Genomic DNA, 288,358 nt, shown 5'->3' on the forward strand with positions numbered 1-288,358 from the left:
AAGTGTTTCTCGTCAGTCACTGCTTAGGGCTACATCAAGAGGAAACAAAACATAGAGATAGAACGTGAAACGACTTTATTGTGTCAAGTTTCAAGAAGCTAGCACAAACCGTGTTGGATTTAGAGTTCCAAATACATCTATCAATATAGGAGAAAACAGAGTGAAACCTAAAAATTCAAACTGTTACTGGAAACGAACGCTTCAATATAGAAGAACGAAATTTGGGGAACCAAGTCGCCTTAGTGTACTGATCATTACCTGAAAGTATCATCCAGTTTGGGTGAAAAAATATTTGCTGAGATTTCTGGAGATTCGTAATTTTGGGAAGCCTGGCAACCCCTTTCCATGAAAGTGTTTCTCGTCAGTCACTGCTTAGGGCTACATCAAGAGGAAACAAAACATAGAGATAGAACGTGAACCTACTTTATTGTGTCAAGTTTCAAGAAGCTAGCACAAACCGTGTTGGATTCAGAGTTCCAAATACCTCTATCAATATAGGAGAAAACAGAGTGAAACCTAAAAATTCAAACTGTTACTGGAAATGAACGCTTCAACATAGAAGAACGAAATTTGGGGAACCAAGTCGCCTTAGTGTACTGATCATTACCTGAAAGTATCATCCAGTTTGGGTGAAAAAATATTTGCTGCGATTTCTGGAGATTCGTAATTTTGGGAAGCCACCCCTTTCCATGAAAGTGTTTCTCGCCAGTCAATGCTTAGGGCTACATCATGAGGAAACAAAACATAGAGATAGAACGTGAAACTACTTTATTGTGTCAAGTTTCAAGAAGCTAGCACAAACCGTGTTGGATTTAGAGTTCCAAATACATCTATCAATATAGGAGAAAACAGAGTGAAACCTAAAAATTCAAACTGTTACTGGAAACGAACGCTTCAACATAGAAGAACGAAATTTGGGGAACCAAGTCGCCTTAGTGTACTGATCATAACCTGAAAGTATCATCCTGTTTGGGTGAAAAAATATTTGCTGAGATTTCTGGAGATTCGTAATTTTGGGAAGCCTGACAACCCCTTTCCATGAAAGTGTTTCTCGCCAGTCACTGCTTAGGGCTACATCAAGAGGAAACAAAACATAGAGATAGAACGTGAAACTACTTTATTGTGTCAAGTTTCAAGAAGCTAGCACAATCCGTGTTGGATTTAGAGTTCCAAATACATCTATCAATATAGGAGAAAACAGAGTGAAACCTAAAAATTCAAACTGTTACTGGAAACGAACGCTTCAACATAGAAAAACGAAATTTGGGGAACCAAGTCGCCATAGTGTACTGATCATTACCTGAAAGTATCATCCTGTTTGGGTGAAAAAATATTTCCTGAGATTTCTGGAGATTCGTATATTTGGGAAGCCTGGCAACCCCTTTCCATGAAAGTGTTTCTCGCCAGTCACTGTTAGGGCTACCTCAAGAGGAAACAAAACATAGAGATAGAACATGAAACTACTTTATTGTGTCAAGTTTCAAGAAGCTAGCACAAACCGTGTTGGATTTAGAGTTCCAAATACCTCTATCAATATAGGAGAAAACAGAGTGAAACCTAAAAATTCAAACTGTTACTGGAAACGAACGCTTCAACATAGAAGAACGAAATTTGGGGAACCAAGTCGCGTTAGTGTAGTGATCATTACCTGAAAGTATCATCCAGTTTGGGTGAAAAAATATTTGCTGAGATTTCTGGAGATTCGTAATTTTGGGAAGCCACCCCTTTCCATGAAAGTGTTTCTCGCCAGTCAATGCTTAGGGCTACATCAAGAGGAAACAAAACATAGAGATAGAACGTGAACCTACTTTATTGTGTCAAGTTTCAAGAAGCTAGCACAAACCGTGTTGGATTCAGAGTTCCAAATACCTCTATCAATATAGGAGAAAACAGAGTGAAACCTAAAAATTCAAACTGTTACTGGAAACGAACGCTTCAACATAGAAGAACGAAATTTGGGGAACCAAGTCGCCTTAGTGTACTGATCATTACCTGAAAGTATCATCCAGTTTGGGTGAAAAAATATTTGCTGCGATTTCTGGAGATTCGTAATTTTGGGAAGCCACCCCTTTCCATGAAAGTGTTTCTCGCCAGTCAATGCTTAGGGCTACATCATGAGGAAACAAAACATAGAGATAGAACGTGAAACTACTTTACTGTGTCAAGTTTCAAGAAGCTAGCACAAACCGTGTTGGATTTAGAGTTCCAAATACATCTATCAATATAGGAGAAAACAGAGTGAAACCTAAAAATTCAAACTGTTACTGGAAACGAACGCTTCAACATAGAAGAACGAAATTTGGGGAACCAAGTCGCCTTAGTGTACTGATCATTACCTGAAAGTATCATCCTGTTTGGGTGAAAAAATATTTGCTGAGATTTCTGGAGATTCGTAATTTTGGGAAGCCTGGCAACCCCTTTCCATGAAAGTGTTTCTCGCCAGTCACTGCTTAGGGCTACATCAAGAGGAAACAAAACATAGAGATAGAACGTGAAACTACTTTATTGTGTCAAGTTTCAAGAAGCTAGCACAAACCGTGTTGGATTTAGAGTTCCAAATACATCTATCAATATAGGAGAAAACAGAGTGAAACCTAAAAATTCAAACTGTTACTGGAAACGAACGCTTCAACATAGAAAAACGAAATTTGGGGAACCAAGTCGCCATAGTGTACTGATCATTACCTGAAAGTATCATCCTGTTTGGGTGAAAAAATATTTCCTGAGATTTCTGGAGATTCGTATATTTGGGAAGCCTGGCAACCCCTTTCCATGAAAGTGTTTCTCGCCAGTCACTGTTAGGGCTACCTCAAGAGGAAACAAAACATAGAGATAGAACATGAAACTACTTTATTGTGTCAAGTTTCAAGAAGCTAGCACAAACCGTGTTGGATTTAGAGTTCCAAATACCTCTATCAATATAGGAGAAAACAGAGTGAAACCTAAAAATTCAAACTGTTACTGGAAACGAACGCTTCAATATAGAAAAACGACATTTGGGGAACCAAGTCGCCTTAGTGTACTGATCATTACCTGAAAGTATCATCCAGTTTGGGTGAAAAAATATTTGCTGCGATTTCTGGAGATTCGTAATTTTGGGAAGCCAACCCTTTCCATGAAAGTGTTTCTCGCCAGTCAATGCTTAGGGCTACATCATGAGGAAACAAAACTTAGAGATAGAACGTGAAACTACTTTATTGTGTCAAGTTTCAAGAAGCTAGCACAAACCGTGTTGGATTTAGAGTTCCAAATACATCTATCAATATAGGAGAAAACAGAGTGAAACCTAAAAATTCAAACTGTTACTGGAAACGAACGCTTCAACATAGAAGAACGAAATTTGGGGAACCAAGTCGCCTTAGTGTACTGATCATTACCTGAAAGTATCATCCTGTTTGGGTGAAAAAATATTTGCTGAGATTTCTGGAGATTCGTAATTTTGGGAAGCCTGGCAACCCCTTTACATGAAAGTGTTTCTCGCCGGTCACTGTTAGGGCTACATCAAGAGGAAACAAAACATAGAGATAGAACGTGAAACTACTTTATTGTGTCAAGTTTCAAGAAGCTAGCACAAACCGTGTTGGATTTAGAGTTCCAAATACATCTATCAATATAGGAGAAAACAGAGTGAAACCTAAAAATTCAAACTGTTACTGGAAACGAACGCTTCAACATAGAAGAACGAAATTTGGGGAACCAAGTCGCCTTAGTGTACTGATCATTACCTGAAAGTATCATCCTGTTTGGGTGAAAAAATATTTGCTGAGATTTCTGGAGATTCGTAATTTTGGGAAGCCTGGCAACCCCTTTACATGAAAGTGTTTCTCGCCGGTCACTGTTAGGGCTACATCAAGAGGAAACAAAACATAGAGATAGAACGTGAAACTACTTTATTGTGTCAAGTTTCAAGAAGCTAGCACAAACCGTGTTGGATTTAGAGTTCCAAATACATCTATCAATATAGGAGAAAACAGAGTGAAACCTAAAAATTCAAACTGTTACTGGAAACGAACGCTTCAACATAGAAGAACGAAATTTGGGGAACCAAGTCGCCTTAGTGTACTGATCATTACCTGAAAGTATCATCCTGTTTGGGTGAAAAAATATTTGCTGAGATTTCTGGAGATTCGTAATTTTGGGAAGCCTGGCAACCCCTTTACATGAAAGTGTTTCTCGCCGGTTACTGTTAGGGCTACATCAAGAGGAAACAAAACATAGAGATAGAACGTGAAACTACTTTATTGTGTCAAGTTTCAAGAAGCTAGCACAAACCGTGTTGGATTTAGAGTTCCAAATACATCTATCAATATAGGAGAAAACAGAGTGAAACCTAAAAATTCAAACTGTTACTGGAAACGAACGCTTCAACATAGAAGAACGAAATTTGGGGAACCAAGTCGCCTTAGTGTACTGATCATTACCTGAAAGTATCATCCTGTTTGGGTGAAAAAATATTTGCTGAGATTTCTGGAGATTCGTAATTTTGGGAAGCCTGGCAACCCCTTTACATGAAAGTGTTTCTCACCGGTCACTGTTAGGGCTACATCAAGAGGAAACAAAACATAGAGATAGAACGTGAAACTACTTTATTGTGTCAAGTTTCAAGAAGCTAGCACAAACCGTGTTGGATTTAGAGTTCCAAATACATCTATCAATATAGGAGAAAACAGAGTGAAACCTAAAAATTCAAACTGTTACTGGAAACGAACGCTTCAACATAGAAGAACGAAATTTGGGGAACCAAGTCGCCTTAGTGTACTGATCATTACCTGAAAGTATCATCCTGTTTGGGTGAAAAAATATTTGCTGAGATTTCTGGAGATTCGTAATTTTGGGAAGCCTGGCAACCCCTTTACATGAAAGTGTTTCTCGTCAGTCACTGCTTAGGGCTACATCAAGAGGAAACAAAACATAGAGATAGAACGTGAAACGACTTTATTGTGTCAAGTTTCAAGAAGCTAGCACAAACCGTGTTGGATTTAGAGTTCCAAATACATCTATCAATATAGGAGAAAACAGAGTGAAACCTAAAAATTCAAACTGTTACTGGAAACGAACGCTTCAACATAGAAGAACGAAATTTGGGGAACCAAGTCGCCTTAGTGTACTGATCATTACCTGAAAGTATCATCCAGTTTGGGTGAAAAAATATTTGCTGAGATTTCTGGAGATTCGTAATTTTGGGAAGCCACCCCTTTCCATGAAAGTGTTTCTCGCCAGTCAATGCTTAGGGCTACATCAAGAGGAAACAAAACATAGAGATAGAACGTGAACCTACTTTATTGTGTCAAGTTTCAAGAAGCTAGCACAAACCGTGTTGGATTCAGAGTTTCAAATACCTCTATCAATATAGGAGAAAACAGAGTGAAACCTAAAAATTCAAACTGTTACTGGAAACGAACGCTTCAACATAGAAGAACGAAATTTGGGGAACCAAGTCGCCTTAGTGTACTGATCATTACCTGAAAGTATCATCCAGTTTGGGTGAAAAAATATTTGCTGCGATTTCTGGAGATTCGTAATTTTGGGAAGCCACCCCTTTCCATGAAAGTGTTTCTCGCCAGTCAATGCTTAGGGCTACATCATGAGGAAACAAAACATAGAGATAGAACGTGAAACTACTTTATTGTGTCAAGTTTCAAGAAGCTAGCACAAACCGTGTTGGATTTAGAGTTCCAAATACATCTATCAATATAGGAGAAAACAGAGTGAAACCTAAAAATTCAAACTGTTACTGGAAACGAACGCTTCAACATAGAAGAACGAAATTTGGGGAACCAAGTCGCCTTAGTGTACTGATCATTACCTGAAAGTATCATCCTGTTTGGGTGAAAAAATATTTGCTGAGATTTCTGGAGATTCGTAATTTTGGGAAGCCTGGAAACCCCTTTACATGAAAGTGTTTCTCGCCGGTCACTGTTAGGGCTACATCAAGAGGAAACAAAACATAGAGATAGAACGTGAAACTACTTTATTGTGTCAAGTTTCAAGAAGCTAGCACAAACCGTGTTGGATTTAGAGTTCCAAATACATCTATCAATATAGGAGAAAACAGAGTGAAACCTAAAAATTCAAACTGTTACTGGAAACGAACGCTTCAACATAGAAGAACGAAATTTGGGGAACCAAGTCGCCTTAGTGTACTGATCATTACCTGAAAGTATCATCCTGTTTGGGTGAAAAAATATTTGCTGAGATTTCTGGAGATTCGTAATTTTGGGAAGCCTGGCAACCCCTTTACATGAAAGTGTTTCTCGCCGGTCACTGTTAGGGCTACATCAAGAGGAAACAAAACATAGAGATAGAACGTGAAACTACTTTATTGTGTCAAGTTTCAAGAAGCTAGCACAAACCGTGTTGGATTTAGAGTTCCAAATACATCTATCAATATAGGAGAAAACAGAGTGAAACCTAAAAATTCAAACTGTTACTGGAAACGAACGCTTCAACATAGAAGAACGAAATTTGGGGAACCAAGTCGCCTTAGTGTACTGATCATTACCTGAAAGTATCATCCTGTTTGGGTGAAAAAATATTTGCTGAGATTTCTGGAGATTCGTAATTTTGGGAAGCCTGGCAACCCCTTTACATGAAAGTGTTTCTCGCCGGTCACTGTTAGGGCTACATCAAGAGGAAACAAAACATAGAGATAGAACGTGAAACTACTTTATTGTGTCAAGTTTCAAGAAGCTAGCACAAACCGTGTTGGATTTAGAGTTCCAAATACATCTATCAATATAGGAGAAAACAGAGTGAAACCTAAAAATTCAAACTGTTACTGGAAACGAACGCTTCAACATAGAAGAACGAAATTTGGGGAACCAAGTCGCCTTAGTGTACTGATCATTACCTGAAAGTATCATCCTGTTTGGGTGAAAAAATATTTGCTGAGATTTCTGGAGATTCGTAATTTTGGGAAGCCTGGCAACCCCTTTACATGAAAGTGTTTCTCGTCAGTCACTGCTTAGGGCTACATCAAGAGGAAACAAAACATAGAGATAGAACGTGAAACTACTTTATTGTGTCAAGTTTCAAGAAGCTAGCACAAACCGTGTTGGATTTAGAGTTCCAAATACATCTATCAATATAGGAGAAAACAGAGTGAAACCTAAAAATTCAAACTGTTACTGGAAACGAACGCTTCAATATAGAAGAACGAAATTTGGGGAACCAAGTCGCCTTAGTGTACTGATCATTACCTGAAAGTATCATCCAGTTTGGGTGAAAAAATATTTGCTGAGATTTCTGGAGATTCGTAATTTTGGGAAGCCTGGCAACCCCTTTCCATGAAAGTGTTTCTCGTCAGTCACTGCTTAGGGCTACATCAAGAGGAAACAAAACATAGAGATAGAACGTGAACCTACTTTATTGTGTCAAGTTTCAAGAAGCTAGCACAAACCGTGTTGGATTCAGAGTTCCAAATACCTCTATCAATATAGGAGAAAACAGAGTGAAACCTAAAAATTCAAACTGTTACTGGAAACGAACGCTTCAACATAGAAGAACGAAATTTGGGGAACCAAGTCGCCTTAGTGTACTGATCATTACCTGAAAGTATCATCCAGTTTGGGTGAAAAAATATTTGCTGCGATTTCTGGAGATTCGTAATTTTGGGAAGCCACCCCTTTCCATGAAAGTGTTTCTCGCCAGTCAATGCTTAGGGCTACATCATGAGGAAACAAAACATAGAGATAGAACGTGAAACTACTTTATTGTGTCAAGTTTCAAGAAGCTAGCACAAACCGTGTTGGATTTAGAGTTCCAAATACATCTATCAATATAGGAGAAAACAGAGTGAAACCTAAAAATTCAAACTGTTACTGGAAACGAACGCTTCAACATAGAAGAACGAAATTTGGGGAACCAAGTCGACTTAGTGTACTGATCATAACCTGAAAGTATCATCCTGTTTGGGTGAAAAAATATTTGCTGAGATTTCTGGAGATTCGTAATTTTGGGAAGCCTGACAACCCCTTTCCATGAAAGTGTTTCTCGCCAGTCACTGCTTAGGGCTACATCAAGAGGAAACAAAACATAGAGATAGAACGTGAAACTACTTTATTGTGTCAAGTTTCAAGAAGCTAGCACAAACCGTGTTGGATTTAGAGTTCCAAATACATCTATCAATATAGGAGAAAACAGAGTGAAACCTAAAAATTCAAACTGTTACTGGAAACGAACGCTTCAACATAGAAAAACGAAATTTGGGGAACCAAGTCGCCATAGTGTACTGATCATTACCTGAAAGTATCATCCTGTTTGGGTGAAAAAATATTTCCTGAGATTTCTGGAGATTCGTATATTTGGGAAGCCTGGCAACCCCTTTCCATGAAAGTGTTTCTCGCCAGTCACTGTTAGGGCTACCTCAAGAGGAAACAAAACATAGAGATAGAACATGAAACTACTTTATTGTGTCAAGTTTCAAGAAGCTAGCACAAACCGTGTTGGATTTAGAGTTCCAAATACCTCTATCAATATAGGAGAAAACAGAGTGAAACCTAAAAATTCAAACTGTTACTGGAAACGAACGCTTCAACATAGAAGAACGAAATTTGGGGAACCAAGTCGCGTTAGTGTAGTGATCATTACCTGAAAGTATCATCCAGTTTGGGTGAAAAAATATTTGCTGAGATTTCTGGAGATTCGTAATTTTGGGAAGCCACCCCTTTCCATGAAAGTGTTTCTCGCCAGTCAATGCTTAGGGCTACATCAAGAGGAAACAAAACCTAGAGATAGAACGTGAACCTACTTTATTGTGTCAAGTTTCAAGAAGCTAGCACAAACCGTGTTGGATTCAGAGTTCCAAATACCTCTATCAATATAGGAGAAAACAGAGTGAAACCTAAAAATTCAAACTGTTACTGGAAACGAACGCTTCAACATAGAAGAACGAAATTTGGGGAACCAAGTCGCCTTAGTGTACTGATCATTACCTGAAAGTATCATCCTGTTTGGGTGAAAAAATATTTGCTGAGATTTCTGGAGATTCGTAATTTTGGGAAGCCTGGAAACCCCTTTACATGAAAGTGTTTCTCGCCGGTCACTGTTAGGGCTACATCAAGAGGAAACAAAACATAGAGATAGAACGTGAAACTACTTTATTGTGTCAAGTTTCAAGAAGCTAGCACAAACCGTGTTGGATTTAGAGTTCCAAATACATCTATCAATATAGGAGAAAACAGAGTGAAACCTAAAAATTCAAACTGTTACTGGAAACGAACGCTTCAACATAGAAGAACGAAATTTGGGGAACCAAGTCGCCTTAGTGTACTGATCATTACCTGAAAGTATCATCCTGTTTGGGTGAAAAAATATTTGCTGAGATTTCTGGAGATTCGTAATTTTGGGAAGCCTGGCAACCCCTTTACATGAAAGTGTTTCTCGCCGGTCACTGTTAGGGCTACATCAAGAGGAAACAAAACATAGAGATAGAACGTGAAACTACTTTATTGTGTCAAGTTTCAAGAAGCTAGCACAAACCGTGTTGGATTTAGAGTTCCAAATACATCTATCAATATAGGAGAAAACAGAGTGAAACCTAAAAATTCAAACTGTTACTGGAAACGAACGCTTCAACATAGAAGAACGAAATTTGGGGAACCAAGTCGCCTTAGTGTACTGATCATTACCTGAAAGTATCATCCTGTTTGGGTGAAAAAATATTTGCTGAGATTTCTGGAGATTCGTAATTTTGGGAAGCCTGGCAACCCCTTTACATGAAAGTGTTTCTCGCCGGTCACTGTTAGGGCTACATCAAGAGGAAACAAAACATAGAGATAGAACGTGAAACTACTTTATTGTGTCAAGTTTCAAGAAGCTAGCACAAACCGTGTTGGATTTAGAGTTCCAAATACATCTATCAATATAGGAGAAAACAGAGTGAAACCTAAAAATTCAAACTGTTACTGGAAACGAACGCTTCAACATAGAAGAACGAAATTTGGGGAACCAAGTCGCCTTAGTGTACTGATCATTACCTGAAAGTATCATCCTGTTTGGGTGAAAAAATATTTGCTGAGATTTCTGGAGATTCGTAATTTTGGGAAGCCTGGCAACCCCTTTACATGAAAGTGTTTCTCGTCAGTCACTGCTTAGGGCTACATCAAGAGGAAACAAAACATAGAGATAGAACGTGAAACTACTTTATTGTGTCAAGTTTCAAGAAGCTAGCACAAACCGTGTTGGATTTAGAGTTCCAAATACATCTATCAATATAGGAGAAAACAGAGTGAAACCTAAAAATTCAAACTGTTACTGGAAACGAACGCTTCAATATAGAAGAACGAAATTTGGGGAACCAAGTCGCCTTAGTGTACTGATCATTACCTGAAAGTATCATCCAGTTTGGGTGAAAAAATATTTGCTGAGATTTCTGGAGATTCGTAATTTTGGGAAGCCTGGCAACCCCTTTCCATGAAAGTGTTTCTCGTCAGTCACTGCTTAGGGCTACATCAAGAGGAAACAAAACATAGAGATAGAACGTGAACCTACTTTATTGTGTCAAGTTTCAAGAAGCTAGCACAAACCGTGTTGGATTCAGAGTTCCAAATACCTCTATCAATATAGGAGAAAACAGAGTGAAACCTAAAAATTCAAACTGTTACTGGAAACGAACGCTTCAACATAGAAGAACGAAATTTGGGGAACCAAGTCGCCTTAGTGTACTGATCATTACCTGAAAGTATCATCCAGTTTGGGTGAAAAAATATTTGCTGCGATTTCTGGAGATTCGTAATTTTGGGAAGCCACCCCTTTCCATGAAAGTGTTTCTCGCCAGTCAATGCTTAGGGCTACATCATGAGGAAACAAAACATAGAGATAGAACGTGAAACTACTTTATTGTGTCAAGTTTCAAGAAGCTAGCACAAACCGTGTTGGATTTAGAGTTCCAAATACATCTATCAATATAGGAGAAAACAGAGTGAAACCTAAAAATTCAAACTGTTACTGGAAACGAACGCTTCAACATAGAAGAACGAAATTTGGGGAACCAAGTCGACTTAGTGTACTGATCATAACCTGAAAGTATCATCCTGTTTGGGTGAAAAAATATTTGCTGAGATTTCTGGAGATTCGTAATTTTGGGAAGCCTGACAACCCCTTTCCATGAAAGTGTTTCTCGCCAGTCACTGCTTAGGGCTACATCAAGAGGAAACAAAACATAGAGATAGAACGTGAAACTACTTTATTGTGTCAAGTTTCAAGAAGCTAGCACAAACCGTGTTGGATTTAGAGTTCCAAATACATCTATCAATATAGGAGAAAACAGAGTGAAACCTAAAAATTCAAACTGTTACTGGAAACGAACGCTTCAACATAGAAAAACGAAATTTGGGGAACCAAGTCGCCATAGTGTACTGATCATTACCTGAAAGTATCATCCTGTTTGGGTGAAAAAATATTTCCTGAGATTTCTGGAGATTCGTATATTTGGGAAGCCTGGCAACCCCTTTCCATGAAAGTGTTTCTCGCCAGTCACTGTTAGGGCTACCTCAAGAGGAAACAAAACATAGAGATAGAACATGAAACTACTTTATTGTGTCAAGTTTCAAGAAGCTAGCACAAACCGTGTTGGATTTAGAGTTCCAAATACCTCTATCAATATAGGAGAAAACAGAGTGAAACCTAAAAATTCAAACTGTTACTGGAAACGAACGCTTCAACATAGAAGAACGAAATTTGGGGAACCAAGTCGCGTTAGTGTAGTGATCATTACCTGAAAGTATCATCCAGTTTGGGTGAAAAAATATTTGCTGAGATTTCTGGAGATTCGTAATTTTGGGAAGCCACCCCTTTCCATGAAAGTGTTTCTCGCCAGTCAATGCTTAGGGCTACATCAAGAGGAAACAAAACCTAGAGATAGAACGTGAACCTACTTTATTGTGTCAAGTTTCAAGAAGCTAGCACAAACCGTGTTGGATTCAGAGTTCCAAATACCTCTATCAATATAGGAGAAAACAGAGTGAAACCTAAAAATTCAAACTGTTACTGGAAACGAACGCTTCAACATAGAAGAACGAAATTTGGGGAACCAAGTCGCCTTAGTGTACTGATCATTACCTGAAAGTATCATCCTGTTTGGGTGAAAAAATATTTGCTGAGATTTCTGGAGATTCGTAATTTTGGGAAGCCTGGAAACCCCTTTACATGAAAGTGTTTCTCGCCGGTCACTGTTAGGGCTACATCAAGAGGAAACAAAACATAGAGATAGAACGTGAAACTACTTTATTGTGTCAAGTTTCAAGAAGCTAGCACAAACCGTGTTGGATTTAGAGTTCCAAATACATCTATCAATATAGGAGAAAACAGAGTGAAACCTAAAAATTCAAACTGTTACTGGAAACGAACGCTTCAACATAGAAGAACGAAATTTGGGGAACCAAGTCGCCTTAGTGTACTGATCATTACCTGAAAGTATCATCCTGTTTGGGTGAAAAAATATTTGCTGAGATTTCTGGAGATTCGTAATTTTGGGAAGCCTGGCAACCCCTTTACATGAAAGTGTTTCTCGCCGGTCACTGTTAGGGCTACATCAAGAGGAAACAAAACATAGAGATAGAACGTGAAACTACTTTATTGTGTCAAGTTTCAAGAAGCTAGCACAAACCGTGTTGGATTTAGAGTTCCAAATACATCTATCAATATAGGAGAAAACAGAGTGAAACCTAAAAATTCAAACTGTTACTGGAAACGAACGCTTCAACATAGAAGAACGAAATTTGGGGAACCAAGTCGCCTTAGTGTACTGATCATTACCTGAAAGTATCATCCTGTTTGGGTGAAAAAATATTTGCTGAGATTTCTGGAGATTCGTAATTTTGGGAAGCCTGGCAACCCCTTTACATGAAAGTGTTTCTCGCCGGTCACTGTTAGGGCTACATCAAGAGGAAACAAAACATAGAGATAGAACGTGAAACTACTTTATTGTGTCAAGTTTCAAGAAGCTAGCACAAACCGTGTTGGATTTAGAGTTCCAAATACATCTATCAATATAGGAGAAAACAGAGTGAAACCTAAAAATTCAAACTGTTACTGGAAACGAACGCTTCAACATAGAAGAACGAAATTTGGGGAACCAAGTCGCCTTAGTGTACTGATCATTACCTGAAAGTATCATCCTGTTTGGGTGAAAAAATATTTGCTGAGATTTCTGGAGATTCGTAATTTTGGGAAGCCTGGCAACCCCTTTACATGAAAGTGTTTCTCGTCAGTCACTGCTTAGGGCTACATCAAGAGGAAACAAAACATAGAGATAGAACGTGAAACTACTTTATTGTGTCAAGTTTCAAGAAGCTAGCACAAACCGTGTTGGATTTAGAGTTCCAAATACATCTATCAATATAGGAGAAAACAGAGTGAAACCTAAAAATTCAAACTGTTACTGGAAACGAACGCTTCAATATAGAAGAACGAAATTTGGGGAACCAAGTCGCCTTAGTGTACTGATCATTACCTGAAAGTATCATCCAGTTTGGGTGAAAAAATATTTGCTGAGATTTCTGGAGATTCGTAATTTTGGGAAGCCTGGCAACCCCTTTCCATGAAAGTGTTTCTCGTCAGTCACTGCTTAGGGCTACATCAAGAGGAAACAAAACATAGAGATAGAACGTGAACCTACTTTATTGTGTCAAGTTTCAAGAAGCTAGCACAAACCGTGTTGGATTCAGAGTTCCAAATACCTCTATCAATATAGGAGAAAACAGAGTGAAACCTAAAAATTCAAACTGTTACTGGAAACGAACGCTTCAACATAGAAGAACGAAATTTGGGGAACCAAGTCGCCTTAGTGTACTGATCATTACCTGAAAGTATCATCCAGTTTGGGTGAAAAAATATTTGCTGCGATTTCTGGAGATTCGTAATTTTGGGAAGCCACCCCTTTCCATGAAAGTGTTTCTCGCCAGTCAATGCTTAGGGCTACATCATGAGGAAACAAAACATAGAGATAGAACGTGAAACTACTTTATTGTGTCAAGTTTCAAGAAGCTAGCACAAACCGTGTTGGATTTAGAGTTCCAAATACATCTATCAATATAGGAGAAAACAGAGTGAAACCTAAAAATTCAAACTGTTACTGGAAACGAACGCTTCAACATAGAAGAACGAAATTTGGGGAACCAAGTCGACTTAGTGTACTGATCATAACCTGAAAGTATCATCCTGTTTGGGTGAAAAAATATTTGCTGAGATTTCTGGAGATTCGTAATTTTGGGAAGCCTGACAACCCCTTTCCATGAAAGTGTTTCTCGCCAGTCACTGCTTAGGGCTACATCAAGAGGAAACAAAACATAGAGATAGAACGTGAAACTACTTTATTGTGTCAAGTTTCAAGAAGCTAGCACAAACCGTGTTGGATTTAGAGTTCCAAATACATCTATCAATATAGGAGAAAACAGAGTGAAACCTAAAAATTCAAACTGTTACTGGAAACGAACGCTTCAACATAGAAAAACGAAATTTGGGGAACCAAGTCGCCATAGTGTACTGATCATTACCTGAAAGTATCATCCTGTTTGGGTGAAAAAATATTTCCTGAGATTTCTGGAGATTCGTATATTTGGGAAGCCTGGCAACCCCTTTCCATGAAAGTGTTTCTCGCCAGTCACTGTTAGGGCTACCTCAAGAGGAAACAAAACATAGAGATAGAACATGAAACTACTTTATTGTGTCAAGTTTCAAGAAGCTAGCACAAACCGTGTTGGATTTAGAGTTCCAAATACCTCTATCAATATAGGAGAAAACAGAGTGAAACCTAAAAATTCAAACTGTTACTGGAAACGAACGCTTCAACATAGAAGAACGAAATTTGGGGAACCAAGTCGCGTTAGTGTAGTGATCATTACCTGAAAGTATCATCCAGTTTGGGTGAAAAAATATTTGCTGAGATTTCTGGAGATTCGTAATTTTGGGAAGCCACCCCTTTCCATGAAAGTGTTTCTCGCCAGTCAATGCTTAGGGCTACATCAAGAGGAAACAAAACCTAGAGATAGAACGTGAACCTACTTTATTGTGTCAAGTTTCAAGAAGCTAGCACAAACCGTGTTGGATTTAGAGTTCCAAATACATCTATCAATATAGGAGAAAACAGAGTGAAACCTAAAAATTCAAACTGTTACTGGAAACGAACGCTTCAACATAGAAGAACGAAATTTGGGGAACCAAGTCGCCTTAGTGTACTGATCATTACCTGAAAGTATCATCCTGTTTGGGTGAAAAAATATTTGCTGAGATTTCTGGAGATTCGTAATTTTGGGAAGCCTGGAAACCCCTTTACATGAAAGTGTTTCTCGCCGGTCACTGTTAGGGCTACATCAAGAGGAAACAAAACATAGAGATAGAACGTGAAACTACTTTATTGTGTCAAGTTTCAAGAAGCTAGCACAAACCGTGTTGGATTTAGAGTTCCAAATACATCTATCAATATAGGAGAAAACAGAGTGAAACCTAAAAATTCAAACTGTTACTGGAAACGAACGCTTCAACATAGAAGAACGAAATTTGGGGAACCAAGTCGCCTTAGTGTACTGATCATTACCTGAAAGTATCATCCTGTTTGGGTGAAAAAATATTTGCTGAGATTTCTGGAGATTCGTAATTTTGGGAAGCCTGGCAACCCCTTTACATGAAAGTGTTTCTCGCCGGTCACTGTTAGGGCTACATCAAGAGGAAACAAAACATAGAGATAGAACGTGAAACTACTTTATTGTGTCAAGTTTCAAGAAGCTAGCACAAACCGTGTTGGATTTAGAGTTCCAAATACATCTATCAATATAGGAGAAAACAGAGTGAAACCTAAAAATTCAAACTGTTACTGGAAACGAACGCTTCAACATAGAAGAACGAAATTTGGGGAACCAAGTCGCCTTAGTGTACTGATCATTACCTGAAAGTATCATCCTGTTTGGGTGAAAAAATATTTGCTGAGATTTCTGGAGATTCGTAATTTTGGGAAGCCTGGCAACCCCTTTACATGAAAGTGTTTCTCGCCGGTCACTGTTAGGGCTACATCAAGAGGAAACAAAACATAGAGATAGAACGTGAAACTACTTTATTGTGTCAAGTTTCAAGAAGCTAGCACAAACCGTGTTGGATTTAGAGTTCCAAATACATCTATCAATATAGGAGAAAACAGAGTGAAACCTAAAAATTCAAACTGTTACTGGAAACGAACGCTTCAACATAGAAGAACGAAATTTGGGGAACCAAGTCGCCTTAGTGTACTGATCATTACCTGAAAGTATCATCCTGTTTGGGTGAAAAAATATTTGCTGAGATTTCTGGAGATTCGTAATTTTGGGAAGCCTGGCAACCCCTTTACATGAAAGTGTTTCTCGTCAGTCACTGCTTAGGGCTACATCAAGAGGAAACAAAACATAGAGATAGAACGTGAAACTACTTTATTGTGTCAAGTTTCAAGAAGCTAGCACAAACCGTGTTGGATTTAGAGTTCCAAATACATCTATCAATATAGGAGAAAACAGAGTGAAACCTAAAAATTCAAACTGTTACTGGAAACGAACGCTTCAATATAGAAGAACGAAATTTGGGGAACCAAGTCGCCTTAGTGTACTGATCATTACCTGAAAGTATCATCCAGTTTGGGTGAAAAAATATTTGCTGAGATTTCTGGAGATTCGTAATTTTGGGAAGCCTGGCAACCCCTTTCCATGAAAGTGTTTCTCGTCAGTCACTGCTTAGGGCTACATCAAGAGGAAACAAAACATAGAGATAGAACGTGAACCTACTTTATTGTGTCAAGTTTCAAGAAGCTAGCACAAACCGTGTTGGATTCAGAGTTCCAAATACCTCTATCAATATAGGAGAAAACAGAGTGAAACCTAAAAATTCAAACTGTTACTGGAAACGAACGCTTCAACATAGAAGAACGAAATTTGGGGAACCAAGTCGCCTTAGTGTACTGATCATTACCTGAAAGTATCATCCAGTTTGGGTGAAAAAATATTTGCTGCGATTTCTGGAGATTCGTAATTTTGGGAAGCCACCCCTTTCCATGAAAGTGTTTCTCGCCAGTCAATGCTTAGGGCTACATCATGAGGAAACAAAACATAGAGATAGAACGTGAAACTACTTTATTGTGTCAAGTTTCAAGAAGCTAGCACAAACCGTGTTGGATTTAGAGTTCCAAATACATCTATCAATATAGGAGAAAACAGAGTGAAACCTAAAAATTCAAACTGTTACTGGAAACGAACGCTTCAACATAGAAGAACGAAATTTGGGGAACCAAGTCGACTTAGTGTACTGATCATAACCTGAAAGTATCATCCTGTTTGGGTGAAAAAATATTTGCTGAGATTTCTGGAGATTCGTAATTTTGGGAAGCCTGACAACCCCTTTCCATGAAAGTGTTTCTCGCCAGTCACTGCTTAGGGCTACATCAAGAGGAAACAAAACATAGAGATAGAACGTGAAACTACTTTATTGTGTCAAGTTTCAAGAAGCTAGCACAAACCGTGTTGGATTTAGAGTTCCAAATACATCTATCAATATAGGAGAAAACAGAGTGAAACCTAAAAATTCAAACTGTTACTGGAAACGAACGCTTCAACATAGAAAAACGAAATTTGGGGAACCAAGTCGCCATAGTGTACTGATCATTACCTGAAAGTATCATCCTGTTTGGGTGAAAAAATATTTCCTGAGATTTCTGGAGATTCGTATATTTGGGAAGCCTGGCAACCCCTTTCCATGAAAGTGTTTCTCGCCAGTCACTGTTAGGGCTACCTCAAGAGGAAACAAAACATAGAGATAGAACATGAAACTACTTTATTGTGTCAAGTTTCAAGAAGCTAGCACAAACCGTGTTGGATTTAGAGTTCCAAATACCTCTATCAATATAGGAGAAAACAGAGTGAAACCTAAAAATTCAAACTGTTACTGGAAACTAACGCTTCAACATAGAAGAACGAAATTTGGGGAACCAAGTCGCGTTAGTGTAGTGATCATTACCTGAAAGTATCATCCAGTTTGGGTGAAAAAATATTTGCTGAGATTTCTGGAGATTCGTAATTTTGGGAAGCCACCCCTTTCCATGAAAGTGTTTCTCGCCAGTCAATGCTTAGGGCTACATCAAGAGGAAACAAAACCTAGAGATAGAACGTGAACCTACTTTATTGTGTCAAGTTTCAAGAAGCTAGCACAAACCGTGTTGGATTCAGAGTTCCAAATACCTCTATCAATATAGGAGAAAACAGAGTGAAACCTAAAAATTCAAACTGTTACTGGAAACGAACGCTTCAACATAGAAGAACGAAATTTGGGGAACCAAGTCGCCTTAGTGTACTGATCATTACCTGAAAGTATCATCCAGTTTGGGTGAAAAAATATTTGCTGCGATTTCTGGAGATTCGTAATTTTGGGAAGCCACCCCTTTCCATGAAAGTGTTTCTCGCCAGTCAATGCTTAGGGCTACATCATGAGGAAACAAAACATAGAGATAGAACGTGAAACTACTTTATTGTGTCAAGTTTCAAGAAGCTAGCACAAACCGTGTTGGATTTAGAGTTCCAAATACATCTATCAATATAGGAGAAAACAGAGTGAAACCTAAAAATTCAAACTGTTACTGGAAACGAACGCTTCAACATAGAAGAACGAAATTTGGGGAACCAAGTCGCGTTAGTGTAGTGATCATTACCTGAAAGTATCATCCAGTTTGGGTGAAAAAATATTTGCTGAGATTTCTGGAGATTCGTAATTTTGGGAAGCCACCCCTTTCCATGAAAGTGTTTCTCGCCAGTCAATGCTTAGGGCTACATCAAGAGGAAACAAAACATAGAGATAGAACGTGAACCTACTTTATTGTGTCAAGTTTCAAGAAGCTAGCACAAACCGTGTTGGATTCAGAGTTCCAAATACCTCTATCAATATAGGAGAAAACAGAGTGAAACCTAAAAATTCAAACTGTTACTGGAAACGAACGCTTCAACATAGAAGAACGAAATTTGGGGAACCAAGTCGCCTTAGTGTACTGATCATTACCTGAAAGTATCATCCAGTTTGGGTGAAAAAATATTTGCTGCGATTTCTGGAGATTCGTAATTTTGGGAAGCCACCCCTTTCCATGAAAGTGTTTCTCGCCAATCAATGCTTAGGGCTACATCATGAGGAAACAAAACATAGAGATAGAACGTGAAACTACTTTATTGTGTCAAGTTTCAAGAAGCTAGCACAAACCGTGTTGGATTTAGAGTTCCAAATACATCTATCAATATAGGAGAAAACAGAGTGAAACCTAAAAATTCAAACTGTTACTGGAAACGAACGCTTCAACATAGAAGAACGAAATTTGGGGAACCAAGTCGCCTTAGTGTACTGATCATTACCTGAAAGTATCATCCTGTTTGGGTGAAAAAATATTTGCTGAGATTTCTGGAGATTCGTAATTTTGGGAAGCCTGGCAACCCCTTTCCATGAAAGTGTTTCTCGCCAGTCACTGCTTAGGGCTACATCAAGAGGAAACAAAACATAGAGATAGAACGTGAAACTACTTTATTGTGTCAAGTTTCAAGAAGCTAGCACAAACCGTGTTGGATTTAGAGTTCCAAATACATCTATCAATATAGGAGAAAACAGAGTGAAACCTAAAAATTCAAACTGTTACTGGAAACGAACGCTTCAACATAGAAGAACGAAATTTGGGGAACCAAGTCGCGTTAGTGTAGTGATCATTACCTGAAAGTATCATCCAGTTTGGGTGAAAAAATATTTGCTGAGATTTCTGGAGATTCGTAATTTTGGGAAGCCACCCCTTTCCATGAAAGTGTTTCTCGCCAGTCAATGCTTAGGGCTACATCAAGAGGAAACAAAACATAGAGATAGAACGTGAACCTACTTTATTGTGTCAAGTTTCAAGAAGCTAGCACAAACCGTGTTGGATTCAGAGTTCCAAATACCTCTATCAATATAGGAGAAAACAGAGTGAAACCTAAAAATTCAAACTGTTACTGGAAACGAACGCTTCAATATAGAAAAACGACATTTGGGGAACCAAGTCGCCTTAGTGTACTGATCATTACCTGAAAGTATCATCCAGTTTGGGTGAAAAAATATTTGCTGCGATTTCTGGAGATTCGTAATTTTGGGAAGCCACCCCTTTCCATGAAAGTGTTTCTCGCCAGTCAATGCTTAGGGCTACATCATGAGGAAACAAAACTTAGAGATAGAACGTGAAACTACTTTATTGTGTCAAGTTTCAAGAAGCTAGCACAAACCGTGTTGGATTTAGAGTTCCAAATACATCTATCAATATAGGAGAAAACAGAGTGAAACCTAAAAATTCAAACTGTTACTGGAAACGAACGCTTCAACATAGAAGAACGAAATTTGGGGAACCAAGTCGCCTTAGTGTACTGATCATTACCTGAAAGTATCATCCTGTTTGGGTGAAAAAATATTTGCTGAGATTTCTGGAGATTCGTAATTTTGGGAAGCCTGGCAACCCCTTTACATGAAAGTGTTTCTCGCCGGTCACTGTTAGGGCTACATCAAGAGGAAACAAAACATAGAGATAGAACGTGAAACTACTTTATTGTGTCAAGTTTCAAGAAGCTAGCACAAACCGTGTTGGATTTAGAGTTCCAAATACATCTATCAATATAGGAGAAAACAGAGTGAAACCTAAAAATTCAAACTGTTACTGGAAACGAACGCTTCAACATAGAAGAACGAAATTTGGGGAACCAAGTCGCCTTAGTGTACTGATCATTACCTGAAAGTATCATCCTGTTTGGGTGAAAAAATATTTGCTGAGATTTCTGGAGATTCGTAATTTTGGGAAGCCTGGCAACCCCTTTACATGAAAGTGTTTCTCGCCGGTCACTGTTAGGGCTACATCAAGAGGAAACAAAACATAGAGATAGAACGTGAAACTACTTTATTGTGTCAAGTTTCAAGAAGCTAGCACAAACCGTGTTGGATTTAGAGTTCCAAATACATCTATCAATATAGGAGAAAACAGAGTGAAACCTAAAAATTCAAACTGTTACTGGAAACGAACGCTTCAACATAGAAGAACGAAATTTGGGGAACCAAGTCGCCTTAGTGTACTGATCATTACCTGAAAGTATCATCCTGTTTGGGTGAAAAAATATTTGCTGAGATTTCTGGAGATTCGTAATTTTGGGAAGCCTGGCAACCCCTTTACATGAAAGTGTTTCTCGCCGGTCACTGTTAGGGCTACATCAAGAGGAAACAAAACATAGAGATAGAACGTGAAACTACTTTATTGTGTCAAGTTTCAAGAAGCTAGCACAAACCGTGTTGGATTTAGAGTTCCAAATACATCTATCAATATAGGAGAAAACAGAGTGAAACCTAAAAATTCAAACTGTTACTGGAAACGAACGCTTCAACATAGAAGAACGAAATTTGGGGAACCAAGTCGCCTTAGTGTACTGATCATTACCTGAAAGTATCATCCTGTTTGGGTGAAAAAATATTTGCTGAGATTTCTGGAGATTCGTAATTTTGGGAAGCCTGGCAACCCCTTTACATGAAAGTGTTTCTCGCCGGTCACTGTTAGGGCTACATCAAGAGGAAACAAAACATAGAGATAGAACGTGAAACTACTTTATTGTGTCAAGTTTCAAGAAGCTAGCACAAACCGTGTTGGATTTAGAGTTCCAAATACATCTATCAATATAGGAGAAAACAGAGTGAAACCTAAAAATTCAAACTGTTACTGGAAACGAACGCTTCAACATAGAAGAACGAAATTTGGGGAACCAAGTCGCCTTAGTGTACTGATCATTACCTGAAAGTATCATCCTGTTTGGGTGAAAAAATATTTGCTGAGATTTCTGGAGATTCGTAATTTTGGGAAGCCTGGCAACCCCTTTACATGAAAGTGTTTCTCGTCAGTCACTGCTTAGGGCTACATCAAGAGGAAACAAAACATAGAGATAGAACGTGAAACGACTTTATTGTGTCAAGTTTCAAGAAGCTAGCACAAACCATGTTGGATTTAGAGTTCCAAATACATCTATCAATATAGGAGAAAACAGAGTGAAACCTAAAAATTCAAACTGTTACTGGAAACGAACGCTTCAACATAGAAGAACGAAATTTGGGGAACCAAGTCGCGTTAGTGTAGTGATCATTACCTGAAAGTATCATCCAGTTTGGGTGAAAAAATATTTGCTGAGATTTCTGGAGATTCGTAATTTTGGGAAGCCACCCCTTTCCATGAAAGTGTTTCTCGCCAGTCAATGCTTAGGGCTACATCAAGAGGAAACAAAACATAGAGATAGAACGTGAACCTACTTTATTGTGTCAAGTTTCAAGAAGCTAGCACAAACCGTGTTGGATTCAGAGTTTCAAATACCTCTATCAATATAGGAGAAAACAGAGTGAAACCTAAAAATTCAAACTGTTACTGGAAACGAACGCTTCAACATAGAAGAACGAAATTTGGGGAACCAAGTCGCCTTAGTGTACTGATCATTACCTGAAAGTATCATCCAGTTTGGGTGAAAAAATATTTGCTGCGATTTCTGGAGATTCGTAATTTTGGGAAGCCACCCCTTTCCATGAAAGTGTTTCTCGCCAGTCAATGCTTAGGGCTACATCATGAGGAAACAAAACATAGAGATAGAACGTGAAACTACTTTATTGTGTCAAGTTTCAAGAAGCTAGCACAAACCGTGTTGGATTTAGAGTTCCAAATACATCTATCAATATAGGAGAAAACAGAGTGAAACCTAAAAATTCAAACTGTTACTGGAAACGAACGCTTCAACATAGAAAAACGAAATTTGGGGAACCAAGTCGCCATAGTGTACTGATCATTACCTGAAAGTATCATCCTGTTTGGGTGAAAAAATATTTGCTGAGATTTCTGGAGATTCGTAATTTTGGGAAGCCTGGCAACCCCTTTACATGAAAGTGTTTCTCGCCGGTCACTGTTAGGGCTACATCAAGAGGAAACAAAACATAGAGATAGAACGTGAAACTACTTTATTGTGTCAAGTTTCAAGAAGCTAGCACAAACCGTGTTGGATTTAGAGTTCCAAATACATCTATCAATATAGGAGAAAACAGAGTGAAACCTAAAAATTCAAACTGTTACTGGAAACGAACGCTTCAACATAGAAGAACGAAATTTGGGGAACCAAGTCGCCTTAGTGTACTGATCATTACCTGAAAGTATCATCCAGTTTGGGTGAAAAAATATTTGCTGAGATTTCTGGAGATTCGTAATTTTGGGAAGCCTGGCAACCCCTTTACATGAAAGTGTTTCTCGTCAGTCACTGCTTAGGGCTACATCAAGAGGAAACAAAACATAGAGATAGAACCTGAAACGACTTTATTGTGTCAAGTTTCAAGAAGCTAGCACAAACCGTGTTGGATTTAGAGTTCCAAATACATCTATCAATATAGGAGAAAACAGAGTGAAACCTAAAAATTCAAACTGTTACTGGAAACGAACGCTTCAACATAGAAGAACGAAATTTGGGGAACCAAGTCGCGTTAGTGTAGTGATCATTACCTGAAAGTATCATCCAGTTTGGGTGAAAAAATATTTGCTGAGATATCTGGAGATTCGTAATTTTGGGAAGCCACCCCTTTCCATGAAAGTGTTTCTCGCCAGTCAATGCTTAGGGCTACATCAAGAGGAAACAAAACATAGAGATAGAACGTGAACCTACTTTATTGTGTCAAGTTTCAAGAAGCTAGCACAAACCGTGTTGGATTCAGAGTTTCAAATACCTCTATCAATATAGGAGAAAACAGAGTGAAACCTAAAAATTCAAACTGTTACTGGAAACGAACGCTTCAACATAGAAGAACGAAATTTGGGGAACCAAGTCGCCTTAGTGTACTGATCATTACCTGAAAGTATCATCCAGTTTGGGTGAAAAAATATTTGCTGCGATTTCTGGAGATTCGTAATTTTGGGAAGCCACCCCTTTCCATGAAAGTGTTTCTCGCCAGTCAATGCTTAGGGCTACATCATGAGGAAACAAAACATAGAGATAGAACGTGAAACTACTTTATTGTGTCAAGTTTCAAGAAGCTAGCACAAACCGTGTTGGATTTAGAGTTCCAAATACATCTATCAATATAGGAGAAAACAGAGTGAAACCTAAAAATTCAAACTGTTACTGGAAACGAACGCTTCAACATAGAAAAACGAAATTTGGGGAACCAAGTCGCCATAGTGTACTGATCATTACCTGAAAGTATCATCCTGTTTGGGTGAAAAAATATTTCCTGAGATTTCTGGAGATTCGTATATTTGGGAAGCCTGGCAACCCCTTTCCATGAAAGTGTTTCTCGCCAGTCACTGTTAGGGCTACCTCAAGAAGAAACAAAACATAGAGATAGAACATGAAACTACTTTATTGTGTCAAGTTTCAAGAAGCTAGCACAAACCGTGTTGGATTTAGAGTTCCAAATACCTCTATCAATATAGGAGAAAACAGAGTGAAACCTAAAAATTCAAACTGTTACTGGAAACGAACGCTTCAATATAGAAAAACGACATTTGGGGAACCAAGTCGCCTTAGTGTACTGATCATTACCTGAAAGTATCATCCAGTTTGGGTGAAAAAATATTTGCTGCGATTTCTGGAGATTCGTAATTTTGGGAAGCCACCCCTTTCCATGAAAGTGTTTCTCGCCAGTCAATGCTTAGGGCTACATCATGAGGAAACAAAACATAGAGATAGAACGTGAAACTACTTTATTGTGTCAAGTTTCAAGAAGCTAGCACAAACCGTGTTGGATTAGAGTTCCAAATACATCTATCAATATAGGAGAAAACAGAGTGAAACCTAAAAATTCAAACTGTTACTGGAAACGAACGCTTCAACATAGAAGAACGAAATTTGGGGAACCAAGTCGCCTTAGTGTACTGATCATTACCTGAAAGTATCATCCTGTTTGGGTGAAAAAATATATGCTGAGATTTCTGGAGATTCGTAATTTTGGGAAGCCTGGCAACCCCTTTACATGAAAGTGTTTCTCGCCGGTCACTGTTAGGGCTACATCAAGAGGAAACAAAACATAGAGATAGAACGTGAAACTACTTTATTGTGTCAAGTTTCAAGAAGCTAGCACAAACCGTGTTGGATTTAGAGTTCCAAATACATCTATCAATATAGGAGAAAACAGAGTGAAACCTAAAAATTCAAACTGTTACTGGAAACGAACGCTTCAACATAGAAGAACGAAATTTGGGGAACCAAGTCGCCTTAGTGTACTGATCATTACCTGAAAGTATCATCCTGTTTGGGTGAAAAAATATTTGCTGAGATTTCTGGAGATTCGTAATTTTGGGAAGCCTGGCAACCCCTTTACATGAAAGTGTTTCTCGCCGGTCACTGTTAGGGCTACATCAAGAGGAAACAAAACATAGAGATAGAACGTGAAACTACTTTATTGTGTCAAGTTTCAAGAAGCTAGCACAAACCGTGTTGGATTTAGAGTTCCAAATACATCTATCAATATAGGAGAAAACAGAGTGAAACCTAAAAATTCAAACTGTTACTGGAAACGAACGCTTCAACATAGAAGAACGAAATTTGGGGAACCAAGTCGCCTTAGTGTACTGATCATTACCTGAAAGTATCATCCTGTTTGGGTGAAAAAATATTTGCTGAGATTTCTGGAGATTCGTAATTTTGGGAAGCCTGGCAACCCCTTTACATGAAAGTGTTTCTCGCCGGTCACTGTTAGGGCTACATCAAGAGGAAACAAAACATAGAGATAGAACGTGAAACTACTTTATTGTGTCAAGTTTCAAGAAGCTAGCACAAACCGTGTTGGATTTAGAGTTCCAAATACATCTATCAATATAGGAGAAAACAGAGTGAAACCTAAAAATTCAAACTGTTACTGGAAACGAACGCTTCAACATAGAAGAACGAAATTTGGGGAACCAAGTCGCCTTAGTGTACTGATCATTACCTGAAAGTATCATCCAGTTTGGGTGAAAAAATATTTGCTGCGATTTCTGGAGATTCGTAATTTTGGGAAGCCACCCCTTTCCATGAAAGTGTTTCTCGCCAGTCAATGCTTAGGGCTACATCATGAGGAAACAAAACATAGAGATAGAACGTGAAACTACTTTATTGTGTCAAGTTTCAAGAAGCTAGCACAAACCGTGTTGGATTTAGAGTTCCAAATACATCTATCAATATAGGAGAAAACAGAGTGAAACCTAAAAATTCAAACTGTTACTGGAAACGAACGCTTCAACATAGAAGAACGAAATTTGGGGAACCAAGTCGCCTTAGTGTACTGATCATTACCTGAAAGTATCATCCTGTTTGGGTGAAAAAATATTTGCTGAGATTTCTGGAGATTCGTAATTTTGGGAAGCCTGGCAACCCCTTTCCATGAAAGTGTTTCTCGCCAGTCACTGCTTAGGGCTACATCAAGAGGAAACAAAACATAGAGATAGAACGTGAAACTACTTTATTGTGTCAAGTTTCAAGAAGCTAGCACAAACCGTGTTGGATTTAGAGTTCCAAATACATCTATCAATATAGGAGAAAACAGAGTGAAACCTAAAAATTCAAACTGTTACTGGAAACGAACGCTTCAACATAGAAAAACGAAATTTGGGGAACCAAGTCGCCATAGTGTACTGATCATTACCTGAAAGTATCATCCTGTTTGGGTGAAAAAATATTTCCTGAGATTTCTGGAGATTCGTATATTTGGGAAGCCTGGCAACCCCTTTCCATGAAAGTGTTTCTCGCCAGTCACTGTTAGGGCTACCTCAAGAGGAAACAAAACATAGAGATAGAACATGAAACTACTTTATTGTGTCAAGTTTCAAGAAGCTAGCACAAACCGTGTTGGATTTAGAGTTCCAAATACCTCTATCAATATAGGAGAAAACAGAGTGAAACCTAAAAATTCAAACTGTTACTGGAAACGAACGCTTCAATATAGAAAAATGACATTTGGGGAACCAAGTCGCCTTAGTGTACTGATCATTACCTGAAAGTATCATCCAGTTTGGGTGAAAAAATATTTGCTGCGATTTCTGGAGATTCGTAATTTTGGGAAGCCACCCCTTTCCATGAAAGTGTTTCTCGCCAGTCAATGCTTAGGGCTACATCATGAGGAAACAAAACTTAGAGATAGAACGTGAAACTACTTTATTGTGTCAAGTTTCAAGAAGCTAGCACAAACCGTGTTGGATTTAGAGTTCCAAATACATCTATCAATATAGGAGAAAACAGAGTGAAACCTAAAAATTCAAACTGTTACTGGAAACGAACGCTTCAACATAGAAGAACGAAATTTGGGGAACCAAGTCGCCTTAGTGTACTGATCATTACCTGAAAGTATCATCCTGTTTGGGTGAAAAAATATTTGCTGAGATTTCTGGAGATTCGTAATTTTGGGAAGCCTGGCAACCCCTTTACATGAAAGTGTTTCTCGCCGGTCACTGTTAGGGCTACATCAAGAGGAAACAAAACATAGAGATAGAACGTGAAACTACTTTATTGTGTCAAGTTTCAAGAAGCTAGCACAAACCGTGTTGGATTTAGAGTTCCAAATACATCTATCAATATAGGAGAAAACAGAGTGAAACCTAAAAATTCAAACTGTTACTGGAAACGAACGCTTCAACATAGAAGAACGAAATTTGGGGAACCAAGTCGCCTTAGTGTACTGATCATTACCTGAAAGTATCATCCTGTTTGGGTGAAAAAATATTTGCTGAGATTTCTGGAGATTCGTAATTTTGGGAAGCCTGGCAACCCCTTTCCATGAAAGTGTTTCTCGCCGGTCACTGTTAGGGCTACATCAAGAGGAAACAAAACATAGAGATAGAACGTGAAACTACTTTATTGTGTCAAGTTTCAAGAAGCTAGCACAAACCGTGTTGGATTTAGAGTTCCAAATACATCTATCAATATAGGAGAAAACAGAGTGAAACCTAAAAATTCAAACTGTTACTGGAAACGAACGCTTCAACATAGAAGAACGAAATTTGGGGAACCAAGTCGCGTTAGTGTAGTGATCATTACCTGAAAGTATCATCCAGTTTGGGTGAAAAAATATTTGCTGAGATTTCTGGAGATTCGTAATTTTGGGAAGCCACCCCTTTCCATGAAAGTGTTTCTCGCCAGTCAATGCTTAGGGCTACATCAAGAGGAAACAAAACATAGAGATAGAACGTGAACCTACTTTATTGTGTCAAGTTTCAAGAAGCTAGCACAAACCGTGTTGGATTCAGAGTTCCAAATACCTCTATCAATATAGGAGAAAACAGAGTGAAACCTAAAAATTCAAACTGTTACTGGAAACGAACGCTTCAACATAGAAGAACGAAATTTGGGGAACCAAGTCGCCTTAGTGTACTGATCATTACCTGAAAGTATCATCCAGTTTGGGTGAAAAAATATTTGCTGCGATTTCTGGAGATTCGTAATTTTGGGAAGCCACCCCTTTCCATGAAAGTGTTTCTCGCCAGTCAATGCTTAGGGCTACATCATGAGGAAACAAAACATAGAGATAGAACGTGAAACTACTTTATTGTGTCAAGTTTCAAGAAGCTAGCACAAACCGTGTTGGATTTAGAGTTCCAAATACATCTATCAATATAGGAGAAAACAGAGTGAAACCTAAAAATTCAAACTGTTACTGGAAACGAACGCTTCAACATAGAAGAACGAAATTTGGGGAACCAAGTCGCCTTAGTGTACTGATCATTACCTGAAAGTATCATCCTGTTTGGGTGAAAAAATATTTGCTGAGATTTCTGGAGATTCGTAATTTTGGGAAGCCTGGCAACCCCTTTCCATGAAAGTGTTTCTCGCCAGTCACTGCTTAGGGCTACATCAAGAGGAAACAAAACATAGAGATAGAACGTGAAACTACTTTATTGTGTCAAGTTTCAAGAAGCTAGCACAAACCGTGTTGGATTTAGAGTTCCAAATACATCTATCAATATAGGAGAAAACAGAGTGAAACCTAAAAATTCAAACTGTTACTGGAAACGAACGCTTCAACATAGAAAAACGAAATTTGGGGAACCAAGTCGCCATAGTGTACTGATCATTACCTGAAAGTATCATCCTGTTTGGGTGAAAAAATATTTCCTGAGATTTCTGGAGATTCGTATATTTGGGAAGCCTGGCAACCCCTTTCCATGAAAGTGTTTCTCGCCAGTCACTGTTAGGGCTACCTCAAGAGGAAACAAAACATAGAGATAGAACATGAAACTACTTTATTGTGTCAAGTTTCAAGAAGCTAGCACAAACCGTGTTGGATTTAGAGTTCCAAATACCTCTATCAATATAGGAGAAAACAGAGTGAAACCTAAAAATTCAAACTGTTACTGGAAACGAACGCTTCAATATAGAAAAACGACATTTGGGGAACCAAGTCGCCTTAGTGTACTGATCATTACCTGAAAGTATCATCCAGTTTGGGTGAAAAAATATTTGCTGCGATTTCTGGAGATTCGTAATTTTGGGAAGCCACCCCTTTCCATGAAAGTGTTTCTCGCCAGTCAATGCTTAGGGCTACATCATGAGGAAACAAAACATAGAGATAGAACGTGAAACTACTTTATTGTGTCAAGTTTCAAGAAGCTAGCACAAACCGTGTTGGATTTAGAGTTCCAAATACATCTATCAATATAGGAGAAAACAGAGTGAAACCTAAAAATTCAAACTGTTACTGGAAACGAACGCTTCAACATAGAAGAACGAAATTTGGGGAACCAAGTCGCCTTAGTGTACTGATCATTACCTGAAAGTATCATCCTGTTTGGGTGAAAAAATATTTGCTGAGATTTCTGGAGATTTGTAATTTTGGGAAGCCTGGCAACCCCTTTACTTGAAAGTGTTTCTCGCCGGTCACTGTTAGGGCTACATCAAGAGGAAACAAAACATAGAGATAGAACGTGAAACTACTTTATTGTGTCAAGTTTCAAGAAGCTAGCACAAACCGTGTTGGATTTAGAGTTCCAAATACATCTATCAATATAGGAGAAAACAGAGTGAAACCTAAAAATTCAAACTGTTACTGGAAACGAACGCTTCAACATAGAAGAACGAAATTTGGGGAACCAAGTCGCCTTAGTGTACTGATCATTACCTGAAAGTATCATCCTGTTTGGGTGAAAAAATATTTGCTGAGATTTCTGGAGATTCGTAATTTTGGGAAGCCTGGCAACCCCTTTACATGAAAGTGTTTCTCGCCGGTCACTGTTAGGGCTACATCAAGAGGAAACAAAACATAGAGATAGAACGTGAAACTACTTTATTGTGTCAAGTTTCAAGAAGCTAGCACAAACCGTGTTGGATTTAGAGTTCCAAATACATCTATCAATATAGGAGATAACAGAGTGAAACCTAAAAATTCAAACTGTTACTGGAAACGAACGCTTCAACATAGAAGAACGAAATTTGGGGAACCAAGTCGCCTTAGTGTACTGATCATTACCTGAAAGTATCATCCTGTTTGGGTGAAAAAATATTTGCTGAGATTTCTGGAGATTCGTAATTTTGGGAAGCCTGGCAACCCCTTTACATGAAAGTGTTTCTCTTCAGTCACTGCTTAGGGCTACATCAAGAGGAAACAAAACATAGAGATAGAACGTGAAACTACTTTATTGTGTCAAGTTTCAAGAAGCTAGCACAAACCGTGTTGTATTCAGAGTTCCAAATACATCTATCAATATAGGAGAAAACAGAGTGAAACCTAAAAATTCAAACTGTTACTGGAAACGAACGCTTCAACATAGAAGAACGAAATTTGGGGAACCAAGTCGCGTTAGTGTAGTGATCATTACCTGAAAGTATCATCCAGTTTGGGTGAAAAAATATTTGCTGAGATTTCTGGAGATTCGTAATTTTGGGAAGCCACCCCTTTCCATGAAAGTGTTTCTCGCCAGTCAATGCTTAGGGCTACATCAAGAGGAAACAAAACATAGAGATAGAACGTGAACCTACTTTATTGTGTCAAGTTTCAAGAAGCTAGCACAAACCGTGTTGGATTCAGAGTTCCAAATACCTCTATCAATATAGGAGAAAACAGAGTGAAACCTAAAAATTCAAACTGTTACTGGAAACGAACGCTTCAACATAGAAGAACGAAATTTGGGGAACCAAGTCGCCTTAGTGTACTGATCATTACCTGAAAGTATCATCCAGTTTGGGTGAAAAAATATTTGCTGCGATTTCTGGAGATTCGTAATTTTGGGAAGCCACCCCTTTCCATGAAAGTGTTTCTCGCCAGTCAATGCTTAGGGCTACATCATGAGGAAACAAAACATAGAGATAGAACGTGAAACTACTTTATTGTGTCAAGTTTCAAGAAGCTAGCACAAACCGTGTTGGATTTAGAGTTCCAAATACATCTATCACTATAGGAGAAAACAGAGTGAAACCTAAAAATTCAAACTGTTACTGGAAACGAACGCTTCAACATAGAAGAACGAAATTTGGGGAACCAAGTCGCCTTAGTGTACTGATCATTACCTGAAAGTATCATCCTGTTTGGATGAAAAAATATTTGCTGAGATTTCTGGAGATTCGTAATTTTGGGAAGCCTGGCAACCCCTTTCCATGAAAGTGTTTCTCGCCAGTCACTGCTTAGGGCTACATCAAGAGGAAACAAAACATAGAGATAGAACGTGAAACTACTTTATTGTGTCAAGTTTCAAGAAGCTAGCACAAACCGTGTTGGATTTAGAGTTCCAAATACATCTATCAATATAGGAGAAAACAGAGTGAAACCTAAAAATTCAAACTGTTACTGGAAACGAACGCTTCAACATAGAAGAACGAAATTTGGGGAACCAAGTCGCCTTAGTGTACTGATCATTACCTGAAAGTATCATCCTGTTTGGGTGAAAAAATATTTGCTGAGATTTCTGGAGATTCGTAATTTTGGGAAGCCTGGCAACCCCTTTCCATGAAAGTGTTTCTCGCCAGTCACTGCTTAGGGCTACATCAAGAGGAAACAAAACATAGAGATAGAACGTGAAACTACTTTATTGTGTCAAGTTTCAAGAAGCTAGCACAAACCGTGTTGGATTTAGAGTTCCAAATACATCTATCAATATAGGAGAAAACAGAGTGAAACCTAAAAATTCAAACTGTTACTGGAAACGAACGCTTCAACATAGAAAAACGAAATTTGGGGAACCAAGTCGCCATAGTGTACTGATCATTACCTGAAAGTATCATCCTGTTTGGGTAAAAAAATATTTCCTGAGATTTCTGGAGATTTGTATATTTGGGAAGCCTGGCAACCCCTTTCCATGAAAGTGTTTCTCGCCAGTCACTGTTAGGGCTACCTCAAGAGGAAACAAAACATAGAGATAGAACATGAAACTACTTTATTGTGTCAAGTTTCAAGAAGCTAGCACAAACCGTGTTGGATTTAGAGTTCCAAATACCTCTATCAATATAGGAGAAAACAGAGTGAAACCTAAAAATTCAAACTGTTACTGGAAACGAACGCTTCAATATAGAAAAACGACATTTGGGGAACCAAGTCGCCTTAGTGTACCGATCATTACCTGAAAGTTTCATCCAGTTTGGGTGAAAAAATATTTGCTGCGATTTCTGGAGATTCGTAATTTTGGGAAGCCACCCCTTTCCATGAAAGTGTTTCTCGCCAGTCAATGCTTAGGGCTACATCATGAGGAAACAAAACATAGAGATAGAACGTGAAACTACTTTATTGTGTCAAGTTTCAAGAAGCTAGCACAAACCGTGTTGGATTTAGAGTTCCAAATACATCTATCAATATAGGAGAAAACAGAGTGAAACCTAAAAATTCAAACTGTTACTGGAAACGAACGCTTCAACATAGAAGAACGAAATTTGGGGAACCAAGTCGCCTTAGTGTACTGATCATTACCTGAAAGTATCATCCTGTTTGGGTGAAAAAATATTTGCTGAGATTTCTGGAGATTCGTAATTTTGGGAAGCCTGGCAACCCCTTTACATGAAAGTGTTTCTCGCCGGTCACTGTTAGGGCTACATCAAGAGGAAACAAAACATAGAGATAGAACGTGAAACTACTTTATTGTGTCAAGTTTCAAGAAGCTAGCACAAACCGTGTTGGATTTAGAGTTCCAAATACATCTATCAATATAGGAGAAAACAGAGTGAAACCTAAAAATTCAAACTGTTACTGGAAACGAACGCTTCAACATAGAAGAACGAAATTTGGGGAACCAAGTCGCCTTAGTGTACTGATCATTACCTGAAAGTATCATCCTGTTTGGGTGAAAAAATATTTGCTGAGATTTCTGGAGATTCGTAATTTTGGGAAGCCTGGCAACCCCTTTACATGAAAGTGTTTCTCGCCGGTCACTGTTAGGGCTACATCAAGAGGAAACAAAACATAGAGATAGAACGTGAAACTACTTTATTGTGTCAAGTTTCAAGAAGCTAGCACAAACCGTGTTGGATTTAGAGTTCCAAATACATCTATCAATATAGGAGAAAACAGAGTGAAACCTAAAAATTCAAACTGTTACTGGAAACGAACGCTTCAACATAGAAGAACGAAATTTGGGGAACCAAGTCGCCTTAGTGTACTGATCATTACCTGAAAGTATCATCCTGTTTGGGTGAAAAAATATTTGCTGAGATTTCTGGAGATTCGTAAATTTGGGAAGCCTGGCAACCCCTTTACATGAAAGTGTTTCTCGTCAGTCACTGCTTAGGGCTACATCAAGAGGAAACAAAACATAGAGATAGAACGTGAAACTACTTTATTGTGTCAAGTTTCAAGAAGCTAGCACAAACCATGTTGTATTCAGAGTTCCAAATACATCTATCAATATAGGAGAAAACAGAGTGAAAACTAAAAATTCAAACTGTTACTGGAAACGAACGCTTCAACATAGAAGAACGAAATTTGGGGAACCAAGTCGCGTTAGTGTAGTGATCATGACCTGAAAGTATCATCCAGTTTGGGTGAAAAAATATTTGCTGAGATTTCTGGAGATTCGTAATTTTGGGAAGCCACCCCTTTCCATGAAAGTGTTTCTCGCCAGTCAATGCTTAGGGCTACATCAACAGGAAACAAAACATAGAGATAGAACGTGAACCTACTTTATTGTGTCAAGTTTCAAGAAGCTAGCACAAACCGTGTTGGATTCAGAGTTCCAAATACCTCTATCAATATAGGAGAAAACAGAGTGAAACCTAAAAATTCAAACTGTTACTGGAAACGAACGCTTCAACATAGAAGAACGAAATTTGGGGAACCAAGTCGCCTTAGTGTACTGATCATTACCTGAAAGTATCATCCAGTTTGGGTGAAAAAATATTTGCTGAGATTTCTGGAGATTCGTAATTTTGGGAAGCCTGGCAACCCCTTTACATGAAAGTGTTTCTCGCCGGTCACTGTTAGGGCTACATCAAGAGGAAACAAAACATAGAGATAGAACGTGAAACTACTTTATTGTGTCAAGTTTCAAGAAGCTAGCACAAACCGTGTTGGATTTAGAGTTCCAAATACATCTATCAATATAGGAGAAAACAGAGTGAAACCTAAAAATTCAAACTGTTACTGGAAACGAACGCTTCAATATAGAAAAACGACATTTGGGGAACCAAGTCGCCTTAGTGTACTGATCATTACCTGAAAGTATCATCCAGTTTGGGTGAAAAAATATTTGCTGAGATTTCTGGAGATTCGTAATTTTGGGAAGCCACCCCTTTCCATGAAAGTGTTTCTCGCCAGTCAATGCTTAGGGCTACATCATGAGGAAACAAAACATAGAGATAGAACGTGAAACTACTTTATTGTGTCAAGTTTCAAGAAGCTAGCACAAACCGTGTTGGATTTAGAGTTCCAAATACATCTATCAATATAGGAGAAAACAGAGTGAAACCTAAAAATTCAAACTGTTACTGGAAACGAACGCTTCAACATAGAAGAACGAAATTTGGGGAACCAAGTCGCCTTAGTGTACTGATCATTACCTGAAAGTATCATCCTGTTTGGGTGAAAAAATATTTGCTGAGATTTCTGGAGATTCGTAATTTTGGGAAGCCTGGCAACCCCTTTCCATGAAAGTGTTTCTCGCCAGTCACTGTTAGGGCTACATCAAGAGGAAACAAAACATAGAGATAGAACGTGATACTACTTTATTGTGTCAAGTTTCAAGAAGCTAGCACAAACCGTGTTGGATTTAGAGTTCCAAATACATCTATCAATATAGGAGAAAACAGAGTGAAACCTAAAAATTCAAACTGTTACTGGAAACGAACGCTTCAACATAGAAGAACGAAATTTGGGGAACCAAGTCGCCTTAGTGTACTGATCATTACCTGAAAGTATCATCCTGTTTGGGTGAAAAAATATTTGCTGAGATTTCTGGAGATTCGTAATTTTGGGAAGCCTGGCAACCCCTTTACATGAAAGTGTTTCTCGTCAGTCACTGCTTAGGGCTACATCAAGAGGAAACAAAACATAGAGATAGAACGTGAAACTACTTTATTGTGTCAAGTTTCAAGAAGCTAGCACAAACCGTGTTGTATTCAGAGTTCCAAATACATCTATCAATATAGGAGAAAACAGAGTGAAACCTAAAAATTCAAACTGTTACTGGAAACGAACGCTTCAACATAGAAGAACGAAATTTGGGGAACCAAGTCGCGTTAGTGTAGTGATCATTACCTGAAAGTATCATCCAGTTTGGGTGAAAAAATATTTGCTGAGATTTCTGGAGATTCGTAATTTTGGGAAGCCACCCCTTTCCATGAAAGTGTTTCTCGCCAGTCAATGCTTAGGGCTACATCAAGAGGAAACAAAACATAGAGATAGAACGTGAACCTACTTTATTGTGTCAAGTTTCAAGAAGCTAGCACAAACCGTGTTGGATTCAGAGTTCCAAATACCTCTATCAATATAGGAGAAAACAGAGTGAAACCTAAAAATTCAAACTGTTACTGGAAACGAACGCTTCAACATAGAAGAACGAAATTTGGGGAACCAAGTCGCCTTAGTGTACTGATCATTACCTGAAAGTATCATCCAGTTTGGGTGAAAAAATATTTGCTGCGATTTCTGGAGATTCGTAATTTTGGGAAGCCACCCCTTTCCATGAAAGTGTTTCTCGCCAGTCAATGCTTAGGGCTACATCATGAGGAAACAAAACATAGAGATAGAACGTGAAACTACTTTATTGTGTCAAGTTTCAAGAAGCTAGCACAAACCGTGTTGGATTTAGAGTTCCAAATACATCTATCAATATAGGAGAAAACAGAGTGAAACCTAAAAATTCAAACTGTTACTGGAAACGAACGCTTCAACATAGAAGAACGAAATTTGGGGAACCAAGTCGCCTTAGTGTACTGATCATTACCTGAAAGTATCATCCTGTTTGGGTGAAAAAATATTTGCTGAGATTTCTGGAGATTCGTAATTTTGGGAAGCCTGGCTACCCCTTTCCATGAAAGTGTTTCTCGCCAGTCACTGCTTAGGGCTACATCAAGAGGAAACAAAACATAGAGATAGAACGTGAAACTACTTTATTGTGTCAAGTTTCAAGAAGCTAGCACAAACCGTGTTGGATTTAGAGTTCCAAATACATCTATCAATATAGGAGAAAACAGAGTGAAACCTAAAAATTCAAACTGTTACTGGAAACGAACGCTTCAACATAGAAAAACGAAATTTGGGGAACCAAGTCGCCATAGTGTACTGATCATTACCTGAAAGTATCATCCTGTTTGGGTGAAAAAATATTTCCTGAGATTTCTGGAGATTCGTATATTTGGGAAGCCTGGCAACCCCTTTCCATGAAAGTGTTTCTCGCCAGTCACTGTTAGGGCTACCTCAAGAGGAAACAAAACATAGAGATAGAACATGAAACTACTTTATTGTGTCAAGTTTCAAGAAGCTAGCACAAACCGTGTTGGATTTAGAGTTCCAAATACCTCTATCAATATAGGAGAAAACAGAGTGAAACCTAAAAATTCAAACTGTTACTGGAAACGAACGCTTCAATATAGAAAAACGACATTTGGGGAACCAAGTCGCCTTAGTGTACTGATCATTACCTGAAAGTATCATCCAGTTTGGGTGAAAAAATATTTGCTGAGATTTCTGGAGATTCGTAATTTTGGGAAGCCACCCCTTTCCATGAAAGTGTTTCTCGCCAGTCAATGCTTAGGTCTACATCATGAGGAAACAAAACATAGAGATAGAACGTGAAACTACTTTATTGTGTCAAGTTTCAAGAAGCTAGCACAAACCGTGTTGGATTTAGAGTTCCAAATACATCTATCAATATAGGAGAAAACAGAGTGAAACCTAAAAATTCAAACTGTTACTGGAAACGAACGCTTCAACATAGAAGAACGAAATTTGGGGAACCAAGTCGCCTTAGTGTACTGATCATTACCTGAAAGTATCATCCTGTTTGGGTGAAAAAATATTTGCTGAGATTTCTGGAGATTCGTAATTTTGGGAAGCCTGGCAACCCCTTTACATGAAAGTGTTTCTCGCCGGTCACTGTTAGGGCTACATCAAGAGGAAACAAAACATAGAGATAGAACGTGAAACTACTTTATTGTGTCAAGTTTCAAGAAGCTAGCACAAACCGTGTTGTATTCAGAGTTCCAAATACATCTATCAATATAGGAGAAAACAGAGTGAAACCTAAAAATTCAAACTGTTACTGGAAACGAACGCTTCAACATAGAAAAACGAAATTTGGGGAACCAAGTCGCCATAGTGTACTGATCATTACCTGAAAGTATCATCCAGTTTGGGTGAAAAAATATTTGCTGAGATTTCTGGAGATTCGTATATTTGGGAAGCCTGGCAACCCCTTTCCATGAAAGTGTTTCTCGCCAGTCACTGTTAGGGCTACATCAAGAGGAAACAAAACATAGAGATAGAACGTGAAACTACTTTATTGTGTCAAGTTTCAAGAAGCTAGCACAAACCGTGTTGGATTTAGAGTTCCAAATACATCTATCAATATAGGAGAAAACAGAGTGAAACCTAAAAATTCAAACTGTTACTGGAAACGAACGCTTCAATATAGAAGAACGAAATTTGGGGAACCAAGTCGCCTTAGTGTACTGATCATTACCTGAAAGTATCATCCAGTTTGGGTGAAAAAATATTTGCTGAGATTTCTGGAGATTCGTAATTTTGGGAAGCCTGGCAACCCCTTTCCATGAAAGTGTTTCTCGTCAGTCACTGCTTAGGGCTACATCAAGAGGAAACAAAACATAGAGATAGAACGTGAAACTACTTTATTGTGTCAAGTTTCAAGAAGCTAGCACAAACCGTGTTGTATTCAGAGTTCCAAATACATCTATCAATATAGGAGAAAACAGAGTGAAACCTAAAAATTCAAACTGTTACTGGAAACGAACGCTTCAACATAGAAGAACGAAATTTGGGGAACCAAGTCGCCTTAGTGTACTGATCATTACCTGAAAGTATCATCCAGTTTGGGTGAAAAAATATTTGCTGAGATTTCTGGAGATTCGTAATTTTGGGAAGCCACCCCTTTCCATGAAAGTGTTTCTCGCCAGTCAATGCTTAGGGCTACATCAAGAGGAAACAAAACATAGAGATAGAACGTGAAACTACTTTATTGTGTCAAGTTTCAAGAAGCTAGCACAAACCGTGTTGGATTTAGAGTTCCAAATACATCTATCAATATAGGAGAAAACAGAGTGAAACCTAAAAATTCAAACTGTTACTGGAAACGAACGCTTCAACATAGAAGAACGAAATTTGGGGAACCAAGTCGCCTTAGTGTACTGATCATTACCTGAAAGTATCATCCTGTTTGGGTGAAAAAATATTTGCTGAGATTTCTGGAGATTCGTAATTTTGGGAAGCCTGGCAACCCCTTTACATGAAAGTGTTTCTCGCCGGTCACTGTTAGGGCTACATCAAGAGGAAACAAAACATAGAGATAGAACGTGAAACTACTTTATTGTGTCAAGTTTCAAGAAGCTAGCACAAACCGTGTTGGATTTAGAGTTCCAAATACATCTATCAATATAGGAGAAAACAGAGTGAAACCTAAAAATTCAAACTGTTACTGGAAACGAACGCTTCAACATAGAAGAACGAAATTTGGGGAACCAAGTCGCCTTAGTGTACTGATCATTACCTGAAAGTATCATCCTGTTTGGGTGAAAAAATATTTGCTGAGATTTCTGGAGATTCGTAATTTTGGGAAGCCTGGCAACCCCTTTACATGAAAGTGTTTCTCGCCGGTCACTGTTAGGGCTACATCAAGAGGAAACAAAACATAGAGATAGAACGTGAAACTACTTTATTGTGTCAAGTTTCAAGAAGCTAGCACAAACCGTGTTGGATTTAGAGTTCCAAATACATCTATCAATATAGGAGAAAACAGAGTGAAACCTAAAAATTCAAACTGTTACTGGAAACGAACGCTTCAACATAGAAAAACGAAATTTGGGGAACCAAGTCGCCATAGTGTACTGATCATTACCTGAAAGTATCATCCAGTTTGGGTGAAAAAATATTTGCTGAGATTTCGGGAGATTCGTATATTTGGGAAGCCTGGCAACCCCTTTCCATGAAAGTGTTTCTCGCCAGTCACTGTTAGGGCTACATCAAGAGGAAACAAAACATAGAGATAGAACGTGAAACTACTTTATTGTGTCAAGTTTCAAGAAGCTAGCACAAACCGTGTTGGATTTAGAGTTCCAAATACATCTATCAATATAGGAGAAAACAGAGTGAAACCTAAAAATTCAAACTGTTACTGGAAACGAACGCTTCAATATAGAAGAACGAAATTTGGGGAACCAAGTCGCCTTAGTGTACTGATCATTACCTGAAAGTATCATCCAGTTTGGGTGAAAAAATATTTGCTGAGATTTCTGGAGATTCGTAATTTTGGGAAGCCTGGCAACCCCTTTCCATGAAAGTGTTTCTCGTCAGTCACTGCTTAGGGCTACATCAAGAGGAAACAAAACATAGAGATAGAACGTGAAACTACTTTATTGTGTCAAGTTTCAAGAAGCTAGCACAAACCGTGTTGTATTCAGAGTTCCAAATACATCTATCAATATAGGAGAAAACAGAGTGAAACCTAAAAATTCAAACTGTTACTGGAAACGAACGCTTCAACATAGAAGAACGAAATTTGGGGAACCAAGTCGCCTTAGTGTACTGATCATTACCTGAAAGTATCATCCAGTTTGGGTGAAAAAATATTTGCTGAGATTTCTGGAGATTCGTAATTTTGGGAAGCCACCACTTTCCATGAAAGTGTTTCTCGCCAGTCAATGCTTAGGGCTACATCAAGAGGAAACAAAACATAGAGATAGAACGTGAAACTACTTTATTGTGTCAAGTTTCAAGAAGCTAGCACAAACCGTGTTGGATTTAGAGTTCCAAATACATCTATCAATATAGAAGAAAACAGAGTGAAACCTAAAAATTCAAACTGTTACTGGAAACGAACGCTTCAACATAGAAGAACGAAATTTGGGGAACCAAGTCGCCTTAGTGTACTGATCATTACCTGAAAGTATCATCCTGTTTGGGTGAAAAAATATTTGCTGAGATTTCTGGAGATTCGTAATTTTGGGAAGCCTGGCAACCCCTTTACATGAAAGTGTTTCTCGCCGGTCACTGTTAGGGCTACATCAAGAGGAAACAAAACATAGAGATAGAACGTGAAACTACTTTATTGTGTCAAGTTTCAAGAAGCTAGCACAAACCGTGTTGGATTTAGAGTTCCAAATACATCTATCAATATAGGAGAAAACAGAGTGAAACCTAAAAATTCAAACTGTTACTGGAAACGAACGCTTCAACATAGAAAAACGAAATTTGGGGAACCAAGTCGCCATAGTGTACTGATCATTACCTGAAAGTATCATCCAGTTTGGGTGAAAAAATATTTGCTGAGATTTCTGGAGATTCGTATATTTGGGAAGCCTGGCAACCCCTTTCCATGAAAGTGTTTCTCGCCAGTCACTGTTAGGGCTACATCAAGAGGAAACAAAACATAGAGATAGAACGTGAAACTACTTTATTGTGTCAAGTTTCATGAAGCTAGCAAAAACCGTGTTGGATTTAGAGTTCCAAATACATCTATCAATATAGGAGAAAACAGAGTGAAACCTAAAAATTCAAACTGTTACTGGAAACGAACGCTTCAATATAGAAAAACGAAATTTGGGGAACCAAGTCGCCATAGTGTACTGATCATTACCTGAAAGTATCATCCTGTTTGGGTGAAAAAATATTTCCTGAGATTTCTGGAGATTCGTATATTTGGGAAGCCTGGCAACCCCTTTCCATGAAAGTGTTTCTCGCCAGTCACTGTTAGGGCTACATCAAGAGGAAACAAAACATAGAGATAGAACGTGAAACTACTTTATTGTGTCAAGTTTCAAGAAGCTAGCACAAACCGTGTTGGATTTAGAGTTCCAAATACATCTATCAATATAGGAGAAAACAGAGTGAAACCTAAAAATTCAAACTGTTACTGGAAACGAACGCTTCAATATAGAAGAACGAAATTTGGGGAACCAAGTCGCCTTAGTGTACTGATCATTACCTGAAAGTATCATCCAGTTTGGGTGAAAAAATATTTGCTGAGATTTCTGGAGATTCGTAATTTTGGGAAGCCTGGCAACCCCTTTCCATGAAAGTGTTTCTCGTCAGTCACTGCTTAGGGCTACATCAAGAGGAAACAAAACATAGAGATAGAACGTGAAACTACTTTATTGTGTCAAGTTTCAAGAAGCTAGCACAAACCGTGTTGTATTCAGAGTTCCAAATACATCTATCAATATAGGAGAAAACAGAGTGAAACCTAAAAATTCAAACTGTTACTGGAAACGAACGCTTCAACATAGAAGAACGAAATTTGGGGAACCAAGTCGCGTTAGTGTAGTGATCATTACCTGAAAGTATCATCCAGTTTGGGTGAAAAAATATTTGCTGAGATTTCTGGAGATTCGTAATTTTGGGAAGCCACCCCTTTCCATGAAAGTGTTTCTCGCCAGTCAATGCTTAGGGCTACATCAAGAGGAAACAAAACATAGAGATAGAACGTGAAACTACTTTATTGTGTCAAGTTTCAAGAAGCTAGCACAAACCGTGTTGGATTTAGAGTTCCAAATACATCTATCAATATAGGAGAAAACAGAGTGAAACCTAAAAATTCAAACTGTTACTGGAAACGAACGCTTCAACATAGAAGAACGAAATTTGGGGAACCAAGTCGCCTTAGTGTACTGATCATTACCTGAAAGTATCATCCTGTTTGGGTGAAAAAATATTTGCTGAGATTTCTGGAGATTCGTATATTTGGGAAGCCTGGCAACCCCTTTCCATGAAAGTGTTTCTCGCCAGTCACTGTTAGGGTTACATCAAGAGGAAACAAAACATAGAGATAGAACGTGAAACTACTTTATTGTGTCAAGTTTCAAGAAGCTAGCACAAACCGTGTTGGATTTAGAGTTCCAAATACATCTATCAATATAGGAGAAAACAGAGTGAAACCTAAAAATTCAAACTGTTACTGGAAACGAACGCTTCAACATAGAAGAACGAAATTTGGGGAACCAAGTCGCCTTAGTGTACTGATCATTACCTGAAAGTATCATCCAGTTTGGGTGAAAAAATATTTGCTGAGATTTCTGGAGATTCGTAATTTTGGGAAGCCACCCCTCTCCATGAAAGTGTTTATCGACAGTCACTGCTTAGGGCTACCTCAATAGGAAACAAAACATAGAGATAGAACGTGAAACTACTTTATTGTGTCAAGTTTCAAGAACCTAGCACAAACCTTGTTGGATTCAGAGTTCCAAATACATCTATCAATATAGGAGAAAACAGAGTGAAACCTAAAAATTCAAACTGTTACTGGAAACGAATGCTTCAACATAGAAGAACGAAATTTGGGGAACCAAGTCGCCTTAGTGTACTGATCATTACCTGAAAGTATCATCCTGTTTGGGTCAAAAAATATTTCCTGAGATTTCTGGAGATTCGTATATTTGGGAAGCCTGGCAACCCCTTTCCATGAAAGTGTTTCTCGCCAGTCACTGTTAGGGCTACATCAAGAGGAAACAAAACATAGAGATACAACGTGAAACTACTTTATTGTGTCAAGTTTCAAGAAGCTAGCACAAACCGTGTTGGATTTAGAGTTCCAAATACATCTATCAATATAGGAGAAAACAGAGTGAAACCTAAAAATTCAAACTGTTACTGGAAACGAACGCTTCAATATAGAAGAACGAAATTTGGGGAACCAAGTCGCCTTAGTGTACTGATCATTACCTGAAAGTATCATCCAGTTTGGGTGAAAAAATATTTGCTGAGATTTCTGGAGATTCGTAATTTTGGGAAGCCTGGCAACCCCTTTCCATGAAAGTGTTTCTCGTCAGTCACTGCTTAGGGCTACATCAAGAGGAAACAAAACATAGAGATAGAACGTGAAACTACTTTATTGTGTCAAGTTTCAAGAAGCTAGCACAAACCGTGTTGTATTCAGAGTTCCAAATACATCTATCAATATAGGAGAAAACAGAGTGAAACCTAAAAATTCAAACTGTTACTGGAAACGAACGCTTCAACATAGAAGAACGAAATTTGGGGAACCAAGTCGCCTTAGTGTACTGATCATTACCTGAAAGTATCATCCAGTTTGGGTGAAAAAATATTTGCTGAGATTTCTGGAGATTCGTAATTTTGGGAAGCCACCCCTTTCCATGAAAGTGTTTCTCGCCAGTCAATGCTTAGGGCTACATCAAGAGGAAACAAAACATAGAGATAGAACGTGAAACTACTTTATTGTGTCAAGTTTCAAGAAGCTAGCACAAACCGTGTTGGATTTAGAGTTCCAAATACATCTATCAATATAGGAGAAAACAGAGTGAAACCTAAAAATTCAAACTGTTACTGGAAACGAACGCTTCAACATAGAAGAACGAAATTTGGGGAACCAAGTCGCCTTAGTGTACTGATCATTACCTGAAAGTATCATCCTGTTTGGGTGAAAAAATATTTGCTGAGATTTCTGGAGATTCGTAATTTTGGGAAGCCTGGCAACCCCTTTACATGAAAGTGTTTCTCGCCGGTCACTGTTAGGGCTACATCAAGAGGAAACAAAACATAGAGATAGAACGTGAAACTACTTTATTGTGTCAAGTTTCAAGAAGCTAGCACAAACCGTGTTGGATTTAGAGTTCCAAATACATCTATCAATATAGGAGAAAACAGAGTGAAACCTAAAAATTCAAACTGTTACTGGAAACGAACGCTTCAACATAGAAGAACGAAATTTGGGGAACCAAGTCGCCTTAGTGTACTGATCATTACCTGAAAGTATCATCCTGTTTGGGTGAAAAAATATTTGCTGAGATTTCTGGAGATTCGTAATTTTGGGAAGCCTGGCAACCCCTTTACATGAAAGTGTTTCTCGCCGGTCACTGTTAGGGCTACATCAAGAGGAAACAAAACATAGAGATAGAACGTGAAACTACTTTATTGTGTCAAGTTTCAAGAAGCTAGCACAAACCGTGTTGGATTTAGAGTTCCAAATACATCTATCAATATAGGAGAAAACAGAGTGAAACCTAAAAATTCAAACTGTTACTGGAAACGAACGCTTCAACATAGAAAAACGAAATTTGGGGAACCAAGTCGCCATAGTGTACTGATCATTACCTGAAAGTATCATCCAGTTTGGGTGAAAAAATATTTGCTGAGATTTCTGGAGATTCGTATATTTGGGAAGCCTGGCAACCCCTTTCCATGAAAGTGTTTCTCGCCAGTCACTGTTAGGGCTACATCAAGAGGAAACAAAACATAGAGATAGAACGTGAAACTACTTTATTGTGTCAAGTTTCAAGAAGCTAGCACAAACCGTGTTGGATTTAGAGTTCCAAATACATCTATCAATATAGGAGAAAACAGAGTGAAACCTAAAAATTCAAACTGTTACTGGAAACGAACGCTTCAATATAGAAGAACGAAATTTGGGGAACCAAGTCGCCTTAGTGTACTGATCATTACCTGAAAGTATCATCCAGTTTGGGTGAAAAAATATTTGCTGAGATTTCTGGAGATTCGTAATTTTGGGAAGCCTGGCAACCCCTTTCCATGAAAGTGTTTCTCGTCAGTCACTGCTTAGGGCTACATCAAGAGGAAACAAAACATAGAGATAGAACGTGAAACTACTTTATTGTGTCAAGTTTCAAGAAGCTAGCACAAACCGTGTTGTATTCAGAGTTCCAAATACATCTATCAATATAGGAGAAAACAGAGTGAAACCTAAAAATTCAAACTGTTACTGGAAACGAACGCTTCAACATAGAAGAACGAAATTTGGGGAACCAAGTCGCCTTAGTGTACTGATCATTACCTGAAAGTATCATCCAGTTTGGGTGAAAAAATATTTGCTGAGATTTCTGGAGATTCGTAATTTTGGGAAGCCACCACTTTCCATGAAAGTGTTTCTCGCCAGTCAATGCTTAGGGCTACATCAAGAGGAAACAAAACATAGAGATAGAACGTGAAACTACTTTATTGTGTCAAGTTTCAAGAAGCTAGCACAAACCGTGTTGGATTTAGAGTTCCAAATACATCTATCAATATAGAAGAAAACAGAGTGAAACCTAAAAATTCAAACTGTTACTGGAAACGAACGCTTCAACATAGAAGAACGAAATTTGGGGAACCAAGTCGCCTTCGTGTACTGATCATTACCTGAAAGTATCATCCTGTTTGGGTGAAAAAATATTTGCTGAGATTTCTGGAGATTCGTAATTTTGGGAAGCCTGGCAACCCCTTTACATGAAAGTGTTTCTCGCCGGTCACTGTTAGGGCTACATCAAGAGGAAACAAAACATAGAGATAGAACGTGAAACTACTTTATTGTGTCAAGTTTCAAGAAGCTAGCACAAACCGTGTTGGATTTAGAGTTCCAAATACATCTATCAATATAGGAGAAAACAGAGTGAAACCTAAAAATTCAAACTGTTACTGGAAACGAACGCTTCAACATAGAAAAACGAAATTTGGGGAACCAAGTCGCCATAGTGTACTGATCATTACCTGAAAGTATCATCCAGTTTGGGTGAAAAAATATTTGCTGAGATTTCTGGAGATTCGTATATTTGGGAAGCCTGGCAACCCCTTTCCATGAAAGTGTTTCTCGCCAGTCACTGTTAGGGCTACATCAAGAGGAAACAAAACATAGAGATAGAACGTGAAACTACTTTATTGTGTCAAGTTTCATGAAGCTAGCAAAAACCGTGTTGGATTTAGAGTTCCAAATACATCTATCAATATAGGAGAAAACAGAGTGAAACCTAAAAATTCAAACTGTTACTGGAAACGAACGCTTCAATATAGAAAAACGAAATTTGGGGAACCAAGTCGCCATAGTGTACTGATCATTACCTGAAAGTATCATCCTGTTTGGGTGAAAAAATATTTCCTGAGATTTCTGGAGATTCGTATATTTGGGAAGCCTGGCAACCCCTTTCCATGAAAGTGTTTCTCGCCAGTCACTGTTAGGGCTACATCAAGAGGAAACAAAACATAGAGATAGAACGTGAAACTACTTTATTGTGTCAAGTTTCAAGAAGCTAGCACAAACCGTGTTGGATTTAGAGTTCCAAATACATCTATCAATATAGGAGAAAACAGAGTGAAACCTAAAAATTCAAACTGTTACTGGAAACGAACGCTTCAATATAGAAGAACGAAATTTGGGGAACCAAGTCGCCTTAGTGTACTGATCATTACCTGAAAGTATCATCCAGTTTGGGTGAAAAAATATTTGCTGAGATTTCTGGAGATTCGTAATTTTGGGAAGCCTGGCAACCCCTTTCCATGAAAGTGTTTCTCGTCAGTCACTGCTTAGGGCTACATCAAGAGGAAACAAAACATAGAGATAGAACGTGAAACTACTTTATTGTGTCAAGTTTCAAGAAGCTAGCACAAACCGTGTTGTATTCAGAGTTCCAAATACATCTATCAATATAGGAGAAAACAGAGTGAAACCTAAAAATTCAAACTGTTACTGGAAACGAACGCTTCAACATAGAAGAACGAAATTTGGGGAACCAAGTCGCGTTAGTGTAGTGATCATTACCTGAAAGTATCATCCAGTTTGGGTGAAAAAATATTTGCTGAGATTTCTGGAGATTCGTAATTTTGGGAAGCCACCCCTTTCCATGAAAGTGTTTCTCGCCAGTCAATGCTTAGGGCTACATCAAGAGGAAACAAAACATAGAGATAGAACGTGAAACTACTTTATTGTGTCAAGTTTCAAGAAGCTAGCACAAACCGTGTTGGATTTAGAGTTCCAAATACATCTATCAATATAGGAGAAAACAGAGTGAAACCTAAAAATTCAAACTGTTACTGGAAACGAACGCTTCAACATAGAAGAACGAAATTTGGGGAACCAAGTCGCCTTAGTGTACTGATCATTACCTGAAAGTATCATCCTGTTTGGGTGAAAAAATATTTGCTGAGATTTCTGGAGATTCGTATATTTGGGAAGCCTGGCAACCCCTTTCCATGAAAGTGTTTCTCGCCCGTCACTGTTAGGGTTACATCAAGAGGAAACAAAACATAGAGATAGAACGTGAAACTACTTTATTGTGTCAAGTTTCAAGAAGCTAGCACAAACCGTGTTGGATTTAGAGTTCCAAATACATCTATCAATATAGGAGAAAACAGAGTGAAACCTAAAAATTCAAACTGTTACTGGAAACGAACGCTTCAACATAGAAGAACGAAATTTGGGGAACCAAGTCGCCTTAGTGTACTGATCATTACCTGAAAGTATCATCCAGTTTGGGTGAAAAAATATTTGCTGAGATTTCTGGAGATTCGTAATTTTGGGAAGCCACCCCTCTCCATGAAAGTGTTTATCGACAGTCACTGCTTAGGGCTACCTCAATAGGAAACAAAACATAGAGATAGAACGTGAAACTACTTTATTGTGTCAAGTTTCAAGAACCTAGCACAAACCTTGTTGGATTCAGAGTTCCAAATACATCTATCAATATAGGAGAAAACAGAGTGAAACCTAAAAATTCAAACTGTTACTGGAAACGAATGCTTCAACATAGAAGAACGAAATTTGGGGAACCAAGTCGCCTTAGTGTACTGATCATTACCTGAAAGTATCATCCTGTTTGGGTCAAAAAATATTTCCTGAGATTTCTGGAGATTCGTATATTTGGGAAGCCTGGCAACCCCTTTCCATGAAAGTGTTTCTCGCCAGTCACTGTTAGGGCTACATCAAGAGGAAACAAAACATAGAGATACAACGTGAAACTACTTTATTGTGTCAAGTTTCAAGAAGCTAGCACAAACCGTGTTGGATTTAGAGTTCCAAATACATCTATCAATATAGGAGAAAACAGAGTGAAACCTAAAAATTCAAACTGTTACTGGAAACGAACGCTTCAATATAGAAGAACGAAATTTGGGGAACCAAGTCGCCTTAGTGTACTGATCATTACCTGAAAGTATCATCCAGTTTGGGTGAAAAAATATTTGCTGAGATTTCTGGAGATTCGTAATTTTGGGAAGCCTGGCAACCCCTTTCCATGAAAGTGTTTCTCGTCAGTCACTGCTTAGGGCTACATCAAGAGGAAACAAAATATAGAGATAGAACGTGAAACTACTTTATTGTGTCAAGTTTCAAGAAGCTAGCACAAACCGTGTTGTATTCAGAGTTCCAAATACATCTATCAATATAGGAGAAAACAGAGTGAAACCTAAAAATTCAAACTGTTACTGGAAACGAACGCTTCAACATAGAAGAACGAAATTTGGGGAACCAAGTCGCGTTAGTGTAGTGATCATTACCTGAAAGTATCATCCAGTTTGGGTGAAAAAATATTTGCTGAGATTTCTGGAGATTCGTAATTTTGGGAAGCCACCCCTTTCCATGAAAGTGTTTCTCGCTAGTCAATGCTTAGGGCTACATCAAGAGGAAACAAAACATAGAGATAGAACGTGAAACTACTTTATTGTGTCAAGTTTCAAGAAGCTAGCACAAACCGTGTTGGATTTAGAGTTCCAAATACATCTATCAATATAGGAGAAAACAGAGTGAAACCTAAAAATTCAAACTGTTACTGGAAACGAACGCTTCAACATAGAAGAACGAAATTTGGGGAACCAAGTCGCCTTAGTGTACTGATCATTACCTGAAAGTATCATCCTGTTTGGGTGAAAAAATATTTGCTGAGATTTCTGGAGATTCGTATATTTGGGAAGCCTGGCAACCCCTTTCCATGAAAGTGTTTCTCGCCAGTCACTGTTAGGGTTACATCAAGAGGAAACAAAACATAGAGATAGAACGTGAAACTACTTTATTGTGTCAAGTTTCAAGAAGCTAGCACAAACCGTGTTGGATTTAGAGTTCCAAATACATCTATCAATATAGGAGAAAACAGAGTGAAACCTAAAAATTCAAACTGTTACTGGAAACGAACGCTTCAACATAGAAGAACGAAATTTGGGGAACCAAGTCGCCTTAGTGTACTGATCATTACCTGAAAGTATCATCCAGTTTGGGTGAAAAAATATTTGCTGAGATTTCTGGAGATTCGTAATTTTGGGAAGCCACCCCTCTCCATGAAAGTGTTTATCGACAGTCACTGCTTAGGGCTACCTCAATAGGAAACAAAACATAGAGATAGAACGTGAAACTACTTTATTGTGTCAAGTTTCAAGAACCTAGCACAAACCTTGTTGGATTCAGAGTTCCAAATACATCTATCAATATAGGAGAAAACAGAGTGAAACCTAAAAATTCAAACTGTTACTGGAAACGAATGCTTCAACATAGAAGAACGAAATTTGGGGAACCAAGTCGCCTTAGTGTACTGATCATTACCTGAAAGTATCATCCTGTTTGGGTCAAAAAATATTTCCTGAGATTTCTGGAGATTCGTATATTTGGGAAGCCTGGCAACCCCTTTCCATGAAAGTGTTTCTCGCCAGTCACTGTTAGGGCTACATCAAGAGGAAACAAAACATAGAGATACAACGTGAAACTACTTTATTGTGTCAAGTTTCAAGAAGCTAGCACAAACCGTGTTGGATTTAGAGTTCCAAATACATCTATCAATATAGGAGAAAACAGAGTGAAACCTAAATTTCAAACTGTTACTGGAAACGAACGCTTCAACATAGAAGAACGAAATTTGGGGAACCAAGTCACCTTAGTGTACTGATCATTACCTGAAAGTATCATCCTGTTTGGGTGAAAAAATATTTGCTGAGATTTCTGGAGATTTGTAATTTTAGGAAGCTTGGCTACCCCTTTCCATGAAAGTGTTTCTCCTCAGTCACTGCTTGGGGCTACATCAAGAGGAAACAAAACATAGAGATAGAACGTGAAATTACTATATTGTGTCAAGTTTCAAGAAGCTAGCACAAACCGTGTTGGATTTAGAGTTCCAAATACATCTATCAATATAGGAGAAAACAGAGTGAAACCTAAAAATTCAAACTGTTACTGGAAAAGAACGCTTCAACATAGAAGAACGACATTTGGGGAACCAAGTCGCCTTAGTGTACTGATCATTACCTGAAAGTATCATCCAGTTTGGGTGAAAAAATATTTGCTGAGATTTCTGGAGATTCGTAATTTTGGGAAGCATGGCAACCCCTTTCCATGAAAGTGTTTCTTGCCAGTCACTGCTTAGGGCTACATCAAGAGGAAACAAAACATAGAGATAGAACGTGAAACTGCTTTATTGTGTCAAGTTTCAAGAAGCTAGCACAAACCGTGTTGGATTTAGAGTTCCAAATACATCTATCAATATAGGAGAAAACAGAGTGAAACCTAAAAATTCAAACTGTTACTGGAAACGAACGCTTCAACATAGAAGAACGAAATTTGGGGAACCAAGTCGCCTTAGTGTACTGATCATTACCTGAATGTATCATCCAGTTTGGGTGAAAAAATATTTGCTGAGATTTCTGGAGATTCGTAATTTTGGGAAGCCACCCCTCTCCATGAAAGTGTTTATCGCCAGTCACTGCTTAGGGCTACATCAAGAGGAAACAAAACATAGAGATAGAACGTGAAACTACTTTATTGTGTCAAGTTTCAAGAACCTAGCACAAACCTTGTTGGATTCAGAGTTCCAAATACATCTATCAATATAGGAGAAAACAGAGTGAAACCTAAAAATTCAAACTGTTACTGGAAACGAACGCTTCAACATAGAAGAACGAAATTTGGGGAACCAAGTCGCCTTAGTGTACTGATCATTACCTGAAAGTATCATCCTGTTTGGGTGAAAAAATATTTCCTGAGATTTCTGGAGATTCGTATATTTGGGAAGCCTGGCAACCCCTTTCCATGAAAGTGTTTCTCGCCAGTCACTGTTAGGGCTACATCAAGAGGAAACAAAACATAGAGATACAACGTGAAACTACTTTATTGTGTCAAGTTTCAAGAAGCTAGCAAAAACCGTGTTGTATTCAGAGTTCCAAATACATCTATCAATATAGAAGAAAACAGAGTGAAACCTAAATTTCAATCTGTTACTGGAAACGAACGCTTCAACATAGAAGAACGAAATTTGGGGAACCAAGTCGCCTTAGTGTACTGATCATTACCTGAAAGTATCATCCTGTTTGGGTGAAAAAATATTTGCTGAGATTTCTGGAGATTCGTAATTTTGGGAAGCCTGGCAACCCCTTTACATGAAAGTGTTTCTCGCCGGTCACTGTTAGGGCTACATCAAGAGGAAACAAAACATAGAGATAGAACGTGAAACTACTTTATTGTGTCAAGTTTCAAGAAGCTAGCACAAACCGTGTTGGATTTAGAGTTCCAAATACATCTATCAATATAGGAGAAAACAGAGTGAAACCTAAAAATTCAAACTGTTACTGGAAACGAACGCTTCAACATAGAAGAACGAAATTTGGGGAACCAAGTCGCCTTAGTGTACTGATCATTACCTGAAAGTATCATCCTGTTTGGGTGAAAAAATATTTGCTGAGATTTCTGGAGATTCGTAATTTTGGGAAGCCTGGCAACCCCTGTACATGAAAGTGTTTCTCGCCGGTCACTGTTAGGGCTACATCAAGAGGAAACAAAACATAGAGATAGAACGTGAAACTACTTTATTGTGTCAAGTTTCAAGAAGCTAGCACCAACCGTGTTGGATTTAGAGTTCCAAATACATCTATCAATATAGGAGAAAACAGAGTGAAACCTAAAAATTCAAACTGTTACTGGAAACGAACGCTTCAACATAGAAGAACGAAATTTGGGGAACCAAGTCGCCTTAGTGTACTGATCATTACCTGAAAGTATCATCCTGTTTGGGTGAAAAAATATTTGCTGAGATTTCTGGAGATTCGTAATTTTGGGAAGCCTGGCAACCCCTTTACATGAAAGTGTTTCTCGTCAGTCACTGCTTAGGGCTACATCAAGAGGAAACAAAACATAGAGATAGAACGTGAAACTACTTTATTGTGTCAAGTTTCAAGAAGCTAGCACAAACCGTGTTGTATTCAGAGTTCCAAATACATCTATCAATATAGGAGAAAACAGAGTGAAACCTAAAAATTCAAACTGTTACTGGAAACGAACGCTTCAACATAGAAGAACGAAATTTGGGGAACCAAGTCGCGTTAGTGTAGTGATCATTACCTGAAAGTATCATCCAGTTTGGGTGAAAAAATATTTGCTGAGATTTCTGGAGATTCGTAATTTTGGGAAGCCACCCCTTTCCATGAAAGTGTTTCTCGCCAGTCAATGCTTAGGGCTACATCAAGAGGAAACAAAACATAGAGATAGAACGTGAACCTACTTTATTGTGTCAAGTTTCAAGAAGCTAGCACAAACCGTGTTGGATTCAGAGTTCCAAATACCTCTATCAATATAGGAGAAAACAGAGTGAAACCTAAAAATTCAAACTGTTACTGGAAACGAACGCTTCAACATAGAAGAACGAAATTTGGGGAACCAAGTCGCCTTAGTGTACTGATCATTACCTCAAAGTATCATCCAGTTTGGGTGAAAAAATATTTGCTGCGATTTCTGGAGATTCGTAATTTTGGGAAGCCACCCCTTTCCATGAAAGTGTTTCTCACCAGTCAATGCTTAGGGCTACATCATGAGGAAACAAAACATAGAGATAGAACGTGAAACTACTTTATTGTGTCAAGTTTCAAGAAGCTAGCACAAACCGTGTTGGATTTAGAGTTCCAAATACATCTATCAATATAGGAGAAAACAGAGTGAAACCTAAAAATTCAAACTGTTACTGGAAACGAACGCTTCAACATAGAAGAACGAAATTTGGGGAACCAAGTCGCCTTAGTGTACTGATCATTACCTGAAAGTATCATCCTGTTTGGGTGAAAAAATATTTGCTGAGATTTCTGGAGATTCGTAATTTTGGGAAGCCTGGCAACCCCTTTCCATGAAAGTGTTTCTCGCCAGTCACTGCTTAGGGCTACATCAAGAGGAAACAAAACATAGAGATAGAACGTGAAACTACTTTATTGTGTCAAGTTTCAAGAAGCTAGCACAAACCGTGTTGGATTTAGAGTTCCAAATACATCTATCAATATAGGAGAAAACAGAGTGAAACCTAAAAATTCAAACTGTTACTGGAAACGAACGCTTCAACATAGAAAAACGAAATTTGGGGAACCAAGTCGCCATAGTGTACTGATCATTACCTGAAAGTATCATCCAGTTTGGGTGAAAAAATATTTGCTGAGATTTCTGGAGATTCGTATATTTGGGAAGCCTGGCAACCCCTTTCCATGAAAGTGTTTCTCGCCAGTCACTGTTAGGGCTACATCAAGAGGAAACAAAACATAGAGATAGAATGTGAAACTACTTTATTGTGTCAAGTTTCATGAAGCTAGCAAAAACCGTGTTGGATTTAGAGTTCCAAATACATCTATCAATATAGGAGAAAACAGAGTGAAACCTAAAAATTCAAACTGTTACTGGAAACGAACGCTTCAATATAGAAAAACGAAATTTGGGGAACCAAGTCGCCATAGTGTACTGATCATTACCTGAAAGTATCATCCTGTTTGGGTGAAAAAATATTTCCTGAGATTTCTGGAGATTCGTATATTTGGGAAGCCTGGCAACCCCTTTCCCTGAAAGTGTTTCTCGCCAGTCACTGTTAGGGCTACATCAAGAGGAAACAAAACATAGAGATAGAACGTGAAACTACTTTATTGTGTCAAGTTTCAAGAAGCTAGCACAAACCGTGTTGGATTTAGAGTTCCAAATACATCTATCAATATAGGAGAAAACAGAGTGAAACCTAAAAATTCAAACTGTTACTGGAAACGAACGCTTCAATATAGAAGAACGAAATTTGGGGAACCAAGTTGCCTTAGTGTACTGATCATTACCTGAAAGTATCATCCAGTTTGGGTGAAAAAATATTTGCTGAGATCTCTGGAGATTCGTAATTTTGGGAAGCCTGGCAACCCCTTTCCATGAAAGTGTTTCTCGTCAGTCACTGCTTAGGGCTACATCAAGAGGAAACAAAACATAGAGATAGAACGTGAAACTACTTTATTGTGTCAAGTTTCAAGAAGCTAGCACAAACCGTGTTGTATTCAGAGTTCCAAATACATCTATCAATATAGGAGAAAACAGAGTGAAACCTAAAAATTCAAACTGTTACTGGAAACGAACGCTTCAACATAGAAGAACGAAATTTGGGGAACCAAGTCACCTTAGTGTACTGATCATTACCTGAAAGTATCATCCTGTTTGGGTGAAAAAATATTTGCTGAGATTTCTGGAGATTCGTAATTTTGGGAAGCCTGGCAACCCCTTTACATGAAAGTGTTTCTCGCCGGTCACTGTTAGGGCTACATCAAGAGGAAACAAAACATAGAGATAGAACGTGAAACTACTTTATTGTGTCAAGTTTCAAGAAGCTAGCACAAACCGTGTTGGATTTAGAGTTCCAAATACATCTATCAATATAGGAGAAAACAGAGTGAAACCTAAAAATTCAAACTGTTACTGGAAACGAACGCTTCAACATAGAAGAACGAAATTTGGGGAACCAAGTCGCCTTAGTGTACTGATCATTACCTGAAAGTATCATCCTGTTTGGGTGAAAAAATATTTGCTGAGATTTCTGGAGATTCGTAATTTTGGGAAGCCTGGCAACCCCTTTACATGAAAGTGTTTCTCGCCGGTCACTGTTAGGGCTACATCAAGAGGAAACAAAACATAGAGATAGAACGTGAAACTACTTTATTGTGTCAAGTTTCAAGAAGCTAGCACAAACCGTGTTGGATTTAGAGTTCCAAATACATCTATCAATATAGGAGAAAACAGAGTGAAACCTAAATTTCAAACTGTTACTGGAAACGAACGCTTCAACATAGAAGAACGAAATTTGGGGAACCAAGTCACCTTAGTGTACTGATCATTACCTGAAAGTATCATCCTGTTTGGGTGAAAAAATATTTGCTGAGATTTCTGGAGATTTGTAATTTTAGGAAGCTTGGCAACCCCTTTCCATGAAAGTGTTTCTCCTCAGTCACTGCTTGGGGCTACATCAAGAGGAAACAAAACATAGAGATAGAACGTGAAATTACTATATTGTGTCAAGTTTCAAGAAGCTAGCACAAACCGTGTTGGATTTAGAGTTCCAAATACATCTATCAATATAGGAGAAAACAGAGTGAAACCTAAAAATTCAAACTGTTACTGGAAACGAACGCTTCAACATAGAAGAACGACATTTGGGGAACCAAGTCGCCTTAGTGTACTGATCATTACCTGAAAGTATCATCCAGTTTGGGTGAAAAAATATTTGCTGAGATTTCTGGAGATTCGTAATTTTGGGAAGCATGGCAACCCCTTTCCATGAAAGTGTTTCTTGCCAGTCACTGCTTAGGGCTACATCAAGAGGAAACAAAACATAGAGATAGAAAGTGAAACTACTTTATTGTGTCAAGTTTCAAGAACCTAGCACAAACCTTGTTGGATTCAGAGTTCCAAATACATCTATCAATATAGGAGAAAACAGAGTGAAACCTAAAAATTCAAACTGTTACTGGAAACGAACGCTTCAACATAGAAGAACGAAATTTGGGGAACCAAGTCGCCTTAGTGTACTGATCATTACCTGAAAGTATCATCCTGTTTGGGTGAAAAAATATTTGCTGAGATTTCTGGAGATTCGTAATTTTGGGAAGCCTGGCAACCCCTTTACATGAAAGTGTTTCTCGCCGGTCACTGTTAGGGCTACATCAAGAGGAAACAAAACATAGAGATAGAACGTGAAACTACTTTATTGTGTCAAGTTTCAAGAAGCTAGCACCAACCGTGTTGGATTTAGAGTTCCAAATACATCTATCAATATAGGAGAAAACAGAGTGAAACCTAAAAATTCAAACTGTTACTGGAAACGAACGCTTCAACATAGAAGAACGAAATTTGGGGAACCAAGTCGCCTTAGTGTACTGATCATTACCTGAAAGTATCCTCCTGTTTGGGTGAAAAAATATTTGCTGAGATTTCTGGAGATTCGTAATTTTGGGAAGCCTGGCAACCCCTTTACATGAAAGTGTTTCTCGTCAGTCACTGCTTAGGGCTACATCAAGAGGAAACAAAACATAGAGATAGAACGTGAAACTACTTTATTGTGTCAAGTTTCAAGAAGCTAGCACAAACCGTGTTGTATTCAGAGTTCCAAATACATCTATCAATATAGGAGAAAACAGAGTGAAACCTAAAAATTCAAACTGTTACTGGAAACGAACGCTTCAACATAGAAGAACGAAATTTGGGGAACCAAGTCGCGTTAGTGTAGTGATCATTACCTGAAAGTATCATCCAGTTTGGGTGAAAAAATATTTGCTGAGATTTCTGGAGATTCGTAATTTTGGGAAGCCACCCCTTTCCATGAAAGTGTTTCTCGCCAGTCAATGCTTAGGGCTACATCAAGAGGAAACAAAACATAGAGATAGAACGTGAACCTACTTTATTGTGTCAAGTTTCAAGAAGCTAGCACAAACCGTGTTGGATTCAGAGTTCCAAATACCTCTATCAATATAGGAGAAAACAGAGTGAAACCTAAAAATTCAAACTGTTACTGGAAATGAACGCTTCAACATAGAAGAACGAAATTTGGGGAACCAAGTCGCCTTAGTGTACTGATCATTACCTGAAAGTATCATCCAGTTTGGGTGAAAAAATATTTGCTGCGATTTCTGGAGATTCGTAATTTTGGGAAGCCACCCCTTTCCATGAAAGTGTTTCTCGCCAGTCAATGCTTAGGGCTACATCATGAGGAAACAAAACATAGAGATAGAACGTGAAACTACTTTATTGTGTCAAGTTTCAAGAAGCTAGCACAAACCGTGTTGGATTTAGAGTTCCAAATACATCTATCAATATAGGAGAAAACAGAGTGAAACCTAAAAATTCAAACTGTTACTGGAAACGAACGCTTCAACATAGAAGAACGAAATTTGGGGAACCAAGTCGCCTTAGTGTACTGATCATTACCTGAAAGTATCATCCTGTTTGGGTGAAAAAATATTTGCTGAGATTTCTGGAGATTCGTAATTTTGGGAAGCCTGGCAACCCCTTTCCATGAAAGTGTTTCTCGCCAGTCACTGCTTAGGGCTACATCAAGAGGAAACAAAACATAGAGATAGAACGTGAAACTACTTTATTGTGTCAAGTTTCAAGAAGCTAGCACAAACCGTGTTGGATTTAGAGTTCCAAATACATCTATCAATATAGGAGAAAACAGAGTGAAACCTAAAAATTCAAACTGTTACTGGAAACGAACGCTTCAACATAGAAGAACGAAATTTGGGGAACCAAGTCGCCTTAGTGTACTGATCATTACCTGAAAGTATCATCCTGTTTGGGTGAAAAAATATTTCCTGAGATTTCTGGAGATTCGCATATTTGGGAAGCCTGGCAACCCCTTTCCATGAAAGTGTTTCTCGCCAGTCACTGTTAGGGCTACATCAAGAGGAAACAAAACATAGAGATAGAACGTGAAACTACTTTATTGTGTCAAGTTTCAAGAAGCTAGCACAAACCGTGTTGGATTTAGAGTTCCAAATACATCTATCAATATAGGAGAAAACAGAGTGAAACCTAAAAATTCAAACTGTTACTGGAAACGAACGCTTCAACATAGAAGAACGAAATTTGGGGAACCAAGTCGCCTTAGTGTACTGATCATTACCTGAAAGTATCATCCAGTTTGGGTGAAAAAATATTTGCTGAGATTTCTGGAGATTCGTAATTTTGGGAAGCCACCCCTTTCCATGAAAGTGTTTCTCGCCAGTCAATGCTTAGGGCTACATCAAGAGGAAACAAAACATAGAGATAGAATGTGAAACTACTTTATTGTGTCAAGTTTCAAGAAGCTAGCACAAACCGTGTTGGATTTAGAGTTCCAAATACATCTATCAATATAGGAGAAAACAGAGTGAAACCTAAAAATTCAAACTGTTACTGGAAACGAACGCTTCAACATAGAAGAACGAAATTTGGGGAACCAAGTCGCCTTAGTGTACTGATCATTACCTGAAAGTATCATCCTGTTTGGGTGAAAAAATATTTGCTGAGATTTCTGGAGATTCGTAATTTTGGGAAGCCTGGCAACCCCTTTACATGAAAGTGTTTCTCGCCGGTCACTGTTAGGGCTACATCAAGAGGAAACAAAACATAGAGATAGAACGTGAAACTACTTTATTGTGTCAAGTTTCAAGAAGCTAGCACAAACCGTGTTGGATTTAGAGTTCCAAATACATCTATCAATATAGGAGAAAACAGAGTGAAACCTAAAAATTCAAACTGTTACTGGAAACGAACGCTTCAACATAGAAGAACGAAATTTGGGGAACCAAGTCGCCTTAGTGTACTGATCATTACCTGAAAGTATCATCCTGTTTGGGTGAAAAAATATTTGCTGAGATTTCTGGAGATTCGTAATTTTGGGAAGCCTGGCAACCCGTTTACATGAAAGTGTTTCTCACCGGTCACTGTTAGGGCTACATCAAGAGGAAACAAAACATAGAGATAGAATGTGAAACTACTTTATTGTGTCAAGTTTCAAGAAGCTAGCACAAACCGTGTTGGATTTAGAGTTCCAAATACATCTATCAATATAGGAGAAAACAGAGTGAAACCTAAAAATTCAAACTGTTACTGGAAACGAACGCTTCAACATAGAAAAACGAAATTTGGGGAACCAAGTCGCCATAGTGTACTGATCATTACCTGAAAGTATCATCCAGTTTGGGTGAAAAAATATTTGCTGAGATTTCTGGAGATTCGTATATTTGGGAAGCCTGGCAACCCCTTTCCATGAAAGTGTTTCTCGCCAGTCACTGTTAGGGCTACATCAAGAGGAAACAAAACATAGAGATAGAACGTGAAACTACTTTATTGTGTCAAGTTTCAAGAAGCTAGCACAAACCGTGTTGGATTTAGAGTTCCAAATACATCTATCAATATAGGAGAAAACAGAGTGAAACCTAAAAATTCAAACTGTTACTGGAAACGAACGCTTCAACATAGAAGAACGAAATTTGGGGAACCAAGTCGCCTTAGTGTACTGATCATTACCTGAAAGTATCATCCTGTTTGGGTGAAAAAATATTTGCTGAGATTTCTGGAGATTCGTAATTTTGGGAAGCCTGGCAACCCCTTTACATGAAAGTGTTTCTCGTCAGTCACTGCTTAGGGCTACATCAAGAGGAAACAAAACATAGAGATAGAACGTGAAACTACTTTATTGTGTCAAGTTTCAAGAAGCTAGCACAAACCGTGTTGTATTCAGAGTTCCAAATACATCTATCAATATAGGAGAAAACAGAGTGAAACCTAAAAATTCAAACTGTTACTGGAAACGAACGCTTCAACATAGAAGAACGAAATTTGGGGAACCAAGTCGCGTTAGTGTAGTGATCATTACCTGAAAGTATCATCCAGTTTGGGTGAAAAAATATTTGCTGAGATTTCTGGAGATTCGTAATTTTGGGAAGCCACCCCTTTCCATGAAAGTGTTTCTCGCCAGTCAATGCTTAGGGCTACATCAAGAGGAAACAAAACATAGAGATAGAACGTGAACCTACTTTATTGTGTCAAGTTTCAAGAAGCTAGCACAAACCGTGTTGGATTCAGAGTTCCAAATACCTCTATCAATATAGGAGAAAACAGAGTGAAACCTAAAAATTCAAACTGTTACTGGAAACGAACGCTTCAACATAGAAGAACGAAATTTGGGGAACCAAGTCGCCTTAGTGTACTGTTCATTACCTGAAAGTATCATCCAGTTTGGGTGAAAAAATATTTGCTGCGATTTCTGGAGATTCGTAATTTTGGGAAGCCACCCCTTTCCATGAAAGTGTTTCTCGCCAGTCAATGCTTAGGGCTACATCATGAGGAAACAAAACATAGAGATAGAACGTGAAACTACTTTATTGTGTCAAGTTTCAAGAAGCTAGCACAAACCGTGTTGGATTTAGAGTTCCAAATACATCTATCAATATAGGAGAAAACAGAGTGAAACCTAAAAATTCAAACTGTTACTGGAAACGAACGCTTCAACATAGAAGAACGAAATTTGGGGAACCAAGTCGCCTTAGTGTACTGATCATTACCTGAAAGTATCATCCTGTTTGGGTGAAAAAATATTTGCTGAGATTTCTGGAGATTCGTAATTTTGGGAAGCCTGGCAACCCCTTTCCATGAAAGTGTTTCTCGCCAGTCACTGCTTAGGGCTACATCAAGAGGAAACAAAACATAGAGATAGAACGTGAAACTACTTTATTGTGTCAAGTTTCAAGAAGCTAGCACAAACCGTGTTGGATTTAGAGTTCCAAATACATCTATCAATATAGGAGAAAACAGAGTGAAACCTAAAAATTCAAACTGTTACTGGAAACGAACGCTTCAACATAGAAAAACGAAATTTGGGGAACCAAGTCGCCATAGTGTACTGATCATTACCTGAAAGTATCATCCAGTTTGGGTGAAAAAATATTTGCTGAGATTTCTGGAGATTCGTATATTTGGGAAGCCTGGCAACCCCTTTCCATGAAAGTGTTTCTCGCCAGTCACTGTTAGGGCTACATCAAGAGGAAACAAAACATAGAGATAGAACGTGAAACTACTTTATTGTGTCAAGTTTCATGAAGCTAGCAAAAACCGTGTTGGATTTAGAGTTCCAAATACATCTATCAATATAGGAGAAAACAGAGTGAAACCTAAAAATTCAAACTGTTACTGGAAACGAACGCTTCAATATAGAAAAACGAAATTTGGGGAACCAAGTCGCCATAGTGTACTGATCATTATCTGAAAGTATCATCCTGTTTGGGTGAAAAAATATTTCCTGAGATTTCTGGAGATTCATATATTTGGGAAGCCTGGCAACCCCTTTCCATGAAAGTGTTTCTCGCCAGTCACTGTTAGGGCTACATCAAGAGGAAACAAAACATAGAGATAGAACGTGAAACTACTTTATTGTGTCAAGTTTCAAGAAGCTAGCACAAACCGTGTTGGATTTAGAGTTCCAAATACATCTATCAATATAGGAGAAAACAGAGTGAAACCTAAAAATTCAAACTGTTACTGGAAACGAACGCTTCAATATAGAAGAACGAAATTTGGGGAACCAAGTCGCCTTAGTGTACTGATCATTACCTGAAAGTATCATCCAGTTTGGGTGAAAAAATATTTGCTGAGATTTCTGGAGATTCGTAATTTTGGGAAGCCTGGCAACCCCTTTCCATGAAAGTGTTTCTCGTCAGTCACTGCTTAGGGCTACATCAAGAGGAAACAAAACATAGAGATAGAACGTGAAACTACTTTATTGTGTCAAGTTTCAAGAAGCTAGCACAAACCGTGTTGGATTCAGAGTTCCAAATACCTCTATCAATATAGGAGAAAACAGAGTGAAACCTAAAAATTCAAACTGTTACTGGAAACGAACGCTTCAACATAGAAGAAGGAAATTTGGGGAACCAAGTCGCCTTAGTGTAGTGATCATTACCTGAAAGTATCATCCAGTTTGGGTGAAAAAATATTTGCTGAGATTTCTGGAGATTCGTAATTTTGGGAAGCCACCCCTTTCCATGAAAGTGTTTCTCGCCAGTCAATGCTTAGGGCTACATCAAGAGGAAACAAAACATAGAGATAGAACGTGAAACTACTTTATTGTGTCAAGTTTCAAGAAGCTAGCACAAACCGTGTTGGATTTAGAGTTCCAAATACATCTATCAATATAGGAGAAAACAGAGTGAAACCTAAAAATTCAAACTGTTACTGGAAACGAACGCTTCAACATAGAAGAACGAAATTTGGGGAACCAAGTCGCCTTAGTGTACTGATCATTACCTGAAAGTATCATCCTGTTTGGGTGAAAAAATATTTGCTGAGATTTCTGGAGATTCGTAATTTTGGGAAGCCTGGCAACCCCTTTACATGAAAGTGTTTCTCGCCGGTCACTGTTAGGGCTACATCAAGAGGAAACAAAACATAGAGATAGAACGTGAAACTACTTTATTGTGTCAAGTTTCAAGAAGCTAGCACAAACCGTGTTGGATTTAGAGTTCCAAATACATCTATCAATATAGGAGAAAACAGAGTGAAACCTAAAAATTCAAACTGTTACTGGAAACGAACGCTTCAACATAGAAGAACGAAATTTGGGGAACCAAGTCGCCTTAGTGTACTGATCATTACCTGAAAGTATCATCCTGTTTGGGTGAAAAAATATTTGCTGAGATTTCTGGAGATTCGTAATTTTGGGAAGCCTGGCAACCCCTTTACATGAAAGTGTTTCTCGCCGGTCACTGTTAGGGCTACATCAAGAGGAAACAAAACTTAGAGATAGAACGTGAAACTACTTTATTGTGTCAAGTTTCAAGAAGCTAGCACAAACCGTGTTGGATTTAGAGTTCCAAATACATCTATCAATATAGGAGAAAACAGAGTGAAACCTAAAAATTCAAACTGTTACTGGAAACGAACGCTTCAACATAGAAAAACGAAATTTGGGGAACCAAGTCGCCATAGTGTACTGATCATTACCTGAAAGTATCATCCAGTTTGGGTGAAAAAATATTTGCTGAGATTTCTGGAGATTCGTATATTTGGGAAGCCTGGCAACCCCTTTCCATGAAAGTGTTTCTCGCCAGTCACTGTTAGGGCTACATCAAGAGGAAACAAAACATAGAGATAGAACGTGAAACTACTTTATTGTGTCAAGTTTCATGAAGCTAGCAAAAACCGTGTTGAATTTAGAGTTCCAAATATATCTATCAATATAGGAGAAAACAGAGTGAAACCTAAAAATTCAAACTGTTACTGGAAACGAACGCTTCAATATAGAAAAACGAAATTTGGGGAACCAAGTCGCCATAGTGTACTGATCATTACCTGAAAGTATCATCCTGTTTGGGTGAAAAAATATTTCCTGAGATTTCTGGAGATTCGTATATTTGGAAAGCCTGGCAACCCCTTTCCATGAAAGTGTTTCTCGCCAGTCACTGTTAGGGCTACATCAAGAGGAAACAAAACATAGAGATAGAACGTGAAACTACTTTATTGTGTCAAGTTTCAAGAAGCTAGCACAAACCATGTTGGATTTAGAGTTCCAAATACATCTATCAATATAGGAGAAAACAGAGTGAAACCTAAAAATTCAAACTGTTACTGGAAACGAACGCTTCAATATAGAAGAACGAAATTTGGGGAACCAAGTCGCCTTAGTGTACTGATCATTACCTGAAAGTATCATCCAGTTTGGGTGAAAAAATATTTGCTGAGATTTCTGGAGATTCGTAATTTTGGGAAGCCTGGCAACCCCTTTCCAAGAAAGTGTTTCTCGTCAGTCACTGCTTAGGGCTACATCAAGAGGAAACAAAACATAGAGATAGAACGTGAAACTACTTTATTGTGTCAAGTTTCAAGAAGCTAGCACAAACCGTGTTGTATTCAGAGTTCCAAATACATCTATCAATATAGGAGAAAACAGAGTGAAACCTAAAAATTCAAACTGTTACTGGAAACGAACGCTTCAACATAGAAGAACGAAATTTGGGGAACCAAGTCGCGTTAGTGTAGTGATCATTACCTGAAAGTATCATCCAGTTTGGGTGAAAAAATATTTGCTGAGATTTCTGGAGATTCGTAATTTTGGGAAGCCACCCCTTTCCATGAAAGTGTTTCTCGCCAGTCAATGCTTAGGGCTACATCAAGAGGAAACAAAACATAGAGATAGAACGTGAAATTACTATATTGTGTCAAGTTTCAAGAAGCTAGCACAAACCGTGTTGGATTTAGAGTTCCAAATACATCTATCAATATAGGAGAAAACAGAGTGAAACCTAAAAATTCAAACTGTTACTGGAAACGAACGCTTCAACATAGAAGAACGACATTTGGGGAACCAAGTCGCCTTAGTGTACTGATCATTACCTGAAAGTATCATCCAGTTTGGGTGAAAAAATATTTGCTGAGATTTCTGGAGATTCGTAATTTTGGGAAGCATGGCAACCCCTTTCCATGAAAGTGTTTCTTGCCAGTCACTGCTTAGGGCTACATCAAGAGGAAACAAAACATAGAGATAGAACGTGAAACTGCTTTATTGTGTCAAGTTTCAAGAAGCTAGCACAAACCGTGTTGGATTTAGAGTTCCAAATACATCTATCAATATAGGAGAAAACAGAGTGAAACCTAAAAATTCAAACTGTTACTGGAAACGAACGCTTCAACATAGAAGAACGAAATTTGGGGAACCAAGTCGCCTTAGTGTACTGATCATTACCTGAAAGTATCATCCAGTTTGGGTGAAAAAATATTTGCTGAGATTTCTGGAGATTCGTAATTTTGGGAAGCCACCCCTCTCCATGAAAGTGTTTATCGCCAGTCACTGCTTAGGGCTACATCAAGAGGAAACAAAACATAGAGATAGAACGTGAAACTACTTTATTGTGTCAAGTTTCAAGAACCTAGCACAAACCTTGTTGGATTCAGAGTTCCAAATACATCTATCAATATAGGAGAAAACAGAGTGAAACCTAAAAATTCAAACTGTTACTGGAAACGAACGCTTCAACATAGAAGAACGAAATTTGGGGAACCAAGTCGCCTTAGTGTACTGATCATTACCTGAAAGTATCATCCTGTTTGGGTGAAAAAATATTTCCTGAGATTTCTGGAGATTCGTATATTTGGGAAGCCTGGCAACCCCTTTCCATGAAAGTGTTTCTCGTCAGTCACTGCTTAGGGCTACATCAAGAGGAAACAAAACATAGAGATAGAACGTGAAACTACTTTATTGTGTCAAGTTTCAAGAAGCTAGCACAAACCGTGTTGTATTCAGAGTTCCAAATACATCTATCAATATAGGAGAAAACAGAGTGAAACCTAAATTTCAAACTGTTACTGGAAACGAACGCTTCAACATAGAAGAACGAAATTTGGGGAACCAAGTCGCCTTAGTGTACTGATCATTACCTGAAAGTATCATCCTGTTTGGGTGAAAAAATATTTGCTGAGATTTCTGGAGATTCGTAATTTTGGGAAGCCTGGCAACCCCTTTACATGAAAGTGTTTCTCGCCGGTCACTGTTAGGGCTACATCAAGAGGAAACAAAACATAGAGATAGAACGTGAAACTACTTTATTGTGTCAAGTTTCAAGAAGCTAGCACAAACCGTGTTGGATTTAGAGTTCCAAATACATCTATCAATATAGGAGAAAACAGAGTGAAACCTAAAAATTCAAACTGTTACTGGAAACGAACGCTTCAACATAGAAGAACGAAATTTGGGGAACCAAGTCGCGTTAGTGTAGTGATCATTACCTGAAAGTATCATCCAGTTTGGGTGAAAAAATATTTGCTGAGATTTCTGGAGATTCGTAATTTTGGGAAGCCACCCCTTTCCATGAAAGTGTTTCTCGCCAGTCAATGCTTAGGGCTACATCAAGAGGAAACAAAACATAGAGATAGAACGTGAACCTACTTTATTGTGTCAAGTTTCAAGAAGCTAGCACAAACCGTGTTGGATTCAGAGTTCCAAATACCTCTATCAATATAGGAGAAAACAGAGTGAAACCTAAAAATTCAAACTGTTACTGGAAACGAACGCTTCAACATAGAAGAACGAAATTTGGGGAACCAAGTCGCCTTAGTGTACTGATCATTACCTGAAAGTATCATCCAGTTTGGGTGAAAAAATATTTGCTGCGATTTCTGGAGATTCGTAATTTTGGGAAGCCACCCCTTTCCATGAAAGTGTTTCTCGCCAGTCAATGCTTAGGGCTACATCATGAGGAAACAAAACATAGAGATAGAACGTGAAACTACTTTATTGTGTCAAGTTTCAAGAAGCTAGCACAAACCGTGTTGGATTTAGAGTTCCAAATACATCTATCAATATAGGAGAAAACAGAGTGAAACCTAAAAATTCAAACTGTTACTGGAAACGAACGCTTCAACATAGAAGAACGAAATTTGGGGAAGCAAGTCGCCTTAGTGTACTGATCATTACCTGAAAGTATCATCCTGTTTGGGTGAAAAAATATTTGCTGAGATTTCTGGAGATTCGTAATTTTGGGAAGCCTGGCAACCCCTTTCCATGAAAGTGTTTCTCGCCAGTCACTGCTTAGGGCTACATCAAGAGGAAACAAAACATAGAGATAGAACGTGAAACTACTTTATTGTGTCAAGTTTCAAGAAGCTAGCACAAACCGTGTTGGATTTAGAGTTCCAAATACATCTATCAATATAGGAGAAAACAGAGTGAAACCTAAAAATTCAAACTGTTACTGGAAACGAACGCTTCAACATAGAAAAACGAAATTTGGGGAACCAAGTCGCCATAGTGTACTGATCATTACCTGAAAGTATCATCCTGTTTGGGTGAAAAAATATTTCCTGAGATTTCTGGAGATTCGTATATTTGGGAAGCCTGGCAACCCCTTTCCATGAAAGTGTTTCTCGCCAGTCACTGTTAGGGCTACCTCAAGAGGAAACAAAACATAGAGATAGAACATGAAACTACTTTATTGTGTCAAGTTTCAAGAAGCTAGCACAAACCGTGTTGGATTTAGAGTTCCAAATACCTCTATCAATATAGGAGAAAACAGAGTGAAACCTAAAAATTCAAACTGTTACTGGAAACGAACGCTTCAACATAGAAGAACGACATTTGGGGAACCAAGTCGCCTTAGTGTACTGATCATTACCTGAAAGTATCATCCAGTTTGGGTGAAAAAATATTTGCTGAGATTTCTGGAGATTCGTAATTTTGGGAAACATGGCAACCCCTTTCCATGAAAGTGTTTATCGCCAGTCACTGCTTAGGGCTACATCAAGAGGAAACAAAACATAGAGATAGAACGTGAAACTGCTTTATTGTGTCAAGTTTCAAGAAGCTAGCACAAACCGTGTTGGATTTAGAGTTCCAAGTACATCTATCAATATAGGAGAAAACAGAGTGAAACCTAAAAATTCAAACTGTTACTGGAAACGAACGCTTCAACATAGAAGAACGAAATTTGGGGAACCAAGTCGCCTTAGTGTACTGATCATTACCTGAAAGTATCATCCAGTTTGGGTGAAAAAATATTTGCTGAGATTTCTGGAGATTCGTAATTTTGGGAAGCCACCCCTCTCCATGAAAGTGTTTATCGCCAGTCACTGCTTAGGGCTACATCAAGAGGAAACAATACATAGAGATAGAACGTGAAACTACTTTATTGTGTCAAGTTTCAAGAACCTAGCACAAACCTTGTTGGATTCAGAGTTCCAAATACATCTATCAATATAGGAGAAAACAGAGTGAAACCTAAAAATTCAAACTGTTACTGGAAACGAACGCTTCAACATAGAAGAACGAAATTTGGGGAACCAAGTCGCCTTAGTGTACTGATCATTACCTGAAAGTATCATCCTGTTTGGGTGAAAAAATATTTGCTGAGATTTCTGGAGATTCGTAATTTTGGGAAGCCTGGCAACCCCTTTACATGAAAGTGTTTCTCGCCGGTCACTGTTAGGGCTACATCAAGAGGAAACAAAACATAGAGATAGAACGTGAAACTACTTTATTGTGTCAAGTTTCAAGAAGCTAGCACAAACCGTGTTGGATTTAGAGTTCCAAATACATCTATCAATATAGGAGAAAACAGAGTGAAACCTAAAAATTCAAACTGTTACTGGAAACGAACGCTTCAACATAGAAGAACGACATTTGGGGAACCAAGTCGCCTTAGTGTACTGATCATTACCTGAAAGTATCATCCAGTTTGGGTGAAAAAATATTTGCTGAGATTTCTGGAGATTCGTAATTTTGGGAAGCCACCCCTTTCCATGAAAGTGTTTCTCGCCAGTCAATGCTTAGGGCTACATCAAGAGGAAACAAAACATAGAGATAGAACGTGAACCTACTTTATTGTGTCAAGTTTCAAGAAGCTAGCACAAACCGTGTTGGATTCAGAGTTCCAAATACCTCTATCAATATAGGAGAAAACAGAGTGAAACCTAAAAATTCAAATTGTTACTGGAAACGAACGCTTCAACATAGAAGAACGAAATTTGGGGAACCAAGTCGCCTTAGTGTACTGATCATTACCTGAAAGTATCATCCAGTTTGGGTGAAAAAATATTTGCTGCGATTTCTCGAGATTTGTAATTTTGGGAAGCCACCCCTTTCCATGAAAGTGTTTCTCGCCAGTCAATGCTTAGGGCTACATCATGAGGAAACAAAACATAGAGATAGAACGTGAAACTACTTTATTGTGTCAAGTTTCAAGAAGCTAGCACAAACCGTGTTGGATTTAGAGTTCCAAATACATCTATCAATATAGGAGAAAACAGAGTGAAACCTAAAAATTCAAACTGTTACTGGAAACGAACGCTTCAACATAGAAGAACGAAATTTGGGGAAGCAAGTCGCCTTAGTGTACTGATCATTACCTGAAAGTATCATCCTGTTTGGGTGAAAAAATATTTGCTGAGATTTCTGGAGATTCGTAATTTTGGGAAGCCTGGCAACCCCTTTCCATGAAAGTGTTTCTCGCCAGTCACTGCTTAGGGCTACATCAAGAGGAAACAAAACATAGAGATAGAACGTGAAACTACTTTATTGTGTCAAGTTTCAAGAAGCTAGCACAAACCGTGTTGGATTTAGAGTTCCAAATACATCTATCAATATAGGAGAAAACAGAGTGAAACCTAAAAATTCAAACTGTTACTGGAAACGAACGCTTCAACATAGAAGAACGAAATTTGGGGAACCAAGTCGCCATAGTGTACTGATCATTACCTGAAAGTATCATCCTGTTTGGGTGAAAAAATATTTCCTGAGATTTCTGGAGATTCGTATATTTGGGAAGCCTGGCAACCCCTTTCCATGAAAGTGTTTCTCGCCAGTCACTGTTAGGGCTACCTCAAGAGGAAACAAAACATAGAGATAGAACATGAAACTACTTTATTGTGTCAAGTTTCAAGAAGCTAGCACAAACCGTGTTGGATTTAGAGTTCCAAATACCTCTATCAATATAGGAGAAAACAGAGTGAAACCTAAAAATTCAAACTGTTACTGGAAACGAATGCTTCAACATAGAAGAACGACATTTGGGGAACCAAGTCGCCTTAGTGTACTGATCATTACCTGAAAGTATCATCCAGTTTGGGTGAAAAAATATTTGCTGAGATTTCTGGAGATTCGTAATTTTGGGAAGCATGGCAACCCCTTTCCATGAAAGTGTTTATCGCCAGTCACTGCTTAGGGCTACATCAAGAGGAAACAAAACATAGGGATAGAACGTGAAACTGCTTTATTGTGTCAAGTTTCAAGAAGCTAGCACAAACCGTGTTGGATTTAGAGTTCCAAATACATCTATCAATATAGGAGAAAACAGAGTGAAACCTAAAAATTCAAACTGTTACTGGAAACGAACGCTTCAACATAGAAGAACGAAATTTGGGGAACCAAGTCGCCTTAGTGTACTGATCATTACCTGAAAGTATCATCCAGTTTGGGTGAAAAAATATTTGCTGAGATTTCTGGAGATTCGTAATTTTGGGAAGCCACCCCTCTCCATGAAAGTGTTTATCGCCAGTCACTGCTTAGGGCTACATCAAGAGGAAACAAAACATAGAGATAGAACGTGAAACTACTTTATTGTGTCAAGTTTCAAGAACCTAGCACAAACCTTGTTGGATTCAGAGTTCCAAATACATCTATCAATATAGGAGAAAACAGAGTGAAACCTAAAAATTCAAACTGTTACTGGAAACGAACGCTTCAACATAGAAGAACGAAATTTGGGGAACCAAGTCGCCTTAGTGTACTGATCATTACCTGAAAGTATCATCCTGTTTGGGTGAAAAAATATTTGCTGAGATTTCTGGAGATTCGTATATTTGGGAAGCCTGGCAACCCCTTTCCATGAAAGTGTTTCTCGCCAGTCACTGTTAGGGCTACATCAAGAGGAAACAAAACATAGAGATACAACGTGAAACTACTTTATTGTGTCAAGTTTCAAGAAGCTAGCACAAACCGTGTTGTATTCAGAGTTCCAAATACATCTATCAATATAGGAGAAAACAGAGTGAAACCTAAATTTCAAACTGTTACTGGAAACGAACGCTTCAACATAGAAGAACGAAATTTGGGGAACCAAGTCGCCTTAGTGTACTGATCATTACCTGAAAGTATCATCCAGTTTGGGTGAAAAAATATTTGCTGAGATTTCTGGAGATTCGTAATTTTGGGAAGCCTGGCAACCCCTTTACATGAAAGTGTTTCTCGCCGGTCACTGTTAGGGCTACATCAAGAGGAAACAAAACATAGAGATAGAACGTGAAACTACTTTATTGTGTCAAGTTTCAAGAAGCTAGCACAAACCGTGTTGGATTTAGAGTTCCAAATACATCTATCAATATAGGAGAAAACAGAGTGAAACCTAAAAATTCAAACTGTTACTGGAAACGAACGCTTCAACATAGAAGAACGAAATTTGGGGAACCAAGTCGCCTTAGTGTACTGATCATTACCTGAAAGTATCATCCTGTTTGGGTGAAAAAATATTTGCTGAGATTTCTGGAGATTCGTAATTTTGGGAAGCCTGGCAACCCCTTTACATGAAAGTGTTTCTCGCCGGTCACTGTTAGGGCTACATCAAGAGGAAACAAAACATAGAGATAGAACGTGAAACTACTTTATTGTGTCAAGTTTCAAGAAGCTAGCACAAACCGTGTTGGATTTAGAGTTCCAAATACATCTATCAATATAGGAGAAAACAGAGTGAAACCTAAAAATTCAAACTGTTACTGGAAACGAACGCTTCAACATAGAAGAACGAAATTTGGGGAACCAAGTCGCGTTAGTGTAGTGATCATTACCTGAAAGTATCATCCAGTTTGGGTGAAAAAATATTTGCTGAGATTTCTGGAGATTCGTAATTTTGGGAAGCCACCCCTTTCCATGAAAGTGTTTCTCGCCAGTCAATGCTTAGGGCTACATCAAGAGGAAACAAAACATAGAGATAGAACGTGAACCTACTTTATTGTGTCAAGTTTCAAGAAGCTAGCACAAACCGTGTTGGATTCAGAGTTCCAAATACCTCTATCAATATAGGAGAAAACAGAGTGAAACCTAAAAATTCAAACTGTTACTGGAAACGAACGCTTCAACATAGAAGAACGAAATTTGGGGAACCAAGTCGCCTTAGTGTACTGATCATTACCTGAAAGTATCATCCAGTTTGGGTGAAAAAATATTTGCTGCGATTTCTGGAGATTCGTAATTTTGGGAAGCCACCCCTTTCCATGAAAGTGTTTCTCGCCAGTCAATGCTTAGGGCTACATCATGAGGAAACAAAACATAGAGATAGAACGTGAAACTACTTTATTGTGTCAAGTTTCAAGAAGCTAGCACAAACCGTGTTGGATTTAGAGTTCCAAATACATCTATCAATATAGGAGAAAACAGAGTGAAACCTAAAAATTCAAACTGTTACTGGAAACGAACGCTTCAACATAGAAGAACGAAATTTGGGGAAGCAAGTCGCCTTAGTGTACTGATCATTACCTGAAAGTATCATCCTGTTTGGGTGAAAAAATATTTGCTGAGATTTCTGGAGATTCGTAATTTTGGGAAGCCTGGCAACCCCTTTCCATGAAAGTGTTTCTCGCCAGTCACTGCTTAGGGCTACATCAAGAGGAAACAAAACATAGAGATAGAACGTGAAACTACTTTATTGTGTCAAGTTTCAAGAAGCTAGCACAAACCGTGTTGGATTTAGAGTTCCAAATACATCTATCAATATAGGAGAAAACAGAGTGAAACCTAAAAATTCAAACTGTTACTGGAAACGAACGCTTCAACATAGAAAAACGAAATTTGGGGAACCAAGTCGCCTTAGTGTACTGATCATTACCTGAAAGTATCATCCTGTTTGGGTGAAAAAATATTTCCTGAGATTTCTGGAGATTCGTATATTTGGGAAGCCTGGCAACCCCTTTCCATGAAAGTGTTTCTCGCCAGTCACTGTTAGGGCTACCTCAAGAGGAAACAAAACATAGAGATAGAACATGAAACTACTTTATTGTGTCAAGTTTCAAGAAGCTAGCACAAACCGTGTTGGATTTAGAGTTCCAAATACATCTATCAATATAGGAGAAAACAGAGTGAAACCTAAAAATTCAAACTGTTACTGGAAACGAACGCTTCAACATAGAAGAACGACATTTGGGGAACCAAGTCGCCTTAGTGTACTGATCATTACCTGAAAGTATCATCCAGTTTGGGTGAAAAAATATTTGCTGCGATTTCTGGAGATTCGTAATTTTGGGAAGCCACCCCTTTCCATGAAAGTGTTTCTCGCCAGTCAATGCTTAGGGCTACATCATGAGGAAACAAAACATAGAGATAGAACGTGAAACTACTTTATTGTGTCAAGTTTCAAGAAGCTAGCACAAACCGTGTTGGATTTAGAGTTCCAAATACATCTATCAATATAGGAGAAAACAGAGTGAAACCTAAAAATTCAAACTGTTACTGGAAACGAACGCTTCAACATAGAAGAACGAAATTTGGGGAAGCAAGTCGCCTTAGTGTACTGATCATTACCTGAAAGTATCATCCTGTTTGGGTGAAAAAAATATTTGCTGAGATTTCTGGAGATTCGTAATTTTGGGAAGCCTGGCAACCCCTTTCCATGAAAGTGTTTCTCGCCAGTCACTGCTTAGGGCTACATCAAGAGGAAACAAAACATAGAGATAGAACGTGAAACTACTTTATTGTGTCAAGTTTCAAGAAGCTAGCACAAACCGTGTTGGATTTAGTGTTCCAAATACATCTATCAATATAGGAGAAAACAGAGTGAAACCTAAAAATTCAAACTGTTACTGGAAACGAACGCTTCAACATAGAAAAACGAAATTTGGGGAACCAAGTCGCCATAGTGTACTGATCATTACCTGAAAGTATCATCCTGTTTGGGTGAAAAAATATTTCCTGAGATTTCTGGAGATTCGTATATTTGGGAAGCCTGGCAACCCCTTTCCATGAAAGTGTTTCTCGCCAGTCACTGTTAGGGCTACCTCAAGAGGAAACAAAACATAGAGATAGAACATGAAACTACTTTATTGTGTCAAGTTTCAAGAAGCTAGCACAAACCGTGTTGGATTTAGAGTTCCAAATACCTCTATCAATATAGGAGAAAACAGAGTGAAACCTAAAAATTCAAACTGTTACTGGAAACGAACGCTTCAATATAGAAAAACGACATTCGGGGAACCAAGTCGCCTTAGTGTACTGATCATTACCTGAAAGTATCATCCAGTTTGGGTGAAAAAATATTTGCTGCGATTTCTGGAGATTCGTAATTTTGGGAAGCCACCCCTTTCCATGAAAGTGTTTCTCGCCAGTCAATGCTTAGGGCTACATCATGAGGAAACAAAACATAGAGATAGAACGTGAAACTACTTTATTGTGTCAAGTTTCAAGAAGCTAGCACAAACCGTGTTGGATTTAGAGTTCCAAATACATCTATCAATATAGGAGAAAACAGAGTGAAACCTAAAAATTCAAACTGTTACTGGAAACGAACGCTTCAACATAGAAGAACGAAATTTGGGGAAGCAAGTCGCCTTAGTGTACTGATCATTACCTGAAAGTATCATCCTGTTTGGGTGAAAAAATATTTGCTGAGATTTCTGGAGATTCGTAATTTTGGGAAGCCTGGCAACCCCTTTCCATGAAAGTGTTTATCGCCAGTCACTGCTTAGGGCTACATCAAGAGGAAACAAAACATAGAGATAGAACGTGAAACTACTTTATTGTGTCAAGTTTCAAGAAGCTAGCACAAACCGTGTTGGATTTAGAGTTCCAAATACATCTATCAATATAGGAGAAAACAGAGTGAAACCTAAAAATTCAAACTGTTACTGGAAACGAACGCTTCAACATAGAAAAACGAAATTTGGGGAACCAAGTCGCCATAGTGTACTGATCATTACCTGAAAGTATCATCCTGTTTGGGTGAAAAAATATTTCCTGAGATTTCTGGAGATTCGTATATTTGGGAAGCCTGGCAACCCCTTTCCATGAAAGTGTTTCTCGCCAGTCACTGTTAGGGCTACCTCAAGAGGAAACAAAACATAGAGATAGAACGTGAAACTACTTTATTGTGTCAAGTTTCAAGAACCTAGCACAAACCTTGTTGGATTCAGAGTTCCAAATACATCTATCAATATAGGAGAAAACAGAGTGAAACCTAAAAATTCAAACTGTTACTGGAAACGAACGCTTCAACATAGAAGAACGAAATTTGGGGAACCAAGTCGCCTTAGTGTACTGATCATTACCTGAAAGTATCATCCTGTTTGGGTGAAAAAATATTTCCTGAGATTTCTGGAGATTCGTATATTTGGGAAGCCTGGCAACCCCTTTCCATGAAAGTGTTTCTCGCCAGTCACTGTTAGGGCTACATCAAGAGGAAACAAAACATAGAGATACAACGTGAAACTACTTTATTGTGTCAAGTTTCAAGAAGCTAGCACAAACCCTGTTGTATTCAGAGTTCCAAATACATCTATCAATATAGGAGAAAACAGAGTGAAACCTAAATTTCAAACTGTTACTGGAAACGAACGCTTCAACATAGAAGAACGAAATTTGGGGAACCAAGTCGCCTTAGTGTACTGATCATTACCTGAAAGTATCATCCTGTTTGGGTGAAAAAATATTTGCTGAGATTTCTGGAGATTCGTAATTTTGGGAAGCCTGGCAACCCCTTTACATGAAAGTGTTTCTCGCCGGTCACTGTTAGGGCTACATCAAGAGGAAACAAAACATAGAGATAGAACGTGAAACTACTTTATTGTGTCAAGTTTCAAGAAGCTAGCACAAACCGTGTTGGATTTAGAGTTCCAAATACATCTATCAATATAGGAGAAAACAGAGTGAAACCTAAAAATTCAAACTGTTACTGGAAACGAACGCTTCAACATAGAAGAACGAAATTTGGGGAACCAAGTCGCCTTAGTGTACTGATCATTACCTGAAAGTATCATCCTGTTTGGGTGAAAAAATATTTGCTGAGATTTCTGGAGATTCGTAATTTTGGGAAGACTGGCAACCCCTTTACATGAAAGTGTTTCTCGCCGGTCACTGTTAGGGCTACATCAAGAGGAAACAAAACATAGAGATAGAACGTGAAACTACTTTATTGTGTCAAGTTTCAAGAAGCTAGCACAAACCGTGTTTGATTTAGAGTTCCAAATACATCTATCAATATAGGAGAAAACAGAGTGAAACCTAAAAATTCAAACTGTTACTGGAAACGAACGCTTCAACATAGAAGAACGAAATTTGGGGAACCAAGTCGCGTTAGTGTAGTGATCATTACCTGAAAGTATCATCCAGTTTGGGTGAAAAAATATTTGCTGAGATTTCTGGAGATTCGTAATTTTGGGAAGCCACCCCTTTCCATGAAAGTGTTTCTCGCCAGTCAATGCTTAAGGCTACATCAAGAGGAAACAAAACATAGAGATAGAACGTGAACCTACTTTATTGTGTCAAGTTTCAAGAAGCTAGCACAAACCGTGTTGGATTTAGAGTTCCAAATACATCTATCAATATAGGAGAAAACAGAGTGAAACCTAAAAATTCAAACTGTTACTGGAAACGAACGCTTCAACATAGAAGAACGAAATTTGGGGAAGCAAGTCGCCTTAGTGTACTGATCATTACCTGAAAGTATCATCCTGTTTGGGTGAAAAAATATTTGCTGAGATTTCTGGAGATTCGTAATTTTGGGAAGCCTGGCAACCCCTTTCCATGAAAGTGTTTATCACCAGTCACTGCTTAGGGCTACATCAAGAGGAAACAAAACATAGAGATAGAACGTGAAACTACTTTATTGTGTCAAGTTTCAAGAAGCTAGCACAAACCGTGTTGGATTTAGAGTTCCAAATACATCTATCAATATAGGAGAAAACAGAGTGAAACCTAAAAATTCAAACTGTTACTGGAAACGAACGCTTCAACATAGAAAAACGAAATTTGGGGAACCAAGTCGCCATAGTGTACTGATCATTACCTGAAAGTATCATCCTGTTTGGGTGAAAAAATATTTCCTGAGATTTCTGGAGATTCGTATATTTGGGAAGCCTGGCAACCCCTTTCCATGAAAGTGTTTCTCGCCAGTCACTGTTAGGGCTACCTCAAGAGGAAACAAAACATAGAGATAGAACGTGAAACTACTTTATTGTGTCAAGTTTCAAGAACCTAGCACAAACCTTGTTGGATTCAGAGTTCCAAATACATCTATCAATATAGGAGAAAACAGAGTGAAACCTAAAAATTCAAACTGTTACTGGAAACGAACGCTTCAACATAGAAGAACGAAATTTGGGGAACCAAGTCGCCTTAGTGTACTGATCATTACCTGAAAGTATCATCCTGTTTGGGTGAAAAAATATTTCCTGAGATTTCTGGAGATTCCTATATTTGGGAAGCCTGGCAACCCCTTTCCATGAAAGTGTTTCTCGCCAGTCACTGTTAGGGCTACATCAAGAGGAAACAAAACATAGAGATAGAACGTGAAACTACTTTATTGTGTCAAGTTTCAAGAAGCTAGCACAAACCGTGTTGTATTCAGAGTTCCAAATACATCTATCAATATAGGAGAAAACAGAGTGAAACCTAAATTTCAAACTGTTACTGGAAACGAACGCTTCAACATAGAAGAACGAAATTTGGGGAACCAAGTCGCCTTAGTGTACTGATCATTACCTGAAAGTATCATCCTGTTTGGGTGAAAAAATATTTGCTGAGATTTCTGGAGATTCGTAATTTTGGGAAGCCTGGCAACCCCTTTACATGAAAGTGTTTCTCGCCGGTCACTGTTAGGGCTACATCAAGAGGAAACAAAACATAGAGATAGAACGTGAAACTACTTTATTGTGTCAAGTTTCAAGAAGCTAGCACAAACCGTGTTGGATTTAGAGTTCCAAATACATCTATCAATATAGGAGAAAACAGAGTGAAACCTAAAAATTCAAACTGTTACTGGAAACGAACGCTTCAACATAGAAGAACGAAATTTGGGGAACCAAGTCGCCTTAGTGTACTGATCATTACCTGAAAGTATCATCCTGTTTGGGTGAAAAAATATTTGCTGAGATTTCTGGAGATTCGTAATTTTGGGAAGACTGGCAACCCCTTTACATGAAAGTGTTTCTCGCCGGTCACTGTTAGGGCTACATCAAGAGGAAACAAAACATAGAGATAGAACGTGAAACTACTTTATTGTGTCAAGTTTCAAGAAGCTAGCACAAACCGTGTTTGATTTAGAGTTCCAAATACATCTATCAATATAGGAGAAAACAGAGTGAAACCTAAAAATTCAAACTGTTACTGGAAACGAACGCTTCAACATAGAAGAACGAAATTTGGGGAACCAAGTCGCGTTAGTGTAGTGATCATTACCTGAAAGTATCATCCAGTTTGGGTGAAAAAATATTTGCTGAGATTTCTGGAGATTCGTAATTTTGGGAAGCCACCCCTTTCCATGAAAGTGTTTCTCGCCAGTCAATGCTTAAGGCTACATCAAGAGGAAACAAAACATAGAGATAGAACGTGAACCTACTTTATTGTGTCAAGTTTCAAGAAGCTAGCACAAACCGTGTTGGATTCAGAGTTCCAAATACCTCTATCAATATAGGAGAAAACAGAGTGAAACCTAAAAATTCAAACTGTTACTGGAAACGAACGCTTCAACATAGAAGAACGAAATTTGGGGAACCAAGTCGCCTTAGTGTACTGATCATTACCTGAAAGTATCATCCAGTTTGGGTGAAAAAATATTTGCTGCGATTTCTGGAGATTCGTAATTTTGGGAAGCCACCCCTTTCCATGAAAGTGTTTCTCGCCAGTCAATGCTTAGGGCTACATCATGAGGAAACAAAACATAGAGATAGAACGTGAAACTACTTTATTGTGTCAAGTTTCAAGAAGCTAGCACAAACCGTGTTGGATTTAGAGTTCCAAATACATCTATCAATATAGGAGAAAACAGAGTGAAACCTAAAAATTCAAACTGTTACTGGAAACGAACGCTTCAACATAGAAGAACGAAATTTGGGGAACCAAGTCGCCTTAGTGTACTGATCATTACCTGAAAGTATCATCCTGTTTGGGTGAAAAAATATTTGCTGAGATTTCTGGAGATTCGTAATTTTGGGAAGCCTGGCAACCCCTTTACATGAAAGTGTTTCTCGCCGGTCACTGTTAGGGCTACATCAAGAGGAAACAAAACATAGAGATAGAACGTGAAACTACTTTATTGTGTCAAGTTTCAAGAAGCTAGCACAAACCGTGTTGGATTTAGAGTTCCAAATACATCTATCAATATAGGAGAAAACAGAGTGAAACCTAAAAATTCAAACTGTTACTGGAAACGAACGCTTCAACATAGAAGAACGAAATTTGGGGAACCAAGTCGCGTTAGTGTAGTGATCATTACCTGAAAGTATCATCCAGTTTGGGTGAAAAAATATTTGCTGAGATTTCTGGAGATTCGTAATTTTGGGAAGCCACCCCTTTCCATGAAAGTGTTTCTCGCCAGTCAATGCTTAGGGCTACATCAAGAGGAAACAAAACATAGAGATAGAACGTGAACCTACTTTATTGTGTCAAGTTTCAAGAAGCTAGCACAAACCGTGTTGGATTCAGAGTTCCAAATACCTCTATCAATATAGGAGAAAACAGAGTGAAACCTAAAAATTCAAACTGTTACTGGAAACGAACGCTTCAACATAGAAGAACGAAATTTGGGGAACCAAGTCGCCTTAGTGTACTGATCATTACCTGAAAGTATCATCCAGTTTGGGTGAAAAAATATTTGCTGCGATTTCTGGAGATTCGTAATTTTGGGAAGCCACCCCTTTCCATGAAAGTGTTTCTCGCCAGTCAATGCTTAGGGCTACATCATGAGGAAACAAAACATAGAGATAGAACGTGAAACTACTTTATTGTGTCAAGTTTCAAGAAGCTAGCACAAACCGTGTTGGATTTAGAGTTCCAAATACATCTATCAATATAGGAGAAAACAGAGTGAAACCTAAAAATTCAAACTGTTACTGGAAACGAACGCTTCAACATAGAAGAACGAAATTTGGGGAAGCAAGTCGCCTTAGTGTACTGATCATTACCTGAAAGTATCATCCTGTTTGGGTGAAAAAATATTTGCTGAGATTTCTGGAGATTCGTAATTTTGGGAAGCCTGGCAACCCCTTTCCATGAAAGTGTTTCTCGCCAGTCACTGCTTAGGGCTACATCAAGAGGAAACAAAACATAGAGATAGAACGTGAAACTACTTTATTGTGTCAAGTTTCAAGAAGCTAGCACAAACCGTGTTGGATTTAGAGTTCCAAATACATCTATCAATATAGGAGAAAACAGAGTGAAACCTAAAAATTCAAACTGTTACTGGAAACGAACGCTTCAACATAGAAAAACGAAATTTGGGGAACCAAGTCGCCTTAGTGTACTGATCATTACCTGAAAGTATCATCCTGTTTGGGTGAAAAAATATTTTCTGAGATTTCTGGAGATTCGTATATTTGGGAAGCCTGGCAACCCCTTTCCATGAAAGTGTTTCTCGCCAGTCACTGTTAGGGCTACCTCAAGAGGAAACAAAACATAGAGATAGAACATGAAACTACTTTATTGTGTCAAGTTTCAAGAAGCTAGCACAAACCGTGTTGGATTTAGAGTTCCAAATACCTCTATCAATATAGGAGAAAACAGAGTGAAACCTAAAAATTCAAACTGTTACTGGAAACGAACGCTTCAACATAGAAGAACGACATTTGGGGAACCAAGTCGCCTTAGTGTACTGATCATTACCTGAAAGTATCATCCAGTTTGGGTGAAAAAATATTTGCTGCGATTTCTGGAGATTCGTAATTTTGGGAAGCCACCCCTTTCCATGAAAGTGTTTCTCGCCAGTCAATGCTTAGGGCTACATCATGAGGAAACAAAACATAGAGATAGAACGTGAAACTACTTTATTGTGTCAAGTTTCAAGAAGCTAGCACAAACCGTGTTGGATTTAGAGTTCCAAATACATCTATCAATATAGGAGAAAACAGAGTGAAACCTAAAAATTCAAACTGTTACTGGAAACGAACGCTTCAACATAGAAGAACGAAATTTGGGGAAGCAAGTCGCCTTAGTGTACTGATCATTACCTGAAAGTATCATCCTGTTTGGGTGAAAAAATATTTGCTGAGATTTCTGGAGATTCGTAATTTTGGGAAGCCTGGCAACCCCTTTCCATGAAAGTGTTTCTCGCCAGTCACTGTTAGGGCTACCTCAAGAGGAAACAAAACATAGAGATAGAACATGAAACTACTTTATTGTGTCAAGTTTCAAGAAGCTAGCACAAACCGTGTTGGATTTAGAGTTCCAAATACCTCTATCAATATAGGAGAAAACAGAGTGAAACCTAAAAATTCAAACTGTTACTGGAAACGAACGCTTCAACATAGAAGAACGACATTTGGGGAACCAAGTCGCCTTAGTGTACTGATCATTACCTGAAAGTATCATCCAGTTTGGGTGAAAAAATATTTGCTGCGATTTCTGGAGATTCGTAATTTTGGGAAGCCACCCCTTTCCATGAAAGTGTTTCTCGCCAGTCAATGCTTAGGGCTACATCATGAGGAAACAAAACATAGAGATAGAACGTGAAACTACTTTATTGTGTCAAGTTTCAAGAAGCTAGCACAAACCGTGTTGGATTTAGAGTTCCAAATACATCTATCAATATAGGAGAAAACAGAGTGAAACCTAAAAATTCAAACTGTTACTGGAAACGAACGCTTCAACATAGAAAAACGAAATTTGGGGAACCAAGTCGCCATAGTGTACTGATCATTACCTGAAAGTATCATCCTGTTTGGGTGAAAAAATATTTCCTGAGATTTCTGGAGATTCGTATATTTGGGAAGCCTGGCAACCCCTTTCCATGAAAGTGTTTCTCGCCAGTCACTGTTAGGGCTACCTCAAGAGGAAACAAAACATAGAGATAGAACATGAAACTACTTTATTGTGTCAAGTTTCAAGAAGCTAGCACAAACCGTGTTGGATTTAGAGTTCCAAATACCTCTATCAATATAGGAGAAAACAGAGTGAAACCTAAAAATTCAAACTGTTACTGGAAACGAACGCTTCAACATAGAAGAACGACATTTGGGGAACCAAGTCGCCTTAGTGTACTGATCATTACCTGAAAGTATCATCCAGTTTGGGTGAAAAAATATTTGCTGAGATTTCTGGAGATTCGTAATTTTGGGAAGCATGGCAACCCCTTTCCATGAAAGTGTTTATCGCCAGTCACTGCTTAGGGCTACATCAAGAGGAAACAAAACATAGAGATAGAACGTGAAACTGCTTTATTGTGTCAAGTTTCAAGAAGCTAGCACAAACCGTGTTGGATTTAGAGTTCCAAATACATCTATCAATATAGGAGAAAACAGAGTGAAACCTAAAAATTCAAACTGTTACTGGAAACGAACGCTTCAACATAGAAGAACGAAATTTGGGGAACCAAGTCGCCTTAGTGTACTGATCATTACCTGAAAGTATCATCCAGTTTGGGTGAAAAAATATTTGCTGAGATTTCTGGAGATTCGTAATTTTGGGAAGCCACCCCTCTCCATGAAAGTGTTTATCGCCAGTCACTGCTTAGGGCTACATCAAGAGGAAACAAAACATAGAGATAGAACGTGAAACTACTTTATTGTGTCAAGTTTCAAGAACCTAGCACAAACCTTGTTGGATTCAGAGTTCCAAATACATCTATCAATATAGGAGAAAACAGAGTGAAACCTAAAAATTCAAACTGTTACTGGAAACGAACGCTTCAACATAGAAGAACGAAATTTGGGGAACCAAGTCGCCTTAGTGTACTGATCATTACCTGAAAGTATCATCCTGTTTGGGTGAAAAAATATTTCCTGAGATTTCTGGAGATTCGTATATTTGGGAAGCCTGGCAACCCCTTTCCATGAAAGTGTTTCTCGCCAGTCACTGTTAGGGCTACATCAAGAGGAAACAAAACATAGAGATACAACGTGAAACTACTTTATTGTGTCAAGTTTCAAGAAGCTAGCACAAACCGTGTTGTATTCAGAGTTCCAAATACATCTATCAATATAGGAGAAAACAGAGTGAAACCTAAATTTCAAACTGTTACTGGAAACGAACGCTTCAACATAGAAGAACGAAATTTGGGGAACCAAGTCGCCTTAGTGTACTGATCATTACCTGAAAGTATCATCCTGTTTGGGTGAAAAAATATTTGCTGAGATTTCTGGAGATTCGTAATTTTGGGAAGCCTGGCAACCCCTTTACATGAAAGTGTTTCTCGCCGGTCACTGTTAGGGCTACATCAAGAGGAAACAAAACATAGAGATAGAACGTGAAACTCCTTTATTGTGTCAAGTTTCAAGAAGCTAGCACAAACCGTGTTGGATTTAGAGTTCCAAATACATCTATCAATATAGGAGAAAACAGAGTGAAACCTAAAAATTCAAACTGTTACTGGAAACGAACGCTTCAACATAGAAGAACGAAATTTGGGGAACCAAGTCGCCTTAGTGTACTGATCATTACCTGAAAGTATCATCCTGTTTGGGTGAAAAAATATTTGCTGAGATTTCTGGAGATTCGTAATTTTGGGAAGCCTGGCAACCCCTTTACATGAAAGTGTTTCTCGCCGGTCACTGTTAGGGCTACATCAAGAGGAAACAAAACATAGAGATAGAACGTGAAACTACTTTATTGTGTCAAGTTTCAAGAAGCTAGCACAAACCGTGTTGGATTTAGAGTTCCAAATACATCTATCAATATAGGAGAAAACAGAGTGAAACCTAAAAATTCAAACTGTTACTGGAAACGAACGCTTCAACATAGAAGAACGAAATTTGGGGAACCAAGTCGCGTTAGTGTAGTGATCATTACCTGAAAGTATCATCCAGTTTGGGTGAAAAAATATTTGCTGAGATTTCTGGAGATTCGTAATTTTGGGAAGCCACCCCTTTCCATGAAAGTGTTTCTCGCCAGTCAATGCTTAGGGCTACATCAAGAGGAAACAAAACATAGAGATAGAACGTGAACCTACTTTATTGTGTCAAGTTTCAAGAAGCTAGCACAAACCGTGTTGGATTCAGAGTTCCAAATACCTCTATCAATATAGGAGAAAACAGAGTGAAACCTAAAAATTCAAACTGTTACTGGAAACGAACGCTTCAACATAGAAGAACGAAATTTGGGGAACCAAGTCGCCTTAGTGTACTGATCATTACCTGAAAGTATCATCCAGTTTGGGTGAAAAAATATTTGCTGCGATTTCTGGAGATTCGTAATTTTGGGAAGCCACCCCTTTCCATGAAAGTGTTTCTCGCCAGTCAATGCTTAGGGCTACATCATGAGGAAACAAAACATAGAGATAGAACGTGAAACTACTTTATTGTGTCAAGTTTCAAGAAGCTAGCACAAACCGTGTTGGATTTAGAGTTCCAAATACATCTATCAATATAGGAGAAAACAGAGTGAAACCTAAAAATTCAAACTGTTACTGGAAACGAACGCTTCAACATAGAAGAACGAAATTTGGGGAAGCAAGTCGCCTTAGTGTACTGATCATTACCTGAAAGTATCATCCTGTTTGGGTGAAAAAATATTTCCTGAGATTTCTGGAGATTCGTATATTTGGGAAGCCTGGCAACCCCTTTCCATGAAAGTGTTTCTCGCCAGTCACTGTTAGGGCTACCTCAAGAGGAAACAAAACATAGAGATAGAACATGAAACTACTTTATTGTGTCAAGTTTCAAGAAGCTAGCACAAACCGTGTTGGATTTAGAGTTCCAAATACCTCTATCAATATAGGAGAAAACAGAGTGAAACCTAAAAATTCAAACTGTTACTGGAAACGAACGCTTCAATATAGAAAAACGACATTTGGGGAACCAAGTCGCCTTAGTGTACTGATCATTACCTGAAAGTATCATCCAGTTTGGGTGAAAAAATATTTGCTGCGATTTCTGGAGATTCGTAATTTTGGGAAGCCACCCCTTTCCATGAAAGTGTTTCTCGCCAGTCAATGCTTAGGGCTACATCATGAGGAAACAAAACATAGAGATAGAACGTGAAACTACTTTATTGTGTCAAGTTTCAAGAAGCTAGCACAAACCGTGTTGGATTTAGAGTTCCAAATACATCTATCAATATAGGAGAAAACAGAGTGAAACCTAAAAATTCAAACTGTTACTGGAAACGAACGCTTCAACATAGAAGAACGAAATTTGGGGAAGCAAGTCGCCTTAGTGTACTGATCATTACCTGAAAGTATCATCCTGTTTGGGTGAAAAAATATTTGCTGAGATTTCTGGAGATTCGTAATTTTGGGAAGCCTGGCAACCCCTTTCCATGAAAGTGTTTCTCGCCAGTCACTGCTTAGGGCTACATCAAGAGGAAACAAAACATAGAGATAGAACGTGAAACTACTTTATTGTGTCAAGTTTCAAGAAGCTAGCACAAACCGTGTTGGATTTAGAGTTCCAAATACATCTATCAATATAGGAGAAAACAGAGTGAAACCTAAAAATTCAAACTGTTACTGGAAACGAACGCTTCAACATAGAAAAACGAAATTTGGGGAACCAAGTCGCCATAGTGTACTGATCATTACCTGAAAGTATCATCCTGTTTGGGTGAAAAAATATTTCCTGAGATTTCTGGAGATTCGTATATTTGGGAAGCCTGGCAACCCCTTTCCATGAAAGTGTTTCTCGCCAGTCACTGTTAGGGCTACCTCAAGAGGAAACAAAACATAGAGATAGAACATGAAACTACTTTATTGTGTCAAGTTTCAAGAAGCTAGCACAAACCGTGTTGGATTTAGAGTTCCAAATACCTCTATCAATATAGGAGAAAACAGAGTGAAACCTAAAAATTCAAACTGTTACTGGAAACGAACGCTTCAACATAGAAGAACGACATTTGGGGAACCAAGTCGCCTTAGTGTACTGATCATTACCTGAAAGTATCATCCAGTTTGGGTGAAAAAATATTTGCTGAGATTTCTGGAGATTCGTAATTTTGGGAAGCCACCCCTTTCCATGAAAGTGTTTATCGCCAGTCACTGCTTAGGGCTACATCAAGAGGAAACAAAACATAGAGATAGAACGTGAAACTGCTTTATTGTGTCAAGTTTCAAGAAGCTAGCACAAACCGTGTTGGATTTAGAGTTCCAAATACATCTATCAATATAGGAGAAAACAGAGTGAAACCTAAAAATTCAAACTGTTACTGGAAACGAACGCTTCAACATAGAAGAACGAAATTTGGGGAACCAAGTCGCCTTAGTGTACTGATCATTACCTGAAAGTATCATCCAGTTTGGGTGAAAAAATATTTGCTGAGATTTCTGGAGATTCGTAATTTTGGGAAGCCACCCCTCTCCATGAAAGTGTTTATCGCCAGTCACTGCTTAGGGCTACATCAAGAGGAAACAAAACATAGAGATAGAACGTGAAACTACTTTATTGTGTCAAGTTTCAAGAACCTAGCACAAACCTTGTTGGATTCAGAGTTCCAAATACATCTATCAATATAGGAGAAAACAGAGTGAAACCTAAAAATTCAAACTGTTACTGGAAACGAACGCTTCAACATAGAAGAACGAAATTTGGGGAACCAAGTCGCCTTAGTGTACTGATCATTACCTGAAAGTATCATCCTGTTTGGGTGAAAAAATATTTCCTGAGATTTCTGGAGATTCGTATATTTGGGAAGCCTGGCAACCCCTTTCCATGAAAGTGTTTCTCTCCAGTCACTGTTAGGGCTACATCAAGAGGAAACAAAACATAGAGATACAACGTGAAACTACTTTATTGTGTCAAGTTTCAAGAAGCTAGCACAAACCGTGTTGTATTCAGAGTTCCAAATACATCTATCAATATAGGAGAAAACAGAGTGAAACCTAAATTTCAAACTGTTACTGGAAACGAACGCTTCAACATAGAAGAAAGAAATTTGGGGAACCAAGTCGCCTTAGTGTACTGATCATTACCTGAAAGTATCATCCTGTTTGGGTGAAAAAATATTTGCTGAGATTTCTGGAGATTCGTAATTTTGGGAAGCCTGGCAACCCCTTTACATGAAAGTGTTTCTCGCCGGTCACTGTTAGGGCTACATCAAGAGGAAACAAAACATAGAGATAGAACGTGAAACTACTTTATTGTGTCAAGTTTCAAGAAGCTAGCACAAACCGTGTTGGATTTAGAGTTCCAAATACATCTATCAATATAGGAGAAAACAGAGTGAAACCTAAAAATTCAAACTGTTACTGGAAACGAACGCTTCAACATAGAAGAACGAAATTTGGGGAACCAAGTCGCCTTAGTGTACTGATCATTACCTGAAAGTATCATCCTGTTTGGGTGAAAAAATATTTGCTGAGATTTCTGGAGATTCGTAATTTTGGGAAGCCTGGCAACCCCTTTACATGAAAGTGTTTCTCGCCGGTCACTGTTAGGGCTACATCAAGAGGAAACAAAACATAGAGATAGAACGTGAAACTACTTTATTGTGTCAAGTTTCAAGAAGCTAGCACAAACCGTGTTGGATTTAGAGTTCCAAATACATCTATCAATATAGGAGAAAACAGAGTGAAACCTAAAAATTCAAACTGTTACTGGAAACGAACGCTTCAACATAGAAGAACGAAATTTGGGGAACCAAGTCGCGTTAGTGTAGTGATCATTACCTGAAAGTATCATCCAGTTTGGGTGAAAAAATATTTGCTGAGATTTCTGGAGATTCGTAATTTTGGGAAGCCACCCCTTTCCATGAAAGTGTTTCTCGCCAGTCAATGCTTAGGGCTACATCAAGAGGAAACAAAACATAGAGATAGAACGTGAACCTACTTTATTGTGTCAAGTTTCAAGAAGCTAGCACAAACCGTGTTGGATTCAGAGTTCCAAATACATCTATCAATATAGGAGAAAACAGAGTGAAACCTAAAAATTCAAACTGTTACTGGAAACGAACGCTTCAACATAGAAGAACGAAATTTGGGGAACCAAGTCGCCTTAGTGTACTGATCATTACCTGAAAGTATCATCCAGTTTGGGTGAAAAAATATTTGCTGCGATTTCTGGAGATTCGTAATTTTGGGAAGCCACCCCTTTCCATGAAAGTGTTTCTCGCCAGTCAATGCTTAGGGCTACATCATGAGGAAACAAAACATAGAGATAGAACGATAAACTACTTTATTGTGTCAAGTTTCAAGAAGCTAGCACAAACCGTGTTGGATTTAGAGTTCCAAATACATCTATCAATATAGGAGAAAACAGAGTGAAACCTAAAAATTCAAACTGTTACTGGAAACGAACGCTTCAACATAGAAGAACGAAATTTGGGGAAGCAAGTCGCCTTAGTGTACTGATCATTACCTGAAAGTATCATCCTTTTTGGGTGAAAAAATATTTGCTGAGATTTCTGGAGATTCGTAATTTTGGGAAGCCTGGCAACCCCTTTCCATGAAAGTGTTTCTCGCCAGTCACTGCTTAGGGCTACATCAAGAGGAAACAAAACATAGAGATAGAACGTGAAACTACTTTATTGTGTCAAGTTTCAAGAAGCTAGCACAAACCGTGTTGGATTTAGAGTTCCAAATACATCTATCAATATAGGAGAAAACAGAGTGAAACCTAAAAATTCAAACTGTTACTGGAAACGAACGCTTCAACATAGAAAAACGAAATTTGGGGAACCAAGTCGCCTTAGTGTACTGATCATTACCTGAAAGTATCATCCTGTTTGGGTGAAAAAATATTTCCTGAGATTTCTGGAGATTCGTATATTTGGGAAGCCTGGCAACCCCTTTCCATGAAAGTGTTTCTCGCCAGTCACTGTTAGGGCTACCTCAAGAGGAAACAAAACATAGAGATAGAACATGAAACTACTTTATTGTGTCAAGATTCAAGAAGCTAGCACAAACCGTGTTGGATTTAGAGTTCCAAATACCTCTATCAATATAGGAGAAAACAGAGTGAAACCTAAAAATTCAAACTGTTACTGGAAACGAACGCTTCAATATAGAAAAACGACATTTGGGGAACCAAGTCGCCTTAGTGTACTGATCATTACCTGAAAGTATCATCCAGTTTGGGTGAAAAAATATTTGCTGCGATTTCTGGAGATTCGTAATTTTGGGAAGCCACCCCTTTCCATGAAAGTGTTTCTCGCCAGTCAATGCTTAGGGCTACATCATGAGGAAACAAAACATAGAGATAGAACGTGAAACTACTTTATTGTGTCAAGTTTCAAGAAGCTAGCACAAACCGTGTTGGATTTAGAGTTCCAAATACATCTATCAATATAGGAGAAAACAGAGTGAAACCTAAAAATTCAAACTGTTACTGGAAACGAACGCTTCAACATAGAAGAACGAAATTTGGGGAAGCAAGTCGCCTTAGTGTACTGATCATTACCTGAAAGTATCATCCTGTTTGGGTGAAAAAATATTTGCTGAGATTTCTGGAGATTCGTAATTTTGGGAAGCCTGGCAACCCCTTTCCATGAAAGTGTTTCTCGCCAGTCACTGCTTAGGGCTACATCAAGAGGAAACAAAACATAGAGATAGAACGTGAAACTACTTTATTGTGTCAAGTTTCAAGAAGCTAGCACAAACCGTGTTGGATTTAGAGTTCCAAATACATCTATCAATATAGGAGAAAACAGAGTGAAACCTAAAAATTCAAACTGTTACTGGAAACGAACGCTTCAACATAGAAGAACGAAATTTGGGGAACCAAGTCGCCATAGTGTACTGATCATTACCTGAAAGTATCATCCTGTTTGGGTGAAAAAATATTTCCTGAGATTTCTGGAGATTCGTATATTTGGGAAGCCTGGCAACCCCTTTCCATGAAAGTGTTTCTCGCCAGTCACTGTTAGGGCTACCTCAAGAGGAAAAAAAACATAGAGATAGAACATGAAACTACTTTATTGTGTCAAGTTTCAAGAAGCTAGCACAAACCGTGTTGGATTTAGAGTTCCAAATACCTCTATCAATATAGGAGAAAACAGAGTGAAACCTAAAAATTCAAACTGTTACTGGAAACGAACGCTTCAATATAGAAAAACGACATTTGGGGAACCAAGTCGCCTTAGTGTACTGATCATTACCTGAAAGTATCATCCAGTTTGGGTGAAAAAATATTTGCTGCGATTTCTGGAGATTCGTAATTTTGGGAAGCCACCCCTTTCCATGAAAGTGTTTCTCGCCAGTCAATGCTTAGGGCTACATCATGAGGAAACAAAACATAGAGATAGAACGTGAAACTACTTTATTGTGTCAAGTTTCAAGAAGCTAGCACAAACCGTGTTGGATTTAGAGTTCCAAATACATCTATCAATATAGGAGAAAACAGAGTGAAACCTAAAAATTCAAACTGTTACTGGAAACGAACGCTTCAACATAGAAGAACGAAATTTGGGGAAGCAAGTCGCCTTAGTGTACTGATCATTACCTGAAAGTATCATCCTGTTTGGGTGAAAAAATATTTGCTGAGATTTCTGGAGATTCGTAATTTTGGGAAGCCTGGCAACCCCTTTCCATGAAAGTGTTTATCGCCAGTCACTGCTTAGGGCTACATCAAGAGGAAACAAAACATAGAGATAGAACGTGAAACTACTTTATTGTGTCAAGTTTCAAGAAGCTAGCACAAACCGTGTTGGATTTAGAGTTCCAAATACATCTATCAATATAGGAGAAAACAGAGTGAAACCTAAAAATTCAAACTGTTACTGGAAACGAACGCTTCAACATAGAAAAACGAAATTTGGGGAACCAAGTCGCCATAGTGTACTGATCATTACCTGAAAGTATCATCCTGTTTGGGTGAAAAAATATTTCCTGAGATTTCTGGAGATTCGTATATTTGGGAAGCCTGGCAACCCCTTTCCATGAAAGTGTTTCTCGCCAGTCACTGTTAGGGCTACCTCAAGAGGAAACAAAACATAGAGATAGAACATGAAACTACTTTATTGTGTCAAGTTTCAAGAAGCTAGCACAAACCGTGTTGGATTTAGAGTTCCAAATACCTCTATCAATATAGGAGAAAACAGAGTGAAACCTAAAAATTCAAACTGTTACTGGAAACGAACGCTTCAACATAGAAGAACGACATTTGGGGAACCAAGTCGCCTTAGTGTACTGATCATTACCTGAAAGTATCATCCAGTTTGGGTGAAAAAATATTTGCTGAGATTTCTGGAGATTCGTAATTTTGGGAAGCATGGCAACCCCTTTCCATGAAAGTGTTTCTTGCCAGTCACTGCTTAGGGCTACATCAAGAGGAAACAAAACATAGAGATAGAACGTGAAACTGCTTTATTGTGTCAAGTTTCAAGAAGCTAGCACAAACCGTGTTGGATTTAGAGTTCCAAATACATCTATCAATATAGGAGAAAACAGAGTGAAACCTAAAAATTCAAACTGTTACTGGAAACGAACGCTTCAACATAGAAGAACGAAATTTGGGGAACCAAGTCGCCTTAGTGTACTGATCATTACCTGAAAGTATCATCCAGTTTGGGTGAAAAAATATTTGCTGAGATTTCTGGAGATTCGTAATTTTGGGAAGCCACCCCTCTCCATGAAAGTGTTTATCGCCAGTCACTGCTTAGGGCTACATCAAGAGGAAACAAAACATAGAGATAGAACGTGAAACTACTTTATTGTGTCAAGTTTCAAGAACCTAGCACAAACCTTGTTGGATTCAGAGTTCCAAATACATCTATCAATATAGGAGAAAACAGAGTGAAACCTAAAAATTCAAACTGTTACTGGAAACGAACGCTTCAACATAGAAGAACGAAATTTGGGGAACCAAGTCGCCTTAGTGTACTGATCATTACCTGAAAGTATCATCCTGTTTGGGTGAAAAAATATTTCCTGAGATTTCTGGAGATTCGTATATTTGGGAAGCCTGGCAACCCCTTTCCATGAAAGTGTTTCTCGCCAGTCACTGTTAGGGCTACATCAAGAGGAAACAAAACATAGAGATACAACGTGAAACTACTTTATTGTGTCAAGTTTCAAGAAGCTAGCACAAACCGTGTTGTATTCAGAGTTCCAAATACATCTATCAATATAGGAGAAAACAGAGTGAAACCTAAATTTCAAACTGTTACTGGAAACGAACGCTTCAACATAGAAGAACGAAATTTGGGGAATCAAGTCGCCTTAGTGTACTGATCATTTCCTCAAGGTATCATCCTGTTTGGGTGAAAAAATATTTGCTGAGATTTCTGGAGATTCGTAATTTTGGGAAGCCTGGCAACCCCTTTACATGAAAGTGTTTCTCGCCGGTCACTGTTAGGGCTACATCAAGAGGAAACAAAACATAGAGATAGAACGTGAAACTACTTTATTGTGTCAAGTTTCAAGAAGCTAGCACAAACCGTGTTGGATTTAGAGTTCCAAATACATCTATCAATATAGGAGAAAACAGAGTGAAACCTAAAAATTCAAACTGTTACTGGAAACGAACGCTTCAACATAGAAGAACGAAATTTGGGGAACCAAGTCGCCTTAGTGTACTGATCATTACCTGAAAGTATCTTCCAGTTTGGGTGAAAAAATATTTGCTGAGATTTCTGGAGATTCGTAATTTTGGGAAGCCACCCCTTTCCATGAAAGTGTTTCTCGCCAGTCAATGCTTAAGGCTACATCAAGAGGAAACAAAACATAGAGATAGAACGTGAACCTACTTTATTGTGTCAAGTTTCAAGAAGCTAGCACAAACCGTGTTGGATTCAGAGTTCCAAATACCTCTATCAATATAGGAGAAAACAGAGTGAAACCTAAAAATTCAAACTGTTACTGGAAACGAACGCTTCAACATAGAAGAACGAAATTTGGGGAACCAAGTCGCCTTAGTGTACTGATCATTACCTGAAAGTATCATCCAGTTTGGGTGAAAAAATATTTGCTGCGATTTCTGGAGATTCGTAATTTTGGGAAGCCACCCCTTTCCATGAAAGTGTTTCTCGCCAGTCAATGCTTAGGGCTACATCATGAGGAAACAAAACATAGAGATAGAACGTGAAACTACTTTATTGTGTCAAGTTTCAAGAAGCTAGCACAAACCGTGTTGGATTTAGAGTTCCAAATACATCTATCAATATAGGAGAAAACAGAGTGAAACCTAAAAATTCAAACTGTTACTGGAAACGAACGCTTCAACATAGAAGAACGAAATTTGGGGAACCAAGTCGCCTTAGTGTACTGATCATTACCTGAAAGTATCATCCTGTTTGGGTGAAAAAATATTTGCTGAGATTTCTGGAGATTCGTAATTTTGGGAAGCCTGGCAACCCCTTTACATGAAAGTGTTTCTCGCCGGTCACTGTTAGGGCTACATCAAGAGGAAACAAAACATAGAGATAGAACGTGAAACTACTTTATTGTGTCAAGTTTCAAGAAGCTAGCACAAACCGTGTTGGATTTAGAGTTCCAAATACATCTATCAATATAGGAGAAAACAGAGTGAAACCTAAAAATTCAAACTGTTACTGGAAACGAACGCTTCAACATAGAAGAACGAAATTTGGGGAACCAAGTCGCGTTAGTGTAGTGATCATTACCTGAAAGTATCATCCAGTTTGGGTGAAAAAATATTTGCTGAGATTTCTGGAGATTCGTAATTTTGGGAAGCCACCCCTTTCCATGAAAGTGTTTCTCGCCAGTCAATGCTTAGGGCTACATCAAGAGGAAACAAAACATAGAGATAGAACGTGAACCTACTTTATTGTGTCAAGTTTCAAGAAGCTAGCACAAACCGTGTTGGATTCAGAGTTCCAAATACCTCTATCAATATAGGAGAAAACAGAGTGAAACCTAAAAATTCAAACTGTTACTGGAAACGAACGCTTCAACATAGAAGAACGAAATTTGGGGAACCAAGTCGCCTTAGTGTACTGATCATTACCTGAAAGTATCATCCAGTTTGGGTGAAAAAATATTTGCTGCGATTTCTGGAGATTCGTAATTTTGGGAAGCCACCCCTTTCCATGAAAGTGTTTCTCGCCAGTCAATGCTTAGGGCTACATCATGAGGAAACAAAACATAGAGATAGAACGTGAAACTACTTTATTGTGTCAAGTTTCAAGAAGCTAGCACAAACCGTGTTGGATTTAGAGTTCCAAATACATCTATCAATATAGGAGAAAACAGAGTGAAACCTAAAAATTCAAACTGTTACTGGAAACGAACGCTTCAACATAGAAGAACGAAATTTGGGGAAGCAAGTCGCCTTAGTGTACTGATCATTACCTGAAAGTATCATCCTGTTTGGGTGAAAAAATATTTGCTGAGATTTCTGGAGATTCGTAATTTTGGGAAGCCTGGCAACCCCTTTCCATGAAAGTGTTTCTCGCCAGTCACTGCTTAGGGCTACATCAAGAGGAAACAAAACATAGAGATAGAACGTGAAACTACTTTATTGTGTCAAGTTTCAAGAAGCTAGCACAAACCGTGTTGGATTTAGAGTTCCAAATACATCTATCAATATAGGAGAAAACAGAGTGAAACCTAAAAATTCAAACTGTTACTGGAAACGAACGCTTCAACATAGAAGAACGAAATTTGGGGAAGCAAGTCGCCTTAGTGTACTGATCATTACCTGAAAGTATCATCCTGTTTGGGTGAAAAAATATTTGCTGAGATTTCTGGAGATTCGTAATTTTGGGAAGCCTGGCAACCCCTTTCCATGAAAGTGTTTCTCGCCAGTCACTGCTTAGGGCTACATCAAGAGGAAACAAAACATAGAGATAGAACGTGAAACTACTTTATTGTGTCAAGTTTCAAGAAGCTAGCACAAACCGTGTTGGATTTAGAGTTCCAAATACATCTATCAATATAGGAGAAAACAGAGTGAAACCTAAAAATTCAAACTGTTACTGGAAACGAACGCTTCAACATAGAAAAACGAAATTTGGGGAACCAAGTCGCCATAGTGTACTGATCATTACCTGAAAGTATCATCCTGTTTGGGTGAAAAAATATTTCCTGAGATTTCTGGAGATTCGTATATTTGGGAAGCCTGGCAACCCCTTTCCATGAAAGTGTTTCTCGCCAGTCACTGTTAGGGCTACCTCAAGAGGAAACAAAACATAGAGATAGAACATGAAACTACTTTATTGTGTCAAGTTTCAAGAAGCTAGCACAAACCGTGTTGGATTTAGAGTTCCAAATACCTCTATCAATATAGGAGAAAACAGAGTGAAACCTAAAAATTCAAACTGTTACTGGAAACGAACGCTTCAACATAGAAGAACGACATTTGGGGAACCAAGTCGCCTTAGTGTACTGATCATTACCTGAAAGTATCATCCAGTTTGGGTGAAAAAATATTTGCTGCGATTTCTGGAGATTCGTAATTTTGGGAAGCCACCCCTTTCCATGAAAGTGTTTCTCGCCAGTCAATGCTTAGGGCTACATCATGAGGAAACAAAACATAGAGATAGAACGTGAAACTACTTTATTGTGTCAAGTTTCAAGAAGCTAGCACAAACCGTGTTGGATTTAGAGTTCCAAATACATCTATCAATATAGGAGAAAACAGAGTGAAACCTAAAAATTCAAACTGTTACTGGAAACGAACGCTTCAACATAGAAGAACGAAATTTGGGGAAGCAAGTCGCCTTAGTGTACTGATCATTACCTGAAAGTATCATCCTGTTTGGGTGAAAAAATATTTGCTGAGATTTCTGGAGATTCGTAATTTTGGGAAGCCTGGCAACCCCTTTCCATGAAAGTGTTTCTCGCCAGTCACTGCTTAGGGCTACATCAAGAGGAAACAAAACATAGAGATAGAACGTGAAACTACTTTATTGTGTCAAGTTTCAAGAAGCTAGCACAAACCGTGTTGGATTTAGAGTTCCAAATACATCTATCAATATAGGAGAAAACAGAGTGAAACCTAAAAATTCAAACTGTTACTGGAAACGAACGCTTCAACATAGAAGAACGAAATTTGGGGAAGCAAGTCGCCTTAGTGTACTGATCATTACCTGAAAGTATCATCCTGTTTGGGTGAAAAAATATTTGCTGAGATTTCTGGAGATTCGTAATTTTGGGAAGCCTGGCAACCCCTTTCCATGAAAGTGTTTCTCGCCAGTCACTGCTTAGGGCTACATCAAGAGGAAACAAAACATAGAGATAGAACCTGAAACTACTTTATTGTGTCAAGTTTCAAGAAGCTAGCACAAACCGTGTTGGATTTAGAGTTCCAAATACATCTATCAATATAGGAGAAAACAGAGTGAAACCTAAAAATACAAACTGTTACTGGAAACGAACGCTTCAACATAGAAAAACGAAATTTGGGGAACCAAGTCGCCATAGTGTACTGATCATTACCTGAAAGTATCATCCTGTTTGGGTGAAAAAATATTTCCTGAGATTTCTGGAGATTCGTATATTTGGGAAGCCTGGCAACCCCTTTCCATGAAAGTGTTTCTCGCCAGTCACTGTTAGGGCTACCTCAAGAGGAAACAAAACATAGAGATAGAACATGAAACTACTTTATTGTGTCAAGTTTCAAGAAGCTAGCACAAACCGTGTTGGATTTAGAGTTCCAAATACCTCTATCAATATAGGAGAAAACAGAGTGAAACCTAAAAATTCAAACTGTTACTGGAAACGAACGCTTCAATATAGAAAAACGACATTTGGGGAACCAAGTCGCCTTAGTGTACTGATCATTACCTGAAAGTATCATCCAGTTTGGGTGAAAAAATATTTGCTGCGATTTCTGGAGATTCGTAATTTTGGGAAGCCACCCCTTTCCATGAAAGTGTTTCTCGCCAGTCAATGCTTAGGGCTACATCATGAGGAAACAAAACATAGAGATAGAACGTGAAACTACTTTATTGTGTCAAGTTTCAAGAAGCTAGCACAAACCGTGTTGGATTTAGAGTTCCAAATACATCTATCAATATAGGAGAAAACAGAGTGAAACCTAAAAATTCAAACTGTTACTGGAAACGAACGCTTCAACATAGAAGAACGAAATTTGGGGAAGCAAGTCGCCTTAGTGTACTGATCATTACCTGAAAGTATCATCCTGTTTGGGTGAAAAAATATTTGCTGAGATTTCTGGAGATTCGTAATTTTGGGAAGCCTGGCAACCCCTTTCCATGAAAGTGTTTATCGCCAGTCACTGCTTAGGGCTACATCAAGAGGAAACAAAACATAGAGATAGAACGTGAAACTACTTTATTGTGTCAAGTTTCAAGAAGCTAGCACAAACCGTGTTGGATTTAGAGTTCCAAATACATCTATCAATATAGGAGAAAACAGAGTGAAACCTAAAAATTCAAACTGTTACTGGAAACGAACGCTTCAACATAGAAAAACGAAATTTGGGGAACCAAGTCGCCATAGTGTACTGATCATTACCTGAAAGTATCATCCTGTTTGGGTGAAAAAATATTTGCTGAGATTTCTGGAGATTCGTATATTTGGGAAGCCTGGCAACCCCTTTCCATGAAAGTGTTTCTCGCCAGTCACTGTTAGGGCTACCTCAAGAGGAAACAAAACATAGAGATAGAACGTGAAACTGCTTTATTGTGTCAAGTTTCAAGAAGCTAGCACAAACCGTGTTGGATTTAGAGTTCCAAATACATCTATCAATATAGGAGAAAACAGAGTGAAACCTAAAAATTCAAACTGTTACTGGAAACGAACGCTTCAACATAGAAGAACGAAATTTGGGGAACCAAGTCGCCTTAGTGTACTGATCATTACCTGAAAGTATCATCCAGTTTGGGTGAAAAAATATTTGCTGAGATTTCTGGAGATTCGTAATTTTGGGAAGCCACCCCTCTCCATGAAAGTGTTTATCGCCAGTCACTGCTTAGGGCTACATCAAGAGGAAACAAAACATAGAGATAGAACGTGAAACTACTTTATTGTGTCAAGTTTCAAGAACCTAGCACAAACCTTGTTGGATTCAGAGTTCCAAATACATCTATCAATATAGGAGAAAACAGAGTGAAACCTAAAAATTCAAACTGTTACTGGAAACGAACGCTTCAACATAGAAGAACGAAATTTGGGGAACCAAGTCGCCTTAGTGTACTGATCATTACCTGAAAGTATCATCCTGTTTGGGTGAAAAAATATTTCCTGAGATTTCTGGAGATTCGTATATTTGGGAAGCCTGGCAACCCCTTTCCATGAAAGTGTTTCTCGCCAGTCACTGTTAGGGCTACATCAAGAGGAAACAAAACATAGAGATACAACGTGAAACTACTTAATTGTGTCAAGTTTCAAGAAGCTAGCACAAACCGTGTTGTATTCAGAGTTCCAAATACATCTATCAATATAGGAGAAAACAGAGTGAAACCTAAATTTCAAACTGTTACTGGAAACGAACGCTTCAACATAGAAGAACGAAATTTGGGGAACCAAGTCGCCTTAGTGTACTGATCATTACCTGAAAGTATCATCCTGTTTGGGTGAAAAAATATTTGCTGAGATTTCTGGAGATTCGTAATTTTGGGAAGCCTGGCAACCCCTTTACATGAAAGTGTTTCTCGCCGGTCACTGTTAGGGCTACATCAAGAGGAAACAAAACATAGAGATAGAACGTGAAACTACTTTATTGTGTCAAGTTTCAAGAAGCTAGCACAAACCGTGTTGGATTTAGAGTTCCAAATACATCTATCAATATAGGAGAAAACAGAGTGAAACCTAAAAATTCAAACTGTTACTGGAAACGAACGCTTCAACATAGAAGAACGAAATTTGGGGAACCAAGTCGCCTTAGTGTACTGATCATTACCTGAAAGTATCATCCTGTTTGGGTGAAAAAATATTTGCTGAGATTTCTGGAGATTCGTAATTTTGGGAAGCCTGGCAACCCCTTTACATGAAAGTGTTTCTCGCCGGTCACTGTTAGGGCTACATCAAGAGGAAACAAAACATAGAGATAGAACGTGAAACTACTTTATTGTGTCAAGTTTCAAGAAGCTAGCACAAACCGTGTTGGATTTAGAGTTCCAAATACATCTATCAATATAGGAGAAAACAGAGTGAAACCTAAAAATTCAAACTGTTACTGGAAACGAACGCTTCAACATAGAAGAACGAAATTTGGGGAACCAAGTCGCGTTAGTGTAGTGATCATTACCTGAAAGTATCATCCAGTTTGGGTGAAAAAATATTTGCTGAGATTTCTGGAGATTCGTAATTTTGGGAAGCCACCCCTTTCCATGAAAGTGTTTCTCGCCAGTCAATGCTTAAGGCTACATCAAGATGAAACAAAACATAGAGATAGAACGTGAACCTACTTTATTGTGTCAAGTTTCAAGAAGCTAGCACAAACCGTGTTGGATTCAGAGTTCCAAATACCTCTATCAATATAGGAGAAAACAGAGTGAAACCTAAAATTCAAACTGTTACTGGAAACGAACGCTTCAACATAGAAGAACGAAATTTGGGGAAGCAAGTCGCCTTAGTGTACTGATCATTACCTGAAAGTATCATCCTGTTTGGGTGAAAAAATATTTGCTGAGATTTCTGGAGATTCGTAATTTTGGGAAGCCTGGCAACCCCTTTCCATGAAAGTGTTTCTCGCCAGTCACTGCTTAGGGCTACATCAAGAGGAAACAAAACAGAGATAGAACGTGAAACTACTTTATTGTGTCAAGTTTCAAGAAGCTAGCACAAACCGTGTTGGATTTAGAGTTCCAAATACATCTATCAATATAGGAGAAAACAGAGTGAAACCTAAAAATTCAAACTGTTACTGGAAACGAACGCTTCAACATAGAAAAACGAAATTTGGGGAACCAAGTCGCCATAGTGTACTGATCATTACCTGAAAGTATCATCCTGTTTGGGTGAAAAAATATTTCCTGAGATTTCTGGAGATTCGTATATTTGGGAAGCCTGGCAACCCCTTTCCATGAAAGTGTTTCTCGCCAGTCACTGTTAGGGCTACCTCAAGAGGAAACAAAACATAGAGATAGAACATGAAACTACTTTATTGTGTCAAGTTTCAAGAAGCTAGCACAAACCGTGTTGGATTTAGAGTTCCAAATACCTCTATCAATATAGGAGAAAACAGAGTGAAACCTAAAAATTCAAACTGTTACTGGAAACGAACGCTTCAATATAGAAAAACGACATTTGGGGAACCAAGTCGCCTTAGTGTACTGATCATTACCTGAAAGTATCATCCAGTTTGGGTGAAAAAATATTTGCTGCGATTTCTGGAGATTCGTAATTTTGGGAAGCCACCCCTTTCCATGAAAGTGTTTCTCGCCAGTCAATGCTTAGGGCTACATCATGAGGAAACAAAACATAGAGATAGAACGTGAAACTACTTTATTGTGTCAAGTTTCAAGAAGCTAGCACAAACCGTGTTGGATTTAGAGTTCCAAATACATCTATCAATATAGGAGAAAACAGAGTGAAACCTAAAAATTCAAACTGTTACTGGAAACGAACGCTTCAACATAGAAGAACGAAATTTGGGGAAGCAAGTCGCCTTAGTGTACTGATCATTACCTGAAAGTATCATCCTGTTTGGGTGAAAAAATATTTGCTGAGATTTCTGGAGATTCGTAATTTTGGGAAGCCTGGCAACCCCTTTACATGAAAGTGTTTCTCGCCGGTCACTGTTAGGGCTACATCAAGAGGAAACAAAACATAGAGATAGAACGTGAAACTACTTTATTGTGTCAAGTTTCAAGAAGCTAGCACAAACCGTGTTGTATTCAGAGTTCCAAATACATCTATCAATATAGGAGAAAACAGAGTGAAACCTAAAAATTCAAACTGTTACTGGAAACGAACGCTTCAACATAGAAGAACGAAATTTGGGGAACCAAGTCGCGTTAGTGTAGTGATCATTACCTGAAAGTATCATCCAGTTTGGGTGAAAAAATATTTGCTGAGATTTCTGGAGATTCGTAATTTTGGGAAGCCACCCCTTTCCATGAAAGTGTTTCTCGCCAGTCAATGCTTAGGGCTACATCAAGAGGAAACAAAACATAGAGATAGAACGTGAACCTACTTTATTGTGTCAAGTTTCAAGAAGCTAGCACAAACCGTGTTGGATTCAGAGTTCCAAATACCTCTATCAATATAGGAGAAAACAGAGTGAAACCTAAAAATTCAAACTGTTACTGGAAACGATCGCTTCAACATAGAAGAACGAAATTTGGGGAACCAAGTCGCCTTAGTGTACTGATCATTACCTGAAAGTATCATCCAGTTTGGGTGAAAAAATATTTGCTGCGATTTCTGGAGATTCGTAATTTTGGGAAGCCACCCCTTTCCATGAAAGTGTTTCTCGCCAGTCAATGCTTAGGGCTACATCATGAGGAAACAAAACATAGAGATAGAACGTGAAACTACTTTATTGTGTCAAGTTTCAAGAAGCTAGCACAAACCGTGTTGGATTTAGAGTTCCAAATACATCTATCAATATAGGAGAAAACAGAGTGAAACCTAAAAATTCAAACTGTTACTGGAAACGAACGCTTCAACATAGAAGAACGAAATTTGGGGAAGCAAGTCGCCTTAGTGTACTGATCATTACCTGAAAGTATCATCCTGTTTGGGTGAAAAAATATTTGCTGAGATTTCTGGAGATTCGTAATTTTGGGAAGCCTGGCAACCCCTTTACATGAAAGTGTTTCTCGCCGGTCACTGATAGGGCTACATCAAGAGGAAACAAAACATAGAGATAGAACGTGAAACTACTTTATTGTGTCAAGTTTCAAGAAGCTAGCACAAACCGTGTTGTATTCAGAGTTCCAAATACATCTATCAATATAGGAGAAAACAGAGTGAAACCTAAAAATTCAAACTGTTACTGGAAACGAACGCTTCAACATAGAAGAACGAAATTTGGGGAACCAAGTCGCGTTAGTGTAGTGATCATTACCTGAAAGTATCATCCAGTTTGGGTGAAAAAATATTTGCTGAGATTTCTGGAGATTCGTAATTTTGGGAAGCCACCCCTTTCCATGAAAGTGTTTCTCGCCAGTCAATGCTTAGGGCTACATCAAGAGGAAACAAAACATAGAGATAGAACGTGAACCTACTTTATTGTGTCAAGTTTCAAGAAGCTAGCACAAACCGTGTTGGATTCAGAGTTCCAAATACCTCTATCAATATAGGAGAAAACAGAGTGAAACCTAAAAATTCAAACTGTTACTGGAAACGATCGCTTCAACATAGAAGAACGAAATTTGGGGAACCAAGTCGCCTTAGTGTACTGATCATTACCTGAAAGTATCATCCAGTTTGGGTGAAAAAATATTTGCTGCGATTTCTGGAGATTCGTAATTTTGGGAAGCCACCCCTTTCCATGAAAGTGTTTCTCGCCAGTCAATGCTTAGGGCTACATCATGAGGAAACAAAACATAGAGATAGAACGTGAAACTACTTTATTGTGTCAAGTTTCAAGAAGCTAGCACAAACCGTGTTGGATTTAGAGTTCCAAATACATCTATCAATATAGGAGAAAACAGAGTGAAACCTAAAAATTCAAACTGTTACTGGAAACGAACGCTTCAACATAGAAGAACGAAATTTGGGGAACCAAGTCGCCTTAGTGTACTGATCATTACCTGAAAGTATCATCCTGTTTGGGTGAAAAAATATTTGCTGAGATTTCTGGAGATTCGTAATTTTGGGAAGCCTGGCAACCCCTTTCCATGAAAGTGTTTCTCGCCAGTCACTGCTTAGGGCTACATCAAGAGGAAACAAAACATAGAGATAGAACGTGAAACTACTTTATTGTGTCAAGTTTCAAGAAGCTAGCACAAACCGTGTTGGATTTAGAGTTCCAAATACATCTATCAATATAGGAGAAAACAGAGTGAAACCTAAAAATTCAAACTGTTACTGGAAACGAACGCTTCAACATAGAAAAACGAAATTTGGGGAACCAAGTCGCCATAGTGTACTGATCATTACCTGAAAGTATCATCCTGTTTGGGTGAAAAAATATTTCCTGAGATTTCTGGAGATTCGTATATTTGGGAAGCCTGGCAACCCCTTTCCATGAAAGTGTTTCTCGCCAGTCACTGTTAGGGCTACCTCAAGAGGAAACAAAACATAGAGATAGAACATGAAACTACTTTATTGTGTCAAGTTTCAAGAAGCTAGCACAAACCGTGTTGGATTTAGAGTTCCAAATACCTCTATCAATATAGGAGAAAACAGAGTGAAACCTAAAAATTCAAACTGTTACTGGAAACGAACGCTTCAATATAGAAAAACGAAATTTGGGGAACCAAGTCGCCTTAGTGTACTGATCATTACCTGAAAGTATCATCCAGTTTGGGTGAAAAAATATTTGCTGAGATTTCTGGAGATTCGTAATTTTGGGAAGCCTGGCAACCCCTTTACATGAAAGTGTTTCTCGCCGGTCACTGTTAGGGCTACATCAAGAGGAAACAAAACATAGAGATAGAACGTGAAACTACTTTATTGTGTCAAGTTTCAAGAAGCTAGCACAAACCGTGTTGGATTTAGAGTTCCAAATACATCTATCAATATAGGAGAAAACAGAGTGAAACCTAAAAATTCAAACTGTTACTGGAAACGAACGCTTCAACATAGAAGAACGAAATTTGGGGAACCAAGTCGCCTTAGTGTACTGATCATTACCTGAAAGTATCATCCTGTTTGGGTGAAAAAATATTTGCTGAGATTTCTGGAGATTCGTAATTTTGGGAAGCCTGGCAACCCCTTTACATGAAAGTGTTTCTCGCCGGTCACTGTTAGGGCTACATCAAGAGGAAACAAAACATAGAGATAGAACGTGAAACTACTTTATTGTGTCAAGTTTCAAGAAGCTAGCACAAACCGTGTTGGATTTAGAGTTCCAAATACATCTATCAATATAGGAGAAAACAGAGTGAAACCTAAAAATTCAAACTGTTACTGGAAACGAACGCTTCAACATAGAAAAACGAAATTTGGGGAACCAAGTCGCCATAGTGTACTGATCATTACCTGAAAGTATCATCCAGTTTGGGTGAAAAAATATTTGCTGAGATTTCTGGAGATTCGTATATTTGGGAAGCCTGGCAACCCCTTTCCATGAAAGTGTTTCTCGCCAGTCACTGTTAGGGCTACATCAAGAGGAAACAAAACATAGAGATAGAACGTGAAACTACTTTATTGTGTCAAGTTTCATGAAGCTAGCAAAAACCGTGTTGGATTTAGAGTTCCAAATACATCTATCAATATAGGAGAAAACAGAGTGAAACCTAAAAATTCAAACTGTTACTGGAAACGAACGCTTCAATATAGAAAAACGAAATTTGGGGAACCAAGTCGCCATAGTGTACTGATCATTACCTGAAAGTATCATCCTGTTTGGGTGAAAAAATATTTCCTGAGATTTCTGGAGATTCGTATATTTGGGAAGCCTGGCAACCCCTTTCCATGAAAGTGTTTCTCGCCAGTCACTGTTAGGGCTACATCAAGAGGAAACAAAACATAGAGATAGAACGTGAAACTACTTTATTGTGTCAAGTTTCAAGAAGCTAGCACAAACCGTGTTGGATTTAGAGTTCCAAATACATCTATCAATATAGGAGAAAACAGAGTGAAACCTAAACATTCAAACTGTTACTGGAAACGAACGCTTCAATATAGAAGAACGAAATTTGGGGAACCAAGTCGCCTTAGTGTACTGATCATTACCTGAAAGTATCATCCAGTTTGGGTTAAAAAATATTTGCTGAGATTTCTGGAGATTCGTAATTTTGGGAAGCCTGGCAACCCCTTTCCATGAAAGTGTTTCTCGTCAGTCACTGCTTAGGGCTACATCAAGAGGAAACAAAACATAGAGATAGAACGTGAAACTACTTTATTGTGTCAAGTTTCAAGAAGCTAGCACAAACCGTGTTGTATTCAGAGTTCCAAATACATCTATCAATATAGGAGAAAACAGAGTGAAACCTAAAAATTCAAACTGTTACTGGAAACGAACGCTTCAACATAGAAGAACGAAATTTGGGGAACCAAGTCGCGTTAGTGTAGTGATCATTACCTGAAAGTATCATCCAGTTTGGGTGAAAAAATATTTGCTGAGATTTCTGGAGATTCGTAATTTTGGGAAGCCACCCCTTTCCATGAAAGTGTTTCTCGCCAGTCAATGCTTAGGGCTACATCAAGAGGAAACAAAACATAGAGATAGAACGTGAAACTACTTTATTGTGTCAAGTTTCAAGAAGCTAGCACAAACCGTGTTGGATTTAGAGTTCCAAATACATCTATCAATATAGGAGAAAACAGAGTGAAACCTAAAAATTCAAACTGTTACTGGAAACGAACGCTTCAACATAGAAGAACGAAATTTGGGGAACCAAGTCGCCTTAGTGTACTGATCATTACCTGAAAGTATCATCCAGTTTGGGTGAAAAAATATTTGCTGCGATTTCTGGAGATTCGTAATTTTGGGAAGCCACCCCTTTCCATGAAAGTGTTTCTCGCCAGTCAATGCTTAGGGCTACATCAAGAGGAAACAAAACATAGAGATAGAACGTGAAACTACTTTATTGTGTCAAGTTTCAAGAAGCTAGCACAAACCGTGTTGGATTTAGAGTTCCAAATACATCTATCAATATAGGAGAAAACAGAGTGAAACCTAAAAATTCAAACTGTTACTGGAAACGAACGCTTCAACATAGAAGAACGACATTTGGGGAACCAAGTCGCCTTAGTGTACTGATCATTACCTGAAAGTATCATCCAGTTTGGGTGAAAAAAATATTTGCTGAGATTTCTGGAGATTCGTAATTTTGGGAAGCCTGGCAACCCCTTTCCATGAAAGTGTTTTTTGCCAGTCACTGCTTAGGGCTACATCAAGAGGAAACAAAACATAGAGATAGAACGTGAAACTGCTTTATTGTGTCATGTTTCCAGAAGCTAGCACAAACCGTGTTGGATTTAGAGTTCCAAATACATCTATCAATATAGGAGAAAACAGAGTGAAACCTAAAAATTCAAACTGTTACTGGAAATGAACGCTTCAACATAGAAGAACGAAATTTGGGGAACCAAGTCGCGTTAGTGTAGTGATCATTACCTGAAAGTATCATCCTGTTTGGGTGAAAAAATATTTCCTGAGATTTCTGGAGATTCGTATATTTGGGAAGCCTGGCAACCCCTTTCCATGAAAGTGTTTCTCGCCGGTCACTGTTAGGGCTACATCAATAGGAAACAAAACATAGAGATAGAACGTGAAACTACTTTATTGTGTCAAGTTTCAAGAAGCTAGCACAAACCGTGTTGGATTTAGAGTTCCAAATACATCTATCAATATAGGAGAAAACAGAGTGAAACCTAAAAATTCAAACTGTTACTGGAAATGAACGCTTCAACATAGAAGAACGAAATTTGGGGAACCAAGTCGCGTTAGTGTAGTGATCATTACCTGAAAGTATCATCCTGTTTGGGTGAAAAAATATTTGCTGAGATTTCTGGAGATACGTATATTTGGGAAGCCTGGCAACCCCTTTCCATGAAAGTGTTTCTCGCCGGTCACTGTTAGGGCTACATCAAGAGGAAACAAAACATAGAGATAGAACGTGAAACTACTTTATTGTGTCAAGTTTCAAGAAGCTAGCACAAACCGTGTTGGATTTAGAGTTCCAAATACATCTATCAATATAGGAGAAAACAGAGTGAAACCTAAAAATTCAAACTGTTACTGGAAACGAACGCTTCAACATAGAAAAACGAAATTTGGGGGACCAAGTCGCCATAGTGTACTGATCATTACCTGAAAGTATCATCCAGTTTGGGTGAAAAAATATTTGCTGAGATTTCTGGAGATTCGTATATTTGGGAAGCCTGGCAACCCCTTTCCATGAAAGTGTTTCTCGCCAGTCACTGTTAGGACTACATCAAGAGGAAACAAAACATAGAGATAGAACGTGAAACTACTTTATTGTGTCAAGTTTCATGAAGCTAGCAAAAACCGTGTTGGATTTAGAGTTCCAAATACATCTATCAATATAGGAGAAAACAGAGTGAAACCTAAAAATTCAAACTGTTACTGGAAACGAACGCTTCAATATAGAAAAACGAAATTTGGGGAACCAAGTCGCCATATTGTACTGATCATTACCTGAAAGTATCATCCTATTTGGGTGAAAAAATATTTCCTGAGATTTCTGGAGATTCGTAATTTTGGGAAGCCACCCCTTTCCATGAAAGTGTTTCTCGCCAGTCAATGCTTAGGGCTACATCAAGAGGAAACAAAACATAGAGATAGAACGTGAAACTACTTTATTGTGTCAAGTTTCAAGAAGCTAGCACAAACCGTGTTGGATTTAGAGTTCCAAATACATCTATCAATATAGGAGAAAACAGAGTGAAACCTAAAAATTCAAACTGTTACTGGAAACGAACGCTTCAACATAGAAGAACGACATTTGGGGAACCAAGTCGCCTTAGTGTACTGATCATTACCTGAAAGTATCATCCAGTTTGGGTGAAAAAATATTTGCTGAGATTTCTGGAGATTCGTAATTTTGGGAAGCATGGCAACCCCTTTCCATGAAAGTGTTTCTTGCCAGTCACTGCTTAGGGCTACATCAAGAGGAAACAAAACATAGAGATAGAACGTGAAACTGCTTTATTGTGTCAAGTTTCAAGAAGCTAGCACAAACCGTGTTGGATTTAGAGTTCCAAATACATCTATCAATATAGGAGAAAACAGAGTGAAACCTAAAAATTCAAACTGTTACTGGAAACGAACGCTTCAACATAGAAGAACGAAATTTGGGGAACCAAGTCGCGTTAGTGTAGTGATCATTACCTGAAAGTATCATCCAGTTTGGGTGAAAAAATATTTCCTGAGATTTCTGGAGATTCGTAATTTTGGGAAGCCACCCCTTTCCATGAAAGTGTTTATCGCCAGTCACTGCTTAGGGCTACATCAAGAGGAAAGAAAACGTAGAGATAGAACGTGAAACAACTTTATTGTGTCAAGTTTCAAGAAGCTAGCACAAACCGTGTTGGATTTAGAGTTCCAAATACATCTATCAATATAGGAGAAAACAGAGTGAAACCTAAAAATTCAAACTGTTACTGGAAACGAACGCTTCAACATAGAAGAACGAAATTTGGGGAACCAAGTCGCCTTAGTGTACTGATCATTACCTGAAAGTATCATCCTGTTTGGGTGAAAAAATATTTCCTGAGATTTCTGGAGATTCGTATATTTGGGAAGCCTGGCAACCCCTTTCCATGAAAGTGTTTCTCGCCAGTCACTGTTAGATCTACATCAAGAGGAAACAAAACATAGAGATAGAACGTGAAACTACTTTATTGTGTCAAGTTTCAAGAAGCTAGCACAAACCGTGTTGGATTTAGAGTTCCAAATATATCTATCAATATAGGAGAAAACAGAGTGAAACCTAAAAATTCAAACTGTTACTGGAAACGAACGCTTCAACATAGAAGAACGAAATTTGGGGAACCAAGTCGCCTTAGTGTACTGATCATTACCTGAAAGTATCATCCAGTTTGGGTGAAAAAATATTTGCTGATATTTCTGGAGATTTGTAATTTTAGGAAGCTTGGCAACCCCTTTCCATGAAAGTGTTTCTCCTCAGTCACTGCTTGGGGCTACATCAAGAGGAAACAAAACATAGAGATGGAATGTGAAATTACTTTATTGTGTCAAGTTTCAAGAAGCTAGCACAAACCGTGTTGGATTTAGAGTTCCAAATACATCTATCAATATAGGAGAAAACAGAGTGAAACCTAAAAATTCAAACTGTTACTGGAAACGAACGCTTCAACATAGAAGAACGACATTTGGGGAACCAAGTCGCCTTAGTGTACTGATCATTACCTGAAAGTATCATCCAGTTTGGGTGAAAAAAATATTTGCTGAGATTTCTGGAGATTCGTAATTTTGGGAAGCCTGGCAACCCCTTTCCATGAAAGTGTTTTTTGCCAGTCACTGCTTAGGGCTACATCAAGAGGAAACAAAGCATAGAGATAGAACGAGAAACTGCTTTATTGTGTCATGTTTCCAGAAGCTAGCACAAACCGTGTTGGATTTAGAGTTCCAAATACATCTATCAATATAGGAGAAAACAGAGTGAAACCTAAAAATTCAAACTGTTACTGGAAATGAACGCTTCAACATAGAAGAACGAAATTTGGGGAACCAAGTCGCGTTAGTGTAGTGATCATTACCTGAAAGTATCATCCTGTTTGGGTGAAAAAATATTTCCTGAGATTTCTGGAGATTCGTATATTTGGGAAGCCTGGCAACCCCTTTCCATGAAAGTGTTTCTCGCCGGTCACTGTTAGGGCTACATCAAGAGGAAACAAAACATAGAGATAGAACGTGAAACTACTTTATTGTGTCAAGTTTCAAGAAGCTAGCACAAACCGTGTTGGATTTAGAGTTCCAAATACATCTATCAATATAGGAGAAAACAGAGTGAAACCTAAAAATTCAAACTGTTACTGGAAACGAACGCTTCAACATAGAAGAACGACATTTGGGGAACCAAGTCGCCTTAGTGTACTGATCATTACCTGAAAGTATCATCCAGTTTGGGTGAAAAAATATTTGCTGAGATTTCTGGAGATTCGTAATTTTGGGAAGCCTGGCAACCCCTTTCCATGTAAGTGTTTTTTGCCAGTCACTGCTTAGGGCTACATCAAGAGGAAACAAAACCTAGAGATAGAACGTGAAACTGCTTTATTGTGTCAAGTTTCCAGAAGCTAGCACAAACCGTGTTGGATTTAGAGTTCCAAATACATCTATCAATATAGGAGAAAACAGAGTGAAACCTAAAAATTCAAACTGTTACTGGAAACGAACGCTTCAACATAGAAGTACGAAATTTGGGGAACCAAGTCGCGTTAGTGTAGTGATCATTACCTGAAAGTATCATCCTGTTTGGGTGAAAAAATATTTCCTGAGATTTCTGGAGATTCGTATATTTGGGAAGCCTGGCAACCCCTTTCCATGAAAGTGTTTCTCGCCGGTCACTGTTAGGGCTACATCAAGAGGAAACAAAACATAGAGATAGAACGTGAAACTACTTTATTGTGTCAAGTTTCAAGAAGCTAGCACAAACCGTGTTGGATTTAGAGTTCCAAATACATCTATCAATATAGGAGAAAACAGAGTGAAACCTAAAAATTCAAACTGTTACTGGAAACGAACGCTTCAACATAGAAAAACGAAATTTGGGGAACCAAGTCGCCATAGTGTACTGATCATTACCTGAAAGTATCATCCAGTTTGGGTGAAAAAATATTTGCTGAGATTTCTGGAGATTCGTATATTTGGGAAGCCTGGCAACCCCTTTCCATGAAAGTGTTTCTCGCCAGTCACTGTTAGGACTACATCAAGAGGAAACAAAACATAGTGATAGAACGTGAAACTACTTTATTGTGTCAAGTTTCATGAAGCTAGCAAAAACCGTGTTGGATTTAGAGTTCCAAATACATCTATCAATATAGGAGAAAACAGAGTGAAACCTAAAAATTCAAACTGTTACTGGAAACGAACGCTTCAATATAGAAAAACGAAATTTGGGGAACCAAGTCGCCATAGTGTACTGATCATTACCTGAAAGTATCATCCTATTTGGGTGAAAAAATATTTCCTGAGATTTCTGGAGATTCGTATATTTGGGAAGCCTGGCAACCCCTTTCCATGAAAGTGTTTCTCGCCAGTCACTGTTAGGGCTACATCAAGAGGAAACAAAACATAGAGATAGAACGTGAAACTACTTTATTGTGTCAAGTTTCAAGAAGCTAGCACAAACCGTGTTGGATTTAGAGTTCCAAATACATCTATCAATATAGGAGAAAACAGAGTGAAACCTAAAAATTCAAACTGTTACTGGAAACGAACGCTTCAATATAGAAGAACGAAATTTGGGGAACCAAGTCGCCTTAGTGTACTGATCATTACCTGAAAGTATCATCCAGTTTGGGTGAAAAAATATTTGCTGAGATTTCTGGAGATTCGTAATTTTGGGAAGCCTGGCAACCCCTTTCCATGAAAGTGTTTCTCGTCAGTCACTGCTTAGGGCTACATCAAGAGGAAACAAAACATAGAGATAGAACGTGAAACTACTTTATTGTGTCAAGTTTCAAGAAGCTAGCACAAACCGTGTTGTATTCAGAGTTCCAAATACATCTATCAATATAGGAGAAAACAGAGTGAAACCTAAAAATTCAAACTGTTACTGGAAACGAACGCTTCAACATAGAAGAACGAAATTTGGGGAACCAAGTCGCGTTAGTGTAGTGATCATTACCTGAAAGTATCATCCAGTTTGGGTGAAAAAATATTTGCTGAGATTTCTGGAGATACGTAATTTTGGGAAGCATGGCAACCCCTTTCCATGAAAGTGTTTCTTGCCAGTCACTGCTTAGGGCTACATCAAGAGGAAACAAAACATAGAGATAGAACGTGAAACTACTTTATTGTGTCAAGTTTCAAGAAGCTAGCACAAACCGTGTTGGATTTAGAGTTCCAAATACATCTATCAATATAGGAGAAAACAGAGTGAAACCTAAAAATTCAAACTGTTACTGGAAACGAACGCTTCAACATAGAAGAACGACATTTGGGGAACCAAGTCGCCTTAGTGTACTGATCATTACCTGAAAGTATCATCCAGTTTGGGTGAAAAAATATTTGCTGAGATTTCTGGAGATTCGTAATTTTGGGAAGCATGGCAACCCCTTTCCATGAAAGTGTTTCTTGCCAGTCACTGCTTAGGGCTACATCAAGAGGAAACAAAACATAGAGATAGAACGTGAAACTGCTTTATTGTGTCAAGTTTCAAGAAGCTAGCACAAACCGTGTAGGATTTAGAGTTCCAAATACATCTATCAATATAGGAGAAAACAGAGTGAAACCTAAAAATTCAAACTGTTACTGGAAACGAACGCTTCAACATAGAAGAACGAAATTGGGGGAACCACGTCGCCTTAGTGTACTGATCATTACCTGAAAGTATCATCCAGTTTGGGTGAAAAAATATTTGCTGAGATTTCTGGAGATTCGTAATTTTGGGAAGCCTGGCAACCCCTTTCCATGAAAGTGTTTCTCGCCAGTCACTGCTTAGGGCTACATCAAGAGGAAACAAAACATAGAGATAGAACGTGAAACTCCTTTATTGTGTCAAGTTTCAGGAAGCTAGCACAAACCGTGTTGGATTGAGAGTTCCAAATACATCTATCAATATAGGAGAAAACAGAGTGAAACCTAAAAATTCAAACTGTTACTGGAAACGAACGCTTCAACATAGAAGAACGAAATTTGGGGAACCAAGTCGCCTTAGTGTACTGATCATTACCTGAAAGTATCATCCTGTTTGGGTGAAAAAATATTTCCTAAGATTTCTGGAGATTCGTATATTTGGGAAGCCTGGCAACCCCTTTCCATGAAAGTGTTTATCGCCAGTCACTGCTTAGGGCTACATCAAGAGGAAACAAAACATAGAGATAGAACGTGAAACTCCTTTATTGTGTCAAGTTTCAAGAAGCTAGCACAAACCGTGTTGGATTTAGAGTTCCAAATACATCTATCAATATAGGAGAAAACAGAGTGAAACCTAAAAATTCAAACTGTCACTGGAAACGAACGCTTCAATATAGAAGAACGAAATTTGGGGAACCAAGTCGCCTTAGTGTACTGATCATTACCTGAAAGTATCATCCAGTGTGGGTGAAAAAATATTTGCTGAGATTTCTGGAGATTCGTAATTTTGGGAAGCCTGGCAACCCCTTTCCATGAAAGTGTTTCTCGTCAGTCACTGCTTAGGGCTACATCAAGAGGAAACAAAACATAGAGATAGAACGTGAAACTACTTTATTGTGTCAAGTTTCAAGAAGCTAGCACAAACCGTGTTGGGTTTAGAGTTCCAAATACATCTATCAATATAGGAGAAAACAGAGTGAAACCTAAAAATTCAAACTGTTACTGGAAACGAACGCTTCAACATAGAAGAACGAAATTTGGGGAACCAAGTCGCCTTAGTGTACTGATCATTACCTGAAAGTATCATCCAGTTTGGGTGAAAAAATATTTGCTGCGATTTCTGGAGATTCGTAATTTTGGGAAGCCACCCCTTTCCATGAAAGTGTTTCTCCTCAGTCACTGCTTGGGGCTACATCAAGAGGAAACAAAACATAGAGATGGAATGTGAAATTACTTTATTGTGTCAAGTTTCAAGAAGCTAGCACAAACCGTGTTGGATTTAGAGTTCCAAATACATCTATCAATATAGGAGAAAACAGAGTGAAACCTAAAAATTCAAACTGTTACTGGAAACGAAAGCTTCAACATAGAAGAACGACATTTGGGGAACCAAGTCGCCTTAGTGTACTGATCATTACCTGAAAGTATCATCCAGTTTGGGTGAAAAAAATATTTGCTGAGATTTCTGGAGATTCGTAATTTTGGGAAGCCTGGCAACCCCTTTCCATGAAAGTGTTTCTCCTCAGTCACTGCTTGGGGCTACATCAAGAGGAAACAAAACATAGAGATAGAACGTGAAACTGCTTTATTGTGTCATGTTTCCAGAAGCTAGCACAAACCGTGTTGGATTTAGAGTTCCAAATACATCTATCAATATAGGAGAAAACAGAGTGAAACCTAAAAATTCAAACTGTTACTGGAAATGAACGCTTCAACATAGAAGAACGAAATTTGGGGAACCAAGGCGCGTTAGTGTAGTGATCATTACCTGAAAGTATCATCCTGTTTGGGTGAAAAAATATTTCCTGAGATTTCTGGAGATTCGTATATTTGGGAAGCCTGGCAACCCCTTTCCATGAAAGTGTTTCTCGCCGGTCACTGCTTAGGGCTACATCAAGAGGAAACAAAACATAGAGATAGAACGTGAAACTGCTTTATTGTGTCAAGTTTCCAGAAGCTAGCACAAACCGTGTTGGATTTAGAGTTCCAAATACATCTATCAATATAGGAGAAAACAGAGTGAAACCTAAAAATTCAAACTGTTACTGGAAATGAACGCTTCAACATAGAAGAACGAAATTTGGGGAACCAAGTCGCGTTAGTGTAGTGATCATTACCTGAAAGTATCATCCTGTTTGGGTGAAAAAATATTTGCTGAGATTTCTGGAGATACGTATATTTGGGAAGCCTGGCAACCCCTTTCCATGAAAGTGTTTCTCGCCGGTCACTGTTAGGGCTACATCAAGAGGAAACAAAACATAGAGATAGAACGTGAAACTACTTTATTGTGTCAAGTTTCAAGAAGCTAGCACAAACCGTGTTGGATTTAGAGTTCCAAATACATCTATCAATATAGGAGAAAACAGAGTGAAACCTAAAAATTCAAACTGTTACTGGAAACGAACGCTTCAACATAGAAAAACGAAATTTGGGGAACCAAGTCGCCATAGTGTACTGATCATTACCTGAAAGTATCATCCAGTTTGGGTGAAAAAATATTTGCTGAGATTTCTGGAGATTCGTATATTTGGGAAGCCTGGCAACCCATTTCCATGAAAGTGTTTCTCGCCAGTCACTGTTAGGACTACATCAAGAGGAATCAAAACATAGAGATAGAACGTGAAACTACTTTATTGTGTCAAGTTTCATGAAGCTAGCAAAAACCGTGTTGGATTTAGAGTTCCAAATACATCTATCAATATAGGAGAAAACAGAGTGAAACCTAAAAATTCAAACTGTTACTGGAAACGAACGCTTCAATATAGAAAAACGAAATTTGGGGAACCAAGTCGCCATAGTGTACTGATCATTACCTGAAAGTATCATCCTATTTGGGTGAAAAAATATTTCCTGAGATTTCTGGAGATTCGTATATTTGGGAAGCCTGGCAACCCCTTTCCATGAAAGTGTTTCTCGCCAGTCACTGTTAGGGCTACATCAAGAGGAAACAAAACATAGAGATAGAACGTGAAACTACTTTATTGTGTCAAGTTTCAAGAAGCTAGCACAAACCGTGTTGGATTTAGAGTTCCAAATACATCTATCAATATAGGAGAAAACAGAGTGAAACCTAAAAATTCAAACTGTTACTGGAAACGAACGCTTCAACATAGAAGAACGAAATTTGGGGAACCAAGTCGCGTTAGTGTAGTGATCATTACCTGAAAGTATCATCCAGTTTGGGTGAAAAAATATTTGCTGAGATTTCTGGAGATTCGTAATTTTGGGAAGCCACCCCTTTCCATGAAAGTGTTTCTCGCCAGTCAATGCTTAGGGCTACATCAAGAGGAAACAAAACATAGAGATAGAACGTGAAACTACTTTATTGTGTCAAGTTTCAAGAAGCTAGCACAAACCGTGTTGGATTTAGAGTTCCAAATACATCTATCAATATAGGAGAAAACAGAGTGAAACCTAAAAATTCAAACTGTTACTGGAAACGAACGCTTCAACATAGAAGAACGACATTTGGGGAACCAAGTCGCCTTAGTGTACTGATCATTACCTGAAAGTATCATCCAGTTTGGGTGAAAAAATATTTGCTGAGATTTCTGGAGATTCGTAATTTTGGGAAGCATGGCAACCCCTTTCCATGAAAGTGTTTCTTGCCAGTCACTGCTTAGGGCTACATCAAGAGGAAACAAAACATAGAGATAGAACGTGAAACTGCTTTATTGTGTCAAGTTTCAAGAAGCTAGCACAAACCGTGTTGGATTTAGAGTTCCAAATACATCTATCAATATAGGAGAAAACAGAGTGAAACCTAAAAATTCAAACTGTTACTGGAAACGAACGCTTCAACATAGAAGAACGAAATTTGGGGAACCAAGTCGCGTTAGTGTAGTGATCATTACCTGAAAGTATCATCCAGTTTGGGTGAAAAAATATTTCCTGAGATTTCTGGAGATTCGTAATTTTGGGAAGCCACCCCTTTCCATGAAAGTGTTTATCGCCAGTCACTGCTTAGGGCTACATCAAGAGGAAACAAAACGTAGAGATAGAACGTGAAACAACTTTATTGTGTCAAGTTTCAAGAAGCTAGCACAAACCGTGTTGGATTTAGAGTTCCAAATACATCTATCAATATAGGAGAAAACAGAGTGAAACCTAAAAATTCAAACTGTTACTGGAAACGAACGCTTCAACATAGAAGAACGAAATTTGGGGAACCAAGTCGCCTTAGTGTACTGATCATTACCTGAAAGTATCATCCTGTTTGGGTGAAAAAATATTTCCTGAGATTTCTGGAGATTCGTATATTTGGGAAGCCTGGCAACCCCTTTCCATGAAAGTGTTTCTCGCCAGTCACTGTTAGATCTACATCTAGAGGAAACAAAACATAGAGATAGAACGTGAAACTACTTTATTGTGTCAAGTTTCAAGAAGCTAGCACAAACCGTGTTGGATTTAGAGTTCCAAATATATCTATCAATATAGGAGAAAACAGAGTGAAACCTAAAAATTCAAACTGTTACTGGAAACGAACGCTTCAACATAGAAGAACGAAATTTGGGGAACCAAGTCGCCTTAGTGTACTGATCATTACCTGAAAGTATCATCCAGTTTGGGTGAAAAAATATTTGCTGATATTTCTGGAGATTTGTAATTTTAGGAAGCTTGGCAACCCCTTTCCATGAAAGTGTTTCTCCTCAGTCACTGCTTGGGGCTACATCAAGAGGAAACAAAACATAGAGATGGAATGTGAAATTACTTTATTGTGTCAAGTTTCAAGAAGCTAGCACAAACCGTGTTGGATTTAGAGTTCCAAATACATCTATCAATATAGGAGAAAACAGAGTGAAACCTAAAAATTCAAACTGTTACTGGAAACGAACGCTTCAACATAGAAGAACGACATTTGGGGAACCAAGTCGCCTTAGTGTACTGATCATTACCTGAAAGTATCATCCAGTTTGGGTGAAAAAAATATTTGCTGAGATTTCTGGAGATTCGTAATTTTGGGAAGCCTGGCAACCCCTTTCCATGAAAGTGTTTTTTGCCAGTCACTGCTTAGGGCTACATCAAGAGGAAACAAAGCATAGAGATAGAACGAGAAACTGCTTTATTGTGTCATGTTTCCAGAAGCTAGCACAAACCGTGTTGGATTTAGAGTTCCAAATACATCTATCAATATAGGAGAAAACAGAGTGAAACCTAAAAATTCAAACTGTTACTGGAAATGAACGCTTCAACATAGAAGAACGAAATTTGGGGAACCAAGTCGCGTTAGTGTAGTGATCATTACCTGAAAGTATCATCCTGTTTGGGTGAAAAAATATTTCCTGAGATTTCTGGAGATTCGTATATTTGGGAAGCCTGGCAACCCCTTTCCATGAAAGTGTTTCTCGCCGGTCACTGTTAGGGCTACATCAAGAGGAAACAAAACATAGAGATAGAACGTGAAACTACTTTATTGTGTCAAGTTTCAAGAAGCTAGCACAAACCGTGTTGGATTTAGAGTTCCAAATACATCTATCAATATAGGAGAAAACAGAGTGAAACCTAAAAATTCAAACTGTTACTGGAAACGAACGCTTCAACATAGAAGAACGACATTTGGGGAACCAAGTCGCCTTAGTGTACTGATCATTACCTGAAAGTATCATCCAGTTTGGGTGAAAAAATATTTGCTGAGATTTCTGGAGATTCGTAATTTTGGGAAGCCTGGCAACCCCTTTCCATGTAAGTGTTTTTTGCCAGTCACTGCTTAGGGCTACATCAAGAGGAAACAAAACCTAGAGATAGAACGTGAAACTGCTTTATTGTGTCAAGTTTCCAGAAGCTAGCACAAACCGTGTTGGATTTAGAGTTCCAAATACATCTATCAATATAGGAGAAAACAGAGTGAAACCTAAAAATTCAAACTGTTACTGGAAACGAACGCTTCAACATAGAAGTACGAAATTTGGGGAACCAAGTCGCGTTAGTGTAGTGATCATTACCTGAAAGTATCATCCTGTTTGGGTGAAAAAATATTTCCTGAGATTTCTGGAGATTCGTATATTTGGGAAGCCTGGCAACCCCTTTCCATGAAAGTGTTTCTCGCCAGTCACTGTTAGGACTACATCAAGAGGAAACAAAACATAGTGATAGAACGTGAAACTACTTTATTGTGTCAAGTTTCATGAAGCTAGCAAAAACCGTGTTGGATTTAGAGTTCCAAATACATCTATCAATATAGGAGAAAACAGAGTGAAACCTAAAAATTCAAACTGTTACTGGAAACGAACGCTTCAATATAGAAAAACGAAATTTGGGGAACCAAGTCGCCATAGTGTACTGATCATTACCTGAAAGTATCATCCTATTTGGGTGAAAAAATATTTCCTGAGATTTCTGGAGATTCGTATATTTGGGAAGCCTGGCAACCCCTTTCCATGAAAGTGTTTCTCGCCAGTCACTGTTAGGGCTACATCAAGAGGAAACAAAACATAGAGATAGAACGTGAAACTACTTTATTGTGTCAAGTTTCAAGAAGCTAGCACAAACCGTGTTGGATTTAGAGTTCCAAATACATCTATCAATATAGGAGAAAACAGAGTGAAACCTAAAAATTCAAACTGTTACTGGAAACGAACGCTTCAACATAGAAGAACGACATTTGGGGAACCAAGTCGCCTTAGTGTACTGATCATTACCTGAAAGTATCATCCAGTTTGGGTGAAAAAATATTTGCTGAGATTTCTGGAGATTCGTAATTTTGGGAAGCATGGCAACCCCTTTCCATGAAAGTGTTTCTTGCCAGTCACTGCTTAGGGCTACATCAAGAGGAAACAAAACATAGAGATAGAACGTGAAACTGCTTTATTGTGTCAAGTTTCAAGAAGCTAGCACAAACCGTGTTGGATTTAGAGTTCCAAATACATCTATCAATATAGGAGAAAACAGAGTGAAACCTAAAAATTCAAACTGTTACTGGAAACGAACGCTTCAACATAGAAGAACGAAATTGGGGGAACCACGTCGCCTTAGTGTACTGATCATTACCTGAAAGTATCATCCAGTTTGGGTGAAAAAATATTTGCTGAGATTTCTGGAGATTCGTAATTTTGGGAAGCCTGGCAACCCCTTTCCATGAAAGTGTTTCTCGCCAGTCACTGCTTAGGGCTACATCAAGAGGAAACAAAACATAGAGATAGAACGTGAAACTCCTTTATTGTGTCAAGTTTCAGGAAGCTAGCACAAACCGTGTTGGATTGAGAGTTCCAAATACATCTATCAATATAGGAGAAAACAGAGTGAAACCTAAAAATTCAAACTGTTACTGGAAACGAACGCTTCAACATAGAAGAACGAAATTTGGGGAACCAAGTCGCCTTAGTGTACTGATCATTACCTGAAAGTATCATCCTGTTTGGGTGAAAAAATATTTCCTAAGATTTCTGGAGATTCGTATATTTGGGAAGCCTGGCAACCCCTTTCCATGAAAGTGTTTATCGCCAGTCACTGCTTAGGGCTACATCAAGAGGAAACAAAACATAGAGATAGAACGTGAAACTCCTTTATTGTGTCAAGTTTCAAGAAGCTAGCACAAACCGTGTTGGATTTAGAGTTCCAAATACATCTATCAATATAGGAGAAAACAGAGTGAAACCTAAAAATTCAAACTGTCACTGGAAACGAACGCTTCAATATAGAAGAACGAAATTTGGGGAACCAAGTCGCCTTAGTGTACTGATCATTACCTGAAAGTATCATCCAGTGTGGGTGAAAAAATATTTGCTGAGATTTCTGGAGATTCGTAATTTTGGGAAGCCTGGCAACCCCTTTCCATGAAAGTGTTTCTCGTCAGTCACTGCTTAGGGCTACATCAAGAGGAAACAAAACATAGAGATAGAACGTGAAACTAATTTATTGTGTCAAGTTTCAAGAAGCTAGCACAAACCGTGTTGGATTTAGAGTTCCAAATACATCTATCAATATAGGAGAAAACAGAGTGAAACCTAAAAATTCAAACTGTTACTGGAAACGAACGCTTCAACATAGAAGAACGAAATTTGGGGAACCAAGTCGCCTTAGTGTACTGATCATTACCTGAAAGTATCATCCAGTTTGGGTGAAAAAATATTTGCTGCGATTTCTGGAGATTCGTAATTTTGGGAAGCCACCCCTTTCCATGAAAGTGTTTCTCCTCAGTCACTGCTTGGGGCTACATCAAGAGGAAACAAAACATAGAGATGGAATGTGAAATTACTTTATTGTGTCAAGTTTCAAGAAGCTAGCACAAACCGTGTTGGATTTAGAGTTCCAAATACATCTATCAATATAGGAGAAAACAGAGTGAAACCTAAAAATTCAAACTGTTACTGGAAACGAACGCTTCAACATAGAAGAACGACATTTGGGGAACCAAGTCGCCTTAGTGTACTGATCATTACCTGAAAGTATCATCCAGTTTGGGTGAAAAAAATATTTGCTGAGATTTCTGGAGATTCGTAATTTTGGGAAGCCTGGCAACCCCTTTTCATGAAAGTGTTTCTCCTCAGTCACTGCTTGGGGCTACATCAAGAGGAAACAAAACATAGAGATAGAACGTGAAACTGCTTTATTGTGTCATGTTTCCAGAAGCTAGCACAAACCGTGTTGGATTTAGAGTTCCAAATACATCTATCAATATAGGAGAAAACAGAGTGAAACCTAAAAATTCAAACTGTTACTGGAAATGAACGCTTCAACATAGAAGAACGAAATTTGGGGAACCAAGTCGCGTTAGTGTAGTGATCATTACCTGAAAGTATCATCCTGTTTGGGTGAAAAAATATTTCCTGAGATTTCTGGAGATTCGTATATTTGGGAAGCCTGGCAACCCCTTTCCATGAAAGTGTTTCTCGCCGGTCACTGCTTAGGGCTACATCAAGAGGAAAAAAAAACATAGAGATAGAACGTGAAACTGCTTTATTGTGTCAAGTTTCCAGAAGCTAGCACAAACCGTGTTGGATTTAGAGTTCCAAATACATCTATCAATATAGGAGAAAACAGAGTGAAACCTAAAAATTCAAACTGTTACTGGAAATGAACGCTTCAACATAGAAGAACGAAATTTGGGGAACCAAGTCGCGTTAGTGTAGTGATCATTACCTGAAAGTATCATCCTGTTTGGGTGAAAAAATATTTGCTGAGATTTCTGGAGATACGTATATTTGGGAAGCCTGGCAACCCCTTTCCATGAAAGTGTTTCTCGCCGGTCACTGTTAGGGCTACATCAAGAGGAAACAAAACATAGAGATAGAACGTGAAACTACTTTATTGTGTCAAGTTTCAAGAAGCTAGCACAAACCGTGTTGGATTTAGAGTTCCAAATACATCTATCAATATAGGAGAAAACAGAGTGAAACCTAAAAATTCAAACTGTTACTGGAAACGAACGCTTCAACATAGAAAAACGAAATTTGGGGAACCAAGTCGCCATAGTGTACTGATCATTACCTGAAAGTATCATCCAGTTTGGGTGAAAAAATATTTGCTGAGATTTCTGGAGATTCGTATATTTGGGAAGCCTGGCAACCCCTTTCCATGAAAGTGTTTCTCGCCAGTCACTGTTAGGACTACATCAAGAGGAAACAAAACATAGAGATAGAACGTGAAACTACTTTATTGTGTCAAGTTTCATGAAGCTAGCAAAAACCGTGTTGGATTTAGAGTTCCAAATACATCTATCAATATAGGAGAAAACAGAGTGAAACCTAAAAATTCAAACTGTTACTGGAAACGAACGCTTCAATATAGAAAAACGAAATTTGGGGAACCAAGTCGCCATAGTGTACTGATCATTACCTGAAAGTATCATCCTATTTGGGTGAAAAAATATTTCCTGAGATTTCTGGAGATTCGTATATTTGGGAAGCCTGGCAACCCCTTTCCATGAAAGTGTTTCTCGCCAGTCACTGTTAGGGCTACATCAAGAGGAAACAAAACATAGAGATAGAACGTGAAACTACTTTATTGTGTCAAGTTTCAAGAAGCTAGCACAAACCGTGTTGGATTTAGAGTTCCAAATACATCTATCAATATAGGAGAAAACAGAGTGAAACCTAAAAATTCAAACTGTTACTGGAAACGAACGCTTCAATATAGAAGAACGAAATTTGGGGAACCAAGTCGCCTTAGTGTACTGATCATTACCTGAAAGTATCATCCAGTTTGGGTGAAAAAATATTTGCTGAGATTTCTGGAGATTCGTAATTTTGGGAAGCCTGGCAACCCCTTTCCATGAAAGTGTTTCTCGTCAGTCACTGCTTAGGGCTACATCAAGAGGAAACAAAACATAGAGATAGAACGTGAAACTACTTTATTGTGTCAAGTTTCAAGAAGCTAGCACAAACCGTGTTGTATTCAGAGTTCCAAATACATCTATCAATATAGGAGAAAACAGAGTGAAACCTAAAAATTCAAACTGTTACTGGAAACGAACGCTTCAACATAGAAGAACGAAATTTGGGGAACCAAGTCGCGTTAGTGTAGTGATCATTACCTGAAAGTATCATCCAGTTTGGGTGAAAAAATATTTGCTGAGATTTCTGGAGATTCGTAATTTTGGGAAGCCACCCCTCTCCATGAAAGTGTTTATCCCCAGTCACTGCTTAGGGCTACATCAAGAGGAAACAAAACATAGAGATAGAACGTGAAACTACTTTATTGTGTCAAGTTTCAAGAACCTAGCACAAACCTTGTTGGATTCAGAGTTCCAAATACATCTATCAATATAGGAGAAAACAGAGTGAAACCTAAAAATTCAAACTGTTACTGGAAACGAACGCTTCAACATAGAAGAACGAAATTTGGGGAACCAAGTCGCCTTAGTGTACTGATCATTACCTGAAAGTATCATCCTGTTTGGGTGAAAAAATATTTCCTGAGATTTCTGGAGATTCGTATATTTGGGAAGCCTGGCAACCCCTTTCCATGAAAGTGTTTCTCGCCAGTCACTGTTAGGGCTACATCAAGAGGAAACAAAACATAGAGATACAACGTGAAACTACTTTATTGTGTCAAGTTTCAAGAAGCTAGCACAAACCGTGTTGGATTTAGAGTTCCAAATACATCTATCAATATAGGAGAAAACAGAGTGAAACCTAAATTTCAAACTGTTACTGGAAACGAACGCTTCAACATAGAAGAACGAAATTTGGGGAACCAAGTCGCCTTAGTGTACTGATCATTACCTGAAAGTATCATCCTGTTTGGGTGAAAAAATATTTGCTGAGATTTCTGGAGATTTGTAATTTTAGGAAGCTTGGCAACCCCTTTCCATGAAAGTGTTTCTCCTCAGTCACTGCTTGGGGCTACATCAAGAGGAAACAAAACATAGAGATAGAACGTGAAATTACTATATTGTGTCAAGTTTCAAGAAGCTAGCACAAACCGTGTTGGATTTAGAGTTCCAAATACATCTATCAATATAGGAGAAAACAGAGTGAAACCTAAAAATTCAAACTGTTACTGGAAACGAACGCTTCAACATAGAAGAACGACATTTGGGGAACCAAGTCGCCTTAGTGTACTGATCATTACCTGAAAGTATCATCCAGTTTGGGTGAAAAAATATTTGCTGAGATTTCTGGAGATTCGTAATTTTGGGAAGCATGGCAACCCCTTTCCATGAAAGTGTTTCTTGCCAGTCACTGCTTAGGGCTACATCAAGAGGAAACAAAACATAGAGATAGAACGTGAAACTGCTTTATTGTGTCAAGTTTCAAGAAGCTAGCACAAACCGTGTTGGATTTAGAGTTCCAAATACATCTATCAATATAGGAGAAAACAGAGTGAAACCTAAAAATTCAAACTGTTACTGGAAACGAACGCTTCAACATAGAAGAACGAAATTGGGGGAACCACGTCGCCTTAGTGTACTGATCATTACCTGAAAGTATCATCCAGTTTGGGAGAAAAAATATTTGCTGAGATTTCTGGAGATTCATAATTTTGGGAAGCCTGGCAACCCCTTTCCATGTAAGTGTTTTTTGCCAGTCACTGCTTAGGGCTACATCAAGAGGAAACAAAACCTAGAGATAGAACGTGAAACTGCTTTATTGTGTCAAGTTTCCAGAAGCTAGCACAAACCGTGTTGGATTTAGAGTTCCAAATACATCTATCAATATAGGAGAAAACAGAGTGAAACCTAAAAATTCAAACTGTTACTGGAAACGAACGCTTCAACATAGAAGTACGAAATTTGGGGAACCAAGTCGCCATAGTGTACTGATCATTACCTGAAAGTATCATCCAGTTTGGGTGAAAAAATATTTGCTGAGATTTCTGGAGATTCGTAATTTTGGGAAGCCTGGCAACCCCTTTCCATGAAAGTGTTTCTCGCCAGTCACTGCTTAGGGCTACATCAAGAGGAAACAAAACATAGAGATAGAACGTGAAACTACTTTATTGCGTCAAGTTTCAAGAAGCTAGCACAAACCGTGTTGGATTCAGAGTTCCAAATACATCTATCAATAGAGGAGAAAACAGAGTGAAACCTAAAAATTCAAACTGTTACTGGAAACGAACGCTTCAACATAGAAGAACGAAATTTGGGGAACCAAGTCGCCTTAGTGTACTGATCATTACCTGAAAGTATCATCCAGTTTGGGTGAAAAAATATTTGCTGAGATTTCTGGAGATTCGTAATTTTGGGAAGCCTGGCAACCCCTTTCCATGAAAGTGTTTCTCGCCAGTCACTGCTTAGGGCTACATCAAGAGGAAACAAAACATAGAGATAGAACGTGAAACTCCTTTATTGTGTCAAGTTTCAGGAAGCTAGCACAAACCGTGTTGGATTGAGAGTTCCAAATACATCTATCAATATAGGAGAAAACAGAGTGAAACCTAAAAATTCAAACTGTTACTGGAAACGAACGCTTCAACATAGAAGAACGAAATTTGGGGAACCAAGTCGCCTTAGTGTACTGATCATTACCTGAAAGTATCATCCTGTTTGGGTGAAAAAATATTTCCTGAGATTTCTGGAGATTCGTATATTTGGGAAGCCTGGCAACCCCTTTCCATGAAAGTGTTTATCGCCAGTCACTGCTTAGGGCAACATCAAGAGGAAACAAAACATAGAGATAGAACGTGAAACTCCTTTATTGTGTCAAGTTTCAAGAAGCTAGCACAAACCGTGTTGGATTTAGAGTTCCAAATACATCTATCAATATAGGAGAAAACAGAGTGAAACCTAAAAATTCAAACTGTTACTGGAAACGAATGCTTCAATATAGAAGAACGAAATTTGGGGAACCAAGTCGCCTTAGTGTACTGATCATTACCTGAAAGTATCATCCAGTGTGGGTGAAAAAATATTTGCTGAGATTTCTGGAGATTCGTAATTTTGGGAAGCCTGGCAACCCCTTTCCATCAAAGTGTTTCTCGTCAGTCACTGCTTAGGGCTACATCAAGAGGAAACAAAACATAGAGATAGAACGTGAAACTACTTTATTGTGTCAAGTTTCAAGAAGCTAGCACAAACCGTGTTGGATTTAGAGTTCCAAATACATCTATCAATATAGGAGAAAACAGAGTGAAACCTAAAAATTCAAACTGTTACTGGAAACGAACGCTTCAACATAGAAGAACGAAATTTGGGGAACCAAGTCGCCTTAGTGTACTGATCATTACCTGAAGGTATCATCCTGTTTGGGTGAAAAAATATTTCCTGAGATTTCTGGAGATTCGTATATTTGGGAAGCCTGGCAACCCCTTTCCATGAAAGTGTTTCTCGCCAGTCACTGTTAGGGCTACATCAAGAGGAAACAAAACATAGAGATAGAACGTGAAACTACTTTATTGTGTCAAGTTTCAAGAACCTAGCACAAACCTTGTTGGATTCAGAGTTCCAAATACATCTATCAATATAGGAGAAAACAGAGTGAAACCTAAAAATTCAAACTGTTACTGGAAACGAACGCTTCAACATAGAAGAACGAAATTGGGGGAACCACGTCGCCTTAGTGTACTGATCATTACCTGAAAGTATCATCCAGTTTGGGAGAAAAAATATTTGCTGAGATTTCTGGAGATTCATAATTTTGGGAAGCCTGGCAACCCCTTTCCATGTAAGTGTTTTTTGCCAGTCACTGCTTAGGGCTACATCAAGAGGAAACAAAACCTAGAGATAGAACGTGAAACTGCTTTATTGTGTCAAGTTTCCAGAAGCTAGCACAAACCGTGTTGGATTTAGAGTTCCAAATACATCTATCAATATAGGAGAAAACAGAGTGAAACCTAAAAATTCAAACTGTTACTGGAAACGAACGCTTCAACATAGAAGTACGAAATTTGGGGAACCAAGTCGCCTTAGTGTACTGATCATTACCTGAAAGTATCATCCAGTTTGGGTGAAAAAATATTTGCTGAGATTTCTGGAGATTCGTAATTTTGGGAAGCCTGGCAACCCCTTTCCATGAAAGTGTTTCTCGCCAGTCACTGCTTAGGGCTACATCAAGAGGAAACAAAACATAGAGATAGAACGTGAAACTACTTTATTGCGTCAAGTTTCAAGAAGCTAGCACAAACCGTGTTGGATTCAGAGTTCCAAATACATCTATCAATAGAGGAGAAAACAGAGTGAAACCTAAAAATTCAAACTGTTACTGGAAACGAACGCTTCAACATAGAAGAACGAAATTTGGGGAACCAAGTCGCCTTAGTGTACTGATCATTACCTGAAAGTATCATCCAGTTTGGGTGAAAAAATATTTGCTGAGATTTCTGGAGATTCGTAATTTTGGGAAGCCTGGCAACCCCTTTCCATGAAAGTGTTTCTCGCCAGTCACTGCTTAGGGCTACATCAAGAGGAAACAAAACATAGAGATAGAACGTGAAACTCCTTTATTGTGTCAAGTTTCAGGAAGCTAGCACAAACCGTGTTGGATTGAGAGTTCCAAATACATCTATCAATATAGGAGAAAACAGAGTGAAACCTAAAAATTCAAACTGTTACTGGAAACGAACGCTTCAACATAGAAGAACGAAATTTGGGGAACCAAGTCGCCTTAGTGTACTGATCATTACCTGAAAGTATCATCCTGTTTGGGTGAAAAAATATTTCCTGAGATTTCTGGAGATTCGTATATTTGGGAAGCCTGGCAACCCCTTTCCATGAAAGTGTTTATCGCCAGTCACTGCTTAGGGCAACATCAAGAGGAAACAAAACATAGAGATAGAACGTGAAACTCCTTTATTGTGTCAAGTTTCAAGAAGCTAGCACAAACCGTGTTGGATTTAGAGTTCCAAATACATCTATCAATATAGGAGAAAACAGAGTGAAACCTAAAAATTCAAACTGTTACTGGAAACGAATGCTTCAATATAGAAGAACGAAATTTGGGGAACCAAGTCGCCTTAGTGTACTGATCATTACCTGAAAGTATCATCCAGTGTGGGTGAAAAAATATTTGCTGAGATTTCTGGAGATTCGTAATTTTGGGAAGCCTGGCAACCCCTTTCCATCAAAGTGTTTCTCGTCAGTCACTGCTTAGGGCTACATCAAGAGGAAACAAAACATAGAGATAGAACGTGAAACTACTTTATTGTGTCAAGTTTCAAGAAGCTAGCACAAACCGTGTTGGATTTAGAGTTCCAAATACATCTATCAATATAGGAGAAAACAGAGTGAAACCTAAAAATTCAAACTGTTACTGGAAACGAACGCTTCAACATAGAAGAACGAAATTTGGGGAACCAAGTCGCCTTAGTGTACTGATCATTACCTGAAAGTATCATCCAGTTTGGGTGAAAAAATATTTGCTGAGATTTCTGGAGATTCGTAATTTTGGGAAGCCACCCCTCTCCATGAAAGTGTTTATCGCCAGTCACTGCTTAGGGCTACATCAAGAGGAAACAAAACATAGAGATAGAACGTGAAACTGCTTTATTGTGTCAAGTTTCAAGAAGCTAGCACAAACCGTGTTGGATTTAGAGTTCCAAATACATCTATCAATATAGGAGAAAACAGAGTGAAACCTAAAAATTCAAACTGTTACTGGAAACGAACGCTTCAACATAGAAGAACGAAATTTGGGGAACCAAGTCGCCTTAGTGTACTGATCATTACCTGAAAGTATCATCCTGTTTGGGTGAAAAAATATTTGCTGAGATTTCTGGAGATTTGTAATTTTAGGAAGCTTGGCAACCCCTTTCCATGAAAGTGTTTCTCCTCAGTCACTGCTTGGGGCTACATCAAGAGGAAACAAAACATAGAGATAGAACGTGAAATTACTATATTGTGTCAAGTTTCAAGAAGCTAGCACAAACCGTGTTGGATTTAGAGTTCCAAATACATCTATCAATATAGGAGAAAACAGAGTGAAACCTAAAAATTCAAACTGTTACTGGAAACGAACGCTTCAACATAGAAGAACGACATTTGGGGAACCAAGTCGCCTTAGTGTACTGATCATTACCTGAAAGTATCATCCAGTTTGGGTGAAAAAATATTTGCTGAGATTTCTGGAGATTCGTAATTTTGGGAAGCATGGCAACCCCTTTCCATGAAAGTGTTTCTTGCCAGTCACTGCTTAGGGCTACATCAAGAGGAAACAAAACATAGAGATAGAACGTGAAACTGCTTTATTGTGTCAAGTTTCAAGAAGCTAGCACAAACCGTGTTGGATTTAGAGTTCCAAATATATCTATCAATATAGGAGAAAACAGAGTGAAACCTAAAAATTCAAACTGTTACTGGAAACGAACGCTTCAACATAGAAGAACGAAATTTGGGGAACCAAGTCGCGTTAGTGTAGTGATCATTACCTGAAAGTATCATCCAGTTTGGGTGAAAAAATATTTCCTGAGATTTCTGGAGATTCGTAATTTTGGGAAGCCACCCCTTTCCATGAAAGTGTTTATCGCCAGTCACTGCTTAGGGCTACATCAAGAGGAAACAAAACATAGAGATAGAACGTGAAACTACTTTATTGTGTCAAGTTTCAAGAAGCTAGCACAAACCGTGTTGGATTTAGAGTTCCAAATACATCTATCAATATAGGAGAAAACAGAGTGAAACCTAAAAATTCAAACTGTTACTGGAAACGAACGCTTCAACATAGAAGAACGAAATTTGGGGAACCAAGTCGCCTTAGTGTACTGATCATTACCTGAAAGTATCATCCTGTTTGGGTGAAAAAATATTTCCTGAGATTTCTGGAGATTCGTATATTTGGGAAGCCTGGCAACCCCTTTCCATGAAAGTGTTTCTCGCCAGTCACTGTTAGATCTACATCAAGAGGAAACAAAACATAGAGATAGAACGTGAAACTACTTTATTGTGTCAAGTTTCAAGAAGCTAGCACAAACCGTGTTGGATTTAGAGTTCCAAATATATCTATCAATATAGGAGAAAACAGAGTGAAACCTAAAAATTCAAACTGTTACTGGAAACGAACGCTTCAACATAGAAGAACGAAATTTGGGGAACCAAGTCGCCTTAGTGTACTGATCATTACCTGAAAGTATCATCCAGTTTGGGTGAAAAAATATTTGCTGATATTTCTGGAGATTTGTAATTTTAGGAAGCTTGGCAACCCCTTTCCATGAAAGTGTTTCTCCTCAGTCACTGCTTGGGGCTACATCAAGAGGAAACAAAACATAGAGATGGAATGTGAAATTACTTTATTGTGTCAAGTTTCAAGAAGCTAGCACAAACCGTGTTGGATTTAGAGTTCCAAATACATCTATCAATATAGGAGAAAACAGAGTGAAACCTAAAAATTCAAACTGTTACTGGAAACGAACGCTTCAACATAGAAGAACGACATTTGGGGAACCAAGTCGCCTTAGTGTACTGATCATTACCTGAAAGTATCATCCAGTTTGGGTGAAAAAAATATTTGCTGAGATTTCTGGAGATTCGTAATTTTGGGAAGCCTGGCAACCCCTTTCCATGAAAGTGTTTTTTGCCAGTCACTGCTTAGGGCTACATCAAGAGGAAACAAAACATAGAGATAGAACGTGAAACTGCTTTATTGTGTCATGTTTCCAGAAGCTAGCACAAACCGTGTTGGATTTAGAGTTCCAAATACATCTATCAATATAGGAGAAAACAGAGTGAAACCTAAAAATTCAAACTGTTACTGGAAATGAACGCTTCAACATAGAAGAACGAAATTTGGGGAACCAAGTCGCGTTAGTGTAGTGATCATTACCTGAAAGTATCATCCTGTTTGGGTGAAAAAATATTTCCTGAGATTTCTGCAGATTCGTATATTTGGGAAGCCTGGCAACCCCTTTCCATGAAAGTGTTTCTCGCCAGTCACTGCTTAGGGCTACATCAAGAGGAAACAAAACATAGAGATAGAACGTGAAACTGCTTTATTGTGTCAAGTTTCCAGAAGCTAGCACAAACCGTGTTGGATTTAGAGTTCCAAATACATCTATCAATATAGGAGAAAACAGAGTGAAACCTAAAAATTCAAACTGTTACTGGAAATGAACGCTTCAACATAGAAGAACGAAATTTGGGGAACCAAGTCGCGTTAGTGTAGTGATCATTACCTGAAAGTATCATCCTGTTTGGGTGAAAAAATATTTGCTGAGATTTCTGGAGATTCGTATATTTGGGAAGCCTGGCAACCCCTTTCCATGAAAGTGTTTCTCGCCGGTCACTGTTAGGGCTACATCAAGAGGAAACAAAACATAGAGATAGAACGTGAAACTACTTTATTGTGTCAAGTTTCAAGAAGCTAGCACAAACCGTGTTGGATTTAGAGTTCCAAATACATCTATCAATATAGGAGAAAACAGAGTGAAACCTAAAAATTCAAACTGTTACTGGAAACGAACGCTTCAACATAGAAGAACGAAATTGGGGGAACCACGTCGCCTTAGTGTACTGATCATTACCTGAAAGTATCATCCAGTTTGGGTGAAAAAATATTTGCTGAGATTTCTGGAGGTTCGTAATTTTGGGAAGCCTGGCAACCCCTTTCCATGTAAGTGTTTTTGCCAGTCACTGCTTAGGGCTACATCAAGAGGAAACAAAACCTAGAGATAGAACGTGAAACTGCTTTATTGTGTCAAGTTTCCAGAAGCTAGCACAAACCGTGTTGGATTTAGAGTTCCAAATACATCTATCAATATAGGAGAAAACAGAGTGAAACCTAAAAATTCAAACTGTTACTGGAAACGAACGCTTCAACATAGAAGTACGAAATTTGGGGAACCAAGTCGCCTTAGTGTACTGATCATTACCTGAAAGTATCATCCAGTTTGGGTGAAAAAATATTTGCTGAGATTTCTGGAGATTCGTAATTTTGGGAAGCCTGGCAACCCCTTTCCATGAAAGTGTTTCTCGCAAGTCACTTCTTAGGGCTACATCAAGAGGAAACAAAACATAGAGATAGAACGTGAAACTACTTTATTGTGTCAAGTTTCAAGAAGCTAGCACAAACCGTGTTGGGTTTAGAGTTCCAAATACATCTATCAATATAGGAGAAAACAGAGTGAAACCTAAAAATTCAAACTGTTACTGGAAACGAACGCTTCAACATAGAAAAACGAAATTTGGGGAACCAAGTCGCCATAGTCTACTGATCATTACCTGAAAGTATCATCCTATTTGGGTGAAAAAATATTTCCTGAGATTTCTGGAGATTCGTATATTTGGGAAGCCTGGCAACCCCTTTCCATGAAAGTGTTTCTCGCCAGTCACTGTTAGGGCTACCTCAAGAGGAAACAAAACATAGAGATAGAACATGAAACTACTTTATTGTGTCAAATTTCAAGAAGCTAGCACAAACCGTGTTGGATTTAGAGTTCCAAATACATCTATCAATATAGGAGAAAACAGAGTGAAACCTAAAAATTCAAACTGTTACTGGAAACGAACGCTTCAATATAGAAGAACGACATTTGGGGAACCAAGTCGCCTTAGTGTACTGATCATTACCTGAAAGTATCATCCAGTTTGGGTGAAAAAATATTTGCTGCGATTTCTGGAGATTCGTAATTTTGGGAAGCCACCCCTTTCCATGAAAGTGTTTCTCGCCAGTCAATGCTTAGGGCTACATCATGAGGAAACAAAACATAGAGATAGAACGTGAAACTACTTTATTGTGTCAAGTTTCAAGAAGCTAGCAAAACCGTGTTGGATTTAGAGTTCCAAATACATCTATCAATATAGGAGAAAACAGAGTGAAACCTAAAAATTCAAACTGTTACTGGAAACGAACGCTTCAATATAGAAGAACGAAATTTGGGGAACCAAGTCGCCTTAGTGTACTGATCATTACCTGAAAGTATCATCCAGTTTGGGTGAAAAAATATTTGCTGATATTTCTGGAGATTTGTAATTTTAGGAAGCTTGGCAACCCGTTTCCATGAAAGTGTTTCTCCTCAGTCACTGCTTGGGGCTACATCAAGAGGAAACAAAACATAGAGATGGAATGTGAAATTACTTTATTGTGTCAAGTTTCAAGAAGCTAGCACAAACCGTGTTGGATTTAGAGTTCCAAATACATCTATCAATATAGGAGAAAACAGAGTGAAACCTAAAAATTCAAACTGTTACTGGAAACGAACGCTTCAACATAGAAGAACGACATTTGGGGAACCAAGTCGCCTTAGTGTACTGATCATTACCTGAAAGTATCATCCAGTTTGGGTGAAAAAAATATTTGCTGAGATTTCTGGAGATTCGTAATTTTGGGAAGCCTGGCAACCCCTTTCCATGAAAGTGTTTTTTGCCAGTCACTGCTTAGGGCTACATCAAGAGGAAACAAAACATAGAGATAGAACGTGAAACTGCTTTATTGTGTCATGTTTCCAGAAGCTAGCACAAACCGTGTTGGATTTAGAGTTCCAAATACATCTATCAATATAGGAGAAAACAGAGTGAAACCTAAAAATTCAAACTGTTACTGGAAATGAACGCTTCAACATAGAAGAACGAAATTTGGGGAACCAAGTCGCGTTAGTGTAGTGATCATTACCTGAAAGTATCATCCTGTTTGGGTGAAAAAATATTTCCTGAGATTTCTGGAGATTCGTATATTTGGGAAGCCTGGCAACCCCTTTCCATGAAAGTGTTTCTCGCCGGTCACTGCTTAGGGCTACATCAAGAGGAAACAAAACATAGAGATAGAACGTGAAACTGCTTTATTGTGTCAAGTTTCCAGAAGCTAGCACAAACCGTGTTGGATTTAGAGTTCCAAATACATCTATCAATATAGGAGAAAACAGAGTGAAACCTAAATTTCAAACTGTTACTGGAAACGAACGCTTCAACATAGAAGAACGAAATTTGGGCAACCAAGTCGCCTTAGTGTACTGATCATTACCTGAAAGTATCATCCTGTTTGGGTGAAAAAATATTTGCTGAGATTTCTGGAGATTTGTAATTTTAGGAAGCTTGGCAACCCCTTTCCATGAAAGTGTTTCTCCTCAGTCACTGCTTGGGGCTACATCAAGAGGAAACAAAACATAGAGATAGAACGTGAAATTACTATATTGTGTCAAGTTTCAAGAAGCTAGCACAAACCGTGTTGGATTTAGAGTTCCAAATACATCTATCAATATAGGAGAAAACAGAGTGAAACCTAAAAATTCAAACTGTTACTGGAAACGAACGCTTCAACATAGAAGAACGACATTTGGGGAACCAAGTCGCCTTAGTGTACTGATCATTACCTGAAAGTATCATCCAGTTTGGGTGAAAAAATATTTGCTGAGATTTCTGGAGATTCGTAATTTTGGGAAGCAGGGCAACCCCTTTCCATGAAAGTGTTTCTTGCCAGTCACTGCTTAGGGCTACATCAAGAGGAAACAAAACATAGAGATAGAACGTGAAACTGCTTTATTGTGTCAAGTTTCAAGAAGCTAGCACAAACCGTGTTGGATTTAGAGTTCCAAATATATCTATCAATATAGGAGAAAACAGAGTGAAACCTAAAAATTCAAACTGTTACTGGAAACGAACGCTTCAACATAGAAGAACGAAATTTGGGGAACCAAGTCGCGTTAGTGTAGTGATCATTACCTGAAAGTATCATCCAGTTTGGGTGAAAAAATATTTCCTGAGATTTCTGGAGATTCGTAATTTTGGGAAGCCACCCCTTTCCATGAAAGTGTTTATCGCCAGTCACTGCTTAGGGCTACATCAAGAGGAAACAAAACATAGAGATAGAACGTGAAACTGCTTTATTGTGTCAAGTTTCCAGAAGCTAGCACAAACCGTGTTGGATTTAGAGTTCCAAATACATCTATCAATATAGGAGAAAACAGAGTGAAACCTAAAAATTCAAACTGTTACTGGAAATGAACGCTTCAACATAGAAGAACGAAATTTGGGGAACCAAGTCGCGTTAGTGTAGTGATCATTACCTGAAAGTATCATCCTGTTTGGGTGAAAAAATATTTGCTGAGATTTCTGGAGATTCGTATATTTGGGAAGCCTGGCAACCCCTTTCCATGAAAGTGTTTCTCGCTGGTCTCTGTTAGGGCTACATCAAGAGGAAACAAAACATAGAGATAGAACGTGAAACTACTTTATTGTGTCAAGTTTCAAGAAGCTAGCACAAACCGTGTTGGATTTAGAGTTCCAAATACATCTATCAATATAGGAGAAAACAGAGTGAAACCTAAAAATTCAAACTGTTACTGGAAACGAACGCTTCAACATAGAAGAACGAAATTGGGGGAACCACGTCGCCTTAGTGTACTGATCATTACCTGAAAGTATCATCCAGTTTGGGTGAAAAAATATTTGCTGAGATTTCTGGAGATTCGTAATTTTGGGAAGCCTGGCAACCCCTTTCCATGTAAGTGTTTTTGCCAGTCACTGCTTAGGGCTACATCAAGAGGAAACAAAACCTAGAGATAGAACATGAAACTGCTTTATTGTGTCAAGTTTCCAGAAGCTAGCACAAACCGTGTTGGATTTAGAGTTCCAAATACATCTATCAATATAGGAGAAAACAGAGTGAAACCTAAAAATTCAAACTGTTACTGGAAACGAACGCTTCAACATAGAAGTACGAAATTTGGGGAACCAAGTCGCCTTAGTGTACTGATCATTACCTGAAAGTATCATCCAGTTTGGGTGAAAAAATATTTGCTGAGATTTCTGGATATTCGTAATTTTGGGAAGCCTGGCAACCCCTTTCCATGAAAGTGTTTCTCGCCAGTCACTTCTTAGGGCTACATCAAGAGGAAACAAAACATAGAGATAGAACGTGAAACTACTTTATTGTGTCAAGTTTCAAGAAGCTAGCACAAACCGTGTTGGGTTTAGAGTTCCAAATACATCTATCAATATAGGAGAAAACAGAGTGAAACCTAAAAATTCAAACTGTTACTGGAAACGAACGCTTCAACATAGAAAAACGAAATTTGGGGAACCAAGTCGCCATAGTGTACTGATCATTACCTGAAAGTATCATCCTATTTGGGTGAAAAAATATTTCCTGAGATTTCTGGAGATTCGTATATTTGGGAAGCCTGGCAACCCCTTTCCATGAAAGTGTTTCTCGCCAGTCACTGTTAGGGCTACCTCAAGAGGAAACAAAACATAGAGATAGAACATGAAACTACTTTATTGTGTCAAATTTCAAGAAGCTAGCACAAACCGTGTTGGATTTAGAGTTCCAAATACATCTATCAATATAGGAGAAAACAGAGTGAAACCTAAAAATTCAAACTGTTACTGGAAACGAACGCTTCAATATAGAAAAACGACATTTGGGGAACCAAGTCGCCTTAGTGTACTGATCATTACCTGAAAGTATCATCCAGTTTGGGTGAAAAAATATTTGCTGCGATTTCTGGAGATTCGTAATTTTGGGAAGCCACCCCTTTCCATGAAAGTGTTTCTCGCCAGTCAATGCTTAGGGCTACATCATGAGGAAACAAAACATAGAGATAGAACGTGAAACTACTTTATTGTGTCAAGTTTCAAGAAGCTAGCACAAACCGTGTTGGATTTAGAGTTCCAAATACATCTATCAATATAGGAGAAAACAGAGTGAAACCTAAAAATTCAAACTGTTACTGGAAACGAACGCTTCAATATAGAAGAACGAAATTTGGGGAACCAAGTCGCCTTAGTGTACTGATCATTACCTGAAAGTATCATCCAGTTTGGGTGAAAAAATATTTGCTGATATTTCTGGAGATTTGTAATTTTAGGAAGCTTGGCAACCCGTTTCCATGAAAGTGTTTCTCCTCAGTAACTGCTTGGGGCTACATCAAGAGGAAACAAAACATAGAGATGGAATGTGAAATTACTTTATTGTGTCAAGTTTCAAGAAGCTAGCACAAACCGTGTTGGATTTAGAGTTCCAAATACATCTATCAATATAGGAGAAAACAGAGTGAAACCTAAAAATTCAAACTGTTACTGGAAACGAACGCTTCAACATAGAAGAACGACATTTGGGGAACCAAGTCGCCTTAGTGTACTGATCATTACCTGAAAGTATCATCCAGTTTGGGTGAAAAAAATATTTGCTGAGATTTCTGGAGATTCGTAATTTTGGGAAGCCTTGCAACCCCTTTCCATGAAAGTGTTTTTTGCCAGTCACTGCTTAGGGCTACATCAAGAGGAAACAAAACATAGAGATAGAACGTGAAACTGCTTTATTGTGTCATGTTTCCAGAAGCTAGCACAAACCGTGTTGGATTTAGAGTTCCAAATACATCTATCAATATAGGAGAAAACAGAGTGAAACCTAAAAATTCAAACTGTTACTGGAAATGAACGCTTCAACATAGAAGAACGAAATTTGGGGAACCAAGTCGCGTTAGTGTAGTGATCATTACCTGAAAGTATCATCCTGTTTGGGTGAAAAAATATTTCCTGAGATTTCTGGAGATTCGTAATTTTGGGAAGCCACCCCTTTCCATGAAAGTGTTTATCGCCAGTCACTGCTTAGGGCTACATCAAGAGGAAACAAAACATAGAGATAGAACGTGAAACTGCTTTATTGTGTCAAGTTTCCAGAAGCTAGCACAAACCGTGTTGGATTTAGAGTTCCAAATACATCTATCAATATAGGAGAAAACAGAGTGAAACCTAAAAATTCAAACTGTTACTGGAAATGAACGCTTCAACATAGAAGAACGAAATTTGGGGAACCAAGTCGCGTTAGTGTAGTGATCATTACCTGAAAGTATCATCCTGTTTGGGTGAAAAAATATTTGCTGAGATTTCTGGAGATTCGTATATTTGGGAAGCCTGGCAACCCCTTTCCATGAAAGTGTTTCTCGCCGGTCACTGTTAGGGCTACATCAAGAGGAAACAAAACATAGAGATAGAACGTGAAACTACTTTATTGTGTCAAGTTTCAAGAAGCTAGCACAAACCGTGTTGGATTTAGAGTTCCAAATACATCTATCAATATAGGAGAAAACAGAGTGAAACCTAAAAATTCAAACTGTTACTGGAAACGAACGCTTCAACATAGAAGAACGAAATTGGGGGAACCACGTCGCCTTAGTGTACTGATCATTACCTGAAAGTATCATCCAGTTTGGGTGAAAAAATATTTGCTGAGATTTCTGGAGATTCGTAATTTTGGGAAGCCTGGCAACCCCTTTCCATGTAAGTGTTTTTGCCAGTCACTGCTTAGGGCTACATCAAGAGGAAACAAAACCTAGAGATAGAACGTGAAACTGCTTTATTGTGTCAAGTTTCCAGAAGCTAGCACAAACCGTGTTGGATTTAGAGTTCCAAATACATCTATCAATATAGGAGAAAACAGAGTGAAACCTAAAAATTCAAACTGTTACTGGAAACGAACGCTTCAACATAGAAGTACGAAATTTGGGGAACCAAGTCGCCTTAGTGTACTGATCATTACCTGAAAGTATCATCCAGTTTGGGTGAAAAAATATTTGCTGAGATTTCTGGAGATTCGTAATTTTGGGAAGCCTGGCAACCCCTTTCCATGAAAGTGTTTCTCGCCAGTCACTTCTTAGGGCTACATCAAGAGGAAACAAAACATAGAGATAGAACGTGAAACTACTTTATTGTGTCAAGTTTCAAGAAGCTAGCACAAACCGTGTTGGGTTTAGAGTTCCAAATACATCTATCAATATAGGAGAAAACAGAGTGAAACCTAAAAATTCAAACTGTTACTGGAAACGAACGCTTCAACATAGAAAAACGAAATTTGGGGAACCAAGTCGCCATAGTGTACTGATCATTACCTGAAAGTATCATCCTATTTGGGTGAAAAAATATTTCCTGAGATTTCTGGAGATTCGTATATTTGGGAAGCCTGGCAACCCCTTTCCATGAAAGTGTTTCTCGCCAGTCACTGTTAGGGCTACCTCAAGAGGAAACAAAACATAGAGATAGAACATGAAACTACTTTATTGTGTCAAATTTCAAGAAGCTAGCACAAACCGTGTTGGATTTAGAGTTCCAAATACATCTATCAATATAGGAGAAAACAGAGTGAAACCTAAAAATTCAAACTGTTACTCTAAACGAACGCTTCAATATAGAAAAACGACATTTGGGGAACCAAGTCGCCTTAGTGTACTGATCATTACCTGAAAGTATCATCCAGTTTGGGTGAAAAAATATTTGCTGCGATTTCTGGAGATTCGTAATTTTGGGAAGCCACCCCTTTCCATGAAAGTGTTTCTCGCCAGTCAATGCTTAGGGCTACATCATGAGGAAACAAAACATAGAGATAGAACGTGAAACTACTTTATTGTGTCAAGTTTCAAGAAGCTAGCACAAACCGTGTTGGATTTAGAGTTCCAAATACATCTATCAATATAGGAGAAAACAGAGTGAAACCTAAAAATTCAAACTGTTACTGGAAACGAACGCTTCAATATAGAAGAACGAAATTTGGGGAACCAAGTCGCCTTAGTGTACTGATCATTACCTGAAAGTATCATCCAGTTTGGGTGAAAAAATATTTGCTGATATTTCTGGAGATTTGTAATTTTAGGAAGCTTGGCAACCCGTTTCCATGAAAGTGTTTCTCCTCAGTCACTGCTTGGGGCTACATCAAGAGGAAACAAAACATAGAGATGGAATGTGAAATTACTTTATTGTGTCAAGTTTCAAGAAGCTAGCACAAACCGTGTTGGATTTAGAGTTCCAAATACATCTATCAATATAGGAGAAAACAGAGTGAAACCTAAAAATTCAAACTGTTACTGGAAACGAACGCTTCAACATAGAAGAACGACATTTGGGGAACCAAGTCGCCTTAGTGTACTGATCATTACCTGAAAGTATCATCCAGTTTGGGTGAAAAAAATATTTGCTGAGATTTCTGGAGATTCGTAATTTTGGGAAGCCTGGCAACCCCTTTCCATGAAAGTGTTTTTTGCCAGTCACTGCTTAGGGCTACATCAAGAGGAAACAAAACATAGAGATAGAACGTGAAACTGCTTTATTGTGTCATGTTTCCAGAAGCTAGCACAAACCGTGTTGGATTTAGAGTTCCAAATACATCTATCAATATAGGAGAAAACAGAGTGAAACCTAAAAATTCAAACTGTTACTGGAAATGAACGCTTCAACATAGAAGAACGAAATTTGGGGAACCAAGTCGCGTTAGTGTAGTGATCATTACCTGAAAGTATCATCCTGTTTGGGTGAAAAAATATTTCCTGAGATTTCTGGAGATTCGTATATTTGGGAAGCCTGGCAACCCCTTTCCATGACAGTGTTTCTCGCCGGTCACTGCTTAGGGCTACATCAAGAGGAAACAAAACATAGAGATAGAACGTGAAACTGCTTTATTGTGTCAAGTTTCCAGAAGCTAGCACAAACCGTGTTGGATTTAGAGTTCCAAATACATCTATCAATATAGGAGAAAACAGAGTGAAACCTAAATTTCAAACTGTTACTGGAAACGAACGCTTCAACATAGAAGAACGAAATTTGGGCAACCAAGTCGCCTTAGTGTACTGATCATTACCTGAAAGTATCATCCTGTTTGGGTGAAAAAATATTTGCTGAGATTTCTGGAGATTTGTAATTTTAGGAAGCTTGGCAACCCCTTTCCATGAAAGTGTTTCTCCTCAGTCACTGCTTGGGGCTACATCAAGAGGAAACAAAACATAGAGATAGAACGTGAAATTACTATATTGTGTCAAGTTTCAAGAAGCTAGCACAAACCGTGTTGGATTTAGAGTTCCAAATACATCTATCAATATAGGAGAAAACAGAGTGAAACCTAAAAATTCAAACTGTTACTGGAAACGAACGCTTCAACATAGAACGACATTTGGGGAACCAAGTCGCCTTAGTGTACTGATCATTACCTGAAAGTATCATCCAGTTTGGGTGAAAAAATATTTGCTGAGATTTCTGGAGATTCGTAATTTTGGGAAGCATGGCAACCCCTTTCCATGAAAGTGTTTCTTGCCAGTCACTGCTTAGGGCTACATCAAGAGGAAACAAAACATAGAGATAGAACGTGAAACTGCTTTATTGTGTCACGTTTCAAGAAGCTAGCACAAACCGTGTTGGATTTAGAGTTCCAAATATATCTATCAATATAGGAGAAAACAGAGTGAAACCTAAAAATTCAAACTGTTACTGGAAACGAACGCTTCAACATAGAAGAACGAAATTTGGGGAACCAAGTCGCGTTAGTGTAGTGATCATTACCTGAAAGTATCATCCAGTTTGGGTGAAAAAATATTTCCTGAGATTTCTGGAGATTCGTAATTTTGGGAAGCCACCCCTTTCCATGAAAGTGTTTATCGCCAGTCACTGCTTAGGGCTACATCAAGAGGAAACAAAACATAGAGATAGAACGTGAAACTACTTTATTGTGTCAAGTTTCAAGAAGCTAGCACAAACCGTGTTGGATTTAGAGTTCCAAATACATCTATCAATATAGGAGAAAACAGAGTGAAACCTAAAAATTCAAACTGTTACTGGAAACGAACGCTTCAACATAGAAGAACGAAATTTGGGGAACCAAGTCGCCTTAGTGTACTGATCATTACCTGAAAGTATCATCCTGTTTGGGTGAAAAAATATTTCCTGAGATTTCTGGAGATTCGTATATTTGGGAAGCCTGGCAACCCCTTTCCATGAAAGTGTTTCTCGCCAGTCACTGTTAGATCTACATCAAGAGGAAACAAAACATAGAGATAGAACGTGAAACTACTTTATTGTGTCAAGTTTCAAGAAGCTAGCACAAACCGTGTTGGATTTAGAGTTCCAAATATATCTATCAATATAGGAGAAAACAGAGTGAAACCTAAAAATTCAAACTGTTACTGGAAACGAACGCTTCAACATAGAAGAACGAAATTTGGGGAACCAAGTCGCCTTAGTGTACTGATCATTACCTGAAAGTATCATCCAGTTTGGGTGAAAAAATATTTGCTGATATTTCTGGAGATTTGTAATTTTAGGAAGCTTGGCAACCCCTTTCCATGAAAGTGTTTCTCCTCAGTCACTGCTTGGGGCTACATCAAGAGGAAACAAAACATAGAGATGGAATGTGAAATTACTTTATTGTGTCAAGTTTCAAGAAGCTAGCACAAACCGTGTTGGATTTAGAGTTCCAAATACATCTATCAATATAGGAGAAAACAGAGTGAAACCTAAAAATTCAAACTGTTACTGGAAACGAACGCTTCAACATAGAAGAACGACATTTGGGGAACCAAGTCGCCTTAGTGTACTGATCATTACCTGAAAGTATCATCCAGTTTGGGTGAAAAAAATATTTGCTGAGATTTTTGGAGATTCGTAATTTTGGGAAGCCTGGCAACCCCTTTCCATGAAAGTGTTTTTTGCCAGTCACTGCTTAGGGCTACATCAAGAGGAAACAAAACATAGAGATAGAACGTGAAACTGCTTTATTGTGTCATGTTTCCAGAAGCTAGCACAAACCGTGTTGGATTTAGAGTTCCAAATACATCTATCAATATAGGAGAAAACAGAGTGAAACCTAAAAATTCAAACTGTTACTGGAAATGAACGCTTCAACATAGAAGAACAAAATTTGGGGAACCAAGTCGCGTTAGTGTAGTGATCATTACCTGAAAGTATCATCCTGTTTGGGTGAAAAAATATTTCCTGAGATTTCTGGAGATTCGTATATTTGGGAAGCCTGGCAACCCCTTTCCATGAAAGTGTTTCTCGCCAGTCACTGTTAGGGCTACCTCAAGAGGAAACAAACATAGAGATAGAACATGAAACTACTTTATTGTGTCAAATTTCAAGAAGCTAGCACAAACCGTGTTGGATTTAGAGTTCCAAATACATCTATCAATATAGGAGAAAACAGAGTGAAACCTAAAAATTCAAACTGTTACTGGAAACGAACGCTTCAATATAGAAAAACGACATTTGGGGAACCAAGTCGCCTTAGTGTACTGATCATTACCTGAAAGTATCATCCAGTTTGGGTGAAAAAATATTTGCTGCGATTTCTGGAGATTCGTAATTTTGGGAAGCCACCCCTTTCCATGAAAGTGTTTCTCGCCAGTCAATGCTTAGGGCTACATCATGAGGAAACAAAACATAGAGATAGAACGTGAAACTACTTTATTGTGTCAAGTTTCAAGAAGCTAGCACAAACCGTGTTGGATTTAGAGTTCCAAATACATCTATCAATATAGGAGAAAACAGAGTGAAACCTAAAAATTCAAACTGTTACTGGAAACGAACGCTTCAATATAGAAGAACGAAATTTGGGGAACCAAGTCGCCTTAGTGTACTGATCATTACCTGAAAGTATCATCCAGTTTGGGTGAAAAAATATTTGCTGATATTTCTGGAGATTTGTAATTTTAGGAAGCTTGGCAACCCGTTTCCATGAAAGTGTTTCTCCTCAGTCACTGCTTGGGGCTACATCAAGAGGAAACAAAACATAGAGATGGAATGTGAAATTACTTTATTGTGTCAAGTTTCAAGAAGCTAGCACAAACCGTGTTGGATTTAGAGTTCCAAATACATCTATCAATATAGGAGAAAACAGAGTGAAACCTAAAAATTCAAACTGTTACTGGAAACGAACGCTTCAACATAGAAGAACGACATTTGGGGAACCAAGTCGCCTTAGTGTACTGATCATTACCTGAAAGTATCATCCAGTTTGGGTGAAAAAAATATTTGCTGAGATTTCTGGAGATTCGTAATTTTGGGAAGCCTGGCAACCCCTTTCCATGAAAGTGTTTTTTGCCAGTCACTGCTTAGGGCTACATCAAGAGGAAACAAAACATAGAGATAGAACGTGAAACTGCTTTATTGTGTCATGTTTCCAGAAGCTAGCACAAACCGTGTTGGATTTAGAGTTCCAAATACATCTATCAATATAGGAGAAAACAGAGTGAAACCTAAAAATTCAAACTGTTACTGGAAATGAACGCTTCAACATAGAAGAACGAAATTTGGGGAACCAAGTCGCGTTAGTGTAGTGATCATTACCTGAAAGTATCATCCTGTTTGGGTGAAAAAATATTTCCTGACATTTCTGGAGATTCGTAATTTTGGGAAGCCACCCCTTTCCATGAAAGTGTTTATCGCCAGTCACTGCTTAGGGCTACATCAAGAGGAAACAAAACATAGAGATAGAACGTGAAACTGCTTTATTGTGTCAAGTTTCCAGAAGCTAGCACAAACCGTGTTGGATTTAGAGTTCCAAATACATCTATCAATATAGGAGAAAACAGAGTGAAACCTAAAAATTCAAACTGTTACTGGAAATGAACGCTTCAACATAGAAGAACGAAATTTGGGGAACCAAGTCGCGTTAGTGTAGTGATCATTACCTGAAAGTATCATCCTGTTTGGGTGAAAAAATATTTGCTGAGATTTCTGGAGATTCGTATATTTGGGAAGCCTGGCAACCCCTTTCCATGAAAGTGTTTCTCGCCGGTCACTGTTAGGGCTACATCAAGAGGAAACAAAACATAGAGATAGAACGTGAAACTACTTTATTGTGTCAAGTTTCAAGAAGCTAGCACAAACCGTGTTGGATTTAGAGTTCCAAATACATCTATCAATATAGGAGAAAACAGAGTGAAACCTAAAAATTCAAACTGTTACTGGAAACGAACGCTTCAACATAGAAGAACGAAATTGGGGGAACCACGTCGCCTTAGTGTACTGATCATTACCTGAAAGTATCATCCAGTTTGGGTGAAAAAATATTTGCTGAGATTTCTGGAGATTCGTAATTTTGGGAAGCCTGGCAACCCCTTTCCATGTAAGTGTTTTTGCCAGTCACTGCTTAGGGCTACATCAAGAGGAAACAAAACCTAGAGATAGAACGTGAAACTGCTTTATTGTGTCAAGTTTCCAGAAGCTAGCACAAACCGTGTTGGATTTAGAGTTCCAAATACATCTATCAATATAGGAGAAAACAGAGTGAAACCTAAAAATTCAAACTGTTACTGGAAACGAACGCTTCAACATAGAAGTACGAAATTTGGGGAACCAAGTCGCCTTAGTGTACTGATCATTACCTGAAAGTATCATCCAGTTTGGGTGAAAAAATATTTGCTGAGATTTCTGGATATTCGTAATTTTGGGAAGCCTGGCAACCCCTTTCCATGAAAGTGTTTCTCGCCAGTCACTTCTTAGGGCTACATCAAGAGGAAACAAAAGATAGAGATAGAACGTGAAACTACTTTATTGTGTCAAGTTTCAAGAAGCTAGCACAAACCGTGTTGGGTTTAGAGTTCCAAATACATCTATCAATATAGGAGAAAACAGAGTGAAACCTAAAAATTCAAACTGTTACTGGAAACGAACGCTTCAACATAGAAAAACGAAATTTGGGGAACCAAGTCGCCATAGTGTACTGATCATTACCTGAAAGTATCATCCTATTTGGGTGAAAAAATATTTCCTGAGATTTCTGGAGATTCGTATATTTGGGAAGCCTGGCAACCCCTTTCCATGAAAGTGTTTCTCGCCAGTCACTGTTAGGGCTACCTCAAGAGGAAACAAAACATAGAGATAGAACATGAAACTACTTTATTGTGTCAAATTTCAAGAAGCTAGCACAAACCGTGTTGGATTTAGAGTTCCAAATACATCTATCAATATAGGAGAAAACAGAGTGAAACCTAAAAATTCAAACTGTTACTGGAAACGAACGCTTCAATATAGAAAAACGACATTTGGGGAACCAAGTCGCCTTAGTGTACTGATCATTACCTGAAAGTATCATCCAGTTTGGGTGAAAAAATATTTGCTGCGATTTCTGGAGATTCGTAATTTTGGGAAGCCACCCCTTTCCATGAAAGTGTTTCTCGCCAGTCAATGCTTAGGGCTACATCATGAGGAAACAAAACATAGAGATAGAATGTGAAACTACTTTATTGTGTCAAGTTTCAAGAAGCTAGCACAAACCGTGTTGGATTTAGAGTTCCAAATACATCTATCAATATAGGAGAAAACAGAGTGAAACCTAAAAATTCAAACTGTTACTGGAAACGAACGCTTCAATATAGAAGAACGAAATTTGGGGAACCAAGTCGCCTTAGTGTACTGATCATTACCTGAAAGTATCATCCAGTTTGGGTGAAAAAATATTTGCTGATATTTCTGGAGATTTGTAATTTTAGGAAGCTTGGCAACCCGTTTCCATGAAAGTGTTTCTCCTCAGTCACTGCTTGGGGCTACATCAAGAGGAAACAAAACATAGAGATGGAATGTGAAATTACTTTATTGTGTCAAGTTTCAAGAAGCTAGCACAAACCGTGTTGGATTTAGAGTTCCAAATACATCTATCAATATAGGAGAAAACAGAGTGAAACCTAAAAATTCAAACTGTTACTGGAAACGAACGCTTCAACATAGAAGAACGACATTTGGGGAACCAAGTCGCCTTAGTGTACTGATCATTACCTGAAAGTATCATCCAGTTTGGGTGAAAAAAATATTTGCTGAGATTTCTGGAGATTCGTAATTTTGGGAAGCCTGGCAACCCCTTTCCATGAAAGTGTTTTTTGCCAGTCACTGCTTAGGGCTACATCAAGAGGAAACAAAACATAGAGATAGAACGTGAAACTGCTTTATTGTGTCATGTTTCCAGAAGCTAGCACAAACCGTGTTGGATTTAGAGTTCCAAATACATCTATCAATATAGGAGAAAACAGAGTGAAACCTAAAAATTCAAACTGTTACTGGAAATGAACGCTTCAACATAGAAGAACGAAATTTGGGGAACCAAGTCGCGTTAGTGTAGTGATCATTACCCGAAAGTATCATCCTGTTTGGGTGAAAAAATATTTCCTGAGATTTCTGGAGATTCGTATATTTGGGAAGCCTGGCAACCCCTTTCCATGAAAGTGTTTCTCGCCGGTCACTGCTTAGGGCTACATCAAGAGGAAACAAAACATAGAGATAGAACGTGAAACTGCTTTATTGTGTCAAGTTTCCAGAAGCTAGCACAAACCGTGTTGGATTTAGAGTTCCAAATACATCTATCAATATAGGAGAAAACAGAGTGAAACCTAAATTTCAAACTGTTACTGGAAACGAACGCTTCAACATAGAAGAACGAAATTTGGGCAACCAAGTCGCCTTAGTGTACTGATCATTACCTGAAAGTATCATCCTGTTTGGGTGAAAAAATATTTGCTGAGATTTCTGGAGATTTGTAATTTTAGGAAGCTTGGCAACCCCTTTCCATGAAAGAGTTTCTCCTCAGTCACTGCTTGGGGCTACATCAAGAGGAAACAAAACATAGAGATAGAACGTGAAATTACTATATTGTGTCAAGTTTCAAGAAGCTAGCACAAACCGTGTTGGATTTAGAGTTCCAAATACATCTATCAATATAGGAGAAAACAGAGTGAAACCTAAAAATTCAAACTGTTACTGGAAACGAACGCTTCAACATAGAACGACATTTGGGGAACCAAGTCGCCTTAGTGTACTGATCATTACCTGAAAGTATCATCCAGTTTGGGTGAAAAAATATTTGCTGAGATTTCTGGAGATTCGTAATTTTGGGAAGCATGGCAACCCCTTTCCATGAAAGTGTTTCTTGCCAGTCACTGCTTAGGGCTACATCAAGAGGAAACAAAACATAGAGATAGAACGTGAAACTGCTTTATTGTGTCAAGTTTCAAGAAGCTAGCACAAACCGTGTTGGATTTAGAGTTCCAAATATATCTATCAATATAGGAGAAAACAGAGTGAAACCTAAAAATTCAAACTGTTACTGGAAACGAACGCTTCAACATAGAAGAACGAAATTTGGGGAACCAAGTCGCGTTAGTGTAGTGATCATTACCTGAAAGTATCATCCAGTTTGGGTGAAAAAATATTTCCTGAGATTTCTGGAGATTCGTAATTTTGGGAAGCCACCCCTTTCCATGAAAGTGTTTCTCGCCAGTCACTGCTTAGGGCTACATCAAGAGGAAACAAAACATAGAGATAGAACGTGAAACTACTTTATTGTGTCAAGTTTCAAGAAGCTAGCACAAACCGTGTTGGATTTAGAGTTCCAAATACATCTATCAATATAGGAGAAAACAGAGTGAAACCTAAAAATTCAAACTGTTACTGGAAACGAACGCTTCAACATAGAAGAACGAAATTTGGGGAACCAAGTCGCCTTAGTGTACTGATCATTACCTGAAAGTATCATCCTGTTTGGGTGAAAAAATATTTCCTGAGATTTCTGGAGATTCGTATATTTGGGAAGCCTGGCAACCCCTTTCCATGAAAGTGTTTCTCGCCAGTCACTGTTAGATCTACATCAAGAGGAAACAAAACATAGAGATAGAACGTGAAACTACTTTATTGTGTCAAGTTTCAAGAAGCTAGCACAAACCGTGTTGGATTTAGAGTTCCAAATATATCTATCAATATAGGAGAAAACAGAGTGAAACCTAAAAATTCAAACTGTTACTGGAAACGAACGCTTCAACATAGAAGAACGAAATTTGGGGAACCAAGTCGCCTTAGTGTACTGATCATTACCTGAAAGTATCATCCAGTTTGGGTGAAAAAATATTTGCTGATATTTCTGGAGATTTGTAATTTTAGGAAGCTTGGCAACCCCTTTCCATGAAAGTGTTTCTCCTCAGTCACTGCTTGGGGCTACATCAAGAGGAAACAAAACATAGAGATGGAATGTGAAATTACTTTATTGTGTCAAGTTTCAAGAAGCTAGCACAAACCGTGTTGGATTTAGAGTTCCAAATACATCTATCAATATAGGAGAAAACAGAGTGAAACCTAAAAATTCAAACTGTTACTGGAAACGAACGCTTCAACATAGAAGAACGACATTTGGGGAACCAAGTCGCCTTAGTGTACTGATCATTACCTGAAAGTATCATCCAGTTTGGGTGAAAAAAATATTTGCTGAGATTTCTGGAGATTCGTAATTTTGGGAAGCCTGGCAACCCCTTTCCATGAAAGTGTTTTTTGCCAGTCACTGCTTAGGGCTACATCAAGAGGAAACAAAACATAGAGATAGAACGTGAAACTGCTTTATTGTGTCATGTTTCCAGAAGCTAGCACAAACCGTGTTGGATTTAGAGTTCCAAATACATCTATCAATATAGGAGAAAACAGAGTGAAACCTAAAAATTCAAACTGTTACTGGAAATGAACGCTTCAACATAGAAGAACAAAATTTGGGGAACCAAGTCGCGTTAGTGTAGTGATCATTACCTGAAAGTATCATCCTGTTTGGGTGAAAAAATATTTCCTGAGATTTCTGGAGATTCGTATATTTGGGAAGCCTGGCAACCCCTTTCCATGAAAGTGTTTCTCGCCAGTCACTGCTTAGGGCTACATCAAGAGGAAACAAAACATAGAGATAGAACGTGAAACTGCTTTATTGTGTCAAGTTTCCAGAAGCTAGCACAAACCGTGTTGGTTTTAGAGTTCCAAATACATCTATCAATATAGGAGAAAACAGAGTGAAACCTAAAAATTCAAACTGTTACTGGAAATGAACGCTTCAACATAGAAGAACGAAATTTGGGGAACCAAGTCGCGTTAGTGTAGTGATCATTACCTGAAAGTATCATCCTGTTTGGGTGAAAAAATATTTGCTGAGATTTCTGGAGATTCGTATATTTGGGAAGCCTGGCAACCCCTTTCCATGAAAGTGTTTCTCGCCGGTCACTGTTAGGGCTACATCAAGAGGAAACAAAACATAGAGATAGAACGTGAAACTACTTTATTGTGTCAAGTTTCAAGAAGCTAGCACAAACCGTGTTGGATTTAGAGTTCCAAATACATCTATCAATATAGGAGAAAACAGAGTGAAACCTAAAAATTCAAACTGTTACTGGAAACGAACGCTTCAACATAGAAGAACGAAATTGGGGGAACCACGTCGCCTTAGTGTACTGATCATTACCTGAAAGTATCATCCAGTTTGGGTGAAAAAATATTTGCTGAGATTTCTGGAGATTCGAAATTTTGGGAAGCCTGGCAAACCCTTTCCATGTAAGTGTTTTTTGCCAGTCACTGCTTAGGGCTACATCAAGAGGAAACAAAACCTAGAGATAGAACGTGAAACTGCTTTATTGTGTCAAGTTTCCAGAAGCTAGCACAAACCGTGTTGGATTTAGAGTTCCAAATACATCTATCAATATAGGAGAAAACAGAGTGAAACCTAAAAATTCAAACTGTTACTGGAAACGAACGCTTCAACATAGAAGTACGAAATTTGGGGAACCAAGTCGCCTTAGTGTACTGATCATTACCTGAAAGTATCATCCAGTTTGGGTGAAAAAATATTTGCTGAGATTTCTGGAGATTCGTAATTTTGGGAAGCCTGGCAACCCCTTTCCATGAAAGTGTTTCTCGCCAGTCACTTCTTAGGGCTACATCAAGAGGAAACAAAACATAGAGATAGAACGTGAAACTACTTTATTGTGTCAAGTTTCAAGAAGCTAGCACAAACCGTGTTGGGTTTAGTGTTCCAAATACATCTATCAATATAGGAGAAAACAGAGTGAAACCTAAAAATTCAAACTGTTACTGGAAACGAACGCTTCAACATAGAAAAACGAAATTTGGGGAACCAAGTCGCCATAGTGTACTGATCATTACCTGAAAGTATCATCCTATTTGGGTGAAAAAATATTTCCTGAGATTTCTGGAAATTCGTATATTTGGGAAGCCTGGCAACCCCTTTCCATGAAAGTGTTTCTCGCCAGTCACTGTTAGGGCTACCTCAAGAGGAAACAAAACATAGAGATAGAACATGAAACTGCTTTATTGTGTCAAATTTCAAGAAGCTAGCACAAACCGTGTTGGATTTAGAGTTCCAAATACATCTATCAATATAGGAGAAAACAGAGTGAAACCTAAAAATTCAAACTGTTACTGGAAACGAACGCTTCAATATAGAAAAACGACATTTGGGGAACCAAGTCGCCTTAGTGTACTGATCATTACCTGAAAGTATCATCCAGTTTGGGTGAAAAAATATTTGCTGCGATTTCTGGAGATTCGTAATTTTGGGAAGCCACCCCTTTCCATGAAAGTGTTTCTCGCCAGTCAATGCTTAGGGCTACATCATGAGGAAACAAAACATAGAGATAGAACGTGAAACTACTTTATTGTGTCAAGTTTCAAGAAGCTAGCACAAACCGTGTTGGATTTAGAGTTCCAAATACATCTATCAATATAGGAGAAAACAGAGTGAAACCTAAAAATTCAAACTGTTACTGGAAACGAACGCTTCAATATAGAAGAACGAAATTTGGGGAACCAAGTCGCCTTAGTGTACTGATCATTACCTGAAAGTATCATCCAGTTTGGGTGAAAAAATATTTGCTGATATTTCTGGAGATTTGTAATTTTAGGAAGCTTGGCAACCCGTTTCCATGAAAGTGTTTCTCCTCAGTCACTGCTTGGGGCTACATCAAGAGGAAACAAAACATAGAGATGGAATGTGAAATTACTTTATTGTGTCAAGTTTCAAGAAGCTAGCACAAACCGTGTTGGATTTAGAGTTCCAAATACATCTATCAATATAGGAGAAAACAGAGTGAAACCTAAAAATTCAAACTGTTACTGGAAACGAACGCTTCAACATAGAAGAACGACATTTGGGGAAACAAGTCGCCTTAGTGTACTGATCATTACCTGAAAGTATCATCCAGTTTGGGTGAAAAAAATATTTGCTGAGATTTCTGGAGATTCGTAATTTTGGGAAGCCTGGCAACCCCTTTCCATGAAAGTGTTTTTTGCCAGTCACTGCTTAGGGCTACATCAAGAGGAAACAAAACATAGAGATAGAACATGAAACTGCTTTATTGTGTCATGTTTCCAGAAGCTAGCACAAACCGTGTTGGATTTAGAGTTCCAAATACATCTATCAATATAGGAGAAAACAGAGTGAAACCTAAAAATTCAAACTGTTACTGGAAATGAACGCTTCAACATAGAAGAACGAAATTTGGGGAACCAAGTCGCGTTAGTGTAGTGATCATTACCTGAAAGTATCATCCTGTTTGGGTGAAAAAATATTTCCTGAGATTTCTGGAGATTCGTATATTTGGGAAGCCTGGCAACCCCTTTCCATGAAAGTGTTTCTCGCCGGTCACTGCTTAGGGCTACATCAAGAGGAAACAAAACATAGAGATAGAACGTGAAACTGCTTTATTGTGTCAAGTTTCAAGAAGCTAGCACAAACCGTGTTGGATTTAGAGTTCCAAATACATCTATCAATATAGGAGAAAACAGAGTGAAACCTAAAAATTCAAACTGTTACTGGAAATGAACGCTTCAACATAGAAGAACGAAATTTGGGGAACCAAGTCGCGTTAGTGTAGTGATCATTACCTGAAAGTATCATCCTGTTTGGGTGAAAAAATATTTGCTGAGATTTCTGGAGATTCGTATATTTGGGAAGCCTGGCAACCCCTTTCCATGAAAGTGTTTCTCGCCGGTCACTGTTAGGGCTACATCAAGAGGAAACAAAACATAGAGATAGAACGTGAAACTACTTTATTGTGTCAAGTTTCAAGAAGCTAGCACAAACCGTGTTGGATTTAGAGTTCCAAATACATCTATCAATATAGGAGAAAACAGAGTGAAACCTAAAAATTCAAACTGTTACTGGAAACGAACGCTTCAACATAGAAAAACGAAATTGGGGGAACCAAGTCGCCATAGTGTACTGATCATTACCTGAAAGTATCATCCAGTTTGGGTGAAAAAATATTTGCTGAGATTTCTGGAGATTCGTATATTTGGGAAGCCTGGTAACCCCTTTCCATGAAAGTGTTTCTCGCCAGTCACTGTTAGGACTACATCAAGAGGAAACAAAACATAGAGATAGAACGTGAAACTACTTTATTGTGTCAAGTTTCATGAAGCTAGCAAAAACCGTGTTGGATTTAGAGTTCCAAATATATCTATCAATATAGGAGAAAACAGAGTGAAACCTAAAAATTCAAACTGTTACTGGAAACGAACGCTTCAACATAGAAGAACGAAATTTGGGGAACCAAGTCGCCTTAGTGTACTGATCATTACCTGAAAGTATCATCCAGTTTGGGTGAAAAAATATTTGCTGATATTTCTGGAGATTTGTAATTTTAGGAAGCTTGGCAACCCCTTTCCATGAAAGTGTTTCTCCTCAGTCACTGCTTGGGGCTACATCAAGAGGAAACAAAACATAGAGATGGAATGTGAAATTACTTTATTGTGTCAAGTTTCAAGAAGCTAGCACAAACCGTGTTGGATTTAGAGTTCCAAATACATCTATCAATATAGGAGAAAACAGAGTGAAACCTAAAAATTCAAACTGTTACTGGAAACGAACGCTTCAACATAGAAGAACGACATTTGGGGAACCAAGTCGCCTTAGTGTACTGATCATTACCTGAAAGTATCATCCAGTTTGGGTGAAAAAAATATTTGCTGAGATTTCTGGAGATTCGTAATTTTGGGAAGCCTGGCAACCCCTTTCCATGAAAGTGTTTTTTGCCAGTCACTGCTTAGGGCTACATCAAGAGGAAACAAAACATAGAGATAGAACGTGAAACTGCTTTATTGTGTCATGTTTCCAGAAGCTAGCACAAACCGTGTTGGATTTAGAGTTCCAAATACATCTATCAATATAGGAGAAAACAGAGTGAAACCTAAAAATTCAAACTGTTACTGGAAATGAACGCTTCAACATAGAAGAACGAAATTTGGGGAACCAAGTCGCGTTAGTGTAGTGATCATTACCTGAAAGTATCATCCTGTTTGGGTGAAAAAATATTTCCTGAGATTTCTGGAGATTCGTATATTTGGGAAGCCTGGCAACCCCTTTCCATGAAAGTGTTTCTCGCCGGTCACTGCTTAGGGCTACATCAAGAGGAAACAAAACATAGAGATAGAACGTGAAACTGCTTTATTGTGTCAAGTTTCCAGAAGCTAGCACAAACCGTGTTGGATTTAGAGTTCCAAATACATCTATCAATATAGGAGAAAACAGAGTGAAACCTAAAAATTCAAACTGTTACTGGAAATGAACGCTTCAACATAGAAGAACGAAATTTGGGGAACCAAGTCGCGTTAGTGTAGTGATCATTACCTGAAAGTATCATCCTGTTTGGGTGAAAAAATATTTGCTGAGATTTCTGGAGATTCGTATATTTGGGAAGCCTGGCAACCCCTTTCCATGAAAGTGTTTCTCGCCGGTCACTGTTAGGGCTACATCAAGAGGAAACAAAACATAGAGATAGAACGTGAAACTACTTTATTGTGTCAAGTTTCAAGAAGCTAGCACAAACCGTGTTGGATTTAGAGTTCCAAATACATCTATCAATATAGGAGAAAACAGAGTGAAACCTAAAAATTCAAACTGTTACTGGAAACGAACGCTTCAACATAGAAGAACGAAATTGGGGGAACCACGTCGCCTTAGTGTACTGATCATTACCTGAAAGTATCATCCAGTTTGGGTGAAAAAATATTTGCTGAGATTTCTGGAGATTCGTAATTTTGGGAAGCCTGGCAACCCCTTTCCATGTAAGTGTTTTTTGCCAGTCACTGCTTAGGGCTACATCAAGAGGAAACAAAACCTAGAGATAGAACGTGAAACTGCTTTATTGTGTCAAGTTTCCAGAAGCTAGCACAAACCGTGTTGGATTTAGAGTTCCAAATACATCTATCAATATAGGAGAAAACAGAGTGAAACCTAAAAATTCAAACTGTTACTGGAAACCAACGCTTCAACATAGAAGTACGAAATTTGGGGAACCAAGTCGCCTTAGTGTACTGATCATTACCTGAAAGTATCATCCTGTTTGGGTGAAAAAATATTTGCTGAGATTTCTGGAGATTCGTAATTTTGGGAAGCCTGGCAACCCCTTTCCATGAAAGTGTTTCTCGCCAGTCACTGCTTAGGGCTACATCAAGAGGAAACAAAACATACAGATAGAACGTGAAACTACTTTATTGTGTCAAGTTTCAAGAAGCTAGCACAAACCGTGTTGGGTTTAGAGTTCCAAATACATCTATCAATATAGGAGAAAACAGAGTGAAACCTAAAAATTCAAACTGTTACTGGAAACGAACGCTTCAACATAGAAAAACGAAATTTGGGGAACCAAGTCGCCATAGTGTACTGATCATTACCTGAAAGTATCATCCTATTTGGGTGAAAAAATATTTCCTGAGATTTCTGGAGATTCGTATATTTGGGAAGCCTGGCAACCCCTTTCCATGAAAGTGTTTCTCGCCAGTCACTGTTAGGGCTACCTCAAGAGGAAACAAAACATAGAGATAGAACATGAAACTACTTTATTGTGTCAAGTTTCAAGAAGCTAGCACAAACCGTGTTGGATTTAGAGTTCCAAATACATCTATCAATATAGGAGAAAACAGAGTGAAACCTAAAAATTCAAACTGTTACTGGAAACGAACGCTTCAATATAGAAAAACGACATTTGGGGAACCAAGTCGCCTTAGTGTACTGATCATTACCTGAAAGTATCATCCAGTTTGGGTGAAAAAATATTTGCTGCGATTTCTGGAGATTCGTAATTTTGGGAAGCCACCCCTTTCCATGAAAGTGTTTCTCGCCAGTCAATGCTTAGGGCTACATCATGAGGAAACAAAACATAGAGATAGAACGTGAAACTACTTTATTGTGTCAAGTTTCAAGAAGCTAGCACAAACCGTGTTGGATTTAGAGTTCCAAATACATCTATCAATATAGGAGAAAACAGAGTGAAACCTAAAAATTCAAACTGTTACTGGAAACGAACGCTTCAATATAGAAGAACGAAATTTGGGGAACCAAGTCGCCTTAGTGTACTGATCATTACCTGAAAGTATCATCCAGTTTGGGTGAAAAAATATTTGCTGATATTTCTGGAGATTTGTAATTTTAGGAAGCTTGGCAACCCCTTTCCATGAAAGTGTTTCTCCTCAGTCACTGCTTGGGGCTACATCAAGAGGAAACAAAACATAGAGATGGAATGTGAAATTACTTTATTGTGTCAAGTTTCAAGAAGCTAGCACAAACCGTGTTGGATTTAGAGTTCCAAATACATCTATCAATATAGGAGAAAACAGAGTGAAACCTAAAAATTCAAACTGTTACTGGAAACGAACGCTTCAACATAGAAGAACGACATTTGGGGAACCAAGTCGCCTTAGTGTACTGATCATTACCTGAAAGTATCATCCAGTTTGGGTGAAAAAAATATTTGCTGAGATTTCTGGAGATTCGTAATTTTGGGAAGCCTGGCAACCCCTTTCCATGAAAGTGTTTTTTGCCAGTCACTGCTTAGGGCTACATCAAGAGGAAACAAAACATAGAGATAGAACGTAAAACTGCTTTATTGTGTCATGTTTCCAGAAGCTAGCACAAACCGTGTTGGATTTAGAGTTCCAAATACATCTATCAATATAGGAGAAAACAGAGTGAAACCTAAAAATTCAAACTGTTACTGGAAATGAACGCTTCAACATAGAAGAACGAAATTTGGGGAACCAAGTCGCGTTAGTGTAGTGATCATTACCTGAAAGTATCATCCTGTTTGGGTGAAAAAATATTTCCTGAGATTTCTGGAGATTCGTATATTTGGGAAGCCTGGCAACCCCTTTCCATGAAAGTGTTTCTCGCCGGTCACTGCTTAGGGCTACATCAAGAGGAAACAAAACATAGAGATAGAACGTGAAACTGCTTTATTGTGTCAAGTTTCCAGAAGCTAGCACAAACCGTGTTGGATTTAGAGTTCCAAATACATCTATCAATATAGGAGAAAACAGAGTGAAACCTAAAAATTCAAACTGTTACTGGAAATGAACGCTTCAACATAGAAGAACGAAATTTGGGGAACCAAGTCGCGTTAGTGTAGTGATCATTACCTGAATGTATCATCCTGTTTGGGTGAAAAAATATTTGCTGAGATTTCTGGAGATTCGTATATTTGGGAAGCCTGGCAACCCCTTTCCATGAAAGTGTTTCTCGCCGGTCACTGTTAGGGCTACATCAAGAGGAAACAAAACATAGAGATAGAACGTGAAACTACTTTATTGTGTCAAGTTTCAAGAAGCTAGCACAAACCGTGTTGGATTTAGAGTTCCAAATACATCTATCAATATAGGAGAAAACAGAGTGAAACCTAAAAATTCAAACTGTTACTGGAAACGAACGCTTCAACATAGAAGAACGAAATTGGGGGAACCACGTCGCCTTAGTGTACTGATCATTACCTGAAAGTATCATCCAGTTTGGGTGAAAAAATATTTGCTGAGATTTCTGGAGATTCGTAATTTTGGGAAGCCTGGCAACCCCTTTCCATGTAAGTGTTTTTTGCCAGTCACTGCTTAGGGCTACATCAAGAGGAAACAAAACCTAGAGATAGAACGTGAAACTGCTTTATTGTGTCAAGTTTCCAGAAGCTAGCACAAACCGTGTTGGATTTAGAGTTCCAAATACATCTATCAATATAGGAGAAAACAGAGTGAAACCTAAAAATTCAAACTGTTACTGGAAACGAACGCTTCAACATAGAAGTACGAAATTTGGGGAACCAAGTCGCCTTAGTGTACTGATCATTACCTGAAAGTATCATCCAGTTTGGGTGAAAAAATATTTGCTGAGATTTCTGGAGATTCGTAATTTTGGGAAGCCTGGCAACCCCTTTCCATGAAAGTGTTTCTCGCCAGTCACTGCTTAGGGCTACATCAAGAGGAAACAAAACATAGAGATAGAACGTGAAACTACTTTATTGTGTCAAGTTTCAAGAAGCTAGCACAAACCGTGTTGGGTTTAGAGTTCCAAATACATCTATCAATATAGGAGAAAACAGAGTGAAACCTAAAAATTCAAACTGTTACTGGAAACGAACGCTTCAACATAGAAAAACGAAATTTTGGGAACCAAGTCGCCATAGTGTACTGATCATTACCTGAAAGTATCATCCTATTTGGGTGAAAAAATATTTCCTGAGATTTCTGGAGATTCGTATATTTGGGAAGCCTGGCAACCCCTTTCCATGAAAGTGTTTCTCGCCAGTCACTGTTAGGGCTACATCAAGAGGAAACAAAACATAGAGATAGAACATGAAACTACTTTATTGTGTCAAGTTTCAAGAAGCTAGCACAAACCGTGTTGGATTTAGAGTTCCAAATACATCTATCAATATAGGAGAAAACAGAGTGAAACCTAAAAATTCAAACTGTTACTGGAAACGAACGCTTCAATATAGAAAAACGACATTTGGGGAACCAAGTCGCCTTAGTGTACTGATCATTACCTGAAAGTATCATCCAGTTTGGGTGAAAAAATATTTGCTGCGATTTCTGGAGATTCCTAATTTTGGGAAGCCTGGCAACCCCTTTCCATGAAAGTGTTTTTTGCCAGTCAATGCTTAGGGCTACATCATGAGGAAACAAAACATAGAGATAGAACGTGAAACTACTTTATTGTGTCAAGTTTCAAGAAGCTAGCACAAACCGTGTTGGATTTAGAGTTCCAAATACATCTATCAATATAGGAGAAAACAGAGTGAAACCTAAAAATTCAAACTGTTACTGGAAACGAACGCTTCAATATAGAAGAACGAAATTTGGGGAACCAAGTCGCCTTAGTGTACTGATCATTACCTGAAAGTATCATCCAGTTTGGGTGAAAAAATATTTGCTGATATTTCTGGAGATTTGTAATTTTAGGAAGCTTGGCAACCCCTTTCCATGAAAGTGTTTCTCCTCAGTCACTGCTTGGGGCTACATCAAGAGGAAACAAAACATAGAGATGGAATGTGAAATTACTTTATTGTGTCAAGTTTCAAGAAGCTAGCACAAACCGTGTTGGATTTAGAGTTCCAAATACATCTATCAATATAGGAGAAAACAGAGTGAAACCTAAAAATTCAAACTGTTACTGGAAACGAACGCTTCAACATAGAAGAACGACATTTGGGGAACCAAGTCGCCTTAGTGTACTGATCATTACCTGAAAGTATCATCCAGTTTGGGTGAAAAAAATATTTGCTGAGATTTCTGGAGATTCGTAATTTTGGGAAGCCTGGCAACCCCTTTCCATGAAAGTGTTTTTTGCCAGTCACTGCTTAGGGCTACATCAAGAGGAAACAAAACATAGAGATAGAACGTAAAACTGCTTTATTGTGTCATGTTTCCAGAAGCTAGCACAAACCGTGTTGGATTTAGAGTTCCAAATACATCTATCAATATAGGAGAAAACAGAGTGAAACCTAAAAATTCAAACTGTTACTGGAAATGAACGCTTCAACATAGAAGAACGAAATTTGGGGAACCAAGTCGCCATAGTGTACTGATCATTACCTGAAAGTATCATCCTGTTTGGGTGAAAAAATATTTCCTGAGATTTCTGGAGATTCGTATATTTGGGAAGCCTGGCAACCCCTTTCCATGAAAGTGTTTCTCGCCGGTCACTGCTTAGGGCTACATCAAGAGGAAACAAAACATAGAGATAGAACGTGAAACTGCTTTATTGTGTCAAGTTTCCAGAAGCTAGCACAAACCGTGTTGGATTTAGAGTTCCAAATACATCTATCAATATAGGAGAAAACAGAGTGAAACCTAAAAATTCAAACTGTTACTGGAAATGAACGCTTCAACATAGAAGAACGAAATTTGGGGAACCAAGTCGCGTTAGTGTAGTGATCATTACCTGAAAGTATCATCCTGTTTGGGTGAAAAAATATTTGCTGAGATTTCTGGAGATTCGTATATTTGGGAAGCCTGGCAACCCCTTTCCATGAAAGTGTTTCTCGCCGGTCACTGTTAGGGCTACATCAAGAGTAAACAAAACATAGAGATAGAACGTGAAACTACTTTATTGTGTCAAGTTTCAAGAAGCTAGCACAAACCGTGTTGGATTTAGAGTTCCAAATACATCTATCAATATAGGAGAAAACAGAGTGAAACCTAAAAATTCAAACTGTTACTGGAAACGAACGCTTCAACATAGAAGAACGAAATTGGGGGAACCACGTCGCCTTAGTGTACTGATCATTACCTGAAAGTATCATCCAGTTTGGGTGAAAAAATATTTGCTGAGATTTCTGGAGATTCGTAATTTTGGGAAGCCTGGCAACCCCTTTCCATGTAAGTGTTTTTTGCCAGTCACTGCTTAGGGCTACATCAAGAGGAAACAAAACCTAGAGATAGAACGTGAAACTGCTTTATTGTGTCAAGTTTCCAGAAGCTAGCACAAACCGTGTTGGATTTAGAGTTCCAAATACATCTATCAATATAGGAGAAAACAGAGTGAAACCTAAAAATTCAAACTGTTACTGGAAACGAACGCTTCAACATAGAAGTACGAAATTTGGGGAACCAAGTCGCCTTAGTGTACTGATCATTACCTGAAAGTATCATCCAGTTTGGGTGAAAAAATATTTGCTGAGATTTCTGGAGATTCGTAATTTTGGGAAGCCTGGCAACCCCTTTCCATGAAAGTGTTTCTCGCCAGTCACTGCTTAGGGCTACATCAAGAGGAAACAAAACATAGAGATAGAACGTGAAACTACTTTATTGTGTCAAGTTTCAAGAAGCTAGCACAAACCGTGTTGGGTTTAGAGTTCCAAATACATCTATCAATATAGGAGAAAACAGAGTGAAACCTAAAAATTCAAACTGTTACTGGAAACGAACGCTTCAACATAGAAAAACGAAATTTGGGGAACCAAGTCGCCATAGTGTACTGATCACTACCTGAAAGTATCATCCTATTTGGGTGAAAAAATATTTCCTGAGATTTCTGGAGATTCGTATATTTGGGAAGCCTGGCAACCCCTTTCCATGAAAGTGTTTCTCGCCAGTCACTGTTAGGGCTACCTCAAGAGGAAACAAAACATAGAGATAGAACATGAAACTACTTTATTGTGTCAAGTTTCAAGAAGCTAGCACAAACCGTGTTGGATTTAGAGTTCCAAATACATCTATCAATATAGGAGAAAACAGAGTGAAACCTAAAAATTCAAACTGTTACTGGAAACGAACGCTTCAATATAGAAAAACGACATTTGGGGAACCAAGTCGCCTTAGTGTACTGATCATTACCTGAAAGTATCATCCAGTTTGGGTGAAAAAATATTTGCTGCGATTTCTGGAGATTCGTAATTTTGGGAAGCCACCCCTTTCCATGAAAGTGTTTCTCGCCAGTCAATGCTTAGGGCTACATCATGAGGAAACAAAACATAGAGATAGAACGTGAAACTACTTTATTGTGTCAAGTTTCAAGAAGCTAGCACAAACCGTGTTGGATTTAGAGTTCCAAATACATCTATCAATATAGGAGAAAACAGAGTGAAACCTAAAAATTCAAACTGTTACTGGAAACGAACGCTTCAATATAGAAGAACGAAATTTGGGGAACCAAGTCGCCTTAGTGTACTGATCATTACCTGAAAGTATCATCCAGTTTGGGTGAAAAAATATTTGCTGATATTTCTGGAGATTTGTAATTTTAGGAAGCTTGGCAACCCCTTTCCATGAAAGTGTTTCTCCTCAGTCACTGCTTGGGGCTACATCAAGAGGAAACAAAACATAGAGATGGAATGTGAAATTACTTTATTGTGTCAAGTTTCAAGAAGCTAGCACAAACCGTGTTGGATTTAGAGTTCCAAATACATCTATCAATATAGGAGAAAACAGAGTGAAACCTAAAAATTCAAACTGTTACTGGAAACGAACGCTTCAACATAGAAGAACGACATTTGGGGAACCAAGTCGCCTTAGTGTACTGATCATTACCTGAAAGTATCATCCAGTTTGGGTGAAAAAATATTTGCTGAGATTTCTGGAGATTCGTAATTTTGGGAAGCCACCCCTTTTCATGAAAGTGTTTATCGCCAGTCACTGCTTAGGGCTACATCAAGAGGAAACAAAACATAGATAGAACGTGAAACTACTTTATTGTGTCAAGTTTCAAGAACCTAGCACAAACCTTGTTGGATTCAGAGTTCCAAATACATCTATCAATATAGGAGAAAACAGAGTGAAACCTAAAAATTCAAACTGTTACTGGAAATGAACGCTTCAACATAGAAGAACGAAATTTGGGGAACCAAGTCGCCTTAGTGTACTGATCATTACCTGAAAGTATCATCCTGTTTGGGTGAAAAAATATTTCCTGAGATTTCTGGAGATTCGTATATTTGGGAAGCCTGGCAACCCCTTTCCATGAAAGTGTTTCTCGCCAGTCACTGTTAGGGCTACATCAAGAGGAAACAAAACATAGAGATAGAACGTGAAACTACTTTATTGTGTCAAGTTTCAAGAAGCTAGCACAAACCGTGTTGGATTTAGAGTTCCAAATACATCTATCAATATAGGAGAAAACAGAGTGAAACCTAAAAATTCAAACTGTTACTGGAAACGAACGCTTCAACATAGAAGAACGAAATTTGGGGAACCAAGTCGCGTTAGTGTAGTGATCATTACCTGAAAGTATCATCCAGTTTGGGTGAAAAAATATTTGCTGAGATTTCTGGAGATTCGTAATTTTGGGAAGCCTGGCAACCCCTTTCCATGTAAGTGTTTTTTGCCAGTCACTGCTTAGGGCTACATCAAGAGGAAACAAAACCTAGAGATAGAACGTGAAACTGCTTTATTGTGTCAAGTTTCCAGAAGCTAGCACAAACCGTGTTGGATTTAGAGTTCCAAATACATCTATCAATATAGGAGAAAACAGAGTGAAACCTAAAAATTCAAACTGTTACTGGAAACGAACGCTTCAACATAGAAGTACGAAATTTGGGGAACCAAGTCGCCTTAGTGTACTGATCATTACCTGAAAGTATCATCCAGTTTGGGTGAAAAAATATTTGCTGAGATTTCTGGAGATTCGTAATTTTGGGAAGCCTGGCAACCCCTTTCCATGAAAGTGTTTCTCGCCAGTCACTGCTTAGGGCTACATCAAGAGGAAACAAAACATAGAGATAGAACGTGAAACTACTTTATTGCGTCAAGTTTCAAGAAGCTAGCACAAACCGTGTTGGATTCAGAGTTCCAAATACATCTATCAATAGAGGAGAAAACAGAGTGAAACCTAAAAATTCAAACTGTTACTGGAAACGAACGCTTCAACATAGAAGAACGAAATTTGGGGAACCAAGTCGCCTTAGTGTACTGATCATTACCTGAAAGTATCATCCAGTTTGGGTGAAAAAATATTTGCTGAGATTTCTGGAGATTCGTAATTTTGGGAAGCCTGGCAACCCCTTTCCATGAAAGTGTTTCTCGCCAGTCACTGCTTAGGGCTACATCAAGAGGAAACAAAACATAGAGATAGAACGTGAAACTCCTTTATTGTGTCAAGTTTCAGGAAGCTAGCACAAACCGTGTTGGATTGAGAGTTCCAAATACATCTATCAATATAGGAGAAAACAGAGTGAAACCTAAAAATTCAAACTGTTACTGGAAACGAACGCTTCAACATAGAAGAACGAAATTTGGGGAACCAAGTCGCCTTAGTGTACTGATCATTACCTGAAAGTATCATCCAGTTTGGGTGAAAAAATATTTGCTGAGATTTCTGGAGATTCGTAATTTTGGGAAGCCACCCCTCTCCATGAAAGTGTTTATCGCCAGTCAATGCTTAGGGCTACATCAAGAGGAAACAAAACATAGAGATAGAACGTGAAACTACTTTATTGTGTCAAGTTTCAAGAACCTAGCACAAACCTTGTTGGATTCAGAGTTCCAAATACATCTATCAATAAAGGAGAAAACAGAGTGAAACCTAAAAATTCAAACTGTTACTGGAAACGAACGCTTCAACATAGAAGAACGAAATTTGGGGAACCAAGTCGCCTTAGTGTACTGATCATTACCTGAAAGTATCATCCTGTTTGGGTGAAAAAATATTTGCTGAGATTTCTGGAGATTCGTATATTTGGGAAGCCTGGCAACCCCTTTCCATGAAAGTGTTTCTCGCCAGTCACTGTTAGGGCTACATCAAGAGGAAACAAAACATAGAGATAGAACGTGAAACTACTTTATTGTGTCAAGTTTCAAGAAGCTAGCACAAACCGTGTTGGATTTAGAGTTCCAAATACATCTATCAATATAGGAGAAAACAGAGTGAAACCTAAAAATTCAAACTGTTACTGGAAACGAACGCTTCAACATAGAAGAACGAAATTTGGGGAACCAAGTCGCCTTAGTGTACTGATCATTACCTGAAAGTATCATCCTGTTTCGGTGAAAAAATATTTGCTGAGATTTCTGGAGATTTGTAATTTTAGGAAGCTTGGCAACCCCTTTCCATGAAAGTGTTTCTCCTCAGTCACTGCTTGGGGCTACATCAAGAGGAAACAAAACATAGAGATAGAACGTGAAACTACTTTATTGTGTCAAGTTTCAAAAAGCTAGCACAAACCGTGTTGGATTTAGAGTTCCAAATACATCTATCAATATAGGAGAAAACAGAGTGAAAGCTAAAAATTCAAACTGTTACTGGAAACGAACGCTTCAACATAGAAGAACGACATTTGGGGAACCAAGTCGCCTTAGTGTACTGATCATTACCTGAAAGTATCATCCAGTTTGGGTGAAAAAATATTTGCTGAGATTTCTGGAGATTCGTAATTTTGGGAAGCATGGCAACCCCTTTCCATGAAAGTGTTTCTTGCCAGTCACTGCTTAGGGCTACATCAAGAGGAAACAAAACATAGAGATAGAACGTGAAACTGCTTTATTGTGTCAAGTTTCAAGAAGCTAGCACAAACCGTGTTGGATTTAGAGTTCCAAATACATCTATCAATATAGGAGAAAACAGAGTGAAACCTAAAAATTCAAACTGTTACTGGAAACGAACGCTTCAACATAGAAGAACGAAATTTGGGGAACCAAGTCGCGTTAGTGTAGTGATCATTACCTGAAAGTATCATCCAGTTTGGGTGAAAAAATATTTCCTGAGATTTCTGGAGATTCGTAATTTTGGGAAGCCACCCCTTTCCATGAAAGTGTTTATCGCCAGTCACTGCTTAGGGCTACATCAAGAGGAAACAAAACATAGAGATAGAACGTGAAACTACTTTATTGTGTCAAGTTTCAAGAAGCTAGCACAAACCGTGTTGGATTTAGAGTTCCAAATACATCTATCAATATAGGAGAAAACAGAGTGAAACCTAAAAATTCAAACTGTTACTGGAAACGAACGCTTCAACATAGAAGAACGAAATTTGGGGAACCAAGTCGCCTTAGTGTACTGATCATTACCTGAAAGTATCATCCTGTTTGGGTGAAAAAATATTTCCTGAGATTTCTGGAGATTCGTATATTTGGGAAGCCTGGCAACCCCTTTCCATGAAAGTGTTTCTCGCCAGTCACTGTTAGATCTACATCAAGAGGAAACAAAACATAGAGATAGAACGTGAAACTACTTTATTGTGTCAAGTTTCAAGAAGCTAGCACAAACCGTGTTGGATTTAGAGTTCCAAATATATCTATCAATATAGGAGAAAACAGAGTGAAACCTAAAAATTCAAACTGTTACTGGAAACGAACGCTTCAACATAGAAGAACGAAATTTGGGGAACCAAGTCGCCTTAGTGTACTGATCATTACCTGAAAGTATCATCCAGTTTGGGTGAAAAAATATTTGCTGATATTTCTGGAGATTTGTAATTTTAGGAAGCTTGGCAACCCCTTTCCATGAAAGTGTTTCTCCTCAGTCACTGCTTGGGGCTACATCAAGAGGAAACAAAACATAGAGATGGAATGTGAAATTACTTTATTGTGTCAAGTTTCAAGAAGCTAGCACAAACCGTGTTGGATTTAGAGTTCCAAATACATCTATCAATATAGGAGAAAACAGAGTGAAACCTAAAAATTCAAACTGTTACTGGAAACGAACGCTTCAACATAGAAGAACGACATTTGGGGAACCAAGTCGCCTTAGTGTACTGATCATTACCTGAAAGTATCATCCTGTTTGGGTGAAAAAATATTTCCTGAGATTTCTGGAGATTCGTATATTTGGGAAGCCTGGCAACCCCTTTCCATGAAAGTGTTTCTCGCCGGTCACTGCTTAGGGCTACATCAAGAGGAAACAAAACATAGAGATAGAACGTGAAACTGCTTTATTGTGTCAAGTTTCCAGAAGCTAGCACAAACCGTGTTGGATTTAGAGTTCCAAATACATCTATCAATATAGGAGAAAACAGAGTGAAACCTAAAAATTCAAACTGTTACTGGAAACGAACGCTTCAACATAGAAGAACGAAATTTGGGGAACCAAGTCGCCTTAGTGTACTGATCATTACCTGAAAGTATCATCCAGTTTGGGTGAAAAAATATTTCCTGAGATTTCTGGAGATTCGTAATTTTGGGAAGCCACCCCTTTCCATGAAAGTGTTTATCGCCAGTCACTGCTTAGGGCTACATCAAGAGGAAACAAAACATAGATAGAACGTGAAACTACTTTATTGTGTCAAGTTTCAAGAACCTAGCACAAACCTTGTTGGATTCAGAGTTCCAAATACATCTATCAATATAGGAGAAAACAGAGTGAAACCTAAAAATTCAAACTGTTACTGGAAACGAACGCTTCAACATAGAAGAACGAAATTTGGGGAACCAAGTCGCCTTAGTGTACTGATCATTACCTGAAAGTATCATCCTGTTTGGGTGAAAAAATATTTCCTGAGATTTCTGGAGATTCGTATATTTGGGAAGCCTGGCAACCCCTTTCCATGAAAGTGTTTCTCGCCAGTCACTGTTAGGGCTACATCAAGAGGAAACAAAACATAGAGATAGAACGTGAAACTACTTTATTGTGTCAAGTTTCAAGAAGCTAGCACAAACCGTGTTGGATTTAGAGTTCCAAATACATCTATCAATATAGGAGAAAACAGAGTGAAACCTAAATTTCAAACTGTTACTGGAAACGAACGCTTCAACATAGAAGAACGAAATTTGGGGAACCAAGTCGCCTTAGTGTACTGATCATTACCTGAAAGTATCATCCTGTTTGGGTGAAAAAATATTTTCTGAGATTTCTGGAGATTTGTAATTTTAGGAAGCTTGGCAACCCCTTTCCATGAAAGTGTTTCTCCTCAGTCACTGCTTGGGGCTACATCAAGAGGAAACAAAACATAGAGATAGAACGTGAAATTACTATATTGTGTCAAGTTTCAAGAAGCTAGCACAAACCGTGTTGGATTTAGAGTTCCAAATACATCTATCAATATAGGAGAAAACAGAGTGAAACCTAAAAATTCAAACTGTTACTGGAAACGAACGCTTCAACATAGAAGAACGACATTTGGGGAACCAAGTCGCCTTAGTGTACTGATCATTACCTGAAAGTATCATCCAGTTTGGGTGAAAAAATATTTGCTGAGATTTCTGGAGATTCGTAATTTTGGGAAGCCACCCCTCTCCATGAAAGTGTTTATCGCCAGTCACTGCTTAGGGCTACATCAAGAGGAAACAAAACATAGAGATAGAACGTGAAACTACTTTATTGTGTCAAGTTTCAAGAACCTAGCACAAACCTTGTTGGATTCAGAGTTCCAAATACATCTATCAATATAGGAGAAAACAGAGTGAAACCTAAAAATTCAAACTGTTACTGGAAACGAACGCTTCAACATAGAAGAACGAAATTTGGGGAACCAAGTCGCCTTAGTGTACTGATCATTACCTGAAAGTATCATCCTGTTTGGGTGAAAAAATATTTGCTGAGATTTCTGGAGATTCGTATATTTGGGAAGCCTGGCAACCCCTTTCCATGAAAGTGTTTCTCGCCAGTCACTGTTAGGGCTACATCAAGAGGAAACAAAACATAGAGATAGAACGTGAAACTACTTTATTGTGTCAAGTTTCAAGAAGCTAGCACAAACCGTGTTGGATTTAGAGTTCCAAATACATCTATCAATATAGGAGAAAACAGAGTGAAACCTAAAAATTCAAACTGTTACTGGAAACGAACGCTTCAACATAGAAGTACGAAATTTGGGGAACCAAGTCGCCTTAGTGTACTGATCATTACCTGAAAGTATCATCCTGTTTCGGTGAAAAAATATTTGCTGAGATTTCTGGAGATTTGTAATTTTAGGAAGCTTGGCAACCCCTTTCCATGAAAGTGTTTCTCCTCAGTCACTGCTTGGGGCTACATCAAGAGGAAACAAAACATAGAGATAGAACGTGAAACTGCTTTATTGTGTCAAGTTTCAAGAAGCTAGCACAAACCGTGTTGGATTTAGAGTTCCAAATACATCTATCAATATAGGAGAAAACAGAGTGAAACCTAAAAATTCAAACTGTTACTGGAAACGAACGCTTCAACATAGAAGAACGAAATTTGGGGAACCAAGTCGCGTTAGTGTAGTGATCATTACCTGAAAGTATCATCCAGTTTGGGTGAAAAAATATTTCCTGAGATTTCTGGAGATTCGTAATTTTGGGAAGCCACCCCTTTCCATGAAAGTGTTTATCGCCAGTCACTGCTTAGGGCTACATCAAGAGGAAACAAAACATAGAGATAGAACGTGAAAGTACCTTATTGTGTCAAGTTTCAAGAAGCTAGCACAAACCGTGTTGGATTTAGAGTTCCAAATACATCTATCAATATAGGAGAAAACAGAGTGAAACCTAAAAATTCAAACTGTTACTGGAAACGAACGCTTCAACATAGAAGAACGAAATTTGGGGAACCAAGTCGCCTTAGTGTACTGATCATTACCTGAAAGTATCATCCTGTTTGGGTGAAAAAATATTTCCTGAGATATCTGGAGATTCGTATATTTGGGAAGCCTGGCAACCCCTTTCCATGAAAGTGTTTCTCGCCAGTCACTGTTAGGGCTACATCAAGAGGAAACAAAACATAGAGATAGAACGTGAAACTACTTTATTGTGTCAAGTTTCAAGAAGCTAGCACAAACCGTGTTGGATTTAGAGTTCCAAATATATCTATCAATATAGGAGAAAACAGAGTGAAACCTAAAAATTCAAACTGTTACTGGAAACGAACGCTTCAACATAGAAGAACGAAATTTGGGGAACCAAGTCGCCTTAGTGTACTGATCATTACCTGAAAGTATCATCCAGTTTGGGTGAAAAAATATTTGCTGAGATATCTGGAGATTTGTAATTTTAGGAAGCTTGGCAACCCCTTTCCATGAAAGTGTTTCTCCTCAGTCACTGCTTGGGGCTACATCAAGAGGAAACAAAACATAGAGATAGAACGTGAAACTACTTTATTGTGTCAAGTTTCCAGAAGCTAGCACAAACCGTGTTGGATTTAGAGTTCCAAATACATCTATCAATATAGGAGAAAACAGAGTGAAACCTAAAAATTCAAACTGTTACTGAAAACGAACGCTTCAACATAGAAGAACGAAATTTGGGGAACCAAGTCGCGTTAGTGTAGTGATCATTACCTGAAAGTATCATCCTGTTTGGGTGAAAAAATATTTCCTGAGATTTCTGGAGATTCGTATATTTGGGAAGCCTGGCAACCCCTTTCCATGAAAGTGTTTCTTGCCGGTCACTGCTTAGGGCTACATCAAGAGGAAACAAAACATAGAGATAGAACGTGAAACTACTTTATTGTGTCAAGTTTCAAGAAGCTAGCACAAACCGTGTTGGATTTAGAGTTCCAAATACATCTATCAATATAGGAGAAAACAGAGTGAAACCTAAAAATTCAAACTGTTACTGGAAACAAACGCTTCAACATAGAAGAACGAAATTTGGGGAACCAAGTCGCCTTAGTGTACTGATCATTACCTGAAAGTCTCATCCAGTTTGGGTGAAAAAATATTTGCTGAGATTTCTGGAGATTCGTAATTTTGGGAAGCCACCCCTTTCCATGAAAGTGTTTCTCGCCAGTCAATGCTTAGGGCTACATCAAGAGGAAACAAAACATAGAGATAGAACGTGAAACTACTTTATTGTGTCAAGTTTCAAGAAGCTAGCACAAACCGTGTTGGATTTAGAGTTCCAAATACATCTATCAATATAGGAAAAAACAGAGTGAAACCTAAAAATTCAAACTGTTACTGGAAACGAACGCTTCAACATAGAAGAACGAAATTTGGGGAACCAAGTCGCCTTAGTGTACTGATCATTACCTGAAAGTATCATCCAGTTTGGGTGAAAAAATATTTGCTGTGATTTCTGGAGATTCGTATATTTGGGAAGCCTGGCAACCCCTTTCCATGAAAGTGTTTCTCGCCAGTCACTGTTAGGGCTACATCAAGAGGAAACAAAACATAGAGATAGAACGTGAAACTACTTTATTGTGTCAAGTTTCAAGAAGGTAGCACAAACCGTGTTGGATTTAGAGTTCCAAATACATCTATCAATATAGGAGAAAACAGAGTGAAACCTAAAAATTCAAACTGTTACTGGAAAAGAACGCTTCAACATAGAAGAACGAAATTTGGGGAACCAAGTCGCCTTAGTGTACTGATCATTACCTGAAAGTATCATCCAGTTTGGGTGAAAAAACATTTGCTGAGATTTCTGGAGATTCGTAATTTTGGGAAGCCACCCCTCTCCATGAAAGTGTTTATCGCCAGTCACTGCTTAGGGCTACATCAAGAGGAAACAAAACATAGAGATAGAACGTGAAACTACTTTATTGTGTCAAGTTTCAAGAACCTAGCACAAACCTTGTTGGATTCAGAGTTCCAAATACATCTATCAATATAGGAGAAAACAGAGTGAAACCTAAAAATTCAAACTGTTACTGGAAACGAACGCTTCAACATAGAAGAACGAAATTTGGGGAACCAAGTCGCCTTAGTGTACTGATCATTACCTGAAAGTATCATCCTGTTTGGGTGAAAAAATATTTCCTGAGATTTCTGGAGATTCGTATATTTGGGAAGCCTGGCAACCCCTTTCCATGAAAGTGTTTCTCGCCAGTCACTGTTAGGGCTACATCAAGAGGAAACAAAACATAGAGATAGAACGTGAAACTACTTTATTGTGTCAAGTTTCAAGAAGCTAGCACAAACCGTGTTGGATTTACAGTTCCAATTACATCTATCAATATAGGAGAAAACAGAGTGAAACCTAAAAATTCAAACTGTTACTGGAAATGAACGCTTCAACATAGAAGAACGAAATTTGGGGAACCAAGTCGCGTTAGTGTAGTGATCATTACCTGAAAGTATCATCCTGTTTGGGTGAAAAAATATTTCCTGAGATTTCTGGAGATTCGTATATTTGGGAAGCCTGGCAACCCCTTTCCATGAAAGTGTTTCTCGCCGGTCACTGCTTAGGGCTACATCAAGAGGAAACAAAACATAGAGATAGAACGTGAAACTGCTTTATTGTGTCAAGTTTCCAGAAGCTAGCACAAACCGTGTTGGATTTAGAGTTCCAAATACATCTATCAATATAGGAGAAAACAGAGTGAAACCTAAAAATTCAAACTGTTACTGGAAATGAACGCTTCAACATAGAAGAACGAAATTTGGGGAACCAAGTCGCGTTAGTGTAGTGATCATTACCTGAAAGTATCATCCTGTTTGGGTGAAAAAATATTTGCTGAGATTTCTGGAGATTCGTATATTTGGGAAGCCTGGCAACCCCTTTCCATGAAAGTGTTTCTCGCCGGTCACTGTTAGGGCTACATCAAGAGGAAACAAAACATAGAGATAGAACGTGAAACTACTTTATTGTGTCAAGTTTCAAGAAGCTAGCACAAACCGTGTTGGCTTTAGAGTTCCAAATACATCTATCAATATAGGAGAAAACAGAGTGAAACCTAAAAATTCAAACTGTTACTGGAAACGAACGCTTCAACATAGAAGAACGAAATTTGGGGAACCAAGTCGCCTTAGTGTACTGATCATTACCTGAAAGTATCATCCTGTTTGGGTGAAAAAATATTTCCTGAGATTTCTGGAGTTTCGCATATTTGGGAAGCCTGGCAACCCCTTTCCATGTAAGTGTTTTTTGCCAGTCACTGTTAGGGCTACATCAAGAGGAAACAAAACATAGAGATAGAACGTGAAACTACTTTATTGTGTCAAGTTTCAAGAAGCTAGCAAAAACCGTGTTGGATTTAGAGTTCCAAATACATCTATCAATATAGGAGAAAACAGAGTGAAACCTAAAAATTCAAACTGTTACTGGAAACGAACGCTTCAACATAGAAGAACGAAATTTGGGGAACCAAGTCGCCTTAGTGTACTGATCATTACCTGAAGGTATCATCCTGTTTGGGTGAAAAAATATTTCCTGAGATTTCTGGAGATTCGTATATTTGGGAAGCCTGGCAACCCCTTTCCATGAAAGTGTTTCTCGCCAGTCACTGTTAGGGCTACATCAAGAGGAAACAAAACATAGAGATAGAACGTGAAACTACTTTATTGTGTCAAGTTTCAAGAACCTAGCACAAACCTTGTTGGATTCAGAGTTCCAAATACATCTATCAATATAGGAGAAAACAGAGTGAAACCTAAAAATTCAAACTGTTACTGGAAACGAACGCTTCAACATAGAAGAACGAAATTGGGGGAACCAAGTCGCCTTAGTGTACTGATCATTACCTGAAAGTATCATCCAGTTTGGGTGAAAAAATATTTGCTGAGATTTCTGGAGATTCGTAATTTTGGGAAGCCTGGCAACCCCTTTCCATGAAAGTGTTTCTCGCCAGTCACTGCTTAGGGCTACATCAAGAGGAAACAAAACATAGAGATAGAACGTGAAACTACTTTATTGCGTCAACTTTCAAGAAGCTAGCACAAACCGTGTTGGATTCAGAGTTCCAAATACATCTATCAATAGAGGAGAAAACAGAGTGAAACCTAAAAATTCAAACTGTTACTGGAAACGAACGCTTCAACATAGAAGAACGAAATTTGGGGAACCAAGTCGCCTTAGTGTACTGATCATTACCTGAAAGTATCATCCAGTTTGGGTGAAAAAATATTTGCTGAGATTTCTGGAGATTCGTAATTTTGGGAAGCCTGGCAACCCCTTTCCATGAAAGTGTTTCTCGCAAGTCACTGCTTAGGGCTACATCAAGAGGAAACAAAACATAGAGATAGAAAGTGAAACTCCTTTATTGTGTCAAGTTTCAGGAAGCTAGCACAAACCGTGTTGGATTGAGAGTTCCAAATACATCTATCAATATAGGAGAAAACAGAGTGAAACCTAAAAATTCAAACTGTTACTGGAAACGAACGCTTCAACATAGAAGAACGAAATTTGGGGAACCAAGTCGCCTTAGTGTACTGATCATTACCTGAAAGTATCATCCAGTTTGGGTGAAAAAATATTTGCTGAGATTTCTGGAGATTCGTAATTTTGGGAAGCCACCCCTCTCCATGAAAGTGTTTATCGCCAGTCACTGCTTAGGGCTACATCAAGAGGAAACAAAACATAGAGATAGAACGTGAAACTACTTTATTGTGTCAAGTTTCAAGAACCTAGCACAAACCTTGTTGGATTCAGAGTTCCAAATACATCTATCAATATAGGAGAAAACAGAGTGAAACCTAAAAATTCAAACTGTTACTGGAAACGAACGCTTCAACATAGAAGAACGAAATTTGGGGAACCAAGTCGCCTTAGTGTACTGATCATTACCTGAAAGTATCATCCTGTTTGGGTGAAAAAATATTTGCTGAGATTTCTGGAGATTCGTATATTTGGGAAGCCTGGCAACCCCTTTCCATGAAAGTGTTTCTCGCCAGTCACTGTTAGGGCTACATCAAGAGGAAACAAAACATAGAGATAGAACGTGAAACTACTTTATTGTGTCAAGTTTCAAGAAGCTAGCACAAACCGTGTTGGATTTAGAGTTCCAAATACATCTATCAATATAGGAGAAAACAGAGTGAAACCTAAAAATTCAAACTGTTACTGGAAACGAACGCTTCAACATAGAAGAACGAAATTTGGGGAACCAAGTCGCCTTAGTGTACTGATCATTACCTGAAAGTATCATCCTGTTTCGGTGAAAACATATTTGCTGAGATTTCTGGAGATTTGTAATTTTAGGAAGCTTGGCAACCCCTTTCCATGAAAGTGTTTCTCCTCAGTCACTGCTTGGGGCTACATCAAGAGGAAACAAAACATAGAGATAGAACGTGAAACTACTTTATTGTGTCAAGTTTCAAGAACCTAGCACAAACCTTGTTGGATTTAGAGTTCCAAATACATCTATCAATATAGGAGAAAACAGAGTGAAACCTAAAAATTCAAACTGTTACTGGAAACGAACGCTTCAACATAGAAGAACGAAATTTGGGGAACCAAGTCGCCTTAGTGTACTGATTATTACCTGAAAGTATCATCCAGTTTGGGTGAAAAAATATTTGCTGAGATTACTGGAGATTCGTAATTTTGGGAAGCCACCCCTCTCCATGAAAGTGTTTATCGCCAGTCACTGCTTAGGGCTACATCAAGAGGAAACAAAACATAGAGATAGAACGTGAAACTACTTTATTGTGTCAAGTTTCAAGAACCTAGCACAAACCTTGTTGGATTCAGAGTTCCAAATACATCTATCAATAAAGGAGAAAACAGAGTGAAACCTAAAAATTCAAACTGTTACTGGAAACGAACGCTTCAACATAGAAGAACGAAATTTGGGGAACCAAGTCGCCTTAGTGTACTGATCATTACCTGAAAGTATCATCCTGTTTGGGTGAAAAAATATTTGCTGAGATTTCTGGAGATTCGTATATTTGGGAAGCCTGGCAACCCCTTTCCATGAAAGTGTTTCTCGCCAGTCACTGTTAGGGCTACATCAAGAGGAAACAAAACATAGAGATAGAACGTGAAACTACTTTATTGTGTCAAGTTTCAAGAAGCTAGCACAAACCGTGTTGGATTTAGAGTTCCAAATACATCTATCAATATAGGAGAAAACAGAGTGAAACCTAAAAATTCAAACTGTTACTGGAAACGAACGCTTCAACATAGAAGAACGAAATTTGGGGAACCAAGTCGCCTTAGTGTACTGATCATTACCTGAAAGTATCATCCTGTTTCGGTGAAAACATATTTGCTGAGATTTCTGGAGATTTGTAATTTTAGGAAGCTTGGCAACCCCTTTCCATGAAAGTGTTTCTCCTCAGTCACTGCTTGGGGCTACATCAAGAGGAAACAAAACATAGAGATAGAACGTGAAACTACTTTATTGTGTCAAGTTTCAAGAAGCTAGCACAAACCGTGTTGGATTCAGAGTTCCAAATACATCTATCAATATAGGAGAAAACAGAGTGAAACCTAAAAATTCAAACTGTTACTGGAAACGAACGCTTCAACATAGAAGAACGACATTTGGGGAACCAAGTCGCCTTAGTGTACTGATCATTACCTGAAAGTATCATCCAGTTTGGGTGAAAAAATATTTGCTGAGATTTCTGGAGATTCGTAATTTTGGGAAGCATGGCAACCCCTTTCCATGAAAGTGTTTCTTGCCAGTCACTGCTTAGGGCTACATCAAGAGGAAACAAAACATAGAGATAGAACGTGAAACTGCTTTATTGTGTCAAGTTTCAAGAAGCTAGCACAAACCGTGTTGGATTTAGAGTTCCAAATACATCTATCAATATAGGAGAAAACAGAGTGAAACCTAAAAATTCAAACTGTTACTGGAAACGAACGCTTCAACATAGAAGAACGAAATTTGGGGAACCAAGTCGCCTTAGTGTACTGATCATTACCTGAAAGTATCATCCAGTTTGGGTGAAAAAATATTTCCTGAGATTTCTGGAGATTCGTAATTTTGGGAAGCCACCCCTTTCCATGAAAGTGTTTCTCGCCAGTCACTGCTTAGGGCTACATCAAGAGGAAACAAAACATAGAGATAGAACGTGAAAGTACTTTATTGTGTCAAGTTTCAAGAAGCTAGCACAAACCGTGTTGGATTTAGAGTTCCAAATACATCTATCAATATAGGAGAAAACAGAGTGAAACCTAAAAATTCAAACTGTTACTGGAAACGAACGCTTCAACATAGAAGAACGAAATTTGGGGAACCAAGTCGCCTTAGTGTACTGATCATTACCTGAAAGTATCATCCTGTTTGGGTGAAAAAATATTTCCTGAGATATCTGGAGATTCGTATATTTGGGAAGCCTGGCAACCCCTTTCCATGAAAGTGTTTCTCGCCAGTCACTGTTAGGGCTACATCAAGAGGAAACAAAACATAGAGATAGAACGTGAAACTACTTTATTGTGTCAAGTTTCAAGAACCTAGCACAAACCTTGTTGGATTCAGAGTTCCAAATACATCTATCAATATAGGAGAAAACAGAGTGAAACCTAAAAATTCAAACTGTTACTGGAAACGAACGCTTCAACATAGAAGAACGAAATTTGGGGAACCAAGTCGCCTTAGTGTACTGATCATTACCTGAAAGTATCATCCAGTTTGGGTGAAAAAATATTTGCTGAGATATCTGGAGATTTGTAATTTTAGGAAGCTTGGCAACCCCTTTCCATGAAAGTGTTTCTCCTCAGTCACTGCTTGGGGCTACATCAAGAGGAAACAAAACATAGAGATAGAACGTGAAACTGCTTTATTGTGTCAAGTTTCCAGAAGCTAGCACAAACCGTGTTGGATTTAGAGTTCCAAATACATCTATCAATATAGGAGAAAACAGAGTGAAACCTAAAAATTCAAACTGTTACTGAAAACGAACGCTTCAACATAGAAGAACGAAATTTGGGGAACCAAGTCGCGTTAGTGTAGTGATCATTACCTGAAAGTATCATCCTGTTTGGGTGAAAAAATATTTCCTGAGATTTCTGGAGATTCGTATATTTGGGAAGCCTGGCAACCCCTTTCCATGAAAGTGTTTCTCGCCGGTCACTGTTAGGGCTACATCAAGAGGAAACAAAACATAGAGATAGAACGTGAAACTACTTTATTGTGTCAAGTTTCAAGAAGCTAGCACAAACCGTGTTGGATTTAGAGTTCCAAATACATCTATCAATATAGGAGAAAACAGAGTGAAACCTAAAAATTCAAACTGTTACTGGAAACGAACGCTTCAACATAGAAGAACGAAATTTGGGGAACCAAGTCGCCTTAGTGTACTGATCATTACCTGAAAGTATCATCCTGTTTGGGTGAAAAAATATTTCTGAGATTTCTGGAGATTCGCATATTTGGGAAGCCTGGCAACCCCTTTCCATGAAAGTGTTTCTCGCCAGTCACTGTTAGGGCTACATCAAGAGGAAACAAAACATAGAGATAGAACGTGAAACTACTTTATTGTGTCAAGTTTCAAGAAGCTAGCAAAAACCGTGTTGGATTTAGAGTTCCAAATACCTCTATCAATATAGAAGAAAACAGAGTGAAACCTAAAAATTCAAACTGTTACTGGAAACGAACGCTTCAACATAGAAGAACGAAATTTGGGGAACCAAGTCGCCTTAGTATACTGATCATTACCTGAAAGTATCATCCAGTTTGGGTGAAAAAATATTTGCTGCGATTTCTGGAGATTCGTAATTTTGGGAAGCCACCCCTTTCCATGAAAGTGTTTCTCGACAGTCAATGCTTAGGGCTACATCAAGAGGAAACAAAACATAGAGATAGAACGTGAAACTACGTTATTGTGTCAAGTTTCAAGAAGCTAGCACAAACCGTGTTGGATTTAGAGTTCCAAATACATCTATCAATAGAGGAGAAAACAGAGTGAAACCTAAAAATTCAAACTGTTACTGGAAACGAACGCTTCAACATAGAAGAACGAAATTTGGGGAACCAAGTTGCCTTAGTGTACTGATCATTACCTGAAAGTATCATCCTGTTTGGGTGAGAAAATATTTGCTGAGATTTCTGGAGATTCGTAATTTTGGAAAGCCTGGCAACCCCTTTCCATGAAAGTGTTTCTCGCCAGTCACTGCTTAGGGCTACATCAAGAGGAAACAAAATATAGAGATAGAACGTGAAACTACTTTATTGTGTCAAGTTTCAAGAAGCTAGCACAAACCGTGTTGGATTTAGAGTTCCAAATACATCTATCAATATAGGAGAAAACAGAGTGAAACCTAAAAATTCAAACTGTTATTGGAAACGAACGCTTCAACATAGAAGAACGAAATTTGGGGAACCAAGTCGCCTTAGTGTACTGATCATTACCTGAAAGTATCATCCTGTTTGGGTGAAAAAATATTTCCTGAGATTTCTGGAGATTCGTATATTTGGGAAGCCTGGCAACCCCTTTCCATGAAAGTGTTTCTCGCCAGTCACTGTTAGGGCTACATCAAGAGGAAACAAAACATAGAGATAGAACGTGAAACTACTTTATTGTGTCAAGTTTCAAGAACGTAGCACAAACCTTGTTGGATTCAGAGTTCCAAATACATCTATCAATATAGGAGAAAACAGAGTGAAACCTAAAAATTCAAACTGTTACTGGAAACGAACGCTTCAACATAGAAGAACGAAATTGGGGGAACCACGTCGCCTTAGTGTACTGATCATTACCTGAAAGTATCATCCAGTTTGGGTGAAAACATATTTGCTGAGATTTCTGGAGATTTGTAATTTTAGGAAGCTTGGCAACCCCTTTCCATGAAAGTGTTTCTCCTCAGTCACTGCTTGGGGCTACATCAAGAGGAAACAAAACATAGAGATAGAACGTGAAACTGCTTTATTGTGTCAAGTTTCAAGAAGCTAGCACAAACCGTGTTGGATTTAGAGTTCCAAATACATCTATCAATATAGGAGAAAACAGAGTGAAACCTAAAAATTCAAACTGTTACTGGAAACGAACGCTTCAACATAGAAGAACGACATTTGGGGAACCAAGTCGCCTTAGTGTACTGATCATTACCTGAAAGTATCATCCAGTTTGGGTGAAAAAGTATTTGCTGAGATTTCTGGAGATTCGTAATTTTGGGAAGCCACCCCTCTCCATGAAAGTGTTTATCGCCAGTCACTGCTTAGGGCTACATCAAGAGGAAACAAAACATAGAGATAGAACGTGAAACTACTTTATTGTGTCAAGTTTCAAGAACCTAGCACAAACCTTGTTGGATTCAGAGTTCCAAATACATCTATCAATATAGGAGAAAACAGAGTGAAACCTAAAAATTCAAACTGTTACTGGAAACGAACGCTTCAACATAGAAGAACGAAATTTGGGGAACCAAGTCGCCTTAGTGTACTGATCATTACCTGAAAGTATCATCCTGTTTGGGTGAAAAAATATTTCCTGAGATATCTGGAGATTCGTATATTTGGGAAGCCTGGCAACCCCTTTCCTTGAAAGTGTTTCTCGCCAGTCACTGTTAGGGCTACATCAAGAGGAAACAAAACATAGAGATAGAACGTGAAACTACTTTATTGTGTCAAGTTTCAAGAAGCTAGCAAAAATCGTGTTGGATTTAGAGTTCCAAATACCTCTATCAATATAGAAGAAAACAGAGTGAAACCTAAAAATTCAAACTGTTACTGGAAATGAACGCTTCAACATAGAAGAACGAAATTTGGGGAACCAAGTCGCGTTAGTGTAGTGATCATTACCTGAAAGTATCATCCAGTTTGGGTGAAAAAATATTTCCTGAGATTTCTGGAGATTCGTAATTTTGGGAAGCCACCCCTTTCCATGAAAGTGTTTATCGCCAGTCACTGCTTAGGGCTACATCAAGAGGAAACAAAACATAGAGATAGAACGTGAAAGTACTTTATTGTGTCAAGTTTCAAGAAGCTAGCACAAACCGTGTTGGATTTAGAGTTCCAAATACATCTATCAATATAGGAGAAAACAGAGTGAAACCTAAAAATTCAAACTGTTACTGGAAACGAACGCTTCAACATAGAAGAACGAAATTTGGGGAACCAAGTCGCCTTAGTGTAGTGATCATTACCTGAAAGTATCATCCTGTTTGGGTGAAAAAATATTTCCTGAGATATCTGGAGATTCGTATATTTGGGAAGCCTGGCAACCCCTTTCCATGAAAGTGTTTCTCGCCAGTCACTGTTAGGGCTACATCAAGAGGAAACAAAACATAGAGATAGAACGTGAAACTACTTTATTGTGTCAAGTTTCAAGAAGCTAGCACAAACCGTGTTGGATTTAGAGTTCCAAATATATCTATCAATATAGGAGAAAACAGAGTGAAACCTAAAAATTCAAACTGTTACTGGAAACGAACGCTTCAACATAGAAGAACGAAATTTGGGGAACCAAGTCGCCTTAGTGTACTGATCATTACCTGAAAGTATCATCCAGTTTGGGTGAAAAAATATTTGCTGAGATATCTGGAGATTTGTAATTTTAGGAAGCTTGGCAACCCCTTTCCATGAAAGTGTTTCTCCTCAGTCACTGCTTGGGGCTACATCAAGAGGAAACAAAACATAGAGATAGAACGTGAAACTGCTTTATTGTGTCAAGTTTCCAGAAGCTAGCACAAACCGTGTTGGATTTAGAGTTCCAAATACATCTATCAATATAGGAGAAAACAGAGTGAAACCTAAAAATTCAAACTGTTACTGAAAACGAACGCTTCAACATAGAAGAACGAAATTTGGGGAACCAAGTCGCGTTAGTGTAGTGATCATTACCTGAAAGTATCATCCTGTTTGGGTGAAAAAATATTTCCTGAGATTTCTGGAGATTCGTATATTTGGGAAGCCTGGCAACCCCTTTCCATGAAAGTGTTTCTCGCCGGTCACTGTTAGGGCTACATCAAGAGGAAACAAAACATAGAGATAGAACGTGAAACTACTTTATTGTGTCAAGTTTCAAGAAGCTAGCACAAACCGTGTTGGATTTAGAGTTCCAAATACCTCTATCAATATAGAAGAAAACAGAGTGAAACCTAAAAATTCAAACTGTTACTGGAAACGAACGCTTCAACATAGAAGAACGAAATTTGGGGAACCAAGTCGCCTTAGTGTACTGATCATTACCTGAAAGTATCATCCAGTTTGGGTGAAAAAATATTTGCTGCGATTTCTGGAGATTCGTAATTTTGGGAAGCCACCCCTTTCCATGAAAGTGTTTCTCGACAGTCAATGCTTAGGGCTACATCAAGAGGAAACAAAACATAGAGATAGAACGTGAAACTACGTTATTGTGTCAAGTTTCAAGAAGCTAGCACAAACCGTGTTGGATTTAGAGTTCCAAATACATCTATCAATATAGGAGAAAACAGAGTGAAACCTAAAAATTCAAACTGTTACTGGAAACGAACGCTTCAACATAGAAGAACGAAATTTGGGGAACCAAGTCGCCATAGTGTACTGATCATTACCTGAAAGTATCATCCTGTTTGGGTGAGAAAATATTTGCTGAGATTTCTGGAGATTCGTAATTTTGGAAAGCCTGGCAACCCCTTTCCATGAAAGTGTTTCTCGCCAGTCACTGCTTAGGGCTACATCAAGAGGAAACAAAATATAGAGATAGAACGTGAAACTACTTTATTGTGTCAAGTTTCAAGAAGCTAGCACAAACCGTGTTGGATTTAGAGTTCCAAATACATCTATCAATATAGGAGAAAACAGAGTGAAACCTAAAAATTCAAACTGTTATTGGAAACGAACGCTTCAACATAGAAGAACGAAATTTGGGGAACCAAGTCGCCTTAGTGTACTGATCATTACCTGAAAGTATCATCCTGTTTGGGTGAAAAAATATTTCCTGAGATTTCTGGAGATTCGTATATTTGGGAAGCCTGGCAACCCCTTTCCATGAAAGTGTTTCTCGCCAGTCACTGTTAGGGCTACATCAAGAGGAAAAAAAACATAGAGATAGAACGTGAAACTACTTTATTGTGTCAAGTTTCAAGAACCTAGCACAAACCTTGTTGAATTCAGAGTTCCAAATACATCTATCAATATAGGAGAAAACAGAGTGAAACCTAAAAATTCAAACTGTTACTGGAAACGAACGCTTCAACATAGAAGAACGAAATTGGGGGAACCACGTCGACTTAGTGTACTGATCATTACCTGAAAGTATCATCCAGTTTGGGTGAAAAAATATTTGCTGAGATTTCTGGAGATTCGTAATTTTGGGAAGCCTGGCAACCCCTTTCCATGTAAGTGTTTTTTGCCAGTCACTGCTTAGGGCTACATCAAGAGGAAAAAAAACATAGAAATAGAACGTGAAACTGCTTTATTGTGTCAAGTTTCCAGAAGCTAGCACAAACCGTGTTGGATTTAGAGTTCCAAATACATCTATCAATATAGGAGAAAACAGAGTGAAACCTAAAAATTCAAACTGTTACTGGAAACGAACGCTTCAACATAGAAGAACGAAATTTGGGGAACCAAGTCGCCTTAGTGTACTGATCATTACCTGAAAGTCTCATCCAGTTTGGGTGAAAAAATATTTGCTGAGATTTCTGGAGATTCGTAATTTTGGGAAGCCACCCCTTTCCATGAAAGTGTTTCTCGCCAGTCAATGCTTAGGGCTACATCAAGAGGAAACAAAACATAGAGATAGAACGTGAAACTACTTTATTGTGTCAAGTTTCAAGAAGCTAGCACAAACCGTGTTGGATTTAGAGTTCCAAATACATCTATCAATATAGGAGAAAACAGAGTGAAACCTAAAAATTCAAACTGTTACTGGAAACGAACGCTTCAACATAGAAGAACGACATTTGGGGAACCAAGTCGCCTTAGTGTACTGATCATTACCTGAAAGTATCATCCTGTTTGGGTGAAAAAATATTTGCTGTGATTTCTGGAGATTCGTATATTTGGGAAGCCTGGCAACCCCTTTCCATGAAAGTGTTTCTCGCCAGTCACTGTTAGGGCTACATCAAGAGGAAACAAAACATAGAGATAGAACGTGAAACTACTTTATTGTGTCAAGTTTCAAGAAGGTAGCACAAACCGTGTTGGATTTAGAGTTCCAAATACATCTATCAATATAGGAGAAAACAGAGTGAAACCTAAAAATTCAAACTGTTACTGGAAACGAACGCTTCAACATAGAAGAACGAAATTTGGGGAACCAAGTCGCCTTAGTGTACTGATCATTACCTGAAAGTATCATCCAGTTTGGGTGAAAAAACATTTGCTGAGATTTCTGGAGATTCGTAATTTTGGGAAGCCACCCCTCTCCATGAAAGTGTTTATCGCCAGTCACTGCTTAGGGCTACATCAAGAGGAAACAAAACAAAGAGATAGAACGTGAAACTACTTTATTGTGTCAAGTTTCAAGAAGCTAGCACAAACCGTGTTGGATTTAGAGTTCCAAATACATCTATCAATATAGGAGAAAACAGAGTGAAACCTAAAAATTCAAACTGTTACTGGAAACGAACGCTTCAACATAGAAGAACGAAATTTGGGGAACCAAGTCGCCTTAGTGTACTGATCATTACCTGAAAGTATCATCCTGTTTGGGTGAAAAAATATTTGCTGTGATTTCTGGAGATTCGTATATTTGGGAAGCCTGGCAACCCCTTTCCATGAAAGTGTTTCTCGCCAGTCACTGTTAGGGCTACATCAAGAGGAAACAAAACATAGAGATAGAACGTGAAACTACTTTATTGTGTCAAGTTTCAAGAAGGTAGCACAAACCGTGTTGGATTTAGAGTTCCAAATACATCTATCAATATAGGAGAAAACAGAGTGAAACCTAAAAATTCAAACTGTTACTGGAAACGAACGCTTCAACATAGAAGAACGAAATTTGGGGAACCAAGTCGCCTTAGTGTACTGATCATTACCTGAAAGTATCATCCAGTTTGGGTGAAAAAACATTTGCTGAGATTTCTGGAGATTCGTAATTTTGGGAAGCCACCCCTCTCCATGAAAGTGTTTATCGCCAGTCACTGCTGAGGGCTACATCAAGAGGAAACAAAACAAAGAGATAGAACGTGAAACTACTTTATTGTGTCAAGTTTCAAGAAGCTAGCACAAACCGTGTTGGATTTAGAGTTCCAAATACATCTATCAATATAGGAGAAAACAGAGTGAAACCTAAAAATTCAAACTGTTACTGGAAACGAACGCTTCAACATAGAAGAACGAAATTTGGGGAACCAAGTCGCCTTAGTGTACTGATCATTACCTGAAAGTATCATCCTGTTTGGGTGAAAAAATATTTGCTGTGATTTCTGGAGATTCGTATATTTGGGAAGCCTGGCAACCCCTTTCCATGAAAGTGTTTCTCGCCAGTCACTGTTAGGGCTACATCAAGAGGAAACAAAACATAGAGATAGAACGTGAAACTACTTTATTGTGTCAAGTTTCAAGAAGGTAGCACAAACCGTGTTGGATTTAGAGTTCCAAATACATCTATCAATATAGGAGAAAACAGAGTGAAACCTAAAAATTCAAACTGTTACTGGAAACGAACGCTTCAACATAGAAGAACGAAATTTGGGGAACCAAGTCGCCTTAGTGTACTGATCATTACCTGAAAGTATCATCCAGTTTGGGTGAAAAAACATTTGCTGAGATTTCTGGAGATTCGTAATTTTGGGAAGCCACCCCTTTCCATGAAAGTGTTTATCGCCAGTCACTGCTTAGGGCTACATCAAGAGGAAACAAAACATAGAGATAGAACGTGAAACTACTTTATTGTGTCAAGTTTCAAGAACCTAGCACAAACCTTGTTGGATTCAGAGTTCCAAATACATCTATCAATATAGGAGAAAACAGAGTGAAACCTAAAAATTCAAACTGTTACTGGAAACGAACGCTTCAACATAGAAGAACGAAATTTGGGGAACCAAGTCACCTTAGTGTACTGATCATTACCTGAAAGTATCATCTTGTTTGGGTGAAAAAATATTTGCTGAGATTTCTGGAGATTCGTATATTTGGGAAGCCTGGCAACCCCTTTCCATGAAAGTGTTTCTCGCCAGTCACTGTTAGGGCTACATCAAGAGGAAACAAAACATAGAGATAGAACGTGAAACTACTTTATTGTGTCAAGTTTCAAGAAGGTAGCACAAACCGTGTTGGATTTAGAGTTCCAAATACATCTATCAATATAGGAGAAAACAGAGTGAAACCTAAAAATTCAAACTGTTACTGGAAACGAACGCTTCAACATAGAAGAACGAAATTTGGGGAACCAAGTCGCCTTAGTGTACTGATCATTACCTGAAAGTATCATCCAGTTTGGGTGAAAAAAATATTTGCTGAGATTTCTGGAGATTCGTAATTTTGGGAAGCCTGGCAACCCCTTTCCATGAAAGTGTTTTTTGCCTGTCACTGCTTAGGGCTACATCAAGAGGAAACAAAACATAGAGATAGAACGTGAAACTGCTTTATTGTGTCAAGTTTCCAGAAGCTAGCACAAACCGTGTTGGATTTAGAGTTCCAAATACATCTATCAATATAGGAGAAAACAGAGTGAAACCTAAAAATTCAAACTGTTACTGGAAACGAACGCTTCAACATAGAAGAACGAAATTTGGGGAACCAAGTCGCCTTAGTGTACTGATCATTACCTGAAAGTATCATCCTGTTTGGGTGAAAAAATATTTCTGAGATTTCTGGAGATTCGCATATTTGGGAAGCCTGGCAACCCCTTTCCATGAAAGTGTTTCTCGCCAGTCACTGTTAGGGCTACATCAAGAGGAAACAAAACATAGAGATAGAACGTGAAACTACTTTATTGTGTCAAGTTTCAAGAAGCTAGCAAAAACCGTGTTGGATTTAGAGTTCCAAATACCTCTATCAATATAGAAGAAAACAGAGTGAAACCTAAAAATTCAAACTGTTACTGGAAACGAACGCTTCAACATAGAAGAACGAAATTTGGGGAACCAAGTCGCCTTAGTGTACTGATCATTACCTGAAAGTATCATCCTGTTTGGGTGAAAAAATATTTCCTGAGATTTCTGGAGATTCGCATATTTGGGAAGCCTGGCAACCCCTTTCCATGAAAGTGTTTCTCGCCAGTCACTGTTAGGGCTACATCAAGAGGAAACAAAACATAGAGATAGAACGTGAAACTACTTTATTGTGTCAAGTTTCAAGAAGCTAGCACAAACCGTGTTGGATTCAGAGTTCCAAATACCTCTATCAATATAGGAGAAAACAGAGTGAAACCTAAAAATTCAAACTGTTACTGGAAACGAACGCTTCAACATAGAAAAACGAAATTTGGGGAACCAAGTCGCCATAGTGTACTGATCATTACCTGAAAGTATCATCCTGTTTGGCTGAAAAAATATTTCCTGAGATTTCTGGAGATTCGTATATTTGGGAAGCCTGGCAACCCCTTTCCATGAAAGTGTTTCTCGCCAGTCACTGTTAGGGCTACCTCAAGAGGAAACAAAACATAGAGATAGAACATGAAACTACTTTATTGTGTCAAGTTTCAAGAAGCTAGCACAAACCGTGTTGGATTTAGAGTTCCAAATACCTCTATCAATATAGGAGAAAACAGAGTGAAACCTAAAAATTCAAACTGTTACTGGAAACGAACGCTTCAATATAGAAAAACGACATTTGGGGAACCAAGTCGCCTTAGTGTACTGATAATTACCTGAAAGTATCATCCAGTTTGGGTGAAAAAATATTTGCTGCGATTTCTGGAGATTCGTAATTTTGGGAAGCCACCCCTTTCCATGAAAGTGTTTCTCGCCAGTCAATGCTTAGGGCTACATCATGAGGAAACAAAACATAGAGATAGAACGTGAAACTACTTTATTGTGTCAAGTTTCAAGAAGCTAGCACAAACCGTGTTGGATTTAGAGTTCCAAATACATCTATCAATATAGGAGAAAACAGAGTGAAACCTAAAAATTCAAACTGTTACTGGAAACGAACGCTTCAACATAGAAGAACGAAATTTGGGGAACCAAGTCGCCTTAGTGTACTGATCATTACCTGAAAGTATCATCCTGTTTGGGTGAAAAAATATTTGCTGAGATTTCTGGAGATTCGTAATTTTGGGAAGCCTGGCAACCCCTTTACATGAAAGTGTTTCTCGCCGGTCACTGTTAGGGCTACATCAAGAGGAAACAAAACATAGAGATAGAACGTGAAACTACTTTATTGTGTCAAGTTTCAAGAAGCTAGCACAAACCGTGTTGGATTTAGAGTTCCAAATACATCTATCAATATAGGAGAAAACAGAGTGAAACCTAAAAATTCAAACTGTTACTGGAAACGAACGCTTCAACATAGAAGAACGAAATTTGGGGAACCAAGTCGCCTTAGTGTACTGATCATTACCTGAAAGTATCATCCTGTTTGGGTGAAAAAATATTTCCTGAGATTTCTGGAGATTCGCATATTTGGGAAGCCTAGCAACCCCTTTCCATGAAAGTGTTTCTCGCCAGTCACTGTTAGGGCTACATCAAGAGGAAACAAAACATAGAGATAGAACGTGAAACTACTTTATTGTGTCAAGATTCAAGAAGCTAGCACAAACCGTGTTGGATTCAGAGTTCCAAATACCTCTATCAATATAGGAGAAAACAGAGTGAAACCTAAAAATTCAAACTGTTACAGGAAACGAACGCTTCAACATAGAAGAACGAAATTTGGGGAACCAAGTCGCCTTAGTGTACTGATCATTACCTGAAAGTATCATCCAGTTTGGGTGAAAAAATATTTGCTGAGATTTCTGGAGATTCGTAATTTTGGGAAGCCACCCCTTTCCATGAAAGTGTTTCTCGCCAGTCAATGCTTAGGGCTACATCATGAGGAAACAAAACATAGAGATAGAACGTGAAACTACTTTATTGTGTCAAGTTTCAAGAAGCTAGCACAAACCGTGTTGGATTTAGAGTTCCAAATACATCTATCAATATAGGAGAAAACAGAGTGAAACCTAAAAATTCAAACTGTTACTGGAAACGAACGCTTCAACATAGAAGAACGAAATTTGGGGAACCAAGTCGCCTTACTGTACTGATCATTACCTGAAAGTATCATCCTGTTTGGATGAAAAAATATTTGCTGAGATTTCTGGAGATTCGTAATTTTGGGAAGCCTGGCAACCCCTTTACATGAAAGTGTTTCTCGCCGGTCACTGTTAGGGCTACATCAAGAGGAAACAAAACATAGAGATAGAACGTGAAACTACTTTATTGTGTCAAGTTTCAAGAAGCTAGCACAAACCGTGTTGGATTTAGAGTTCCAAATACATCTATCAATATAGGAGAAAACAGAGTGAAACCGAAAAATTCAAACTGTTACTGGAAACGAACGCTTCAACATAGAAGAACGAAATTTGGGGAACCAAGTCGCCTTAGTGTACTGATCATTACCTGAAAGTATCATCCTGTTTGGGTGAAAAAATATTTCCTGAGATTTCTGGAGATTCGCATATTTGGGAAGCCTGGCAACCCCTTTCCATGAAAGTGTTTCTCGCCAGTCACTGTTAGGGCTACATCAAGAGGAAACAAAACATAGAGATAGAACGTGAAACTACTTTATTGTGTCAAGTTTCAAGAAGCTAGCACAAACCGTGTTGGATTTAGAGTTCCAAATACATCTATCAATATAGGAGAAAACAGAGTGAAACCTAAAAATTCAAACTGTTACTGGAAACGAACGCTTCAACATAGAAGAACGAAATTTGGGGAACCAAGTCGCCTTAGTGTACTGATCATTACCTGAAAGTATCATCCAGTTTGGGTGAAAAAATATTTGCTGAGATTTCTGGAGATTCGTAATTTTGGGAAGCCTGGCAACCCCTTTCCATGAAAGTGTTTCTCGTCAGTCACTGCTTAGGGCTACATCAAGAGGAAACAAAACATAGAGATAGAACGTGAAACTACTTTATTGTGTCAAGTTTCAAGAAGCTAGCACAAACCGTGTTGTATTCAGAGTTCCAAATACATCTATCAATATAGGAGAAAACAGAGTGAAACCTAAAAATTCAAACTGTTACTGGAAACGAACGCTTCAACATAGAAGAACGAAATTTGGGGAACCAAGTCGCGTTAGTGTAGTGATCATTACCTGAAAGTATCATCCAGTTTGGGAGAAAAAATATTTGCTGAGATTTCTGGAGATTCGTAATTTTGGGAAGCCACACCTTTCCATGAAAGTGTTTCTCGCCAGTCAATGCTTAGGGCTACATCAAGAGGAAACAAAACATAGAGATAGAACGTGAAACTACTTTATTGTGTCAAGTTTCAAGAAGCTAGCACAAACCGTGTTGGATTTAGAGTTCCAAATACATCTATCAATATAGGAGAAAACAGAGTGAAACCTAAAAATTCAAACTGTTACTGGAAACGAACGCTTCAACATAGAAGAACGAAATTTGGGGAACCAAGTCGCCTTAGTGTACTGATCATTACCTGAAAGTATCATCCTGTTTGGGTGAAAAAATATTTGCTGAGATTTCTGGAGATTCGTATATTTGGGAAGCCTGGCAACCCCTTTCCATGAAAGTGTTTCTCGCCAGTCACTGTTAGGGCTACATCAAGAGGAAACAAAACATAGAGATAGAACGTGAAACTACTTTATTGTGTCAAGTTTCAAGAAGCTAGCACAAACCGTGTTGGATTTAGAGTTCCAAATACATCTATCAATATAGGAGAAAACAGAGTGAAACCTAAAAATTCAAACTGTTACTGGAAACGAACGCTTCAACATAGAAGAACGAAATTTGGGGAACCAAGTCGCCTTAGTGTACTGATCATTACCTGAAAGTATCATCCAGTTTGGGTGAAAAAATATTTGCTGAGATTTCTGGAGATTCGTAATTTTGGGAAGCCACCCCTCTCCATGAAAGTGTTTATCGCCAGTCACTGCTTAGGGCTACATCAAGAGGAAACAAAACATAGAGATAGAACGTGAAACTACTTTATTGTGTCAAGTTTCAAGAACCTAGCACAAACCTTGTTGGATTCAGAGTTCCAAATACATCTATCAATATAGGAGAAAACAGAGTGAAACCTAAAAATTCAAACTGTTACTGGAAACGAACGCTTCAACATAGAAGAACGAAATTTGGGGAACCAAGTCGCCTTAGTGTACTGATCATTACCTGAAAGTATCATCCTGTTTGGGTGAAAAAATATTTCCTGAGATTTCTGGAGATTCGTATATTTGGGAAGCCTGGCAACCCCTTTCCATGAAAGTGTTTCTCGCCAGTCACTGTTAGGGCTACATCAAGAGGAAACAAAACATAGAGATAGAACGTGAAACTACTTTATTGTGTCAAGTTTCAAGAAGCTAGCACAAACCGTGTTGGATTTAGAATTCCAAATACATCTATCAATATAGGAGAAAACAGAGTGAAACCTAAATTTCAAACTGTTACTGGAAACGAACGCTTCAACATAGAAGAACGAAATTTGGGGAACCAAGTCGCCTTAGTGTACTGATCATTACCTGAAAGTATCATCCTGTTTGGGTGAAAAAATATTTGCTGAGATTTCTGGAGATTTGTAATTTTAGGAAGCTAGGCAACCCCTTTCCATGAAAGTGTTTATCCTCAGTCACTGCTTGGGGCTACATCAAGAGGAAACAAAACATAGAGATAGAACGTGAAATTACTATATTGTGTCAAGTTTCAAGAAGCTAGCACAAACCGTGTTGGATTTAGAGTTCCAAATACATCTATCAATATAGGAGAAAACAGAGTGAAACCTAAAAATTCAAACTGTTACTGGAAACGAACGCTTCAACATAGAAGAACGACATTTGGAAAACCAAGTCGCCTTAGTGTACTGATCATTACCTGAAAGTATCATCCAGTTTGGGTGAAAAAATATTTGCTGAGATTTCTGGAGATTCGTATATTTGGGAATCCTGGCAACCCCTTTCCATGAAAGTGTTTCTCGCCAGTCACTGTTAGGGCTACATCAAGAGGAAACAAAACATAGAGATAGAATGTGAAACTACTTTATTGTGTCAAGTTTCAAGAAGGTAGCACAAACCGTGTTGGATTTAGAGTTCCAAATACATCTATCAATATAGGAGAAAACAGAGTGAAACCTAAAAATTCAAACTGTTACTGGAAACGAACGCTTCAACATAGAAGAACGAAATTTGGGGAACCAAGTCGCCTTAGTGTACTGATCATTACCTGAAAGTATCATCCAGTTTGGGTGAGAAAACATTTGCTGAGATTTCTGGAGATTCGTAATTTTGGGAAGCCACCCCTCTCCATGAAAGTGTTTATCGCCAGTCACTGCTTAGGGCTACATCAAGAGGAAACAAAACATAGAGATAGAACGTGAAACTACTTTATTGTTTCAAGTTTCAAGAACCTAGCACAAACCTTGTTGGATTCAGAGTTCCAAATACATCTATCAATATAGGAGAAAACAGAGTGAAACCTAAAAATTCAAACTGTTACTGGAAACGAACGCTTCAACATAGAAGAACGAAATTTGGGGAACCAAGTCGCCTTAGTGTACTGATCATTACCTGAAAGTATCATCCTGTTTGGCTGAAAAAATATTTGCTGAGATTTCTGGAGATTCGTATATTTGGGAAGACTGGCAACCCCTTTCCATGAAAGTGTTTCTCGCCAGTCACTGTTAGGGCTACATCAAGAGGAAACAAAACATAGAGATAGAACGTGAAACTACTTTATTGTGTCAAGTTTCAAGAAGCTAGCACAAACCGTGTTGGATTTAGAGTTCCAAATACATCTATCAATATAGGAGAAAACAGAGTGAAACCTAAAAATTCAAACTGTTACTGGAAACGAACGCTTCAACATAGAAGAACGAAATTTGGGGAACCAAGTCGCCTTAGTGTACTGATCATTACCTGAAAGTATCATCCAGTTTGGGTGAAAAAAATATTTGCTGAGATTTCTGGAGATTCGTAATTTTGGGAAGCCTGGCAACCCCTTTCCATGAAAGTGTTTTTTGCCAGTCACTGCTTAGGGCTACATCAAGAGGAAACAAAACATAGAGATAGAACGTGAAACTGCTTTATTGTGTCAAGTTTCCAGAAGCTAGCACAAACCGTGTTGGATTTAGAGTTCCAAATACATCTATCAATATAGGAGAAAACAGAGTGAAACCTAAAAATTCAAACTGTTACTGGAAACGAACGCTTCAACATAGAAGAACGAAATTTGGGGAACCAAGTCGCCTTAGTGTACTGATCATTACCTGAAAGTATCATCCTGTTTGGGTGAAAAAATATTTCTGAGATTTCTGGAGATTCGCATATTTGGGAAGCCTGGCAACCCCTTTCCATGAAAGTGTTTCTCGCCAGTCACTGTTAGGGCTACATCAAGAGGAAACAAAACATAGAGATAGAACATGAAACTACTTTATTGTGTCAAGTTTCAAGAAGCTAGCAAAAACCGTGTTGGATTTAGAGTTCCAAATACCTCTATCAATATAGAAGAAAACAGAGTGAAACCTAAAAATTCAAACTGTTACTGGAAACGAACGCTTCAACATAGAAGAACGAAATTTGGGGAACCAAGTCGCCTTAGTGTACTGATCATTACCTGAAAGTATCATCCTGTTTGGGTGAAAAAATATTTGCTGAGATTTCTGGAGATTTGTAATTTTAGGAAGCTTGGCAACACCTTTCCATGAAAGTGTTTCTCCTCAGTCACTGCTTGGGGCTACATCAAGAGGAAACAAAACATAGAGATAGAACGTGAAATTACTTTATTGTGTCAAGTTTCAAGAAGCTAGCACAAACCGTGTTGGATTTAGAGTTCCAAATACATCTATCAATATAGGAGAAAACAGAGTGAAACCTAAAAATTCAAACTGTTACTGGAAACGAACGCTTCAACATAGAAGAACGACATTTGGGGAACCAAGTCGGCTTAGTGTACTGATCATTACCTGAAAGTATCATCCAGTTTGGGTGAAAAAATATTTGCTGAGATTTCTGGAGATTCGTAATTTTGGGAAGCATGGCAACCCCTTTCCATGAAAGTGTTTCTTGCCAGTCACTGCTTAGGGCTACATCAAGAGGAAACAAAACATAGAGATAGAACGTGAAACTGCTTTATTGTGTCAAGTTTCAAGAAGCTAGCACAAACCGTGTTGGATTTAGAGTTCCAAATACATCTATCAATATAGGAGAAAACAGAGTGAAACCTAAAAATTCAAACTGTTACTGGAAACGAACGCTTCAACATAGAAGAACGAAATTTGGGGAACCAAGTCGCGTTAGTGTAGTGATCATTACCTGAAAGTATCATCCAGTTTGGGTGAAAAAATATTTGCTGAGATTTCTGGAGATTCGTAATTTTGGGAAGCCACCCCTCTCCATGAAAATGTTTATCGCCAGTCACTGCTTAGGGCTACATCAAGAGGAAACAAAACATAGAGATAGAACGTGAAACTACTTTATTGTGTCAAGTTTCAAGAACCTAGCACAAACCTTGTTGGATTCAGAGTTCCAAATACATCTATCAATATAGGAGAAAACAGAGTGAAACCTAAAAATTCAAACTGTTACTGGAAACGAACGCTTCAACATAGAAGAACGAAATTTGGGGAACCAAGTCGCCTTAGTGTACTGATCATTACCTGAAAGTATCATCCTGTTTGGGTGAAAAAATATTTCCTGAGATTTCTGGAGATTCGTATATTTGGGAAGCCTGGCAACCCCTTTCCATGAAAGTGTTTCTCGCCAGTCACTGTTAGGGCTACATCAAGAGGAAACAAAACATAGAGATAGAAGGTGAAACTACTTTATTGTGTCAAGTTTCAAGAAGCTAGCACAAACCGTGTTGGATTTAGAATTCCAAATACATCTATCAATATAGGAGAAAACAGAGTGAAACCTAAATTTCAAACTGTTACTGGAAACGAACGCTTCAACATAGAAGAACGAAATTTGGGGAACCAAGTCGCCTTAGTGTACTGATCATTACCTGAAAGTATCATCCTGTTTGGGTGAAAAAATATTTGCTGAGATTTCTGGAGATTTGTAATTTTAGGAAGCTTGGCAACCCCTTTCCATGAAAGTGTTTATCCTCAGTCACTGCTTGGGGCTACATCAAGAGGAAACTAAACATAGAGATAGAACGTGAAATTACTATATTGTGTCAAGTTTCAAGAAGCTAGCACAAACCGTGTTGGATTTAGAGTTCCAAATACATCTATCAATATAGGAGAAAACAGAGTGAAACCTAAAAATTCAAACTGTTACTGGAAACGAACGCTTCAACATAGAAGAACGACATTTGGGGAACCAAGTCGCCTTAGTGTACTGATCATTACCTGAAAGTATCATCCAGTTTGGGTGAAAAATATTTGCTGAGATTTCTGGAGATTCGTATATTTGGGAAGCCTGGCAACCCCTTTCCATGAAAGTGTTTCTCGCCAGTCACTGTTAGGGCTACATCAAGAGGAAACAAAACATAGAGATAGAACGTGAAACTACTTTATTGTGTCAAGTTTCAAGAAGGTAGCACAAACCGTGTTGGATTTAGAGTTCCAAATACATCTATCAATATAGGAGAAAACAGAGTGAAACCTAAAAATTCAAACTGTTACTGGAAACGAACGCTTCAACATAGAAGAACGAAATTTGGGGAACCAAGTCGCCTTAGTGTACTGATCATTACCTGAAAGTATCATCCAGTTTGGGTGAGAAAACATTTGCTGAGATTTCTGGAGATTCGTAATTTTGGGAAGCCACCCCTCTCCATGAAAGTGTTTATCGCCAGTCACTGCTTAGGGCTACATCAAGAGGAAACAAAACATAGAGATAGAACGTGAAACTACTTTATTGTGTCAAGTTTCAAGAACCTAGCACAAACCTTGTTGGATTCAGAGTTCCAAATACATCTATCAATATAGGAGAAAACAGAGTGAAACCTAAAAATTCAAACTGTTACTGGAAACGAACGCTTCAACATAGAAGAACGAAATTTGGGGAACCAAGTCACCTTAGTGTACTGATCATTACCTGAAAGTATCATCCTGTTTGGGTGAAAAAATATTTGCTGAGATTTCTGGAGATTCGTATATTTGGGAAGCCTGGCAACCCCTTTCCATGAAAGTGTTTCTCGCCAGTCACTGTTAGGGCTACATCAAGAGGAAACAAAACATAGAGATAGAACGTGAAACTACTTTATTGTGTCAAGTTTCAAGAAGCTAGCACAAACCGTGTTGGATTTAGAGTTCCAAATACATCTATCAATATAGGAGAAAACAGAGTGAAACCTAAAAATTCAAACTGTTACTGGAAACGAACGCTTCAACATAGAAGAACGAAATTTGGGGAACCAAGTTGCCTTAGTGTACTGATCATTACCTGAAAGTATCATCCAGTTTGGGTGAAAAAAATATTTGCTGAGATTTCTGGAGATTCGTAATTTTGGGAAGCCTGGCAACCCCTTTCCATGAAAGTGTTTTTTGCCAGTCACTGCTTAGGGCTACATCAAGAGGAAACAAAACATAGAGATAGAACGTGAAACTGCTTTATTGTGTCAAGTTTCCAGAAGCTAGCACAAACCGTGTTGGATTTAGAGTTCCAAATACATCTATCAATATAGGAGAAAACAGAGTGAAACCTAAAAATTCAAACTGTTACTGGAAACGAACGCTTCAACATAGAAGAACGAAATTTGGGGAACCAAGTCGCCTTAGTGTACTGATCATTACCTGAATGTATCATCCTGTTTGGGTGAAAAAATATTTCTGAGATTTCTGGAGATTCGCATATTTGGGAAGCCTGGCAACCCCTTTCCATGAAAGTGTTTCTCGCCAGTCACTGTTAGGGCTACATCAAGAGGAAACAAAACATAGAGATAGAACATGAAACTACTTTATTGTGTCAAGTTTCAAGAAGCTAGCAAAAACCGTGTTGGATTTAGAGTTCCAAATACCTCTATCAATATAGAAGAAAACAGAGTGAAACCTAAAAATTCAAACTGTTACTGGAAACGAACGCTTCAACATAGAAGAACGAAATTTGGGGAACCAAGTCGCCTTAGTGTACTGATCATTACCTGAAAGTATCATCCTGTTTGGGTGAAAAAATATTTGCTGAGATTTCTGGAGATTTGTAATTTTAGGAAGCTTGGCAACCCCTTTCCATGAAAGTGTTTCTCCTCAGTCACTGCTTGGGGCTACATCAAGAGGAAACAAAACATAGAGATAGAACGTGAAATTACTTTATTGTGTCAAGTTTCAAGAAGCTAGCACAAACCGTGTTGGATTTAGAGTTCCAAATACATCTATCAATATAGGAGAAAACAGAGTGAAACCTAAAAATTCAAACTGTTACTGGAAACGAACGCTTCAACATAGAAGAACGACATTTGGGGAACCAAGTCGGCTTAGTGTACTGATCATTACCTGAAAGTATCATCCAGTTTGGGTGAAAAAATATTTGCTGAGATTTCTGGAGATTCGTAATTTTGGGAAGCATGGCAACCCCTTTCCATGAAAGTGTTTCTTGCCAGTCACTGCTTAGGGCTACATCAAGAGGAAACAAAACATAGAGATAGAACGTGAAACTGCTTTATTGTGTCAAGTTTCAAGAAGCTAGCACAAACCGTGTTGGATTTAGAGTTCCAAATACATCTATCAATATAGGAGAAAACAGAGTGAAACCTAAAAATTCAAACTGTTACTGGAAACGAACGCTTCAACATAGAAGAACGAAATTTGGGGAACCAAGTCGCGTTAGTGTAGTGATCATTACCTGAAAGTATCATCCAGTTTGGGTGAAAAAACATTTCCTGAGATTTCTGGAGATTCGTAATTTTGGGAAGCCACCCCTTTCCATGAAAGTGTTTATCGCCAGTCACTGCTTAGGGCTACATCAAGAGGAAACAAAACATAGAGATAGAACGTGAAATTACTTTATTGTGTCAAGTTTCAAGAAGCTAGCACAAACCGTGTTGGATTTAGAGTTCCAAATACATCTATCAATATAGGAGAAAACAGAGTGAAACCTAAAAATTCAAACTGTTACTGGAAACGAACGCTTCAACATAGAAGAACGAAATTTGGGGAACCAAGTCGCCTTAGTGTACTGATCATTACCTGAAAGTATCATCCTGTTTGGGTGAAAAAATATTTCCTAAGATTTCTGGAGATTCGTATATTTGGGAAGCCTGGCAACCCCTTTACATGAAAGTGTTTCTCGCCGGTCACTGTTAGGGCTACATCAAGAGGAAACAAAACATAGAGATAGAACGTGAAACTACTTTATTGTGTCAAGTTTCAAGAAGCTAGCACAAACCGTGTTGGATTCAGAGTTCCAAATACCTCTATCAATATAGGAGAAAACAGAGTGAAACCTAAAAATTCAAACTGTTACTGGAAACGAACGCTTCAACATAGAAAAACGAAATTTGGGGAACCAAGTCGCCATAGTGTACTGATCATTACCTGAAAGTATCATCCTGTTTGGGTGAAAAAATATTTCCTGAGATTTCTGGAGATTCGTATATTTGGGAAGCCTGGCAACCCCTTTCCATGAAAGTGTTTCTCGCCAGTCACTGTTAGGGCTACCTCAAGAGGAAACAAAACATAGAGATAGAACATGAAACTACTTTATTGTGTCAAGTTTCAAGAAGCTAGCACAAACCGTGTTGGATTTAGAGTTCCAAATACCTCTATCAATATAGGAGAAAACAGAGTGAAACCTAAAAATTCAAACTGTTACTGGAAACGAACGCTTCAATATAGAAAAACGACATTTGGGGAACCAAGTCGCCTTAGTGTACTGATCATTACCTGAAAGTATCATCCAGTTTGGGTGAAAAAATATTTGCTGCGATTTCTGGAGATTCGTAATTTTGGGAAGCCACCCCTTTCCATGAAAGTGTTTCTCGCCAGTCAATGCTTAGGGCTACATCATGAGGAAACAAAACATAGAGATAGAACGTGAAACTACTTTATTGTGTCAAGTTTCAAGAAGCTAGCACAAACCGTGTTGGATTTAGAGTTCCAAATACATCTATCAATATAGGAGAAAACAGAGTGAAACCTAAAAATTCAAACTGTTACTGGAAACGAACGCTTCAACATAGAAGAACGAAATTTGGGGAACCAAGTCGCCTTAGTGTACTGATCATTACCTGAAAGTATCATCCTGTTTGGGTGAAAAAATATTTGCTGAGATTTTTGGAGATTCGTAATTTTGGGAAGCCTGGCAACCCCTTTACATGAAAGTGTTTCTCGCCGGTCACTGTTAGGGCTACATCAAGAGGAAACAAAACATAGAGATAGAACGTGAAACTACTTTATTGTGTCAAGTTTCAAGAAGCTAGCACAAACCGTGTTGGATTTAGAGTTCCAAATACATCTATCAATATAGGAGAAAACAGAGTGAAACCTAAAAATTCAAACTGTTACTGGAAACGAACGCTTCAACATAGAAGAACGAAATTTGGGGAACCAAGTCGCCTTAGTGTACTGATCATTACCTGAAAGTATCATCCTGTTTGGGTGAAAAAATATTTGCTGAGATTTCTGGAGATTCGTAATTTTGGGAAGCCTGGCAACCCCTTTACATGAAAGTGTTTCTCGCCGGTCACTGTTAGGGCTACATCAAGAGGAAACAAAACATAGAGATAGAACGTGAAACTACTTTATTGTGTCAAGTTTCAAGAAGCTAGCACAAACCGTGTTGGATTTAGAGTTCCAAATACATCTATCAATATAGGAGAAAACAGAGTGAAACCTAAAAATTCAAACTGTTACTGGAAACGAACGCTTCAACATAGAAGAACGAAATTTGGGGAACCAAGTCGCCTTAGTGTACTGATCATTACCTGAAAGTATCATCCTGTTTGGGTGAAAAAATATTTCCTGAGATTTCTGGAGATTCGCATATTTGGGAAGCCTGGCAACCCCTTTCCATGAAAGTGTTTCTCGCCACTCACTGTTAGGGCTACATCAAGAGGAAACAAAACATAGAGATAGAACGTGAAACTACTTTATTGTGTCAAGTTTCAAGAAGCTAGCACAAACCGTGTTGGATTCAGAGTTCCAAATACCTCTATCAATATAGGAGAAAACAGAGTGAAACCTAAAAATTCAAACTGTTACTGGAAACGAACGCTTCAACATAGAAGAACGAAATTTGGGGAACCAAGTCGCCTTAGTGTACTGATCATTACCTGAAAGTATCATCCAGTTTGGGTGAAAAAATATTTGCTGAGATTTCTGGAGATTCGTAATTTTGGGAAGCCACCCCTTTCCATGAAAGTGTTTCTCGCCAGTCAATGCTTAGGGCTACATAATGAGGAAACAAAACATAGAGATAGAACGTGAAACTACTTTATTGTGTCAAGTTTCAAGAAGCTAGCACAAACCGTGTTGGATTTAGAGTTCCAAATACATCTATCAATATAGGAGAAAACAGAGTGAAACCTAAAAATTCAAACTGTTACTGGAAACGAACGCTTCAACATAGAAGAACGAAATTTGGGGAACCAAGTCGCCTTAGTGTACTGATCATTACCTGAAAGTATCATCCTGTTTGGGTGAAAAAATATTTCCTGAGATTTCTGGAGATTCGCATATTTGGGAAGCCTGGCAACCCCTTTCCATGAAAGTGTTTCTCGCCAGTCACTGTTAGGGCTACATCAAGAGGAAACAAAACATAGAGATAGAACGTGAAACTACTTTATTGTGTCAAGTTTCAAGAAGCTAGCACAAACCGTGTTGGATTTAGAGTTCCAAATACATCTATAAATATAGGAGAAAACAGAGTGAAACCTAAAAATTCAAACTGTTACTGGAAACGAACGCTTCAACATAGAAGAACGAAATTTGGGGAACCAAGTCGCCTTAGTGTACTGATCATTACCTGAAAGTATCATCCAGTTTGGGTGAAAAAATATTTGCTGAGATTTCTGGAGATTCGTAATTTTGGGAAGCCTGGCAACCCCTTTCCATGAAAGTGTTTCTCGTCAGTCACTGCTTAGGGCTACATCAAGAGGAAACAAAACATAGAGATAGAACGTGAAACTACTTTATTGTGTCAAGTTTCAAGAAGCTAGCACAAACCGTGTTGTATTCAGAGTTCCAAATACATCTATCAATATAGGAGAAAACAGAGTGAAACCTAAAAATTCAAACTGTTACTGGAAACGAACGCTTCAACATAGAAGAACGAAATTTGGGGAACCAAGTCGCGTTAGTGTAGTGATCATTACCTGAAAGTATCATCCAGTTTGGGTGAAAAAATATTTGCTGAGATTTCTGGAGATTCGTAATTTTGGGAAGCCACCCCTTTCCATGAAAGTGTTTCTCGCCAGTCACTGTTAGGGCTACATCAAGAGGAAACAAAACATAGAGATAGAACGTGAAACTACTTTATTGTGTCACGTTTCAAGAAGCTAGCATAAACCGTGTTGGATTTAGAGTTCCAAATACATCTATCAATATAGGAGAAAACAGAGTGAAACCTAAAAATTCAAACTGTTACTGGAAACGAACGCTTCAACATAGAAGAACGAAATTTGGGGAACCAAGTCGCCTTAGTGTACTGATCATTACCTGAAAGTATCATCCAGTTTGGGTGAAAAAATATTTGCTGAGATTTCTGGAGATTCGTAATTTTGGGAAGCCACCCCTCTCCATGAAAGTGTTTATCGCCAGTCACTGCTTAGGGCTACATCATGAGGAAACAAAACATAGAGATAGAACGTGAAACTACTTTATTGTGTCAAGTTTCAAGAACCTAGCACAAACCTTGTTGGATTCAGAGTTCCAAATACATCTATCAATATAGGAGAAAACAGAGTGAAACCTAAAAATTCAAACTGTTACTGGAAACGAACGCTTCAACATAGAAGAACGAAATTTGGGGAACCAAGTCGCCTTAGTGTACTGATCATTACCTGAAAGTATCATCCTGTTTGGGTGAAAAAATATTTCCTGAGATTTCTGGAGATTCGTATATTTGGGAAGCCTGGCAACCCCTTTCCATGAAAGTGTTTCTCGCCAGTCACTGTTAGGGCTACATCAAGAGGAAACAAAACATAGAGATAGAACGTGAAACTACTTTATTGTGTCAAGTTTCAAGAAGCTAGCACAAACCGTGTTGGATTTAGAGTTCCAAATACATCTATCAATATAGGAGAAAACAGAGTGAAACCTAAATTTCAAACTGTTACTGGAAACGAACGCTTCAACATAGAAGAACGAAATTTGGGGAACCAAGTCGCCTTAGTGTACTGATCATTACCTGAAAGTATCATCCTGTTTGGGTGAAAAAATATTTGCTGAGATTTCTGGAGATTTGTAATTTTAGGAAGCTTGGCAACCCCTTTCCATGAAAGTGTTTATCCTCAGTCACTGCTTGGGGCTACATCAAGAGGAAACAAAACATAGAGATAGAACGTGAAATTACTATATTGTGTCAAGTTTCAAGAAGCTAGCACAAACCGTGTTGGATTTAGAGTTCCAAATACATCTATCAATATAGGAGAAAACAGAGTGAAACCTAAAAATTCAAACTGTTACTGGAAACGAACGCTTCAACATAGAAGAACGAAATTGGGGGAACCACGTCGCCTTAGTGTACTGATCATTACCTGAAAGTATCATCCAGTTTGGGTGAAAAAATATTTGCTGAGATTTCTGGAGATTCGTAATTTTGGGAAGCATGGCAACCCCTTTCCATGAAAGTGTTTCTTGCCAGTCACTGCTTAGGGCTACATCAAGAGGAAACAAAACATAGAGATAGAACGTGAAACTGCTTTATTGTGTCAAGTTTCAAGAAGCTAGCACAAACCGTGTTGGATTTAGAGTTCCAAATACATCTATCAATATAGGAGAAAACAGAGTGAAACCTAAAAATTCAAACTGTTACTGGAAACGAACGCTTCAACATAGAAGAACGACATTTGGGGAACCAAGTCGCCTTAGTGTACTGATCATTACCTGAAAGTATCATCCAGTTTGGGTGAAAAAATATTTGCTGAGATTTCTGGAGATTCGTAATTTTGGGAAGCATGGCAACCCCTTTCCATGAAAGTGTTTCTTGCCAGTCACTGCTTAGGGCTACATCAAGAGGAAACAAAACATAGAGATAGAACGTGAAACTGCTTTATTGTGTCAAGTTTCAAGAAGCTAGCACAAACCATGTTGGATTTAGAGTTCCAAATACATCTATCAATATAGGAGAAAACAGAGTGAAACCTAAAAATTCAAACTGTTACTGGAAACGAACGCTTCAACATAGAAGAACGAAATTTGGGGAACCAATTCGCGTTAGTGTAGTGATCATTACCTGAAAGTATCATCCAGTTTGGGTGAAAAAATATTTCCTGAGATTTCTGGAGATTCGTAATTTTGGGAAGCCACCCCTTTCCATGAAAGTGTTTATCGCCAGTCACTGCTTAGGGCTACATCAAGAGGAAACAAAACATAGAGATAGAACGTGAAACTACTTTATTGTGTCAAGTTTCAAGAAGCTAGCACAAACCGTGTTGGATTTAGAGTTCCAAATACATCTATCAATATAGGAGAAAACAGAGTGAAACCTAAAAATTCAAACTGTTACTGGAAACGAACGCTTCAACATAGAAGAACGAAATTTGGGGAACCAAGTCGCCTTAGTGTACTGATCATTACCTGAAAGTATCATCCTGTTTGGGTGAAAAAATATTTCCTGAGATATCTGGAGATTCGTATATTTGGGAAGCCTGGCAACCCCTTTCCATGAAAGTGTTTCTCGCCAGTCACTGTTAGGGCTACATCAAGAGGAAACAAAACATAGAGATAGAACGTGAAACTACTTTATTGTGTCAAGTTTGAAGAAGCTAGCACAAACCGTGTTGGATTTAGAGTTCCAAATATATCTATCAATATAGGAGAAAACAGAGTGAAACCTAAAAATTCAAACTGTTACTGGAAACGAACGCTTCAACATAGAAGAACGAAATTTGGGGAAACAAGTCGCCTTAGTGTACTGATCATTACCTGAAAGTATCATCCAGTTTGGGTGAAAAAATATTTGCTGAGATATCTGGAGAATTGTAATTTTAGGAAGGTTGGCAACCCCTTTCCATGAAAGTGTTTCTCGCCAGTCACTGTTAGGGCTACCTCAAGAGGAAACAAAACATAGAGATAGAACATGAAACTACTTTATTGTGTCAAGTTTCAAGAAGCTAGCACAAACCGTGTTGGATTTAGAGTTCCAAATACATCTATCAATATAGGAGAAAACAGAGTGAAACCTAAAAATTCAAACTGTTACTGGAAACGAACGCTTCAATATAGAAAAACGACATTTGGGGAACCAAGTCGCCTTAGTGTACTGATCATTACCTGAAAGTATCATCCAGTTTGGGTGAAAAAATATTTGCTGCGATTTCTGGAGATTCGTAATTTTGGGAAGCCACCCCTTTCCATGAAAGTGTTTCTCGCCAGTCAATGCTTAGGGCTACATCATGAGGAAACAAAACATAGAGATAGAACGTGAAACTACTTTATTGTGTCAAGTTTCAAGAAGCTAGCACAAACCGTGTTGGATTTAGAGTTCCAAATACATCTATCAATATAGGAGAAAACAGAGTGAAACCTAAAAATTCAAACTGTTACTGGAAACGAACGCTTCAACATAGAAGAACGAAATTTGGGGAACCAAGTCGCCTTAGTGTACTGATCATTACCTGAAAGTATCATCCTGTTTGGGTGAAAAAATATTTGCTGAGATTTCTGGAGATTCGTAATTTTGGGAAGCCTGGCAACCCCTTTACATGAAAGTGTTTCTCGCCGGTCACTGTTAGGGCTACATCAAGAGGAAACAAAACATAGAGATAGAACGTGAAACTACTTTATTGTGTCAAGTTTCAAGAAGCTAGCACAAACCGTGTTGGATTTAGAGTTCCAAATACATCTATCAATATAGGAGAAAACAGAGTGAAACCTAAAAATTCAAACTGTTACTGGAAACGAACGCTTCAACATAGAAGAACGAAATTTGGGGAACCAAGTCGCCTTAGTGTACTGATCATTACCTGAAAGTATCATCCTGTTTGGGTGAAAAAATATTTGCTGAGATTTCTGGAGATTCGTAATTTTGGGAAGCCTGGCAACCCCTTTCCATGAAAGTGTTTCTCGCCGGTCACTGTTAGGGCTACATCAAGAGGAAACAAAACATAGAGATAGAACGTGAAACTACTTTATTGTGTCAAGTTTCAAGAAGCTAGCACAAACCGTGTTGGATTTAGAGTTCCAAATACATCTATCAATATAGGAGAAAACAGAGTGAAACCTAAAAATTCAAACTGTTACTGGAAACGAACGCTTCAACATAGAAGAACGAAATTTGGGGAACCAAGTCGCCTTAGTGTACTGATCATTACCTGAAAGTATCATCCTGTTTGGGTGAAAAAATATTTCCTGAGATTTCTGGAGATTCGCATATTTGGGAAGCCTGGCAACCCCTTTCCATGAAAGTGTTTCTCGCCAGTCACTGTTAGGGCTACATCAAGAGGAAACAAAACATAGAGATAGAACGTGAAACTACTTTATTGTGTCAAGTTTCAAGAAGCTAGCACAAACCGTGTTGGATTTAGAGTTCCAAATACATCTATCAATATAGGAGAAAACAGAGTGAAACCTAAAAATTCAAACTGTTACTGGAAACGAACGCTTCAACATAGAAGAACGAAATTTGGGGAACCAAGTCGCGTTAGTGTAGTGATCATTACCTGAAAGTATCATCCAGTTTGGGTGAAAAAATATTTGCTGAGATTTCTGGAGATTCGTAATTTTGGGAAGCCACCCCTTTCCATGAAAGTGTTTCTCGCCAGTCAATGCTTAGGGCTACATCAAGAGGAAACAAAACATAGAGATAGAACGTGAAACTACTTTATTGTGTCAAGTTTCAAGAAGCTAGCACAAACCGTGTTAGATTTAGAGTTCCAAATACATCTATCAATATAGGAGAAAACAGAGTGAAACCTAAAAATTCAAACTGTTACTGGAAACGAACGCTTCAACATAGAAGAACGAAATTTGGGGAACCAAGTGCCTTAGTGTACTGATCATTACCTGAAAGTATCATCCAGTTTTGGTGAAAAAATATTTCCTGAGATTTCTGGAGATTCGTAATTTTGGGAAGCCACCCCTTTCCATGAAAGTGTTTATCGCCAGTCACTGCTTAGGGCTACATCAAGAGGAAACAAAACATAGAGATAGAACGTGAAACTACTTTATTGTGTCAAGTTTCAAGAAGCTAGCACAAACCGTGTTGGATTTAGAGTTCCAAATACATCTATCAATATAGGAGAAAACAGAGTGAAACCTAAAAATTCAAACTGTTACTGGAAACGAACGCTTCAACATAGAAGAACGAAATTTGGGGAACCAAGTCGCCTTAGTGTACTGATCATTACCTGAAAGTATCATCCTGTTTGGGTGAAAAAATATTTGCTGAGATTTCTGGAGATTCGTAATTTTGGAAAGCCTGGCAACCCCTTTCCATGAAAGTGTTTCTCGCCAGTCACTGCTTAGGGCTACATCAAGAGGAAACAAAACATAGAGATAGAACGTGAAACTACTTTATTGTGTCAAGTTTCAAGAAGCTAGCACAAACCGTGTTGGGTTTAGAGTTCCAAATACATCTATCAATATAGGAGAAAACAGAGTGAAACCTAAAAATTCAAACTGTTACTGGAAACGAACGCTTCAACATAGAAAAATGAAATTTGGGGAACCAAGTCGCCATAGTGTACTGATCATTACCTGAAAGTATCATCCTGTTTGGGTGAAAAAATATTTCCTGAGATTTCTGGAGATTCGTATATTTGGGAAGCCTGGCAACCCCTTTCCATGAAAGTGTTTCTCGCCAGTCACTGTTAGGGCTACCTCAAGAGGAAACAAAACATAGAAATAGAACATGAAACTACTTTATTGTGTCAAGTTTCAAGAAGCTAGCACAAACCGTGTTGGATTTAGAGTTCCAAATACATCTATCAATATAGGAGAAAACAGAGTGAAACCTAAAAATTCAAACTGTTACTGGAAACGAACGCTCCAATATAGAAAAACGACATTTGGGGAACCAAGTCGCCTTAGTGTACTGATCATTACCTGAAAGTATCATCCAGTTTGGGTGAAAAAATATTTGCTGCGATTTCTGGAGATTCGTAATTTTGGGAAGCCACCCCTTTCCATGAAAGTGTTTCTCGCCAGTCAATGCTTAGGGCTACATCATGAGGAAACAAAACATAGAGATAGAACGTGAAACTACTTTATTGTGTCAAGTTTCAAGAAGCTAGCACAAACCGTGTTGGATTTAGAGTTCCAAATACATCTATCAATATAGGAGAAAACAGAGTGAAACCTAAAAATTCAAACTGTTACTGGAAACGAACGCTTCAACATAGAAGAACGAAATTTGGGGAACCAAGTCGCCTTAGTGTACTGATCATTACCTGAAAGTATCATCCTGTTTGGGTGAAAAAATATTTCCTGAGATTTCTGGAGATTCGTATATTTGGGAAGCCTGGCAACCCCTTTCCATGAAAGTGTTTCTCGCCAGTCACTGTTAGGGCTACCTCAAGAGGAAACAAAACATAGAGATAGAACATGAAACTACTTTATTGTGTCAAGTTTCAAGAAGCTAGCACAAACCGTGTTGGATTTAGAGTTCCAACTACATCTATCAATATAGGAGAAAACAGAGTGAAACCTAAAAATTCAAACTGTTACTGGAAACGAACGCTTCAATATAGAAAAACGACATTTGGGGAACCAAGTCGCCTTAGTGTACTGATCATTACCTGAAAGTATCATCCAGTTTGGGTGAAAAAATATTTGCTGCGATTTCTGGAGATTCGTAATTTTGGGAAGCCACCCCTTTCCATGAAAGTGTTTCTCGCCAGTCAATGCTTAGGGCTACATCATGAGGAAACAAAACATAGAGATAGAACGTGAAACTACTTTATTGTGTCAAGTTTCAAGAAGCTAGCACAAACCGTGTTGGATTTAGAGTTCCAAATACATCTATCAATATAGGAGAAAACAGAGTGAAACCTAAAAATTCAAACTGTTACTGGAAACGAACGCTTCAACATAGAAGAACGAAATTTGGGGAACCAAGTCGCCTTAGTGTACTGATCATTACCTGAAAGTATCATCCTGTTTGGGTGAAAAAATATTTGCTGAGATTTCTGGAGATTCGTAATTTTGGGAAGCCTGGCAACCCCTTTACATGAAAGTGTTTCTCGCCGGTCACTGTTAGGGCTACATCAAGAGGAAACAAAACATAGAGATAGAACGTGAAACTACTTTATTGTGTCAAGTTTCAAGAAGCTAGCACAAACCGTGTTGGATTTAGAGTTCCAAATACATCTATCAATATAGGAGAAAACAGAGTGAAACCTAAAAATTCAAACTGTTACTGGAAACGAACGCTTCAACATAGAAGAACGAAATTTGGGGAACCAAGTCGCCTTAGTGTACTGATCATTACCTGAAAGTATCATCCTGTTTGGGTGAAAAAATATTTGCTGAGATTTCTGGAGATTCGTAATTTTGGAAAGCCTGGCAACCCCTTTCCATGAAAGTGTTTCTCGCCAGTCACTGCTTAGGGCTACATCAAGAGGAAACAAAACATAGAGATAGAACGTGAAACTACTTTATTGTGTCAAGTTTCAAGAAGCTAGCACAAACCGTGTTGGGTTTAGAGTTCCAAATACATCTATCAATATAGGAGAAAACAGAGTGAAACCTAAAAATTCAAACTGTTACTGGAAACGAACGCTTCAACATAGAAAAACGAAATTTGGGGAACCAAGTCGCCATAGTGTACTGATCATTACCTGAAAGTATCATCCTGTTTGGGTGAAAAAATATTTCCTGAGATTTCTGGAGATTCGTATATTTGGGAAGCCTGGCAACCCCTTTCCATGAAAGTGTTTCTCGCCAGTCACTGTTAGGGCTACCTCAAGAGGAAACAAAACATAGAGATAGAACATGAAACTACTTTATTGTGTCAAGTTTCAAGAAGCTAGCACAAACCGTGTTGGATTTAGAGTTCCAACTACATCTATCAATATAGGAGAAAACAGAGTGAAACCTAAAAATTCAAACTGTTACTGGAAACGAACGCTTCAATATAGAAAAACGACATTTGGGGAACCAAGTCGCCTTAGTGTACTGATCATTACCTGAAAGTATCATCCAGTTTGGGTGAAAAAATATTTGCTGCGATTTCTGGAGATTCGTAATTTTGGGAAGCCACCCCTTTCCATGAAAGTGTTTCTCGCCAGTCAATGCTTAGGGCTACATCATGAGGAAACAAAACATAGAGATAGAACGTGAAACTACTTTATTGTGTCAAGTTTCAAGAAGCTAGCACAAACCGTGTTGGATTTAGAGTTCCAAATACATCTATCAATATAGGAGAAAACAGAGTGAAACCTAAAAATTCAAACTGTTACTGGAAACGAACGCTTCAACATAGAAGAACGAAATTTGGGGAACCAAGTCGCCTTAGTGTACTGATCATTACCTGAAAGTATCATCCTGTTTGGGTGAAAAAATATTTGCTGAGATTTCTGGAGATTCGTAATTTTGGGAAGCCTGGCAACCCCTTTACATGAAAGTGTTTCTCGCCGGTCACTGTTAGGGCTACATCAAGAGGAAACAAAACATAGAGATAGAACGTGAAACTACTTTATTGTGTCAAGTTTCAAGAAGCTAGCACAAACCGTGTTGGATTTAGAGTTCCAAATACATCTATCAATATAGGAGAAAACAGAGTGAAACCTAAAAATTCAAACTGTTACTGGAAACGAACGCTTCAACATAGAAGAACGAAATTTGGGGAACCAAGTCGACTTAGTGTACTGATCATTACCTGAAAGTATCATCCTGTTTGGGTGAAAAAATATTTGCTGAGATTTCTGGAGATTCGTAATTTTGGAAAGCCTGGCAACCCCTTTCCATGAAAGTGTTTCTCGCCAGTCACTGCTTAGGGCTACATCAAGAGGAAACAAAACATAGAGATAGAACGTGAAACTACTTTATTGTGTCAAGTTTCAAGAAGCTAGCACAAACCGTGTTGGGTTTAGAGTTCCAAATACATCTATCAATATAGGAGAAAACAGAGTGAAACCTAAAAATTCAAACTGTTACTGGAAACGAACGCTTCAACATAGAAAAACGAAATTTGGGGAACCAAGTCGCCATAGTGTACTGATCATTACCTGAAAGTATCATCCTGTTTGGGTGAAAAAATATTTCCTGAGATTTCTGGAGATTCGTATATTTGGGAAGCCTGGCAACCCCTTTCCATGAAAGTGTTTCTCGCCAGTCACTGTTAGGGCTACCTCAAGAGGAAACAAAACATAGAGATAGAACATGAAACTACTTTATTGTGTCAAGTTTCAAGAAGCTAGCACAAACCGTGTTGGATTTAGAGTTCCAAATACATCTATCAATATAGGAGAAAACAGAGTGAAACCTAAAAATTCAAACTGTTACTGGAAACGAACGCTTCAATATAGAAAAACGACATTTGGGGAACCAAGTCGCCTTAGTGTACTGATCATTACCTGAAAGTATCATCCAGTTTGGGTGAAAAAATATTTGCTGCGATTTCTGGAGATTCGTAATTTTGGGAAGCCACCCCTTTCCATGAAAGTGTTTCTCGCCAGTCAATGCTTAGGGCTACATCATGAGGAAACAAAACATAGAGATAGAACGTGAAACTACTTTATTGTGTCAAGTTTCAAGAAGCTAGCACAAACCGTGTTGGATTTAGAGTTCCAAATACATCTATCAATATAGGAGAAAACAGAGTGAAACCTAAAAATTCAAACTGTTACTGGAAACGAACGCTTCAACATAGAAGAACGAAATTTGGGGAACCAAGTCGCCTTAGTGTACTGATCATTACCTGAAAGTATCATCCTGTTTGGGTGAAAAAATATTTGCTGAGATTTCTGGAGATTCGTAATTTTGGGAAGCCTGGCAACCCCTTTACATGAAAGTGTTTCTCGCCGGTCACTGTTAGGGCTACATCAAGAGGAAACAAAGCATAGAGATAGAACGTGAAACTACTTTATTGTGTCAAGTTTCAAGAAGCTAGCACAAACCGTGTTGGATTTAGAGTTCCAAATACATCTATCAATATAGGAGAAAACAGAGTGAAACCTAAAAATTCAAACTGTTACTGGAAACGAACGCTTCAACATAGAAGAACGAAATTTGGGGAACCAAGTCGCCTTAGTGTACTGATCATTACCTGAAAGTATCATCCTGTTTGGGTGAAAAAATATTTGCTGAGATTTCTGGAGATTCGTAATTTTGGAAAGCCTGGCAACCCCTTTCCATGAAAGTGTTTCTCGCCAGTCACTGCTTAGGGCTACATCAAGAGGAAACAAAACATAGAGATAGAACGTGAAACTACTTTATTGTGTCAAGTTTCAAGAAGCTAGCACAAACCGTGTTGGGTTTAGAGTTCCAAATACATCTATCAATATAGGAGAAAACAGAGTGAAACCTAAAAATTCAAACTGTTACTGGAAACGAACGCTTCAACATAGAAAAACGAAATTTGGGGAACCAAGTCGCCATAGTGTACTGATCATTACCTGAAAGTATCATCCTGTTTGGGTGAAAAAATATTTCCTGAGATTTCTGGAGATTCGTATATTTGGGAAGCCTGGCAACCCCTTTCCATGAAAGTGTTTCTCGCCAGTCACTGTTAGGGCTACCTCAAGAGGAAACAAAACATAGAGATAGAACATGAAACTACTTTATTGTGTCAAGTTTCAAGAAGCTAGCACAAACCGTGTTGGATTTAGAGTTCCAAATACATCTATCAATATAGGAGAAAACAGAGTGAAACCTAAAAATTCAAACTGTTACTGGAAACGAACGCTTCAATATAGAAAAACGACATTTGGGGAACCAAGTCGCCTTAGTGTACTGATCATTACCTGAAAGTATCATCCAGTTTGGGTGAAAAAATACTTGCTGCGATTTCTGGAGATTCGTAATTTTGGGAAGCCACCCCTTTCCATGAAAGTGTTTCTCGCCAGTCAATGCTTAGGGCTACATCATGAGGAAACAAAACATAGAGATAGAACGTGAAACTACTTTATTGTGTCAAGTTTCAAGAAGCTAGCACAAACCGTGTTGGATTTAGAGTTCCAAATACATCTATCAATATAGGAGAAAACAGAGTGAAACCTAAAAATTCAAACTGTTACTGGAAACGAACGCTTCAACATAGAAGAACGAAATTTGGGGAACCAAGTCGCCTTAGTGTACTGATCATTACCTGAAAGTATCATCCAGTTTGGGTGAAAAAATATTTGCTGAGATTTCTGGAGATTCGTAATTTTGGGAAGCCTGGCAACCCCTTTCCATGAAAGTGTTTCTCGTCAGTCACTGCTTAGGGCTACATCAAGAGGAAACAAAACATAGAGATAGAACGTGAAACTACTTTATTGTGTCAAGTTTCAAGAAGCTAGCACAAACCGTGTTGTATTCAGAGTTCCAAATACATCTATCAATATAGGAGAAAACAGAGTGAAACCTAAAAATTCAAACTGTTACTGGAAACGAACGCTTCAACATAGAAGAACGAAATTTGGGGAACCAAGTCGCGTTAGTGTAGTGATCATTACCTGAAAGTATCATCCAGTTTGGGTGAAAAAATATTTGCTGAGATTTCTGGAGATTCGTAATTTTGGGAAGCCACCCCTTTCCATGAAAGTGTTTCTCGCCAGTCAATGCTTAGGGCTACATCAAGAGGAAACAAAACATAGAGATAGAACGTGAAACTACTTTATTGTGTCAAGTTTCAAGAAGCTAGCACAAACCGTGTTGGATTTAGAGTTCCAAATACATCTATCAATATAGGAGAAAACAGAGTGAAACCTAAAAATTCAAACTGTTACTGGAAACGAACGCTTCAACATAGAAGAACGAAATTTGGGGAACCAAGTCGCCTTAGTGTACTGATCATTACCTGAAAGTATCATCCTGTTTGGGTGAAAAAATATTTCCTGAGATTTCTGGAGATTCGCATATTTGGGAAGCCTGGCAACCCCTTTCCATGAAAGTGTTTCTCGCCAGTCACTGTTAGGGCTACATCAAGAGGAAACAAAACATAGAGATAGAACGTGAAACTACTTTATTGTGTCAAGTTTCAAGAAGCTAGCACAAACCGTGTTGGATTTAGAGTTCCAAATACATCTATCAATATAGGAGAAAACAGAGTGAAACCTAAAAATTCAAACTGTTACTGGAAACGAACGCTTCAACATAGAAGAACGAAATTTGGGGAACCAAGTCGCCTTAGTGTACTGATCATTACCTGAAAGTATCATCCTGTTTGGGTGAAAAAATATTTGCTGAGATTTCTGGAGATTCGTAATTTTGGGAAGCCTGGCAACCCCTTTACATGAAAGTGTTTCTCGCCGGTCACTGTTAGGGCTACATCAAGAGGAAACAAAGCATAGAGATAGAACGTGAAACTACTTTATTGTGTCAAGTTTCAAGAAGCTAGCACAAACCGTGTTGGATTTAGAGTTCCAAATACATCTATCAATATAGGAGAAAACAGAGTGAAACCTAAAAATTCAAACTGTTACTGGAAACGAACGCTTCAACATAGAAGAACGAAATTTGGGGAACCAAGTCGCCTTAGTGTACTGATCATTACCTGAAAGTATCATCCTGTTTGGGTGAAAAAATATTTGCTGAGATTTCTGGAGATTCGTAATTTTGGAAAGCCTGGCAACCCCTTTCCATGAAAGTGTTTCTCGCCAGTCACTGCTTAGGGCTACATCAAGAGGAAACAAAACATAGAGATAGAACGTGAAACTACTTTATTGTGTCAAGTTTCAAGAAGCTAGCACAAACCGTGTTGGGTTTAGAGTTCCAAATACATCTATCAATATAGGAGAAAACAGAGTGAAACCTAAAAATTCAAACTGTTACTGGAAACGAACGCTTCAACATAGAAAAACGAAATTTGGGGAACCAAGTCGCCATAGTGTACTGATCATTACCTGAAAGTATCATCCTGTTTGGGTGAAAAAATATTTCCTGAGATTTCTGGAGATTCGTATATTTGGGAAGCCTGGCAACCCCTTTCCATGAAAGTGTTTCTCGCCAGTCACTGTTAGGGCTACCTCAAGAGGAAACAAAACATAGAGATAGAACATGAAACTACTTTATTGTGTCAAGTTTCAAGAAGCTAGCACAAACCGTGTTGGATTTAGAGTTCCAAATACATCTATCAATATAGGAGAAAACAGAGTGAAACCTAAAAATTCAAACTGTTACTGGAAACGAACGCTTCAATATAGAAAAACGACATTTGGGGAACCAAGTCGCCTTAGTGTACTGATCATTACCTGAAAGTATCATCCAGTTTGGGTGAAAAAATATTTGCTGCGATTTCTGGAGATTCGTAATTTTGGGAAGCCACCCCTTTCCATGAAAGTGTTTCTCGCCAGTCAATGCTTAGGGCTACATCATGAGGAAACAAAACATAGAGATAGAACGTGAAACTACTTTATTGTGTCAAGTTTCAAGAAGCTAGCACAAACCGTGTTGGATTTAGAGTTCCAAATACATCTATCAATATAGGAGAAAACAGAGTGAAACCTAAAAATTCAAACTGTTACTGGAAACGAACGCTTCAACATAGAAGAACGAAATTTGGGGAACCAAGTCGCCTTAGTGTACTGATCATTACCTGAAAGTATCATCCTGTTTGGGTGAAAAAATATTTCCTGAGATATCTGGAGATTCGTATATTTGGGAAGCCTGGCAACCCCTTTCCATGAAAGTGTTTCTCGCCAGTCACTGTTAGGGCTACATCAAGAGGAAACAAAACATAGAGATAGAACGTGAAACTACTTTATTGTGTCAAGTTTGAAGAAGCTAGCACAAACCGTGTTGGATTTAGAGTTCCAAATATATCTATCAATATAGGAGAAAACAGAGTGAAACCTAAAAATTCAAACTGTTACTGGAAACGAACGCTTCAACATAGAAGAACGAAATTTGGGGAAACAAGTCGCCTTAGTGTACTGATCATTACCTGAAAGTATCATCCAGTTTGGGTGAAAAAATATTTGCTGAGATATCTGGAGATTTGTAATTTTAGGAAGGTTGGCAACCCCTTTCCATGAAAGTGTTTCTCGCCAGTCACTGTTAGGGCTACCTCAAGAGGAAACAAAACATAGAGATAGAACATGAAACTACTTTATTGTGTCAAGTTTCAAGAAGCTAGCACAAACCGTGTTGGATTTAGAGTTCCAAATACATCTATCAATATAGGAGAAAACAGAGTGAAACCTAAAAATTCAAACTGTTACTGGAAACGAACGCTTCAATATAGAAAAACGACATTTGGGGAACCAAGTCGCCTTAGTGTACTGATCATTACCTGAAAGTATCATCCAGTTTGGGTGAAAAAATATTTGCTGCGATTTCTGGAGATTCGTAATTTTGGGAAGCCACCCCTTTCCATGAAAGTGTTTCTCGCCAGTCAATGCTTAGGGCTACATCATGAGGAAACAAAACATAGAGATAGAACGTGAAACTACTTTATTGTGTCAAGTTTCAAGAAGCTAGCACAAACCGTGTTGGATTTAGAGTTCCAAATACATCTATCAATATAGGAGAAAACAGAGTGAAACCTAAAAATTCAAACTGTTACTGGAAACGAACGCTTCAACATAGAAGAACGAAATTTGGGGAACCAAGTCGCCTTAGTGTACTGATCATTACCTGAAAGTATCATCCTGTTTGGGTGAAAAAATATTTGCTGAGATTTCTGGAGATTCGTAATTTTGGGAAGCCTGGCAACCCCTTTACATGAAAGTGTTTCTCGCCGGTCACTGTTAGGGCTACATCAAGAGGAAACAAAACATAGAGATAGAACGTGAAACTACTTTATTGTGTCAAGTTTCAAGAAGCTAGCACAAACCGTGTTGGATTTAGAGTTCCAAATACATCTATCAATATAGGAGAAAACAGAGTGAAACCTAAAAATTCAAACTGCTACTGGAAACGAACGCTTCAACATAGAAGAACGAAATTTGGGGAACCAAGTCGCCTTAGTGTACTGATCATTACCTGAAAGTATCATCCTGTTTGGGTGAAAAAATATTTGCTGAGATTTCTGGAGATTCGTAATTTTGGGAAGCCTGGCAACCCCTTTCCATGAAAGTGTTTCTCGCCGGTCACTGTTAGGGCTACATCAAGAGGAAACAAAACATAGAGATAGAACGTGAAACTACTTTATTGTGTCAAGTTTCAAGAAGCTAGCACAAACCGTGTTGGATTTAGAGTTCCAAATACATCTATCAATATAGGAGAAAACAGAGTGAAACCTAAAAATTCAAACTGTTACTGGAAACGAACGCTTCAACATAGAAGAACGAAATTTGGGGAACCAAGTCGCCTTAGTGTACTGATCATTACCTGAAAGTATCATCCTGTTTGGGTGAAAAAATATTTCCTGAGATTTCTGGAGATTCGCATATTTGGGAAGCCTGGCAACCCCTTTCCATGAAAGTGTTTCTCGCCAGTCACTGTTAGGGCTACATCAAGAGGAAACAAAACATAGAGATAGAACGTGAAACTACTTTATTGTGTCAAGTTTCAAGAAGCTAGCACAAACCGTGTTGGATTTAGAGTTCCAAATACATCTATCAATATAGGAGAAAACAGAGTGAAACCTAAAAATTCAAACTGTTACTGGAAACGAACGCTTCAACATAGAAGAACGAAATTTGGGGAACCAAGTCGCGTTAGTGTAGTGATCATTACCTGAAAGTATCATCCAGTTTGGGTGAAAAAATATTTGCTGAGATTTCTGGAGATTCGTAATTTTGGGAAGCCACCCCTTTCCATGAAAGTGTTTCTCGCCAGTCAATGCTTAGGGCTACATCAAGAGGAAACAAAACATAGAGATAGAACGTGAACTACTTTATTGTGTCAAGTTTCAAGAAGCTAGCACAAACCGTGTTAGATTTAGAGTTCCAAATACATCTATCAATATAGGAGAAAACAGAGTGAAACCTAAAAATTCAAACTGTTACTGGAAACGAACGCTTCAACATAGAAGAACGAAATTTGGGGAACCAAGTGCCTTAGTGTACTGATCATTACCTGAAAGTATCATCCAGTTTGGGTGAAAAAATATTTCCTGAGATTTCTGGAGATTCGTAATTTTGGGAAGCCACCCCTTTCCATGAAAGTGTTTATCGCCAGTCACTGCTTAGGGCTACATCAAGAGGAAACAAAACATAGAGATAGAACGTGAAACTACTTTATTGTGTCAAGTTTCAAGAAGCTAGCACAAACCGTGTTGGATTTAGAGTTCCAAATACATCTATCAATATAGGAGAAAACAGAGTGAAACCTAAAAATTCAAACTGTTACTGGAAACGAACGCTTCAACATAGAAGAACGAAATTTGGGGAACCAAGTCGCCTTAGTGTACTGATCATTACCTGAAAGTATCATCCTGTTTGGGTGAAAAAATATTTGCTGAGATTTCTGGAGATTCGTAATTTTGGAAAGCCTGGCAACCCCTTTCCATGAAAGTGTTTCTCGCCAGTCACTGCTTAGGGCTACATCAAGAGGAAACAAAACATAGAGATAGAACGTGAAACTACTTTATTGTGTCAAGTTTCAAGAAGCTAGCACAAACCGTGTTGGGTTTAGAGTTCCAAATACATCTATCAATATAGGAGAAAACAGAGTGAAACCTAAAAATTCAAACTGTTACTGGAAACGAACGCTTCAACATAGAAAAATGAAATTTGGGGAACCAAGTCGCCATAGTGTACTGATCATTACCTGAAAGTATCATCCTGTTTGGGTGAAAAAATATTTCCTGAGATTTCTGGAGATTCGTATATTTGGGAAGCCTGGCAACCCCTTTCCATGAAAGTGTTTCTCGCCAGTCACTGTTAGGGCTACCTCAAGAGGAAACAAAACATAGAAATAGAACATGAAACTACTTTATTGTGTCAAGTTTCAAGAAGCTAGCACAAACCGTGTTGGATTTAGAGTTCCAAATACATCTATCAATATAGGAGAAAACAGAGTGAAACCTAAAAATTCAAACTGTTACTGGAAACGAACGCTCCAATATAGAAAAACGACATTTGGGGAACCAAGTCGCCTTAGTGTACTGATCATTACCTGAAAGTATCATCCAGTTTGGGTGAAAAAATATTTGCTGCGATTTCTGGAGATTCGTAATTTTGGGAAGCCACCCCTTTCCATGAAAGTGTTTCTCGCCAGTCAATGCTTAGGGCTACATCATGAGGAAACAAAACATAGAGATAGAACGTGAAACTACTTTATTGTGTCAAGTTTCAAGAAGCTAGCACAAACCGTGTTGGATTTAGAGTTCCAAATACATCTATCAATATAGGAGAAAACAGAGTGAAACCTAAAAATTCAAACTGTTACTGGAAACGAACGCTTCAACATAGAAGAACGAAATTTGGGGAACCAAGTCGCCTTAGTGTACTGATCATTACCTGAAAGTATCATCCTGTTTGGGTGAAAAAATATTTGCTGAGATTTCTGGAGATTCGTAATTTTGGGAAGCCTGGCAACCCCTTTACATGAAAGTGTTTTTCGCCGGTCACTGTTAGGGCTACATCAAGAGGAAACAAAGCATAGAGATAGAACGTGAAACTACTTTATTGTGTCAAGTTTCAAGAAGCTAGCACAAACCGTGTTGGATTTAGAGTTCCAAATACATCTATCAATATAGGAGAAAACAGAGTGAAACCTAAAAATTCAAACTGTTACTGGAAACGAACGCTTCAACATAGAAGAACGAAATTTGGGGAACCAAGTCGCCTTAGTGTACTGATCATTACCTGAAAGTATCATCCTGTTTGGGTAAAAAAAATATTTGCTGAGATTTCTGGAGATTCGTAATTTTGGAAAGCCTGGCAACCCCTTTCCATGAAAGTGTTTCTCGCCAGTCACTGCTTAGGGCTACATCAAGAGGAAACAAAACATAGAGATAGAACGTGAAACTACTTTATTGTGTCAAGTTTCAAGAAGCTAGCACAAACCGTGTTGGGTTTAGAGTTCCAAATACATCTATCAATATAGGAGAAAACAGAGTGAAACCTAAAAATTCAAACTGTTACTGGAAACGAACGCTTCAACATAGAAAAACGAAATTTGGGGAACCAAGTCGCCATAGTGTACTGATCATTACCTGAAAGTATCATCCTGTTTGGGTGAAAAAATATTTCCTGAGATTTCTGGAGATTCGTATATTTGGGAAGCCTGGCAACCCCTTTCCATGAAAGTGTTTCTCGCCAGTCACTGTTAGGGCTACCTCAAGAGGAAACAAAACATAGAGATAGAACATGAAACTACTTTATTGTGTCAAGTTTCAAGAAGCTAGCACAAACCGTGTTGGATTTAGAGTTCCAACTACATCTATCAATATAGGAGAAAACAGAGTGAAACCTAAAAATTCAAACTGTTACTGGAAACGAACGCTTCAATATAGAAAAACGACATTTGGGGAACCAAGTCGCCTTAGTGTACTGATCATTACCTGAAAGTATCATCCAGTTTGGGTGAAAAAATATTTGCTGCGATTTCTGGAGATTCGTAATTTTGGGAAGCCACCCCTTTCCATAAAAGTGTTTCTCGCCAGTCAATGCTTAGGGCTACATCATGAGGAAACAAAACATAGAGATAGAACGTGAAACTACTTTATTGTGTCAAGTTTCAAGAAGCTAGCACAAACCGTGTTGGATTTTGAGTTCCAAATACATCTATCAATATAGGAGAAAACAGAGTGAAACCTAAAAATTCAAACTGTTACTGGAAACGAACGCTTCAACATAGAAGAACGAAATTTGGGGAACCAAGTCGCCTTAGTGTACTGATCATTACCTGAAAGTATCATCCTGTTTGGGTGAAAAAATATTTGCTTAGATTTCTGGAGATTCGTAATTTTGGGAAGCCTGGCAACCCCTTTACATGAAAGTGTTTCTCGCCGGTCACTGTTAGGGCTACATCAAGAGGAAACAAAACATAGAGATAGAACGTGAAACTACTTTATTGTGTCAAGTTTCAAGAAGCTAGCACAAACCGTGTTGGATTTAGAGTTCCAAATACATCTATCAATATAGGAGAAAACAGAGTGAAACCTAAAAATTCAAACTGTTACTGGAAACGAACGCTTCAACATAGAAGAACGAAATTTGGGGAACCAAGTCGCCTTAGTGTACTGATCATTACCTGAAAGTATCATCCTGTTTGGGTGAAAAAATATTTGCTGAGATTTCTGGAGATTCGTAATTTTGGAAAGCCTGGCAACCCCTTTCCATGAAAGTGTTTCTCGCCAGTCACTGCTTAGGGCTACATCAAGAGGAAACAAAACATAGAGATAGAACGTGAAACTACTTTATTGTGTCAAGTTTCAAGAAGCTAGCACAAACCGTGTTGGGTTTAGAGTTCCAAATACATCTATCAATATAGGAGAAAACAGAGTGAAACCTAAAAATTCAAACTGTTACTGGAAACGAACGCTTCAACATAGAAAAACGAAATTTGGGGAACCAAGTCGCCATAGTGTACTGATCATTACCTGAAAGTATCATCCTGTTTGGGTGAAAAAATATTTCCTGAGATTTCTGGAGATTCGTATATTTGGGAAGCCTGGCAACCCCTTTCCATGAAAGTGTTTCTCGCCAGTCACTGTTAGGGCTACCTCAAGAGGAAACAAAACATAGAGATAGAACATGAAACTACTTTATTGTGTCAAGTTTCAAGAAGCTAGCACAAACCGTGTTGGATTTAGAGTTCCAAATACATCTATCAATATAGGAGAAAACAGAGTGAAACCTAAAAATTCAAACTGTTACTGGAAACGAACGCTTCAATATAGAAAAACGACATTTGGGGAACCAAGTCGCCTTAGTGTACTGATCATTACCTGAAAGTATCATCCAGTTTGGGTGAAAAAATATTTGCTGCGATTTCTGGAGATTCGTAATTTTGGGAAGCCACCCCTTTCCATGAAAGTGTTTCTCGCCAGTCAATGCTTAGGGCTACATCATGAGGAAACAAAACATAGAGATAGAACGTGAAACTACTTTATTGTGTCAAGTTTCAAGAAGCTAGCACAAACCGTGTTGGATTTAGAGTTCCAAATACATCTATCAATATAGGAGAAAACAGAGTGAAACCTAAAAATTCAAACTGTTACTGGAAACGAACGCTTCAACATAGAAGAACGAAATTTGGGGAACCAAGTCGCCTTAGTGTACTGATCATTACCTGAAAGTATCATCCTGTTTGGGTGAAAAAATATTTGCTGAGATTTCTGGAGATTCGTAATTTTGGGAAGCCTGGCAACCCCTTTCCATGAAAGTGTTTCTCGCCGGTCACTGTTAGGGCTACATCAAGAGGAAACAAAGCATAGAGATAGAACGTGAAACTACTTTATTGTGTCAAGTTTCAAGAAGCTAGCACAAACCGTGTTGGATTTAGAGTTCCAAATACATCTATCAATATAGGAGAAAACAGAGTGAAACCTAAAAATTCAAACTGTTACTGGAAACGAACGCTTCAACATAGAAGAACGAAATTTGGGGAACCAAGTCGCCTTAGTGTACTGATCATTACCTGAAAGTATCATCCTGTTTGGGTGAAAAAATATTTGCTGAGATTTCTGGAGATTCGTAATTTTGGAAAGCCTGGCAACCCCTTTCCATGAAAGTGTTTCTCGCCAGTCACTGCTTAGGGCTACATCAAGAGGAAACAAAACATAGAGATAGAACGTGAAACTACTTTATTGTGTCAAGTTTCAAGAAGCTAGCACAAACCGTGTTGGGTTTAGAGTTCCAAATACATCTATCAATATAGGAGAAAACAGAGTGAAACCTAAAAATTCAAACTGTTACTGGAAACGAACGCTTCAACATAGAAAAACGAAATTTGGGGAACCAAGTCGCCATAGTGTACTGATCATTACCTGAAAGTATCATCCTGTTTGGGTGAAAAAATATTTCCTGAGATTTCTGGAGATTCGTATATTTGGGAAGCCTGGCAACCCCTTTCCATGAAAGTGTTTCTCGCCAGTCACTGTTAGGGCTACCTCAAGAGGAAACAAAACATAGAGATAGAACATGAAACTACTTTATTGTGTCAAGTTTCAAGAAGCTAGCACAAACCGTGTTGGATTTAGAGTTCCAAATACATCTATCAATATAGGAGAAAACAGAGTGAAACCTAAAAATTCAAACTGTTACTGGAAACGAACGCTTCAATATAGAAAAACGACATTTGGGGAACCAAGTCGCCTTAGTGTACTGATCATTACCTGAAAGTATCATCCAGTTTGGGTGAAAAAATATTTGCTGCGATTTCTGGAGATTCGTAATTTTGGGAAGCCACCCCTTTCCATGAAAGTGTTTCTCGCCAGTCAATGCTTAGGGCTACATCATGAGGAAACAAAACATAGAGATAGAACGTGAAACTACTTTATTGTGTCAAGTTTCAAGAAGCTAGCACAAACCGTGTTGGATTTAGAGTTCCAAATACATCTATCAATATAGGAGAAAACAGAGTGAAACCTAAAAATTCAAACTGTTACTGGAAACGAACGCTTCAACATAGAAGAACGAAATTTGGGGAACCAAGTCGCCTTAGTGTACTGATCATTACCTGAAAGTATCATCCAGTTTGGGTGAAAAAATATTTGCTGAGATTTCTGGAGATTCGTAATTTTGGGAAGCCTGGCAACCCCTTTCCATGAAAGTGTTTCTCGTCAGTCACTGCTTAGGGCTACATCAAGAGGAAACAAAACATAGAGATAGAACGTGAAACTACTTTATTGTGTCAAGTTTCAAGAAGCTAGCACAAACCGTGTTGTATTCAGAGTTCCAAATACATCTATCAATATAGGAGAAAACAGAGTGAAACCTAAAAATTCAAACTGTTACTGGAAACGAACGCTTCACCATAGAAGAACGAAATTTGGGGAACCAAGTCGCGTTAGTGTAGTGATCATTACCTGAAAGTATCATCCAGTTTGGGTGAAAAAATATTTGCTGAGATTTCTGGAGATTCGTAATTTTGGGAAGCCACCCCTTTCCATGAAAGTGTTTCTCGCCAGTCAATGCTTAGGGCTACATCAAGAGGAAACAAAACATAGAGATAGAACGTGAAACTACTTTATTGTGTCAAGTTTCAAGAAGCTAGCACAAACCGTGTTGGATTTAGAGTTCCAAATACATCTATCAATATAGGAGAAAACAGAGTGAAACCTAAAAATTCAAACTGTTACTGGAAACGAACGCTTCAACATAGAAGAACGAAATTTGGGGAACCAAGTCGCCTTAGTGTACTGATCATTACCTGAAAGTATCATCCTGTTTGGGTGAAAAAATATTTCCTGAGATTTCTGGAGATTCGCATATTTGGGAAGCCTGGCAACCCCTTTCCATGAAAGTGTTTCTCGCCAGTCACTGTTAGGGCTACATCAAGAGGAAACAAAACATAGAGATAGAACGTGAAACTACTTTATTGTGTCAAGTTTCAAGAAGCTAGCACAAACCGTGTTGGATTTAGAGTTCCAAATACATCTATCAATATAGGAGAAAACAGAGTGAAACCTAAAAATTCAAACTGTTACTGGAAACGAACGCTTCAACATAGAAGAACGAAATTTGGGGAACCAAGTCGCCTTAGTGTACTGATCATTACCTGAAAGTATCATCCTGTTTGGGTGAAAAAATATTTGCTGAGATTTCTGGAGATTCGTAATTTTGGGAAGCCTGGCAACCCCTTTACATGAAAGTGTTTCTCGCCGGTCACTGTTAGGGCTACATCAAGAGGAAACAAAGCATAGAGATAGAACGTGAAACTACTTTATTGTGTCAAGTTTCAAGAAGCTAGCACAAACCGTGTTGGATTTAGAGTTCCAAATACATCTATCAATATAGGAGAAAACAGAGTGAAACCTAAAAATTCAAACTGTTACTGGAAACGAACGCTTCAACATAGAAGAACGAAATGTGGGGAACCAAGTCGCCTTAGTGTACTGATCATTACCTGAAAGTATCATCCTGTTTGGGTGAAAAAATATTTGCTGAGATTTCTGGAGATTCGTAATTTTGGAAAGCCTGGCAACCCCTTTCCATGAAAGTGTTTCTCGCCAGTCACTGCTTAGGGCTACATCAAGAGGAAACAAAACATAGAGATAGAACGTGAAACTACTTTATTGTGTCAAGTTTCAAGAAGCTAGCACAAACCGTGTTGGGTTTAGAGTTCCAAATACATCTATCAATATAGGAGAAAACAGAGTGAAACCTAAAAATTCAAACTGTTACTGGAAACGAACGCTTCAACATAGAAAAACGAAATTTGGGGAACCAAGTCGCCATAGTGTACTGATCATTACCTGAAAGTATCATCCTGTTTGGGTGAAAAAATATTTCCTGAGATTTCTGGAGATTCGTATATTTGGGAAGCCTGGCAACCCCTTTCCATGAAAGTGTTTCTCGCCAGTCACTGTTAGGGCTACCTCAAGAGGAAACAAAACATAGAGATAGAACATGAAACTACTTTATTGTGTCAAGTTTCAAGAAGCTAGCACAAACCGTGTTGGATTTAGAGTTCCAAATACATCTATCAATATAGGAGAAAACAGAGTGAAACCTAAAAATTCAAACTGTTACTGGAAACGAACGCTTCAATATAGAAAAACGACATTTGGGGAACCAAGTCGCCTTAGTGTACTGATCATTACCTGAAAGTATCATCCAGTTTGGGTGAAAAAATATTTGCTGCGATTTCTGGAGATTCGTAATTTTGGGAAGCCACCCCTTTCCATGAAAGTGTTTCTCGCCAGTCAATGCTTAGGGCTACATCATGAGGAAACAAAACATAGAGATAGAACGTGAAACTACTTTATTGTGTCAAGTTTCAAGAAGCTAGCACAAACCGTGTTGGATTTAGAGTTCCAAATACATCTATCAATATAGGAGAAAACAGAGTGAAACCTAAAAATTCAAACTGTTACTGGAAACGAACGCTTCAACATAGAAGAACGAAATTTGGGGAACCAAGTCGCCTTAGTGTACTGATCATTACCTGAAAGTATCATCCAGTTTGGGTGAAAAAATATTTGCTGAGATTTCTGGAGATTCGTAATTTTGGGAAGCCTGGCAACCCCTTTCCATGAAAGTGTTTCTCGTCAGTCACTGCTTAGGGCTACATCAAGAGGAAACAAAACATAGAGATAGAACGTGAAACTACTTTATTGTGTCAAGTTTCAAGAAGCTAGCACAAACCGTGTTGTATTCAGAGTTCCAAATACATCTATCAATATAGGAGAAAACAGAGTGAAACCTAAAAATTCAAACTGTTACTGGAAACGAACGCTTCAACATAGAAGAACGAAATTTGGGGAACCAAGTCGCCTTAGTGTACTGATCATTACCTGAAAGTATCATCCTGTTTGGGTGAAAAAATATTTGCTGAGATTTCTGGAGATTCGTATATTTGGGAAGCCTGGCAACCCCTTTCCATGAAAGTGTTTCTCGCCAGTCACTGTTAGGGCTACATCAAGAGGAAACAAAACATAGAGATAGAACGTGAAACTACTTTATTGTGTCAAGTTTCAAGAAGGTAGCACAAACCGTGTTGGATTTAGAGTTCCAAATACATCTATCAATATAGGAGAAAACAGAGTGAAACCTAAAAATTCAAACTGTTACTGGAAACGAACGCTTCAACATAGAAGAACGAAATTTGGGGAACCAAGTCGCCTTAGTGTACTGATCATTACCTGAAAGTATCATCCAGTTTGGGTGAGAAAACATTTGCTGAGATTTCTGGAGATTCGTAATTTTGGGAAGCCACCCCTCTCCATGAAAGTGTTTATCGCCAGTCACTGCTTAGGGCTACATCAAGAGGAAACAAAACATAGAGATAGAACGTGAAATTACTTTATTGTGTCAAGTTTCAAGAAGCTAGCACAAACCGTGTTGGATTTAGAGTTCCAAATACATCTATCAATACAGGAGAAAACAGAGTGAAACCTAAAAATTCAAACTGTTACTGGAAACGAACGCTTCAACATAGAAGAACGAAATTTGGGGAACCAAGTCGCCTTAGTGTACTGATCATTACCTGAAAGTATCATCCAGTTTGGGTGAAAAAATATTTCCTAAGATTTCTGGAGATTCGTATATTTGGGAAGCCTGGCAACCCCTTTACATGAAAGTGTTTCTCGCCGGTCACTGTTAGGGCTACATCAAGAGGAAACAAAACATAGAGATAGAACGTGAAACTACTTTATTGTGTCAAGTTTCAAGAAGCTAGCACAAACCGTGTTGGATTTAGAGTTCCAAATACATCTATCAATATAGGAGAAAACAGAGTGAAACCTAAAAATTCAAACTGTTACTGGAAACGAACGCTTCAACATAGAAGAACGAAATTTGGGGAACCAAGTCGCCTTAGTGTACTGATCATTACCTGAAAGTATCATCCTGTTTGGGTGAAAAAATATTTCCTGAGATTTCTGGAGATTCGCATATTTGGGAAGCCTGGCAACCCCTTTCCATGAAAGTGTTTCTCGCCAGTCACTGTTAGGGCTACATCAAGAGGAAACAAAACATAGAGATAGAACGTGAAACTACTTTATTGTGTCAAGTTTCAAGAAGCTAGCACAAACCGTGTTGGATTCAGAGTTCCAAATACCTCTATCAATATAGGAGAAAACAGAGTGAAACCTAAAAATTCAAACTGTTACTGGAAACGAACGCTTCAATATAGAAAAACGACATTTGGGGAACCAAGTCGCCTTAGTGTACTGATCATTACCTGAAAGTATCATCCAGTTTGGGTGAAAAAATATTTGCTGCGATTTCTGGAGATTCGTAATTTTGGGAAGCCACCCCTTTCCATGAAAGTGTTTCTCGCCAGTCAATGCTTAGGGCTACATCATGAGGAAACAAAACATAGAGATAGAACGTGAAACTACTTTATTGTGTCAAGTTTCAAGAAGGTAGCACAAACCGTGTTGGATTTAGAGTTCCAAATACATCTATCAATATAGGAGAAAACAGAGTGAAACCTAAAAATTCAAACTGTTACTGGAAACGAACGCTTCAACATAGAAGAACGAAATTTGGGGAACCAAGTCGCCTTAGTGTACTGATCATTACCTGAAAGTATCATCCAGTTTGGGTGAGAAAACATTTGCTGAGATTTCTGGAGATTCGTAATTTTGGGAAGCCACCCCTCTCCATGAAAGTGTTTATCGCCAGTCACTGCTTAGGGCTACATCAAGAGGAAACAAAACATAGAGATAGAACGTGAAATTACTTTATTGTGTCAAGTTTCAAGAAGCTAGCACAAACCGTGTTGGATTTAGAGTTCCAAATACATCTATCAATACAGGAGAAAACAGAGTGAAACCTAAAAATTCAAACTGTTACTGGAAACGAACGCTTCAACATAGAAGAACGAAATTTGGGGAACCAAGTCGCCTTAGTGTACTGATCATTACCTGAAAGTATCATCCAGTTTGGGTGAAAAAATATTTCCTAAGATTTCTGGAGATTCGTATATTTGGGAAGCCTGGCAACCCCTTTACATGAAAGTGTTTCTCGCCGGTCACTGTTAGGGCTACATCAAGAGGAAACAAAACATAGAGATAGAACGTGAAACTACTTTATTGTGTCAAGTTTCAAGAAGCTAGCACAAACCGTGTTGGATTTAGAGTTCCAAATACATCTATCAATATAGGAGAAAACAGAGTGAAACCTAAAAATTCAAACTGTTACTGGAAACGAACGCTTCAACATAGAAGAACGAAATTTGGGGAACCAAGTCGCCTTAGTGTACTGATCATTACCTGAAAGTATCATCCTGTTTGGGTGAAAAAATATTTCCTGAGATTTCTGGAGATTCGCATATTTGGGAAGCCTGGCAACCCCTTTCCATGAAAGTGTTTCTCGCCAGTCACTGTTAGGGCTACATCAAGAGGAAACAAAACATAGAGATAGAACGTGAAACTACTTTATTGTGTCAAGTTTCAAGAAGCTAGCACAAACCGTGTTGGATTCAGAGTTCCAAATACCTCTATCAATATAGGAGAAAACAGAGTGAAACCTAAAAATTCAAACTGTTACTGGAAACGAACGCTTCAATATAGAAAAACGACATTTGGGGAACCAAGTCGCCTTAGTGTACTGATCATTACCTGAAAGTATCATCCAGTTTGGGTGAAAAAATATTTGCTGCGATTTCTGGAGATTCGTAATTTTGGGAAGCCACCCCTTTCCATGAAAGTGTTTCTCGCCAGTCAATGCTTAGGGCTACATCATGAGGAAACAAAACATAGAGATAGAACGTGAAACTACTTTATTGTGTCAAGTTTCAAGAAGCTAGCACAAACCGTGTTGGATTTAGAGTTCCAAATACATCTATCAATATAGGAGAAAACAGAGTGAAACCTAAAAATTCAAACTGTTACTGGAAACGAACGCTTCAACATAGAAGAACGAAATTTGGGGAACCAAGTCGCCTTAGTGTACTGATCATTACCTGAAAGTATCATCCTGTTTGGGTGAAAAAATATTTGCTGAGATTTCTGGAGATTCGTAATTTTGGGAAGCCTGGCAACCCCTTTACATGAAAGTGTTTCTCGCCGGTCACTGTTAGGGCTACATCAAGAGGAAACAAAACATAGAGATAGAACGTGAAACTACTTTATTGTGTCAAGTTTCAAGAAGCTAGCACAAACCGTGTTGGATTTAGAGTTCCAAATACATCTATCAATATAGGAGAAAACAGAGTGAAACCTAAAAATTCAAACTGTTACTGGAAACGAACGCTTCAACATAGAAGAACGAAATTTGGGGAACCAAGTCGCCTTAGTGTACTGATCATTACCTGAAAGTATCATCCTGTTTGGGTGAAAAAATATTTGCTGAGATTTCTGGAGATTCGTAATTTTGGGAAGCCTGGCAACCCCTTTACATGAAAGTGTTTCTCGCCGGTCACTGTTAGGGCTACATCAAGAGGAAACAAAACATAGAGATAGAACGTGAAACTACTTTATTGTGTCAAGTTTCAAGAAGCTAGCACAAACCGTGTTGGATTTAGAGTTCCAAATACATCTATCAATATAGGAGAAAACAGAGTGAAACCTAAAAATTCAAACTGTTACTGGAAACGAACGCTTCAACATAGAAGAACGAAATTTGGGGAATCAAGTCGCCTTAGTGTACTGATCATTACCTGAAAGTATCATCCTGTTTGGGTGAAAAAATATTTCCTGAGATTTCTGGAGATTCGCATATTTGGGAAGCCTGGCAACCCCTTTCCATGAAAGTGTTTCTCGCCAGTCACTGTTAGGGCTACATCAAGAGGAAACAAAACATAGAGATAGAACGTGAAACTACTTTATTGTGTCAAGTTTCAAGAAGCTAGCACAAACCGTGTTGGATTCAGAGTTCCAAATACCTCTATCAATATAGGAGAAAACAGAGTGAAACCTAAAAATTCAAACTGTTACTGGAAACGAACGCTTCAACATAGAAGAACGAAATTTGGGGAACCAAGTCGCCTTAGTGTACTGATCATTACCTGAAAGTATCATCCAGTTTGGGTGAAAAAATATTTGCTGAGATTTCTGGAGATTCGTAATTTTGGGAAGCCACCCCTTTCCATGAAAGTGTTTCTCGCCAGTCAATGCTTAGGGCTACATCATGAGGAAACAAAACATAGAGATAGAACGTGAAACTACTTTATTGTGTCAAGTTTCAAGAAGCTAGCACAAACCGTGTTGGATTTAGAGTTCCAAATACATCTATCAATATAGGAGAAAACAGAGTGAAACCTAAAAATTCAAACTGTTACTGGAAACGAACGCTTCAACATAGAAGAACGAAATTTGGGGAACCAAGTCGCCTTACTGTACTGATCATTACCTGAAAGTATCATCCTGTTTGGGTGAAAAAATATTTGCTGAGATTTCTGGAGATTCGTAATTTTGGGAAGCCTGGCAACCCCTTTACATGAAAGTGTTTCTCGCCGGTCACTGTTAGGGCTACATCAAGAGGAAACAAAACATAGAGATAGAACGTGAAACTACTTTATTGTGTCAAGTTTCAAGAAGCTAGCACAAACCGTGTTGGATTTAGAGTTCCAAATACATCTATCAATATAGGAGAAAACAGAGTGAAACCTAAAAATTCAAACTGTTACTGGAAACGAACGCTTCAACATAGAAGAACGAAATTTGGGGAACCAAGTCGCCTTAGTGTACTGATCATTACCTGAAAGTATCATCCTGTTTGGGTGAAAAAATATTTCCTGAGATTTCTGGAGATTCGCATATTTGGGAAGCCTGGCAACCCCTTTCCATGAAAGTGTTTCTCGCCAGTCACTGTTAGGGCTACATCAAGAGGAAACAAAACATAGAGATAGAACGTGAAACTACTTTATTGTGTCAAGTTTCAAGAAGCTAGCACAAACCGTGTTGGATTCAGAGTTCCAAATACCTCTATCAATATAGGAGAAAACAGAGTGAAACCTAAAAATTCAAACTGTTACTGGAAACGAACGCTTCAATATAGAAAAACGACATTTGGGGAACCAAGTCGCCTTAGTGTACTGATCATTACCTGAAAGTATCATCCAGTTTGGGTGAAAAAATATTTGCTGCGATTTCTGGAGATTCGTAATTTGGGAAGCCACCCCTTTCCATGAAAGTGTTTCTCGCCAGTCAATGCTTAGGGCTACATCATGAGGAAACAAAACATAGAGATAGAACGTGAAACTACTTTATTGTGTCAAGTTTCAAGAAGCTAGCACAAACCGTGTTGGATTTAGAGTTCCAAATACATCTATCAATATAGGAGAAAACAGAGTGAAACCTAAAAATTCAAACTGTTACTGGAAACGAACGCTTCAACATAGAAGAACGAAATTTGGGGAACCAAGTCGCCTTAGTGTACTGATCATTACCTGAAAGTATCATCCTGTTTGGGTGAAAAAATATTTGCTGAGATTTCTGGAGATTCGTAATTTTGGGAAGCCTGGCAACCCCTTTACATGAAAGTGTTTCTCGCCGGTCACTGTTAGGGCTACATCAAGAGGAAACAAAACATAGAGATAGAACGTGAAACTACTTTATTGTGTCAAGTTTCAAGAAGCTAGCACAAACCGTGTTGGATTTAGAGTTCCAAATACATCTATCAATATAGGAGAAAACAGAGTGAAACCTAAAAATTCAAACTGTTACTGGAAACGAACGCTTCAACATAGAAGAACGAAATTTGGGGAACCAAGTCGCCTTAGTGTACTGATCATTACCTGAAAGTATCATCCTGTTTGGGTGAAAAAGTATTTGCTGAGATTTCTGGAGATTCGTAATTTTGGGAAGCCTGGCAACCCCTTTACATGAAAGTGTTTCTCGCCGGTCACTGTTAGGGCTACATCAAGAGGAAACAAAACATAGAGATAGAACGTGAAACTACTTTATTGTGTCAAGTTTCAAGAAGCTAGCACAAACCGTGTTGGATTCAGAGTTCCAAATACCTCTATCAATATAGGAGAAAACAGAGTGAAACCTAAAAATTCAAACTGTTACTGGAAACGAACGCTTCAACATAGAAGAACGAAATTTGGGGAACCAAGTCGCCTTAGTGTACTGATCATTACCTGAAAGTATCATCCAGTTTGGGTGAAAAAATATTTGCTGCGATTTCTGGAGATTCGTAATTTTGGGAAGCCACCCCTTTCCATGAAAGTGTTTCTCGCCAGTCAATGCTTAGGGCTACATCATGAGGAAACAAAACATAGAGATAGAACGTGAAACTACTTTATTGTGTCAAGTTTCAAGAAGCTAGCACAAACCGTGTTGGATTTAGAGTTCCAAATACATCTATCAATATAGGAGAAAACAGAGTGAAACCTAAAAATTCAAACTGTTACTGGAAACGAACGCTTCAACATAGAAGAACGAAATTTGGGGAACCAAGTCGCCTTAGTGTACTGATCATTACCTGAAAGTATCATCCTGTTTGGGTGAAAAAATATTTGCTGAGATTTCTGGAGATTCGTAATTTTGGGAAGCCTGGCAACCCCTTTCCATGAAAGTGTTTCTCGCCGGTCACTGTTAGGGCTACATCAAGAGGAAACAAAGCATAGAGATAGAACGTGAAACTACTTTATTGTGTCAAGTTTCAAGAAGCTAGCACAAACCGTGTTGGATTTAGAGTTCCAAATACATCTATCAATATAGGAGAAAACAGAGTGAAACCTAAAAATTCAAACTGTTACTGGAAACGAACGCTTCAACATAGAAGAACGAAATTTGGGGAACCAAGTCGCCTTAGTGTACTGATCATTACCTGAAAGTATCATCCTGTTTGGGTGAAAAAATATTTGCTGAGATTTCTGGAGATTCGTAATTTTGGAAAGCCTGGCAACCCCTTTCCATGAAAGTGTTTCTCGCCAGTCACTGCTTAGGGCTACATCAAGAGGAAACAAAACATAGAGATAGAACGTGAAACTACTTTATTGTGTCAAGTTTCAAGAAGCTAGCACAAACCGTGTTGGGTTTAGAGTTCCAAATACATCTATCAATATAGGAGAAAACAGAGTGAAACCTAAAAATTCAAACTGTTACTGGAAACGAACGCTTCAACATAGAAAAACGAAATTTGGGGAACCAAGTCGCCATAGTGTACTGATCATTACCTGAAAGTATCATCCTGTTTGGGTGAAAAAATATTTCCTGAGATTTCTGGAGATTCGTATATTTGGGAAGCCTGGCAACCCCTTTCCATGAAAGTGTTTCTCGCCAGTCACTGTTAGGGCTACCTCAAGAGGAAACAAAACATAGAGATAGAACATGAAACTACTTTATTGTGTCAAGTTTCAAGAAGCTAGCACAAACCGTGTTGGATTTAGAGTTCCAAATACATCTATCAATATAGGAGAAAACAGAGTGAAACCTAAAAATTCAAACTGTTACTGGAAACGAACGCTTCAATATAGAAAAACGACATTTGGGGAACCAAGTCGCCTTAGTGTACTGATCATTACCTGAAAGTATCATCCAGTTTGGGTGAAAAAATATTTGCTGCGATTTCTGGAGATTCGTAATTTTGGGAAGCCACCCCTTTCCATGAAAGTGTTTCTCGCCAGTCAATGCTTAGGGCTACATCATGAGGAAACAAAACATAGAGATAGAACGTGAAACTACTTTATTGTGTCAAGTTTCAAGAAGCTAGCACAAACCGTGTTGGATTTAGAGTTCCAAATACATCTATCAATATAGGAGAAAACAGAGTGAAACCTAAAAATTCAAACTGTTACTGGAAACGAACGCTTCAACATAGAAGAACGAAATTTGGGGAACCAAGTCGCCTTAGTGTACTGATCATTACCTGAAAGTATCATCCAGTTTGGGTGAAAAAATATTTGCTGAGATTTCTGGAGATTCGTAATTTTGGGAAGCCTGGCAACCCCTTTCCATGAAAGTGTTTCTCGTCAGTCACTGCTTAGGGCTACATCAAGAGGAAACAAAACATAGAGATAGAACGTGAAACTACTTTATTGTGTCAAGTTTCAAGAAGCTAGCACAAACCGTGTTGTATTCAGAGTTCCAAATACATCTATCAATATAGGAGAAAACAGAGTGAAACCTAAAAATTCAAACTGTTACTGGAAACGAACGCTTCACCATAGAAGAACGAAATTTGGGGAACCAAGTCGCGTTAGTGTAGTGATCATTACCTGAAAGTATCATCCAGTTTGGGTGAAAAAATATTTGCTGAGATTTCTGGAGATTCGTAATTTTGGGAAGCCACCCCTTTCCATGAAAGTGTTTCTCGCCAGTCAATGCTTAGGGCTACATCAAGAGGAAACAAAACATAGAGATAGAACGTGAAACTACTTTATTGTGTCAAGTTTCAAGAAGCTAGCACAAACCGTGTTGGATTTAGAGTTCCAAATACATCTATCAATATAGGAGAAAACAGAGTGAAACCTAAAAATTCAAACTGTTACTGGAAACGAACGCTTCAACATAGAAGAACGAAATTTGGGGAACCAAGTCGCCTTAGTGTACTGATCATTACCTGAAAGTATCATCCTGTTTGGGTGAAAAAATATTTCCTGAGATTTCTGGAGATTCGCATATTTGGGAAGCCTGGCAACCCCTTTCCATGAAAGTGTTTCTCGCCAGTCACTGTTAGGGCTACATCAAGAGGAAACAAAACATAGAGATAGAACGTGAAACTACTTTATTGTGTCAAGTTTCAAGAAGCTAGCACAAACCGTGTTGGATTTAGAGTTCCAAATACATCTATCAATATAGGAGAAAACAGAGTGAAACCTAAAAATTCAAACTGTTACTGGAAACGAACGCTTCAACATAGAAGAACGAAATTTGGGGAACCAAGTCGCCTTAGTGTACTGATCATTACCTGAAAGTATCATCCTGTTTGGGTGAAAAAATATTTGCTGAGATTTCTGGAGATTCGTAATTTTGGGAAGCCTGGCAACCCCTTTACATGAAAGTGTTTCTCGCCGGTCACTGTTAGGGCTACATCAAGAGGAAACAAAGCATAGAGATAGAACGTGAAACTACTTTATTGTGTCAAGTTTCAAGAAGCTAGCACAAACCGTGTTGGATTTAGAGTTCCAAATACATCTATCAATATAGGAGAAAACAGAGTGAAACCTAAAAATTCAAACTGTTACTGGAAACGAACGCTTCAACATAGAAGAACGAAATGTGGGGAACCAAGTCGCCTTAGTGTACTGATCATTACCTGAAAGTATCATCCTGTTTGGGTGAAAAAATATTTGCTGAGATTTCTGGAGATTCGTAATTTTGGAAAGCCTGGCAACCCCTTTCCATGAAAGTGTTTCTCGCCAGTCACTGCTTAGGGCTACATCAAGAGGAAACAAAACATAGAGATAGAACGTGAAACTACTTTATTGTGTCAAGTTTCAAGAAGCTAGCACAAACCGTGTTGGGTTTAGAGTTCCAAATACATCTATCAATATAGGAGAAAACAGAGTGAAACCTAAAAATTCAAACTGTTACTGGAAACGAACGCTTCAACATAGAAAAACGAAATTTGGGGAACCAAGTCGCCATAGTGTACTGATCATTACCTGAAAGTATCATCCTGTTTGGGTGAAAAAATATTTCCTGAGATTTCTGGAGATTCGTATATTTGGGAAGCCTGGCAACCCCTTTCCATGAAAGTGTTTCTCGCCAGTCACTGTTAGGGCTACCTCAAGAGGAAACAAAACATAGAGATAGAACATGAAACTACTTTATTGTGTCAAGTTTCAAGAAGCTAGCACAAACCGTGTTGGATTTAGAGTTCCAAATACATCTATCAATATAGGAGAAAACAGAGTGAAACCTAAAAATTCAAACTGTTACTGGAAACGAACGCTTCAATATAGAAAAACGACATTTGGGGAACCAAGTCGCCTTAGTGTACTGATCATTACCTGAAAGTATCATCCAGTTTGGGTGAAAAAATATTTGCTGCGATTTCTGGAGATTCGTAATTTTGGGAAGCCACCCCTTTCCATGAAAGTGTTTCTCGCCAGTCAATGCTTAGGGCTACATCATGAGGAAACAAAACATAGAGATAGAACGTGAAACTACTTTATTGTGTCAAGTTTCAAGAAGCTAGCACAAACCGTGTTGGATTTAGAGTTCCAAATACATCTATCAATATAGGAGAAAACAGAGTGAAACCTAAAAATTAAAACTGTTACTGGAAACGAACGCTTCAACATAGAAGAACGAAATTTGGGGAACCAAGTCGCCTTAGTGTACTGATCATTACCTGAAAGTATCATCCAGTTTGGGTGAAAAAATATTTGCTGAGATTTCTGGAGATTCGTAATTTTGGGAAGCCTGGCAACCCCTTTCCATGAAAGTGTTTCTCGTCAGTCACTGCTTAGGGCTACATCAAGAGGAAACAAAACATAGAGATAGAACGTGAAACTACTTTATTGTGTCAAGTTTCAAGAAGCTAGCACAAACCGTGTTGTATTCAGAGTTCCAAATACATCTATCAATATAGGAGAAAACAGAGTGAAACCTAAAAATTCAAACTGTTACTGGAAACGAACGCTTCAACATAGAAGAACGAAATTTGGGGAACCAAGTCGCCTTAGTGTACTGATCATTACCTGAAAGTATCATCCTGTTTGGGTGAAAAAATATTTGCTGAGATTTCTGGAGATTCGTATATTTGGGAAGCCTGGCAACCCCTTTCCATGAAAGTGTTTCTCGCCAGTCACTGTTAGGGCTACATCAAGAGGAAACAAAACATAGAGATAGAACGTGAAACTACTTTATTGTGTCAAGTTTCAAGAAGCTAGCACAAACCGTGTTGGATTTAGAGTTCCAAATACATCTATCAATATAGGAGAAAACAGAGTGAAACCTAAAAATTCAAACTGTTACTGGAAACGAACGCTTCAACATAGAAGAACGAAATTTGGGGAACCAAGTCGCCTTAGTGTACTGATCATTACCTGAAAGTATCATCCAGTTTGGGTGAGAAAACATTTGCTGAGATTTCTGGAGATTCGTAATTTTGGGAAGCCACCCCTCTCCATGAAAGTGTTTATCGCCAGTCACTGCTTAGGGCTACATCAAGAGGAAACAAAACATAGAGATAGAACGTGAAATTACTTTATTGTGTCAAGTTTCAAGAAGCTAGCACAAACCGTGTTGGATTTAGAGTTCCAAATACATCTATCAATACAGGAGAAAACAGAGTGAAACCTAAAAATTCAAACTGTTACTGGAAACGAACGCTTCAACATAGAAGAACGAAATTTGGGGAACCAAGTCGCCTTAGTGTACTGATCATTACCTGAAAGTATCATCCAGTTTGGGTGAAAAAATATTTCCTAAGATTTCTGGAGATTCGTATATTTGGGAAGCCTGGCAACCCCTTTACATGAAAGTGTTTCTCGCCGGTCACTGTTAGGGCTACATCAAGAGGAAACAAAACATAGAGATAGAACGTGAAACTACTTTATTGTGTCAAGTTTCAAGAAGCTAGCACAAACCGTGTTGGATTTAGAGTTCCAAATACATCTATCAATATAGGAGAAAACAGAGTGAAACCTAAAAATTCAAACTGTTACTGGAAACGAACGCTTCAACATAGAAGAACGAAATTTGGGGAACCAAGTCGCCTTAGTGTACTGATCATTACCTGAAAGTATCATCCTGTTTGGGTGAAAAAATATTTCCTGAGATTTCTGGAGATTCGCATATTTGGGAAGCCTGGCAACCCCTTTCCATGAAAGTGTTTCTCGCCAGTCACTGTTAGGGCTACATCAAGAGGAAACAAAACATAGAGATAGAACGTGAAACTACTTTATTGTGTCAAGTTTCAAGAAGCTAGCACAAACCGTGTTGGATTCAGAGTTCCAAATACCTCTATCAATATAGGAGAAAACAGAGTGAAACCTAAAAATTCAAACTGTTACTGGAAACGAACGCTTCAATATAGAAAAACGACATTTGGGGAACCAAGTCGCCTTAGTGTACTGATCATTACCTGAAAGTATCATCCAGTTTGGGTGAAAAAATATTTGCTGCGATTTCTGGAGATTCGTAATTTTGGGAAGCCACCCCTTTCCATGAAAGTGTTTCTCGCCAGTCAATGCTTAGGGCTACATCATGAGGAAACAAAACATAGAGATAGAACGTGAAACTACTTTATTGTGTCAAGTTTCAAGAAGCTAGCACAAACCGTGTTGGATTTAGAGTTCCAAATACATCTATCAATATAGGAGAAAACAGAGTGAAACCTAAAAATTCAAACTGTTACTGGAAACGAACGCTTCAACATAGAAGAACGAAATTTGGGGAACCAAGTCGCCTTAGTGTACTGATCATTACCTGAAAGTATCATCCTGTTTGGGTGAAAAAATATTTGCTGAGATTTCTGGAGATTCGTAATTTTGGGAAGCCTGGCAACCCCTTTACATGAAAGTGTTTCTCGCCGGTCACTGTTAGGGCTACATCAAGAGGAAACAAAACATAGAGATAGAACGTGAAACTACTTTATTGTGTCAAGTTTCAAGAAGCTAGCACAAACCGTGTTGGATTTAGAGTTCCAAATACATCTATCAATATAGGAGAAAACAGAGTGAAACCTAAAAATTCAAACTGTTACTGGAAACGAACGCTTCAACATAGAAGAACGAAATTTGGGGAACCAAGTCGCCTTAGTGTACTGATCATTACCTGAAAGTATCATCCTGTTTGGGTGAAAAAATATTTGCTGAGATTTCTGGAGATTCGTAATTTTGGGAAGCCTGGCAACCCCTTTACATGAAAGTGTTTCTCGCCGGTCACTGTTAGGGCTACATCAAGAGGAAACAAAACATAGAGATAGAACGTGAAACTACTTTATTGTGTCAAGTTTCAAGAAGCTAGCACAAACCGTGTTGGATTTAGAGTTCCAAATACATCTATCAATATAGGAGAAAACAGAGTGAAACCTAAAAATTCAAACTGTTACTGGAAACGAACGCTTCAACATAGAAGAACGAAATTTGGGGAATCAAGTCGCCTTAGTGTACTGATCATTACCTGAAAGTATCATCCTGTTTGGGTGAAAAAATATTTCCTGAGATTTCTGGAGATTCGCATATTTGGGAAGCCTGGCAACCCCTTTCCATGAAAGTGTTTCTCGCCAGTCACTGTTAGGGCTACATCAAGAGGAAACAAAACATAGAGATAGAACGTGAAACTACTTTATTGTGTCAAGTTTCAAGAAGCTAGCACAAACCGTGTTGGATTCAGAGTTCCAAATACCTCTATCAATATAGGAGAAAACAGAGTGAAACCTAAAAATTCAAACTGTTACTGGAAACGAACGCTTCAACATAGAAGAACGAAATTTGGGGAACCAAGTCGCCTTAGTGTACTGATCATTACCTGAAAGTATCATCCAGTTTGGGTGAAAAAATATTTGCTGAGATTTCTGGAGATTCGTAATTTTGGGAAGCCACCCCTTTCCATGAAAGTGTTTCTCGCCAGTCAATGCTTAGGGCTACATCATGAGGAAACAAAACATAGAGATAGAACGTGAAACTACTTTATTGTGTCAAGTTTCAAGAAGCTAGCACAAACCGTGTTGGATTTAGAGTTCCAAATACATCTATCAATATAGGAGAAAACAGAGTGAAACCTAAAAATTCAAACTGTTACTGGAAACGAACGCTTCAACATAGAAGAACGAAATTTGGGGAACCAAGTCGCCTTACTGTACTGATCATTACCTGAAAGTATCATCCTGTTTGGGTGAAAAAATATTTGCTGAGATTTCTGGAGATTCGTAATTTTGGGAAGCCTGGCAACCCCTTTACATGAAAGTGTTTCTCGCCGGTCACTGTTAGGGCTACATCAAGAGGAAACAAAACATAGAGATAGAACGTGAAACTACTTTATTGTGTCAAGTTTCAAGAAGCTAGCACAAACCGTGTTGGATTTAGAGTTCCAAATACATCTATCAATATAGGAGAAAACAGAGTGAAACCTAAAAATTCAAACTGTTACTGGAAACGAACGCTTCAACATAGAAGAACGAAATTTGGGGAACCAAGTCGCCTTAGTGTACTGATCATTACCTGAAAGTATCATCCTGTTTGGGTGAAAAAATATTTCCTGAGATTTCTGGAGATTCGCATATTTGGGAAGCCTGGCAACCCCTTTCCATGAAAGTGTTTCTCGCCAGTCACTGTTAGGGCTACATCAAGAGGAAACAAAACATAGAGATAGAACGTGAAACTACTTTATTGTGTCAAGTTTCAAGAAGCTAGCACAAACCGTGTTGGATTCAGAGTTCCAAATACCTCTATCAATATAGGAGAAAACAGAGTGAAACCTAAAAATTCAAACTGTTACTGGAAACGAACGCTTCAATATAGAAAAACGACATTTGGGGAACCAAGTCGCCTTAGTGTACTGATCATTACCTGAAAGTATCATCCAGTTTGGGTGAAAAAATATTTGCTGCGATTTCTGGAGATTCGTAATTTGGGAAGCCACCCCTTTCCATGAAAGTGTTTCTCGCCAGTCAATGCTTAGGGCTACATCATGAGGAAACAAAACATAGAGATAGAACGTGAAACTACTTTATTGTGTCAAGTTTCAAGAAGCTAGCACAAACCGTGTTGGATTTAGAGTTCCAAATACATCTATCAATATAGGAGAAAACAGAGTGAAACCTAAAAATTCAAACTGTTACTGGAAACGAACGCTTCAACATAGAAGAACGAAATTTGGGGAACCAAGTCGCCTTAGTGTACTGATCATTACCTGAAAGTATCATCCTGTTTGGGTGAAAAAATATTTGCTGAGATTTCTGGAGATTCGTAATTTTGGGAAGCCTGGCAACCCCTTTACATGAAAGTGTTTCTCGCCGGTCACTGTTAGGGCTACATCAAGAGGAAACAAAACATAGAGATAGAACGTGAAACTACTTTATTGTGTCAAGTTTCAAGAAGCTAGCACAAACCGTGTTGGATTTAGAGTTCCAAATACATCTATCAATATAGGAGAAAACAGAGTGAAACCTAAAAATTCAAACTGTTACTGGAAACGAACGCTTCAACATAGAAGAACGAAATTTGGGGAACCAAGTCGCCTTAGTGTACTGATCATTACCTGAAAGTATCATCCTGTTTGGGTGAAAAAGTATTTGCTGAGATTTCTGGAGATTCGTAATTTTGGGAAGCCTGGCAACCCCTTTACATGAAAGTGTTTCTCGCCGGTCACTGTTAGGGCTACATCAAGAGGAAACAAAACATAGAGATAGAACGTGAAACTACTTTATTGTGTCAAGTTTCAAGAAGCTAGCACAAACCGTGTTGGATTCAGAGTTCCAAATACCTCTATCAATATAGGAGAAAACAGAGTGAAACCTAAAAATTCAAACTGTTACTGGAAACGAACGCTTCAACATAGAAGAACGAAATTTGGGGAACCAAGTCGCCTTAGTGTACTGATCATTACCTGAAAGTATCATCCAGTTTGGGTGAAAAAATATTTGCTGAGATTTCTGGAGATTCGTAATTTTGGGAAGCCACCCCTTTCCATGAAAGTGTTTCTCGCCAGTCAATGCTTAGGGCTACATCATGAGGAAACAAAACATAGAGATAGAACGTGAAACTACTTTATTGTGTCAAGTTTCAAGAAGCTAGCACAAACCGTGTTGGATTTAGAGTTCCAAATACATCTATCAATATAGGAGAAAACAGAGTGAAACCTAAAAATTCAAACTGTTACTGGAAACGAACGCTTCAACATAGAAGAACGAAATTTGGGGAACCAAGTCGCCTTACTGTACTGATCATTACCTGAAAGTATCATCCTGTTTGGGTGAAAAAATATTTGCTGAGATTTCTGGAGATTCGTAATTTTGGGAAGCCTGGCAACCCCTTTACATGAAAGTGTTTCTCGCCGGTCACTGTTAGGGCTACATCAAGAGGAAACAAAACATAGAGATAGAACGTGAAACTACTTTATTGTGTCAAGTTTCAAGAAGCTAGCACAAACCGTGTTGGATTTAGAGTTCCAAATACATCTATCAATATAGGAGAAAACAGAGTGAAACCTAAAAATTCAAACTGTTACTGGAAACGAACGCTTCAACATAGAAGAACGAAATTTGGGGAACCAAGTCGCCTTAGTGTACTGATCATTACCTGAAAGTATCATCCTGTTTGGGTGAAAAAATATTTCCTGAGATTTCTGGAGATTCGCATATTTGGGAAGCCTGGCAACCCCTTTCCATGAAAGTGTTTCTCGCCAGTCACTGTTAGGGCTACATCAAGAGGAAACAAAACATAGAGATAGAACGTGAAACTACTTTATTGTGTCAAGTTTCAAGAAGCTAGCACAAACCGTGTTGGATTTAGAGTTCCAAATACATCTATCAATATAGGAGAAAACAGAGTGAAACCTAAAAATTCAAACTGTTACTGGAAACGAACGCTTCAACATAGAAGAACGAAATTTGGGGAACCAAGTCGCCTTAGTGTACTGATCATTACCTGAAAGTATCATCCAGTTTGGGTGAAAAAATATTTGCTGAGATTTCTGGAGATTCGTAATTTTGGGAAGCCTGGCAACCCCTTTCCATGAAAGTGTTTCTCGTCAGTCACTGCTTAGGGCTACATCAAGAGGAAACAAAACATAGAGATAGAACGTGAAACTACTTTATTGTGTCAAGTTTCAAGAAGCTAGCACAAACCGTGTTGTATTCAGAGTTCCAAATATATCTATCAATATAGGAGAAAACAGAGTGAAACCTAAAAATTCAAACTGTTACTGGAAACGAACGCTTCAACATAGAAGAACGAAATTTGGGGAACCAAGTCGCGTTAGTGTAGTGATCATTACCTGAAAGTATCATCCAGTTTGGGTGAAAAAATATTTGCTGAGATTTCTGGAGATTCGTAATTTTGGGAAGCCACCCCTTTCCATGAAAGTGTTTCTCGCCAGTCAATGCTTAGGGCTACATCAAGAGGAAACAAAACATAGAGATAGAACGTGAAACTACTTTATTGTGTCAAGTTTCAAGAAGCTAGCACAAACCGTGTTGGATTTAGAGTTCCAAATACATCTATCAATATAGGAGAAAACAGAGTGAAACCTAAAAATTCAAACTGTTACTGGAAACGAACGCTTCAACATAGAAGAACGAAAATTGGGGAACCAAGTCGCCTTAGTGTACTGATCATTACCTGAAAGTATCATCCAGTTTGGGTGAAAAAATATTTGCTGAGATTTCTGGAGATTCGTAATTTTGGGAAGCCACCCCTCTCCATGAAAGTGTTTATCGCCAGTCACTGCTTAGGGCTACATCAAGAGGAAACAAAACATAGAGATAGAACGTGAAACTACTTTATTGTGTCAAGTTTCAAGAACCTAGCACAAACCTTGTTGGATTCAGAGTTCCAAATACATCTATCAATATAGGAGAAAACAGAGTGAAACCTAAAAATTCAAACTGTTACTGGAAACGAACGCTTCAACATAGAAGAACGAAATTTGGGGAACCAAGTCGCCTTAGTGTACTGATCATTACCTGAAAGTATCATCCTGTTTGGGTGAAAAAATATTTCCTGAGATTTCTGGAGATTCGTATATTTGGGAAGCCTGGCAACCCCTTTCCATGAAAGTGTTTCTCGCCAGTCACTGTTAGGGCTACATCAAGAGGAAACAAAACATAGAGATAGAACGTGAAACTACTTTATTGTGTCAAGTTTCAAGAAGCTAGCACAAACCGTGTTGGATTTAGAGTTCCAAATACATCTATCAATATAGGAGAAAACAGAGTGAAACCTAAATTTCAAACTGTTACTGGAAACGAACGCTTCAACATAGAAGAACGAAATTTGGGGAACCAAGTCGCCTTAGTGTACTGATCATTACCTGAAAGTATCATCCTGTTTGGGTGAAAAAATATTTGCTGAGATTTCTGGAGATTTGTAATTTTAGGAAGCTTGGCAACCCCTTTCCATGAAAGTGTTTCTCCTCAGTAACTGCTTGGGGCTACATCAAGAGGAAACAAAACATAGAGATAGAACGTGAAATTACTATATTGTGTCAAGTTTCAAGAAGCTAGCACAAACCGTGTTGGATTTAGAGTTCCAAATACATCTATCAATATAGGAGAAAACAGAGTGAAACCTAAAAATTCAAACTGTTACTGGAAACGAACGCTTCAACATAGAAGAACGACATTTGGGGAACCAAGTCGCCTTAGTGTACTGATCATTACCTGAAAGTATCATCCAGTTTGGGTGAAAAAATATTTGCTGAGATTTCTGGAGATTCGTAATTTTGGGAAGCATGGCAACCCCTTTCCATGAAAGTGTTTCTTGCCAGTCACTGCTTAGGGCTACATCAAGAGGAAACAAAACATAGAGATAGAACGTGAAACTGCTTTATTGTGTCAAGTTTCAAGAAGCTAGCACAAACCGTGTTGGATTTAGAGTTCCAAATACATCTATCAATATAGGAGAAAACAGAGTGAAACCTAAAAATTCAAACTGTTACTGGAAACGAACGCTTCAACATAGAAGAACGAAATTTGGGGAACCAAGTCGCCTTAGTGTACTGATCATTACCTGAAAGTATCATCCTGTTTGGGTGAAAAAATATTTGCTGAGATTTCTGGAGATTCGTAATTTTGGGAAGCCTGGCAACCCCTTTACATGAAAGTGTTTCTCGCCGGTCACTGTTAGGGCTACATCAATAGGAAACAAAACATAGAGATAGAACGTGAAACTACTTTATTGTGTCAAGTTTCAAGAAGCTAGCACAAACCGTGTTGGATTTAGAGTTCCAAATACATCTATCAATATAAGAGAAAACAGAGTGAAACCTAAAAATTCAAACTGTTACTGGAAACGAACGCTTCAACATAGAAGAACGAAATTTGGGGAATCAAGTCGCCTTAGTGTACTGATCATTACCTGAAAGTATCATCCTGTTTGGGTGAAAAAATATTTCCTGAGATTTCTGGAGATTCGCATATTTGGGAAGCCTGGCAACCCCTTTCCATGAAAGTGTTTCTCGCCAGTCACTGTTAGGGCTACATCAAGAGGAAACAAAACATAGAGATAGAACGTGAAACTACTTTATTGTGTCAAGTTTCAAGAAGCTAGCACAAACCGTGTTGGATTCAGAGTTCCAAATACCTCTATCAATATAGGAGAAAACAGAGTGAAACCTAAAAATTCAAACTGTTACTGGAAACGAACGCTTCAACATAGAAGAACGAAATTTGGGGAACCAAGTCGCCTTAGTGTACTGATCATTACCTGAAAGTATCATCCAGTTTGGGTGAAAAAATATTTGCTGAGATTTCTGGAGATTCGTAATTTTGGGAAGCCACCCCTTTCCATGAAAGTGTTTCTCGCCAGTCAATGCTTAGGGCTACATCATGAGGAAACAAAACATAGAGATAGAACGTGAAACTACTTTATTGTGTCAAGTTTCAAGAAGCTAGCACAAACCGTGTTGGATTTAGAGTTCCAAATACATCTATCAATATAGGAGAAAACAGAGTGAAACCTAAAAATTCAAACTGTTACTGGAAACGAACGCTTCAACATAGAAGAACGAAATTTGGGGAACCAAGTCGCCTTACTGTACTGATCATTACCTGAAAGTATCATCCTGTTTGGGTGAAAAAATATTTGCTGAGATTTCTGGAGATTCGTAATTTTGGGAAGCCTGGCAACCCCTTTACATGAAAGTGTTTCTCGCCGGTCACTGTTAGGGCTACATCAAGAGGAAACAAAACATAGAGATAGAACGTGAAACTACTTTATTGTGTCAAGTTTCAAGAAGCTAGCACAAACCGTGTTGGATTTAGAGTTCCAAATACATCTATCAATATAGGAGAAAACAGAGTGAAACCTAAAAATTCAAACTGTTACTGGAAACGAACGCTTCAACATAGAAGAACGAAATTTGGGGAACCAAGTCGCCTTACTGTACTGATCATTACCTGAAAGTATCATCCTGTTTGGGTGAAAAAATATTTGCTGAGATTTCTGGAGATTCGTAATTTTGGGAAGCCTGGCAACCCCTTTACATGAAAGTGTTTCTCGCCGGTCACTGTTAGGGCTACATCAAGAGGAAACAAAACATAGAGATAGAACGTGAAACTACTTTATTGTGTCAAGTTTCAAGAAGCTAGCACAAACCGTGTTGGATTTAGAGTTCCAAATACATCTATCAATATAGGAGAAAACAGAGTGAAACCTAAAAATTCAAACTGTTACTGGAAACGAACGCTTCAACATAGAAGAACGAAATTTGGGGAACCAAGTCACCTTAGTGTACTGATCATTACCTGAAAGTATCATCCTGTTTGGGTGAAAAAATATTTCCTGAGATTTCTGGAGATTCGCATATTTGGGAAGCCTGGCAACCCCTTTCCATGAAAGTGTTTCTCGCCAGTCACTGTTAGGGCTACATCAAGAGGAAACAAAACATAGAGATAGAACGTGAAACTACTTTATTGTGTCAAGTTTCAAGAAGCTAGCACAAACCGTGTTGGATTCAGAGTTCCAAATACCTCTATCAATATAGGAGAAAACAGAGTGAAACCTAAAAATTCAAACTGTTACTGGAAACGAACGCTTCAATATAGAAAAACGACATTTGGGGAACCAAGTCGCCTTAGTGTACTGATCATTACCTGAAAGTATCATCCAGTTTGGGTGAAAAAATATTTGCTGCGATTTCTGGAGATTCGTAATTTTGGGAAGCCACCCCTTTCCATGAAAGTGTTTCTCGCCAGTCAATGCTTAGGGCTACATCATGAGGAAACAAAACATAGAGATAGAACGTGAAACTACTTTATTGTGTCAAGTTTCAAGAAGCTAGCACAAACCGTGTTGGATTTAGAGTTCCAAATACATCTATCAATATAGGAGAAAACAGAGTGAAACCTAAAAATTCAAACTGTTACTGGAAACAAACGCTTCAACATAGAGGAACGAAATTTGGGGAACCAAGTCGCCTTAGTGTACTGATCATTACCTGAAAGTATCATCCTGTTTGGGTGAAAAAATATTTGCTGAGATTTCTGGAGATTCGTAATTTTGGGAAGCCTGGCAACCCCTTTACATGAAAGTGTTTCTCGCCGGTCACTGTTAGGGCTACATCAAGAGGAAACAAAACATAGAGATAGAACGTGAAACTACTTTATTGTGTCAAGTTTCAAGAAGCTAGCACAAACCGTGTTGGATTCAGAGTTCCAAATACCTCTATCAATATAGGAGAAAACAGAGTGAAACCTAAAAATTCAAACTGTTACTGGAAACGAACGCTTCAACATAGAAGAACGAAATTTGGGGAACCAAGTCGCCTTAGTGTACTGATCATTACCTGAAAGTATCATCCAGTTTGGGTGAAAAAATATTTGCTGAGATTTCTGGAGATTCGTAATTTTGGGAAGCCACCCCTTTCCATGAAAGTGTTTCTCGCCAGTCAATGCTTAGGGCTACATCATGAGGAAACAAAACATAGAGATAGAACGTGAAACTACTTTATTGTGTCAAGTTTCAAGAAGCTAGCACAAACCGTGTTGGATTTAGAGTTCCAAATACATCTATCAATATAGGAGAAAACAGAGTGAAACCTAAAAATTCAAACTGTTACTGGAAACGAACGCTTCAACATAGAAGAACGAAATTTGGGGAACCAAGTCGCCTTACTGTACTGATCATTACCTGAAAGTATCATCCTGTTTGGGTGAAAAAATATTTGCTGAGATTTCTGGAGATTCGTAATTTTGGGAAGCCTGGCAACCCCTTTACATGAAAGTGTTTCTCGCCGGTCACTGTTAGGGCTACATCAAGAGGAAACAAAACATAGAGATAGAACGTGAAACTACTTTATTGTGTCAAGTTTCAAGAAGCTAGCACAAACCGTGTTGGATTTAGAGTTCCAAATACATCTATCAATATAGGAGAAAACAGAGTGAAACCTAAAAATTCAAACTGTTACTGGAAACGAACGCTTCAACATAGAAGAACGAAATTTGGGGAACCAAGTCGCCTTAGTGTACTGATCATTACCTGAAAGTATCATCCTGTTTGGGTGAAAAAATATTTCCTGAGATTTCTGGAGATTCGCATATTTGGGAAGCCTGGCAACCCCTTTCCATGAAAGTGTTTCTCGCCAGTCACTGTTAGGGCTACATCAAGAGGAAACAAAACATAGAGATAGAACGTGAAACTACTTTATTGTGTCAAGTTTCAAGAAGCTAGCACAAACCGTGTTGGATTTAGAGTTCCAAATACATCTATCAATATAGGAGAAAACAGAGTGAAACCTAAAAATTCAAACTGTTACTGGAAACGAACGCTTCAACATAGAAGAACGAAATTTGGGGAACCAAGTCGCCTTAGTGTACTGATCATTACCTGAAAGTATCATCCAGTTTGGGTGAAAAAATATTTGCTGAGATTTCTGGAGATTCGTAATTTTGGGAAGCCTGGCAACCCCTTTCCATGAAAGTGTTTCTCGTCAGTCACTGCTTAGGGCTACATCAAGAGGAAACAAAACATAGAGATAGAACATGAAACTACTTTATTGTGTCAAGTTTCAAGAAGGTAGCACAAACCGTGTTGTATTCAGAGTTCCAAATATATCTATCAATATAGGAGAAAACAGAGTGAAACCTAAAAATTCAAACTGTTACTGGAAACGAACGCTTCAACATAGAAGAACGAAATTTGGGGAACCAAGTCGCGTTAGTGTAGTGATCATTACCTGAAAGTATCATCCAGTTTGGGTGAAAAAATATTTGCTGAGATTTCTGGAGATTCGTAATTTTGGGAAGCCACCCCTTTCCATGAAAGTGTTTCTCGCCAGTCAATGCTTAGGGCTACATCAAGAGGAAACAAAACATAGAGATAGAACGTGAAACTACTTTATTGTGTCAAGTTTCAAGAAGCTAGCACAAACCGTGTTGGATTTAGAGTTCCAAATACATCTATCAATATAGGAGAAAACAGAGTGAAACCTAAAAATTCAAACTGTTACTGGAAACGAACGCTTCAACATAGAAGAACGAAAATTGGGGAACCAAGTCGCCTTAGTGTACTGATCATTACCTGAAAGTATCATCCAGTTTGGGTGAAAAAATATTTGCTGAGATTTCTGGAGATTCGTAATTTTGGGAAGCCACCCCTCTCCATGAAAGTGTTTATCGCCAGTCACTGCTTAGGGCTACATCAAGAGGAAACAAAACATAGAGATAGAACGTGAAACTACTTTATTGTGTCAAGTTTCAAGAACCTAGCACAAACCTTGTTGGATTCAGAGTTCCAAATACATCTATCAATATAGGAGAAAACAGAGTGAAACCTAAAAATTCAAACTGTTACTGGAAACGAACGCTTCAACATAGAAGAACGAAATTTGGGGAACCAAGTCGCCTTAGTGTACTGATCATTACCTGAAAGTATCATCCTGTTTGGGTGAAAAAATATTTCCTGAGATTTCTGGAGATTCGTATATTTGGGAAGCCTGGCAACCCCTTTCCATGAAAGTGTTTCTCGCCAGTCACTGTTAGGGCTACATCAAGAGGAAACAAAACATAGAGATAGAACGTGAAACTACTTTATTGTGTCAAGTTTCAAGAAGCTATCACAAACCGTGTTGGATTTAGAGTTCCAAATACATCTATCAATATAGGAGAAAACAGAGTGAAACCTAAATTTCAAACTGTTACTGGAAACGAACGCTTCAACATAGAAGAACGAAATTTGGGGAACCAAGTCGCCTTAGTGTACTGATCATTACCTGAAAGTATCATCCTGTTTGGGTGAAAAAATATTTGCTGAGATTTCTGGAGATTTGTAATTTTAGGAAGCTTGGCAACCCCTTTCCATGAAAGTGTTTCTCTTCAGTCACTGCTTGGGGCTATATCAAGAGGAAACAAAACATAGAGATAGAACGTGAAATTACTATATTGTGTCAAGTTTCAAGAAGCTAGCACAAACCGTGTTGGATTTAGAGTTCCAAATACATCTATCAATATAGGAGAAAACAGAGTGAAACCTAAAAATTCAAACTGTTACTGGAAACGAACGCTTCAACATAGAAGAACGAAATTTGGGGAACCAAGTCGCCTTAGTGTACTGATCATTACCTGAAAGTATCATCCTGTTTGGGTGAAAAAATATTTCCTGAGATTTCTGGAGATTCGCATATTTGGGAAGCCTGGCAACCCCTTTCCATGAAAGTGTTTCTCGCCAGTCACTGTTAGGGCTACATCAAGAGGAAACAAAACATAGAGATAGAACGTGAAACTACTTTATTGTGTCAAGTTTCAAGAAGCTAGCACAAACCGTGTTGGATTCAGAGTTCCAAATACCTCTATCAATATAGGAGAAAACAGAGTGAAACCTAAAAATTCAAACTGTTACTGGAAACGAACGCTTCAATATAGAAAAACGACATTTGGGGAACCAAGTCGCCTTAGTGTACTGATCATTACCTGAAAGTATCATCCAGTTTGGGTGAAAAAATATTTGCTGCGATTTCTGGAGATTCGTAATTTTGGGAAGCCACCCCTTTCCATGAAAGTGTTTCTCGCCAGTCAATGCTTAGGGCTACATCATGAGGAAACAAAACATAGAGATAGAACGTGAAACTACTTTATTGTGTCAAGTTTCAAGAAGCTAGCACAAACCGTGTTGGATTTAGAGTTCCAAATACATCTATCAATATAGGAGAAAACAGAGTGAAACCTAAAAATTCAAACTGTTACTGGAAACGAACGCTTCAACATAGAAGAACGAAATTTGGGGAACCAAGTCGCCTTAGTGTACTGATCATTACCTGAAAGTATCATCCTGTTTGGGTGAAAAAATATTTGCTGAGATTTCTGGAGATTCGTAATTTTGGGAAGCCTGGCAACCCCTTTACATGAAAGTGTTTCTCGCCGGTCACTGTTAGGGCTACATCAAGAGGAAACAAAACATAGAGATAGAACGTGAAACTACTTTATTGTGTCAAGTTTCAAGAAGCTAGCACAAACCGTGTTGGATTTAGAGTTCCAAATACATCTATCAATATAGGAGAAAACAGAGTGAAACCTAAAAATTCAAACTGTTACTGGAAACGAACGCTTCAACATAGAAGAACGAAATTTGGGGAACCAAGTCGCCTTAGTGTACTGATCATTACCTGAAAGTATCATCCTGTTTGGGTGAAAAAATATTTGCTGAGATTTCTGGAGATTCGTAATTTTGGGAAGCCTGGCAACCCCTTTACATGAAAGTGTTTCTCGCCGGTCACTGTTAGGGCTACATCAAGAGGAAACAAAACATAGAGATAGAACGTGAAACTACTTTATTGTGTCAAGTTTCAAGAAGCTAGCACAAACCGTGTTGGATTCAGAGTTCCAAATACCTCTATCAATATAGGAGAAAACAGAGTGAAACCTAAAAATTCAAACTGTTACTGGAAACGAACGCTTCAACATAGAAGAACGAAATTTGGGGAACCAAGTCGCCTTAGTGTACTGATCATTACCTGAAAGTATCATCCAGTTTGGGTGAAAAAATATTTGCTGAGATTTCTGGAGATTCGTAATTTTGGGAAGCCACCCCTTTCCATGAAAGTGTTTCTCGCCAGTCAATGCTTAGGGCTACATCATGAGGAAACAAAACATAGAGATAGAACGTGAAACTACTTTATTGTGTCAAGTTTCAAGAAGCTAGCACAAACCGTGTTGGATTTAGAGTTCCAAATACATCTATCAATATAGGAGAAAACAGAGTGAAACCTAAAAATTCAAACTGTTACTGGAAACGAACGCTTCAACATAGAAGAACGAAATTTGGGGAACCAAGTCGCCTTACTGTACTGATCATTACCTGAAAGTATCATCCTGTTTGGGTGAAAAAATATTTGCTGAGATTTCTGGAGATTCGTAATTTTGGGAAGCCTGGCAACCCCTTTACATGAAAGTGTTTCTCGCCGGTCACTGTTAGGGCTACATCAAGAGGAAACAAAACATAGAGATAGAACGTGAAACTACTTTATTGTGTCAAGTTTCAAGAAGCTAGCACAAACCGTGTTGGATTTAGAGTTCCAAATACATCTATCAATATAGGAGAAAACAGAGTGAAACCTAAAAATTCAAACTGTTACTGGAAACGAACGCTTCAACATAGAAGAACGAAATTTGGGGAACCAAGTCGCCTTAGTGTACTGATCATTACCTGAAAGTATCATCCTGTTTGGGTGAAAAAATATTTCCTGAGATTTCTGGAGATTCGCATATTTGGGAAGCCTGGCAACCCCTTTCCATGAAAGTGTTTCTCGCCAGTCACTGTTAGGGCTACATCAAGAGGAAACAAAACATAGAGATAGAACGTGAAACTACTTTATTGTGTCAAGTTTCAAGAAGCTAGCACAAACCGTGTTGGATTTAGAGTTCCAAATACATCTATCAATATAGGAGAAAACAGAGTGAAACCTAAAAATTCAAACTGTTACTGGAAACGAACGCTTCAACATAGAAGAACGAAATTTGGGGAACCAAGTCGCCTTAGTGTACTGATCATTACCTGAAAGTATCATCCAGTTTGGGTGAAAAAATATTTGCTGACATTTCTGGAGATTCGTAATTTTGGGAAGCCTGGCAACCCCTTTCCATGAAAGTGTTTCTCGTCAGTCACTGCTTAGGGCTACATCAAGAGGAAACAAAACATAGAGATAGAACGTGAAACTACTTTATTGTGTCAAGTTTCAAGAAGCTAGCACAAACCGTGTTGTATTCAGAGTTCCAAATATATCTATCAATATAGGAGAAAACAGAGTGAAACCTAAAAATTCAAACTGTTACTGGAAACGAACGCTTCAACATAGAAGAACGAAATTTGGGGAACCAAGTCGCGTTAGTGTAGTGATCATTACCTGAAAGTATCATCCAGTTTGGGTGAAAAAATATTTGCTGAGATTTCTGGAGATTCGTAATTTTGGGAAGCCACCCCTTTCCATGAAAGTGTTTCTCGCCAGTCAATGCTTAGGGCTACATCAAGAGGAAACAAAACATAGAGATAGAACGTGAAACTACTTTATTGTGTCAAGTTTCAAGAAGCTAGCACAAACCGTGTTGGATTTAGAGTTCCAAATACATCTATCAATATAGGAGAAAACAGAGTGAAACCTAAAAATTCAAACTGTTACTGGAAACGAACGCTTCAACATAGAAGAACGAAAATTGGGGAACCAAGTCGCCTTAGTGTACTGATCATTACCTGAAAGTATCATCCAGTTTGGGTGAAAAAATATTTGCTGAGATTTCTGGAGATTCGTAATTTTGGGAAGCCACCCCTCTCCATGAAAGTGTTTATCGCCAGTCACTGCTTAGGGCTACATCAAGAGGAAACAAAACATAGAGATAGAACGTGAAACTACTTTATTGTGTCAAGTTTCAAGAACCTAGCACAAACCTTGTTGGATTCAGAGTTCCAAATACATCTATCAATATAGGAGAAAACAGAGTGAAACCTAAAAATTCAAACTGTTACTGGAAACGAACGCTTCAACATAGAAGAACGAAATTTGGGGAACCAAGTCGCCTTAGTGTACTGATCATTACCTGAAAGTATCATCCTGTTTGGGTGAAAAAATATTTCCTGAGATTTCTGGAGATTCGTATATTTGGGAAGCCTGGCAACCCCTTTCCATGAAAGTGTTTCTCGCCAGTCACTGTTAGGGCTACATCAAGAGGAAACAAAACATAGAGATAGAACGTGAAACTACTTTATTGTGTCAAGTTTCAAGAGGCTAGCACAAACCGTGTTGGATTTAGAGTTCCAAATACATCTATCAATATAGGAGAAAACAGAGTGAAACCTAAATTTCAAACTGTTACTGGAAACGAACGCTTCAACATAGAAGAACGAAATTTGGGGAACCAAGTCGCCTTAGTGTACTGATCATTACCTGAAAGTATCATCCTGTTTGGGTGAAAAAATATTTGCTGAGATTTCTGGAGATTTGTAATTTTAGGAAGCTTGGCAACCCCTTTCCATGAAAGTGTTTCTCCTCAGTCACTGCTTGGGGCTACATCAAGAGGAAACAAAACATAGAGATAGAACGTGAAATTACTATATTGTGTCAAGTTTCAAGAAGCTAGCACAAACCGTGTTGGATTTAGAGTTCCAAATACATCTATCAATATAGGAGAAAACAGAGTGAAACCTAAAAATTCAAACTGTTACTGGAAACGAACGCTTCAACATAGAAGAACGACATTTGGGGAACCAAGTCGCCTTAGTGTACTGATCATTACCTGAAAGTATCATCCAGTTTGGGTGAAAAAATATTTGCTGAGATTTCTGGAGATTCGTAATTTTGGGAAGCATGCCAACCCCTTTCCATGAAAGTGTTTCTTGCCAGTCACTGCTTAGGGCTACATCAAGAGGAAACAAAACATAGAGATAGAACGTGAAACTGCTTTATTGTGTCAAGTTTCAAGAAGCTAGCACAAACCGTGTTGGATTTAGAGTTCCAAATACATCTATCAATATAGGAGAAAACAGAGTGAAACCTAAAAATTCAAACTGTTACTGGAAACGAACGCTTCAACATAGAAGAACGACATTTGGGGAACCAAGTCGCCTTAGTGTACTGATCATTACCTGAAAGTATCATCCTGTTTGGGTGAAAAAATATTTGCTGAGATTTCTGGAGATTCGTAATTTTGGGAAGCCTGGCAACCCCTTTACATGAAAGTGTTTCTCGCCGGTCACTGTTAGGGCTACATCAAGAGGAAACAAAACATAGAGATAGAACGTGAAACTACTTTATTGTGTCAAGTTTCAAGAAGCTAGCACAAACCGTGTTGGATTTAGAGTTCCAAATACATCTATCAATATAGGAGAAAACAGAGTGAAACCTAAAAATTCAAACTGTTACTGGAAACGAACGCTTCAACATAGAAAAACGAAATTTGGGGAACCAAGTCGCCATAGTGTACTGATCATTACCTGAAAGTATCATCCAGTTTGGGTGAAAAAATATTTGCTGAGATTTCTGGAGATTCGTATATTTGGGAAGCCTGGCAACCCCTTTCCATGAAAGTGTTTCTCGCCAGTCACTGTTAGGGCTACATCAAGAGGAAACAAAACATAGAGATAGAACGTGAAACTACTTTATTGTGTCAAGTTTCAAGAAGCTAGCACAAACCGTGTTGGATTTAGAGTTCCAAATACATCTATCAATATAGGAGAAAACAGAGTGAAACCTAAAAATTCAAACTGTTACTGGAAACGAACGCTTCAATATAGAAGAACGAAATTTGGGGAACCAAGTCGCCTTAGTGTACTGATCATTACCTGAAAGTATCATCCAGTTTGGGTGAAAAAATATTTGCTGAGATTTCTGGAGATTCGTAATTTTGGGAAGCCTGGCAACCCCTTTCCATGAAAGTGTTTCTCGTCAGTCACTGCTTAGGGCTACATCAAGAGGAAACAAAACATAGAGATAGAACGTGAAACTACTTTATTGTGTCAAGTTTCAAGAAGCTAGCACAAACCGTGTTGTATTCAGAGTTCCAAATACATCTATCAATATAGGAGAAAACAGAGTGAAACCTAAAAATTCAAACTGTTACTGGAAACGAACGCTTCAACATAGAAGAACGAAATTTGGGGAACCAAGTCGCCTTAGTGTACTGATCATTACCTGAAAGTATCATCCAGTTTGGGTGAAAAAATATTTGCTGAGATTTCTGGAGATTCGTAATTTTGGGAAGCCACCCCTTTCCATGAAAGTGTTTCTCGCCAGTCAATGCTTAGGGCTACATCAAGAGGAAACAAAACATAGAGATAGAACGTGAAACTACTTTATTGTGTCAAGTTTCAAGAAGCTAGCACAAACCGTGTTGGATTTAGAGTTCCAAATACATCTATCAATATAGAAGAAAACAGAGTGAAACCTAAAAATTCAAACTGTTACTGGAAACGAACGCTTCAACATAGAAGAACGAAATTTGGGGAACCAAGTCGCCTTAGTGTACTGATCATTACCTGAAAGTATCATCCTGTTTGGGTGAAAAAATATTTGCTGAGATTTCTGGAGATTCGTAATTTTGGGAAGCCTGGCAACCCCTTTACATGAAAGTGTTTCTCGCCGGTCACTGTTAGGGCTACATCAAGAGGAAACAAAACATAGAGATAGAACGTGAAACTACTTTATTGTGTCAAGTTTCAAGAAGCTAGCACAAACCGTGTTGGATTTAGAGTTCCAAATACATCTATCAATATAGGAGAAAACAGAGTGAAACCTAAAAATTCAAACTGTTACTGGAAACGAACGCTTCAACATAGAAAAACGAAATTTGGGGAACCAAGTCGCCATAGTGTACTGATCATTACCTGAAAGTATCATCCAGTTTGGGTGAAAAAATATTTGCTGAGATTTCTGGAGATTCGTATATTTGGGAAGCCTGGCAACCCCTTTCCATGAAAGTGTTTCTCGCCAGTCACTGTTAGGGCTACATCAAGAGGAAACAAAACATAGAGATAGAACGTGAAACTACTTTATTGTGTCAAGTTTCATGAAGCTAGCAAAAACCGTGTTGGATTTAGAGTTCCAAATACATCTATCAATATAGGAGAAAACAGAGTGAAACCTAAAAATTCAAACTGTTACTGGAAACGAACGCTTCAATATAGAAAAACGAAATTTGGGGAACCAAGTCGCCATAGTGTACTGATCATTACCTGAAAGTATCATCCTGTTTGGGTGAAAAAATATTTCCTGAGATTTCTGGAGATTCGTATATTTGGGAAGCCTGGCAACCCCTTTCCATGAAAGTGTTTCTCGCCAGTCACTGTTAGGGCTACATCAAGAGGAAACAAAACATAGAGATAGAACGTGAAACTACTTTATTGTGTCAAGTTTCAAGAAGCTAGCACAAACCGTGTTGGATTTAGAGTTCCAAATACATCTATCAATATAGGAGAAAACAGAGTGAAACCTAAAAATTCAAACTGTTACTGGAAACGAACGCTTCAATATAGAAGAACGAAATTTGGGGAACCAAGTTGCCTTAGTGTACTGATCATTACCTGAAAGTATCATCCAGTTTGGGTGAAAAAATATTTGCTGAGATTTCTGGAGATTCGTAATTTTGGGAAGCCTGGCAACCCCTTTCCATGAAAGTGTTTCTCGTCAGTCACTGCTTAGGGCTACATCAAGAGGAAACAAAACATAGAGATAGAACGTGAAACTACTTTATTGTGTCAAGTTTCAAGAAGCTAGCACAAACCGTGTTGTATTCAGAGTTCCAAATACATCTATCAATATAGGAGAAAACAGAGTGAAACCTAAAAATTCAAACTGTTACTGGAAACGAACGCTTCAACATAGAAGAACGAAATTTGGGGAACCAAGTCGCGTTAGTGTAGTGATCATTACCTGAAAGTATCATCCAGTTTGGGTGAAAAAATATTTGCTGAGATTTCTGGAGATTCGTAATTTTGGGAAGCCACCCCTTTCCATGAAAGTGTTTCTCGCCAGTCAATGCTTAGGGCTACATCAAGAGGAAACAAAACATAGAGATAGAACGTGAAACTACTTTATTGTGTCAAGTTTCAAGAAGCTAGCACAAACCGTGTTGGATTTAGAGTTCCAAATACATCTATCAATATAGGAGAAAACAGAGTGAAACCTAAAAATTCAAACTGTTACTGGAAACGAACGCTTCAACATAGAAGAACGAAATTTGGGGAACCAAGTCGCCTTAGTGTACTGATCATTACCTGAAAGTATCATCCTGTTTGGGTGAAAAAATATTTGCTGAGATTTCTGGAGATTCGTATATTTGGGAAGCCTGGCAACCCCTTTCCATGAAAGTGTTTCTCGCCAGTCACTGTTAGGGTTACATCAAGAGGAAACAAAACATAGAGATAGAACGTGAAACTACTTTATTGTGTCAAGTTTCAAGAAGCTAGCACAAACCGTGTTGGATTTAGAGTTCCAAATACATCTATCAATATAGGAGAAAACAGAGTGAAACCTAAAAATTCAAACTGTTACTGGAAACGAACGCTTCAACATAGAAGAACGAAATTTGGGGAACCAAGTCGCCTTAGTGTACTGATCATTACCTGAAAGTATCATCCAGTTTGGGTGAAAAAATATTTGCTGAGATTTCTGGAGATTCGTAATTTTGGGAAGCCACCCCTCTCCATGAAAGTGTTTATCGACAGTCACTGCTTAGGGCTACCTCAATAGGAAACAAAACATAGAGATAGAACGTGAAACTACTTTATTGTGTCAAGTTTCAAGAACCTAGCACAAACCTTGTTGGATTCAGAGTTCCAAATACATCTATCAATATAGGAGAAAACAGAGTGAAACCTAAAAATTCAAACTGTTACTGGAAACGAATGCTTCAACATAGAAGAACGAAATTTGGGGAACCAAGTCGCCTTAGTGTACTGATCATTACCTGAAAGTATCATCCTGTTTGGGTCAAAAAATATTTCCTGAGATTTCTGGAGATTCGTATATTTGGGAAGCCTGGCAACCCCTTTCCATGAAAGTGTTTCTCGCCAGTCACTGTTAGGGCTACATCAAGAGGAAACAAAACATAGAGATACAACGTGAAACTACTTTATTGTGTCAAGTTTCAAGAAGCTAGCACAAACCGTGTTGGATTTAGAGTTCCAAATACATCTATCAATATAGGAGAAAACAGAGTGAAACCTAAATTTCAAACTGTTACTGGAAACGAACGCTTCAACATAGAAGAACGAAATTTGGGGAACCAAGTCACCTTAGTGTACTGATCATTACCTGAAAGTATCATCCTGTTTGGGTGAAAAAATATTTGCTGAGATTTCTGGAGATTTGTAATTTTAGGAAGCTTGGCTACCCCTTTCCATGAAAGTGTTTCTCCTCAGTCACTGCTTGGGGCTACATCAAGAGGAAACAAAACATAGAGATAGAACGTGAAATTACTATATTGTGTCAAGTTTCAAGAAGCTAGCACAAACCGTGTTGGATTTAGAGTTCCAAATACATCTATCAATATAGGAGAAAACAGAGTGAAACCTAAAAATTCAAACTGTTACTGGAAACGAACGCTTCAACATAGAAGAACGACATTTGGGGAACCAAGTCGCCTTAGTGTACTGATCATTACCTGAAAGTATCATCCAGTTTGGGTGAAAAAATATTTGCTGAGATTTCTGGAGATTCGTAATTTTGGGAAGCATGGCAACCCCTTTCCATGAAAGTGTTTCTTGCCAGTCACTGCTTAGGGCTACATCAAGAGGAAACAAAACATAGAGATAGAACGTGAAACTGCTTTATTGTGTCAAGTTTCAAGAAGCTAGCACAAACCGTGTTGGATTTAGAGTTCCAAATACATCTATCAATATAGGAGAAAACAGAGTGAAACCTAAAAATTCAAACTGTTACTGGAAACGAACGCTTCAACATAGAAGAACGAAATTTGGGGAACCAAGTCGCCTTAGTGTACTGATCATTACCTGAATGTATCATCCAGTTTGGGTGAAAAAATATTTGCTGAGATTTCTGGAGATTCGTAATTTTGGGAAGCCACCCCTCTCCATGAAAGTGTTTATCGCCAGTCACTGCTTAGGGCTACATCAAGAGGAAACAAAACATAGAGATAGAACGTGAAACTACTTTATTGTGTCAAGTTTCAAGAACCTAGCACAAACCTTGTTGGATTCAGAGTTCCAAATACATCTATCAATATAGGAGAAAACAGAGTGAAACCTAAAAATTCAAACTGTTACTGGAAACGAACGCTTCAACATAGAAGAACGAAATTTGGGGAACCAAGTCGCCTTAGTGTACTGATCATTACCTGAAAGTATCATCCTGTTTGGGTGAAAAAATATTTCCTGAGATTTCTGGAGATTCGTATATTTGGGAAGCCTGGCAACCCCTTTCCATGAAAGTGTTTCTCGCCAGTCACTGTTAGGGCTACATCAAGAGGAAACAAAACATAGAGATACAACGTGAAACTACTTTATTGTGTCAAGTTTCAAGAAGCTAGCAAAAACCGTGTTGTATTCAGAGTTCCAAATACATCTATCAATATAGAAGAAAACAGAGTGAAACCTAAATTTCAAACTGTTACTGGAAACGAACGCTTCAACATAGAAGAACGAAATTTGGGGAACCAAGTCGCCTTAGTGTACTGATCATTACCTGAAAGTATCATCCTGTTTGGGTGAAAAAATATTTGCTGAGATTTCTGGAGATTCGTAATTTTGGGAAGCCTGGCAACCCCTTTACATGAAAGTGTTTCTCGCCGGTCACTGTTAGGGCTACATCAAGAGGAAACAAAACATAGAGATAGAACGTGAAACTACTTTATTGTGTCAAGTTTCAAGAAGCTAGCACAAACCGTGTTGTATTCAGAGTTCCAAATACATCTATCAATATAGGAGAAAACAGAGTGAAACCTAAAAATTCAAACTGTTACTGGAAACGAACGCTTCAACATAGAAGAACGAAATTTGGGGAACCAAGTCGCCTTAGTGTACTGATCATTACCTGAAAGTATCATCCTGTTTGGGTGAAAAAATATTTGCTGAGATTTCTGGAGATTCGTAATTTTGGGAAGCCTGGCAACCCCTTTACATGAAAGTGTTTCTCGCCGGTCACTGTTAGGGCTACATCAAGAGGAAACAAAACATAGAGATAGAACGTGAAACTACTTTATTGTGTCAAGTTTCAAGAAGCTAGCACCAACCGTGTTGGATTTAGAGTTCCAAATACATCTATCAATATAGGAGAAAACAGAGTGAAACCTAAAAATTCAAACTGTTACTGGAAACGAACGCTTCAACATAGAAGAACGAAATTTGGGGAACCAAGTCGCCTTAGTGTACTGATCATTACCTGAAAGTATCATCCTGTTTGGGTGAAAAAATATTTGCTGAGATTTCTGGAGATTCGTAATTTTGGGAAGCCTGGCAACCCCTTTACATGAAAGTGTTTCTCGCCGGTCACTGTTAGGGCTACATCAAGAGGAAACAAAACATAGAGATAGAACGTGAAACTACTTTATTGTGTCAAGTTTCAAGAAGCTAGCAGAAACCGTGTTGGATTTAGAGTTCCAAATACATCTATCAATATAGGAGAAAACAGAGTGAAACCTAAAAATTCAAACTGTTACTGGAAACGAACGCTTCAACATAGAAGAACGAAATTTGGGGAACCAAGTCGCCTTAGTGTACTGATCATTACCTGAAAGTATCATCCTGTTTGGGTGAAAAAATATTTGCTGAGATTTCTGGAGATTCGTAATTTTGGGAAGCCTGGCAACCCCTTTACATGAAAGTGTTTCTCGTCAGTCACTGCTTAGGGCTACATCAAGAGGAAACAAAACATAGAGATAGAACGTGAAACTACTTTATTGTGTCAAGTTTCAAGAAGCTAGCAGAAACCGTGTTGTATTCAGAGTTCCAAATACATCTATCAATATAGGAGAAAACAGAGTGAAACCTAAAAATTCAAACTGTTACTGGAAACGAACGCTTCAACATAGAAGAACGAAATTTGGGGAACCAAGTCGCGTTAGTGTAGTGATCATTACCTGAAAGTATCATCCAGTTTGGGTGAAAAAATATTTGCTGAGATTTCTGGAGATTCGTAATTTTGGGAAGCCACCCCTTTCCATGAAAGTGTTTCTCGCCAGTCAATGCTTAGGGCTACATCAAGAGGAAACAAAACATAGAGATAGAACGTGAACCTACTTTATTGTGTCAAGTTTCAAGAAGCTAGCACAAACCGTGTTGGATTCAGAGTTCCAAATACCTCTATCAATATAGGAGAAAACAGAGTGAAACCTAAAAATTCAAACTGTTACTGGAAACGAACGCTTCAACATAGAAGAACGAAATTTGGGGAACCAAGTCGCCTTAGTGTACTGATCATTACCTCAAAGTATCATCCAGTTTGGGTGAAAAAATATTTGCTGCGATTTCTGGAGATTCGTAATTTTGGGAAGCCACCCCTTTCCATGAAAGTGTTTCTCACCAGTCAATGCTTAGGGCTACATCATGAGGAAACAAAACATAGAGATAGAACGTGAAACTACTTTATTGTGTCAAGTTTCAAGAAGCTAGCACAAACCGTGTTGGATTTAGAGTTCCAAATACATCTATCAATATAGGAGAAAACAGAGTGAAACCTAAAAATTCAAACTGTTACTGGAAACGAACGCTTCAACATAGAAGAACGAAATTTGGGGAACCAAGTCGCCTTAGTGTACTGATCATTACCTGAAAGTATCATCCTGTTTGGGTGAAAAAATATTTGCTGAGATTTCTGGAGATTCGTAATTTTGGGAAGCCTGGCAACCCCTTTCCATGAAAGTGTTTCTCGCCAGTCACTGCTTAGGGCTACATCAAGAGGAAACAAAACATAGAGATAGAACGTGAAACTACTTTATTGTGTCAAGTTTCAAGAAGCTAGCACAAACCGTGTTGGATTTAGAGTTCCAAATACATCTATCAATATAGGAGAAAACAGAGTGAAACCTAAAAATTCAAACTGTTACTGGAAACGAACGCTTCAACATAGAAAAACGAAATTTGGGGAACCAAGTCGCCATAGTGTACTGATCATTACCTGAAAGTATCATCCAGTTTGGGTGAAAAAATATTTGCTGAGATTTCTGGAGATTCGTATATTTGGGAAGCCTGGCAACCCCTTTCCATGAAAGTGTTTCTCGCCAGTCACTGTTAGGGCTACATCAAGAGGAAACAAAACATAGAGATAGAATGTGAAACTACTTTATTGTGTCAAGTTTCATGAAGCTAGCAAAAACCGTGTTGGATTTAGAGTTCCAAATACATCTATCAATATAGGAGAAAACAGAGTGAAACCTAAAAATTCAAACTGTTACTGGAAACGAACGCTTCAATATAGAAAAACGAAATTTGGGGAACCAAGTCGCCATAGTGTACTGATCATTACCTGAAAGTATCATCCTGTTTGGGTGAAAAAATATTTCCTGAGATTTCTGGAGATTCGTATATTTGGGAAGCCTGGCAACCCCTTTCCCTGAAAGTGTTTCTCGCCAGTCACTGTTAGGGCTACATCAAGAGGAAACAAAACATAGAGATAGAACGTGAAACTACTTTATTGTGTCAAGTTTCAAGAAGCTAGCACAAACCGTGTTGGATTTAGAGTTCCAAATACATCTATCAATATAGGAGAAAACAGAGTGAAACCTAAAAATTCAAACTGTTACTGGAAACGAACGCTTCAATATAGAAGAACGAAATTTGGGGAACCAAGTTGCCTTAGTGTACTGATCATTACCTGAAAGTATCATCCAGTTTGGGTGAAAAAATATTTGCTGAGATCTCTGGAGATTCGTAATTTTGGGAAGCCTGGCAACCCCTTTCCATGAAAGTGTTTCTCGTCAGTCACTGCTTAGGGCTACATCAAGAGGAAACAAAACATAGAGATAGAACGTGAAACTACTTTATTGTGTCAAGTTTCAAGAAGCTAGCACAAACCGTGTTGTATTCAGAGTTCCAAATACATCTATCAATATAGGAGAAAACAGAGTGAAACCTAAAAATTCAAACTGTTACTGGAAACGAACGCTTCAACATAGAAGAACGAAATTTGGGGAACCAAGTCGCCTTAGGGTACTGATCATTACCTGAAAGTATCATCCTGTTTGGGTGAAAAAATATTTGCTGAGATTTCTGGAGATTCGTAATTTTGGGAAGCCTGGCAACCCCTTTACATGAAAGTGTTTCTCGCCGGTCACTGTTAGGGCTACATCAAGAGGAAACAAAACATAGAGATAGAACGTGAAACTACTTTATTGTGTCAAGTTTCAAGAAGCTAGCACAAACCGTGTTGGATTTAGAGTTCCAAATACATCTATCAATATAGGAGAAAACAGAGTGAAACCTAAAAATTCAAACTGTTACTGGAAACGAACGCTTCAACATAGAAGAACGAAATTTGGGGAACCAAGTCGCCTTAGTGTACTGATCATTACCTGAAAGTATCATCCTGTTTGGGTGAAAAAATATTTGCTGAGATTTCTGGAGATTCGTAATTTTGGGAAGCCTGGCAACCCCTTTACATGAAAGTGTTTCTCGCCGGTCACTGTTAGGGCTACATCAAGAGGAAACAAAACATAGAGATAGAACGTGAAACTACTTTATTGTGTCAAGTTTCAAGAAGCTAGCACAAACCGTGTTGGATTTAGAGTTCCAAATACATCTATCAATATAGGAGAAAACAGAGTGAAACCTAAATTTCAAACTGTTACTGGAAACGAACGCTTCAACATAGAAGAACGAAATTTGGGGAACCAAGTCACCTTAGTGTACTGATCATTACCTGAAAGTATCATCCTGTTTGGGTGAAAAAATATTTGCTGAGATTTCTGGAGATTCGTAATTTTGGGAAGCCTGGCAACCCCTTTACATGAAAGTGTTTCTCGCCGGTCACTGTTAGGGCTACATCAAGAGGAAACAAAACATAGAGATAGAACGTGAAACTACTTTATTGTGTCAAGTTTCAAGAAGCTAGCACAAACCGTGTTGGATTTAGAGTTCCAAATACATCTATCAATATAGGAGAAAACAGAGTGAAACCTAAAAATTCAAACTGTTACTGGAAACGAACGCTTCAACATAGAAGAACGAAATTTGGGGAACCAAGTCGCCTTAGTGTACTGATCATTACCTGAAAGTATCATCCTGTTTGGGTGAAAAAATATTTGCTGAGATTTCTGGAGATTCGTAATTTTGGGAAGCCTGGCAACCCCTTTACATGAAAGTGTTTCTCGCCGGTCACTGTTAGGGCTACATCAAGAGGAAACAAAACATAGAGATAGAACGTGAAACTACTTTATTGTGTCAAGTTTCAAGAAGCTAGCACAAACCGTGTTGGATTTAGAGTTCCAAATACATCTATCAATATAGGAGAAAACAGAGTGAAACCTAAAAATTCAAACTGTTACTGGAAACGAACGCTTCAACATAGAAGAACGAAATTTGGGGAACCAAGTCGCCTTAGTGTACTGATCATTACCTGAAAGTATCATCCAGTTTGGGTGAAAAAATATTTGCTGAGATTTCTGGAGATTCGTAATTTTGGGAAGCCTGGCAACCCCTTTCCATGAAAGTGTTTCTCGTCAGTCACTGCTTAGGGCTACATCAAGAGGAAACAAAACATAGAGATAGAACGTGAAACTACTTTATTGTGTCAAGTTTCAAGAAGCTAGCACAAACCGTGTTGTATTCAGAGTTCCAAATACATCTATCAATATAGGAGAAAACAGAGTGAAACCTAAAAATTCAAACTGTTACTGGAAACGAACGCTTCAACATAGAAGAACGAAATTTGGGGAACCAAGTCGCGTTAGTGTAGTGATCATTACCTGAAAGTATCATCCAGTTTGGGTGAAAAAATATTTGCTGAGATTTCTGGAGATTCGTAATTTTGGGAAGCCACCCCTTTCCATGAAAGTGTTTCTCGCCAGTCACTGCTTAGGGCTACATCAAGTGGAAACAAAACATAGAGATAGAACGTGAAACTACTTTATTGTGTCAAGTTTCAAGAAGCTAGCACAAACCGTGTTGGATTTAGAGTTCCAAATACATCTATCAATATAGGAGAAAACAGAGTGAAACCTAAAAATTCAAACTGTTACTGGAAACGAACGCTTCAACATAGAAGAACGAAATTTGGGGAACCAAGTCGCCTTAGTGTACTGATCATTACCTGAAAGTATCATCCTGTTTGGGTGAAAAAATATTTGCTGAGATTTCTGGAGATTCGTAACTTTGGGAAGCCTGGCAACCCCTTTATATTAAAGTGTTTCTCGCCGGTCACTGTTAGGGCTACATCAAGAGGAAACAAAACATAGAGATAGAACGTGAAACTACTTTATTGTGTCAAGTTTCAAGAAGCTAGCACAAACTGTGTTGGATTTAGAGTTCCAAATACATCTATCAATATAGGAGAAAACAGAGTGAAACCTAAAAATTCAAACTGTTACTGGAAACGAACGCTTCAACATAGAAGAACGAAATTTGGGGAACCAAGTCGCCTTAGTGTACTGATCATTACCTGAAAGTATCATCCTGTTTGGGTGAAAAAATATTTGCTGAGATTTCTGGAGATTCGTAATTTTGGGAAGCCTGGCAACCCCTTTACATGAAAGTGTTTCTCGTCAGTCACTGCTTAGGGCTACATCAAGAGGAAACAAAACATAGAGATAGAACGTGAAACTACTTTATTGTGTCAAGTTTCAAGAAGCTAGCACAAACCGTGTTGTATTCAGAGTTCCAAATACATCTATCAATATAGGAGAAAACAGAGTGAAACCTAAAAATTCAAACTGTTACTGGAAACGAACGCTTCAATATAGAAAAACGAAATTTGGGGAACCAAGTCGCCATAGTGTACTGATCATTACCTGAAAGTATCATCCTGTTTGGGTGAAAAAATATTTCCTGAGATTTCTGGAGATTCGTAATTTTGGGAAGCCTGGCAACCCCTTTACATGAAAGTGTTTCTCGTCAGTCACTGCTTAGGGCTACATCAAGAGGAAACAAAACATAGAGATAGAACGTGAAACTACTTTATTGTGTCAAGTTTCAAGAAGCTAGCAGAAACCGTGTTGTATTCAGAGTTCCAAATACATCTATCAATATAGGAGAAAACAGAGTGAAACCTAAAAATTCAAACTGTTACTGGAAACGAACGCTTCAACATAGAAGAACGAAATTTGGGGAACCAAGTCGCGTTAGTGTAGTGATCATTACCTGAAAGTATCATCCAGTTTGGGTGAAAAAATATTTGCTGAGATTTCTGGAGATTCGTAATTTTGGGAAGCCACCCCTTTCCATGAAAGTGTTTCTCGCCAGTCAATGCTTAGGGCTACATCAAGAGGAAACAAAACATAGAGATAGAACGTGAACCTACTTTATTGTGTCAAGTTTCAAGAAGCTAGCACAAACCGTGTTGGATTCAGAGTTCCAAATACCTCTATCAATATAGGAGAAAACAGAGTGAAACCTAAAAATTCAAACTGTTACTGGAAACGAACGCTTCAACATAGAAGAACGAAATTTGGGGAACCAAGTCGCCTTAGTGTACTGATCATTACCTCAAAGTATCATCCAGTTTGGGTGAAAAAATATTTGCTGCGATTTCTGGAGATTCGTAATTTTGGGAAGCCACCCCTTTCCATGAAAGTGTTTCTCACCAGTCAATGCTTAGGGCTACATCATGAGGAAACAAAACATAGAGATAGAACGTGAAACTACTTTATTGTGTCAAGTTTCAAGAAGCTAGCACAAACCGTGTTGGATTTAGAGTTCCAAATACATCTATCAATATAGGAGAAAACAGAGTGAAACCTAAAAATTCAAACTGTTACTGGAAACGAACGCTTCAACATAGAAGAACGAAATTTGGGGAACCAAGTCGCCTTAGTGTACTGATCATTACCTGAAAGTATCATCCTGTTTGGGTGAAAAAATATTTGCTGAGATTTCTGGAGATTCGTAATTTTGGGAAGCCTGGCAACCCCTTTCCATGAAAGTGTTTCTCGCCAGTCACTGCTTAGGGCTACATCAAGAGGAAACAAAACATAGAGATAGAACGTGAAACTACTTTATTGTGTCAAGTTTCAAGAAGCTAGCACAAACCGTGTTGGATTTAGAGTTCCAAATACATCTATCAATATAGGAGAAAACAGAGTGAAACCTAAAAATTCAAACTGTTACTGGAAACGAACGCTTCAACATAGAAAAACGAAATTTGGGGAACCAAGTCGCCATAGTGTACTGATCATTACCTGAAAGTATCATCCAGTTTGGGTGAAAAAATATTTGCTGAGATTTCTGGAGATTCGTATATTTGGGAAGCCTGGCAACCCCTTTCCATGAAAGTGTTTCTCGCCAGTCACTGTTAGGGCTACATCAAGAGGAAACAAAACATAGAGATAGAATGTGAAACTACTTTATTGTGTCAAGTTTCATGAAGCTAGCAAAAACCGTGTTGGATTTAGAGTTCCAAATACATCTATCAATATAGGAGAAAACAGAGTGAAACCTAAAAATTCAAACTGTTACTGGAAACGAACGCTTCAATATAGAAAAACGAAATTTGGGGAACCAAGTCGCCATAGTGTACTGATCATTACCTGAAAGTATCATCCTGTTTGGGTGAAAAAATATTTCCTGAGATTTCTGGAGATTCGTATATTTGGGAAGCCTGGCAACCCCTTTCCCTGAAAGTGTTTCTCGCCAGTCACTGTTAGGGCTACATCAAGAGGAAACAAAACATAGAGATAGAACGTGAAACTACTTTATTGTGTCAAGTTTCAAGAAGCTAGCACAAACCGTGTTGGATTTAGAGTTCCAAATACATCTATCAATATAGGAGAAAACAGAGTGAAACCTAAAAATTCAAACTGTTACTGGAAACGAACGCTTCAATATAGAAGAACGAAATTTGGGGAACCAAGTTGCCTTAGTGTACTGATCATTACCTGAAAGTATCATCCAGTTTGGGTGAAAAAATATTTGCTGAGATCTCTGGAGATTCGTAATTTTGGGAAGCCTGGCAACCCCTTTCCATGAAAGTGTTTCTCGTCAGTCACTGCTTAGGGCTACATCAAGAGGAAACAAAACATAGAGATAGAACGTGAAACTACTTTATTGTGTCAAGTTTCAAGAAGCTAGCACAAACCGTGTTGTATTCAGAGTTCCAAATACATCTATCAATATAGGAGAAAACAGAGTGAAACCTAAAAATTCAAACTGTTACTGGAAACGAACGCTTCAACATAGAAGAACGAAATTTGGGGAACCAAGTCGCCTTAGGGTACTGATCATTACCTGAAAGTATCATCCTGTTTGGGTGAAAAAATATTTGCTGAGATTTCTGGAGATTCGTAATTTTGGGAAGCCTGGCAACCCCTTTACATGAAAGTGTTTCTCGCCGGTCACTGTTAGGGCTACATCAAGAGGAAACAAAACATAGAGATAGAACGTGAAACTACTTTATTGTGTCAAGTTTCAAGAAGCTAGCACAAACCGTGTTGGATTTAGAGTTCCAAATACATCTATCAATATAGGAGAAAACAGAGTGAAACCTAAAAATTCAAACTGTTACTGGAAACGAACGCTTCAACATAGAAGAACGAAATTTGGGGAACCAAGTCGCCTTAGTGTACTGATCATTACCTGAAAGTATCATCCTGTTTGGGTGAAAAAATATTTGCTGAGATTTCTGGAGATTCGTAATTTTGGGAAGCCTGGCAACCCCTTTACATGAAAGTGTTTCTCGCCGGTCACTGTTAGGGCTACATCAAGAGGAAACAAAACATAGAGATAGAACGTGAAACTACTTTATTGTGTCAAGTTTCAAGAAGCTAGCACAAACCGTGTTGGATTTAGAGTTCCAAATACATCTATCAATATAGGAGAAAACAGAGTGAAACCTAAATTTCAAACTGTTACTGGAAACGAACGCTTCAACATAGAAGAACGAAATTTGGGGAACCAAGTCACCTTAGTGTACTGATCATTACCTGAAAGTATCATCCTGTTTGGGTGAAAAAATATTTGCTGAGATTTCTGGAGATTCGTAATTTTGGGAAGCCTGGCAACCCCTTTACATGAAAGTGTTTCTCGCCGGTCACTGTTAGGGCTACATCAAGAGGAAACAAAACATAGAGATAGAACGTGAAACTACTTTATTGTGTCAAGTTTCAAGAAGCTAGCACAAACCGTGTTGGATTTAGAGTTCCAAATACATCTATCAATATAGGAGAAAACAGAGTGAAACCTAAAAATTCAAACTGTTACTGGAAACGAACGCTTCAACATAGAAGAACGAAATTTGGGGAACCAAGTCGCCTTAGTGTACTGATCATTACCTGAAAGTGTCATCCTGTTTGGGTGAAAAAATATTTGCTGAGATTTCTGGAGATTCGTAATTTTGGGAAGCCTGGCAACCCCTTTACATGAAAGTGTTTCTCGCCGGTCACTGTTAGGGCTACATCAAGAGGAAACAAAACATAGAGATAGAACGTGAAACTACTTTATTGTGTCAAGTTTCAAGAAGCTAGCACAAACCGTGTTGGATTTAGAGTTCCAAATACATCTATCAATATAGGAGAAAACAGAGTGAAACCTAAAAATTCAAACTGTTACTGGAAACGAACGCTTCAACATAGAAGAACGAAATTTGGGGAACCAAGTCGCCTTAGTGTACTGATCATTACCTGAAAGTATCATCCAGTTTGGGTGAAAAAATATTTGCTGAGATTTCTGGAGATTCGTAATTTTGGGAAGCCTGGCAACCCCTTTCCATGAAAGTGTTTCTCGTCAGTCACTGCTTAGGGCTACATCAAGAGGAAACAAAACATAGAGATAGAACGTGAAACTACTTTATTGTGTCAAGTTTCAAGAAGCTAGCACAAACCGTGTTGTATTCAGAGTTCCAAATACATCTATCAATATAGGAGAAAACAGAGTGAAACCTAAAAATTCAAACTGTTACTGGAAACGAACGCTTCAACATAGAAGAACGAAATTTGGGGAACCAAGTCGCGTTAGTGTAGTGATCATTACCTGAAAGTATCATCCAGTTTGGGTGAAAAAATATTTGCTGAGATTTCTGGAGATTCGTAATTTTGGGAAGCCACCCCTTTCCATGAAAGTGTTTCTCGCCAGTCACTGCTTAGGGCTACATCAAGTGGAAACAAAACATAGAGATAGAACGTGAAACTACTTTATTGTGTCAAGTTTCAAGAAGCTAGCACAAACCGTGTTGGATTTAGAGTTCCAAATACATCTATCAATATAGGAGAAAACAGAGTGAAACCTAAAAATTCAAACTGTTACTGGAAACGAACGCTTCAACATAGAAGAACGAAATTTGGGGAACCAAGTCGCCTTAGTGTACTGATCATTACCTGAAAGTATCATCCTGTTTGGGTGAAAAAATATTTGCTGAGATTTCTGGAGATTCGTAACTTTGGGAAGCCTGGCAACCCCTTTATATTAAAGTGTTTCTCGCCGGTCACTGTTAGGGCTACATCAAGAGGAAACAAAACATAGAGATAGAACGTGAAACTACTTTATTGTGTCAAGTTTCAAGAAGCTAGCACAAACTGTGTTGGATTTAGAGTTCCAAATACATCTATCAATATAGGAGAAAACAGAGTGAAACCTAAAAATTCAAACTGTTACTGGAAACGAACGCTTCAACATAGAAGAACGAAATTTGGGGAACCAAGTCGCCTTAGTGTACTGATCATTACCTGAAAGTATCATCCTGTTTGGGTGAAAAAATATTTGCTGAGATTTCTGGAGATTCGTAATTTTGGGAAGCCTGGCAACCCCTTTACATGAAAGTGTTTCTCGTCAGTCACTGCTTAGGGCTACATCAAGAGGAAACAAAACATAGAGATAGAACGTGAAACTACTTTATTGTGTCAAGTTTCAAGAAGCTAGCACAAACCGTGTTGTATTCAGAGTTCCAAATACATCTATCAATATAGGAGAAAACAGAGTGAAACCTAAAAATTCAAACTGTTACTGGAAACGAACGCTTCAATATAGAAAAACGAAATTTGGGGAACCAAGTCGCCATAGTGTACTGATCATTACCTGAAAGTATCATCCTGTTTGGGTGAAAAAATATTTCCTGAGATTTCTGGAGATTCGTATATTTGGGAAGCCTGGCAACCCCTTTCCATGAAAGTGTTTCTCGCCAGTCACTGTTAGGGCTACATCAAGAGGAAACAAAACATAGAGATAGAACGTGAAACTACTTTATTGTGTCAAGTTTCAAGAAGCTAGCACAAACCGTGTTGGATTTAGAGTTCCAAATACATCTATCAATATAGGAGAAAACAGAGTGAAACCTAAAAATTCAAACTGTTACTGGAAACGAACGCTTCAATATAGAAGAACGAAATTTGGGGAACCAAGTCGCCTTAGTGTACTGATCATTACCTGAAAGTATCATCCAGTTTGGGTGAAAAAATATTTGCTGAGATTTCTGGAGATTCGTAATTTTGGGAAGCCTGGCAACCCCTTTCCATGAAAGTGTTTCTCGTCAGTCACTGCTTAGGGCTACATCAAGAGGAAACAAAACATAGAGATAGAACGTGAAACTACTTTATTGTGTCAAGTTTCAAGAAGCTAGCACAAACCGTGTTGTATTCAGAGTTCCAAATACATCTATCAATATAGGAGAAAACAGAGTGAAACCTAAAAATTCAAACTGTTACTGGAAACGAACGCTTCAACATAGAAGAACGAAATTTGGGGAACCAAGTCGCGTTAGTGTAGTGATCATTACCTGAAAGTATCATCCAGTTTGGGTGAAAAAATATTTGCTGAGATTTCTGGAGATTCGTAATTTTGGGAAGCCACCCCTTTCCATGAAAGTGTTTCTCGCCAGTCAATGCTTAGGGCTACATCAAGAGGAAACAAAACATAGAGATAGAACGTGAAACTACTTTATTGTGTCAAGTTTCAAGAAGCTAGCACAAACCGTGTTGGATTTAGAGTTATAAATACATCTATCAATATAGGAGAAAACAGAGTGAAACCTAAAAATTCAAACTGTTACTGGAAACGAACGCTTCAACATAGAAGAACGAAATTTGGGGAACCAAGTCGCCTTAGTGTACTGATCATTACCTGAAAGTATCATCCTGTTTGGGTGAAAAAATATTTCCTGAGATTTCTGGAGATTCGCATATTTGGGAAGCCTGGCAACCCCTTTCCATGAAAGTGTTTCTCGCCAGTCACTGTTAGGGCTACATCAAGAGGAAACAAAACATAGAGATAGAACGTGAAACTACTTTATTGTGTCAAGTTTCAAGAAGCTAGCACAAACCGTGTTGGATTTAGAGTTCCAAATACCTCTATCAATATAGGAGAAAACAGAGTGAAACCTAAAAATTCAAACTGTTACTGGAAACGAACGCTTCAACATAGAAGAACGAAATTTGGGGAACCAAGTCGCCTTAGTGTACTGATCATTACCTGAAAGTATCATCCAGTTTGGGTGAAAAAATATTTGCTGCGATTTCTGGAGATTCGTAATTTTGGGAAGCCACCCCTTTCCATGAAAGTGTTTCTCGCCAGTCAATGCTTAGGGCTACATCATGAGGAAACAAAACATAGAGATAGAACGTGAAACTACTTTATTGTGTCAAGTTTCAAGAAGCTAGCACAAACCGTGTTGGATTTAGAGTTCCAAATACATCTATCAATATAGGAGAAAACAGAGTGAAACCTAAAAATTCAAACTGTTACTGGAAACGAACGCTTCAACATAGAAGAACGAAATTTGGGGAACCAAGTCGCCTTAGTGTACTGATCATTACCTGAAAGTATCATCCTGTTTGGGTGAAAAAATATTTGCTGAGATTTCTGGAGATTCGTATATTTGGGAAGCCTGGCAACCCCTTTCCATGAAAGTGTTTCTCGCCAGTCACTGTTAGGGCTACATCAAGAGGAAACAAAACATAGAGATAGAACGTGAAACTACTTTATTGTGTCAAGTTTCAAGAAGCTAAAACAAAACGTGTTGGATTTAGAGTTCCAAATACATCTATCAATATAGGAGAAAACAGAGTGAAACCTAAAAATTCAAACTGTTACTGGAAACGAACGCTTCAATATAGAAGAACGAAATTTGGGGAACCAAGTCGCCTTAGTGTACTGATCATTACCTGAAAGTATCATCCAGTTTGGGTGAAAAAATATTTGCTGAGATTTCTGGAGATTCGTAATTTTGGGAAGCCTGGCAACCCCTTTCCATGAAAGTGTTTCTCGTCAGTCACTGCTTAGGGCTACATCAAGAGGAAACAAAACATAGAGATAGAACGTGAAACTACTTTATTGTGTCAAGTTTCAAGAAGCTAGCACAAACCGTGTTGTATTCAGAGTTCCAAATACATCTATCAATATAGGAGAAAACAGAGTGAAACCTAAAAATTCAAACTGTTACTGGAAACGAACGCTTCAACATAGAAGAACGAAATTTGGGGAACCAAGTCGCGTTAGTGTAGTGATCATTACCTGAAAGTATCATCCAGTTTGGGTGAAAAAATATTTGCTGAGATTTCTGGAGATTCGTAATTTTGGGAAGCCACCCCTTTCCATGAAAGTGTTTCTCGCCAGTCACTGCTTAGGGCTACATCAAGAGGAAACAAAACATAGAGATAGAACGTGAAACTACTTTATTGTGTCAAGTTTCAAGAAGCTAGCACAAACCGTGTTGGATTTAGAGTTCCAAATACATCTATCAATATAGGAGAAAACAGAGTGAAACCTAAAAATTCAAACTGTTACTGGAAACGAACGCTTCAACATAGAAGAACGAAATTTGGGGAACCAAGTCGCCTTAGTGTACTGATCATTACCTGAAAGTATCATCCTGTTTGGGTGAAAAAATATTTGCTGAGATTTCTGGAGATTCGTAACTTTGGGAAGCCTGGCAACCCCTTTATATTAAAGTGTTTCTCGCCGGTCACTGTTAGGGCTACATCAAGAGGAAACAAAACATAGAGATAGAACGTGAAACTACTTTATTGTGTCAAGTTTCAAGAAGCTAGCACAAACCGTGTTGGATTTAGAGTTCCAAATACATCTATCAATATAGGAGAAAACAGAGTGAAACCTAAAAATTCAAACTGTTACTGGAAACGAACGCTTCAACATAGAAGAACGAAATTTGGGGAACCAAGTCGCCTTAGTGTACTGATCATTACCTGAAAGTATCATCCTGTTTGGGTGAAAAAATATTTGCTGAGATTTCTGGAGATTCGTAATTTTGGGAAGCCTGGCAACCCCTTTACATGAAAGTGTTTCTCGTCAGTCACTGCTTAGGGCTACATCAAGAGGAAACAAAACATAGAGATAGAACGTGAAACTACTTTATTGTGTCAAGTTTCAAGAAGCTAGCACAAACCGTGTTGTATTCAGAGTTCCAAATACATCTATCAATATAGGAGAAAACAGAGTGAAACCTAAAAATTCAAACTGTTACTGGAAACGAACGCTTCAATATAGAAAAACGAAATTTGGGGATCCAAGTCGCCATAGTGTACTGATCATTACCTGAAAGTATCATCCTGTTTGGGTGAAAAAATATTTCCTGAGATTTCTGGAGATTCGTATATTTGGGAAGCCTGGCAACCCCTTTCCATGAAAGTGTTTCTCGCCAGTCACTGTTAGGGCTACATCAAGAGGAAACAAAACATAGAGATAGAACGTGAAACTACTTTATTGTGTCAAGTTTCAAGAAGCTAGCACAAACCGTGTTGGATTTAGAGTTCCAAATACATCTATCAATATAGGAGAAAACAGAGTGAAACCTAAAAATTCACACTGTTACTGGAAACGAACGCTTCAATATAGAAGAACGAAATTTGGGGAACCAAGTCGCCTTAGTGTACTGATCATTACCTGAAAGTATCATCCAGTTTGGGTGAAAAAATATTTGCTGAGATTTCTGGAGATTCGTAATTTTGGGAAGCCTGGCAACCCCTTTCCATGAAAGTGTTTCTCGTCAGTCACTGCTTAGGGCTACATCAAGAGGAAACAAAACATAGAGATAGAACGTGAAACTACTTTATTGTGTCAAGTTTCAAGAAGCTAGCACAAACCGTGTTGTATTCAGAGTTCCAAATACATCTATCAATATAGGAGAAAACAGAGTGAAACCTAAAAATTCAAACTGTTACTGGAAACGAACGCTTCAACATAGAAGAACGAAATTTGGGGAACCAAGTCGCGTTAGTGTAGTGATCATTACCTGAAAGTATCATCCAGTTTGGGTGAAAAAATATTTGCTGAGATTTCTGGAGATTCGTAATTTTGGGAAGCCACCCCTTTCCATGAAAGTGTTTCTCGCCAGTCAATGCTTAGGGCTACATCAATAGGAAACAAAACATAGAGATAAAACGTGAAACTACTTTATTGTGTCAAGTTTCAAGAAGCTAGCACAAACCGTGTTGGATTTAGAGTTCCAAATACCTCTATCAATATAGGAGAAAACAGAGTGAAACCTAAAAATTCAAACTGTTACTGGAAACGAACGCTTCAACATAGAAGAACGAAATTTGGGGAACCAAGTCGCCTTAGTGTACTGATCATTACCTGAAAGTATCATCCAGTTTGGGTGAAAAAATATTTGCTGCGATTTCTGGAGATTCGTAATTTTGGGAAGCCACCCCTTTCCATGAAAGTGTTTCTCGCCAGTCAATGCTTAGGGCTACATCATGAGGAAACAAAACATAGAGATAGAACGTGAAACTACTTTATTGTGTCAAGTTTCAAGAAGCTAGCACAAACCGTGTTGGATTTAGAGTTCCAAATACATCTATCAATATAGGAGAAAACAGAGTGAAACCTAAAAATTCAAACTGTTACTGGAAACGAACGCTTCAACATAGAAGAACGAAATTTGGGGAACCAAGTCGCCTTAGTGTACTGATCATTACCTGAAAGTATCATCCTGTTTGGGTGAAAAAATATTTGCTGAGATTTCTGGAGATTCGTAATTTTGGGAAGCCTGGCAACCCCTTTACATGAAAGTGTTTCTCGTCAGTCACTGCTTAGGGCTACATCAAGAGGAAACAAAACATAGAGATAGAACGTGAAACTACTTTATTGTGTCAAGTTTCAAGAAGCTAGCACAAACCGTGTTGTATTCAGAGTTCCAAATACATCTATCAATATAGGAGAAAACAGAGTGAAACCTAAAAATTCAAACTGTTACTGGAAACGAACGCTTCAATATAGAAAAACGAAATTTGGGGATCCAAGTCGCCATAGTGTACTGATCATTACCTGAAAGTATCATCCTGTTTGGGTGAAAAAATATTTCCTGAGATTTCTGGAGATTCGTATATTTGGGAAGCCTGGCAACCCCTTTCCATGAAAGTGTTTCTCGCCAGTCACTGTTAGGGCTACATCAAGAGGAAACAAAACATAGAGATAGAACGTGAAACTACTTTATTGTGTCAAGTTTCAAGAAGCTAGCACAAACCGTGTTGGATTTAGAGTTCCAAATACATCTATCAATATAGGAGAAAACAGAGTGAAACCTAAAAATTCACACTGTTACTGGAAACGAACGCTTCAATATAGAAGAACGAAATTTGGGGAACCAAGTCGCCTTAGTGTACTGATCATTACCTGAAAGTATCATCCAGTTTGGGTGAAAAAATATTTGCTGAGATTTCTGGAGATTCGTAATTTTGGGAAGCCTGGCAACCCCTTTCCATGAAAGTGTTTCTCGTCAGTCACTGCTTAGGGCTACATCAAGAGGAAACAAAACATAGAGATAGAACGTGAAACTACTTTATTGTGTCAAGTTTCAAGAAGCTAGCACAAACCGTGTTGTATTCAGAGTTCCAAATACATCTATCAATATAGGAGAAAACAGAGTGAAACCTAAAAATTCAAACTGTTACTGGAAACGAACGCTTCAACATAGAAGAACGAAATTTGGGGAACCAAGTCGCGTTAGTGTAGTGATCATTACCTGAAAGTATCATCCAGTTTGGGTGAAAAAATATTTGCTGAGATTTCTGGAGATTCGTAATTTTGGGAAGCCACCCCTTTCCATGAAAGTGTTTCTCGCCAGTCAATGCTTAGGGCTACATCAATAGGAAACAAAACATAGAGATAGAACGTGAAACTACTTTATTGTGTCAAGTTTCAAGAAGCTAGCACAAACCGTGTTGGATTTAGAGTTCCAAATACCTCTATCAATATAGGAGAAAACAGAGTGAAACCTAAAAATTCAAACTGTTACTGGAAATGAACGCTTCAACATAGAAGAACGAAATTTGGGGAACCAAGTCGCCTTAGTGTACTGATCATTACCTGAAAGTATCATCCAGTTTGGGTGAAAAAATATTTGCTGCGATTTCTGGAGATTCGTAATTTTGGGAAGCCACCCCTTTCCATGAAAGTGTTTCTCGCCAGTCAATGCTTAGGGCTACATCATGAGGAAACAAAACATAGAGATAGAACGTGAAACTACTTTATTGTGTCAAGTTTCAAGAAGCTAGCACAAACCGTGTTGGATTTAGAGTTCCAAATACATCTATCAATATAGGAGAAAACAGAGTGAAACCTAAAAATTCAAACTGTTACTGGAAACGAACGCTTCAACATAGAAGAACGAAATTTGGGGAACCAAGTCGCCTTAGTGTACTGATCATTACCTGAAAGTATCATCCTGTTTGGGTGAAAAAATATTTCCTGAGATTTCTGGAGATTCGTATATTTGGGAAGCCTGGCAACCCCTTTCAATGAAAGTGTTTCTCGCCAGTCACTGTTAGGGCTACATCAAGAGGAAACAAAACATAGAGATAGAACGTGAAACTACTTTATTGTGTCAAGTTTCAAGAAGCTAGCACAAACCGTGTTGGATTTAGAGTTCCAAATACATCTATCAATATAGGAGAAAACAGAGTGAAACCTAAAAATTCAAACTGTTACTGGAAACGAACGCTTCAATATAGAAGAACGAAATTTGGGGAACCAAGTCGCCTTAGTGTACTGATCATTACCTGAAAGTATCATCCAGTTTGGGTGAAAAAATATATGCTGAGATTTCTGGAGATTCGTAATTTTGGGAAGCCTGGCAACCCCTTTCCATGAAAGTGTTTCTCGTCAGTCACTGCTTAGGGCTACATCAAGAGGAAACAAAACATAGAGATAGAACGTGAAACTACTTTATTGTGTCAAGTTTCAAGAAGCTAGCACAAACCGTGTTGTATTCAGAGTTCCAAATACATCTATCAATATAGGAGAAAACAGAGTGAAACCTAAAAATTCAAACTGTTACTGGAAACGAACGCTTCAACATAGAAGAACGAAATTTGGGGAACCAAGTCGCGTTAGTGTAGTGATCATTACCTGAAAGTATCATCCAGTTTGGGTGAAAAAATATTTGCTGAGATTTCTGGAGATTCGTAATTTTGGGAAGCCACCCCTTTCCATGAAAGTGTTTCTCGCCAGTCAATGCTTAGGGCTACATCAAGAGGAAACAAAACATAGAGATAGAACGTGAAACTACTTTATTGTGTCAAGTTTCAAGAAGCTAGCACAAACCGTGTTGGATTTAGAGTTCCAAATACATCTATCAATATAGGAGAAAACAGAGTGAAACCTAAAAATTCAAACTGTTACTGGAAACGAACGCTTCAACATAGAAGAACGAAATTTGGGGAACCAAGTCGCCTTAGTGTACTGATCATTACCTGAAAGTATCATCCTGTTTGGGTGAAAAAATATTTGCTGAGATTTCTGGAGATTCGTAACTTTGGGAAGCCTGGCAACCCCTTTATATGAAAGTGTTTCTCGCCGGTCACTGTTAGGGCTACATCAAGAGGAAACAAAACATAGAGATAGAACGTGAAACTACTTTATTGTGTCAAGTTTCAAGAAGCTAGCACAAACCGTGTTGGATTTAGAGTTCCAAATACATCTATCAATATAGGAGAAAACAGAGTGAAACCTAAAAATTCAAACTGTTACTGGAAACGAACGCTTCAACATAGAAGAACGAAATTTGGGGAACCAAGTCGCCTCAGTGTACGGATCAACGGATCATTACCTGAAAGTATCATCCTGTTTGGGTGAAAAAATATTTGCTGAGATTTCTGGAGATTCGCATATTTGGGAAGCCTGGCAACCCCTTTCCATGAAAGTGTTTCTCGCCAGTCACTGTTAGGGCTACATCAAGAGGAAACAAAACATAGAGATAGAACGTGAAACTACTTTATTGTGTCAAGTTTCAAGAAGCTAGCACAAACCGTGTTGGATTTAGAGTTCCAAATACCTCTATCAATATAGGAGAAAACAGAGTGAAACCTAAAAATTCAAACTGTTACTGGAAACGAACGCTTCAACATAGAAGAACGAAATTTGGGGAACCAAGTCGCCTTAGTGTACTGACCATTACCTGAAAGTATCATCCAGTTTGGGTGAAAAAATATTTCTGCGATTTCTGGAGATTCGTAAGTTTGGGAAGCCACCCCTTTCCATGAAAGTGTTTATCGCCCGTCACTGCTTAGGGCTACATCATGAGGAAACAAAACATAGAGCTAGAACGTGAAACTACTTTATTGTGTCAAGTTTCAAGAAGCTAGCACAAACCGTGTTGGATTTAGAGTTCCAAATACATCTATCAATATAGGAGAAAACAGAGTGAAACCTAAAAATTCAAACTGTTACTGGAAACGAACGCTTCAACATAGAAGAACGAAATTTGGGGAACCAAGTCGCCTTAGTGTACTGATCATTACCTGAAAGTATCATCCTGTTTGGGTGAAAAAATATTTCCTGAGATTTCTGGAGATTCGTATATTTGGGAAGCCTGGCAACCCCTTTCCATGAAAGTGTTTCTCGCCAGTCACTGTTAGGGCTACATCAAGAGGAAACAAAACATAGAGATAGAACGTGAAACTACTTTATTGTGTCAAGTTTCAAGAAGCTAGCACAAACCGTGTTGGATTTAGAGTTCCAAATACATCTATCAATATAGGAGAAAACAGAGTGAAACCTAAAAATTCAAACTGTTACTGGAAACGAACGCTTCAATATAGAAGAACGAAATTTGGGGAACCAAGTCGCCTTAGTGTACTGATCATTACCTGAAAGTATCATCCAGTTTGGGTGAAAAAATATTTGCTGAGATTTCTGGAGATTCGTAATTTTGGGAAGCCTGGCAACCCCTTTCCATGAAAGTGTTTCTCGTCAGTCACTGCTTAGGGCTACATCAAGAGGAAACAAAACATAGAGATAGAACGTGAAACTACTTTATTGTGTCAAGTTTCAAGAAGCTAGCACAAACCGTGTTGTATTCAGAGTTCCAAATACATCTATCAATATAGGAGAAAACAGAGTGAAACCTAAAAATTCAAACTGTTACTGGAAACGAACGCTTCAACATAGAAGAACGAAATTTGGGGAACCAAGTCGCCTTAGTGTACTGATCATTACCTGAAAGTATCATCCTGTTTGGGTGAAAAAATATTTGCTGAGATTTCTGGAGATTCGTAATTTTGGGAAGCCTGGCAACCCCTTTATATGAAAGTGTTTCTCGCCGGTCACTGTTAGGGCTACATCAAGAGGAAACAAAACATAGAGATAGAACGTGAAACTACTTTATTGTGTCAAGTTTCAAGAAGCTAGCACAAACCGTGTTGGATTTAGAGTTCCAAATACATCTATCAATATAGGAGAAAACAGAGTGAAACCTAAAAATTCAAACTGTTACTGGAAACGAACGCTTCAACATAGAAGAACGAAATTTGGGGAACCAAGTCGCCTTAGTGTACTGATCATTACCTGAAAGTATCATCCTGTTTGGGTGAAAAAATATTTGCTGAGATTTCTGGAGATTCGTAATTTTGGGAAGCCTGGCAACCCCTTTACATGAAAGTGTTTCTCGCCGGTCACTGTTAGGGCTACATCAAGAGGAAACAAAACATAGAGATAGAACTTGAAACTACTTTATTGTGTCAAGTTTCAAGAAGCTAGCACAAACCGTGTTGGATTTAGAGTTCCAAATACATCTATCAATATAGGAGAAAACAGAGTGAAACCTAAAAATTCAAACTGTTACTGGAAACGAACGCTTCAACATAGAAGAACGAAATTTGGGGAACCAAGTCGCCTTAGTGTACTGATCATTACCTGAAAGTATCATCCTGTTTGGGTGAAAAAATATTTGCTGAGATTTCTGGAGATTCGTAATTTTGGGAAGCCTGGCAACCCCTTTACATGAAAGTGTTTCTCGCCGGTCACTGTTAGGGCTACATCAAGAGGAAACAAAACATAGAGATAGAACGTGAAACTACTTTATTGTGTCAAGTTTCAAGAAGCTAGCACAAACCGTGTTGGATTTAGAGTTCCAAATACATCTATCAATATAGGAGAAAACAGAGTGAAACCTAAAAATTCAAACTGTTACTGGAAACGAACGCTTCAACATAGAAGAACGAAATTTGGGGAACCAAGTCGCGTTAGTGTAGTGATCATTACCTGAAAGTATCATCCTGTTTGGGTGAAAAAATATTTGCTGAGATTTCTGGAGATTCGTAATTTTGGGAAGCCACCCCTTTCCATGAAAGTGTTTCTCGCCAGTCAATGCTTAGGGCTACATCAAGAGGAAACAAAACATAGAGATAGAACGTGAAACTACTTTATTGTGTCAAGTTTCAAGAAGCTAGCACAAACCGTGTTGGATTTAGAGTTCCAAATACATCTATCAATATAGGAGAAAACAGAGTGAAACCTAAAAATTCAAACTGTTACTGGAAACGAACGCTTCAACATAGAAGAACGAAATTTGGGGAACCAAGTCGCCTTAGTGTACTGATCATTACCTGAAAGTATCATCCTGTTTGGGTGAAAAAATATTTGCTGAGATTTTTGGAGATTCGTAATTTTGGGAAGCCTGGCAACCCCTTTATATGAAAGTGTTTCTCGCCGGTCACTGTTAGGGCTACATCAAGAGGAAACAAAACATAGAGATAGAACGTGAAACTACTTTATTGTGTCAAGTTTCAAGAAGCTAGCACAAACCGTGTTGGATTTAGAGTTCCAAATACATCTATCAATATAGGAGAAAACAGAGTGAAACCTAAAAATTCAAACTGTTACTGGAAACGAACGCTTCAACATAGAAGAACAAAATTTGGGGAACCAAGTCGCCTTAGTGTACTGATCATTACCTGAAAGTATCATCCTCTTTGGGTGAAAAAATATTTGCTGAGATTTCTGGAGATTCGTAATTTTGGGAAGCCTGGCAACCCCTTTACATGAAAGTGTTTCTCGCCGGTCACTGTTAGGGCTACATCAAGAGGAAACAAAACATAGAGATAGAACGTGAAACTACTTTATTGTGTCAAGTTTCAAGAAGCTAGCACAAACCGTGTTGGATTTAGAGTTCCAAATACATCTATCAATATAGGAGAAAACAGAGTGAAACCTAAAAATTCAAACTGTTACTGGAAACGAACGCTTCAACATAGAAGAACGAAATTTGGGGAACCAAGTCGCCTTAGTGTACTGATCATTCTCTTAAAGTATCATCCTGTTTGGGTGAAAAAATATTTCCTGAGATTTCTGGAGATTCGTAATTTTGGGAAGCCTGGCAACCCCTTTCCATGAAAGTGTTTCTCGCCAGTCACTGTTAGGGCTACATCAAGAGGAAACAAAACATAGAGATAGAACGTGAAACTACTTTATTGTGTCAAGTTTCAAGAAGCTAGCACAAACCGTGTTGGATTCAGAGTTCCAAATACCTCTATCAATATAGGAGAAAACAGAGTGAAACCTAAAAATTCAAACTGTTACTGGAAACGAACGCTTCAACATAGAAGAACGAAATTTGGGGAACCAAGTCGCCTTAGTGTACTGATCATTACCTGAAAGTATCATCCAGTTTGGGTGAAAAAATATTTGCTGAGATTTCTGGAGATTCGTAATTTTGGGAAGCCACCCCTTTCCATGAAAGTGTTTCTCGCCAGTCAATGCTTAGGGCTACATCATGAGGAAACAAAACATAGAGATAGAACGTGAAACTACTTTATTGTGTCAAGTTTCAAGAAGCTAGCACAAACCGTGTTGGATTTAGAGTTCCAAATACATCTATCAATATAGGAGAAAACAGAGTGAAACCTAAAAATTCAAACTGTTACTGGAAACGAACGCTTCAACATAGAAGAACGAAATTTGGGGAACCAAGTCGCCTTACTGTACTGATCATTACCTGAAAGTATCATCCTGTTTGGGTGAAAAAATATTTGCTGAGATTTCTGGAGATTCGTAATTTTGGGAAGCCTGGCAACCCCTTTCCATGAAAGTGTTTCTCGCCAGTCACTGCTTAGGGCTACATCAAGAGGAAACAAAACATAGAGATAGAACGTGAAACTACTTTATTGTGTCAAGTTTCAAGAAGCTAGCACAAACCGTGTTGGATTTAGAGTTCCAAATACATCTATCAATATAGGAGAAAACAGAGTGAAACCTAAAAATTCAAACTGTTACTGGAAACGAACGCTTCAACATAGAAAAACGAAATTTGGGGAACCAAGTCGCCATAGTGTACTGATCATTACCTGAAAGTATCATCCAGTTTGGGTGAAAAAATATTTGCTGAGATTTCTGGAGATTCGTATATTTGGGAAGCCTGGCAACCCCTTTCCATGAAAGTGTTTCTCGCCAGTCACTGTTAGGGCTACATCAAGAGGAAACAAAACATAGAGATAGAACGTGAAACTACTTTATTGTGTCAAGTTTCATGAAGCTAGCAAAAACCGTGTTGGATTTAGAGTTCCAAATACATCTATCAATATAGGAGAAAACAGAGTGAAACCTAAAAATTCAAACTGTTACTGGAAACGAACGCTTCAATATAGAAAAACGAAATTTGGGGAACCAAGTCGCCATAGTGTACTGATCATTACCTGAAAGTATCATCCTGTTTGGGTGAAAAAATATTTCCTGAGATTTCTGGAGATTCGTATATTTGGGAAGCCTGGCAACCCCTTTCCATGAAAGTGTTTCTCGCCAGTCACTGTTAGGGCTACATCAAGAGGAAACAAAACATAGAGATAGAACGTGAAACTACTTTATTGTGTCAAGTTTCAAGAAGCTAGCACAAACCGTGTTGGATTTAGAGTTCCAAATACATCTATCAATATAGGAGAAAACAGAGTGAAACCTAAAAATTCAAACTGTTACTGGAAACGAACGCTTCAATATAGAAGAACGAAATTTGGGGAACCAAGTCGCCTTAGTGTACTGATCATTACCTGAAAGTATCATCCAGTTTGGGTGAAAAAATATTTGCTGAGATTTCTGGAGATTCGTAATTTTGGGAAGCCTGGCAACCCCTTTCCATGAAAGTGTTTCTCGTCAGTCACTGCTTAGGGCTACATCAAGAGGAAACAAAACGTAGAGATAGAACGTGAAACTACTTTATTGTGTCAAGTTTCAAGAAGCTAGCACAAACCGTGTTGTATTCAGAGTTCCAAATACATCTATCAATATAGGAGAAAACAGAGTGAAACCTAAAAATTCAAACTGTTACTGGAAACGAACGCTTCAACATAGAAGAACGAAATTTGGGGAACCAAGTCGCGTTAGTGTAGTGATCATTACCTGAAAGTATCATCCAGTTTGGGTGAAAAAATATTTGCTGAGATTTCTGGAGATTCGTAATTTTGGGAAGCCACCCCTTTCCATGAAAGTGTTTCTCGCCAGTCAATGCTTAGGGCTACATCAAGAGGAAACAAAACATAGAGATAGAACGTGAAACTACTTTATTGTGTCAAGTTTCAAGAAGCTAGCACAAACCGTGTTGGATTTAGAGTTCCAAATACATCTATCAATATAGGAGAAAACAGAGTGAAACCTAAAAATTCAAACTGTTACTGGAAACGAACGCTTCAATATAGAAAAACGAAATTTGGGGAACCAAGTCGCCATAGTGTACTGATCATTACCTGAAAGTATCATCCTGTTTGGGTGAAAAAATATTTCCTGAGATTTCTGGAGATTCGTATATTTGGGAAGCCTGGCAACCCCTTTCCATGAAAGTGTTTCTCGCCAGTCACTGTTAGGGCTACATCAAGAGGAAACAAAACATAGAGATAGAACGTGAAACTACTTTATTGTGTCAAGTTTCATGAAGCTAGCAAAAACCGTGTTCGTTTTAGAGTTCCAAATACATCTATCAATATAGGAGAAAACAGAGTGAAACCTAAAAATTCAAACTGTTACTGGAAACGAACGCTTCAATATAGAAAAACGAAATTTGGGGAACCAAGTCGCCATAGTGTACTGATCATTACCTGAAAGTATCATCCTGTTTGGGTGAAAAAATATTTCCTGAGATTTCTGGAGATTCGTATATTTGGGAAGCCTGGCAACCCCTTTACATGAAAGTGTTTCTCGCCGGTCACTGTTAGGGCTACATCAAGAGGAAACAAAACATAGAGATAGAACGTGAAACTACTTTATTGTGTCAAGTTTCAAGAAGCTAGCACAAACCGTGTTGGATTTAGAGTTCCAAATACATCTATCAATATAGGAGAAAACAGAGTGAAACCTAAAAATTCAAACTGTTACTGGAAACGAACGCTTCAATATAGAAGAACGAAATTTGGGGAACCAAGTCGCCTTAGTGTACTGATCATTACCTGAAAGTATCATCCAGTTTGGGTGAAAAAATATTTGCTGAGATTTCTGGAGATTCGTAATTTTGGGAAGCCTGGCAACCCCTTTCCATGAAAGTGTTTCTCGTCAGTCACTGCTTAGGGCTACATCAAGAGGAAACAAAACATAGAGATAGAACGTGAAACTACTTTATTGTGTCAAGTTTCAAGAAGCTAGCACAAACCGTGTTGTATTCAGAGTTCCAAATACATCTATCAATATAGGAGAAAACAGAGTGAAACCTAAAAATTCAAACTGTTACTGGAAACGAACGCTTCAACATAGAAGAACGAAATTTGGGGAACCAAGTCGCGTTAGTGTAGTGATCATTACCTGAAAGTATCATCCAGTTTGGGTGAAAAAATATTTGCTGAGATTTCTGGAGATTCGTAATTTTGGGAAGCCACCCCTTTCCATGAAAGTGTTTCTCGCCAGTCAATGCTTAGGGCTACATCAAGAGGAAACAAAACATAGAGATAGAACGTGAAACTACTTTATTGTGTCAAGTTTCAAGAAGCTAGCACAAACCGTGTTGGATTTAGAGTTCCAAATACATCTATCAATATAGGAGAAAACAGAGTGAAACCTAAAAATTCAAACTGTTACTGGAAACGAACGATTCAACATAGAAGAACGAAATTTGGGGAACCAAGTCGCCTTAGTGTACTGATCATTACCTGAAAGTATCATCCTGTTTGGGTGAAAAAATATTTGCTGAGATTTCTGGAGATTCGTATATTTGGGAAGCCTGGCAACCCCTTTCCATGAAAGTGTTTCTCGCCAGTCACTGTTAGGGCTACATCAAGAGGAAACAAAACATAGAGATAGAACGTGAAACTACTTTATTGTGTCAAGTTTCAAGAAGCTAGCACAAACCGTGTTGGATTCAGAGTTCCAAATACCTCTATCAATATAGGAGAAAACAGAGTGAAACCTAAAAATTCAAACTGTTACTGGAAACGAACACTTCAACATAGAAGAACGAAATTTGGGGAACCAAGTCGCCTTAGTGTACTGATCATTACCTGAAAGTATCATCCAGTTTGGGTGAAAAAATATTTGCTGCGATTTCTGGAGATTCGTAATTTTGGGAAGCCACCCCTTTCCATGAAAGTGTTTCTCGCCAGTCAATGCTTAGGGCTACATCATGAGGAAACAAAACATAGAGATAGAACGTGAAACTACTTTATTGTGTCAAGTTTCAAGAAGCTAGCACAAACCGTGTTGGATTTAGAGTTCCAAATACATCTATCAATATAGGAGAAAACAGAGTGAAACCTAAAAATTCAAACTGTTACTGGAAACGAACGATTCAACATAGAAGAACGAAATTTGGGGAACCAAGTCGCCTTAGTGTACTGATCATTACATGAAAGTATCATCCTGTTTGGGTGAAAAAATATTTGCTGAGATTTCTGGAGATTCGTATATTTGGGAAGCCTGGCAACCCCTTTCCATGAAAGTGTTTCTCGCCAGTCACTGTTAGGGCTACATCAAGAGGAAACAAAACATAGAGATACAACGTGAAACTACTTTATTGTGTCAAGTTTCAAGAAGCTAGCACAAACCGTGTTGGATTTAGAGTTCCAAATACATCTATCAATATAGGAGAAAACAGAGTGAAACCTAAAAATTCAAACTGTTACTGGAAACGAACGCTTCAACATAGAAGAACGAAATTTGGGGAACCAAGTCGCCTTAGTGTACTGATCATTACCTGAAAGTATCATCCTGTTTGGGTGAAAAAATATTTGCTGAGATTTCTGGAGATTCGTAATTTTGGGAAGCCACCCCTCTCCATGAAAGTGTTTATCGCCAGTCACTGCTTAGGGCTACATCAAGAGGAAACAAAACATAGAGATAGAACGTGAAACTACTTTATTGTGTCAAGTTTCAAGAACCTAGCACAAACCTTGTTGGATTCAGAGTTCCAAATACATCTATCAATATAGGAGAAAACAGAGTGAAACCTAAAAATTCAAACTGTTACTGGAAACGAACGCTTCAACATAGAAGAACGAAATTTGGGGAACCAAGTCGCCTTAGTGTACTGATCATTACCTGAAAGTATCATCCTGTTTGGGTGAAAAAATATTTCCTGAGATTTCTGGAGATTTGTAATTTTAGGAAGCTTGGCAACCCCTTTCCATGAAAGTGTTTCTCCTCAGTCACTGCTTGGGGCTACATCAAGAGGAAACAAAACATAGAGATAGAACGTGAAATTACTATATTGTGTCAAGTTTCAAGAAGCTAGCACAAACCGTGTTGGATTTAGAGTTCCAAATACATCTATCAATATAGGAGAAAACAGAGTGAAACCTAAAAATTCAAACTGTTACTGGAAACGAACGCTTCAACATAGAAGAACGACATTTGGGGAACCAAGTCGCCTTAGTGTACTGATCATTACCTGAAAGTATCATCCAGTTTGGGTGAAAAAATATTTGCTGAGATTTCTGGAGATTCGTAATTTTGGGAAGCATGGCAACCCCTTTCCATGAAAGTGTTTCTTGCCAGTCACTGCTTAGGGCTACATCAAGAGGAAACAAAACATAGAGATAGAACGTGAAACTACTTTATTGTGTCAAGTTTCAAGAAGCTAGCACAAACCGTGTTGGATTTAGAGTTCCAAATACATCTATCAATATAGGAGAAAACAGAGTGAAACCTAAAAATTCAAACTGTTACTGGAAACGAACGCTTCAACATAGAAGAACGAAATTTGGGGAACCAAGTCGCCTTAGTGTACTGATCATTACCTGAAAGTATCATCCAGTTTGGGTGAAAAAATATTTGCTGAGATTTCTGGAGATTCGTAATTTTGGAAAGCCACCCCTCTCCATGAAAGTGTTTATCGCCAGTCACTGCTTAGGGCTACATCAAGAGGAAACAAAACATAGAGATAGAACGTGAAACTACTTTATTGTGTCAAGTTTCAAGAACCTAGCACAAACCGTGTTGTATTTAGAGTTCCAAATACATCTATCAATATAGGAGAAAACAGAGTGAAACCTAAAAATTCAAACTGTTACTGGAAACGAACGCTTCAACATAGAAGAACGAAATTTGGGGAACCAAGTCGCGTTAGTGTAGTGATCATTACCTGAAAGTATCATCCAGTTTGGGTGAAAAAATATTTCCTGAGATTTCTGGAGATTCGTATATTTGGGAAGCCTGGCAACCCCTTTCCATGAAAGTGTTTCTCGCCAGTCACTGCTTAGGGCTACATCAAGAGGAAACAAAACATAGAGATAGAACGTGAAACTACTTTATTGTGTCAAGTTTCAAGAAGCTAGCACAAACCGTGTTGGATTTAGAGTTCCAAATACATCTATCAATGTAGGAGAAAACAGAGTGAAACCTAAAAATTCAAACTGTTACTGGAAACGAACGCTTCAACATAGAAGAACGAAATTTGGGGAACCAAGTCGCCTTAGTGTACTGATCATTACCTGAAAGTATCATCCTGTTTGGTTGAAAAAATATTTGCTGAGATTTCTGGAGATTCGTAATTTTGGGAAGCCTGGCAACCCCTTTCCATGAAAGTGTTTCTCGCCAGTCACTGCTTAGGGCTACATCAAGAGGAAACAAAACATAGAGATAGAACGTGAAACTACTTTATTGTGTCAAGTTTCAAGAAGCTAGCACAAACTGTGTTGGATTTAGAGTTCCAAATACATCTATCAATATAGGAGAAAACAGAGTGAAACCTAAAAATTCAAACTGTTACTGGAAACGAACGCTTCAACATAGAAAAACGAAATTTGGGGAACCAAGTCGCCATAGTGTACTGATCATTACCTGAAAGTATCATCCTGTTAGGGTTAAAAAATATTTCCTGAGATTTCTGGAGATTCGTATATTTGGGAAGCCTGGCAACCCCTTTCCATGAAAGTGTTTCTCGCCAGTCACTGTTAGGGCTACCTCAAGAGGAAACAAAACATAGAGATAGAACATGAAACTACTTTATTGTGTCAAGTTTCAAGAAGCTAGCACAAACCGTGTTGGATTTAGAGTTCCAAATACATCTATCAATATAGGAGAAAACAGAGTGAAACCTAAAAATTCAAACTGTTACTGGAAACGAACGCTTCAATATAGAAAAACGACATTTGGGGAACCAAGTCGCCTTAGTGTACTGATCATTACCTGAAAGTATCATCCAGTTTGGGTGAAAAAATATTTGCTGCGATTTCTGGAGATTCGTAATTTTGGGAAGCCACCCCTTTCCATGAAAGTGTTTCTCGCCAGTCAATGCTTAGGGCTACATCATGAGGAAACAAAACATAGAGAAAGAACGTGAAACTACTTTATTGTGTCAAGTTTCAAGAAGCTAGCACAAACCGTGTTGGATTTAGAGTTCCAAATACATCTATCAATATAGGAGAAAACAGAGTGAAACCTAAAAATTCAAACTGTTACTGGAAACGAACGCTTCAATATAGAAGAACGAAATTTGGGGAACCAAGTCGCCTTAGTGTACTGATCATTACCTGAAAGTATCATCCTGTTTGGGTGAAAAAATATTTGCTGAGATTTCTGGAGATTCTTAATTTTGGGAAGCCTGGCAACCCCTTTACATGAAAGTGTTTCTCGCCGGTCACTGTTAGGGCTACATCAAGAGGAAACAAAACATAGAGATAGAACGTGAAACTACTTTATTGTGTCAAGTTTCAAGAAGCTAGCACAAACCGTGTTGGATTTAGAGTTCCAAATACATCTATCAATATAGGAGAAAACAGAGTGAAACCTAAAAATTCAAACTGTTACTGGAAACG

The sequence above is a fragment of the Spermophilus citellus genome (genome assembly GCF_964194105.1).
Source record: "Spermophilus citellus genome assembly, chromosome: 7".
Classification (NCBI taxonomy): domain Eukaryota; kingdom Metazoa; phylum Chordata; class Mammalia; order Rodentia; family Sciuridae; genus Spermophilus; species Spermophilus citellus.